Raw genomic sequence first — 223,209 nt, 5'->3', positions numbered from 1 at the left:
AGTCTCCTAAGACTACAGACATTCGTGTTGCTAAAAGCTTGCTGAAGATTTTACAGTCCACATTTAAAAGCGTTATGGGTCGCCAGTTTTTTAAGTCAGTTTTGTCTCCTTTTTTGTGCAATAGAGTAACTATCCCTATTCTGAAACTGTCTGGCATGTTTTCTCGACTGGAAAATTCGTTAAAAACAGTAATCAGATCCGGTGCTAAAATATCCCAAAAAGTCCGATAAAATTCGAGGCTGAGCCCGTCCTCCCCGAGTGATTTGCCTTTTTTAAAAGTCTTTATGCAATCATTCAGTTGGTCTTGGGTAAAGTCCGATGCTAAAAAGGGGTCTTGACACACTGATCAGGAGATATGATCTAATACTTGCCCCATTTCATTCTGATGTGTTTCTTTCCTTTAATATAATTTTTTTTTTGTAGTAGTCTTCGACTAATTTGGTTATTTCACTACTTTCCTTTGTTATTAGCCTGTTTTCGTTTTGAAGTTTAAAAAGCACCTCACTTTTGCTCATAATTTCTTTAAAAAAATAGCGCTTACATTTTTCCCCTTCTTCTATTTCTCCTTGTTTGCTTCTTTTTAGGGTAAAATAGCGTTGGAGTCTTCTTTGTAGTCCCGATGTGCGTTTCATCTCTTTAAGTTTCTTGTTTTTCCCTGCATTTTTAAAAAAAATCTGCGTTTGTTTCTTTGTCATCTCCCACCATTGTGCTTGTGAATCATACGAGTCTTGAAGGGTCTGCCAGTCCTTGTACCGCTCCCTGTATTGTGCGGCTAAGGCCTCATCCTCCAGCAGTGAGCAGTTCAACTTCCACAGACCCCTCTCAACAGTCATACCTGAAGGAAATGAGAGAGAGCAGGACAGTAGCAAGTGATCTGAAAAAAAAGACAGGAATTAATCTGGCATCACTCAGTGTTAAACCCCTTGTAAATATGTAGTCTATTCGAGAGGCTCTGGCAATGTCAATACTGAACCAGGTGAAGCCCTCCTGTCCTCGATGTATGGATTTGAAGCAGTCTTCCAGTTTAAATGTCCAGCACATGTCCTGCAATAAAATTGATGTATTATCTACTTTAAACTCCTCATCGATCCCCTTTCTATCCTTTCTACTTAGGATGCAATTAAAATCTCCTCCCACAATTAGTGGTTGATGGCCTAGCATATGCCCTCTAAGAGTTCGTACCGGAGTTGTTTGTCGGGATGGCCGTATATGTTAATGAGGTTAAAATCGTTCCCTATATAGGAAAGTCTTGCTAAAATTGCGCGTCCGTCTCTCATCACAGTACTCCCCTTTATGATGAGTTGAGGGTTGTTTATTAAAATGGCCACCCCATCGTTACGGTTTTTATTTGAGCCACTCCATAATGAAGGATATGGCCAAATCTCTTCCCACTGTTTATAATTTTTTAAAAAGGGGATGCAGCATTCTTGTAGTAACACATCCGTTCTGATGGTTTTTAAAAACGATAAAACGCTGTGAGCTTTCACCTTTGATCTCACACTTCTCACATTGATAGTAGAGAAGGTAATGTTCATAAGTGTTGTTAAAGAATATAAACTACTTAGACGAAACCGGGGGATCGGAGTCCATTCTCTGGTGGTCATTGAGAGTGTCACTTGTGTCGGACTCCTGATTGGGGCACAAAGCACTACTTAAGAACGAGACCTCATTTGGAGACTCATCGGGGAAAACTCTGGAATCTTCTGATTCTCTGTCTGTGGTTCCAGGTCTTCCCCTTTTTCTGGGTTAGGGGGTGGGCCAGAGGACCTATCGGGGGGTCTCTTACTTCCCTGCCTACAGGGGATCAGATTTTTTCCCTCCCCGGCTTCCTCTGGCTCAACTTCATACAGTTCCCTTGTGGGCGTTTTCATCGGCAATCGGCTTTTCTGCTATTGGTACACTCCTCAATAGAATGTCCAATTGTCCTGCACTTTCCACAAAAAATTCGATCACATACCTCAACCAGATACCCATGCTCACCACATTTCCGGCAGAGTTTTGGTTGTCCTTGATAGTGGATAATGCCACGGTTTCCCCCCAGGACTATCATTGACGGGAGGTGTTTTAGTCCCTGAAAGCCCTGAGGGTCTTGCCATTGTTGGATGGGTATTGTCCAAGCACAATTCCAAATGCCGTTCTTATCCCTTACCTTCATAGCCTGGCCTTTTATCGAGCAGTATCTACTCAACCAATAATATATGTCATCAGCATTCACCACTTCATTAAACATTCTGACAATGACTATCTTGCTAGCATTATCAGTCAGCTTCTCCAACATAATTCCAGAAAACTGGGGCCTCACCCCCTCAAAGCGATCCCAAAACTCTTGCAAAAGAGCCGCCGTTATAAAACTTACATCAAAGCCCTTGCCAAAAGGAAAGTTTATAATGCAATTTATCTCCTCCGGTTTAAACTTCAGATACTTTCTAACAAACTTGTTCGAAAAATCCAGCCTTGACATTCTTTCCGAATCAGCTCCAACATCTTTGAACAGGAATCGTGCAGTTATGTCTCCGCGCGCCGGCATAATGCCCGGCCATTGCAGGACTCGGCTGCTTTACTTCTAGCTCTGTCAAAAATAATTGTAACTGTATATAAGGTACACAGTCCTGTTCAAAGATGTTGGAGCTGATTCGGAAAGAATGTCAAGGCCAGGGACTGAAACACCTCCCGTCGATGATAGTCCTGGGGGAAAACCGTGGCTTTATCCACTATCACGGACAACCAAAACTCTGCCGGAAATGTGGTAAGCATCCAGCCTTGACATTGTTTCAGAATCAGCTCCAACATCTTTGAACAGGAATCGTACGCAGTTATGTCTCCGCCCGCCGGCATAATGCCCGGCCATGGCAGGACTCGGCTGCTTTATAATGCCCGGCCATGGCAGGACTCGGACCGCCTGCAATATGGATGAACATTGCTTAGAAAGTCTCGCCATTATGTTCCTTGACTATACATGCAGAGGTAATATCAAACTGTATCATGATGTAAAGAAAATTGTGCAAGCTGTGATCAGGAAGATTATGTAACTGAGAAATGTTTGAATGTACTGGATAATTACTGGACTGTCTCAGAAAATTAGAATATTGTGATAAAGTTCTTTATTTTCTGTAATGCAATTAAAAAAACAAAAATGTCATACATTCTGGATTCATTACACAACAACTGAACTATTTCAAGCCTTTTATTATTTTAATATTGCTGAATTTGGCTTACAGCTTAAGAAAACTCAAAAATCATATCTCAAAATATTAGAATATCATGAAAAAGTATACAAGTAGGCTATTCAACTAATCACCTGAATCATCTAATTAACTCGAAACACCTTGCGAGGGTTTCCTGAGCCTTAAAAACACTCAGCTTGGTTCAGTAAACTAAATCACAATCTGATCTGACTGCTGTCCAGAGGACCATCATTGATACCCTCCATCAGGAGGGTAAGACACAAAAAGAAATTTCTCAAAGAGCAGGCTGTTCACAGAGTTCAGTTTCAAAGCATATCCACAAAAAGTCTGTTGGAAGGGAAAAATGTGGCCAGAAACGCTGCACAACCAAGAGAGATGACCGCAGCCTTAACAAAATTGTGAAGAAGAGCCGCTTCCAGAATTTGGGGGAGCTTCAAAGACAGTGGGCTGAAGCTGGAGTCCAGGTATCAAAAGCCACAGTTCACAGACGTGTCCGGGAAATGGGCTACAATAGCCGTATTCCCATGGTCAAGCCACTTCTGAACTCAAGACAACGGAAGAAGCGTCTGACTTGGGCTATGGAGAAGAAGCACTGGACAGTTGCAGAGTGGTCCAAAGTCCTCTTTTCAGACGAAAGCAAGTTTTGCATTTCATTTGGAAGTCAAGGCGCCAGAGTCTGGAGAAAGGCTGGAGAGGAGCTTGAAATCCAGTGTGAAGTTCCCACAGTCAGCAATGGTTTGGGGAGCCATGTCAGCTGCTGGTGTTGGTCCACTTTGTTTCATCAAGTCCAGAGTAAATGCAACTGTGTACCAAGAGATTTTAGAGCACTACATGCTTCCATCTGCTGAAAAGCTCTATGGAGATGAGGATTTCATTTTCCAGCATGATCTGGCACCTGCCCACAGTGCCAAAACCACCAGTAACTGGTGCACTGACCATGGCATCACTGTCCTTGATTGGCCTGCTAATTCCCCTGACCTGAACCCCATCGAGAATTTGTGGGGTATAGTTAAGAAGAAGATGAAAGACACCAGACCTACAAATGCAAATGAGCTGAAGGCCGCTATCGAAGCATCCTGGGCATCAATAACACCTCAGCAATGCCACAGGCTGATTGCCTCCATGCCACGCCGGATTGATGCAGTAATCCGTGCAAAAGGATTCCCAACCAAGTACTGAGTGCATCAATGGACATTTTCAAATGTTTGATTTAGTTTTGCTGTTATAAAATTATTTTTTTACTTGGTCTGAGGAAGTATTCTAATATTTTGAGATAGGATTTTTGAGTTTTTTTCAGCTGTAAGCCAAAATCAGCAATATTCAAATAATAAAAGGTTTGAAATAGTTCAGTTGATGTGTAATGAATCCAGAATGTATGACATATTTGTTTTTTTAATTGCATTACAGAAAATAAAGAACTTTATCACAATATTCTAATTTTCTGAGACAGTCCAGTATATACACATATATATATATATATATATATATATATATATATATATATATATATATATATATATATATATATATATATATATATATGATATATATATATATATATATATATATATATATATATATATGATATATATACATATATATATACACACATAAATATATATAATGTGTAATAATAACTTTTGTTTAATTGAAATTCCTGCTGAAATATGTGTATAAGTTTTGGTAAGAGTCCTGCAATGATGAGTCCAACAGTGCCATCTGCTGGTATGGGGTGGGGTTTGGTTTTGGCTTCTGACATGTGACCGGGAGGCGGGGTTTGTTGGCAGTTTTCAGAGAGAGCTGCTACTGGTAAGACACATCTTTTGGTGCTCCACAAAATAAGTTAATTTTAAACATTATAACCACAGCTGACAAATCTCTCAACATGCACAGTAATGTGATTGATGTTGTCAAGCTGTTTAGACTTATTTTCGTTTTGTTTCTGTTTTACTAAAACATTAATTCCCCTTGTAGAGATCAAAGAGATCAAAGCCAGCAGAAAAGCTAATGTTGTGACTCACTCATTTGCAGGTAAATTGTACCCGTTTTTATTTCTATTTTCTCATATACATTAAAAAGGATGATGTTGGTTAAATTTCAGACTAAAGAAAAATATGTTGAATTCATTGTAAACGTTAAAAATCCACTATACGATCTCTTGTTAAAAGTATCTTGTTAAAATGGATGTAAAAATGTATTGTGATATTCTAAAATGTATTTTATGTAAATTGAAAAGAAAGCTCTTTGATGTGCTTTGTTGGGCAGTTTCTAGAGAGAGCTGCTACTGAGATCAAAGAGATCAAAGCCAGCAGAAAAGCTAATGTTGTGACTCATTCATTTGCAGAAACTGTAATAATAAAAACCTCATCATCCAGTCCAGCGTACTTACACATACATACATACATACATACATACATACATATATACATACACATTCATATATATATATATATATATATATATATATATATATATATATATATATATATATATATATATACATACATACATACATACATACATACATATTAGGGTGGACCTTATTTTCAAAGTTGCAAAACGTCACTGTCTTACCCCTTAATTGTGTTCTATTACACAAAAGAACAATTGCTGTGCAGTTTGGTCTAAATGAAATAAATTTTAGGGGAAGCTCAACAAAAGTTTGGTGTTTTCCATCAGTTTTTTTAAATGGGAGTTCTCGAGATGCTGGGATAAACCACAGATGTTTAAGTTTATACCTCAAACAATTTTTACCCACAAGTCATTGCTCAGCAAGATCAGTCTAATTCAACTAGTACATTTTCCCTTGACCAACAACAGGCCTTTTGTCCTCCAAGAAGTGATTGACATTCAAGGATCAGCATCAGTTACTGGACTGTCTCAGAAAATTAGAATATTGTGATAAAGTTCTTTATTTTCTGTAATGCAATTAAAAAAACAAAAATGTCATACATTCTGGATTCATTACACATCAACTGAACTATGTCAAGCCTTTTATTATTTTAATATTGCTGAATTTGGCTTACAGCTTAAGAAAACTCAAAAATCCCATCTCAAAATATTAGAATATCATGAAAAAGTATACAAGTAGGCTATTCAACTAATCACCTGAATCATCTAATTAACTCGAAACACCTTGCGAGGGTTTCCTGAGCCTTAAAAACACTCAGCTTGGTTCAGTAAACTAAATCACTGCTGATCTGACTGCTGTCCAGAGGACCATCATTGATACCCTCCATCAGGAGGGTAAGACACAAAAAGAAATTTCTCAAAGAGCAGGCTGTTCACAGAGTGCAGTTTCAAAGCATATCCACAAAAAGTCTGTTGGAAGGGAAAAATGTGGCCGGAAACGCTGCACAACCAAGAGAGATGACCGCAGCCTTAACAAAATTGTGAAGAAGAGCCGCTTCCAGAATTTGAGGGAGCTTCAAAGACAGTGGGCTGAAGCTGGAGTCCAGGTATCAAAAGCCACAGTTCACAGACGTGTCCGGGAAATGGGCTACAATAGCCGTATTCCCATGGTCAAGCCACTTCTGAAATCAAGACAACGGAAGAAGCGTCTGACTTGGGCTATGGAGAAGAAGCACTGGACAGTTGCAGTGTGGTCCAAAGTCCTCTTTTCAGACGAAAGCAAGTTTTGCATTTCATTTGGAAGTCAAGGCGCCAGAGTCTGGAGAAAGGCTGGAGAAGAGCAAAATCCAAGTTGCTTGAAATCCAGTGTGAAGTTCCCACAGTCAGCAATGGTTTGGGGAGCCATGTCAGCTGCTGGTGTTGGTCCACTGTGTTTCATCAAGTCCAGAGTAAATGCACCTGTGTACCAAGAGATTTTAGAGCACTACATGCTTCCATCTGCTGAAAAGCTCTATGGAGATGAGGATTTCATTTTCCAGCATGATCTGGCACCTGCCCACAGTGCCAAAACCACCAGTAACTGGTGCACTGACCATGGCATCACTGTCCTTGATTGGCTTGCTAATTCCCCTGACCTGAACCCCATCGAGAATTTGTGGGGTATAGTTAAGAAGAAGATGAAAGACACCAGACCTATAAATGGAAATGAGCTGAAGGCCGCTATCGAAGCATCCTGGGCATCAATAACACCTCAGCAATGCCACAGGCTGATTGCCTCCATGCCACGCCGGATTGATGCAGTAATCCGTGCAAAAGGATTCCCAACCAAGTACTGAGTGCATCAATGGACATTTTCAAATGTTTGATTTAGTTTTGCTGTTATAAAATTATTTTTTTTACTTGGTCTGAGGAAGTATTCTAATATTTTGAGATAGGATTTCTGAGTTTTTTTCAGCTGTAAGCCAAAATCAGCAATATTCGAATAATAAAAGGCTTGAAATAGTTCAGTTGATGTGTAATGTATCCAGAATGTATGACATTTTTGTTTTTTTAATTACATTACAGAAAATAAAGAACTTTATCACAATATTCTAATTTTCTGAGACAGTCCAGTATATTTATACATATATATAAATGTATATATATATATATATATATATATATATGTCTCATCTGACCAGAGCACCTTCTTCCACATGTTTGGTGTGTCTCCTAGGTGGCTTGTGGCAAACTTTAAACGCCACTTTTTACGGATATCTTTAAGAAATGGCTTCCTTCTTGCCACTCTTCCATAAAGGCCAGATTTGTGCAGTATATGACTGACTGTTGTCCTATGGACAGGTATAACTATCAAAGGAGAATGTGGAGAATGTGGAGTATTTGTCCAGACCTACAAATACCTGGGTGTGCAGCTGGACAATAAACTGGACTGGACTGCCAACACAGAAGCTCAATGCAGGAAAGGTCAAAGCCGACTGTACTTCCTCAGAAGGCTGGCGTCCTTCAACATCTGCAAAAAGCTCCTACAAATGTTTTTATGAGACTGTTGTGGCAAGCGCCCTCTTTTATGCGGGAGCGTGTTGGGAAGGCAGCGCCAAGAAGAAGGATGCCTCTCGTCTTAATAAACTGGTGAGGAAAGCAAGCTCTGTTGTGGTTTCAGAGCTGGACAGCCTGACAACAGTAGCTGAGAGACGGGTACTGAAAAAGCAGCGGTCAATCATGGACAATTCATCACATCCACTACACAGCATCATCTCCAAACGGAAGAGCAGCTTCAGCGACAGACTGCTGTCACAGTCTTGTTCCACGGACAGACGAAGGAGATAATTTCTTTCTCATGTCATGATGCTTTTTAACTCCACCCGGTGGAGTAAAAGCCTACATTAAACCAAACCCCCACATTGCATATTACCCTATTTTTATTACAGTGTGTATTTTATGTAGCACTATTTAAATATTCTATATCAACACCTTACATTGGGTGTTGGGTATTTATGTATTATATTCCTTTTAGCTTATTATTGTTTTATTTTCAACCCAAGGATACCGCTGGAAGTGTGAATTTCCCTATGGGGATGAACAAAGAATCTATCTATCTATCTATCTATGTATCTATCTAATTTCTTGTGAAGAATCAACAATAAGTGGGACACAATCCTGAAGTGGAACACACTTTATTGGATATTTTTTAACAAATAGACTAAAAAGTGGGTATGCAAAATTATTCAACCCCATTGAGTTAATACTTTGTAGCGCCACCTTTTGCTGCGATTACAGCTGCAAGTCGCTTGGGGTATGTCTCTATCAGTTTTGTTCATTGAGAAACTGATATCTTTGCCCTTTCCTCCTTGCAAAACAGCTCGAGCTCAGTTAGGTTGGATGGAGAGCGTTTGTGAACAGCAATTTTCAGTTCTTTCCACAGATTCTCAATTGGATTGAGGTCTGGACTTTGACGTAGCCATTCTAACACCTTGATATGTTTTTTTGATGAACCATTCCATTGTAGCTTTTGCTTTATGTTTTAGATCATTGTCTTGTTGGAAGACAAATCTCTGTCCCAGTCTCAGGTCTTTTGCAGACTCCATCAGGTTTTCTTCCAGGATGGTCCTGTATTTGGCTCCATCCATCTTCCCATCAATTTTAACAAGCTTCCCTGTCCCTTCTGAAGAAAAGCAGGCCCAAACCATGATGCTGCCACCACCATGTTTGACCGTGGGGTGGTGTGTTGAGGGTGATGAGCTGTGCTGCTTATACGCCAAACATAACGTCTCGCATTGTTGCCAAAAAGTTTGATTTTGGTCTCATCTGACCAGAGCACCTTCTTCCACATGTTTGGCATGTCTCCCAGGTGGCTTGTGGCAAACTTTAAACAACACTTTTTATGGATATCTTTAAGAAATGGCTTCCTTCTTGCCACTCTTCCATAAAGGCCAGATTTGTGCAGTATAAGACTGACTGTTGTCCTATGCACAGATTCTCCCACCTCAACTGTAGACCTCTGCAGTTGGTAGATTTGCAGTGGTCTATACTCCTTCCATTTCAATATAATTGCTTGCACAGTGCTCCTTGGGATGTTTAAAGCTTGGGAAATCTTTTTGTATCCAAATCCAGCTTCAAACTTCTCCACCACAGTATCTCCGACCTGCCTGGTGTGTGCCTCGTTCTTCATGATGCTCTCTGCGCTTTAAACAGACCTCTCTGAGACTATCACAGTGCAGGTGCATTATACAGAGACTTGATTAACACAGGTGGATTCCATTTATCATCCTTAGTCATTTAGATCAACAATGAATCCTTCAGAGCTTCTCACTGAACTTCTGGACAGAGTTTGCTGCAATGAGAGTAAAGGGGATGAATCATTTGGCACACCCACTCGTTTTTTATTTGTTAAAAAAGTTTAAAATATCCAATTCAGTGTGTTCCACTTCGTGATTGTGTCCCTCTTATTGTTGATACTTCACAAGAAATTACAGTTGTATATCTTATTGTTTGAAGTCTGAAATGTGGCAAAAGGTCACAAAGTTCAAGGGGGCCAAATAGTTTCGCAAGCATGTGTGTGTGTGTGTGTGTGTGTGTGTGTGTGTGTGTGTGTGTGTGTGTGTGTGTGTGTGTGTGTGTGTGTGTGTGTGTGTGTGTGTGTGTGTGTGTGTGTGTGTAAAGCTTCAGCTATATACTGTACACTGTGCATACAGTACTGTAAAAACAAGTTCCTATCCCTACTCTCAAGTGTTACCTGGTGGTTGTTAGGTCATTCGTCAAATCTGAATAAAAGGAGAAGAGCATGGCGGGATTCACGCATGAACACCGAGTTACCAGGTGTTTACAGAGCGGGAAAGGGACACGGAGAGCATGCTGGGTAGGGGAATACAAGAACCATACCCATCAAGTTACCAGGTGTTTACAGAACGGGAAAGGGACACAAAAAGCATGCCGGGATTCACACATACGCATAATCGGATTGCCAGTTGTAAGCGGCGAACAAAAGCGCAATTTGTACTTTAATTTGGACCATGTATCCTGAAACACCTCAATACTAGAGGCAATATTATCTCATTCAGGTAGTTGGCAACCTGACACTTACCTCACTTTGTGATGGTGGACGCATCAGGTTAGCACTGCTCGTTCTATGCGTTTATAACCATTGTGGTCTAATGGTTAAGAATCAACACTTTGCGGTTGATGGTGGACGCATCAGGTTAGCACTGCTCGTTCTATGCGTTTATACTGTCATTGGCGTCGGTTTTAAGAGTATTGTTAATTATTAATTTTACAATTCTAACCATTTTAACATAGTTAGAAGTAAAGCAGCCGAGTCCTGCCATGGCCGGGCATTATACCGGCGGGCGGAGACGTAACTGCGTGAGATTCTTGCTCAAAGATGTTGTGGCAATTTCGGAGGGAATGTCAAGGACGGATTTTATTAACAAGTTTGTTGAAAAGATTCTGAAGTTTGAAAAGGAGGAGGTACATGCTGTCATAAAAATGACTTCTGGCAAAGGCTTTGATGTGAGTTTTGAAACGGCAGCTCTTTATCAAGAGTTTTGGAATCGCTTTGAGGGAGTGAGGTCCCAGTTTTCAGGATTTACAGTGGAGAAGCTGACTGATAATACTAACAAGATTGTCGTTGTTAGAATGTTTAGTGAAATGATCAGTGCTGATGACGTCTGTTATTGGTTGAGTAGATACTGCTCAGTAAAAGGCCAGGCTATGAAGGTGAGGTGTGAGAAAGGCTATTGGAATGGTGCCTGGAGGGTACCAGTCCAACTACGGCAAGATCCTCAGGGCTTTCAGGGAATGAAACAAATTCCGTCGACTATATTCCTGGGGGAAAACCGTGGCTTTATCCACTATCAAGGGCAACCGAAACTCTGTCGCAAATGTGGTGAGCATGGGCATCTGGCTGAGGTATGTGATCGAATTTTTTGTGGAAAGTGCAGAACAATTGGACATTCCTTTGAGGAATGTAGCAATAGCAGAAAATGCAATCTCTGTGGAGAAACGAATCACCTCTTTAGAAACTGCCCGAATTCGTTTGCTAACAAATTGAAAGCTAGGAAGGCAGTTAACAAAGACAACAAAGACAATGAAATGATGTCAGACAACATAGATAATGAAATGAATAAATGTCACAAAGACAATGAAGTGAATAAAGATAACAAAGACAATGAAATTAATAAAGTCATGGAAATACAAAATGAAAATGAACAAGAAATTAATGAAGTTATAGAAATACCCAATGAAGATGAACAGGAAATGAATAAAGTTATGGAAATACCCAATGAAATTGATCAAGAAATGCACAAAGAAATTGGACAAGACAAACAAATTGAAAAAACAGATGTACCTACCAAAACCCCTGGAGCAGAGACCAGAGAATCAAAATTGAAACAGGAAGAACCTGGAAATTCTGATTCGATTTCTCATAAAATACCTGAATTTGGACATGACAAACGAATAGAAAAAGCAACTGCCACTCCGAAAACACATACTAATCAGGAAGGGCCTGGAAGAGAGTTCAAATTAGCAAATTTGTTTGCTACGCCATTGCCGGGATTTGGAGAAGTCAAACAAATCGAAAAGGCGAATGACTCTCCAAAAACCCATACGGGCACTGGAAAGAGGAGTAAAAGTAAGACAAAATTGGGAGTGGTGAAAAAACCAGAAACAAAGATAAGAGATTTAGGAGAAAGCCGATTGCCGGTGAATAAGCCCACAAGGGAACTGTATGAAGTTGAGACGGAGGAAGTCGGGGAGGGAAAAAATCTGACCCTTAGTGGGCAAGGAAGTAAGAGACCCTTTGATAGGTCCTCTGGCTCACCCCCTAACCCAGAAAAAAGGGGAAGACCTGGAACCACAGACAGAGAGTCAGAGGGTCCCAGAGTTTTCCCCGGTGAGTCTCAAAATGAGGTACTACTCTTAAGTGATGTGTCTGACACAGGTGACACTCTCGATGATCTCGATGATCACCAAAGAATGGACTCAGATCCCCCGGTTTTGTCTAACTAGTTTAAATACTTTAACAACAATTATGAACATTACATTCTCTACTATCAATGTGAGAAGTGTGAGATCAAAGGTTAAGGCTCACAGTGTTTTATCGTTCTTAAAAACTATCAGAACGGATGTGTTTTTACTACAGGAATGCTGCATCCCCTTTCTAAAAAATTATAAACAGTGGGAAGAGATTTGGCCATATCCGTCATTATGGAGTGGCTCGAATGAAAATCGTAACGATGGGGTAGCCATTTTAATAAACAACCCTCAACTCATCATAAAGGGGAGTACTGTGATGAGAGACGGACGCGCAATCTTAGCAAGACTTTCTTATATAGGGAATGATTTTAACCTCATTAACATATACGGCCATGCCGACAGACAACTCAGGTACGAACTTTTAGAGGACATCCAGTCGCATATGCTAGGCCATCAACCACTAATCGTGGGAGGAGATTTTAATTGCATCCTAAGTAGGAAGGATAGAAAGAGGAATGATGAGGAGTTTAAAGTAGATAAAACATCAACTTTATTACAAGACATGTGCCGGACATTTAAACTGGTGGACTGTTTCAAATCCATACATCCAGGAGAGGAGGGCTTCACCTGGTTCAGTAGTGACAATGCCAGAGCCTCTCGAATAGACTACATATTTACGAGGGGTTTAGCACAGAGTGATGCAAGATTAATTCCAGTTTTTTTTTCGGATCACTTGCTACTGTCCTGCTCTTTCTCATTTCCTTCGGGTATGACTGTTGGGAAGGGTTTGTGGAAGTTAAACTGCTCCCTGCTGGAGGATGAGGCTCTAGCCGCACAATACAGGGAGCTGTACAAAGACTGGCAGACCCTTCAAGACTCGTATGATTCACGAGCACAATGGTGGGAAATGACAAAGAAACGAACACAGACCTTTTTTAAAAATGCAGGGAAAAACAAGAAACTCAAAGAGATGAAACGCATGTCGGGACTACAAAGAAGACTCCAACGCTATTTCATCCTAACAGAAAAGGGGATGGACTTTAATGATGAAATCAAAGAGATCAAACAAGAACTAAACGCTTTGGCGGAAATAAAGAGCAAAGGCATCATAATAAGAAGCAGAGAAAGAGAAATAGAAGAAGGGGAAAAATGTACACGCTACTTTTTAAAAAAAATTATGGGCAAAAATGAGGGGATTTTTAAACTTCAAAACGAAAACGGGCAAATAACAAAGGAAAGTAGTGAAATAACCAGATTGGTCGAAGACTACTACAAAAAATTATTTGAAAAGAAAGAAACATATGAGAATGAAATGGGGCATGTATTAGATCATATTTCAAGATCAGTGCGTCAAGACCCCTTTTTAACATCGGACTTTACCCAAGACCAACTGAATGATTGCATAAAGACTATGAAAAAAGGCAAATCACCCGGGGAGGACGGACTCAACCTCGAATTTTACCGGACTTTTTGGGATATTTTAGCACCAGATCTGTTAACTGTTTTTAACGAATTTTCCAATCGAGACCATATGCCAGACAGTTTCAGAATCGGGATAGTTACTCTATTGCACAAAAAAGGAGACAAACTTGACTTAAAAAACTGGCGACCCATAACGCTTTTAAACGTGGACTGTAAAATTTTCAGCAAGCTTCTAGCAACACGAATGTCTGTTGTCTTGGGAGACTTGGTTGATCCAGACCAAACCTGTGCCATTGTGGGAAGGAAGATCAGCGACAGTCTCATGCTGATCCGTGACACCATTTGTTATGCAAGAGACAGAAACATGCGACTAGCGGTCCTAAACCTAGACTTTGAAAAAGCCTTTGATCGAGTCTCGCACCAATACCTCTCAGGGTATTGCAAAAATGTGGTTTTCCCCAAAAATACATCAATTGGGTAGGACTGCTATACCGAGACATCTACAGCAAATTCATGATTAACGGGAATTTATCGGAAGCAATCGAGATCAACTGCGGTGTACGTCAATGTTGCCCTATGTCTCCCCTTCTCTATGTTCTTTGCATTGAACCTTTGGCACAAATGTTAAGAAAAGATAGATTTGTCGAAGGCATCAATATCCCAGGAAGTGGGGGACAAATTACCAAGTGTGTTTTGTACATGGATGATTTTAATATTTTGTGTACTGACCGCGCATCTGTTGAAAGAGCCCTTGACTTGACTGACCTGTTTGGGAGGGCGTCTGGGTCAAGGCTAAATAGAGAAAAATCACAAGTGAAGTTTTATGGAATGTGGAAAGAGACAGAAAAGGCAGGACTCCCGCTGACGGTGTTAAAGACAGACCAGAAAATCCTAGGGATAAAATTCAATGCGGATGGAGGAGGCGAGACCAACTGGGATGACGTGACAAGGAAAGTTAAGCAAAAACTTGTTTTTTGGTCACTAAGAAAACTGACAATAGAGGGGAAGGTCCTAATCATCAAAGCGATCATCCTCCCAATGCTTTTGTCAATCAGTTTAATTTGTATGCCTAAAAGAAACGTGCTGTTACAAATGGACCGAGCCATCTTTCGCTTTGTCTGGGGCTCAAAGTGGGAAAGGATAAAAAGAGATACAATGAAAAAGAAAAAGGAAAAAGGGGGGAAAGGAGTGCCTGACCTCCAGCTTTTCCTGGGAAGCAAATATGTCTCTCTCCACTTCCAAAACGCTGTGGGCCCACCCAACAACCCGAAAAGTCAAGCAATGACCCGTTTTTGGATGGGCTCATATTTGCGGAAGCTAAAGCTTGTACCAGACAATCGTTTGATTCCAGTTTCGTTTAACTTGCCACCAACACATCTCTTTATCCGGGATTTTTCGAAGAAGTTTGATTTGGAAACACAAGAATGTCACACTTTACAAAACCACAGGGCCCTTATTGCTATTGTGCAAGAGCGAGCTACAGTAAGCCCTGTGCGGGGGCTTGCGTTTGGCGAATCCACAACGGTTTGGAGCAACGTCAATCATCCTGCCCTCCCAAACAGACTACGAGACTTGTCATGGATGGTGGCTCATGAAGTTCTCCCAGTCAGAGCTGTAATGCACCACCGAGGAATGTCAGCGACTTCGACGTGCCCTCGACCTGGCTGTGGCGCCCAGGAGTAGGTGAGGCACCTTTTTTGTGAGTGCAGCGCTGCCAAGGTCTTGTGGACAATGGCCGAACAACTAGGAAAGTTCCCGGACTTGCCAGCAGGAGAGGTCCCTGATGCACAGTACGTGCTTTACGGGGTGAGTCGGTCGAGGAGGCATCGGAACGACTTTGCCAGGGACTGGCTCACTCTCGCCGCCATCAAGGACGCCATCTGGACCTCCAGAAACCTGCTGGTATGGAGGTGCAGGCAGATCCCCCCCGTGGCTGTGCTCCAAATGGCTGCAGATACCATACAATCTGCGAGCGGCGGGCCTAGGACGCAGCCATAAAGAAGACTCGTCTGTACCCACCCGGAGGGGGGAGCCGGAGCTACACTGTGGGAGTCCCGGCAGCAACGGCCTGGGTTGTGGTACCCAGAAGGGAGAGGACCCACGCAGAATGGAAAGGACCCACACAGAGGACTGGAAGAATGCTGCTTGGGAGGGTGGGATGGCAGAGCTATGCCCTTGCACAATAGTATTGCCTTTTACACGCTGGTTAACTACTGTTAAAAGAAAATAACTCTGAAATTGTTTAATTGATGTTGAAAATGTCAGGAAAAATGTTAAAACGTCATATCGTCACGTCATATTGTCAAATATAAAAAAAATGTGAATATGCTTGATGGCTGTGTTTTGCTGCTGTTGGTGTCGGTGGATTTGTTCAGACCGAGGACAATCGACTTTGGCCTGGACGGATCTATTGACACTAACAAAGATGTTATATAATGAAATTGTGAATATGTTTGATTTTCGAGAAGGTTTGTTCAAACCTCACTTTGTGTTTGCTGTTAAAAACGTAATATTGGAATATAATATTGTGAATGTGCTTAATTGCTGTTGAGATTGTCATGATTGTTTTCTGTTTTTAGTGTCAATAAATTTGTTCAAACCAAAAAACTTTGTGTTTGCTGTTAAAAACGTAATATTGGAATATAATATTGTGAATGTGCTTAATTGCTGTTGAGATTGTCATGATTGTTTTCTGTTTTTAGTGTCAATAAATTTGTTCAAACCAAAAATGTAGATATTTGTAAGTAGCACAGCACTTATTAGAGAAATTATTTGACTTTCAACTTTTTAAGGAGACCTTAAACCAGACATGGGACCAAGTCACACATGTGCAAGTCTCAAGTAAGTCTCAAGTCTTCACCTTCAAGTCCCAAGTAAGTCCCAAGTATTTTTTTCTTGGGCAAGTCAAGTCACAAGTCAAGTCCCGAGTCTTAGATTGCCAAGTCCAAGTCAAGTCACAAGTCATAAAAAACAGCGACTCGAGTCGACTCGAGTCCAAGTCACTAAGTCTCAAGTCCCCATGTCAACTGTCCACCCCACCTTTGAGTCCCTGCGATAGGAAGAACAATTTTAAGTGGTGTATTTAGATTGATTCGGGACATAGACTCTGGGATTATTAATATTATTTCATAGAGTCTATCAAGTCATCAAACATCACACTGTGGCACTTTTATGGCTTCTATAGTCAAAAAGGTTCGCAACACCTTGCATAAAACTCCGGTAGTCACGCGGTTTAGACTTCCGCATTTTACGCAGTGTTTCACGGATTCCAACCCGCCTACTCCGGAAGACTATCAGGGAAAATAACCAATAGTCACACGAGTGTTCAGTTCCATGGATGGTTCTAAGAGATTGACGTCACAGTTAACCAATTAGAACCCTAAGCGTCACCGTGCTAGACAGATTACCGAACAGTGCAGCAGCCAAATAGTAATACTTTGTGTTTACCTCCTCTTTGCTTTGCTAACAGCTGTGGTGGTTTGTTACTTGCAGAAAAAAATAATAATTGGCGTGTTTCTTGTGCAGTTACTTTAAAATGTACCCTAGAATAATGTAGATGCAAAGTTACGCTGATTGAGGGCGACCCGCTTCAATGCCCACAAGAGGATGAGCTCCATCACAGCTCGGCTTCTTGCTATCCCGGCTGCCTCCGTTACCAATTCTGGAGCCGCTTCATCACGAGCCTTGCACGTGGAACTCACGTCCCAGCAGGTACAAAATAGCGTTCAAACACACCCTGACACGGGCAAATGTTCGGTTAAGCCGCTGAAAAAGCTTTCTCCTCGCCTCTTTAGAATTTCTAATGTCATCTGCAACTGCTTACAGACCAGAAAGGGCCTGTCAAGCTAGCTCGAAAGCTAACAGACGGTAGTTTGCTGAGCACCCAGAGTGCCCGGCTGGTTAGAAACATTATTTTCATTTGGGTCCTAGTGATTTAATGGACTGAACCATTTCAAGGCGGTGGAGTATTTCACACACAGCTTCGTTCATATCTTTATTTTGTTTTACTTTTTAAAATTTTAGATAGCATTTTTCATTACATTAAACCCTATCCAAACCCTTATTAAGGTTTGTAAAAAACTATACTTTTTGGGGGTGTTTGGGTTGATTTTGGGGGTACTTGAGCACCCCCAAAACGGACTGGCTACGGCCTCTAGTTTGCAGGTTGCTAACTTGATAATTTCACAACAAAAATGCCTGCAATAAAACCAGCAAGCGTTTTTCCAATCAAAGTGAGCTTTAATATTCTCGTATTCCTCATTACTCTAGGCATGAGCGTAACCAGCCTGCTTTGGGGGTACTCAAGCACACCCAAATATACCTCCAGCACACTCAAATATGTTAGCATTTTTAGTAAAATTTAAAAAAATCAAAACAAAAATGTGAAGAACGCTTTGTCGGAAATGCTCCACTGCATTCAAAAGTTTCAGTCAATGTTATTCCTAACTGCTCTTCTTTTGCTTGGCTAATGTCACTTGCGGCTTAGCTGAGGAATCTGTAGAGGCTCTGGTGTATTACAGTGAAAGTATGTTTTACACAACTATCTTACCACCCAATGGCATTAATTTATTATCTTAAACAAATATTAGTCTTCATTTTAGCCGCATCAAATCAAATGCAACAAAGATCAGCCTAGAATTATTGTTGTGTATGTGTAAGCTATGTGTGTGGTATATTCCTCCCAGTGACTATAAACAAATACACAAACTATTGTTTATGGTTGTCAGTGCTTCCCAGTGGATCAGTTTGAAGAGTAATGTGATGTTCACAAATGGGAAGTGACACGACTAAACTTTGTTCTTGATTATCCTAAATTACTTCAAGTAAAACAAACAAATGAATCAGCCAGACACTCTGAGTGCTCTGCACCCCCAAAGCTCTGAATTTAAATTCTCCCATGACTCTAGGACAGTTTGATCATTCTCAGTACGGAGTTTTCTACTAGTTTTATGGACAAGTAAACACCTCTTCAGTTTTATGAACCTTTTACATTCTGCTGTTAACCTTTAGAAAATGAATTCTATCTAAAATTAAAGTCCTTGTTGATTTCTCAATTATCTTCTCTAACTCACGACAAAGTTTGTATCGCTGCTTGAAATCCTTGATAATGTATCAAAGGATTGAAAAGTACTTGAATATTGGGTGAAGTGCTTGCAAACTAATATTAAGGCCCAATCCCATTTCTCTCACTCGGCCCTGAGAACCCTCCAGTGAGGTCCTTCGATAGAGGAGTGCCCTCCGCGAGTTGGGTGCAAAGTGGAGATGGTTTGGACAAGACTTGCAAGGTTCCACCCCTGTCCAGGAGATGGCGGTAATATTAATTGGCTGTAGACCTCAGTGACGTATTGGTCTACGTCACATGTAAACAACTCGAGTCTCAACATGTGGTGTGTCAGTTGGAGAGTTCGTGCAACGTTAAAAATGCCCGCTACAGCTGTGTTATTACCGATTGCCTGAAAGCTCATCATCTTTTCCGTGTCTCCAATCAACGGAGGAGAAATGTGCTATACTGAAGACAGCTTCGGCGCTATGTAGTGCTGATTCATCTTTACAAGGTACGTACACTCATTAAAAAAAATGACCCGTTCGGTCAAATACAGTAAAAGTTAACATACAATGCACGTTCACATAATACCTTATGTTTGTGTAGACATAAATGGCAATCTACTTATTAGTATCTTAATGCCATTTTATGACATATAGTAGGGGTCTTTAGTGTGTGACATGATGAAAAGTAAACAAACACAAGAACAGTCCACCTGACCCTTAAGCTGACATAATATCGTCACCAAACTTCCCTGTACGACCCAAAAACCTTAGTTCATAAGGAATTTAATTCAAAAGAGTTGTCATTGGATATAAAAAAGCTCATTTCAACATTTTTTCATGATGCTTACATCATCTATGCCCACATTTATGTCTAAATTGTTTGTTATCTATTGTGTTCCAGAGTGGCTGTCCCATAAGCGTGGACAGGTTGGACAGGAATGTTCCCATCCTGTGCTTATGGTTCGATGTGAAGTCAAAACTCATTCAGGACTTAAGGTTGAGCAAGAAGGTCATGTGGGCCCTGCAGGAGCTGCTAAAGAGGGAACAGGGCCATGGCTGGAGGCCCTATACTGGCTGGCCCACGGTCTGTCCTACCGTGTGGTGTCACGGGTCTTCAGGGTTCCCAGGTCCACAATACACAGAATTGTCCACAGTTAATATGGAATAAATTGCCCAAAAGCCATGTTTTAGGCTTTGGAAGTCAGACCCACATTTGCATTCCGTGCTTTTCTGCATTACTATTCAATAAACATCTTTATTTTGAGTAACACCTTGGTGGTTTATTTCGTAATGATGTGAGATACTGTGTGTGAACTATGTGACTGTTGGACAGAAAACAACTACAAATCACTCCAGTTTAAATAATAGTTTACTTTCAGAAAAACAAAATCACATTGGGCCGAAATACATAATAGTAAATAAATAATATGTCACAAATTGTAACAAAAATATACCAATACTTCCATAAAGCTGGAAAACACAAACTGGAACTTCATTGAGTTCTTAATAAAATAAAATATTTTCCTTTTATAAAACAAAGGGAAACATTGCAGGGATGTCACTGTTCTGGAAATTTGTCCACGAGCTTCCCAAAAAGGACTGGAACCGCTCAGTTTTGGCCACAGTTTCCTCGAGCATTTTCCTCACTCCGGCAGACTCCGCTTTCAAAAAGTCAAGGAGTGTATCGTGCTTCCTTTTTTTTCTGGGTGATTTGGGGTTTGGCGCCGGATTAGAAGATGCCAACGACGTGCCCGTCGGTGTGGATGGCGTGGTAGCTGTGATGGTGGCCAGCTCTTCCACGGGACGTTCTACATTGGCCTTTAGGTTGGGTGGAAAAAACAAGAATTACTTAATGCTTGTGTATTGCACAAAAACAACTGTGTATAGGATGCTCAACAAGTTGATGTGAGAAATTATAGGATGTGTTCTGGATAATTATTTGATAGTGAATAGATACACAAAATTGACATGTTATTCTTATGGCTGTAAGAGCCTTCTATTGGCCAGCATCACATATGCTTTAGAATTGACTCCACATTTGGACAACATTTTGAGAAGGTAATTAGTTTACTTAATATGTGTTTACAGAGAAGGCAGTGGACTGTGATAGTAATTTGTTTCAACTGTATTTCCACGTGAAATTCGGAAACATTACTCATAATGCATGATGAAAACTAATGCATTCTGATCTCACATGAAATAATCATATTGTAAATAAAACACGACACCCGAAATTGTGTGCAGTTAACAAGCGCGTATGTCCAGAACGTTATTCTGACTATGCTCCTTTAGCGACTGGCCATGTAGATGTAAAAGCACGACTCGTTTAAGATACAAACAGGGATGGGCTGAACCGTGATTTTCTGCACAGTTATCCTACTTTACAGTTTGTAGCGTGAAGATTATTTTTTGGCAGCTCCCTTGGTAGATTTGTGCACTTCGTAAAGTAGCGATTTTGCAATGTTCATGTTTTAACGCGAAAATACAATTTTCTATTGCATTTACGTCTAACTAAGATATCTCAATACATTTTGTTGCAAATACATGCGTGGTTGTGGAAAACTACTTACATTTGTGCGGTTCCTTTCCGGGCATGTTTGTTGATATTGAGAATTCGCAAAGACTTCTGGGTAGTCACTTCGCCGCCAAGTGAGGTAGGGAGCCCCCTCGGTCTTGAAGTGGTTACGACATGGTTTGAGGTCACTTCTGCCTCGGACTTGAGAGTATCGGGACACACCCCATTTTCACGTGAACGCGCAAACCGAGTGACTAGGGCACATAGCGAGTGAAAGTGCGAAGAATGGGACTCAGCCTAAGAATGAATCTGTAAAGCAAATGCACAATTTGAATTGTTGCCATTTTTCACAAGTCTGCTTAAAAATGAGGCAAACATTGCTCTCTGGTGGCCTTCCTTTTCTATTGCATTTCTTCCTGCATGATTAACAGAATGCAAACTAATATTAAGAATAAATCTGTAAAGCAAATGCACAACTCGAATTGTTGCCGTTTTTCACAAGTCTGCTTAAGAATGAGGCAAACATTGCTCTCTGGTGGCCTTCCTTTTCTATTGCATTTCTTCCTGCATGATTAACGTCACCTTGCATTACTTTGTATTGCATTGTCCTATGAAGCGACATCGCCCCCTGCGAGTTGTGCCCAAGAGAACAGCTGCATGCTGCACCTAAGCAGGGAAATATGAAATGTGTATTAGTGCAAGGATTACATGTCGTTCATGGACATTCATTATGGCCCATGCAACAAGTTATTGTAGCGTTTACCAGTGGTAAATTGTAATGGGAAGAACTTCCTGCAACTGAAATTGGAAGCTAGAAGTAATTAAAATTTTACCCAAACCCTATATGGGGGGACATTTACACACATATTGTTCAGACTCACAAATATATTTGCGGTTTACTCAACATCTAAAAATCATGTCTTGATAAATTCACACATATGTAAAATCCCAGACATGTTTGTGAATCTGCAAAATACCTGATTCACACTGGATTTCTTCTTTTAATTGTATTAGAGAAATTTAAAATTTGTCCTTGAAATTCCTTCAAAAGTGCTCAAAATTGGCCATGTGAAAGGTGTACAAACCCTGTTGACATAGCAACAAGTGTTTGATTAAAACAGTTTACCACTGCCCTTTGGACTCTGTATCCTGCATTTTCTGTTTTTTTCAAAGGTTGCGCCTCCTTTTAACACACTTAAACTAAGGAGCAGTCTTGCAGTTGTCTCAAACATTTTCAAGCTAAAAGGTACTTTCTGTTACTTATTAGCAAAAAGGATTAGTTTGATATGCATTTCTTAAATGACAACTTGTTCTACTATGTTGTTACTTTGTTGTTACTATGTTATAACAATTTTAATTATTGGATGTAGGGTTAGTTAACCACAAAAAAAAATCATTTTACTAGAAAATCACAATTACCCAGCACTGGTGACCTATTTTCAGAACAGGTCTGCAGGCACCTCAGCTGTCCTGAGGGGGCACCCTGGTGCCTGCTGGCACAATGTTGGAAACCCTTGGTCTATTGCTGATTTGCAAGTGGCAGGAAGGAAATCCAGGGCATGAATCATTACCGTTGGCTGTTTTTTTGCAAATCAAAGTTAATTGGTAGGGCCACAATTGACATGCCACTTAAGCATTGCAAATACCTTCAATTATATTTCCCCTTAAAGGAAACATGTGTGTTATTTGACTGCTGATGTTGCTGTAAAGTGCAGTGCAACTGAAAAAAGCATGTTTATATCATAGTTCATGTATTTTTGCTTATTATTCAAATCAACGTTTTTTCAAATGACTTTTTTTTAACCACTAGGTAAATAATACACGATGTCCCTTTAGAACAAAAAAAGAATAATAATGTTATTTTATATCTAATGCCTTGGCAATATGTCATCATTAAAACTTAATCTGATTCTACTATTAATAAACATTACTGGAATTGTGTCTGATATTATACTTTTCTGACCTATACGGATAGTCAAATCTCTATAGCAAGTAGTACCATTCTATCCCCCCCAAAAAAAACCAACATTTGGGGCCCTAATAGGAGTGACGGAGGTGGGAGTGACGGAAGCGGAAGTGGCACGCAAGCGCGCGAAAATGCGGCGGGTCCTAAATGCCATATTTTGAAGTCGAGTCGAAGTTTTTGTTTTGTTTTACTCAATAATTGAACTAAGTTTTTGATTTATTTGATATGGCGCCTAGAAAGGCAGTTTCTAAACCATGTTTTTGCGGTGCCGTAGACCATGGAGCAATGATCCAGTGCAGTCACTGCAAACACTATATACACTATGAGTGCTCTGGACTGTCAGTTCAGGACCTAAGCCTCGCGATACAAGATAAGCAAGCTACTTACATCTGCAAGTCCTGCGTCCCCGGCTTATCCGCTGATGATAAGGATTCTTACGCCTCTCTGAGTAGCTCTGGAACGGTGTTCACCTACGTGGATAGCACTCCGGTGCCTCTATGCGGGTCGTCTGGGCCGTGCGGTGCCCTGAACTCTGCTGATTTGGTCTCCACTGTCCGTGAAACCGTGAAGGCCATGGTACCAACTTTGGTCCGAGAGATCATGACGCAGATGATGCCAGAAGTTGCCAGAATGTCGACTAGCCTAAGAGGAAATGCTAGCAAAGGAGGCTAGGAAGCATAATCTCGTGGTGGTTGGAGCAAAGACACATCGAGAAAATGGGGAAGCTGTCCAGGATACCCAGCTCTTTCAGGAAGTCGCCGAAGCAGTCCCGGGAGTAGAGAAACAGGACATTCTGGAAGTTTTTCGTGATAGAAGGCTGAAGAATGATGGTAAACCTAGGATTGTGAAGATCAGATTCCGGAATACAAGATCAAGGCTGGCGTTTCTCCGTGGATTCAATCGGGTGAAAAGTCCCTTCCCGACGTTGTCTTCTGGATTTGTTCGTCCAGATATGACACCAAAAGAAAGGGAACGCGACAGGGAACTACAGGACGAACTTAAGCGCAGTCGGGACAAAGGTGAAGTAAACATTATTATACGGGACGGGAAAATTATTGTCGAGCCGGGAAATGCCTAAGGTCGCCTTCGCCTTTATTGAACAGCCCCTTGATTCATCTCATTAATGCCCAATGTTTGACTTCTAAGGCAGATGACTTGGTCTCGTACATCAATTTCTACACCCCTGATATTTTGGCAATTACAGAAACTTTGTACTCCGCTGGTGACACAGGGCCAACTATAGAGAAATATCAGTCCATTAGAACTGACCGTAAAAATGCCCAACATGGAGGAGTTTTGCTCATGGTTTCTCATGGTATAACTGTGTTTTCTGTCGCTAATTATTAATTCGATAGAATTGAGTTATTGAGATGTGATATTCTTATTTCTGGGGTGAAGCTGAGAATAGTGCTTGTATATCGCTCTGGTCTGAGCTCTTTTCAGGCCAACATCACTATGTTCGAACATCTGAATTCTATTTTTGATACTAAATTGCAAATTCTACTTATGGGTGATTTTAACTTTCCTGACCTTCACCACAGTTTTCTTCAAAATTCTGATACTAATCTAACTTCAATGTTTAAAAACTTGGTTTCAAATGCAGGTTTCTTTCAGCATGTCGATAAACCAACCAGGGGGTCCAACGTATTAGACCTTGTGTTTTCCACTGACAGATATCTGATTAAAAACATTGACGTTGGGCCGAGTTTCTCTACCAGTGATCACGATTCTGTTACTTTCCAACTTAACCTGGCTCTTAAAAAAGACACCGCTGCTCAGAACTACATAAATTTAATAGACTGTGATCTACATGGCATGAGATACTTTCTGTCTAGTGTCAACTGGTACCTCTTATTTGATAATTGTGGGAATATTGAAGAAATGTGGGCAATATTTAAATCTGTTGTTTACACTTTGATATCTGTATACGTACCCTCAGTTGCTGTTACACCTCACGTCAACCGTGATATAGCTGAATTGCATAGGCGAAAGCAGTTTATTCACAAGCTTTATAAACGTCATCAGTTGGCATACTTGGAAAGTTATCAAGATGCTTCAAGGGAACTGCGGAGGGCCATCAGGCGGGAAAGGGTGGCTGAGGAAAATAAAGTTTTAGAGGCTAATAATACTCGTAAATTCTTTTCATACATCAACCGTAAACTAATTTCTAGGGCATCTATTCCCAACCTGAAGGCATCTGACGGTACCGTTGCTACAGATAATGCTGACAATGTCCGTATATTAAATGATCAGTATGCCAGTGTTTTTGGTCGTGACAATGGGGTTTCACCCGACTTTCCCAGCAGAACTTCAGCTGTTCTAAATTCTGTGGAACTTTCAAAGGAGTTAATTCATAGATACTGTTGTGGTAAATACACTTGCATTTGTAGAATAGATTTGCATACATGTAGAAATGTAGAATAGACGTGCATACATGTAGAAATTTAGAAAGACTTGCTTACAGTTGTGGGAAAAGGTCGGGTTGACATCGTTTTGAAGATACTCTTGGCAGACGATTAAGTTTCCTTGAAGATACTCTTGGCAGACGATTAAGTTTCCTTGAAGATAGCGTGCGAGGGACGGGATTGTTTTTCTGCCTTACTTTTCATAGTTAACAACTTTTTTTTTTTTTTTTTTTTTACAACGTTCAGTCCCTCTTGGAAATTCCTGTTCGATGTTGGGGTGGAGTGAGCTAAAGTGACGCTGAAGATTTGAAGCTTTGAAATGTGCTAATGCTGCGCCACATATAAAGCAGGCTTGCCATTACGTTCAATAAAAAAATATAAACTCTCCCACTGTGGCAAAAACGTCCTGTATTCATCTTCATATTTTCGTTTGGCTGTGCTTTTTTTACCAGGCATTTCAAGAGGTAATTTCACGTACCGTATTTTCCTCAATATAAGGCGCACCGTGTTATAAGGTGCTATAAGTGCATGCTGGTTTAAGATCAGGTAATTGTGCAATTTTGTAATTGTAATCCTGTGCAGTCCTTCGAGACATTTTTGTAATTAAGGGCTATATAAATAAATGTGACTTAACTTGACTTGGCTACAGTAGAGGATGTAGTTACGTTATGCAACCATTAGATGGTGCCGCGCTAATGGGAATGTCAACAAAATAGTCAGATAGGTCAGTCAAACTTTATTAATAGATAACAAACAAGCTTTCCACAATCTTCATTCACTCCCAAAATGAATAAACAGCTGTTTTATTATTTTCTCTGAGGTAAAGCATTTTCGTGACACATCTTTAACATCTTTGAACAACAGCAAGGCATAACATTTTACTTTTCCTCCATTTAGTCAACACGCAAAAAAACGTCTGATACTGTTATGGTAAATTAAACGTTAGTGCAATCGCAAAATAGTGACACTCGTAATCTGCAAAAACAACAAGTGCAAAACAATAACAATAAAGCAAAAACATAATAACTGTAAAATGTAAAACGTAAAACGTAAACACACACCAAGTAGGACCACCTCTGAATTCTTTAATGTTAAGTTCCCGTGCCAGCGCTGTTGCCTTCATTCGAATGGTTATTGTACTGACACTTCTACTTGCTGCTCTTTGTTCAACAACCCACTGTTCAAGTGTGTCCTCTAACTGTGGCCATCTCGCTTTATTGCCACGGACACTTTGTTTAGTCTTCCTTACTTGGCCATCGATTCATTAATGTTGAACTCTCTCGCTGCTGCTCTATTTCCGTGTTCTACTGCGTGACTGATCGCCTTGAGGTTAAACTCTGCGTTATAAGCAGGTCTCTTAATAGGAGCCATTTCAGGGTCTTTATACAAACGCAAAAGAGAATTGTTGTTTAATATTTCCCAGTATGCACAGCACACTTTTTCTTCTACCCGAAAAATGGAGTCGATGGCTGCTTCTCTTAGTTGCGAGACCTTGTAATTCAATATTGATCCATATATAAGGCGCACCGGATTATAAGGCGCATAGTCAGCTTTTAAAAAAAAAAATCAGATTTTATGTGCGCCTTATAGTGCGGAAAATACGGTAAATTGACTACAATACGTTTTGTCAAACAAACAATTTCTCGTCGCTCGTTTGACGTCACTCAAACAGGCTTACATTGTCGGTGTGCCATCTAGCTGTAGGGAAGGCAAATGACAACATTTTTGATGCATGTCATGTTACAGCTCCTAAAGAGCCACATTAACCTAGTTTAAGAGCCGCATGCGGCTCACGAGCCCCGGGTTGGCCTTCCCTGGTGTAGTGCATGCGTGGAGCCGTTCTATAAGGGTAAAGGTGATAAGTATGAATAAGGCAATTTGAGAGGGATCAGTTTGTTCTCTGTACTGGGTAAGCTCTTGATTAAGAGAGTGAGAGGAAGAACAGATGAGGTGGTGATGGAGGAGCAGAGTGGTTTCAGGAAAAGAAGAGGATGTGTGGATCGGGTGTTTGCAGTAAGAAAGGTGTGTGAGAAATATTTAGCAAAAGGTAAGGATGCTTGTTTGGCTTTCATGGACTTGAAAAGGCATATGACAGACTCAAAAGAGAGGCGTTGTGGCAGGTGATAGTCATGTATGGAGTGGATGGAAAGTTGTTGGAAGCATTGAAGAGTTTTTATATGAACAGCAGAGCATGTGTAAGAGTGGGGAGTGAGACGAGTGGTTACCTGTGTTGACTGTTGTGAGACAGAGATGATGGATAACAGTGGAACGGTGTGGCAGATGACATAGTGCTTGTGGCTGATTCTGAGGAAAAATTGAGAAGGTTGGTAATGGAGTTTGGAAGAGTGTGTGATAGGTATTCTGTCCTGGATAATACGTCTGGGGTATTGACGACAGATACCGAACCACAATAAAGACCGAGGCTTGATTCCAGGTGGAAAGCTTTACTGAAATCTTCTGGTCTTAATGAATTGTAAAACTGAAGCGCAAAAGATACAGAATACAAAATGTCAAATGAAATACAAGACTTACACGAGCTACAATCTAATTTTCCTTATATTCACTAACTTCTTTTACAGTTATCAACTCAAACAACGTTCTAAATCAGGTAGGGTAATGGGGTAATTAAAACAATATTAAACCTCTAGCATCTTTTTTAAGTAGAGTATTTACAAAGTGACAGTAAGTATGCACACTAAGTATCATGCAAATGAAGCTTAACTCAAGGCCAAATGCCTCAACAATTTAACTAGCATTGTTAAAGTCAAGTCAAGTCAAGTCATTTTTATTTGTATAGCCCTAAATCACGAAGAGTCTCAAAGGGCTTCACAGATTGATACACTATATTACACAAACTATTTTCAACCGACAAGAGGAGTAGGTTATTCGTATGCAATGGAGTAGAAGTGAGTTTTAAGTTTAGATTTAAACATTTCCACTGAGGTTGCAGATCGGATCTCAGGGGGAAGAGCATTCCACAGCACCGGTGCCCGGATGGAGAACGCTCTCGAACCAGCAGAAGACTTCTTTGCTCTCGGGGTCATCAGAAGACCAGCACTCTCAGATCGTAGGCTTCGGACCGGGACATAGTGGCAGATCAGATCTGAAAGATAAGAGGGAGCAAGTCCATGTATGATTTTGTACAATACTAAGAGAACTTTGAAGTCACATCTTTTGGCTAACTGGGAGCCAATGCAGGTTAGCCAAAATCGGTGTTATGTGATCGTACTTTTTTGTCCTAGTTAAAAGCCTCGCTGCGGCATTTTGTACTAGCTGAAGAGACTTGATTCTGGACTTCGGGAGACCGGAGAGTAGTGCATTACAGTAATCGAGACGGGAGGTAACAAATGCATGAATTATTGTTTCCGCATCAGACTGAGACAGTATTGAACGGATTTTAGCAATGTTGCGAAGATGGAAGAAGGCAGTTCTAGTAATTTGCTTTACATGCATCTCAAAGGATAGATCAGGGTCAAATATGACCCCTAAATTTTTAACTGAGTCACTCTGTGTGATGTGACATTTGTCAATGTTCACAGCAGTTTTTGAGAATAAGTCACGGCATTTAGAAGGACCAATGACTAACATTTCGGTCTTTTCAGAGTTAAGACGCAAGAAATTGAGTGACATCCACTCTTTTATCTCAGTGAGACAGGCCTCCAAATTTCCACAGTTTAGTATGGAAGATTCCTCCAACGGAAGATATAGTTGAGTGTCGTCTGCATAGCAGTGGAAGCTGATATTGTACTTGCGAATAATATCACCTAATGGAAGCATGTAAATGTTGAAAAGTAGGGGGCCGAGCACTGAACCCTGCGGAACACCGCAGGTAACATTAAAGGGCTCAGATGTCGTTTCACCATATTTAACACAGTGCGTCCTATCTGAGAGGTAGGATCTGAACCACGAGAGGACGGTTCCTGAGAGACCAATCCATTTTTCCAACCGTTCTAGTAGGATATTGTGGCGCACTGTGTCAAAAGCAGCACTAAGATCCAGCAGCAGCAAAAGTGATGATGCCCCAGAATCCATTGACATTAGGAGATCATTTGTTACCTTGATCAGAGCTGTCTCAGTAGAGTGGTTAGCCCTGAATCCTGATTGCATGGATTCAAAAAGGTTATTCTCAGATATGAAATCATTCAGCTGCTGTGCCACTACTCTTTCGAGTACTTTAGAGAGGAAAGGTAGGTTTGACACAGGTCTGTAATTACTTAAGATTTCTGGATCAAGGTTGGGTCGTTTCAGTGTGGGTTTAATAACGGCGGACTTAAAAGCTGCTGGAACTACACCTGAGGAGAGTGATGTATTTATAATATTTAGAACTGAAGGCCCAAGGACGCTAAAAAGACTTTTAATAAGTGAACCTGGGAGCGGGTCGAACTGGCAAGTTGTCGGTTTGGCCGCATTCACCACTTGTTTGAGATCATCAAGTGACAGTTCACTAAAACCGGCCATTTTCCCAGGGCAGCCACCCTGTCGTGCATCTGTAAATTTCAGTCCTTTAATACGTGTGGTACTGACAATATCTTTTGCAATTTCTTCCTGTATGCATTGAATCTTCTTAGTGAAGAAGACCATTAAGTCCTGAGCAGAGTGTGTCGAACTATCTGCGGTAGTCTGTTGCCTTGTAAGGGATGCTACAGTGTCAAAAAGGGCTTTGGGGTTGTTCTTTTGAGATGCAATCACCTTCGAAAGGTAGGCCGATTTTGCAGAGGCAAGGGCCGCTTTATACTTTAACAAGCTGTCACACCAGGTTTTATGGAAAACCTCAAGCTTGGTAGCGCGCCATTTTCTCTCCCATTTCCTGCATTCTTTTTTAAGGGTTCTAGTTTCATCAGTAAACCAAGGTGTGCGTCTTTTAGGACGTGATTTTAGTTTTATGGGCGCTATTGAATCCAGCACACTAGTCAGGGTGGTATTGAACTCATTCATGAGTGAGTCAATCGAGCCATTGTATTTAGGAAAGGACGCAACTGCTCCAGGAAGGAGTTCAAAGAGCGCAGAAACTGTGCCAGTGCTTATGTTGCGTCCGCTAAATCCCTCAGCTTTTTTAACACTACATTTAGTTAGCACCTCAAATGTCACTAGATAATGATCAGAGATAACGGTAGTACACGGTAACACCATAATGTTTGAGGTTAAAACTCCTCGAGTCAGAATCAAGTCTAGCGTGTTCCCATTTTTATGGGTTGGCAAATCAACCAATTGATTAAAACCAAATGCATCAATTAGAGAACTAAACGCAATAGTAAGTGAACTGTGTGGGGAGTTCATATGAATGTTAAAGTCTCCCATAATTATCATTTTGTCTGCATAGGTTACTAGTTCAGACAAAAGTTCAGCAAATTCGTCTAAGAAAGTTGTGTATGGCCCAGGTGCACGATAGATAGTTATTACGTCAATTGACAATAGAGAGGACCGCATCACAAGAGCCTCAAACGTTTTGTAATTATTAGAGGTACGTGGATTAAATTTGAGCGATTTTTCAGAGATTAGCGCAACACCACCACCCCTTTTCAACGTGCGCGCTAAATGACTACTCTCGTAGTCTGGGGGAGAGGCATAATTTAGCGCTAAATACTCATCCGGGCGCAACCACGTTTCACAAAGACCCATACAGTTAAGTTTATAATCACAAATAATGTTATCAACAAGTAAAGCTTTTGGAGCTAGCGATCTAATATTTAACAGACCAAATTTCAGCTTTGCTGAATCATTTGACTTAGCTGAACTCTTTGTAGTCTTTGTCGAGATCTTCAAAAGCTCCCGGCGTTGTGGCCGCTCGTGAGCGCTGAGTTTAAAGCGTCGGTTGTCCGGCGAGGAATGAATGGTGGAATTAGTTACATCCTCGCGTCCATCCTCGCGTCCATCTTGCTGCTTGGACTTCACACGCTTCACACATCTACCTGCACGGCAACCACGCTTCTGTTTCCTTTCTTTACGGCACCGTCGGCGTCGTTTATTAAGAGGAATAGCTGTCCACAAGGATCCCGGGTCTCTTTGAAGTTCACTCGGTATATCATGGGCGGTATAAAAAGTGCCCGAAAAGTCGAAATTTAGACGCTCACCCAACCGAATAAGTTCGTCCCTACTGTAAGTGTTTTTGGCCACACATGTGTCCAAAAGTGAAAGCAAAAAAGACAAGAGAACGGCAATAAATAGAAGATTAGCTGGAGAGCTACGAGCCGCAAGCATGCATCCATGCGCAGCCATCTTGAATATATTAGCATAGTTAACACCTATAAATGATCTTTTTTAAATTTAAAGATAGCGTTTTTTTTACCACATTCAGCACGATATAAAACAACTATAACAACAGTTTACAGCAAGAACATAGTTGGTTCCATTCTACCAAGGCGATGCTTTGGGCAGAGAGTTGTACTTTAAATAATTTTACACAACAACAATAAACAAACTTCGCGCCATCTGAAATTCAGATGGAGAACATACAGACTGCCTCCAACATGGCTGGTTACAACACGAAGTGGTTCATTCAGACTACAGGAAGTTATAAACTGTAGCTGCAATACCTAAAATTACTACTGAGGGAACCTAACCCTATTCATTAATTGACAGGTCAGCACAAAAAGCGTACGCTATGTGTGAATGTTGGGAAGAGTTTGGTGATAAAGTTTTGGCATGATGGAGTGTGCATGGCGTTGGAAATGAGATTAAATGGACAGATGCTTGAAAAAGTTGAAAGCTTTAGGTACTTTGGTTGCGATGTGGATGCCGTTGGTGAAATTGGGTGCGAGGTATTGCACAAAGTGAATCAACAAAGCAAGGTTTTGGGTGCTCTGAGGAGAGTGATGAGTAAGAGTATGGATGTTAAGAGAGGACTGTATGATAGTGTGATTGTGTCGTATGGTGCAGAGACTTTAAGCCCGATTGCAGATTTGAGAAGCAAATAAAATGCATACATGTCAACCTGTTTGTTTTTGCCGTACAAAGTACGTATATTATGCATTTTAAGATCATTCTGATCTCAAAACAACAGGCGGGGTCGATTGAGTATATTTGAAATACATGTGGTCTTAAAAAACATCAGATGCCATGTGGTAGTTGTGTAGTGGAAGGAAGTTCGTCTCTTTTTAGAGAACCGGCTTTTTCGGCTCAACTCATTAAAGAGAACCGGCTCTCAAATGGCTCACTTGCTTTGATGCTTTATATTACGAATTATTATGTTGTATAAAGAAGTTAAGAAAAAAAGGAAGTATAAAAGGAGAAAATGAAAAAAGACAGGTTTGTGGTTATCCATTTAATCAGTATATTACCAACAATAAGTTAATGCAGAAAAATAATTAATAATTTGAAAAAGAAAATTTATTATTTTACTTAATTATATTTGCATGTATGTTTTCCTTCTACAGTGAACGTCCAAGCTTCTTAATTTTTTAACTTTTTATAATAAACTTCATGTCGAGCAACTCAGTATCTCACAACAAAATGTTAATTAACTATATATGAAATGAAAAATGAAATGATCAATGTAACCGCGGTGTACTTGTCCCACCAAAGATCCACATTCACGCTGGACTGGATGATGAGGTTTTTATTATTACAGTTTCTGCAAATGAATGAGTCACAACATTAGCTTTTCTGCTGGCTTTGATCTCTTTGATCTCAGTAGCAGTTCCCTCTGAAAACTGCCAACAAACCTCGCCTCCCGGTCACATGTCAGAAGCCAAAACCAAACTCCACCCCATACCAGCAGGTGGCACTGTTGGACTCATCCTTGCAGGACACTTACCAAAAACTATACACATATTTCAGCAGGAATTTCAATAAAACAAAAGTTATTATTACACCCGTTACATACACCCACCTGAAATTCTGCTAAATATGGGAGTGCTACACTAAACAGAAAAAAATCACATGCAAAAGTGCAAACTGGTACAGTATTACAAGGAACAAACTGAAGTGCATGTCAGTTCTAAAACTCTCCCAAAAAGGAGTGTGGAAAGAAAGGAGGCGATCAAACTCCTAACTAAGCACAGACTCAAAGATGTCTGTTACATCTCTGAAATATAAAACATTGTTCCTGTTGTTTCAAGTGCTCACATAGGCACAATTCTTGTTTCTTGCTCAAGCTTTGTTACTCAAACTGAAAGTGCATCTCTAAAGAACCTAAACAAGGAACTAGCAGATATTGCGGACACAGAGTTGTCACCTACAAACTGAGGCCTGATGGACTGGCGGACCCTAAGATCATAACGGCTAGGTTGAGTACAAATAACCTGAGCTTGAGGGTCAGTCAAGTCTAAACAGTCAGTATCAGGGGAGACAGTGTCCGGCTGGTCAGTGTTCAATGGGGTCTCGTCTGGGAGGACAGTGTCTGGTGGGCCCATATCCAAAGGGATCATGTTTTCAGAGCACCGAGGTGGGCTTTCCGTATTGTCACTTGCAGTATGATCATCATCTTGTTCGGGGATGTGCTGACTTCCTTGACTATATGTATCGACTGTGAGAGAGTCAGACTGGACATCAGATCTGCTGTCTAGTGAGTTATCCTCCATCTCTGAATGAACTTGCTCTTCACCTGACTGTATCACCCAGTTTACTGTACGGACATCACTGCCTTCGACCGCGTCAGGTAAATCAGGACATACTTCACTTCCATGTGTAGCAGCGTCACACCCTGAGTGCAAGAAGCTAAGAGAGAGCAGCACATTCCTGTGAACTACCTTCTCTTTGCCCGTCAGGCAATCCTTGACTATAAAGTCTGTAAAGACATTGAGATCAGGCTTGACTGATATGACTTCATACGGGGTCGACTCCCACTTATCTGCAACCTTGCATTTCCCTGGGACACCTCTGTTGGCGATCAACACCCGGTCTCCCACGACGAGGGGTGATCCTTTGGCCCTACGGTTGTACAGCTTGACATGGCGAGTCTGTTCTCTGAGAGTATTCCTCCGTACAATCTGAGCAGCTTCATTTAGATCCTTCTTCAGATGGGTTACAAAATCAGAGTAGCTGACAACAGCATCTTTGGTACTAGCATGTTGAAACATGACATCGACAGGGAGACGAGGGATCCTACCAAACACTAGGTAGAACGGTGCAAACCCTGTTGTCTCATGCTCTGTGCAGTTATAGCAGAAGGTGAGCTGCTGCAGCATTTGTGGCCACTTTGCTTTGGGCTGAGGGGGAAGGGTTCTGATCATATCTCCCAATGTTCGGTTAAATCGTTCTGCGATACCATTTCCCATGGGGTGGTACGGAGTCGTATGGGATTTCTGCACCCCAGCCATCTCTAGAAGCTCTTCGATCAGTTTTCTCTCAAAATTGGCTCCCTGATCGAAACACATGTACAATATAACATGTTAAACTACATAAACACTTTTGAATAAAAGAATATGGTGTAAGATTATTTTGTATTTTGTAAGGGAAAATACGACAGTTTGTAAGGGCATGGAGCCGTGGAGGTTGAAAGGTATGAAAATGTTTTTGAGATGAATTGTTTGAGGACTATGTTGGGAGTGACAAGATAGGATAAATTGAGAAATGAAACCGTGAGAGACAGACCTGGAGAAGTAGCGGAACTCGGCAAGCGTGTGGATAAGAGAGTACATGGTTGGTTTGGACAAATGGAGAGGATGGATGAGGAGCGAATGGTGAAGAGGATCTACAGAGCAGAAGTAAATAGAAGAAGGCCAAGAGGAAGGCTGCGATATGACGTGGATGGATGGTGTTATGAGTGCACTGCATGAAATAGGTCTAAATATAGTGGAACCTCGAGCTCTTGTTGGTGTTGTGAAAGGATAGTGGGATGTTTGGACGCGTTCTACAGAATGGGTAGGGCTCCTGTATGATGCAGCAGGGGTAAACCAGTGAAAGCTGCCGGGCCCTGCTGTTGAACAAAGGGGTGTGTTGTGTCACCCTAATCCTAGTGACATGGCCGCTTTCTTGTGTCCTTTTTCATCTGGAGGGACGAAAGCATGACCAACTTGGGTGCCGAGGTGCTTAACTGGATTGGGTGTTTGGGCATTTGGGCTGGCCATGGTCATTTTTTTGTGTTTTTTGCTACTTTTTTTGTGTATGTGTTTGTCTTGCTGTCTGTCACCTTTCTCGAGGGATATGACTAGGGTAGGTAGATAGATTTTTCTTACCACTAGGAGGCACCGAAAAATACACACTTGCCTTTTAACATTTTATATATATAATATATATATATATATATATATGTATATATTTAATGGAAGTAGATCATTCCTTTCATCTCAGGATTTTTACTGTTAAATTGCTCAGAATGTATTTGGCCCTCATAGTTGCTCACATTTACTGTAGTCACATGGGCAGCATTAACTGAGTCCCTCAGTTTGCATTCATTCCACCACATGTCAAATTCAGTCCAATGTATGACTTGCATGAGCAATGCTGTATTTTGCTTCTGTAACAGCAGCACTGTTGGGGACACCTTTGGCTGCGATAATTGGTCATGCTTTTTCACAATGCTGTGGAAAAAGTTGGCCCACTCTTCTTTGCAAAACTGTTTTAAATCTGCCATATTGAAGGCTTTTCTTGCATGAACTGCTCGTTTAAGGTCACAGCACAGCATCTCAATTTAGATTTAAATCCAGAATTGAACTTGGCCACTCCAGAACATTCATTTCAGTTTTTTGAGCCGTTCAGAGGTGGATTTTCTGGTGTGTTTTGGATCGTTGTGCGTTTGCATGATCAAATAGCGCTTGAGTTTTATGGCACAAACTGATGGCCGGACTTTCTCCTTCAAGATCTTCTGTGAAACACCACAATTCATTATTCCATCATGGTTTACCACTGTTACCAGTTTACTCCATTTGTGGAAAATTGCTCTGACAGTGAGCCGCTGGAGCCCTACGGCCTTGGAAATGGTTTTGTGACCTTTTATTGACTGATAGATATCCATCACTCTTTTTTAATTTCTTCGGATCTTGGCATCTCAATTGTGTTTTTGAGATTTTTTTTAGTGTACTTCAGTTTTTCCAACTGATTCAATTTAAGTAATTTCTTGATTTAACACAAGTGGTGGCAAACTACTTTGGGTGTGGCCTGTGAATTGAACTTGTTCCCAAAACTTTGGTTAGTCTTTGCGATTTAACAAGGGGCGTTGCAATTACTTTTTCACATGAGGCAAGATAGGTTTTGATTTTTATTGTGCCTTAATATAAATGCAATCAGCATTTCGAAACTGCATTTTGTATTTCCTTTGGCTGTTAACCCTAACCCTAACCCTAACCCTGTGTGATATTAAAACTAGTTTGATGATCTAAAACCTTTTTGTGAGCGATAAATATGCACAAAAAAACATAGAATTCAGAAATGGGGTTTTAATTCTTGACGGCACTGGGAATGGGCCTACGGTATTTTAATTCAGCTCCAGTGATCGAATAATGTCGTCTGCATATTTTTCTTGTAATCTCTTCTGATGTCACATGCTCACTTGTATGACTGCTCCAAAATCATATTACTAAGATATGGAGAAGCATGTTTCTATGTTGCTCCTACCTAAGGAGTGATTCCCATACAATATCATGCCACATATTTCTCAAACTTAAAGCATACAGGATATTTAAATAGTTAACCTTTAGTTTGCATATCAGTAAAATGTAGTGCATCTTATGTTTCTAATTATTTGATACCTATGTAAATTACTATTGTGCTTTGGGTTTACATGATATATTTGATTAACCGTGATGAAAAAGACATCTTAATCAAATAGACAAATAATATTGTACATTTTTCTTTCACATTTAGCTTGGATGTCAATTGATGCCTTGCCCATTGCCCTTTGCAGTATTTTTTTAATTTAACAATTAAACATTAAATACTTCGACTACAACCGTGGGCCAGTCTGATCGAATCAACCTATCAACCAAATCAATCAAACCTTTTGGAAATAAAAGAAACTGTTAATGCTAGTTGGCAATGTTGTGCTAGGTGCAGCAAGCCACAACTCAACAATGCTAGAAATTAATTGAGAACAGCTAATCGATAAAGCTAAACCTGTGATCTGTCCAGGCTGACAACAGCTAAAGAAAAATAATACTTAAGAAATAAAACATGATTTATTTGCATTGCATTAATTTTTATTTTTCCAATGTTTTGATTTGACTGTTAGATTTCAATGCTAGTTAATGGTGTGCTCGTCGCAGCTAGTGGCCCCTGAATCGATTAAAATTCCAATACTAAAGCATAATATGTTCTCGTTAAAATAACTATTTTTGCAGTGTATTATGTGCATCTATTTTCATATTTCAAATGTTTTTAATTGAGAAGATTGATGCTCGATTCTGCCCTACGTGACGCTAATTGCTACTAATCTGACACCATCGTTAGTCTAGGGTTTTTATTTTATCAAAAGTAGGCTACATTAAGTTCCATGAAAAAAGAATTGCAATACTTATCATTGCGCGCACTAAAACATTTTATTTTATTTAAATTGGATTGAAATAAAAGTGCAAATCTATTAGGCATAAAGTACACTTTGTTTGAGGAGACATATCGTACAATGAAAAGAAATATGAAACACTTCCTGTTGAATGTTCCCTGTAATTTTTCACGGGTCTGAGCGTCCACACAAAGTCGGTGAGAAACGCTTGAAACAACAGTAAGCCACCATAATCCCAAGTGTGGCAAGATAATTAATTATCAGACATGTCCAAAACTTGACATCAAGTTACATTTTGCTGAGTTTTCGGCAATACAAAATTATTTTTCTCTTTTGAATGAATTGACTCATGTACGATTGCAAAGGTTGTACGGCCAACAGACGTCGTTTGTTCTTACAATTCTTTCACAAGAAATCCATTTCTTTTTATTTCCTGATATATTTTGTCGCATAATAATAACATTTTTTGGGGCTTATTTAGTCGGTCGTATGATACAGACCTGTATTTAATCACATTTTTTAGTGCAAGTACAATGTTGGCAACAAGATTCACTTGATATAATTGGAAATTATTCGAATGCAACACAAACTTTTTATTCTTTTTTTCTGTGTTTTTTTTTCTACTTTTTAAAAAAAATTCTTTTAAAAAAAATCTCATTTTGTTTATTTTTTCCGAGCTGTTACTTTTTTCTTTTTTTTCTCCATTTACTTTTTTCCTACATTTCTTTCTTTTCTTTTTTTCTGGCTTTTTTTCTAAATTTTTCATTCTTTTTTCTCTTCCTTTTGTTTCTTTTTTTCTCAGCTTTTCACTACTTTTTCATTTTGGTATTTTTTTTCTTTTTTGTTACATTCCCCCTTTAAGTTATTTTGTGAATAATTCGACTTAATATTTGGTCATGTTGGGATTAAAGAAGGAAAAACAACCTGAAGAGCCGTTTAGGACCCGAAAGAGCCGGTTCCTTTTTAGTGAGCCGAGCCGAAGAAGCCGGTTCTCGACATACTCTACTAACTTTACTCAACTTTGTTCAACTTCAAAATACCGCATTTAGGACACAACGTCAGGGGAAGCCGTGTATTTTTACCTTCATGCACTGTAACTTTGACTTAAGTCGCTTCTTAATAAGTAATTTTGAGCCCTCATTTTTATGCGCTGGCTAGATTTTCTTGTGCGCTGAGAATGTGCGAGCAGTGCGCAATTGCGCACGCGCGCAGCTTAGAGGGAACACTGTTCCTGTTGTATAATACAATAATGTATCAAGATCATCTCAGGGGCTGTAGAAAACCTTTACATCTTCCCTACGGGCTTTGACTGACATATTTGTCTTAAGGGTAAAACGGTACAGTGGAACCTCGGTTCTCGACCATATTCCGTTCCAGAACCCTTTTCGAAAACCAATTTGATCGATCACGGAAAATCAGTTTTCCCATTAAAAGTTCTGTAAAATTGTTTTAATCCGTTCCAACACCCTGAATGTTTAGCAAGAACATAAACATGAAGCTATCCCAGGCTAATCGTACGTTCGCATTAGCGTAATCTTCCGTACGAAAGATTACGCTAACATGAACGTGTAAAAATTTAAAAAAAGGATTATGAATAGGATTTCTTACCTTTGTGGTGGACGGTGGGGAGAGAAAAATCATCAAAAGTTTTTCAACCTCTTCCAAAACTTGCGGCAGTTGCTTGCTTATAGCGCTAACTTCCTTAGCCGTATCACTCGATTTCAGAGCCTCCTTATTCTTTACTATCATACTGATAGTAGATTTAGCCATGCTGTATTCACTAGCAAGATCGGAAATTCGTACACCTCTTTCATATTTAGCTATTAATGTCTTTCTTAAAGGCAATAGTTGGACGAACAACTTGTTTTTTTTTCACCTGTCCTGCGTGCACGGACCTTCTTCGGAGGCATAATTAGGGGCTAAAACACCCGTACGCCGCTCAGCATCGCACCCTAGCGTACCGGCGTTCGAACTCCGATTTTTTGACCGAACAGCGAAGCAAGAATTTCTCAAATTTTGGTCGAACATCGATTTGTCCAAACTGAAAGGCGTTCGAAAACCAAGGTTCCACTGTATAAGCAAAAGTAGCAAGACAATCTAATAGTGATAATGTTTATTCCAGGTATGACAGAAATTTTGTTGCAATGCCCTTTTTATACAAATGTTTTAAGAGATGATTAATGTAAGTTAGAGAATGTGAGTGGATGTAACTTCATGTTCTACAGATCTCTGATAGCACTTTCTTGATCAGGCAGCAAGTTCACACCTTCAAGACATTGAAGAAAATGGCCCACGTTTCAAATTTGATTAAGGCTGCCACCAATGATTATTTTATTTTAGGTGAATCTGTTGATTTCTTTTTTCTTCTTCTTCGATTAATCATTGAATGCGATTTTTGAAAAACAAATTTTCAATTCAAATATTGAAGTTATGGTTATGTTGAAAAATAGTGCACAAAACAACTGAAAATACTATAGTATAAAAAGATGAAAAAGTCAAATATCTTTACAATAAACATTAAAGTCCAGACTCTTGCAACAGATGTAAGCAGTCACTGGTTGTTAACTTACATACAGTATGTTTTGGTCTTGTCCCAAACGTAATGACTTTTGCATTGGAATTTTTAAAACAAGTCCTCGGCTTCCCAATGAGCTTGGACCCACTCATTGCCCTCTTTGGAGTCCTGCGACCACCATGCCAATCTAGACCAGCACAAATTGTAATTTCCTTTTACAACCTACTTGCGAGAAGCCCAATTCTACTTATGCGGACACATAGACACACTGTTTGATATGGATGATTATGAGCTATGAGCTGCCATCACCCCCTCTTATGTTTTATTTTAAGTTTTTTAAATTCTATTATATCTTATTTCAATTATATTATCATTAATAAATTAATTGATTATTACTGTTATTATATATTGAATGTATTATTTGTATACATGATTTTATGCACCAAACTGCATCATTGTACACAGCACCACCGAAAGTAATGTTCTTCACTTCCGCTTTCTAATAAACAAAGCGGATTATTTGGATAGCACGGCGCCATGCCACACATTGTACTTCAGTCAAATGCTTCCTAAAATCGTTTTTGTTGTGCATATTTTTGTTGTCTATATAACTTTCCCTTCTTCCACGCCCTCTAACACTTGCTTTTTAGCCCACCAGTTTAATGGGAAATTGACATATAAACATCTCACTTATTTTTTTTTTTTCAAACCAATTAAATCTACTATTTTAGCTTCACCTACTTAATGTGAAAATGACGTGCATTGATCTACAACGATTCATCTTACTCATTTGTATTCCACTCAATGAATTTTTTCCTCCAAATTCATTGAAAAGAAAGTATTTAAGTAAAGAACGTATAACTTAATTTAACGCATCTAAAATAACTCAAACATAATTTTTCCAAACTTTTCACCCCTAAATTCATCGTTTTCCAATTGAAAAACAAAATACATTTGGACCGGAAAAAATATTTTCTGGGAATTCCATATGCCCTCGGTCATTACGTTGCACACCGTTCGTGTGAAACGTCAATTTTCCAAAAGTGAACTTTTTTGATTCCTTACCAGATGTGCTATCCGTTCCATCTAAAACAATACATTTTAAACGGTCTTACTCTCTAAAAAACGGTTTCCTCGTTTCAATGAGCACTTCCGTCCGCGACGGTTTATTTCGATCTTTTTCTATCAGTTACGTGGGCCGATTAAACGCCAGCGCTGGACAACCTTATAAGACAAGAAAGAGAAGAATACAGGAAAGAATACAACATTGAACAAACACAAAACATTTGACAAGACAGGGCCCACAAAAATTTAATTAGTTTAATTAAGTCAGTGCACACTGAAGTCATGCGTCTACACAATCACTGAGCTTTGTTTTTTTTTTTTCTTTTCTACCCAATTTTCCTGAATTCTAAGTACTGGCAGTGTACTCATTTTTGGCCGTCGGCGTTGTAACCTCACTCTTCAGTGTTGTTGCCGTGGGTTTAAGTTTCTCTGATCTTTGGTGTGTCGTTACCACTCTCGTCTGTATCGTCACTTTAGGTGCTAGAGTGACCCAACAATTGGACCACTAGCTGTTAAGGTTTGGCTTATTATCCGTTACTTTAGTCTGTACTGTCGTTAACATATTTGGTTTCTGGTATTCAGTCGGCACTCCGACTGGTTGCACGTCTCTCTTTCCCATAATACTCGGAATTTCAGCAGTTCAAATTTTTCTTCTATTGCGAACTGCACTATTTATACACGTCTTTCTACTCAATCAAAGAAGCAAGGTTTTGGGTGCTCTGAGGAGAGTGAAAGTTGAATGTTTTCGAGATGAAGTGCTTGAGGAGTAGATAGATTCGCTTCCAGACCAAGAAAAAAAAGGGAGACGATTCAGTTTTATTAAGACGAAAGCTTTGTGTGTGTGCGTGTGTGTGTGTTTTGTCGTAACGATATATTAATAACTAAATGGAGTGGAATGGAACCATGCTGACTACAACATGAGACCAAACGAGACGGCACGCTCTATAGAGAATATATTGACTTATTTCATCATCACCTATAAACAGCTCAAAAATTTGCCAACATTCTGCTTCTTAGAATGAACCTAAAAAAAATCTGTCATTTAAAGTGCAATTAACCACCAGTCATTGGTTTAGGTCAGGGGTGGGCAAACTTTTGGCGTCACAGGCCTGGGGACACATCCAGTTTTTCTCATTTACATTTATGATGTTATATTTCATTATATTAATTCATGTTTATTTATTTTGTGTATATGTATGAACCTTTACCGAACACCAGCATACCCTCAGGGCAGTTGCAGTTGATTTAACAGGGTTCGGTTGCATTCGGAACGGATTAATCCCGTTTCAATTAATTTCAATTGGATAATGTGTTTCGATTTACAACAGTTTCATTATTCCATATTTACTGCTAGAACCAATTAAACGTATAAGTAGAGGTACAACTGTGTTACTGTAGTTGTGCATGTATGTAGTATTTCTGTCATGTCCAGCATGGTCGCCGTGGCGACCGTCTAATTTGCGTGTGTCCTTCTTAAGGGCTTGCCCGTTTTGAGTAAAAGCCTGTTTTATGAGTATTCCTAGTCTGAGTTCCTGTTTGCCTCTGTAAGCCTGTTCTTGTTTTCTTTTGTCCCAGGGTGTTGGACAATTTTGCTAAAAAAAACTGGTCGTTACGCGATTGAGTTCTGGTCCGGTCTGCACTCAATTTAACAATTTTTGCAGTAGCATCTTATAATATTTACAAAATAAGATTCTGTAATATTTCCGAAGTAGGTTGTAGTACACCTGAGGCTTTATGTTTGAAGGATTTCTTTAGTAGTGCTAGTATTAATGCTGTAGCAGTTTTGTAGCAGTATTCTTGCAGAGTTTCTGTAGTTGGTCTTTTTAGAACTATAGCAACACCATATACTATGTCCCTGTTTTTAAGCTCCATAAGTCAGTCTTTTTCATTAGTCAAAACGGCTTTTTTGCTCAATTCATTAAAGAGAGCCGGCTCAGAAATGCCCTGCTTGCACTTAACTTGGTATTTAGTTTTGTAGTTATTTTTTTTTTTTTTTAATTGATGTAGTGTACTATGTCTTTGTTTTAAAGCACTATATTGAATCGTTAGTTTTGTGATAATGTTAAGTATATCTCTAGTAGCATTTTTTTATTACCGTATTACTGTCGTAGTATTTTTGTAAAATTTCTACGATATTTTTCCTTCAGCGAATTTAATTCCACTGTGTGACGTTTGAGGGTTCCATATCAATAGAGGTGTAGGACTTAAAATTCGACTCCCTCCCGCCGTCACTTATGAGTGCTGAGGCTCATTTTGTCTGTCAATTTGTCTTAAATTATTGATTTAAAACCTGGTGCAAGCAAAGTTATTTTGTGAAAATGTCAAAAATTCCTAAAACTGAAGATACTTACGTATTTTTAGCACAGGCGCTGGGTAATGGAGTAAAATGCGCATGTCCTGTTTATAGTTCCTAACACTTACCCAATCAAATCGTTTGAGTTGCTTTGCTACAGCTTCTGGATAAAACGTTTGTTTTGGGTTAAAGTTTTTTTTTCAGTGAGTTTCCATTAAAAAATGTCTCGATAGTGAACCTAAATTGTGTAATCAGCTTCCTTATAAAGTGTTTTTAGCAATTTACATCCAAAACGGGGACTGCTGGTGTGACAGCGTGACTGTAAACTGGAGTTACTGGAGTTTTCCATAACATGAGCATCACCTAGAGGCAGTGGATATCATCATTTTATCGTATTTAGTCCTGTTAAGCACTCTTATTTCGGTTGCACTACACAATGCAGAGACATCTTGGGGTCAAATTATACACACTGTCCCTTTAAAAGATTTTGAGTGCATGTTCCTTATGACACCATATTTTATAAATTACATTTTACACGATTTCGTCTTATCTCACATTTTTTTTTTCCGTAATAATTTAATTTTGGTACTTTTGAGCTTCCATACCTTGGGGCCAGTGAGCCTTTCATGAGGTAAAATGTACTTGTACTTTCCAAATTCTCAACCGTTTTGGCATGTTGTACAGTAGTGTCACACTGTGTCTGCTGTCTTTTTGATGCGTCAAGGTCTGCAACTGCAGCGCCGCTGTTCGGATCTCCGGCTGCAGTTCCGGACCCGCAATTTCCATCCGCCCTTGTAATTTCTCGAGCTCTGCTCCTAGTAACAACCATATCAAACAACTTATTACCACACACAACTTTATCATACACATCTTGTTTTCATAATTTAACGTTACTGCCCTGTTGATCCTGGTTGGTCCCATTGACGGTGGCAGCGTGAGCCTTGGTACAGTGGTTCAGATGGTACCAGGTTGAGCTGCCCTCGACCTGGACTGCGGTCGGCATTGCCCTCACGACGGTGTACGGTCCCTCACGCCTCGGTTGGTTCCACTTTCGTCGAAACCTTGATGTAGACGAGATCCCCTGGGACCACCATCTTCTCAAATGGTTGTTCGACCTTGGACTCTTGTCTCTTAACCAGTCGGTAGATGACAGCCGTCAATTGTCTCATACAGTCTCTCAGTTCAGTTCGTAGTTGCTCAAGTGGCGGCCCCTTATAGGGACCTCACAGATGCGGCGCTGGTCTGGTCTGCCTGTTAGCATTTCATGCGGTGTTAAATGTATGATCCGATGAGTTTGCATGCAAAACTCATCAGCGCTAACGGTAGCGCATCCCCTCAGTTGAGCCTAGTACTCGCACAGATCTTGTTTATCTTTGATTTTAATGTTCCATTCACTCTTTCCACGTCCCCTGACTGCACCAAACCATTGTTTAATGTGTAATTCTTGTAGGATGCCCTTCATAACCTTTTGAACAAATGCTTATTATGATTATCTAAGCTTATTTCTGACGGTATACCAAATCACGGAATAACTTCTCTGATCAAAAACCTAATTACTGTTTCCACACCTAGATCTTTTGATGGAACTGCTCCTGATATTATTCTCTGCACAGATTTCACACTGGTTGAGCACTTCGTCTACTCTGCCCTGTAAATATGGAGACCTGTAACCTTTTTTCTTCAGCTATTTTACAACCTCCCCCCTTGCACAATGATCTAAAATGTGCTATTGTCAACTGATATAAAATCAAAGGTATTCCCCTGTTACTTATTCTCCTTAAAAATCCCCCTGATGCTCCTGCATCTGGAGAGACACATCAACGTTTTCCTGGAAAGCAGATTCAAAATACAATTTTAGCAGTATTCCTGTGTTAAAAATAAAATAATTTACAATCCAAATGTATCAATATTCCTCAGATTTGTAAACACTACGTCAATCAACAAGATCCGAACGTGATTCAATGCAGACTCGTGTTGTCTGTTATCACCGCCTCGTTGACGGCCTTGGACGTCCGGCTCAGTCCATTGTGACGTTCACTCGCAATCCGCTGCTGGAATGTGTCCATGAGCCTTATCAGTGCAACACTGACCTTGGTCGTCGCCAGTTTTCTTTCTCTTTCTCCTCGAAACTGGCTGCAATCAGTTCAGATTGCCCCCTGCTCACTGTTTGAGGACAGCCTGGATGTGCTCCAGTGTCCCCACGACCCTGCTGTAGACAAGCGGCGCAGACAATGGATAAGTGAACGTCTTTGTTTGTTTTTCTGTCCATCTTCAGTCCTTTTCAACAGTCCGTTTGACTTCAGAATCCTGTTAAATCGGTCATGTTTACAAACTCGGATGTTTACTCTAGGTTAAATGACCATGCAGACATTATCTTAGCAATTATATTCTTAAATTTTCCATGGTCTTCCTCAAGATCGAATAATCTGCTCCTCATTGTCCTTTGAAAATGCTCTCCATTGACAAATCGTTTCCTTAATTTAATCTAAACTATACATATCATGTTTAACGGAACAAGATCTCACAAATCAAGAGGCTACACGCAGACGAAGCGCTGGACGAATCATTCATCCCAATGTATTTCCCAGTAACGTAAGTATCTTACACCTATCCCACACACCAATCGTGCAGTATTTTTACATCCCGGTTTCACTGATTCCCAAAACCCCTTCTCGCTGTCAAGTCACTCCCTACTACCACTGCGTCCTCGCCCGCGAGGATAAGCAGTCACTCCATCTTTCATTCATACGTCCTTTACTCCCCTCCCAACGCCAAACAAAACAAAAAACAAAAAAGACAAAAAGAAACAAAGGTTCTCCCCCGCACAGCGTCGTTCCAGCCCTCAAACAGTTAAGCATAGAGCATCCGCACACACTCACATACATCCACGCAGGGAGAAGGCGGGAGGGGGGTGAGCGGAGTGGGGGAGAAACTGAACCGAACAGAACACACATCCACAGACATCAAGATCGTAAAAGGCAAAGAAGCACACCACCATTAGCGCAAGCCCAACTCACGCACACACCAACAGCCAAACATTCCCGAGCGAGATATCGCTCAGAGCGAAAATATGCCAGCAATTCACACATACAGTTTCTTAGTCGCCGTTTATACGCGAAGTTATGTCAATAATACAACATCTGATTATCTGCTCATTTTCCCACTGCCGGTACAACTTTTCAGATTTGAGGAAAATGGCGAGGTTACATGCACCACACTTTTTTTTTAAATGTAACCTTGCATGCCAGCCTCCCAATCCTCAATCAACCAGGGAAACACATAAACATGCCCCGTATAAACTACAGGGAGTGCAGAATTATTAGGCAAGTTGTATTTCTGAGGATTAATTTTATTATTGAACAACAACCATGTTCTTAATGAACCCAAAAGTCTCATTAATATCAAAGCTGAATATTTTGGAAGTTGGAGTGGGGCTTTTTTAGTTTTAGCTATTTTAGGAGGATATCTGTGTGTGCAGGTGACTATTACTGTGCATAATTATTAGGCAACTTAACAAAAAACAAATGTATACCCATTTCAATTATTTATTTTCATCAGGGAAACCAATATAACAGCTCAACATTCACAAATATACATTTCTGACATTCAAAAACAAAACAAAAACAAATCAGTGACCAATATAGCCACCTTTCTTTGCAAGGACACTCAAAAGCCTGCCATCCATGGATTCTGTCAGTGCTTTGATCTGTTCACGATCAACATTGCGTGCAGCAGCGACCACAGCCTCCCAGACACTGTTCAGAGAGGTGTACTGTTTTCCCTCCTTGTAAATCTCACATTTGATGAGGGACCACAGGTTCTCTATGGGGTTCAGATCAGGTGAACAAGGAGGCCATGTCATTAGTTTTTCTTCTTTTAGACCCTTTCTTGCCAGCCACGCTGTGGAGTACTTGGATGCGTGTGATGGAGCGTTGTCCTGCATGAAAATCATGTTTTTCTTGAAGGATGCGGACTTCTTCCTGTACCACTGCTTGAAGAAGGTGTCTTCCAGAAACTGGCAGTAGGACTGGGAGTTGAGCTTGAGTCCATCCTCAACCCAAAAAGGCCCCACAAGCTCATCTTTGATGATACCAGCCCATACCAGTACCCCACCTCCACCTTGCTGGCATCTGAGGCGGACTGGAGCTCTCTGCCCTTTACCGATCCAGCCACGGGCCCATCCATCTGGCCCATCAAGACTCACTCTCATTTCATCAGTCCATAAAACCTTAGAAAAATCCGTCTTTAGATTTTTCTTGGCCCAGTCTTGACGTTTCAGCTTGTGTGTCTTGTTCAGTGGTGGTCGTTTTTCAGCCTTTCTTACCTTGGCCATGTCTCTGAGTATTGCACACCTTGTGCTTTTGGGCACTCCAGTGATGTTGCAGCTCTGAAATATGGCAAAACTGGTGGCAAGTGGCATCTTGGCAGCTGTACGCTTGACTTTTCTCAGTTCACGGGCAGTTATTTTGCGCCTTGGTTTTTCTACACGCTTCTTGCGACCCTGTTGACTATTTTGAATGTAACGCTTGATCACGCTTCAGAAGCTTGGCAATTTTAAGAGTGCTGCATCCCTCTGCAAGATATCTCACTATTTTTGACTTTTCAGAGCCTGTCAAGTCCCTCTTCTGACCCATTTTGCCAAAGGAAAGGAAGTTGCCTAATAATTATGCACACCTGTTATAGGGTGTTGATGTCATTAGACCACACCCCTTCTCATTACAGAGATGCACATCACCTGATATGCTTAATTGGTAGTAGGCTTTCGAGCCTATACAGCTTGGAGTAAGACAACATGCATAAAGAGGATGATGTGGTCAAAATACTCATTTGCCTAATAATTCTGCACTCCCTGTATTTATAGATCGTCTACTCTCGAACTGTCACTCCAGCAAATGATGACGTCTCATCACCGCTTTTGATACAGATCTCAAGACAATTATACGGACCGGAATTAACCGTCTCTAAATGCACAAACACCGACACTTTGGCTGCCGTTCCTTTATCTAGACTCTCCGGAGCCCGTCCAAAAAACATCACAACAATCCCTGAGCACAAGATTGTTGCCGGACATAAATCTCATCTCAATTCATACAATCCGTCCAACTTGTTGCCCGACTACAGACAGATTATCCACGTGCACGAATTTCCAAATTTAGCCCTCACGTCACAGGCCCCAATGCACTTCACTTACCCCGACAAGCAAACCGAAATAAGGAAAGAAAAAACTTGTCCTTACCTCAACCGCTCGTCGGGGCAGCGTTCACGACGAGAAGTCAATTTAAGCCAAATCACGTTGGGCGCGACTGAATGTAGGAGAAAATGCAGGTTCAATATCTTTTAAGTCTTCTTACGTGATTTAATCAAGTACACGGAGGACTTGTCATGAAGGGGAGCTCTTTATTTCGTCATCCCAGAGAACTCAGAGAACTCCAGACATAACCCTCTAATTTTCCACGGGTCTGAGCGTTCCCACAAAGTCGGTGACCAACGCTTGAAACAACAGTGAGCAACCATAATCCCAAGTGTGGCAATATAATTAATTATCAAACATGTCCAAAACTTGACATCAAGTTACATTTTGCTGAGTTTCCGGCAATGCAATATTGGCAACAAGATTCACTTGATATAATTGGAAATTATTCGAATGCAACACAAACTTTTTATTCTTTTTTCCGTGTTTTTTTTCTACTTTTTTTTTTAATTCTTTAAAAAAAAAATCTCATTGTGTTTATTTTTTCCGAGCTGTTACTTTTTTCTTTTTGCTCTCTATTTCCTTTTTTTCTACATTTCTTTCTTTATTTTATTGATGTCTTTTTTCTAATTTTTTCCTTCTTTTTTTCTCTTCCTTTTGTTTCTTTTTTTCTCAGCTTTTCACTACTTTTTCATTTTGGTATTTTTATCTTTTTTGTTCTATTTCCCCCTTTAAGTCATTTTGTGCATAATTTTATATAATATTTGGTCATGTTGGGATTAAAGAAGCAAAATCAACCCGAAGAGCCGTTTAGGACCCGAAAGAGCCGGTTCCTTTTAGTGAGCCGAGCCGAAGAAGCCGGTTCTCAACAAACTCTATTAACTTTACTCAACTTCGTTCTACTTCGACTCGACTTCAAAATACTGCATTTAGGACACAACATCAGGGGAACCCGTGTATTTTTACCTTCATGCACTGTAACTTTGATTTAAGTCGCTTCTTAATTAGTAATTTTGAGCCCTCATATTTGTGCGCTGGCTAGATTTTCTTGTGCGCTGAGAATGTGCGAGCAGTGCGCAATTGCGCACGCGCGCAGCTTAGAGGGGACACTGGTTCCAACAGAGATCTTTGGGTCCCCAAAATTTAGTGTTATCGAGGTTAAAATTGTAAATCGACCCCCGTGACCCTAATAAGGATAAGCGGTACGGCTGATGAGATGAGATATAACTCTATATATTCATTCAGTTTTAACCATCACAGTTTATTCGTAATACAAATCAGTTATAACTTCAAGATTTTTCAGTTCACAACAATATTGTACATTATACAAAATAATATTGCTAAGATAATTATATTAATCTATAATTCCATTCACTTTTAATCATCACAGTTAATTGGTAATACAAAGCAGTTATCGCTTCAGATTTTTCAGTTCACAATATTGTAAATTATACAAATTAGTATTGCTGAAATATTAGTCTATATATTCATGCAGTTTTAATCATCACAGTTAATTGGTAATACAAAGCAGTTGTGATTTTTTCATATATTCTTTGTGGTTTGCTGTCACGCCACAGTTGGAATGCCTTCTCAAGGTCCAATCCATTAACATCCTCCTCATAGCGTAACCAGGAATAAAATTAAGTCCATTTGGGCAGAGAAGTCCTTATCTTGCCTAGGAGTATTATTTTGTTTATTTTCTTTCGTCGAGTCGTTCGCTTCAACACATGTGCTTTCCTAGGCCTCTCGTGTTTTCCTAGCGATCTTTCGAAGAATTTCTCCGCCGTTTTTTCGTGCCGGAATTATTGCCGTTGTTATCACTTTCTGCATTATGTTTCGACTTATTACTGACACTGAAGAAATTACCAATTTTGTGTTGATTTTTACCTTCCCTTGACGACAACCACTACAACAATGATGTAATCTCGAAGCAACAAGATCTCTTTCGCCGAGATCGGCGTGCAGACGAAAACTCGAACCGCGAGACCAAAACAACAATGGCGGATCTGCCTGACAAAAAGTTTGAAGTGGGGTAAATCTTTGTTAAAAATAAAAGTAATCGGCTAATAATGACAATTTTGTGTCGAAAAATTTGCGTCACAGGGACGTACGTTGAATTGACTCAATGTGTCCCCAGCAAAAAAGATGCGTCTAGGACGCAGGGACGCGGGCAAACGAGAACACTGCATCCATCCATTATCCTCCGCTTATCCGAAGTCGGGTAGCTGGGGCAGCAGCCTTAAAAGGGAAGCCCAGACATCCCTATCCCCAGCCACCTCCTCCAGCTCATCTGACGGAATCTTGAGGCGTTCCCAAGCCAGCCGAGAGACGTAGTCTCTCCAGCGTGTCCTGGGTCGCCTTCGGGGCCTCCTGCCGGTGGGTCATGCCTGGAACAGCTCCCGAGGGAGGCGTCCAGGAGGCATCCTTATCAGATGCCCGAGCCACCTCAACTGGCTCCTCTCAATGCGGAGGAGCAGTGGCCCTACACTGAGTCCCTCCCGGACGACTGAGCTTGTCACCTTATCTCTAAGGGAAAACCCAGACACCCTGCGGAGTAAACTCATTTCGGCTACTTGTATCCGGGATCGTGTTCTTTCGGTCATGACCCAAAGTTCATGACCATAGGTGAGGGTAGGTACGTAGATCGACCGGTAGATCGAGAGCTTTGCCTTTCGGCTCAGCTCCCTCTTCACCACACCGGACAGGGTCCAAATGACGACTGACGCAGCACCGACCCGTCTGTCGATCTCCCGTTCCATCCTGCCCTCACTCGTGAACAAGACCCCAAGATACTTGAACTCCTCCACTTGGGGCAAGATCTTATCCCCAACCCGTAGGGAGCATGCCACCCTTTTCCGACTGATTACCATGGTCTCGGATTTAGAGGTGCTGATCCTCATCCCGGCCCCTTTACACTCGGCTGCGAATCGCTCCAGCGAGAGCTGAGGATCACAGCCTGAGGAAGCCAACAGCGCCACGTCATCTGCAAAAAGCATTGACTGAATGCTGAGCCCCCCAAACCGGACTCAGTCCCCTCACCAAGGCTGCGCCTGGAAATTCTGTCCATCGGTGACAAAGGGCAGCCCTGGCGGAGTCCAACCTTCACCGGGAACGAATCCGACTTACTACCAACTCTCCATGTCCAAGGCAAACTCCCATGCACCCTCAAGAACCCTGCAGAGTGTGTAGAGCTGGTCCAGTGTTCCATGGCTAGGACGAAAACCACAATGTTCCTCCTGAATCCGAGATTAGACCTCCCGGCGGACCCTCCTCTCCAGTACCCCTGAATAGACCTTACCAGGGAGGCTGAGAAGTGTGATTCCCCTGTAGTTGGAACACACTCTCCGGTCTCCCTTCTTAAAGAGGGGAACCACCACCCCAGTCTGCCAGTCCAGAGGCATGTCCACGCGACGTTGCAGACGCGTGTCAACCATGACACGCCCACAACATCCAGAGCCTCAATGAACTCCGGGCGGATCTCATCGACCCCGGGGGCCCTGCCACCGAGGAGCTTTTTGACCACCTTGGTGACTTCAACCCCGGAGATGCGGGAGCCCAACTCAGAGTCCCCCGACTCTGCTTCCTTGGAGGAAGACTGTGGGATTGAGGAGGTCTTCGAAGTATTCCACCCACCGATTCACAACGTCCCGGGTCGAGGTCAGCAGCGCCCCACCGGCACTATACACAGTGTCGATGGCACACCGCTTCCCCCCCTAAGACGCCGGATGGTGGACCAGAATTTCCTCGAAGCCTTTCGGAAGTCGGCTTCCATGGCCCTGCCAAACGTTTTTGCCTCGGCAACGGCCGAAGCCGCATTCCGCTTGGCCAGCCTATACCTGCCAGCTGCTTCCAGAGTCCCACAGGCCAAGTAGGCCCGATAAGACTCTTTCTTCAGCTTGACGGCATCCTTCACCAACGGGTCTGAGGGTTGCTGCTGCGGCAGGCACCGACTACCTTACAGCCACAGCTCCCATCAGCCGTTTCGACAATGGAGGCGCGAACATGGTCCACTCGGACTCAATGTCCCCCGCCTCCCTCGGGACATGGGCAAAAAAAGCTTTGCCGGAGGTTTGAATTGAAACTTCTGACAGGAGATTCTGCTAGCCGTTCCCAACAGACCCTCACAACACGTTTGGGTCTGCCGGGTCGGACCGGCATCTTCCCACACCATCAGAGCCAACTCACCACTAGGTGGTGATCAGTTGACAGCTCCGCCCCTCTCTTCACCTGAGTGTCCAGAACATGCGGCCGCAGGTCCAACGAAACGATGACAAAGTCGTTCATCGAACTACGGCCTAGGGTATCCTGGTGCCAAGTGCACATATGGACACCCTTATGTCTGAACATGGTGTTCTTTATGGACACACAGAAGTCCAATAACGAAACACCACTCGGGTTCAGGTCAGGTGGGCCGTTTTTCCTCATCACGCCCCTCCGGTCTCACTGTTATTGCCCACGTGAGCGAGGGAGTCCCCAGGGGGCGCGCTCTCAAGCACACCCTCTAAGGACTCCAAGAAGGGTTGGTACTCTGAACTGCTATTTGGTGCATAAGCACAATTAACAGTCTGGACCCCTCCCCTCCCCTCACCCGAAGGCGGAGGTAGGCTATCCTCTCGTCTACTGGGGTGAACCCCAACATACAGGCGCTGAGCCGTATTGAAAGAGAGATTCCAACCCCTCTCGAGAGGACTGGTACCAGAGTCCAAGCCGCGTGTGGAGGTGAGTCCGACTAAATCTAGTCGGAACCTCTCAACCTCACACACCAACTCGGGCTCCTTCCCTGCCAGCGAGGTAACATTGCATGTCCCTAAAGCCAGTTTCTGTAGCCGGGGATCTTCGCGCCAAGTACCCCTCCCTTAGCCGCTACCCAGCTCTCTGCGCACCCGACCCCTCTGGCCCTTCCTACAGGTGGTGAGCCCATGGGAAGAGGGTCCCACGTCGTCCCTTCGGGCTGTGCCCGGCTGAACCCCGTGGGCAAAGGTCCAGCCACCAGGCGCTCGCCAGCGGACCCTACCTCCGGGCCTGGCTCCAGAACGGGGCCCCGGTAACCCGCGTCTGGGCGAGGGAAATTGAGGACCAATGTTATTTCTCGTCACAAGGGGTCTTCTGATCTGCGTTTTGTCTGGCCACTCACCTAGAACCTGTTAGCCATGGGTGACCCTACCAGGGGCTTAAAGCCCCCGACAACATAGCTCCTAGGATCATTGGGACAAAAACTCCTTTACCAGGATAAGGTAGCAAATCAAGGAGGAGACTGTGCATTGTGCAATATGTCAATTGTTTAACTCAGGTTGAAACTGCAATGTTTTATTTTGTGCAATTTGTCATTGTACCTTTGTTCTTTTAAGTTTAATGTCATTAATTTTGGCATTAAATGGACCACGACCATTTCCACTCATGTTCTATTGCTTTATTTATTCATTGAAAGTTGCAATTTACAATTACAACAAACAATAACTATTTGTATGAAACATTTGATCAAGGAAATTGATTGCAAATAAACAAATGGCGTAGTCACTGAGGACCAACTCTTTAAAGAACAGGTGTCAGAAGATATGTTGGGCCACTAAAAACGGATCGCATACTGCTAAACATGCAAGGCTATGGCAACAATATACTAGGCAACTATAGGTAAATACACAAATCTAACAACGGTGATAGTACATGTTTAAAGGAATAGTGTTGGCTAAACTTACTCAATTGAAGACTTTTTCTATGCAGAGAGTAAGGGGTTCGCGTCCCGAGACAGCTTCTCGTTCCCTTGAGAGAGCTATTGTATCCCTGCCAGAGCTCTGGGAAAGGATTTTCTTTTGTTTTTTACAATAAAGTGGAAGGAACAGACAAAAATGTTTCGGCGTGGTTTCTTCGTGTTCAATGCCCTCACTCACATGCGTGATTTGTAATCATCCTTTGGCTCCTAGAAGAACGAAAACAATAGATTCCATTTACAACTCTGCTTTGTGGCTGGTCGGTGGTTAAAACATTCCAGATCAAGCCACTCGTTCAGACGCTTTTGTGAATTTTGGCATCCAATAACTGCGCACTACATTTCTTTAGAGTTACAATGGCTTGCGAAACTATTTGGCCTCTTGAACTTTGTGACCTTTTGCCACATTTCAGACTTCAAACATAAAGATACAGCTGCAAGTCGCTTGGGGTATGTCTCTATCAATTTTGCACATCGAGAAACTGATATCTTTGCCCATTCCTCCTTGCAAAACAGCTTGAGCTCAGTGAGGTTGGATGGAAAGTGTTTGTGAACAGCAGTTTTCAGTTTTTTCAACAGACTCTCAATTAGATTGAGGTCTGGACTTTGACTTGGCCATTCTAACACCTTGATATGTTTTTTTTGATGAACCATTCCATTGTAGCTTTTGCTTTATGTTTTGGATCATAGATTGCTTGGTCAATGGCTAAAAAGGTAGGAATATACAAAGGTAATAAGAGAGCTAGCTAAAAAACAACTCAATAAAAAGATGAACAAATGATTTTGTTTAATACATTAATAGATTCTCATTCTCTTAATGAATTGCTTAAAAATAAATATCAACACTTTAATATATATTTTTTAGGCCATGCAGCCCATAAACTGACATTTACTTGTTTGAATTCCTCAAATATCAAGGTATCATCCTATTACTATGTTATTACTATGTTACTACCAGGTTATAAAAAATAGGATTAAATCGACTCAATCAATAAAAAAAATAATTTTACTCAAATCAGTATTACCTAGTGATGTGACGAATGTATCTGGAGTCGCAAGTCCTGGCCCGCACAAAGGGGGCGTGGTTAAATGGAGCCTGTATCGGGGTTCATCTCGTTTTTTCCTCATGTCACGTGACTGAAGGAAAACGAGACCCCGATTTTAGCGCGCACGTGACTGATTCGCGCACTAGAAATTGGCTGGAAAAACCCAGGAGTCCCCCGCACGACCGTCTGACGTGAATCATTGCTGTGTTACTTCGATTACTTGAGAATGGAGCCACCCAAAAAGCGAAGGACTTCACTAGTTTGGGAGAATTTTGAACAGATATCTCCCAATTAGGTATAAACAGACATGTATAATTAGGTACAGCCTAGGTCTCTATATTTATACACACACTTTGTGTGTGTGTGTGTGTGTGTGTGTGTGTGTGTGTGTGTGTGTGTGTGTGTGTGTGTGTTCAACATGGTGGCGCGCATGGATGGTGCGACTAGTTGCTCTCCAGCTAATCTATTCATTGCCGTCTTTTTTGCTTTCTTTTTTGGACACATGCGTGGCCAAAAATACTTACAGTAGAGACGAACTTATTCGGTTGGGTGGGCGTCTAAATTTCGACTTTTCGGGCACTTTTAACACCGCCTATGATATACCGAGCGAACTTCAAAGAGATCCGGCATCCTTGTGGACAACTATCCCTCCTAATAAACGACGATCACGGCGCCGTAAAGACAGAAAACAGAAGCGTGGTTGCCGTGCAGGTAGATGTGTGAAGCGTGCGAAGTCAAAGGAGCAAGAAGGACGCAAGGATGTGACTAATTCAACCATTCATTCCTTGCCGGACAACCGACGCTTTAAACTCAACGCTCACGAACTGCCCCAACGGCGACATCTTTTGACGATCTCTACAAAGACTACAAAGACTTCAGCTAAGTCAAATGATTCAGCAAAGCTAAAATTTGGTCTTTTAAATGTTAGATCGCTTGCTCCTAAAGCTTTACTTGTTGATAACATTATTCGTGATTATAAACTTAACTGTATCGGTCTTTGTGAAACTTGGTTACGCCCGGATGAGTATTTAGCGCTAAATTATGCTTCACCCCCTGACTACGCGAGTAGCCATGTAGCACGCACGTTGAAAAAGGGTGGCGGTGTCGCGCTCATTTCTGAAAAATCGCTCAAATTTAATCCTCGTACCTCTAATAATTTCAAGGCGTTCGAGGCTCTTGTGATGCGGTCCTCTCTATTGTCAATTTATGTAATAACTATCTATCGCGCACTTGGGCCATACACAACTTTCTTAGACGAATTTGCTGAACTTTTGTCTGAACTAGTAACCTATGCAGACAAAATGATAATTATGGGGGATTTTAACATTCATATGAACTCCCCACTCAGTTCACTTACTGTTGCATTTAGGTCTCTAATTGATGCATTTGGTTTTATTCAACTGGTTGATTTGCCAACCCATAAAGATGGAAACACGTTAGACTTGGTTCTGACTCGAGGAGTTTTAACCTCAAACATTATGGTGTTACCGTGTACTACCGTTATCTCGGATCATTATTTAGTTACATTTGAGGTGCTAGCTAAATGTAGTGTTAAAAAAGCTGAAGGATTTAGCGGACGCAATATAAGCACTGGCACAGTTTCTGAGCTCTTTGAACTCCTTCCTGGAGCAGTTGCGTCCTTTCCTTCATACAATGGCTCGATTGACTCACTCATGAATGAGTTCAATACTACCCTGACTAGTGTCCTAGATTAAATAGCGCCCATAAAGCTAAAATCACGGCCTAAAAGACGCACGCCTTGGTTTACTGATGAAACTAGAACCCTTAAACAAGAATGCAGGAAATTGGAAAGAAAATGGCGCGCTACCAAGCTTGAGGTTTTCTATCAAACCTGGTGTGACAGCTTGTTAAAGTATAAAGCGGCCCTTGCCTCTGCAAAATCAGCGGACCTTTCGAAGGTGGTTGTGTCTCAAAAGAACAATCCCAAAGTCCTTTTTGACACTGTAGCATCGCTTACAAGGCAACAGACTATCGCAGATAGTTCGACGCACTCTGCTCACGACTTAATGGTCTTCTTTACTAAGAAGATTCAATGCATACAGGAAGAAATTGCTAAAGACATTATTAATGCCACACTTATTAAAGGGCTGAAATCTACAGATGCACGACAGGGTGCCTGTCCAGGGAAATTGTCCAGTTTTAGTGAACTGTCACCTGATGATCTCAAACAGGTGGTGAATGCGGCCAAACCGACAACTTGCCAGTTCGACCCGCTCCCAGGTTCACTTATTAAAAGTCTTTTTGGCGTCCTTGGACCTTCAGTTCTAAATATTATAAACATATCACTCTCCTCAGGTGTAGTTCCAGCAGCTTTTAAGTCCGCCGTTATTAAACCCACACTGAAACGACCCAACCTTGATCCAGAAAGCTTATGTAAATATAGACCTGTGTCAAACCTACCTTTCCTTTCTAAAGTACTTGAAAAAGTAGTGGCACAGCAGCTGAATGATTTCATATCCGAGAATAACCTTTTTGAAACTATGCAATCAGGATTCAGGGCTAACCACTCTACTGAGACAGCTCTGATCAAGGTAACAAATGATCTCCTACTGGGAATGGATTCTAGCGCTTCATCACTTTTGCTGCTGCTGGATCTTAGTGCTGCTTTTGACACAGTGCACCACAATTTCCTATTAGAACGATTGGAAAAATGGATTGGTCTCTCAGGAACCGTCCTCTCGTGGTTCAGATCCTACCTCTCAGATAGGACGCACTGTGTTAAATATGGTGAAATGACATCTCAGCCCTTTAATGTTACCTGTGGTGTTCCGCAGGGTTCAGTGCTTGGCCCCCTTCTTTTCAGCATTTACATGCTTCCATTAGGTGATATTATTCGCAAGTACAATATCAGCTTCCACTGCTACGCAGACGACACTCAACTATATCTTCCGTTGGAAGAATCTCCCACACTAAACTGTGGAAATTTGGAGGCCTGCCTCCTTGAGATAAGAGTGGATGTCACTCAATTTCTTGCGTCTTAACTCTGAATAAGACCGAAATGTTAGTCATTGGTCCATCTAAATGCCGTGACTTATTCTCAAAAACTGCTGTGAACATTGACAAATGTCACATCACACAGAGTGACTCAGTTAAAAATTTAGGTGTCATATTTGACCCTGATCTATCCTTTGAAATGCATGTAAAGAAAATTACTAGAACCGCTTTCTTCCATCTTCGTAACATTGCTAAAATCCGTTCAATATTGTCTCAGTCGGATGCGGAAATTATAATTCATGCGTTTGTTACCTCCCGTCTCGATTACTGTAATGCACTACTCTCTGGTCTCCCGAAGTCTAGAATCAAGTCTCTTCAGCTGGTACAAAATGCCACAGTGAGGCTTTTAACTAGGACAAAAAAAGTACGATCACATAACACCGATTTTGGCTAACCTGCATTGGCTCCCAGTTAGCCTTAGATGTGATTTCAAGGTTCTCTTAGTATTATACAAAATCATACATGGACTTGCTCCCTCTTATCTTTCAGATCTGATTTGCCCCTATGTCCCGGTCCGAAGCCTACGATCTGAGAGTGCCGGTCTTCTGGTGATCCCAAGAGCAAAGAAGTGTTCTGCTGGTTCGAGACCGTTCTCCATCCAGGCACCGGTGCTGTGGAATGCTCTTCCCCCTGAGATCCGATCTGCAACCTCAGTGGAAATGTTTAAATCTAAGCTTAAAACTCACTTCTACTCCATAGCATATGAATAACCTACTCTTCTCGTCGGCTGAAAATAGTCTGTGTAATATATTTTAATAATTTGTGAAGCCCTTTGAGACTCTTCGTGATTTAGGGCTATAGAAATAAAAATGACTTGACTTGACTTGTGTGTGTGTTACACAGAATATAATAATTCTAGTTCATTCTATAATATATGTAGATAAAAATGCCACAGATTGTATTCCTCAATAAAATGCACTATTCCCTCTATCAAATGTGGGTCCCAGTTACACAAGCACATCAGTTACTGAACATACAACTGACAAATATACGGACAATATCTAATGGACAAAAATTCCATTATTTTGTGCACATATTTACTGGTTTGTTGCCTATAAACCACATAACATCTGCGTTACATGAATAGCCAGCAGATGTCAGCACTGCAAAATGAGCTATTAAATGAGGCCTCGATTGATCAGGATATTGGCAAAGCAATTGGCCTTAAAGACTCAACACATTCAAAAGGCTTTATCCCGCCATCACTAGTGACCTATTTTCAGAACAGGTCTGCGGGCACCTTAACTGTCCTTAGGGGGCACCACGTTAAAGACCCGTTGTTTAGAAAATGAGCTTTACTTTATATTTTAATGAATAAAAATTGACTTTGTTGTTTAAACAAACTGGTTTGTATTTACTCTTCTGTTTAATTCCACCAGAGACGGCTGCGTCACCTACGGAGCATCGCGGCCCGAAACATCGTCAATAAAAATGGTTCTCCACTGCTGGACACATACTTTACCCTCCACCTCTGTATGGACGACCGCATATCTAGTGGTCAGTTTTGATTTCATTTGTGGGGTTTGCAAGAGAAATAAGTACAAAATTAATCTCAGTAAATGTGTATTGCTTCTTTTTATGTAGTTTTATTTCACTTCTATTGGTCCTAAATTGTATTCACTTATTCTTACATTGTTTTTTATGTCCTTTTAGATTTCTACAAGAGTGAAATCATACGTGACTCACTGGTGAGTATTTTTAGTCTCCACACATATTTGCATTCCAGCTATGTTGAGAATGTGTTTCATTGGCTCTAAAAAATCAAGATGGTAATATGAATCTACAATAAAATAACAATTTTCAGAGCGTTCAAGAGCTATCAATTTTAAAAAAAATCCACATTGTGTTTAAACACAGTTACTGAAACATTTTACATGTAAAAATGTAATATTGTCCACAAAATAATAATTCGAAAAATGAAATCAACATGCTGGTATAGGACAATTTCCCTTACAGAGAAGTTATTCATTAGTTAAAACATTTTATTGACTGATATATGATTTTGTTATACAACTCTTAGAAAAGGTATGGAATCACCAGCCTTGGGCAAACCCTCACTCAAGACATTTTATTCTGTTGAAAGAAATATTTTAGATCACTAACATATGAAGCAATCGTAAGGTAATTCCAAAGTGCAACATATCTGCATTCAGTAACACTAAAACAATAAAAGTAAAAATATTGCAATGGTCATAAATAAATAAATGTTACTTTTATAGAGCAAGTGTAGGCAAACAAATAGAAGAACACTCAATTATGAGGGAAAAAATATGGAATCAGTGCATTTTGAGTTGAAAATAAGTGTGCATCCCTGTCAATTTCCTTTCCTTAATTGGGCACATGGCTTAGATTTAGTCTGCTTGTTAGTCAGCAGTTTGAAACTGAAGTTATCACACCTTTGATGGGTCCTGGTTTAAGTGGATTGGCAAAAACCATGGTTCCAACAAGGGAGATGTCTCTTGAGAACAAAGACAGGATTGGCAAACTTCTTGAAGAAGGTGACTCTACTCGTATAATTGCCAAATATGTGGGCTGTTCACAGTAAGCTGTATTGAAGATTTGGGCCAAGTACAAACAGCATTGGAAGGTTGTTAAAGTCAAGCATACTGGTAGGACAAGGAAGACATGTAGGCGTCAAGACAAAAAACTAAAGGCAATATGTCTTTAAAACATAAAATGCACAACAAGACAAATGAAGAGGAAATGGGAGGAAGTTGCAGTGATTGTATGTGACAGAACTGTGCAAAATCGCCTATGGAAATTGGATTTTCCTATAGGAAATAAAAGGAAACCATCGCTGAGCCTTAAACGCAAAAGAACAAGACTGCAATGGGCTAAGGAGACACAATCATGGACTGTGGATGACTGGATAAAGGTTATCATCAATGATGAGTCACAAATCCCAACCAGCCAAACTTAACGATTGATATTTTAAACCCAAACCCGGCCCTTGATTCGGGCTGGGGTTACCGTACTTTAAGCATCCATTAGTTAGTGCTGCGCTAATGGTTATGTCAACAAAATAGTCTGATAAGCAAGTCAAACTTTATTGATGGATAACGCTCTCTGACAACTCCATACCCTCCCAAAATAAATACAGTTGTTTCATTATTTTCCCAGAGATAAAACATTAGTATTTTAGTGACACATCTCTGAACATCTTTTAACTATCTTTCAACAGCAACAAGGTATAATATTTAACATTTTCTCCATTCAATAAATTTCGTAAAAACAGTCTGATACTGTTATGTTAAATTGAATATTAATCACAGTGAGGATCAGCACCACTAAAGTCCGAGACCATTGTGCTCAGGAGGAGTTCAAGTATCTTTGGGTCTTGTTCACGAGTGAGGGTAGGATGGAATGAGAGATTGACAGACGGGTCGGTGCAGCTTCTGCCGTCATGCGGACCCTATACCTGGTGAAGAGGGAGCTGAGCCGAAAGGCATATCTTTCGATTTACCGGTCGATCAACGTTCCTACCCTCACCTATGGTCATGGATTGTGGGTTATGACTGAAAGAACACGATCCCGGATACAAGTGGGTGAAATGAGTTTCCTCCACAGGGTGGCTGGGCTCTCCCTTAGAGATAAGGTGAGAAGCTCAGTTATCCGGGAGGGACTCAATGTAAAGCCACTGCTCCTCCGCATTGAGAGGAGCCAGTGAGGTGTCCCGGGCATGTCCCACCGGCATGAGGCCGCGGGGACGACCCAGAACACGCTGGAGAGACTATGTCTCTAGGCTGGCCTGGGAACGCCGTGGGATCCCGTCGGATAAGCTGGAAGAAGTGGCTGAGGTTAGGGAGGTCTGGGCTTCCTTGTTAAGGCTGCTGACACCGCGACCCGACCCCGGATAAGCAGAGGATGATGGATGGATGGGCAATCACAATATGGTAACACTCGATACAGTGCAAAGCAATAACCGCATGCACCACGCACTACTTCTAAGGGGGAAAATCGAATCGGCGGCTTCTTACCGTACTTGCTAGACCTGGTGCGACTCAATATTGATCCCTGTATAAGGCACACGGTCAGCTTTTTGAAAAGTTGAAGGCTTTTAGGGCCGCCTTTTAGTCTGAAGACACTTTTGGGAAGTTCTCTTTGATTGCTGTTGTGTTACATTCAAATAAATTGCAAATATATTAAGTCAATCTGTTTCCCAACAATGCACTTCCACCAAAAAGTGTTATTAAATACAGTTATGTATTATGCAACAGACTAAACAAATACACACACCTTTAGTATTATGCAACAAAAGATACTTTTTTTTTTTAAAAACAAATCTCTTGTAATACTTGTTGTAAAAATAACTGACGTCTGTGGACCTTGCAACATATCCAATATGACATTAGCCAATTCATTAAAACTTAGTAAACGAACTTGTGTTGCTGGAAACTCGGCAAAATGTAACTTGATTTAATGTCAGGTTTTGGACATGTTTCATGAAGATTTGGTTGCAACCAAGCAAGATTGGTGCTTTTCACCATTAATCCTGGTGGCGCTCGCAGACATTGTGTGACTGCTCAGACCAATGGAAGCCTGCAGGGAACATTGGCTTCAACTCTATATGATGTTGACAGCCTTGCTGTTGATTCATGAGCTTATCCAAACTAATTTTAAGCATGGAGCTCAGTAACCCCAGGAAGTTAGATGCTGAGGGATTAAAAAAGGAAGTACAGTAATGCTTCCTTTTACCTTTGCTCAACTTCCTTTTAAAGAATTTGAAGTTATTGCAGGCAAAAGTGTTCCGTCTCAACCCTGCCATTAATCTTGAGACATAATTTCTGCTCAATTTTCCTCTGTATTATACTTCCTTTTTAGACACTCCAACAACCGAGTTCTGTCCTGGGCTGTGTTTTTCAGTTCATGTCAAGTCAAGTCAAGTCATTTTTATTTGCATAGCCCTTAATCACAAAGAGTCTCAAAGGGCTTCACAGATTATTACAATGCACACAAAAGAGCAGGTGATCTGAATCATTTCAAATGTGCATTTTAAGCAGATAACAAAATATTTCATAGTGTGGCTTATTTTAACACATCCCCATTAATGTATGTATTTTTGACAGCATTTTTATACAAATCTAAGTGTAATTTATACCATCCCATTCCACATGCCTATCAGTTGTTTTAGATTGTGAGTTAAATCAACATGCTGTGGTCTGTATCAGTGTTTTTCAACCAGTGTGCCAGGGCACACTAGTGTACCAAGAGACCTTGTGAAATGTTCTGTGATAAATTGCCCTATTATATCTTTGCATAAAAAGCAAGCCATTGTTCAGTATCTTCGATTCCTTACAGTCAACAGCCGAGTATCTGTAACATTCCTTCTTGGCAGATAGTTATATTTTCCTTTTACAGGGAGTGCAGAATTATTAGGCAAATGAGTATTTTGACCACATCATCCTCTTTATGCATGTTGTCTTACTCCAAGCTGTATAGGCTCGAAAGCCTACTACCAATTAAGCATATCAGGTGATGTGCATCTCTGTAATGAGAAGGGGTGTGGTCTAATTACATCAACACCCTATATCAGGTGTGCATAATTATTAGGCAACTTCCTTTCCTTTGGCATAATGGGTCAGAAGAGGGACTTGACAGGCTCTGAAAAGTCAAAAATAATGAGTTATCTTCCAGAGGGATGCAGCACTCTTAAAATTGCCAAGCTTCTGAAGCGTGATTATCAAACAATCAAGCGTTACATTCAAAATAGTCAACAGGGTCGCAAGAAGCGTGTAGAAAAACCAAGGCGCAAAATAACTGCCCGTGAACTAAGAAAAGTCAAGCGTACAACTGCCAAGATGCCACTTGCCACCAGTTTTGCCATATTTCAGAGCTGCAACATCACTGGAGTGCCCAAAAGCACAAGGTGTGCAATACTCAGAGACATGGCCAAGGTAAGAAAGGCTGAAAAACGACCACCACTGAACAAGACACACAAGCTGAAACGTCAAGACTGGGCCAAGAAAAATCTCAAGACGGATTTTTCTAAGGTTTTATGGACTGATGAAATGAGAGTGAGTCTTGATGGGCCAGATGGATGGGCCCGTGGCTGGATCGGTAAAGGGCAGAGCGCTCCAGTCCGCCTCAGACGCCAGCAAGGTGGAGGTGGGGTACTGGTATGGGCTGGTATCATCAAAGATGAGCTTGTGGGGCCTTTTCGGGTTGAGGATGGACTCAAGCTCAACTCCCAGTCCTACTGCCAGTTTCTGGAAGACACCTTCTTCAAGCAGTGGTACAGGAAGAAGTCCGCATCCTTCAAGAAAAACATGATTTTCATGCAGGACAACGCTCCATCACACGCATCCAAGTACTCCACAGCGTGGCTGGCAAGAAAGGGTCTTAAAGAAGATAAACTAATGACATGGCCTCCTTGTTCACCTGATCTGAACCCCATAGAGAACCTGTGGTCCCTCATCAAATGTGAGATTTACAAGGAGGGAAAACAGTACACCTCTCTGAACAGTGTCTGGGAGGCTGTGGTTGCTGCTGCACGCAATGTTGATCGTGAACAGATCAAAGCACTGACAGAATCCATGGATGGCAGGCTTTTGAGTGTCCTTGCAAAGAAAGGTGGCTATATTGGTCACTGATTTGTTTTTGTTTTGTTTTTGAATGTCAGAAATGTATATTTGTGAATGTTGAGCTGTTATATTGGTTTCCCTGATGAAAATAAATAATTGAAATGGGTATAGATTTGTTTTTTGTTAAGTTGCCTAATAATTATGCACAGTAATAGTCACCTGCACACACAGATATCCTCCTAAAATAGCTAAAACTAAAAAAGCCCCACTCCAACTTCCAAAATATTCAGCTTTGATATTAATGAGACTTTTGGGTTCATTAAGAACATGGTTGTTGTTCAATAATAAAATTAATCCTCAAAAATACAACTTGCCTAATAATTCTGCACTCCCTGTATATACTAATAACATACCCATTAGTACAGGGAAATAAGTTTAATAACTTATTTTCTTTTGGATAAAAAAGTTTAAACTTGAATACACACTTAAACTCAGAAGAGAAGACATCAATGGATTTTGAATTTGCAAGAAGAACAGAACAGAGACGATTTAAAACAAGAATGTCCAACAAACAAGAATGTCCAACATACTCTAAAGGCCTTCCATTGAGCCCTTTTTATTAAATGTTTAAGTTTGCAAATTAAAAATAACAGCACATGATTTTGCCGATTTATTTTCTTGTTATTTTATATTAAAAAAAAGGAGAGAAAAGAAAGAGATAGTACTAAAAAATCCTCTGGCGAAATATTTTTTTGGGGTAATTTTAAGTATTATTTTTCTATATGTTATTATGTTTTTTGTTATGTTTCTAAAAAAGAAAAAAAAAATACAAAATGACAGCAAACTATAAACATCAAAGATAATAACAACATGCATTACCTCCTGAGCCACGGTAACTACAAAAGATAAAAAAAATATATATATACTCTAAATTTAAGCAATATGATAATTGAAGCCCCTGCCCACTGCCCGAATGTAAATGGGATGGGCTCCGGCACCCCTGTGACCCTACTTAAGGATAAGCGGTGCAGATAATGCATGCATGGATAATTTCTAGGCTAAAAAACAACAGTAACATGAATACCCACAATGTTAGTATTATGCAACAAAAGATACCTAAATTTTAAACATTTTCGAAGTATGGTGTGTCTTGAGATTTTTTAATGAAAAAAATTGTGCCTTGGCTTGAACAACGTTGAAAAACGCTGATCTATATGTTTGTTGTTTTTCCAAGAATCCGACATGGAGGAGTTTAGACTTTGGCATGTTGCCGGACCTTTTGGACACATCAGTGTCTTGCTTTGTGGTACGGATTTGGGGGGGACAAGACGAACAGTACCAGCTCCTCATCGAATGGAAAGTGAATCTTGACGGCCTGAGATACACAGGACAGCAGGTCAGATGATACATTACTACTGGTGTCGAACAATTCTTAATTTTAACGGTATTTTCCAGAATATAATTCGCAGTTTTTTCATAGTCTGGCCAGGGGTGCGACTTATACTCCAGTGCAATTTCCATGTGAAATTATCGACACATTATTATATAGTAGTTTAATTTTTTTATCAGCAGTACTGGATATCTCTTCACATGGTATTTTTACACTAAATCACAAGAGGACGCTCCAGACCTGTGTTAATAGTTTCAAAAGAAGGACTTAAATTGTATGAGATGAGTGCGGCCTGTGAGGTACGAATGGAACCATTCGAGGGAGGTGTGGCTTATACCAAGTAAGTTGAGTCTGCTAAGAAACGGGCTGGGAAATGGTCTCAAACGCGGCACTTATGTCGAGGAGTATGAGAATGAAGAGTAAACCAGAATCCGCTGCAGTGAGGGGGTCGTTTGTGATTTTGATAAGTGGAGTTTCTGTGCTGTGACGCGCATGGAAACCGGACTGAAAGGATTCAAATTACCGGTAAATGTAGGGAGTGAGATGTGTATGAAGTTGGGAGGAGACTGTTTTTGAGGATTTCAGAGATTAAAGGTAGTCAGCGATAATTTAAGTTGTTTGGGTCTGAAGGTTTTTTCAGAATGGGCGTGACGGTGGTAGTTTTGAGGACAGCGGTGACAGTACCGGTGAAAGTGAAGAATGGATAATGGCAGAAATGAGGGGAAGCAGAGAAGAGAGGAAGGATTTGACCAGCAAAGAGGGAGTAGGGTCGAGCAGACATGTTAAGGGCTTGGATCAACTGATTAAGTCAGATAATTTAGTGGTACTGGGGAGATGAAAGGAGGAGAACAGATTACTCTCGGGGAAGGGTTCAAGTGTCGAGAGAGAAGGGTGGGAACCAAGAAGCTGGTGGACTGAGCTGATTTTGTCATTAAAGAAATGCACCACAGAGGTGGGTGGTAAGGGGTGGGGAGGCTGAAGGATATTGTTGAAAAAAGAAAAAAGTGACTTTGTGTCACCTTCTTGAGATGAGGTTAATATAGAATAATAGGTGGATTAAATGTGTACAATGGAGTCTTTATAGAAAAGAATGTTTTTATTGTTCATGTATTTTATTTTACTTTGATTTCGAAAAGGAAAACAGGAAACATGACAGAAATTATTTTAAAAAAAAATCCAACAGGAATACAAAAATAATACAATAGAAATACTACTTCAAAAATGCAATATGAAAAAATAATACTACAGAACTACATCTACAGTCAAGTCATGTATATTTGTATAGCCCTTAATCACAAGGAGTCTCAAAGGGCTGCACAGAGTTTTGTAAACTACAGACTATTATTACACCATCCCCTGATCTAAATCCTACAGAAGGGGCGGCAGGAGCTCAGGAGGTAGAGTGCTAGTCTTGGGATCAAGGGATCCCAGTTCGAATCCCGGCTCGTCCGTGTTACATGTCGAAGTGTCCTTTGGTAAGACACTGAACCCCTTACACCCCCAATAAGCAGGTTGGCGTCTTACATGGCTGCAATACAAGGCCGCTATTGGGAAATGTGGAGCACATTGTAAAGCGCTTTGGGAAGTCATTGACTTGAAAAGCGCTATATAAATGCAGATCATTTCAGATCATTTCAGAAATACAACTAAAGCAAGACAACCCCAGGCAAAAGGTATGGAATCATCAGTCTTGAACAACTTCCATATTTTTTTCCTCCATGATCTGCTACCTTACCATGGTGGAGGAGTTTGTTTGTCCCAATGATCCTAGGAGCTATGTTGTCGGGGGCTTTAATCCCCTGGTAGGGTCACCCATGGCAAACAGGTTCTAGGTCAGTGGCCAGACAAAACGCAGATCAGAAGACCCCTTATGAAGATAAAAAATGTTAGTCTACAATCTCCCTCACCCGGACGCGGGTTACCGGGGCCCCCTTCTGGAGCCAGGCCTGGAGGTGGGGTCCGCTGGCGAGCGCCTGTTGCTTATGGGGCGACCCTTTGCTTATGGGGTCCGGCCAGGCACAGCCCGGAGGGTCGACGTGGGACCCTCTTCCCATGGGCCCCCCACCTGTAGGAAGGGCCAAAGGGGTCGGCTGTGTAGAGAGCTGGGTAGCGGCGATCCCCGGCTACAGAAACTGGCTTTTGGGACATGGAATGTTACCTCTCTGGCAGGGAACGAGCCCGAGTTGGTGTGTGAGGTTGAGAACTTCCGACTAGATATAGTCGGACTCACCTCCACGTACGGCTTGGGCTCTGGTACCAGTCCTCTCGAGAGGGGTTGGACTCTCTTCCACTCTGGAGTTGCCCGTGGTGAGAGACGCAGAGCCGGTGTGGGCATATTAGTTTTTCCACGGCTCAGCGCCTGTATGTTGGGATTCACCCCAGTAGATGAGAGGGTAGCCTCCCTCCGCCTTCGGATTGGGGGACGGGTCCTGACTGTTGTTTGTGCTTATGCACCAAATAGCAGTTCAGAGTACTCACCCTTCTTCGAGTCCTTGGAGGGTGTGCTTGAGAGAGCGCCCCCTGGGGGCTCCTTCGTACTGCTGGGAGACTTCAACGCTCACGTGGGCAATGACAGTGAGACTTGGAGGAGCGTGATTGGGAAGAACGGCCCCTTCACCTAAACCTGAGTGTTTTGTTTTTGGATTTCTGTGCCCGTCATGTTTTATCCATAACGAACACCATGTTCAGACATAAGGGTGTCCATATGTGCACTTGGCAACAGGACACCATAGGCCGTAGTTCGATAATCTTCTTTGTCGTTGTTTCGTCTGACCTGCGGCCGCATGTTCTGGACACTCGGGTTAAAAGAGGGGTGGAGTGGTCAACTGATCACCACCTGGTGGTGAGTTGGCTCCGATGGTGGGGGAAAATGCCGGTCCGACCTGGCAGACCCAAGCTTGTTGTGAGGGTCTGTTGGGAACGGCTAGCAGAATCTCCTGTCAGAAGAAGTTTTAATTCACACCTTCGGCAGTACTTTGCCCATGTCCCGTGGGAGGCGGGGGACATTGAGTGCGAGTGGACCATGTTCCGCGCCTCCATTGTCGAGGCGGCTGATCGGAGCTGTGGCCGTAAGGTAGTCGGTGCCTGCCGCGGCGGCAACCTTCAGACCCGGTGGTGGTCACCAGGGGTGAGGGATGCCGTCAAGCTGAAGAAAGAGTCTTATCAGGCCTTCCTGGCCTGTGGGACTCTGGAAGCAACTGGCAGGTATCGGCTGGCCAAGCGGAATGCGGCTATGGCAGTTGCTGAGGCAAAAACTCGGTCATGGGAGGAGTTTGGAGAGGCCATGGAAGCCGACTTCCGAACGGCTTCGGAACTGTGAACAGTGCTGATAAGGCGCTGCTGACCTCGACCCGGTACGTTGTGAATCGGAGTACTTCGAAGACCTCCTCAATCCCACCGACACGTCTTCCTCTGGGGGAGCAGAGCCGGAGGACTCCGAGTTGGGCTCTCGCATCTCTGGGGTTGAAGTCACCGAGGTGGTCAAGAAGCTCCTCCGTGGCAAGGCCCCGGGGGTCGATGAGATCTGCGATGAGAGTTTTTTATGGCTCTGGATGTTGTGGGCATGTCATGGTTGACACGCTTCTGCAACATCGCGTGGACATCGGGGACGTGCCTCTGGACTGGCAGACTGGGGTGGTGGTTCCCCTCTTTAAGAAGGGGGACCGGAGAGTGTGTTCCAACTACAGGGGAATCACACTTCTCAGCCTCCCGGTAAGGTCTATTCAGTGGTACTGGAGAGGAGGGTCCGCCAGGAGGTCGAATCTCGGATTCAAGAGGAACAGTGAGGTTTTCGTCCTGGCCGTGGAACACTGGACCAGCTCTACACACTCTGCAGGGTCCTTGAGGGTGTATGGGAGTTTGCCTGTCCGGTCTACATGTGTTTTGTCGACTTGGAGAAGGCATTCGACCGTGTTTCTCGGTAGGCCCTGTGGGGGGTGCTTCGGGAGTGTGGGGTACCGCACAGTCTTATCCGGGCTGTGCGGTCCCTGTACTCTTGGTGCCAGAGTCTGGTCCGCATTGACGGCAGTAAGTTGGATTCGTTCCCGGTGAGGGTTGGACTCCGCCAGGGCTGCCCTTTGTCACCGATTCTGTTCATAACTTTTATGGACAGAATTTCTAGGCGCAGTCTTGGTGGGGGGATGGAATCCGGTTTGGGAGCCTCAGCATTGCGTCACTGCTTTTTGCAGATGACGTGCTGCTGTTAGCTTCCTCAGGCCATGATCTTCAGCTCTCGTTGGAGCGATTCGCAGCCCATTAAGTCCGAGACCATGGTACTCAAAAGGGTGGCATACTCCCTCCGGGTTGGGAATGAAATCTTGCCCCAAGTGGAGGAGTTCAAGAATCTTGGAGTCTTGTTCACAAGTGAGGGTACGATGGAACGGGAGATCGACAGACAGGTCGGTGCAGCGTCTGCCGTCATTCGGACCCTGTGCCAGTCCGGCGTGGTGAAGAGGGAGCTGAGCCGAAAGGCAAAGCTCTCGATCTACCGGTCGATCTACGTACCTACCCTCACCTATGGTCATGTACTTTGGGTCATGACCGAAAGAACACGATCCCGTATACGTATAAGTGGCCGAAATGAGTTTCCTCCCCAGGATCTTTGGGTTTTCCCTTAGAGACAAGGTGAGAAGCTCAGTCGTCCGGGAGCCACTGCTCCTCCGCATTGAGAGGAGCCAGTTGAGGTGGCTCGGGCATCTGATAAGGATGCCTCCTGTACGCCTCCCTCAGGAGGTGTTACGGGCATGTTCCACCGGCAGGAGGCCCCGGGGGGCGACCCAGGACACACTGGAGAGACTATGTCTCTAGGCTGGCTTGGGAACGCCTCGGGATCCCGTCGGATGAGCTGGAGGAGGTGGCTGGGGATAGGGACGTTGGGGCATCCCTTTTAAGGCTGCTGCCCCCGCGACTCGACCCCGGATAAGCGGAAGATAATGGATGGATGGAGAATGGAGTGATTCCATATTTTGTGCCCTGTGCCTGGTCTATAAAAATAGCATTTACTGACCACCACATAGTTTTTGTATTTCTTTCTTTCAGTGTTCCTGAATGCCAAGTAGTTGTACTTTTGAAAAACTTCATCATTATTTTATGCTTTAGATTGGTGTTTGTTCTTACAGAATAAAATGCCGAAGTGAGTAGTTGCTCAAGACAGATGATTCCATACCTTTTGCTTGGGTTTGTATTACTTCAGTAGTATTTCTGTAGTTGTTGTTCTGTAGTATTATTTTTTCATATTGCCGTCTTTGTATTTTTGAAGTAGTTTTTCTATTGTCAGTGTCTGAAACTCATGACAAAAGTTACCGAACATCGGGCAGGCAACTTTTCAAAGTTGCCTACTAATCACAAAAAAAACATTCTTGCAAAGTATTAAGGATTGATAATCAGAATATATTGCAGAACACCACTTTAAAATTAAGTTTATTATCGTCTGCTATAAGCCACATGAACTCCTCTTCCATGCGTTTAATGCACGTTTACGTTTTACAGCGTCATAAATTTTGTGTCGCTTCTTTCAAATCTTTCTTCTTGGGCTGAGGTTTTGGCTTGATTCCTGACCACTTATCGATTTTTCTTGTGTTCTCTGTGCGTCTACTTTGGAAAACAAATGCAAATGCATGACCCTATAACGGTCAATAGTCCGGAAGCATGAAGTTATTCGATGCAGTTTTCTGATTGGCTGCCAAGTATGTCAATTGCCAAACGAACCGAAATTTCCAAACCGAACGAAGACTTCGAAATCGGAATAAAGCAAACGTTTGAAAGAAAAAAAAAAAAAATCAAAGCGAAATTTTTTTTTTTTTTCATTCTTGAAAAAAGTTGTCGGCCACCCAGGCAGAGACGTAGTGTAAGTTGCATGCCCAACGTAAAAGATGCACGCCCCGGGCGTCCGGGCAGATGTTATTTCAGACACTGCTATTTTATTATTTTTGTATTAATGTTAGAATTTTTTTAATCATTTCTGTCATGTTTCCTGTTTTCCTTTTGTGAAAGTCAAAGTAAAATAAAATATTAGGTCCCTGTTTTTAATTTTGTAATATTTCTCTGGTAGTATTTTTGTAGTACTCAAACATGGGGACAAAGCTGGCACCCCCAAAATATGTATTATTAGTACTCTATTTACTATTTTATATATATATACAGGATTCATTACACATCAACTGAACTATTTCAAGCCTTTTATTATTTGAATATTGCTGATTTTGGCTTACAGCTGAAAAAAACTCAAAAATCCTATCTCAAAATATTAGAATACTTCCTCAGACCAAGTAAAAAAATAATTTTATAACAGCAAAACTAAATCAAACATTTGAAAATGTCCATTGATGCACTCAGTACTTGGTTGGGAATCCTTTTGCACGGATTACTGCATCAATCCGGCGTGGCATGGAGGCAATCAGCCTGTGCCATTGCTGAGGTGTTATTGATGCCCAGGATGCTTCGATAGCGGCCTTCAGCTCATTTGCATTTGTAGGTCTGGTGTCTTTCATCTTCTTCTTAACTATACCCCACAAATTCTCGATGGGGTTCAGGTCAGGGGAATTAGCAGGCCAATCAAGGACAGTGATGCCATGGTCAGTGCACCAGTTACTGGTGGTTTTGGCACTGTGGGCAGGTGCCAGATCATGCTTGAAAATGAAATCCTCATCTCCATAGAGCTTTTCAGCAGATGGAAGCATGTAGTGCTCTAAAATCTCTTGGTACACAGTTGCATTTACTCTGGACTTGATAACACAGTGGACCAACACCAGCAGCTGACATGGCTCCCCAAACCATTGCTGACTGTGGGAACTTCACACTGGATTTCAAGCAACTTGGATTTTGCTCCTCTCCAGCATTTCTCCAGACTCTGGCGCCTTGACTTCCAAATGAAATGCAAAACTTGCTTTCGTCTGAAAAGAGGACTTTGGACCACTCTGCAACTGTCCAGTGCTTCTTCTCCATAGCCCAAGTCAGACGCTTCTTCCGTTGTCTTGATTTCAGAAGTGGCTTGACCATGGGAATACGGCTATTGTAGCCCATTTCCCGGACACGTCTGTGAACTGTGGCTTTTGATACATGGACTCCAGCTTCAGCCCACTGTCTTTGAAGCTCCCCCAAATTCTGGAAGCGGCTCTTCTTCACAATTTTGTTAAGGCTGCGGTCATCTCTCTTGGTTGTGCAGCGTTTCTGGCCACATTTTTCCCTTCCAACAGACTTTTTGTGGATATGCTTTGAAACTGCACTCTGTGAACAGCCTGCTCTTTGAGAAATTTCTTTTTGTGTCTTACCCTCCTGATGGAGGGTATCAATGATGGTCCTCTGAACAGCAGTCAGATCAGCAGTCTTCCCCATACTTGTGATTTAGTTTACTGAACCAAGCTGAGTGTTTTTAAGGCTCAGGAAACCCTCGCAAGGTGTTTCGAGTTAATTAGATGATTCAGGTGATTAGTTGAATAGCCTACTTGTATACTTTTTCATGATATTCTAATATTTTGAGATAGGATTTTTGAGTTTTCTTAAGCTGTAAGCCAAATTCAGCAATATTAAAATAATAAAAGGCTTGAAATAGTTCAGTTGATGTGTAATGAATCCAGAATGTATGACATTTTTGTTTTTTTAATTGCATTACAGAAAATAAAGAACTTTATCACAATATTCTAATTTTCTGAGACAGTCCTGTATATATATATATATATATATATATATATATATATATATATATATATATTGTTCTAGTATTTTAACTATTTTGGTTGGGCAGGCTGGATTAAAAAGCCTCCATGTGGCCCCCGAAACATAGTTTGGCCTCCCACGACCTAAACAATATATTAAATTGTATTGCTATTTGCACAGATTCGATCCAGGAGTACCAACGAGATCCTTTTTGGCTTAAACGATGGATTCTATGCGGCCGACTTTGACCATAAGGTATTCTTTTTCATAGCTATTGCATGAAGGATTTGTAGCAATGTGGCTTTTATTTATTTATGTTTTTTTTAAATTTATTCTTTTTGCAGGAGCATTTGGAGCAAACGAAAAATAGTCTTCTTCAGGTTGACCAAAGCTCGGTCAGAAATTCCTACAGTGTCTTCTCTTTGCTTCGGTAAGATAGTATTTCTGCAAGATTTCATAAAGGTAATGGGATTACATAGATCTGATTTATTTTGTTAAATGTAAAATATTGTGTATTTAACTCTAGGTATTTACAGTCATGTAGTCACAAGGTGATACACATAATAGAGATGTATTAGTTTGTAAAATTTAAAATTTTGTATTGACTAAAATTTCCTACGAAATCAATCAAGTAAATAGTTGACTGACTGATGTATTTGGATAGGCAAACTTACGGTTTGCACTCAGCATTTTGTTAAATTTGAGTTGAATTTGAGGAGGGAGTTTCTACTTCCGGAGCGATGATTTCGGAGCAGCCTGAGAAATATGCCCCAAAATAGGTAAAACAAGATGCAGGGAGAAGTCTTGGTGTGAGAGGGAGAGCTCCTTCGATTATCTTCAACAGAGATCTCATTTGTCTCAGAGACAATTGGCATTTTATATCCTAAGACAACATCTCATATTACATTAGCCCGTCCCCCTTGCGATGACGCACGTGTTTATCTCAAAATGCACGCTACCAGACAGAACGTTTTGCCCTCTTTCGATTTTCATAATTTCCAAGAACTCGTTGGGGTCTGTTTTACTGCATGTTCCCCGCCAAGAAGAATGTTTTTACTTGGCAAAGAGGAATGTCATTCCTTGACAGCCCAAGGCGATTAATAATAACATTCGCTGACATTTACATTCGGGAGAAACAAACCTGGAATTTACCGTTTTGAACTATTGCGTTCTCCTCATGTCAAGCTCGACTCCAATAATCCACAACAATGACTTCATAGAGTAGGCATGTCCAAAGTCCGGCCCAGGGGCCAGTTACGGCTGGTGATCGAAGATTTTCATAAAATTAACAATATGTGGCCCGCCACAAAAGCTGCCAATACTTTTTGCTTTATTACCCTTAGCAACTGAGGTTGCTAGACAGCTCTTAGCATCAATAATTTCAATTAAAACATTGGAAGTTTTAAAAAAAATGCATTTCAAAGAAATATTTTTCTCTCCTCATTATAGGTATTATTTTTATTAGAGTTTTGGCAGTCATCATCCTGAACTAAGTGAATATTTGACCCAAGGGATTAGCTTTTAGCTTTGGTACTGTCAAGCATTGTTTTAGGAGTCACTGGCTGTGACGGGCACGACAGTAGCAACTAGCTTTAGCAGCTTCTTTCCTTCTTAACATTCGATCAGTGTGGCCCTCGGCTTGAAGCCAAACTTTTTATTTGGCCCTCTATCCTAAGGGTTGGTAAACGAAGGCCCACGGGGCCACATGCATCTTGTCAGACTTTTTAAACAAGCCTGCCAAACCAAAATGGTCAACAATGGCAATATATCTGATAGTAATTGAAAGTATTTTGAATACATATGTTTTTTTGTTGCTAACTTTGTCCCCAATATCCCTTTGTGTGTCAGCAACAAAAATGTTGCAACGGAAATACTACAAAAACAGGACAAAATAACTACAAAACCAAATGAATAATAAATTGAATAAAAACGGCGATATTATAAAAATACCAAAGCGAAACGATAATAATACTACAACAGAAATGCTACAAAAATATTACAAAAATACTACAAAAACATTACTTTGGGAATACTTCGAAAATACTATTCAAAAATACTACATAAATACCACTACAGTAATACTACAATACAACAAATACAACTAGAAAACTCCACTAACACTACAAAAATACTACAGATAACACTAGAAAATTGTATAAAAATACTACAAAAAATACCACAGAAATATTACAAAAACAGTAACATTATACCAGTAAACCAAGTTTGTCCCCATTATCCCCTTGTGTGTCAGCTACAAAAATATTACAACAGAAAGACTACAAATACATTACGTAATGCCCAAAATACTATCAATATACTTCAAAAAACAACTATGGAAATGCTACAAAAATGCTACAGACATAAGACAAAAATAAAACTGCAGTAATACTACAAAATACTACAGATATACTAGGAAAATTAAATTATTGAAATACTTCAAAAATACTTTTACATAGATACAACCAAAATATCACTACAATAATACTATGATACAAATATAATACTATAGTACAAATTAATATAATACTAGAGAAAGATTGACAAAAATACTGCACAAATACAAATACAGTAAACGCTACAAAAATCAACTATGGAACTGCTACAAAATACTAAAGAAATAATACAAAAACTGCAGTAATACTACAAAAATACTACAGATATACCAGGAATATTCAACTATGGAAGAGGGAGTGAAAATTAGAGAAAGAAGGAAAGAGTGAGAGTGACTGAGTGAGTGAGTGAGAGAGTGAGAGTGAAGTGAGGGGAAATGAGAGATAAAGAATAAGAAAAAAAAAACAGTAAAAGAGAGAAATTAATAGAGCTCCAGTGGCGCCTGGCTTTGTCAACCACTGATCCAGAAAATGCGCTAGACATTTTATAATGAACAAATGCCATTTTTGTCTGTCATATTGCAGGCTCCACACAGCCCAAAGAGCAATCAAACAGACTCAAGTGACAGTGCAGAAGTTTGGAAAGGAAATTGAGGAGAAGCTAAGAACTACAGCAACAATTACAGTGCGGGTGAGTGCATTCACTTGCCCCTATTCAATTAGATTGACCTGATAACTGTTATCATTTTTTCTTTTTTTGTTTCTTATTTTCTTTTTCTCATCTTCATTGTCTCTTTTTTCATTTTGTATTTTCTTTTGCTTATGTATTTTTATTTTTTATTGTTATCTTCTTTTTCTTCCTTTATCCTTTTTATTATTATTTTAATCTCTTTTAATTTCGCCTTTCCTTGTCTACTTAATTTTCTGTCATTTCCTTTTTTCTTTTTTCTTTTTCCCACAGATTTACTTAAACTTGGGGGTAGAGGTGCAGCGCTGACTCCTTATTCAGTATTTATAGACCCTTTCAATTGTTTGTAAACATTGTGACGTATCCGGTGGATGGGGTTTTGCCTGGAGGAAAAATTATACTCCGCGTTGGTCAAAATACTAAAGAAACAAGCTTTTGTTTCTGCTAGTTTGGCGTTAAATTGTCATGTTTTTCGTTTGTTTTAAATTTAAGTTTTACTGGATCCCATCATACACTCAAAGAAAAAGAAGTGACGTGAGCCAGTAATAAAAAAATCCCCGGTTTAGCTTGCACACTTCATATCAGGTAAGAGAAATTAATCGTTTTATGTTTCTGTTGAGTATATTACTTATTCGGTGGCACGTGGTTGGGTGGTAAGCGCACACCCATACGGTGCGGAACTCCAGGGTTCAAGTTCAGTCACTGCAGCCTCCCCTTGTGGAGTTTGCATGTTCTCCCCGTACTTGCATGTGTTTTCTCTAGGCATTCTGTTTCCTCCCACATTCCAAAAACATGCATCTCAGATTAATCGGCTGGTTCAAATTGTACATAGGTGTGGATGAGCGGGTGAATGGTTTATCTCTGTGTGCCCTGAGACTGGCTGGCAACCGGTTCAGGGGGTCCCCTGCCCACTGCCCAAAGATGGCTGGAATGGGCTCCAGCACCCCCGCAAACCTAGTGAGGGTAAGCTGCGCAGAAAATGGATGGATGGATGTTATTTTCCAAGCTTCACTTCCATTTTTTTTCCGATTCTTGCACACAAACGCACAAGAGATTTTAGCAGTAAATATGTTTTTTTTTCTTTGCTTAAGAAAATAATAAAATAATAAGTAATATATATATATATATATATATATGCAATATATAAGCAATATAAATGTTCTTAAATGGACACAATGATCCATCCATTTTCTGCGTAGGTGTCGGAACCCATCCCAACCCATTATTGGAGAACCTCTGGCTTAAAGGGACAGTGTTCAATATATTTCCACTAGATTTTGCTGTATTGTGTAGCGCAACCAAATGAGTGCTAATGAGCACTGGGAAGAATCCAAACCACCAAGACTCCGTGACCAAACTGCAACATTTTTCTTTTCTTTTTTTGTCCAGTAATTTGCTAAGAAAGAGAAAAGAAAATTGAAAATAAGGTTTAAGAGAAGAAAGAAAGCATAGAAAAAAGCAAAAAATAAGAAAAGTAAGAAAAAGCAAAAGAAAAGGGAAAAAATGAAGACAAGAAAGGAAAATAGGGAAAAAGAAAAATGAAAAGAAAAAAGGAAATGAGAACCACTGTTATAGAGTGATGTGTGGTGAGGTTCCTGCCTGGTAAGGGATAGTCAAATTTACAAATAAATTAACCAACAATCTATTCATCATGTGATTGGCAGAGCAAGAAAGCAATATATGAACTGTAGCATAGAAAATTAGGTTTTATTGTCTTACCTTAACTTCTAAAGTCTATGCGCTGCTCATTTTTAATAGAAACATTGATAGAAATCTCCAATTCAAAAAAAAATAGTCCAGACAACCATTTAATATAATTTTTCTTTTATATATATCAATGATGAGACGTAAGGTTGCGGCACAGCTGCTATCCTCACGGTGGCCAATCATATATTCTGACGAGGCATAAACAATTTATTGCTGCAACGACTTCTTTCTTTTTTAAGCTCCTTTTTCATTTTTTGGGTGCAGAAAAAGGAGCGAGAGTGCATGCAGCTGCGTTTAGCTGCACTACATAGTGATCTGCAGAGGCAGAAGAAAGCTCTCGGCAGGGAAATTGAAATGAGGCAGAAAGAGATCTTACAGCATCAGAAGAACGGTAAGATACAAACTTGTTTTTCAAAGGGACAGTGTGTAGTATTTAGTGCCTCGTAGTGGTACACTAAACTTGAATTCAGTAAGACAATACAAAAAAAACTGTATTTGAATACCAGGCAAAAATACATGAACTACAACATCAGTGTCTGAAACTCATGACAACAAGTTACCGGCATCAGGGCAGGAAACTTTTCAGAGTCATAAAGTTGCCTGCCCCATTTTTCACAACTTGAAACACAATAAGACGACTAATCGCAAAAAAAAAAAACATTGTTGCAAAGTATTAAAGATTGATAATCAGAATATTTAACAGAACATTTTAAAATTAAGTTTATTATAAATCTGCTTATAACATTCATCGCATGTATATGACATCGCTGTTTTCCATCTGCCATCAGTATGTACCTTTATTGACTCATCTTCATTCATGTAATGTTTGTGTTGCGTCGTCTGCTACAAGCCACGTGATTTCCTCTTTCCACGATACTTTTATGTACGTTTACATTTTGTAGCGTCATCAATTTTGTTAGCTTCTATTGAAACTTTCTTCTAGGGCTGAAGTTATGGCTTGATTCCTAACCACTTCTCAGTTTTTCTTGTGTTCTCTGTGCGTCTATTTTGGAAAATTATATGCAAATGCGCAACCTTATAAGGCTCGGGAAAGTCTGGAAGCACAAAGTTTTTTGATACAGGCTTCTGATTGGCTGCCGAGTATGCAAATTGCCAAACAAACCGAAATTTCCAAACCAAACTAAGATTTCGAAATCAGAATAAACCAAACGTTTAATTTAAAAGAAAAATCTGTCGTTTTTTTATGTTTTCTTTCTTTTTTTTTTTTACTTGAAAAAGTTGTGGGCCACCCGGGCGTAGACGTTTTGTAAGTTGTATGTCCGACGTAAAAGATGCACGCCCCGGGCGTCAGGGCAGACGTTATTTCAGAAACTGATAAAACTAATGTTTGTTTTAATAAAATATCATTCGTTGAGAAATTTGTATTTCTTTAACATTGTGGAATCCTGACCTAGTAGTTGTCGCCATGTTTGGAAATGAAAACCAGTGCCACAGCGTAGCAGCATTTGACAACAGGGCTAGTGGTCAAATATTACACGCTGGGGTTTAGGTATCCCAACTTAGGTCGCCGCCATGTTTGTCTAAGTCTTGTTGCTTGCTGTGGCGGTGGTTTTTGGTCGCATTAGACAACAGTGCCATCTAGTAGTCAAATATTACACATTAAGGCTTTAAATCAGGGTTTTTTAACCTTTTTTTGAGCCTAGACACAATTTTTTATTGTTAAAAAATCTTGAGGCACACATTCCCAGCACCAGTTTTTTGAATATTAAACCATAAGGTCACATAGAATAAGAGTATAATGTATTTTTTCAATTTCATTTTGGTTCACGATTTTAATATATTTTTAACCTTATTTTCATGTTTCACAACATTTTGATATCTTTTTTTTTTTTAAATAACATTTAATGTAAAATGAAAAAATTATCTGCAGGGGAACAAACATTTTTTTACAATATTCTACCCGTTTCAGAATTTTATAGTAAATTAAGAATAAGTACATCAGCAAAAGACCTTTTGCAGTGGAATCTTACTTTCTTACAGTTGACATCTTTATCTTGTCATTTTAGAAAAAAAATATTTGCCAGACGAAACGCTTTTTTTCAACATTACATCTTTTTTTATTTTTAGTAAAATTGTGTGTAATATGTTTACTTTGATTCATTTATTTTATAGATTTTTTTAGCATTTTAATTTTAAAAAACGCCATCAAACTATATCAATTATTATTATTTTACTGCTTCTTCTTTTCTTCTTTTTTTTGCTAAGATAAAATTAGGAAACTTTCTGCAGTACACTAGACAATGTCTCATGGCACATTAGCTTGCCCCGGCACATTCGTTGGAAAACACTGTTTTGAATGAAAGTACTGATGCCAATATACTTTTCAGGCAATGAATTGCAACTCAAAGTGCTGGATAAATACATTCAGTGTACAATAAATCAATAAAATCCCCTCCTTTATCCCCACCCTACAACCAAAACTATGAAATACATGGACACACGTAATGATTAAAATACAGTAAAAACAAAAATAAATAGTAAATGAAATAAAATATGATAATGGAAAGGCAAAGACTAACCATGTGAGGAAAGGGACCCGAGCGAGGCTTATCCAAATTTATAGGGATGGCAGCAGATGGCCTCAGGATTAAATTCAGATTCAGATTCAGATATACTTTATTGTCATTCTAGTACACGTGTATACAGAACGAAATGTCGATACATCTGACCCGCACAGTTTCCTCGAATGTACAGATATAAGTAAAAGTTGTATTGTATTATGGCTACGTATAGTATTTTACCATAATGCCGATAGTGCAAGAGGAGTAGCTAACCAGATGTGCAAAATGGGCAGTCAGGTTAACAAGTCAGGTAAACAGTAACAGTAACACTGTAACAATAACGCTGTAAGTACAATAGTGCAGAGAGCAAATGTGCAAGGAGTGGCGAGCTATAAAGAACTGCCAGTAGTGCAAAAAGTCAGATTAGCAGCCGTTTAGATTTAGGTTAACTATATGTTAGATTGACCATTTAACAGTCTAATGGCCAGGGGTACTAGACTACTGCGGAAAAGGCCATTAAGTCAAGTCAAGTCATTTTTATTTGTATAGCCCTAAATCACGAAGAGTCTTAAAGGGCTTCACAGATTATTACACTATATTACACAGACTATTTTTCTGCCGACGAGAAGAGTAGGTTATTCATATGCTATGGAGTAGAAGTGAGTTTTAAGTTTAGATTTAAACATTTCCACTGAGGTTGCAGATCGGATCTCAGGGGGAAGAGCATTCCACAGCACCGGTGCCCGGATGGAGAACGCTCTCGAACCAGCAGAACACTTGGGATCACCAGAAGGCCGGCACTCTCAGATCGTAGGCTTCGGACTGGGACATAGGGGCAAATCAGATCTGAAAGATAAGAGGGAGCAAGTCCATGTATGATTTTGTATAATACTAAGAGAACCTTGAAATCACATCTAAGGCTAACTGGGAGCTAATGCAGGTTAGCCAAAATCGGTGTTATGTGATCGTACTTTTTTGTCCTAGTTAAAAGCCTCGCTGCGGCATTTTGTACCAGCTGAAGAGACTTGATTCTAGACTTCGGGAGACCAGAGAGTAGTGCATTACAGTAATCGAGACGGCAGGTAACAAACGCATGAATTATAATTTCCGCATCCGACTGAGACAGTATTGAACAGATTCTAGCAATGTTACGAAGATGGAAGAAAGCGGTTCTAGTAATTTTCTTTACATGCATTTCCAAGGATAGATCAGGGTCAAACATGACACCTAAATTTTTAACTGAGTCACTCTGTGTGATGTGACATTTGTCAATGTTCACAGCAGTTTTTGAGAATAAGTCACGGCATTTAGATGGACCAATGACTAACATTTCGGTCTTATTCAGAGTTAAGACGCAAGAAATTAAGTGACATCCACTCTTTTATCTCAATAAGGCAGGCCTCCAAATTTCCACAGTTTAGTGTGGGAGATTCCTCCAACGGAAGATAAAGTTGAGTGTCGTCTGCGTAGCAGTGGAAGCTGATATTGTACTTGCGAATAATATCTCCCAATGGAAGCAAGTAAATGCTGAAAAGAAGCGGGCCAAGCACTGAACCCTGCGGAACACCACAGGTAACATTAAAGGGCTCAGATGTCATTTCACCATATTGAACACAGTGCGTCCTATCTGAGAGGTAGGATCTAAACCACGAGAGGACGGTTCCTGAGAGACCAATCCATTTTTCCAACCGTTCTAGTAGGAAATTGTGGTGCACTGTGTCATAAGCAGCACTAAGATCCAGCAGCAGCAAAAGTGATGAAGCGCCAGAATCCATTGCCAGTAGGAGATCATTTGTTTCCTTGATCAGAGCTGTCTCAGTAGAGTGGTTAGCCCTGAATCCTGATTGCATGGATTCAAAAAGGTTATTCTCGGATATGAAATCATTCAGCTGCTGTGCCACTACTTCTTCAAGTACTTTAGAAAGGAAAGGTAGGTTTGACACAGGTCTATAATTACACAAGATTTCTGGATCAAGGTTGGGTCGTTTCAGTGTGGGTTTAATAACGGCGGACTTAAAAGCTGCTGGAACTACACCTGAGGAGAGTGATATGTTTGTAATATTTAGAACTGAAGGACCAAGGACGCCAAAAATACTTTTACTAAGTGAACCTGGGAGCCGGTCGAACTGGCAAGTTGTCGGTTTGGCCGCATTCACCACCTGTTTGAGGTCATCAAGTGACAGTTCACTAAAACCGGACAATTTCCCTGGACAGCCACCCTGTCGTGCATCTGTAGATTTCAGCCCTTTAATATGTGTGGTATTAATAATTTCTTAAGCAATTTCTTCCTGTATGCATTGAATCTTCTTAGTAAAGAAGACCATTAAGTCATGAGCAGAGTGCGTCGAACTATCTGCGATAGTCTGTTGCCTTGTAAGCAATGCTACAGTGTCAAAAAGGACTTTGGGATTGTTCTTTTGAGACGCAATCACCTTCGAAAGGTAGGCCGATTTTGCAGAGGCAAGGGCCGCTTTATACTTTAACAAGCTGTCACACCAGGTTTGATAGAAAACCTCAAGCTTGGTAGCGCGCCATTTTCTTTCCAATTTCCTGCATTCTTGTTCAAGGGTTCTAGTTTCATCAGTAAACCAAGGCGTGCTTAGAATAATTGAAAATGCTTCAATTTTAATCTTGTGTATTCAAGTTTTGGAAAGTGCTTGAATTTTATTCCTGCCAAATACAATATCTGCGAATTGACAGCACAGCGCCAGTACACACCAGCATATCTGTATCGATGAGTAGAATTGAGAAATAAAGTTATTCCTAAAATGCCCAAGAATATATTGTTATCTAAATAAAAACTTCTCAGTTATACACTGGTCCTTCTACTTTTGACATTTAATTTATTCCCATTTTGTGCTTGTATCTAGAATTTTTTTTTTTGTCTGGAGCAAATTTTCCCACGACTAAATAACTGAAAACTTGTTCATTTGTTCCCGGCCTCCCCAAGAGCATCCAACCTTAATAGCTCTTAAACCTCATCATCTCATCTCATCTCATCAGCACCGCTTATCCTCAGTAGGGTCGCGGGGGTGCTGGAGCCCATCCCAGCAATCATCGGACAGTGGGCAGGGGACACCCTGAACTGGTTGCCAGCCAATTGCAGGGCACACGGGGACAGACAACTCATTCGCTCATTCACACCTAGGGACAATTTGGACCAGCCAATTCACCTGACATGCATGTTTTTGGAATGTGGGAGGAAACCGGAGTGCCCGGAGGAAACCCACGCAAGCACAGGGAGAACATACAAACTCCGCACAGGAAGTCTGGAGCTGGATTTGAACCCACGCAAGACCTTAGAACTGTGCCGCACACGCGCTAACCACTGCGCCGCCGTGCTGCTCTTAAACCTATCCCTGATTATTAAACACACAACCAAATAGCAATTCAACATAAAAATAAAGTAATTCGATAAATATGATAAATATATACTAAAAAATTACATTAAAGCCCCGGATTCTAGTGGTAACGTCTGGACATTCTTGTTACTTTAATTTCCCACATATCGGGCAAAATTGTTACTCGAAAGACATGTTGTATCTCGAATTTCTCGTAGCTCCAATATCTCGTAGTGGATGTATCACTGTATTTAATTTAAAACATGTATTAGTGTCGCATAATTTTTTTTTATTTAACTATAATGTTTGTGACTTGCACATTTAACAAATTCAGTTCTTTACATGAAGGAGTAGTTACATTATTTTTTACATTCCCATTACATTAGTTCTATATTTTAAGTTACATCTGGCCCTTTGGGGACAGCCATTACATTGAGGTGGCCCTTGATGAAAATTAGTTGGCTGTAAATGCTCAAAGGGTCAGGTTTTATTACAAAGTCTCACTATTATCGCATAAAGAAGTAACATTACTTAGACTTATTTATGGGAAACAAGTGTTTGAGAAGGAGGAAGAAAAATCAGGTAATGACCTGACATCAAAAGGCTTGTAGATTTAGAAAAGTGATAAACAAGGTTGAAAAAAAGGCATTTTTTAAATAAGGAATCATTCATTAAACTTTGCAGACTCATGATATCCCACCAAGGATGGACTTTCACTCAAACCTCCTGAAAAGGTCTCATTAAAAAGTTACTGCTTTCAGTCTGTTTTTTTTCTTTGCAAATTGTATGCAATTTAGCTTTGTGCTGGCACATTTTTCAAATGAAACACTATTTGCTTCCAAGTACATTTTGACTATATGTTCAAATGTAGTGAGACAGAACAGCATTAAAATATATTTTCCTACTATTTAATGTCTTCTAGAGGAAAAGTATTCAGCGCAACATGAAAGTCTAAAGGAACAAAAGGAATCCTTAAGCATGCTGCTTAACGAATGCACTGCAAAGAGGTATGTGAACATTTTAATTTTTCTATGTAATCCGTATTTAATCCATTGACCAGACTGGAGATTTTTCAATGTGTTGGCTAGAGTCTGAAATTATAGCATGGTCCTTTCATGAAATCCGATTGCAAAATTTGGCCAGAAGTGCATGTGGGTCAAGACAACACGGTGTGATTGTACATAGTATTTTGAAGTCATCGTCTGCATAGTTAAGACTACAAAGCTACGTGGCCTTACTTACCTATGTAACCGCGTCAATGGTGCCGCTCAAGTTTCCGTTTCTGTTAGGGGAACCTGCTTTTTCGGCTCAGCTCACTGAAAAGAGGCAGCTCTTTCAGCTCTCAAACAGCTCTTTAGATTTTTTTTGATTTTTTTTTTTTTTGCTTAATCCCTATTTTACCAACTAACATTATGCACAAAATGACTTTAATATGGAAAAAAAATAAAGCCAAAAAAATAAAAGAAAATACAAAAGGGAAAGAGAAAAAAATAATTAAAAAAGATATATAAAAAGGATAAAGGAAGAAAAAAGCTAGGAAAAATGAAACAAAATATCCCAACAAAAAAATAGGATTAAGTAAAAAGAGAGGAAAAAATGAAAAAGTAGGGAAAAAAAATATAGAAAAAAGAAGTAAAATGTTGGGGGGAAAAGATCGAAATAGAGAAAAAAATAATTAAAAAAAACAGGTTTTGGGGACACCCTGTAGTACATCAAGTCAATATTTTTGGCAACACTGCACTCCCTCTAAAAAGTATGGTTAACCACTGTTCTGTATTGTGTAACTAACTTAATACACAAAATGTTAGCAAATTGGATTAAAAGATGCACTTAAATTGAACACTTGTCATGTAAAAGTTGTACAGTGTACAGTAAAAAAATTGCAGTTTTTTTTCAACGTTTGGCTAGGGGTGTGATGTATATTTTGTCACTCGTGCAAACGTCACTAAAATGAGTTCGTATCTCATTTTGGGGTGAAATGATAGAACAGTAAAGCACCGAGAAGTTGCACCTTATATAAAAATTCCTTTGAGCAAGTTTAAAATACTTACTTTGCCCAAATGACTCAACCTTTTCTTACTAACCAGGACATGAGTGTTGTGAAGACGTCATTTTGCCAAAGTAAATGTAAGAATATTTTTAGAATAATAATTTGGCAGTACAAAAGGTTTTTTTGTAACAAAATGTTTATAAAGTACAGTATTTGCGTTTTGTTAAACAAATATTTGAGCCTTTAAATTGGGTTTGTTCTTGAATGATAAATACAAAATAAATAAAGGTTTCTCCTTAGCGGGTTTTGACAATTGCGGGACGATTTTGAAACACAACCGTGCTTCCGAACACTCATTTTTGGTCACACTACACAATACAGAAACATCTAAAGGTAAAATATTGTACACTGTCCCTTTTAGCCTTAGTGTTGGTTTTGTGTGGGTTGTTATCTCCTTAGAGATCAGTTCTTGAAGTTCAATGCCCAACTGACGTTCCGCTGCCGCCAGCTTCTTTCTGAGCTTTCCTACATTTATCCCATCAATGTGGTGAGTGCAAAGCTATTGTTCAACAAGTAGTCACTATTTATTATTATCAGAAGTATATATTGTAAAAAAGCTTTCTTGGTACCCTTGATCTTTTGTTTTCAAAATCTCTAAATTATTTCATTGTTTAATGCCTCTCTGTTTAAGGATTTATTTTTTATTTATTTTTTTAAATATGTGTGTAACCGAAAACTTGTATTCTAATTCCTCAGGCAACTCCGTTAGATTATGTTATCTGCGGAGTGAAGCTGCCAAATTCAGAAGACTTTCAAGGTAATTTATTGTTTACCAGCATGTGCTTGATCGATCATTATCGCTTGGATGAGTTGCAGCAAGGAATGTTGAACAAATAATATATATCGGCTACAATGCAGCTTTTAAACGGTAATCTAGATGTAGAAATTTACAATTACTTTTTTACAGTTGTAAATGTGGAAGTAAGTTGGGGAGAATGTCAAACTGCTGAAATACAGTTTTGATGTGCATAATAAAAAAAAAAAAAAACACTTGCATGACTACCGTGAATTGAAATTACAGTATTTTCCGCACCATAAGGTGCACCAGATCATAAATTGCTCCCTCCACAAACAGATTTTGCCGATGTATGTTTCATATATTGGGTGCACTGAACTTTAGGGCGCATGGAATTAAAACTACAGTAAGAGCGAGGGTTGCATAACATTTTTTTAAAAAAAAACATTATATTAAATATTTTTTTTAACATAGAACATAAATTAACAATTTGGCACCTGGATTCAACACTAAAATTAAAATATAGCAACGATCAATTACCATATTAACCACAATAGGGCTCTTGAAGACAGCTGTTTCTCACCGGCAGAACAGTTGCAGTATACAGTATCATTTAACAACAATTCGAACTCATGTACATCATTTAGTACAAAACGTTACCATAAACAAAAATCTTCATGGCAAAACACAGGTACAGCAATTAATATATAAGATACTGATTTTATTATCTTGTAGACAAAGGAGGTCCAAATCTCAGTGTGTTTTGTGCAATATATCTCGGGAGTTGCACTTTTTTTATTTAACTCTTGTGCATGTTGAGTCTGTTAAAAATTGTATACAGCTACTGAATTGAAACGTTTTGAATTGGATTCAAAATGCAGCTAGTTGAGCATTAAAGGGAATATTGTTACTTGGTTCTGGTTTTTCCGGTCGTTTCGTTTTTTTCAATTGTGGCAAATTAATTATATCTTTGGTTTAAAATACACAATCTTTTCATACAACAAATTTGAAATGTGGATTTTTTTTTTTTTTTTCTTGATTGCATTTTTTAAAACGGTGGGTCCGGAAGTCAAACAAGTTGAGAACCGCTGGTCTAATGAACCCAGTTCAACCGACTAAAAAGCTAACAAATATAAATTCCCATAAGATCAGAAAAATAAGGCATTATCTTGACCATTAAGTATTTATGTAAATAAATGCAATCCGGAAGAATGCAAAACATCCATATATCCATCCATTATCTTCCCTTTATCCGTGGTCGCGTCACAGGGGCAGCAGCCTTACAGAGAAGCCCAAACGTCCCTATCCCCAGCCACTTCCTCCAGCACATCCGACTGTATGCCAAGGTGTTCCATGCCAGCCGAGAGACATAGTCTCTTCGGCGTGTCCTGAGGCGTCCCTTCCGCCGGTGGTACATGCCCAAGGGAGGTGTCCAGGAGGCATCCTTATCATATGCCTGAGCCACCTCAACTGGCTCCTCTCAATGCGGAGGAGCAGTAGCTCTACATAGAGTCCCTCCCCAATGACTGAGCCTCTCACCTTATCTCTAAGGGAGAGCCCAGCCACCCTGCAGAGGAAACTCATCTCAGCCATTTGTATCCGGGATCGTGTTTTTTCTGTCATAACCCACAGTTCATGACCATAGGTGAAGGTAGGAACGTAGATAGAGAGCTTTGCCTTTCGGCTCAGCTCCTTCTTCACCATGACCGACGGGTGCAGGGTCCGAATGACGGCAGAGGCTGCACCGACCCGTCTGTTGATCTCTCGTTCCATCCTACCCTTACTTGTGAAGACCACAAGAAACGTGAACTCCTCCACTTGGGGGAAGATCTCATTCCCAACCCGTAGGGAATATGCCACCCTTTTCCGGCCGCTTTACACTCTGCTGCGAATCACTCCAGTGAGAGCTGGACATTACGGCTTGAGGAAGACAACTGCACCACATCATCTGCAAAAAGCAGTGATGCAATGCTGAGGCCCCCAAACCGGACCCCTTCCCCACCAAGGCTGCACCTAGAAATTCTGTCCATAAAAGTTTTGAACAGAATCAAAGGTGACAAAGGGCAGCCCAGGCAAAGTCTCACTCTTACCATAAACTAATCGGATTTACTGCCGGCAATGTGGACCAGACTCTGGCACTGGGCATACAGGGACCGCACAGCACAGATACGGTACCCCACACTCCTGTCTAATGCCTTCTCCAAGTCCACAAAACACATGGATAGGTAAACTCCCATGCACCCTCAAAGACCCTGCAGAGGGTGTAGAGCTGATCCACTGTTCCACAGCCGGGACGAAAACCACACAGCTCCTCTTGAATCCAAGTTTCGACTTCTTGGTGAACCCTCCTCTCCAGTACCCCTGAATAGACCTTACTGAAGCCGCACTCCGCTTGGCCAGACGATGCCTGCCAGCTGCTTCGAGTCCCACCGGCCAGGAAGGCCCGATAAGACTCCTTCAGCTTGACTTGATCCCTCACCGCCGGTAACCACCAACGGGTCTGAGGGTTTCCGCCGCGGCAGCCAGCGACTACCTTACGGCCACAGCTCCAATCAGCCGCCTCAACAATGGAGGCACGGAACTCAACTCAACTCGACTCGGAATCAATGTCCCCTGCTTCCTTCGAGGCATGGAAAAGTTTTGCCGGAGGTGTGAATTAAAACTCCTTCTGACAGAAGATTCTGCTAGCCGTTCCCAACAGACCCTCACAACACGCTTGGATCTGCTGGGTCAGACCGGCATTTTCCCCCACCATCGGAGCCAACTCACCCCGAGGTGGTGATCAGTGGACAGTTCCGCCCCTCTCTTCGCCAGAGGGTCCAGAACATGCGGCCACAGGTCTGATGAAATGACTATCGACCTATGGTCTAGGGTGTCCTGGTGCCAAGTGCACCTATGGTCACCCTTATATCTTAGGGGCCGGTCACACAGACATTTGCGGCTGAATCACGGCCAGAAATTTCTGACTTTGAGGCGGACGCTATAGGACGCATTGAGATCGCCATTCAGACGAGTTACGGCAGTGCATAACACGAGGTCGGAAATTCGCGCGCGGGTGGCAGCGCGAAAAAATATTGCGCTGTTCAATTCTTGAGAGCGCGTAGACACAGCCTTTCACGAGTTTATCGAGGCAGGACCGCTGCCGTAAACTTCTGGCCGTGAAGCAGATGTCGTTGGGCGCTGTTGGACGTTTTGAGACCGCCATATAGACGAGATAGAGCAGTGCTTTACTCGCGGTCGGAAATTTTCACGTGGTTGGCCGCGTTCAAAACTTTTGAGCTGCTCAAAAGTTTGAGCACGTGTTAAACCGCGTGCCGCACACGTGGTCAACACGAGGTAATGACGCGGAACGACGTGCTCTGGCCGCGGCCAGGGCGTAGTTACACATGGGTAGGACGGGAAATTTCAGCGGGTAATCGTGGGCGGAGCATGGTAATAGCATGTTCTGCGCCTGTATCGCGGTGTTATTACGTGAAATTAGCGTGTTACGCGTGTGACAGTCAAACGCCTTTCTCCGCGTATATACAGCGCGATTTGCCGAGCACACCATTGTGCTCGTGACGTCAAGGGGGTGAACATGGATCACCGTCAGCGTAGTTTCTCTTCATTTCTAATAAATCTTTCGGTGCATTAACAATGGTCGTAGCAAGGCTTTGATGCTAGGTCCTTAGCTTGGCCTTTTGGCCGAGAGTAAGAGTCCCGGCTCCTAAGCTTTGTAACGTGTTATGAACTGATCGATAATGAATAATTAGAAAAATAGATAAAACAATTACCCTCAATAAACCCCTCCCCGTCAGCGTAGTGATCTCGTCTTAACCCATATTTATTTCTTGACATTTCTTTTCAAGATAATAAAATAAATATGATGCCATAGCTTGAAATCTTGATATTCACGGGACTGTGTCTAGAGCGTTAATGAATTCTACAGCCCGATAAATACATTCCTGCCGAGATTTGCATTTCCTCGCTTCTCCAACTATTTATACCTCGTTTTATCTCACTTATAGGAAATGTAATGGCGAACATATAACCAAATTCACTTCGTCTTGCAATCGTTGGGAATGTAATACAACATAATCCATTCCGTCTTTATTTTTGTTGTGAAGGTAATCGAACGGTAAATCCTTCCCCCCTCGCGTGAACGCGCATTCTGCTGCGCTTTCATCAGAAGCGATCGTATTCTATATTAAACGCTTATTAAAACAATAAAGCGAGCTAATTATAATAATTGGGAGATCCTAGTCTATATAACGCGTTTATTTAAACAATAAAGTGCGATCGTATTCTACAAAATGCGTTTGTTAACGCGGATGAAAAGGTCAAAAGCGATCGCAGCAGAATGCGCGTTCACGCGAGGGTGTGTGTGTGTGCTTGGGTGTTGCGTAGGAGTCGGATTTGGGCACAACACCGGCTCGGGAGCTTTTATACCCGTGGTCCACACGAGAAAATGACGCGATGAGGAAGCGGAACAGTCGCCGGCGTCTTTTTTCCGGCCATACCACAGACGAACGGCGGGTTGTCAAATTTTGCGCATTTTCCATCCCGGGCAACCACGGGCAAAAAAAAAAACGCAAAATTTTAGCCGTGATTCAGCCGCAAATGTCTGTGTGACCGGCCCCTTAACATGGTGTTCGTTATGGACAAACCATGGCAGGTGCAGAAGTTCAATAACGATACACCACTCGGGTTTAGGTCAGGGGGGCCGTTCTTCCTAGTCACGCTCCTCCAGGTCTCACTGTCATTGCCCACGTGTGCGTTGAAGTCTCCCAGCAGTACGAGGGAGTCCCCAGGGGGTGCGCTCTCAAGCACACCCTCCAAGGACTCCAAAAAGGGTGTGTACTCTGAACTGCTATTTGATGCATAAACACAAACAACAGTCAAATAATACAAAAACCAAAAGTATAATTGGAAGTTGCATTTAATGTTTACATCCCCCTTCTTCTTCTCTGGTTTATATAAAAAAAACGAATGTCTAAAAATGTCTTTTTGGGGATTTTTACATTGACCTACTGAATCCAAACAATCATACTATTATTGAAAGTGTTGTGATCATACAATGAATACCTTAGGTATGCAACCACTAATTACAAAGCCTACCAGAGTTACAACAAGCAGTGGAACCCTTATATCATTGGAAACGATACACTCAAAAAACGAGAAAAAAATTGTCTATAAAAGATTACAAACCAACCAAAACATAACTGATAACAATAATGATCTCAGTCAACAAAACTTAAGGCAAATTTAAGCCGCAAATGATGTAAATCGGGCACAGGTAGAGCACTTGTCTTGGGATCAAGAGGTCGCAGGTTCGATTCCCGGCTCCTCCGTGTTATATGTCGAAGTGTCCTCAGGCAAGACACGGAATCCCTCACGCCCCCGATAGCAGGTAGTTGCCTTGCATGGCTGACACTGCTATCGGTTAGTTGGTGTAAAAGGAAAAAGTGTGAAGCATATGTAAAGCGCTTTGGTAGGTCTTGACTTGAAAAGCGCTATATAAATGCAGACCATTTACATTTAAACTTAGCATATGATTATTTAATTGAAAAAGTCTAATCAAAACACAATTTCCACTGTCCAGTCCACAAAACAACACATCAAAATAAAGCAAAGCTGTTGATCTTGAATGCATTATAACCATGTATATAACGATTAGTCAAGAGAAAAAAATAAAAGCATTTTCTATCGCTCACTAAACTACGGCAAAATGAAGTGCAAGGAGAAGGAACAAACAAAGAAATAAATATACAATGATTACTGGTGTATGATACAATCATGAACCATGGTCATCTAAGGGGCTGTGGAAAACCTCTTCAGGGCCGTATGTGGCCCATCAGCCTTGTCTTTGAAATATTTCAAGACACATGACATGTCTTTACTGTTTGTCGTGCTTTTACTGTATGTAAGGCTTTTACTGTATGTCTTGTATATATGTCAGTTGTATTACTTCAGTATTTGCCGGTAGGTCACTCAAATCCAAAGTTTTTACTGTCATATCCACAGTAAAGAACCACATTTCCCTGCACAATGAAATTCAGCGTAATGAAAATAGAAACTTAGAAACTATATACATGTATACTTAAAATAATATCACGAATATTAAAAAGATGAGTTAAGGCAACGGGCTGTCCTGCATTTCACACATCTGTACCTCCATCCTGAGGGCAGAAGTGTTAACTGTCTGTGTTGTGGGTGGGGTGCTTAATGATGCAAGCAGCCCTCCTGTTGACTCTGCGGTGGTGTATGCTCTGCAGAGAGGGCAGTGGAGTCCTGGTGATCCCCTGAGCATTCTTAACCAGTCTCTGCAAGCGTTTGCAGTCCATGGCTGTGATGTTATTTTGAGTTAAAACTTTTGGGTATATCTGCACTTTATTGTCTTCAATGTCTGCGCATGGGAGAGTGTAAAACCAAATTTTGATTCCTGTATGTCAAGTACATCTAAGTAAATAGGCTTTAACTTATGTAAATTGGATGATCATTTTACTAGCTTTCCATTGTAATTGGCTTTACTCATCAGACAGATAAAATAATCCATTTAAAATCCCGCATATCAGTTTAAGCTTTGATTGCTTATAGCAGGGTCTCCAACGTGGTGGCTGCGGGCACCAGCGGGGCCCCCTAAGGACCGTTGAGATGCCCGCAGACTTATTCTGAAAATAGCTCACCAGTGCAGTCATCCTCATTTTCTAGTAAAAAAATTTTTTATTGGTTGACTATTTAACTATTTAACCCTATATTCATAATTAACCTGGTAATAACATACTAACAACATAGTAATAACATGATAAGTTTCTTTTACAAATTCAAATAAATTCTAGTTTATGGGCTTCATAGACAAAAATAAATCTATTGAAGCATTGCTAATTATTATTAAGCAATTGAGAATGAGAAACTATTCATGTATTAAACAGATTTATTTATTCGTCTTTTCATTGATTTATTTTAAAGGAAATACAACAAACTAAATTCTGATTTATGGGTTTTATAAGGTGAATGAGCAAAAATATGTGCAGCTTTGTTTGGCTAGCCGTCTGGCTAGCTTTTAAGCCTTTTTAACCATTTAGCAAGCTCTCCAGCTATCTTTTTACATTTTTTTGCACGCTATCATTTTAAATTTTCTTTGCTAGTCATCAAGCTAAATTTTGGCGTCCTTTCTAGCTATACTATCTGGCTTTTTTTTTTTTTTTTTTTTTTTAAGTTTTCTATCTGGTTTTTACTTTTTTTTTTAGCTAACTTTCTAGCTCCCTTTTAGTTTTTTACCTGTTAACCTGTCAGCTAACTATCAAGCTACCTTTTTAGCTATTTAGCAAGCGTTCTAGCTAAGTTACTATTTTAGAAATGTATATAAAACTAGGTGCCCTGTGCACTAACTCGTAACAAAAAGTAGTTCCACGCTTGAAAACGGCTGGAGACCTATGGATTAATACAACTCATTGAAAATGTCTTGCAGTGCACAATTATGGCTTCCCAATTTAATGCAATTTGCACTTAAATATGTATTCCTGTTTTTTTTTGTCTGCAGCAAAGGATGATGGGAGTGTAGCAGTTGCTCTGGGATACACTGCCCACTTGGTCCTGATGATCTCGTGCTTTCTACAGATTCCACTTCGGTATCCAGTGATCCATAAGGGTTCACGCTCCTCCATTAAAGACACCATCACAGACAGACTCACTGAAAAGGAGCGAGAGTAAGTTGTAAACATGTCATCATATTGACATACATTACTTTTAATGTATATTTGAACAAAGATCATGATATGAAGGTTTTTGAGACTGGTTTCATATGCTACACAATGTATCCTTCAAACACATTATATATACATACATTTATATTTATTCATTGTCAGGACACCTTTAGTTTGGTTGAAAGCTATGCAATAAAATTATCAACGATTTGTAAGAAATAAACTGTAATTTACAAATATATTTTCATTACTTTGTATTTTACCAAAACGATTTACGGACAGAATTTTAAAAATTGAAATATCTAACATCTTTGCCTTTTGAAATAGTTAACAAAAATTGACTTAGCCCCAAATTTTATAGTGATCTGCATAATGGTTTGCATAAAATTTGTAGAGAATAGCAAGCCAGTTCTGATTTTAAGCGATGAGTTCTGTTTTAAAGCGATGTTTGCCAAAGTTAGGAAAAAAAGGTCCCCCAGCTTTTGCCGGCATGTGACTCTTTTATAAAATGTGCCATTAGTTTTAGCCAAAATGGTAACATCCCCATCACGACCTAGGCCTCAATGTATAGTTTTTTATTTTAGTTTTACTCCGTACGCTGTAAAAATGTAGCTAATGGCAGATGAATTTAATCATTAAATATTTTATTAATTTAATGATCAAAATGGTATACCATCTGATATTTTGCCTATTCCAACTATAATTTTTAATATTTTATTAGACAAACAAAAACAAATAATAATTATACTTAAAATTAGCAAATTTATCTTTCAATTTTTCGGAAATACTGTTGTTTTTTTCTGCTCTGTACATCTTTTATGTTTCTGTATTATTATTATTTGGTGTAGTGTCATTGACTTATTTACTTATTTACTCCTTAATACCCTAATATCATTAAAACCATAACTTTAGCTACAGCAAGCTATTTGCTTGTAGATGAGCATTGACATTTCTTCAGGCACATTTGTCTTTGCACTAAGAAAGACATTTGGGAGCAAACGTGTCAAGAAAAAGTGAGACATAATCTGACCTAACAATAAAATGACCAAATTGTGATTAGGTCATGACAATAGCTGGAGAGATTCATTTTATTTAAAATGCCCTGCTGATACTATATGCATTTCTGGTTTCTCTGTGGAAAATATTCACACAAGGATCCAACATTATAAATAAACCTTTTGACTGTCTGCTTGACGGACAAAACAATCCACCAGAGCCCTTTGAATCGCATGCTACAGTAAAGTTCCAGGGCCCCAATATGCGTTTATGACATCAAATACAATGTTTGCAGACTAAAAACCCAGAGCCAGTATTAACAATGTTACAAGGGTAAATGGTCTGGTCTAGTACAGACACTCTCCTTTTTACGACCATTCGACTTAAGTAAACGGTAGATACGATCGTTTTTTTCAGTATGTCGGAAAATATTCGGATATTGCTGTGATTTTGTATTGTGTGCACCTTTTTCGGAGAACAGGACAGTACTGTAGTGCTTCTTTCCGCCGCTACCGGCGAGTGGCGCTGTGAGAGGTCACCCAGCATCCACCCGGAAGAAAGAAAATCCGCTTCCTCTCCCTATTTCGTGTGCAAACATTCTATACTGTATCTCCAGCGCGCTAAGAACTTTGACATTTTTATTGTTTACTATCTCGTGCATCCATTTAATATAGTTGGTGTAAAGTGTAAAGAAGAGGTAAGCTGTTTTTTTTAAAAGTGGAATAAGAAAGCTTGATGCGGTTGAGAAAATGGTTGGATCGCTTTTTTTCAGCAACTTTTTACCAAGGAGGGAGTAGCCTAACTCGCCCGCTTTGAGACTGGGAGGTCGGTGGTTCGCGCCCCGGCCGAGTCATTCCTAAGACTTAAAAAGTGGTCGGCGGCACCCTCTGTTGGCTGCGGCTGCATCGGCTCGCTACAACGGGTCAGGTGCAATCGACATTTCGTTCTGTGTACATTGTTACACAGAATGACAATACAAGGAAATTATTATTATTATTATTATTATTATTGAAGCCCATCTTCCAAAAGTAAGCTAAACTTAACTTAATTTATCTTTACAGAGCATATTATTTTATGAAATGTTTATTTTTTTTTAGTACGAAACAATACAAGTTACTTATAAAAGCCTTACACAAACATACAGTCGTATGCAAAAGTTTGGGTACCTCTGATCATTTTCAAAATGTTCCTTTATAAATCATTGGTTGTTCGGATCAGCAATTTCAGTTAGATATATCGATTAGCAGACAAACACATTGATATCTGAGAAGGAAAATGAAGATCATAGGAGTGACAGTAAGTGTGCCATAATTACTTTAACAAAAGTAGGCATGTGCATACATTTGGGCACCCTTGTTGATTTATTGATTTTAAATACCCTTAGCACTAATTTTTGGAAACACAAAATTTGCTTGGCAAGCTAATTGGCCCTTGACCTACATCCATTGATGAAGCCAATCATGAGAAAGGGTATTTAAGTTGCAAGTTGTTCTCCTCTTTGCATCTTCTCTGAAGAGTGGCAACATGGGACTGTCATGGGGACTGTCAAATGACCTGAAAACAAAGATTGTTCAACATCATGGTTTAGCAGAGTATACAAAAAGTCAGTTTCCACTGTGAGGAAAATATTGTGGAAATGGAATTCCACAGGCACAGTTCTAGTTAAGGCCAAGAAAAATCTCAGATAAGCAGAGGCGAAGGATGGTGAGAACAGTCAAATTCATCTTACAAACAGCTCCAAAGACCTACAACATGATCTTGCTGAAGATGGTGTCACTGCGCATTGTTCAACTATTCAGCGCACTTTGCACAATGAGCTACTGTATGGGAGAGTAATGCGGCAGAAGCCTTTTCTGCGCACATCCCTCAGAGTCGTTTGAGGTATGCTAAAGCACATTTGGACAAGCTAGCTTCATTTTGTAATAACGTGCTGTAGACTGATGAAACTAAAATTTGAGTTATATGGACATAACAATGGGTGGTATGCATGGCGGAAGAAGAACACAGCATTCCGAGACAAACATTTGCTACCCACAGTAAAATTTGGTTCCATCATGCTGTGGGGCTGTGTGGCCAGAGCAGTTACTGGCAATCTTGTTAAAGTTGAAGGTCGCATGGAATCAGTCAGTATCAGCAGATTCTTGCGAACAATGTTCTAGAATCAGTGACAAAGCTGAATGTACCCCGGGGCTGGATACTTCACCAAGACAACGACCCCAAACACTGCTCAAATTCGACTAAGGCAGAGGAACAAGTACAATGTTCTGGAATGGCCATCTCAGTCCCCAGACCTGAATATTATTGAAAATCTGTGGTGTGATTCAAAGCAGGCTGTCCATGCTTGGAAACCATCAAACCTGACTAAAGTGCAGATGTTTTGTAAAGAATAATGGTCAAAAATACCTTCAACCAGAATCCAGACCCTCATTGGAAGCTATCGGAAGTGTTTAAAGGCTGTTATTTCTGCAAAAGTTGGATCTACTAAATATTGATATCATTTTTCTGTTGGGGTGCCCAAATGTATGCACCTGCCTACTTTTGTTTAAGCAATTATTGTACATTTTCTGTAAATCATATAAACTTCATTTCACTTCTCAGATATTACTGTGTTTGTCTGCTATAGGATATATTTAACTGAAATTGCTGATGCGAACAACCAATAATTTATAAAGGAAAATCTTAAATTATCAGGGGTGCCCAAACTTTTGCATACGACTGTATATAAACCTTAAACACAAAATATAGCACTGAAGGAACTTACGAACAAATTCAACTTACGAACGATCGTCTCGTTTGTAAATAGGGCAGCGTTTCTATAGCGCTTTTCAAGTCACTGGAGCCCTCGCAAAGCACTTTACAATGTGCTTCACTCTTACCCCTTCAAACACACATTCAAACACAGATTGCGGCGTCAGCCATGCAAGGTGCCTACCTGCTTAGGTATTGCCTAATAACACTTCAAAAATTAACTCGGAGGAGCTGGCAATTGAACCCCGAAGGTCTTGAAAATTTTAAAAAGTCTTATGTTTGTTAATTGAAATGAAGGCTTTGAAAAGGTTTTACATTTTGTCTACAAGTCTCAAATTTAACTCTGAAAAATATCTTAATTACTCTCGTCCTTATCTGTGTTATAGAGCTGATAACCGTACAATAAGTAAACTAACAAAATGATAGAGCATTGTGTAGTAGAATTATTTCATTTTCACTGACTTTGGCGATCTCTGATTGATAAATGCAATGTGTCGGTCAGAAAATCCAGATTACCGCATTTTTGAAAATGCAGCATTATGTTGCAGCTTTACGTGCAGTCGGTCTCTAAACCGCTGAGTAACTTTGGGATGGGAAAGTGTATGTTTAACCTGTTTTGTTGGAGCTGTGGCGCTACCAGGGGGTGGCCAGGAGTGGGCACGCTCTCACCCCCCCCCCCCCTTGTATTTGGTGGCCATCCCGCTTGCCTGTATATGATGGATCGTTGTGGCATCAGTTATGCATTTCATCCTAAATGTACAGCCAGGCAAGCCATTGCTCCTCACCTTCACAGTAGTCCCCCCGTCCACCTGCCTCTTTTTCCATTACCACGCCCCCATCGATGTGATTGGCCGATTACATCAGTCGTCATATGCCGATCAGCCCCTTTATCCCTCAAAAACGTGCATTAAGAACCATACACAGGGTAAGACATCGGGATCATACTAATATTTTGTTCATGCAGTCTAAATTATTACAATTGGATGATTTAATACATTTTTTTACTCCACATCTGTTATTTAAGGTCAACAAAAACATGGTGCCAGAAAACATCCAAAAATTATTCAAAGAGGGAAATTATAACTTGAGGGGCTGTAGTAAATTCAAAATCCCAAAGGTGAGAACAACCAGGAAAAGTATGTGTGTGTCTGTGTGTGGAGTAAGACTTGGAACAATTTACAAGACGAGATCAAACAATGTCCAATTATTCACGTGTTCAAATTTACATACAAAAAAACATTACTGGCGGAATACAGGGATGAAGAAAATGGGATATGAGTGAGATTGGAAATACTGCGTTTAAAACTATGGTTAACTTTGTTGTTTTTGTTGCTATTATATCATAATTGGGGCGGCAGTGGCTCAGGAGGTAGAGCGCTCATCTTGGGATCAAGAGATCGCAATTCGAATCCCAGCTCCTGAACCCCTAATGCCCCCAATAAGCAGGTTAGCGCCTTACAGGGAGCAAAAACAAACAGACTCAGAGACAGTTTCTTCCCCACAGCCATTACCACCCTAAACAGACACCGCACAAAAAACTGAAAACTCTTGCAAAAAACTACCTCACACGAATGTAAAATGGTACTCACGTACATGCTGACTGCACTATGTTGTTCACTGCTCAAAACAGACACCGCACAAAAAAACTGAAAACTCTTGCCAACACTACCTCATACGAATATAATGGTACTCATGTCTATGTTCTTGCACATGTCGACTGCACTATGTTTACTGCTCACCTTGCACAATATCTGACCATTTATTTTTTCTGCACTATGATGTCTATGTATGCACCAATGCATATGCTGACTATTTTTTTGCACTATGATGACTTTTGCGCCAAATGCAATATTGCACAACCCTTACGATACCACTGTATGTAACATCCCACATGCCGACATTTCTTGTGTAAATACCATGTAAATTATAACTATAGCCTTATCCCCCTTGTTTTATAACCTTATCTTCTCTGTTCCTTTATCTTCTTGGCTCATACCTCACTGTGAATGTGTAAAACTGGAGTGTCGTGCCCAATTTCGTTGTCACAATATGTTAACCCATTTTGTAACAATGACAATAAAGGTATATTCTATTCTATTCTATTCTATTGGGAAATGTGAAGCACACTGTAAAGCGCTTTGGGAAGTCTTGACTTAAAAAGCGCTATATAAAAAAAGATGCAGATCAACTGTTATTATAAATATTATTTTTTTGTGTTATTATCATTGGTGCCGCAGTGATGTTTGCTACCGTATTTTCCGCACTATAAGGCGCACCTAAAAGCCTTTATTTTTTTCAAAAGCTCACCATGCCCCTTATAATACAATGCGCCTTATTTATGGATCAACATTAAGTTTTCCAACTAACTTGCAGCCGCCGACTCGATTTTCCCCCGAACGCCAAGTAGTACGCGGTGGATGGTGGGATTTATTTACCGGCGTTTCATTGGCTAACCAATGTGTCAATCATCAGTTGAATCGATCACTATTGGCTAAAGTTATTCGGAGGTCAAGAGGCGGATCCTTCTTATCATTTACAGACTGCCATTGGCTCAAACGGCAAACAAAGCCTGCAATTGGCCGAAAAAGATGTGTCAATCATCAGTTGAATCGATCACTATTGGCTAAAGTTATTCGGAGGTCAAGAGGCGGATCCTTTTTATAATGTACAGGCTGCCATTGGCTTAAACAGCGAAACAAAGCCTGCAATTGGCCGAAAAAGATGAATGCGTATAGCATGTGGCCGATGGCATAGAGAAAGCATTTTTTTCTATTCTGTATTTGTAAATATTGTATTCTCCTGGATTTACTACCCTCACGGATATAAGAGGACATTGCCTGCACATTATTATGAACACAATGACTTCGGTGAGCTATTCCCGGTTTTATATTGTCTTGTTTCAGACTGAACTCGATGTTTCTGTGATAAGCGGTGCAGATAAAGGATGGAATGGAGTGTCTATTTTTAAATTAAACTCAATTCCAAGTGTTTATTGTCATATGCACAGTAAAGTTGCGAGCGAAAAAGAAAATAGATACGAAGGAATGGTTATCATTTCTTGAATCCCAAGACTTTAACCTTCCGAATGATGGAACGATGCATTTGAGTGACATCTTACGGACACCGCATTCGCACGTGTTCTCGACACGTATTTGCGTCTTTGCAAGCTTTCGGAATGTTAAGGGGGTAAGAAGTTGGACTGAACTATCTGACTGTTTTGTCCACGTTCCCATTGTAGCGCCTTATAATCTGGTGCGTCTTATATATGTCAAAAATAGGACCAAAAACTATTTTTTCGGGGTGCGCCCTATAACCCGGTGCGCCTTATAGTGCGGAAAATACGGTAACTGTTAAAGTTAAACATTATATAAACCCTTTGGTGGCAGTATTACTCAAGTAAAAACAGATATTAAGTTTTAAAATCTCCCTCGAGGATGAGCCAGCCCTGTCGGGATGGCATGTTGCCAAAAACGTGTCACCGACAGAACTGGGGACTTCCGGTGAGGTGTGGTTTTATTGACACAAACAGGAAAAGGAACACACATGAGCGCGACTTCACAACAAAAGAATATAAGATTGATAAACGTATAAAAGATGTAATTAGACTAATGTTTGAAAGGTGACTTTATGTGTGTGTGTGTGTGTGTGTGAGAAAGATTGTTTTTATATTTAGGAATATAAAAACGAGTTATTTTCATTGCATTGAATTCTGAGAAATGCACATATCCAAAACGGCCAACTTTACAGTAACAAGTGGCATTATGATGTTGAGGGATGGGTATTACAAAGATTAGTGTATAAAATATGTGATTATTGTAATTATTATAATTATTGATATCTGACCTATGTAATAAGTATATCCATAAGATTTCGTTATTTTAGACACAAGAGGAGAAGAGGATTTGTAAAATGTATTTGATAGGGAAGATAAAGATAGTAGGGAAAATAAGCATCTGCTTCTGACTACCCCTTTTCGAACATGTTGTAATATTATTTTGTTGTTGACTCATTGTTTTTGTCCTGTTTTTATTTTAATGTTCAAAATAAAGTTTTCATTCATACGCATGCAAGCATGTTAGCATTTATATTTGTCGCTCATCATTCATTTATTATTTCATTATCATTTCAGTTATTTGTATCATGGATACCATCTGTTATATTAGTTAACTGGCGGGCGTTTACTGCAACCGTATTTTACTAATATTGTGCAGTGCCATGCTTACATTTTTTGGCTTTTAGTTTTGATGTGCCACCCAAAGATTTTAAGTGGCTCATCTGGCCACCGCTAGGAAAAATTCATGGAGTTGCCTCTGTGGTCGAGTAAATTAAAGTATAACTGGCTTCAGGCTGTACCAGTGATTGAGTGGAAGGGGTCGCCCAGTTGATGCCCGAATCCTTTGAGGATGTGCCACAGTCGTGCGGCGAGGTAACAGAGGCAGTTGGGGACAGCCCTCTGTCACTGGGTTACCCAGCTCTCGTCCATAACCCGTCACGTCGGGGATAATGGAGGTAGTCGGGCGCAGACCTCTGTCACGGGTCGCCTGGCCAACGTCCGCCACCTAGGATGGTTCGGGTTAACTCCCACACAGTGACCTGCGCCTGCCCGCCAGGAACCTGAGAGGACCGCAAGCACACACGGGACAGGGTTCGTACAGGTGCTTGAAATCCTTGAAAATGCTTGAATAGTGAGTTTGAGTTTTCAAGGTCAGGATAATGGTTGAATTTTGGGTGAAGTGCTTGAAAATGCTTGAAATTGTTGCCTTTGCCATGTTTCTAGGCAGTCTGACTACAGGCGACACAATAAATGTTTTTTTTTGTTTTGAAAAGTGTGTGAGAATGACGCCAACTTGTCATTATGGCATTGTCATGTGAAGCTTCACTGCCCCCTACTGGCCGCACCTGGGAGGACAGCTCTATTTAGAAAACGGGCTCTTTTGGCCCAGCTCACTGAGAAGAGACAGCACTTTCAGCCTTCAAACGGCTCCTCAGATATGTTTTTTAATTATATATGATCAATAATAATAAAACAATATGCACCAAATGATTTAGTAATTAGTTATTTCATATTTTTTGCGGGGATCCTTGAAAAACACATGAAATATAAATTGAAATAGTCTCAGATCTACAAAAGAAATTTGTAAAGTACAAAACAAATTTAACTTTTTACACACTGAGCAGATATAAAATCAAACATCACAAAATCCTTGTAAATGCAAAACATTAAAATAAGAATTAAAAATATTTACTCCCCATTGCCACGAATAATGATAAAATGAAAAAAAAACTATTTACTATTCTATTTCATTCTATTTAGTCGCATATCCTCTGGAAAACCAGCAAAAAATAAAAATAACTTAATGTTGTACACTTGAGAGGGACGGTGTGCATTGGTTGTAACTATTTTTTAATCCTTTTTTGTTGATTTTAGCTTTGTTTACATTTGTCATTTTTCTTCACTTGCTCTCTCGTTTGTCTCTTATTTGTATCTCATACAATCTACTACTCACACGGACCAGCGCGCTCACTTTCACGACCCCAAAGCTGTTTGATCACGAAAACATTACTAGATGTCCAAAAACTTTGCTAAACAAACTAAAAAGTGCCATATAATTCAAGTGCAACGAACAGCATCAACCAACAAATATGAACATATTGTTGAAAAAACTTTAAAATAAAAGAATACTGCAATTACACACTTGGGAGGTGTTTCAAGCATCCATTCAACCATCATTCATTCACATGCACTCGTTCACATGGGTCTCACATAAAACTAAAAGCAAAAGATCAGCAGTCTCTACGACTGGAAGATTGAGTGCTCTCATCTTCCGAGCATTCATTATCAATTAAAGGACACGAAGTCTGACTCATTTTTCTGCTATTTTACATGCAGTACTTTCTTAATTGGTCTTCCGTATTGTACTCAATTATTACCTAACACCTATAGAGCCCTTACTGTGTTTGTAAACAAGTGAGACATATTAAAGCTGTGCATGGATTGTTGAAGCAAAATGCATGTCAGATTATAGCAGCCCATTAACATTAAAAGATCGTAGATAATAGATGGGAACAGCTCAAAATACACAAAGTATGTGCTAGCAGCAAGATGGCGACTTTATTTTAGTCATCAAAGTCAACAAAAAACGTTGGATTTCTTATTTTGAAGTTACTGGAAAAACTGAAAAATTGGCTTTGAAGGTCAGGTTTATAAGTGCTTAAATTTTGCCATGAAAAGTGTATAACCCTGTTGTTCATACCTACATTGTAAAGCTGGAAGGGCTTTGAAAGTACTCAAAGACTGTATGTGTTTAAACGTTTCAGCTTTTGTTGCAAACAATAATTTGCTTGAAACATTTTTTCCGCCTTTTGTCATTTACAGATTTCCATTGTACCTCAGAGGAGAACGTTTTCATTTTGAATATGGCGTCTACTTGCTCAACAAGAACATAGCTCAGGTAAAATATCAACACACGTTCATGATGATTGAGTGCAGATTACATTTGAAATGTTAAACAAATGTTAGAAAAGCCTGGAGACATTAATTACTTCAACTTTTTACCACAAGAATCAACCAGAATAAACGATTCCTTATCAACAATGAACTACAAACAAAAAGTTATATGGACAGCTACCATAGCATTCATCAATGATATCTTATTGCTGAAAATAACAAAACTTGAAATAACAGCAGCAAGCAGAAGACTACTTGAAAATACTGTAGGTGCAACAGAAATAACAGCTGAACAGCATCATGCACACACAAACGCACACACGCTTTAATATATTCGCCATCAGTAAATGGTTTTCTGTGCTTTGCTATGCAGTGAGCAATGTGAGTTTGCTTCAGTGGTCTGTGTTTGCCACACGTTTTGATGTCTCCGCCTTGTCAGACTTGTCCTTGAATTCACGTTCATATTTCATCTCGTAATGACGTTTAACACTTGATGTGCAAGGTACAACGCTCTCGCGGCATAATGCACAAAACAGCACGGTCATTTTTTTTCCCACAAAGCCCCTGTCCTCTGTCCACGCTGGTTGGAAAAGCCGTGATTTTTTTCGCTGGAGGAGCTGCCATGATTCATTGATTTACCGCGCGCCTGTGTTTCTGTGGCTTGGTTAAAACACTGATCTCTCCTCTTCGGGACACCGTGCAGACACACACTTACACACGGAGCAGAGGATCAGGGCGCTATCGTAAAGCCCCTAAACAACACGGCGCGCAACTGAAAATGTCTAAATTTCAGGTTAAAAAAATGTACATTTAATAGAAAAAAAGAACATTTTTATTTTGCAGTGCGCTCGCATGCCACTGGTTAACTCGTCGCATGCCACTGCTGGCACGCGTGTCATAGGTTGCCTACCCCTGGTATAGTCTCAGTCAACCACTAAAACATAAAGCCGTTTAGAAAATCAAATTTATTAGAAAATCGCAATGACCCATCACTGGTGAGCAATTTTCAAAACCTGTCAACGGGCTATGCAGGTGCTCTTAGGGCATTAATTGGTGCCCGCTGAAACCATGTTGGAGACCCCTGCTCACATTTTTTTTAATTTCAAGATGGTTACAAAAAATACCTAAGGCCTAGTGTGTAATATTTGACCAATTGTTGTCTAATACTGCAACACTGTGGCGCTGGTTTTCGTTCACAAACATGGCGACTACTAGGAATGGATTCCACAATGTAAAAGAAATACCGTATTTTCACGACTATAAGGTGCAAGATATTTTTCCCCCTATATTTTGCATATACAAGGCGCACCGGACTATATGGCGCTATAGTGGGAACACAACAAAACAGTCAGAGATTTCAGTCAAACTCATTAACCCCTTAACATTCCGACTGCTCGCAAAGAAGCAAAAATGTCTCAGACACATACGGACACAGTGTCTGTACTATGTCACCAATCACTCAAATGCGTCATTCCACATATCATTAGGAAGGTTAAACTCTTGGGATAAAAGAAATGCCAACCATTTCATGTCAAGTCAAGTCATTTTTATTTGTATAGCCCTAAATCACGAAGAGTCTGAAAGGGCTTCACAGATTATTACACTATATTACACAGACTATTTTTCAGCCGACGAGAAGAGTAGGTTATTCATATGCTATGGAGTAGAAGTGAGTTTTAAGCTTAGATTTGGAGATGGAAAACGCTCTCGAACCAGCAGAACACTTCTTTGCTCTTGGGATCACCAGAAGACCGGCACTCTCAGATCGTAGGCTTTGGACCGGGACATAGGGGGAAAGCAGATCTGAAAGATAAGAGGGAGCAAGTCCATGTATGATTTTGTATAATACTAAGAGAACCTTGAAATCACATCTAGGCTAACTGGGAGCCAATGCAGGTTATCCAAAATCGGTGTTATGTGATCGTACTTTTTTGTCCCAGTTAAAAGCCTCGCTGCGGCATTTTGTACCAGCTGAAGAGACTTGATTCTAGACTTCGGGAGACCAGAGAGTAGTGCATTACAGTAATCGAGACGGGAGGTAACAAACGCATGAATTATAATTTCCGCATCCGACTGAGACAGTATTGAACAGATTCTAGCAATGTTACGAAGATGGAAGAAAGCGGTTCTAGTAATTTTCTTTACATGCATTTCCAAGGATAGATCAGGGTCAAACATGACACCTAAATTTTTAACTGAGTCACTCTGTGTGATGTGACATTTGTCAATGTTCACAGCAGTTTTTGAGAATAAGTCACGGCATTTAGATGGACCAATGACTAATATTTCGGTCTTTTCAGAGTTAAGACGCAAGAAAGCAGTAGAAGTTGATATTGTACTTGCGAATAATATCACCTAATGGAAGCATGTAAATGCTGAAAAGAAGGGGGCCAAGCACTGAACCCTGCGGAACACCACAGGTAACATTAAAGGGCTTAGATGTCATTTCGCCATATTTAACACAGTGCGTCCTATCTGAGAGGTAGGATCTGAACCACGAGAGGACGGTTCCTGAGAGACCAATCCATTTTTCCAACCGTTCTAGTAGGAAATTGTGGTGCACTGTGTCAAAAGCAGCACTAAGATCCAGCAGCAGCAAAAGTGATGAGGCGCCAGAATCCATTGCCAGTAGGAGATCATTTGTTACCTTGATCAGAGCTGTCTCAGTAGAGTGGTTAGCCCTGAATCCTGATTGCATAGATTCAAAAAGGTTATTCTCGGATAAGAAATCATTCAGCTGCTGTGCCACTATTTTTTCAAGTACTTTAGAAAGGAAAGGTAGGTTTGACACAGGTCTATAATTACACAAGATTTCTGGATCAAGGTTGGGTCGTTTCAGTGTGGGTTTAATAACGGCGGACTTAAAAGCTGCTGGAACTACACCTAAGGAGAGTGATATGTTTATAATATTTAGAACTGAAGGTCCAAGGACGCCAAAAAGACTTTTAATAAGTGAACCTGGGAGCGGGTCGAACTGGCAAGTTGTCGGTTTGGCCGCATTCACCACCTGTTTGAGATCATCAAGTGACAGTTCACTAAAACTGGACAATTTCCCTGGACAGCCACCCTAGATTTCAGCCCTTTAACATGTGTGGTATTAATAATGTCTTTAGCAATTTCTTCCTGTATGCATTGAATCTTCTTAGTAAAGAAGACCATTAAGTCATGAGCAGAGTGCGTCAAACTATCTGCGATAGTCTGTTGCCTTGTAAGCGATGCTACAGTGTCAAAAAGGACTTTGGGATTGTTCTTTTGAGACGCAATCACCTTCGAAAGGTAGGCCGATTTTGCAGAGGCAAGGGCCGCTTTATACTTTAACAAGCTGTCACACCAGGTTTGATAGAAAACCTCAAGCTTGGTATCGCGCCATTTTCTTTCCAATTTCCTGCATTCTTGTTTAAGGGTTCTAGTTTCATCAGTAAACTAAGGCGTGCGTCTTTTAGGACATGATTTTAGCTTTATGGGCGCTATTGAATCTAGGACACTAGTCAGGGTAGTATTGAACTCATTCATGAGTGAGTCAAGCGAGCCATTGTATGAAGGAAAGGACGCAACTGCTCCAGGAAGGAGTTCAAAGAGCTCAGAAACTGTGCCAGTGCTTATATTGCGTCCGCTAAATCCTTCAGCTTTTTTAACACTACATTTAGCTAGCACCTCAAATGTAACTAAATAATGATCTGAGATAACGGTAGTACACGGTAACACCATAATGTTTGAGGTTAAAACTCCTCAAGTCAGAACCAAGTCTAGCGTGTTTCCATCTTTATGGGTTGGCAAATCAAATTGATTTAATCAATCAGTTAATTAAAACCAAATGCATCAATTAGAGACCGAAAAGCAACAGTAAGTGAACTAAGTGGGGAGTGGGGAGTTCATATGAATGTTAAAGTCCCCCATAATTATTATTTTGTCTGCATAGGTTACTAGTTCAGACAAAAGTTCAGCAAATTCGTCTAAGAAAGTTATGTATGGCCCAGGTGCGCGATAGATAGTTATTACATAAATTGACAATAGAGAGGACCGCATCAAACGTCATGTAATTATTAGAGGTACGAGGATTAAATTTGAGCGTTTTTTCAGAAATGAGCGCGACACCGCCGCCCTTTTTCAACGTGCGTGCTACATGGCTACTCACGTAGTCTGGGGGTGAAGCATAATTTAGCGCTAAATACTCATCCGGGCGTAACCAAGTTTCACAAAGACCGATACAGTTAAGTTTATAATCTCGAATAATGTTTTTAACAAGTAAAGCTTTAGGAGCAAGCGATCTAATATTTAAAAGACCAAATTTTAGCTTTGCTGAATCATTTGACTTAGCTGAAGTCTTTGTAGTCATTGTAGAGATCGTCACAAGATGTCGCCGTTCGTGAGCGTTGAGTATAAAGCGTCGGTTGTCCGGCGAGGAATGAATGGTGGAATTAGTCACATCCTCGCGTCCTTCTTGCTCCTTCGACTTCGCACGCTTCACACATTTACCCGCTCGGCAACCACGCTTCTGTTTTCTGTCTTTATGGCGCCGTTGTCGTCGTTTATTAGGAGGAATAGTTGTCCACAAGGATGCCAGATCTCTTTGAAGCTCGTTCGGTGTATCATAGGCAGTGTAAAAAGTGCCTGAAAAGTCGAAATTTAGACGCCCACCCAACCGAATAAGTTCGTCCCTACTGTAAGTATTTTTGGCCACGAATGTGTCCAAAAAAGAAAGCAAAAAAGACAAGAGAACGGTAATAAATAGAAGATTATCTGGAGAGCAACTAGCCGCAGCATCCATGCGCGCCGCCATTTCTTAGTTTCTATTTCCTTTTTCGCTGGCAACTGTGTGGACAGCAAAGTAAGAATTTCATTGTGCAGGGAAACGTGGTTCTTTACCCTGCATATGATAATAAACACTTGGAATTGAATTGAATTTAAAAATAAACTAATCACAGAAACATCAAGATCAGTCTGAAACAAGAAACTGGGAAAATATAAAGCTTCAATAATAATGCGCAATCATGGTCCTCTTACATCTGTGAGTGTAGTAAAATCAAACCGTGTAAAATATTTACACGCTCCAAAACACGCAATAATACCAACAAATACATAAATAAATCCGCCGAGAAGCATCTGCATCAATGGACGTTGCTTGCTGCTAGCGGTCTGTTTAGCCCCATAATTCCTGTTTACAAATACGGACTAGTAAAAAATGTTTTCTCTATTGCGTAGCGCAACCTAACATGTGATTCACATTCATCTTTTTCGGCCAATTGAAGACTTTGTTTTGCCCCGCTGTAGCCTATGCGAGGCTGTAAATGCTAAGAAGGACCCACCTCCTTTACCTATGAATAACTTTAGCCAACAGTGTCCGATTCAAATGATTGAAACGCTGGTATATATATCCCAGCATACACCGCGGACTACTTCACCTACAAGGGAAAATCTAGTCAGCGGCTGCCTGCCTTAGTTGCGAGACCTTGCGACTCAATACTGATCCATATATAAGGCACACTGGATTTTAACACGCATGGTCAGCTTTTGGGAAAAAAAGGCTTTTAGGTGCGCCCTAAAGTCGTGAAAATACGGTACATGTTTCTCTACCTATGATTTCTTATAAAAATTCAAATTGGTTCGATAGTTCTTGTATTTTGTATTTACCTGCCATTTAAATCAATGTTTTTTTTACTGTTGAGTACCACTTGTGGGCACTAAATACTGGGCACTGTCTCTTTAAAAATCAAAAGGAAAATGTACCGTCTACTAAATCACTTGTGGGCAAATTACGACCAGAGTCTTATGGGGCCGGTCAAGTTTTTTACTGCAGCCCGCCAAAGGAAATTGTTGAAAATATGAGAATATTTATTTGATGGTTCACCCACCACATTTTACGATGATAAAAGTACTACGAATGAAATTAGTAGTTCTCTTCTGTGGTGAGGGGCCCTCTCCCTATGGGAGGTGTGAGAATTCTCCCACAGTGGTCCGCTGCGTGTTGTAAGCGGCGACTAAAGTGGAGGGAGCAAAGGGACTGGGGACCCTCTCTTTTCTCTCTACTGCCGAAGAGACGGCAAGGCAAAGAAAGGGGGGCGGGAGACCGAAAAGTCTTGCAAACCCTAGCTATAGGGTCACTAAATGTGAGAGGATGTGGAAGTAAAGCAACTGAGTGCAAGAAAGAGGAGATTGTAAGGATGATAACATAAAGGAAGGGTACATGTGTTAGCTTTGAGTGAAACAAAGATTAAGGGAAAGGGTGAATTGCAGCTTGGAGGTAGATAGATAGATGTATGTATGGTAGAAATTCTGGAGTGGCTGTGCTTGTGAGTGAGAAAAGCAAAGGAAGCGCTGGTGTAGTGGAAAGGGATATCTTCCAGATTGATGTGGGTGAGGTTAAAGTGGGGTGTAGAAATATGAATGTTTATAAGTGCACATGGACCTGGTTCAGAAAGAAATGCTGAGGAGAGAAAGGAGTTCTGGAAGGATTTGTCCGAATGTGTGGCAAGTGCGAAAGAAGGGTGGAAAGTGGTAAGATTAGGTGACCTGAATGCTAGATTGGGTGATGGAACAGTTTAAAATGTGGTTGGTACATTAGGATTACCAGGAAGAAATGAGAGTGGGAAGAAATGGATTGATTTATGTGTGGAAAAAAGTTGGTGATTGCAAATACATTGTTTAAAAAGGGACGAGAATAAGTACCGTAAATTCCGGACTATAGAGCGCACCACATTTTAAGAGGATAACCGCTTTTGTACTTACACAAGCCGCACCTGCATGCGCCCACATCAAAACATGTAACACAATCACGAAATTAACCTAAACCCGACTTTGAGTCCCGCAATTGTAACTGAATATGAAGTACACAGTCTAAAAACAACAGCCGGCAAATTGAACGTAAAATGATACCGGACTTAAGACCTGCAGAGTCCGGGTCCCGTTGAAAATAACCCAAGGGAAAAAAATGTATATTTCCAAAGGTAAGGGTGGAAAAAGTATATATCCACTATTGTCTGCTGCGCCCATAAACACGTCTCACCTTTACTCCACTTCCCATCAGCCCCCGTTGTATTCGCCCCTTCTTATTGATTCGTCCGTGGAAAACGTATCAGAATAAGTCTCTAAAATAAATACATTACAAAAATATACAATTGCAAATACATATTATACTTGGTTACACATATTTACAAAGAAAGACGGTACACCGAGAGTTTTCAAAGCTTTAATAATAATATTCTAACTTTCATCCCAAACCGTGTCTGTGAAGGGTAGCAAAACGCTACTAGGAACACGCTCGCAACACAAGGAAACGGGTCTGTTAAAGAAAAATACGGTATTTGTAAAAATCACGGTAAACCGTGCTCATCTTCCTCTTTATAACTGACGTCATTAGAGTCGTCTTCCCCAGTATGGGAAAGAGACAATGTCATATAGACGTTGTCCTACGCTCCTTTATTCAAAAACACGCTAGCAACACACTCGCATATATCCCACCGGTCTAAATCTTACCTTTTGTACTCGAGCGCCGCTGGCGGCTGTTAGAAAAAATACATAAATTGGCCTCATCACTGAATAAGCCGCCGGGTTGAACATTTGGGAAAAAAGGAGCGGCTTATAGTCCGGAATTTCCGGTATACTCTTGTCAGATTAGATGGTGGTGAGATGGTGGACACAGAACTGATGGATTATGTAGTGGTTAGGAAAATAATTTGAAGTAGATTGTTGGATGTGCATGTTTACAGGGGTCTAATGAGTGGTATGTTTGATCATTTTTATGTGGAAGGAAAACTGAGAATAGATGGATCGTGGATGGCTAGCTATAAGAAGAGGTGAAAAAGTCAGAGTTGAATTGGGCAGAAAAGGAAAGAGAGTTTAAAGAGAGGATAAGGGAAGAGGATGAACTGATTAGTTTCGGAGCAAGACTTATATCGGCCCCGCCCCAAAACATACACAAGTGAGCAGAGAGTCGAAATGAGAGGGGAACACGTTGTTTATTTCATCCAAACATTCAGTCGTGTTCCAAAGTTGTCCGGGCGACAGTGGCATTTATACTGTGTTCAGTCAGCAATGACTTGTTGTTTTTCTCTAGTCGGGCGCTCGATTCGAGTTGCCCTGACCCAGACAAAAACTTTTATTACTTAAGCAAATAGTTGGAGACGCCCCGGACCAAAGTCCTGTCAGTCACGCACCTTCCAAATGTTTTCTACTTTTTATTCCACAATATTAGTAGAAGAGAAGTGGAGAGTGTGGGAATGGAAGTGGTTTGAAGAGGCAGTGTTGAGGGGTGCGAAATAAGTGTGTGGAATGAGAAGTTGGTCGAGGTATTGGGAAAGAAAGTGAATGGTGGAATAATGAGGTCTCAGAGGCTGCGACAGAGAAGAGACATGCCTTTGAGGAGTGGCTGTGAGATAAGAGTGGTGATGCGTATGAAAGATATAAAGTGATGAAAAGGTTGGTAAAGGCGCTAACGGAAGTGGCGAAAAGGAAAGCAAATGATGAATGTTGTCGAAAGATAGGAGTGAACATTGAGGAAAGGAGAAAAGGGTTCAGGAAAGAAGTGAAAAGAGTAAGAAAGAGCGGGTCTGGAAAGGAAGAGAAAGTGAAAGATAAGGATGGTAGATTGCTGGTTAGCAGTAGTGCAGTCAGGATGAGATGGGCATAGTATTTTGAGGAGTTGTTGAATGTGGAGGATGGGAGAATAGTGAGCGTTGAGGCGATCGGTGGTATGGAGAGAATGCCCGTGCTGGGTGATTTAAATGTAAAGCCTGTGGAAACATGGGAGTTGCAAGAGGCAGTGAAAGAAATTAAAGGGGGGAAGGCACCTGGGTTGGATGGTTGTACTGCTGAATGCTTGAAGGTTGCATGCTATGATTGACTGGTTAGGACACTTTTTGAATGTAAGCTTTTTAAGTGGTGTGGTTCCTGTTTATTGTAGTGCATGTGCTGTGCCATTGTATAACTGTAAAGGTGTTTGGAAGAGTCTTGATTAAAGAGAGTGAGAGGAAGAACGGATGAGGTGGTGATGGAGGAGCAGAGTGGTTTCAGGAACTAAAGAGGATTTGTGGATCAGGTGTTTGCAGTACGACAGGTGTGTGAGAAATATTTTGCAAAAGGTAAGGATGTTTATTTGGCTTTCATGGACTTGGAAAAGGCGTATGACAGAGTTGATAGAGAGGCGTTGTGGCAAGTGATGGTAATGTATGGAGTGGGTGGAAAGTTGTTGGAAGCATTGAAGAGTTTTTATGTAAACAGCAGAGCATGTGTAAGAGTAGGGAGTGAGACAAGTGAATGGGTTCCTGTGTTGACTGGTGTGAGACAGAGGTGTGTGATGTCCCATGGGTGTTTCATGTGTACATGGATGGCGTGGTGAAAGAGGTGAATGCAAGAGTATTTGGCAGAGGTGTAGAGATGATCGATAACAGTGGTACGGTGTGGCAGGTAAGTCAGTTGTTGCTTGCAGATGACACAACGCTTGTGGCTGATTCTGAGGAAACATTGAGAAGGTTGGTAATAGAGTTTGGAAGAGTATTTGATTGGCGTTATGTGTAGAGGTCAGGAAGAGTAAGGTGATGAAGTGTTCTCTTGATGGGGTGGGCATGCGTTAGAAATAAGGTTGCACGGACAGATGCTGGAAGAAGTTGAAAACTTCAGGTACTTGGGTTGTGATGTGGCTGCAGTTGGTGGAATGGAGTGCGAGGTATTGCACAGAGAGAATCAAGGAAGCAAGGTTTTGGGTGCTCTGAGGAGAGTGATTTGCAACAAAGGTATGAGTATGGATGTTAAGAGGGGACTGTATGAGAGTGTGATTGTGCCGACTGTGTTGTATGGTGCAGAGACTTCGAGCCCGAACACAGATTTGAGAAGGAAATTAAATGTTTTTGAGATGAAGTGTTTAAGGAGTATGTTAGGAGTGACAAAGTTGGATAGATTGAGAAATGAAATTGTGAGAGACAGAACTGGAGTTGTAGTGGAACTTAGCAAGCGTGTGGATAAGAGAGGACTTGGTTGGTTTGGACACATGGAGAGGATGGATGAGGAGTGAATGTTGAAGAGAATCTACAGAGCAGAAGTAAATGAAAGGAAACCAAGAGGAAGGTCTCAATTGACGTTGATGGATGGTGTTATGAGTGCACTGCAGGAAAGAGGTCTAAATCTATTGGAAACTAGAGCTCGTGTTGGTGAAAGGAATGAGTGGAGAGGTGTTGTAAAAGGATAGTGGGATGTTTGGACGTGTTTTAAGGGATAGGCAGGGCACCTGTATGATGCGGCAGGGGTAAACCATTGAAAGCTGACGGGCCCTGTTGTTGAACTAAAGAGTGTGTTGTGTCACCCTGACCCGAGTGACATGGCCGCTTTCTTGTCTCCTGTTCCATATGGAGGGACGAAAGCATGACCAACTTGGGTGCCGAGGTGCCTAACTTGACTGGGTGTTTGGGCATTTGGGTTGGCCATGGTCCAAAAATGTTTGTGTGTGTTTTTTGCTATTTTTTCCCTATTTTTTTTATTTTGTTTGTCATTGTATGTGTCTCTCTTGCTGTCGGTCACCCCTCTTGGGGGATATGACCAAGTAGGTAGGTAGTACACAGACATCTGAACCTGTGTATGTGAGCGTACAAAGGACTATATTTATTCAAGATGTAATACATGATGCTCTTATACTGCTCAGTAATGCTGTTGACTAGTGATTCTTTTGAAGCAGTGTATATTTTTTGGCCCGTCACAGATTAGCCAGTGTCATCTTTTGCCTCACATGTCTCTTAATGCCCCTGAATTACAAGCATCATTTAAACTGCTACAACCCTTTGTGGCGAAATACAGTGGCTCGCGAAACTATCTGGCCCCCTTGAACTTTGTGACCTTTGGCCACATTTCAGACTTCAAATATCAAGATATAAAACTGTAATTTCTTGTGAAGCATTGAAGGATTTTATATTTTATATCAAATACAAATTATATTTAAATGCAAAAGATATTCACTGGCTGAGCTCTGGGGCGAGGTCAATGTAACCTAGTGGAGAAAGATGTTTACAGAAAACAGCAGGAACTGGGACAAGGGTGGACGCAGGAGGAGCCTCTGTGACGCAGGAAGGAAGGACCAGTTTGGAGAAGTTGTTCTGATAAGCTCTGCTGATATGAGTTTTTTAGACATTGCATCAGGTGGTGAAGCTGGCATCTGGCGCGCCCATAGGAGGAGTCGGCACGCCCATGGGAGGAGCCGGCACGCCAGCTTGTGAAAAGACGTGGGCAGAAGAACTTCAGAAGATCGAGAGGGACAATCAATAGAGAGGCTCGACAAAGACTAATTCGGCTAATTTGATGGAATACACTTAGTTAAATACTTTAACTTTTCCTTAATAAATAAATCTGCCCCCGTGTGAAAATGTCAGCAATTCTTTTCCATCTTTTCCCAGTAAGAAACGAGCATGCATTGTTAGGAGAATGAAGTTTGTGTTTGGTTAATGGAGTCATATAACTAATTCGAACAATTTGGTAAACGGTACATCTGAATGTATAAATTCCTAACAGCATCAACAATAAGTAAAAAAAATAAGTAAAACAATAACAATGAGTGTGACACAATCATGAAGTGGAACACTCTTTATTGGATATTTTAAACTTTTTTTAACAAATAAAATCTAAAAAGTGGGTGTGCAACATTATTCAGCCCCATTGAGTTAATACTTTGTAGCGCCACCGTTTGCTGCAATTACAGCTGCAAGTTGCTTGGGGTATATCTATCAGATTTGCTCATCGAGAAACTGATATTTTTGCCCATTCCTCCTTGCAAAACAGTTAGAGCTCAGTGAGGTTGGATGAAAAGCGTTTTAGAACAGCAGTTTTCAGTTATTTCCACAGATTCTCAATCGTATTGAGGTCTGGACCTTGACATGTTTTTGGTGAACCATTCCATTGTAGCTTTTGCTTTATGTTTTGGATTATTGTCTTGTTGGAAAGCAAATCTCCGTCCCAGTTTCAAGCCTTTTGCAGACTCCATCAGGTTTTCTTCCAGGATGGTCCTGTATTTGGCTCCATCCATCTTCCCATCAATTTTAACCATATTCCCTGTCCCTGCTGAAGAAAAGCAGGCCCAAACCATGATGCTGCCACCACCATGTTTGACCTGGGGATGGTGTGTTGAGGGTAATGAGCTGTGCTGCTTTTACGCTAAACATAACGTCTCGCATTGTTGCCAAAAAGTTCGATTTTGGTCTCATCTGACCAGAGCATCTTCTTCCACATGTTTGGTGTGTCTCCCAGGTGGCTTGTGGCAAACTTTAAACGACACTTTTTACGGATATCTTTAAGAAATGGCTTCCTTCTTGCCATTCTTCCATAAAGGCCAGATTTGTGCAGTATACGACTGACTGTTGTCCTATGGACAGATTCTCCCACCTCAGCTGTAGACCTCTGCAGTTCTTCCAGAGTGATCATGGGCCTCTTGGCTGCATCTCTGATCAGTTTTATCCTTGTATAAGCTGAAAGTTTAGGGGGACAGCCCGATCTTGGTAGATTTGCAGTGGTCTAATACTCCTTCCATTTCAATATTATTGCTTGCACAGTGCTCCTTGGGATGTGTAAAGCTTGGGAAATCTTTTTGTATCCAAATCCAGCTTTAAACTTCTCCACAATAGTATCTCAGACCTGCCTGTTGTGTTCCTCGTTCTTCATGATGCTCTCTGCGCTTTAAACAGACCTCTGAGACCATCACAGTGCAGGTGCATTTATATAAAGACTTTATTACACACAGGTTGATTCCATTTATCATTGTTAGTCATTCAGGTAAACATTGAAACATTCAGAGATCCTCACTGAACTTCTGGACAGAGTTTGCTGCACTGAAAGTAAAAGGGCTGAATAATTTTGCACACCCAGTTTTTCTTTTTTTATTTGTTAAAATAAGTTTAAAATATCCAATAAAGTGTGTTCCACTTATTGTTGATGTTTTACAAGAAATTACAGTTTTATATCATGATGTTTGAAGTCTGGCAAAAAAAAATCACAAAGTTCAAGGGGGCCAAATTGTTTTGCAAGCCACTGTACAAAAAAATCAATTAAGTTCAATCAAAGTTCTCAAACACATGTGGCAGAAACTTCCCACAAAGATTTGTCACAGGCATCCATGTGTGGCAACGGCCAAATCGCAGGCAAGAAATTACACAGGGGCCAATATGTAATGCATTTTGCAAGGCATTTTTTGTAATCTGTAACCAATAAAAACACTTGAATCCTTTACATTACTTTATTAGTTTTGGATTGTCAAAAGGGCAATGAATTAGGGTAGTGATGGGCAGTGTTGGTTAAGTTACCTTAAAAATGTAATCCGTTAGTTACAAGTTACCTTGTTTAAAATGTAATTGTAGTGTAATTTTTAAATTACTTTTAAAAAGTAATGAAACTAATTACTTTTGGATTACTTTAAGGTTTAAACTGCACATCCTGGACCACGAAATCAAATCCCAACTTGTTACAGGTTCCTGTGACACATTGAACCCTGACGTGATCCTTGCTTTTTTCAAGAGGGGTTGAGTAGCTGCTGTGGTAGAACTGCCTGCCAGGTCATATTCTCCAGTATCAAATGGACTAAATGCAATGTTCCCTCTAATTTTCCACGGGTCTGAGCATTCACACAAAGTCGGTGAGCAACGCTTGAAACAACAGTGAGCAACAGCAATCCCAAGTGTGGCAACTATCCATTATCAAACATGTCCAAAACTTGACATCAAGTTACATTTTGCTGAGTTTCCGGCAATGCAAAGTTATTTCTCACTTTTAAATGAATTGACTTATGTACTATTGCAAAGGTTGTACGGCCTACAAACGTCATTTGTTTTTACAATTCTTTCACAAGTTTTCCATTTTTTTTTCCTGGTATCTTTTGTCGCATAATACTAACATTTTGGGGTCCTTATTTAGTCGGTTGCAAGATGCAGAACTGTATTTTATTACCTTTTTTTGTGGAAGTTCAATGTTAGCAACAAGATTGACTTGATAGAATTGGAAATTATTTAAATGCAACACAAACTTTTTCCGTTTTTTTTTCTATCCGTTTTTTTTTTAAATTTGTTTTTAAATAAAATCTTATTGTGTTTATTTTTCCCAGCTGTTACTTTTTTCTTGATTTTTTGTTTTTTGTTCTCTATTTCCTTTTTCCTTTCATTTGTTTCTTTTTCTCTTTTTCTGTCTTTTTTTCTGAATTTTCCCTGCTCTTTTTTTCTCCTCCTTGTGTTTCTTTTTTTCCCAGCTCTTCACTACTTTTTCATTTTGGTATTTTTTTAATTTATTTTTTTATCCCCCCCCGTTCCTTTAAGTCATTTTGTGCATAATTTTAGATAATATTTGGTCATGTAGGGATTAAAGAAGCCAAAACAACCTGAAGAGCCGTTTGGGACCTGAAATAGGCGGTTCTTTTTAGTGAGCCGAGCTGAAGAAGCCGGTTCTCGAAAAACTCTACTGACTTTACTCAACTTCGTTCTACTTCGACCTTGACTTCCAAATACTGCATTTAGAACACAACGTCAGGGGAACCCTTGTATTTTTACCTTCATGCACTGTAACTTTACTTAATTCGCTTCTTAATTAGCAATTTCGAGCCCTGATTTTTGTGAGCTGGCTAGATTTTCTCGTGCGCGGAAAAGCTCTGGGCAGTGCGCAATTGCGCACACAAGCAGCTTAGAGGGAACATTGACGAAATGTGCTCTTCAGAAGAAGGCCTGGATGCTTCCTCTGAAAAGAGAGAGAAACTGATGGAATAAATGTACTATCATGAATTATTATGCTGAGCTCCATATCCACTTTATAACAAAATAGTGTGTAAAGTAGCACTAATGTAAAAATGTAATTGAGGAGCTCTTATCCAAAATGCTATAAATCCGTTCTGAGAAAAATCACAAGTATTTACTCAGACCAACATATTTTGCAAGTATTTAATGCATTTAGTTTAAAATCATTTTTGGGTCAGTCCGAACACTTATAAGCAATAATTGACAAATCAAACTACAACCGTGTTAATCAGTCAGTTTAGGCTCATTTAAGACTTTCTCACCTACTACTACCAATTCAATTTTATACTGAGATATAAAGAAATTAAAATTACTTATAAAATTACTCAACTAGGATATTAAAGGCCTTACATTGGGGCGGCAGTAGCTCAGGAGGTAGAGCGATCGTTTTAGGATTAAGGGATCCCAGTTCGAATCCCGGCTTGTCCGTGTTACATGCCGAAGTGTCCTTGGGTAAGACACTGAAACCCCAATACCCCCAATAAGCAGGTTAGCAGCCTTACATGGCTGCACAGATCACGGCCGCTATTGGGAAATGTGAAGCACAATGTAAAGCGCTTTGGGAAGTCATTGACTTGAAAAGCGCTATATAAATGCAGATCATTTCATTTAATTTCATTTCATTTACATACTATTGTTATACCCAGTGAATGTTCGGTCTGCTGACACGACATGAATATTAGCTATCTTACCTGAAGGTGTTTTTTTAATTTCGACATGGAGTCCTTTGACGCTGACAGGATGTGAACTTTTGGCAGGCACGATTTGCACTGCACAATGATGTTCTTTCCCTTTTTTCCACCCTGTAAATGCGTTTTTCTCCATGCTTGTTCTTCTGCTAGGCTGACTGACTAGCACTGCCAGCAGAGAAGCGATCGTTGCTACAGTCGTCATTACGTGAAAGCATGGACGGCAAATGATAATAATAAAATAATGACGACGAAAAGCCAAAAACATACAAGTAACAGCAGTACAAACTAATACATTAATAAAAACAGTAATTAAATTAATAAAAGGAGCAAAGACGGCGCAACCTCGTACAAATTGTAATCCTGTTTAGTAACCCCCATGCTCACGGAATGTAAATGTAATCTGAATACTTTGTTTTTGCCTGTACTGTAACGGATTACAGTTACTTTTATTTTGTATCCTTTTACCGTAACGCTGTTACATGTAATCCGTTACTCCCCAATCCTGTTGATGGGTCATGAATAATGTTGGTCTGTCTCCAGGACTTCACCATCTACAACACAGGCCCGTATTTTCATGGTAGAAAATAGTTGACAATATATGGACAATTGAGAGAGCAAGATTACAAAACGTTTTTATGTATTTATTATGGTCCATATTTCCAGTTTATGTTGTCTTACAATGTGTTAATATTCAGTTACAGGCTCTACTTAATTATAATCCTGAAAAATCAGTTTTTTGATTTTCTATTTTAAACTGTTATTACATTGTTTTAACGCATAGTTGTGGTATATATTGCCAGATATTAAAAGTTTGGGTTGTTCTGGGAAAAAAAAGGCCAAAAGTAATCACTCAACCAGATTTCTGGCTCTTTGGTGGGCAACATAACAATAGAAATTCCAAGCGGCCTGTACGATTCTTAGTCAATAAAGGTTAAATAGCTAAAGATGTCCATTGTGTATCCGCAAAAGTAACAGTCTGCTGTTATGAGAAGAAGTGGGTAAAAGAATATTTAAAGTCCTCTGTGGGTGATAATTGATGCCAGAAAATTGTTGCTGATTTTTTTTTTCTGCAGCTAAGATATCAACATGGGCTGACTACCCCAGACCTACAGCAAACATTACCCAACCTGAAGAACTTTCTTGAGCATGGCTTGCTTGTCCAATGGTAATGAAAAACCCTGACTTCCACAATTTATCAAGGGTGAAAATGACATCTCATAATATGCCAACTTTGCTGTTTTGGATTTTAAGCTTTACGTTGCAGCCGGAAATTAATTTGAAGTTTAGCCCTGCGCTCTAAAAGGCATCATTTGAGGTGTCCTCATCAAAGTTGAAATTAAGGGGTTTGTGCTAGAGATTGACGTTGTTGTTTATGTTTGTTTGTGTTGCATGAAAATGGTGAAATTACGAAGAGGCCTGTTTGAAATTAGGGCTGCAACAACCAATCGATAAAATCTATTACAATTTATTATTAAAGGTTTTGGCAACTAACTAGATCATCAATTCATTGTATCACGTGATTTATGAGACACAAAGTTTGTTAAATCATTGCAAAATAGAGTCCACACATTTCTGTTGTACTTCCACTTTTGTCCAGCAGTGAACGCCAAGACTGTTTTTATAGAAAAGTTATATTTTTTTTTATCGAACAATGCATCATTACAGACAAAATTGGCATGAATGTTTGTGTTGTTTGACTGTAACATAAAACAAAGTTAACAATTTTCAAGGGAACAGAAAGTGCTGCAGAAATAGAGGGAAAAAAATCTGAAAATATATATATGTAAAATAATAAGAAGAATAATGGTGGCATGTTTAATTGTACACAAAGGGCAGATTCTTAATCATATTATAAATCATTTTTATATTGGGAATGTGTATTATATTAGATTCAATTAAGATAGATAGATAGATACTTTATTCATCCCTGTAGGGAAATTCACACTTCCATCAGTATCCTTTTGTTGTTTATTAACAGGATAGCCTCGGATGCTGTGTTGTAGTTAGCAACAGCGGAGTGGATGACGTCACACGCTAGTCCAAAAGTTCGACACCCCTGCAGCAGATGGGAATCTTTGTGCCCAGGGTTGCACCACCTCGTGTTCACGTAGATAGCGAGTCCACCTCCTCTCCGCTTCCCGGAGGCTTTTGTGTCTCTGTCCCTAACAGCGCTGAAGCCGGTGGCTCCGGATAGCTCCACGTTAGCGTCCGAGATGCTAGACGTGAGCCACGTTTCCGTAAAACACAGCAAACTGCACTCCCTGTACGCTTTGATGTCTTTCACCAGCACAGCCAGTTTGTCGGTCTTATTTGGTAGAGAGTTCACATTTACCATGATTACGGACGGTACCGAAGACTTATAACGCCGCTTAGCCTTAGCTTCGGGTCTGCATCCACGATAGGGCTTTCTCATCACGCCGGCACGAGAATTCTTCAGGGCAAGGATTTTATTCCTCAAATAAACGCATTTTTGTGCGTTAAAACCCATAACGATAGGATAGAAAGTAATCCAAAGTGTAGTTGTCAAACGGGACGAAAAACACCGAAGATGGCAGCAGACACTTAAAACAATAAATCACAAAAAGTGCGAAATAATACGGAGCTGCTGGAAAGGCTGCCGCTCGCGGCAGCGCCTATGATGTCCTGATTAAAGACAATTAATTGACAACATTTTGAAAAGTTGGGTTGGTATCATCATATTTTTGGAGATAAAATAATTTGCCACATAAAAAAAAATTAAATGCATTGCTATTTCTTTGTTGTTTTGTGTAAGTCCAAATATAATATGATCTTTGGACAAGGTGGTAGAAAAAAAGGATCTTACATATTTGCAGTTGTATAGCATATATTTGTATGCATTTTTGTTTATTGTGAAGTTAATTGACAAACACTTGGATTTTTTTGTTGAATATTCTATTGTTTTGTAAGCTGTTTTTCTATCTAAAACTTCAAAATTTGAATAAAGAGTGGAAAATTAAGAAAATTGTCATTAAGAAATCCAATTCGCCCATTATACACTAAACAGATATAAAGTCGAATTTAGATTTAAAGTCGAACAACAAAAATCCCTAAAAATGCAAAACAATAAAATGCAAATACAAATATTAACTCTTCAGTCATATAAATAAATGACCAAATGCAACAACAACAAAATCTGCACAAATCCTCTGAAAAACAAGTAATAAATATAAATTAAAATAAGTAAAACAAAAAGCAAAATATCAGCAGTCTCGAAAATTGAAAGTTTGAATGCACTCTGCTTCGGAGTATTCATTATCATTAAAATGAGTCCAAATTTGGCTTATTTTCTGCTTAGTGCTGATAGTACTTTCTATCTTTTTTTTTTATCTTCCCTATTGAACTCCCTTATTATCCAACACTTATAGAACCCTTTCCGCGTTTGTGAACAAGTGTGACGTAGAAAAGATGCGTGAGCATTTTTAAAGCCGAATGGCAGAATTCATGTCATTTTATAGCAGCTCATTGACACAAAAAAGATCGGAGATCCTAGGTAGGAATGGTTTAAAATGGCACAAAGTATGTGCTAGCAGCAAGATAGCGACTTTTCTTCATCAAAGCCAATGAAAAACCTTTTCTCTGATTGGCGCTGGAGTTCTTCATTTGAAGGCACTGGAAAAATTGGCCTTGAAGGTGCTTGATAAGTGCTTGAATTTGGTCATGAAAAAAGTGCACAATCCCTTTTGTAAGATTTAAGTATTAGTAAAGTCAATATGCATTGTACCAGCTCAGTAGCCTAGATGGTAAGGCGCCCGCTTTGAGACTGGGAGGTTCGGGTTCGCGCCCCGGCCGAGTCATTCCTAAGACTTAAAAAGTGGTCGGCGGCGCCCTCTGTTGGCTGCGGCTGCATCGGCTCGCTACAACGGGTCAGGTGCAATCGACATTTCGTTCTGTGTACATTGTTACACAGAATGACAATACAAGGAAATTATTATTATTATTATTATTATTATTTGATCCATGTATATTGGGCTATACAAAAGAGCTTGAGCTTTATGCCTGTCTGTGACTCACAAACGTATTCAAACTGAAATGCATGCTGTCTGAAGAAACAAACGTTAGTTGTCAAAACATTAAAACCGTTTCATTTAAAATTATTAAGACTCGTTAAGTTATTTTGTTTTAGACTTAACAGTTGAATGTACTTGACAAAATGCACATCATATTTGTTTTATTTATTGTTTTACTCACTTAATGCTGCTAATGAACTGCACTCTTGTTTTCTTTTATTCTCTCTCTCTCTCCTTTTCTCCTCTCTCTTTCTCTCTTTTTCTTTCTCTTTCTCTCTTTCTCTTTCCCTTTCCCTCTTTCTCTTTCTCTTTCTTTCTCTCTCCTCCTTTTCCTCCTCCTTTCTCCTTCACAGGTTTGCGTGAAATCTTTGAAAAATGCTTGAATTTTAATGTTGTGTTTTCAAGGTCAGGAAAATGCTTGAATTTTTGGGTGAAGTGTTTGAAATGGTTGCCATTGCCTTTTTTTCTTCTGACTATATAGGCCACGGTATAAATGTAAAGTGTGTGAAAATGACGCCGACACACCTGCTCTTAGTCATTATGGTGAGTGATGTGAAGCGCCACCACCTTCTACTGATCACACCCAAGCGGACAACTCGATTTAGAAAGCCATTTCTTTTGGTTCGGCTCAATGGGAAGAGGCTCTTGGGCTCCTAAGTGGCTCTTTAGATTTTTTTTTTTTTTAAATTATGTAGTATCAATAATAATAAAACATTATTACCAAATTATTTAGTAATTGCTTAAGTTTTGCAGGGTATCCCTGAAAATACATCAAATATGAATTGAAATATTCACCTATCTACGAAAAAAATTGTTAAATACAAAACAATTTTAGCATTTTTCTCACTAAACAGATTTAAAGTCAGAGAACAACGCAAAATCTCTGAAGATGCAAAACTATAAAATGCAAAAACATTAACTCTTCATTGCTATAAATAAATTATGTACCCGTAATTCGAACAAAATAACTATTTGCAATTCTATTTTAATCAATTTAGACACAAATCCTGAGAAAAACACGCAACAGATATAAATTAGAATAAGTAAAACAAAAAGCAAAAGATCAGCAGTCTATAAGATTAAAAGATTGAATGTACACTGGTTTGGAGCAATACATATCATTAAAATTAGTCCAGCACTTACTTTATTTCTCTTCTGTATTGAACTCAATTACTACCCAACACCTATAGAGCCCTTTCCGTGTTTGTAAACAGTGTGACGTAGCCAAGCTACGCATGCATTGTTGAAGCAGAACTGCCGTATTCATGTCAGTTTATATCAGCCTATTGACACAAAAGGATTGTAGATCAGATAGGAACAGTCAAATCATGTTTATGATTACAAAGAGTCTCAAAGGGCTGCACAGATCAAAGACTGTTGCAAACTATTATTACAGACTATTATGACACCATCCCCTCATCTAAAACCTACATGAGGGCAAATAGTATACATATTATCAACATAAAATATAGATTATTCATATGCTGTAGAGTAGAAGTGTGTTTTAAGCTTAGATTTAAACATTTCCACTGAAGTCATAGATCGAATCTCAGGGGGAAGAGCATTCCACAGCACCGGGGCCCGGATGGAGAACGCTCTTGAACCTGCAGATCTCTTCTTGGCTCTTGGGATCACTAGTAGACCAGCGTTTTCAGAGCGAAGGCTCCGGACCGGAACCTTGCAAGTGAAGGAGAAATTAAATCTGAAAGATGTGAGGGAGCTAGTCAATGCATGATTTTGTATAATACCAACAGAACCTTAAAATCACATCTTAAGCTAACAGGGAGCCAATGCAGGTTAGCTAAAATCGGGGTAATGTGATCAAACTTTCTTGTCTTAGATAAAAGCCTCGCTGCAGCATTTTGTATCAGCTGAAGGTTCTTGATTTTAGACTTCGGGATACCGGAGAGTAGTGCATTACCGTAATCGAGACGGGAAGTAACAAACGCGTTAATTATAATCTCCGCATCTGACGGAGACAGCATAGGACGAATTTTAGAAATGTTGCGAAGATTGAAGAAAGCTCTTCTAGTTTATTTTCGTCATCAAAGTCAACGACAAAAAAAACATTATTTTGATCTGTGTTGGATTTCTTCCTATGAATATACTGGTAAATTTGGTCTTAAAGTGCTGAAAAGGGTGTACAAACCCGGATTTCTCTACCCCTTTTTCTCATCTCTCTCTTGCTTTTTTTGTCTCTCTTTCTCACTTTCTATCGCTCACTTTCTTTTTTCTCTCATTATTCATATCTCTCTTTCTACTTTCCTTTATCTCTCTCTCTTACTCTGTCCCTCTCTTTCTTCCCTATACCTTTCTTTCTTTCACTTTAATCTACAAATCTTGTCCCGGTGAGAGTTTTTCTTCTATTATGTGCCCCCGTGCTAAAATGAGTTTGACGCTAGTGGGTTGGTGACTAGTCGCCTATTAGAATAGTACCAACCTTAGTGGAGTGCAGCCGTCCTTCTGATTACAAACAGAAAATATACTCAAAAAATTGTTGACTTTAGTGTTTCTTTTCTCCATAGTGACAGTCATCACGTTTCCAGCTCCATCCTGACCAAGTCTCACCTCGCTGTGCCCGCCGCCTCAGAAGCCGACCACAGACTAAGCAAGAGGGGGAGCTCAGAGGCCGACAAATATCAAACAAATCAAATGCAATCATCTCCGCCAAAACTTTTGTCTTTCTCACTGGGTGCCACAATGGCCACGGAACCTGGAGAGAAAGGAATAAAGATGTTGCCAGACAGCAGTAAAGTTTCCCAGGAGGAGATTGATAGAAAACCTGAAGTCCTCCGAGGTCATACTGCAGAGCAAAAGCCTGATAACCCCTTAGGTCTGGATGTCATTAATTGTGCCTTGGTGGTACCAGGCACTATTTTAAGTCCAAGTCCCAGGCCGTGCTGCTCAGTGGAGCAGGCCAAGGAGATTACAGGGACAGAGGCCACCAACCTGGGCCCAAGACTCCAGGTAAGCTCAGAAATGGCTGAGCAGACCAGGATGGGAGACTGCGGCAGCATCCCCGTGGACCGAGCAGTCGCTGTAGAATGCGACGAGCAGGTTCTGGGCGAGCTCGATGTGGCTGGATTTCAGGAGTTTTCCAGGCGCATCTACGCACTCAACCAGAACACGTCCAGCTTCCGCCGACCACGAAAAAACTCTGATAAATGAGGCAGGTGGCAGCAGGAGAAAGGTCTGCTTAAGGAGAAAAGAAAAGAAACCTGCACAGGAATGTGGGTCCGGGATGTTAAGATAATGAGCGATTCCCAAAAGTAAGACTAGTTTGCACTTAGTGTAAAAAAAAAAATCTATTAAAATGAAATTACAAGTGCAAGCTTTTCTGAAGCTGATATTCATCTAACGGATTTTCCGTACTATAAGGTCAACGGATTATAAGATGTTATATATTTTTCATATTTAAGATGGACTTAAAACTACAGTAAGAGCTAGGGTTGCATCAAAAATAAATTCCTTTAAATTAATCAATTTCATAGTCAAGTCACATTTATTTGTATAGCTCTAAATCACAAAATGTCTTAAAAGACTGCACAGGCTCAATTACACCATCCCCTGATCTGAAACCTTCATGCAGGCAAGGAAAAAAATTCAAATACGTCAGCATTAGGAAAATAAGAAACCTTGTGAAGGGGCCTCACAAGTGGAAATCCCCCTACGCAGCTTCCCGGCTAGTCAATGCAGATGATGACATGTTTCAGGTCCAGGTGCTGGTCTGCTGACTCATCCCGATTAGTCCCTCTCTGTCATTTTGCCACCATCCAGGCAGGAAGGGACAGGAAGAGAAAGGTATGATGTTGGCATCAATCGTGTACTATAGAATAGAAGTGTGTCAGATTTAAAAGGTTGCGGGTCTTATCTATGAAGGCAGAGTGTTCCACAGCACCGAGGCCCGAATGGAGAACGCTCTTGAGCCTGCAGATTTCTAGACCAGCATTTTTCCAGCACAGGCCCGTGCAGGAAGTTAGGGGAAAATCAAATCAGAGAGAAAAGAAGTCCATGAAAACTTGTTTGTGTAAGAGAACTTTAAAGTCACATCTTAAGCAGACCAGGAGCCAGTGCAAGTTGGCTAATATTAGAGTTATATGGTCACATTTTCTTGCCCTAGTCAAAAGTCTTGCTGCAGCGAACATAAATTAACATCATCACATCTGGTTTCACCAATAACAATAAATGAAATTATTAATGGTTACACTACTGTCCTACCTCTGAGGTACCCCCTACAGCTAGCGAACGATGTCCCGAGTAATCAAACCTTTTTTTAGTGTCTGTTAGTCCGGACGATGGCCTCAACTACTGCCCATATACAGTCATCGTAAAACTAAAAGGACAAAATCCAAGACATGCTAACAACAATTCAAACAAAAGTACATCATATGTACAAACATTATCATAAACAAAAATCTTTATTCAAGTAATTGTGATTTAACAAAAAAAAAGCATATGAAAGCTGGCGTCTTGCCCTCTTTTTTTTCCTCGCTTTAGAACAAACAATATTTAACCACCAGAGGGCACTCGAAGACCACAATGTTTCTCATAGTCACCATTTTATATGCAGTACGCATCTTTAGCTTTTCCACCACCATATTTTCCATAATATAAGGCACGCTCTTTCTGGCCAATTTGGGGTTTTTAGGTGGGCCTTACATCAGAAAAATATGGTATACTTAACATTTGAACCAATAATACTTATAATTTAAATGTGTTATTGTGTTATTAAGATGAAAACTATTCCTCAATATTGATCACATACTTTATGGACTTGTATAAAAAGTAACACCGAAAGTAAAAACGCATTTCATTTCACAGTCTTAATAATATTGACTTGATGGGCGGACAAAACGCTTGATTTTATTCATTTTTACTCTGCAGAGCACACACCTGGGAGGATAAGATGACCGGCAAAAAATGCTAACAGTCTTTCTTGAAATACGTTTTTCTCTTTTCCTAGATTTTTGGGTTCGAACTAGCACCTTTTTGCCCTCCCATCGTACCTGACTCATATCATTCGCGCTGATCTATGTTAATAATACCACTACAGAAAAGAAGAATGGTGATGGGCCTAACATACCTAAGATTTAGGGGCCGGTCACACAGACATTTGCGGCTGAATCACGGCCAGAAATTTCTGCCTGTGAGGCGGACGCTATTGGACGCTTTGAGATCGCCATACAGACGAGATACAGCAGTGCTTAACACGCAGTCGGAAATTCGCGCGCAGGTAGCAGCGCGAAAAAGTTTTGCGCTGCTCAATTCTTCAGAGCGCGGGAACACAGCCTTTCACGAGCGTATCGAGGCTGAACCACGGCCAGAAATTTCTGGCCGTGAAGCAGACACTGTTGGGCGCTGTTGGACGTTTTGAGACCGCAATATAGACGAGATACAGCAGTGCTTTACTCGCGGTCGGAAATTCACACGCGGTTGGCCGCGCGCAAAACTTTTGAGCTGCTCAAAAGTTTGAGCACGTGTTAAACCGCGTGCCGCACACGTGGTCAACACGAGGTAATGACGCGGAACGATGTGCTCTGGCCGCGGCCAGGGCGTGGTTACACATGGGTAGGACGGGAAATTTCAGCGGGTAATCGTGGGTGGAGCATGGTAACAGCATGTTCTGCGCCTGTATCGCGGTGTTATTACGTGAAATTAGCGTGTTACGCGTGTGACAGTCAAACGCCTTTCTCCGCGTATATACAGCACGATTTGCCGAGCACACGTCAGTTGTGCTCGAGACGTCAAGGGGGTGAACATGGATCCCCATCAGCGTAGTGACCTCGTCTTAATCCATTTTTATTTCTTGACATTTCTTTTCAAGATATTAAAATAAAAATGATGCCATAGCTTGAAATCTTGATCTTCACGGGACTGTGTCTTGAGCGGTTATGATTTCTACAGCCCGGTGTTATCCGAGAAATGCATCCCTGCCGAGATTTGCATCCCCTCGCTACTACAACCACTTTTACCTCGTTTTATCTCACTTTTAGGGAATGTAATGGCGAACATATAACCAAAACCACTTTGTCTTGCATTTGTTGGGAATGTAATACAGCTTAAACCATTCCGTCTTTGTTTTTGTTGTGAACGTAATCGAACGGTAAATCCTCCCCCCCTCGCGTGAACGCGCATTCTGCTGCGCTTCCAACAAAAGCGATTGTATTCTATATAAAACGCTTATTAAAACAATAAAGCGAGCTAATTATAACAATTGGGAGATCCTAGTCTATATAACGCGTTTATTTAAACAATAAAGTGCGATCCTATTCTACAAATGCGTTTGTTAACGCAGATGAAAAAGTCAAAAGCGATCGCAGCAGAATGCGCGTTCACGCGAGGGGGTGGGGGTGTTGCGTAGGAGTCGGATTTGGGCACAACACCGGCTCGGGAGCTTTTATACCCGTGGTCCACACGAGAAAATGACGCAGAAATGACGCGATGAGGAAGCGGAACAGTCGCCGGCGTCTGTTTTGCGGGCATACCACCGATGAACAGCGGGTTGGCCAATTTTGCGCATTTTCCATCGCGGGCAACCACGGGCAAAAAAAAAAACGCAAAATTTTAGCCGTGATTCAGCCGCAAACGGCTGTGTGACCGCCCCCTTAGGAGGGGGTAATTCTCCCAGATGGTAAAACTGAATGTGGCCTAATAGCTAACTAGAGAATGATTGCACGAATAAGGTTGGATAGTGCAAGTGAAGGAGACATGTTAAAATGATTTTTCTCATCCATCCAGCCCAAACTCGACCCTAATAAGATGGCCTTTCTGGAAATCTCCCATTGGCAGAGTCATCAATGAATTGAGCTTTAAATAATGTAGATTTTTTTAATAATTAATTGTATCAAACCATTTATGGCAAGCAGCAGTGGTTAGCGCATGTGCGGCACAGTTCATGTCTTGGGAACCCCCTGCGTGGGTTCAAATCCAGCTCCAGACTTCCTGTGCAGAGTTTGTATGTTCTCCCCGTGCTTGCGTGGGTTTCCTCCGGGCACTCCGGTTTCCTCCCACATTCCAAAAACATGCATTTCAGGTGAATTGCCCGGTCCAAATTGTCCCTAGGTGTGAATGAGCGAGTGAGTTGTCTGTCCCCGTGTGCCCTGCGATTGGCTGGCAACCAGTTCAGGGTGCCCACTGCCCGATGATTGCTGGGATGGGCTCCAGCACCCCCGCGACCCTACTGAGGATAAGCGGTGTAGCTAATGACATGACATTTATGGCAAAACAGCAAAGATCACAGGATATATGCCATAGTAATTAATAAACACCTATAAAATTCACATATCTAAATATTTTATATAAACCTCAGGTACTCATATATATATATATATATATATATATATATATATACTTATTTTTCAGTTTTTTTTGTTTATTTTTTTGTGGATTATTGTCATGTACTTTGTCACAACAAAATGTTATCCATATGAAATAAGGGTGAACTTGTAGTTTTTCACGTATTGGTTGAACTGTGTTGTAGCTGATTCGTTCGTCACTGATCGAGCAATAAGTTAAAAGCTCAGGCAACTGGTTGGAAAAAACACGAAAATATACACGACAAATGCCCCCAATAAGCTGGTAGGCGCCTTGCATGGCTGACTCCCGATTTTTGTGGGAGTGTGTGTGTGAATGGGTAAGTGTGAAGCACATTGTAAAGTGCTTTGGGAGGTTTTCATTGACTTGAAAAGCACTATATAAATGAAAGAACATTTACAACAAACTACACAACGAAATTCATGACAAAAATACATGACAAAAAAAACAACAAAATAGACAACAAAATGCATGACAAATCACCCGACAAATATATGAAAAAAATCACATAAGAAATACATGACACAACGAACTACACGAAAAAATAAACAAAGAAAACGACCAAATATACAACCAAATAAATTGCAAAATCAACAAAATACCTGACAATTCATGACAACATACAGGACAAAACGCACGACAAAATCCACGAAATAAATTACAAAATACACGACCAAATACACTACAAAACAGACAAAAGATGCGACAAAGCAAATTATAGAATGACAAAATACTAAGCAAAATGAATGACAAAATACACAAGAAAATAAATTACAAAATGACAAAATACACCATAACACACGTCAAAATAAATGCCGAACTACACCACAAAATGCGCAACAAAATAAATCCCCCCAAAGATAAATGACAGAATAAATGTCAAAATGTATGAACATTTTGCATTGTTGTCATGTATTTGGGCGTTACTTGGATTTCTTGACGCGTTCATCTATTTCTATGGGGTTTATTTGTAGCTATTTATTAATTTTCACAATCATTTCCACATAAAGCAGGATCGAGCCACCCTACATTTGCAATTGTATTATCCATTCAGTCGTCTTGGATTTTCTCTCCATTATTAGAATACGTCCATGCACTCGTATTCACGAAAAAAAATTGTTTTATTAGTTTGGGATGAATCAAATAGTTGTGTAGCTTCATACATGAAAATATACCTATAATGTTAAATGAAGTGGCACGTTTGCACTGCCATAATCCTCCACTGGCTTCGCAACATTTCACATCCTGTCCCATCTAAAAGGACTTATCAAATATATTGTATGATAAATGATGATAGACACCATACTGTAAACACAAAATTTCCCGAAACTGCAAGATTTAAACTGCAAGGTTTAAATATTAACGATGTACCTAGACTTTGTACGGGTCTGTTTTTGTTATTAAAGACTTGCAGTCAGTTTTTGCTTCTCCTTTTATACGTGCTCAGCTCACTGATTATTTTTCTACAGTGTTGCATTTCTTAAGCCACCTCGGCCGTACAGTATTCGGGTAATTTTTGGATTCATTCTAACAGGATGTAGTGATGGGAATTATGGCTCTTTTTAGAGATCCACCAAAATACACGACACACTACACTACGAAATACACAACAATTCGTGAAAAAAAACATGACAAAATTCCAGACAAAATTCACGGGAAAAAAATACACAACCAAGAATAGAACGAAAAACAATGAACGAGACAAAAAAAAAAAAAGTATAAGACAAAATATATGGAAAAAAAATAAACAACGGAAATTAACGACAAAATACAATAAAATATAGGCAACCAGAGGCCTGGCCAAATAGACGAGAAAATACAGGACAAAAAAACATGACGATATGCACAACAAAATACAATAAAAAATACATGATGAAACACATGACAGAATACATGACAAAATGCTAAACCAAATGAACAATAAAATACAAGACAAAATACACAAAAAAACTACAAGACCAAATATACCACAAAATACACTAGTATTTATGACCAAAACCAAGACAAAAAAAAACGTAAAAAATGCAAGGCAAAATACACGAAAAACTACACAAGCAAATACAGAATAAAATACACGATAAAGGTCAGGTCTGGTATGGGAGCACGCGTGCGTCGCCAAGGCACTTTGCCGTGCTCACCTTACCCCTCCACTCCGCCGGCCTTCTCCGGGCCATTGCCCAGGCAGAGGTTCAGCCCATGCCCCAGCCTTCCATGTATCATCCCAGCTGCGAGAGCCACGATACACGCAGGCGACCCACTCGGCGGGTCCAGCTTATCAGAAAGGGTTCGATGAGCTGGGTTCGATGAGCTGGGTCCTCCGGCGGGAACCGCGCCACATGTCCGTAGAAACGCAGCTGGCGCTCCCGAACCTGGCACGTAACATGTCCCATCTTCGCCCTATTGGTTTGATGCATGGTCATTCCATCGGTACACGTAGAGTCGCCGCCGAAGGTACTTTGTCACAAAAAAGTCCTCAGGCCCTCGGTGAGGGACCAGGCTTCACAAGAATAAAGCAAGGTCGATAACACCAAGGACCTCAACACTCTTTTTGTACTAGTGCTCAGATCACGGGAGTGCCACACGGTCTTGTTCAGCGAGTTTATCGCTCTGTGTGCGATGCCAAGTCAACGGGCGACCTCTGCCTCGCGCGGAGTGGAGCGGTGAACTATGCTGCCGAAGTAAGTGAATTCTTCCACCATTTCCACGTTCTCACCCGCCACAGACAAAGAATCGACAGCAGCGTCCAACAAATCGCCGAAGACCTAGACTTTAGTTTTCATCCAGGAGACACGCACCCCCACCTGAGGTTGAAGGAGGCCAGCCTTCTGAGGAAGTAAAGTCGGATTTGACCTTTCCTACATAGAGCTTCTGTGTTGGCAGTCCAGTCCAGTTTGTTGTCCAGCTGCACACCCAGGTATTTGTAGGTCTGGACAAATTCTACACCTTCTCCTTTGATGGTTAAAGGAACCGGGTGAGTTTTAGTTCTCCTGAAGTCCACCACCATCTCCCTGGTCTTGATGGTTTTCAGGTGCAGGTGGTTTGCGTCGCTCCATTGGACAAAGTCCTGAATCAATTTCCTGTACTCCTCCTGCCCACTTCTGATACATCCCACGATTGCAGTGTCATCAGCAAACTTTTGCACGTGGCAGGACTCAGAGTTGTACTGAAAGTCTGATGTATACAGAGTGAATAGGAACGGAGAGAGCACGGTCCCCTGCGGAGATCCTGTGCTGCTAACCACAGTGTCCGATGTACAGCCCCCCTGTTTCACATATTGGGGTCTGCCTGTCAGGTAGTCCGTAATCCATTCTACAAGGTGTGCGCTAACTCCCATCTCTGTCAGTTTCCTACTCAGTAGCAGAGGCTGTATGGTATTGAAGACACTGGAGAAGTCCAAAAATGTAATCTTCACAGCCCCCTCCAGGTGAGAAAAGGATCGGTGTAGCATGTAGATTATAGCATCCTCCACTCTCCCACCTTCTCCTGGTAAGAAAATTGCAGAGGGTCGATGGCGTGACGGACCTGTAGCCTCAGGTGGTGCAGCAGCAACCGCTCCATGGTTTTCATCACATGTGATGTCAGGGCGACCGGCCTGAAGACGTTGAGTTCCTCAGGTCTTGATTTCTTCGGGACTGGGATGATGCAGGATGTTTTCCACAGCTGAGGAACCCTCCCCTGTTCAAGGCTCAGGTTAAAGATGCGCTGTAGAGGGTCTCCCAGCTCCAACGCACAGGCCTTCAGCAGTCGGGGGGATACTCGATCTGGACCAGCTGCCTTGTTGGTTCGCACCTCCTCAGCTCTCCACACACCTTGGCTGCAGTTATCTTGAGTGGGGGGATGTCCTCCGTGCTAGTGTCCAGAGGGGGAGGGACAGCTGCAGTACTCTGGGGTGAGGATGAGTTGGGGTGGTCAAACTTGTTGAAAAAGTTGTTCAACTGGTTGACCCTCCCCACATGTACATCCACAGCCACACCCTGCTTGGTGCTGCAGTTAGTAATGGTTTTCATCCCTTCCTACACCTTCTTCATGCTGTTGTTCTGCAGCTTTTTCTCCAACTTCCTCCTGTACTGCTCCTTCCCTTCCCGGAGCTGGACTCTGGGCTCCATCTGTACTCGTTTTAGCTCCTGCTGATCACCATCTTTAAAGGCCCTCTTTTTTTGGTTCAGAAGGCACATGATGTCGCTCGTGATCCAGGGTTTGTTGTTGGCATAGCAGCGTACAGTTTTTGTGAGGAATATTTTGCAAAAGGTAAGGATGTGTATTTGGCTTTCATGGATTTGGAAAAGGCGTATGACGGTCGATAGAGAGGCGTTGTGGCAGGTGATGGCAATGTATGGAATGGGTGTAAAGTTGTTGGAAGCATTGAAGAGTTTTTATTTGAACAGCACAGCACGTGAAAGAGTAGGGAGTGAGACAAGTGAGTGGTTCCCTGTGTTGACTGGTGTGAGACAGGGGTGTATGATGTCACCATGGCTGTTTAATGTGTACATGAATGGTGTGGTGAGAGAGGTGAATGCAAGAGTACTTGGCAGAGGTGCAGAGATAATGGATAACAGTGGAACAGTGTGGCAGGTAAGTCAGTTGTTGTTTGCAGATGACACAGCGCTTGTGGCTGATTCTGAGGAAACATTGAGAAGGTTCGTAATGGAGTTCTGAAGAGTGTGTGATAGGCGTAATGTGAATGTTGGGAAGAATAAGTTGATGTAATGATTGAGTGGGCATGGCGTTAGAAATAAGGTTGCATGGGCAGGTGCTGGAAAAAGTTGAAAGCTTTAGGTACTTGGATTGTGATGTGGCTGCAGTTGGTGGGATGGAGTGCAAGGTATTGCATAGAGTGAATCAAGGAAGCAAGGTTTGGGTGCTTTGAGGAGAGTGATGAGCAACAAGAGTATGGATGTTAAGAGGGGACTGTATGAGAGTGTGATTGTGCCGACTGTGTTGTATGGCGCAGAGACTTGGAGCCTGAATGCAGATATGAGAAGGAAATTAAATGTTTTAAGATGAAGTGTTTGAGGAGTATGTTAGGAGTGACAAGATTGGATGGATTGAGAAATGAAATTGTGAGAGACAGAACTGGAGTAGTAGTGGAACTGAGTAAGTGTGTGGATATGAGAGGACTTGTTTGGTTTGAGGATGGGTGAGGAGCGAATGTTGAAGAGGATCTACAGAGCAGAAGTAAATAGAAGGAGACCAAGAGGAAGGCCGGGATTGACGTGGATGGATGGTGTTATGAGTGCACTGCAGGAAAGAAGTTAAACTGGTGGAAGCTAGAGCTCTTGTTGGTGATAGGAATGAGTGGAGAATTGTTGTAAAAGGATAGTGGGATGTTTGGACGCGTTCTAAGGGATGGGCAGGGCACCTGTATGATGCGGCAGGGGTAAACCAGTGAAAGCTGTCGGGCCCTGTTGTTGAACAGAAGAGGGAGTTGTGTCACCCTGACCCGAGTGACATGGCCGCTTTCTCGTGTCCCGTTTCATCTGGAGGGACGAAAGCATGACCAACTTAGGTGCTGAGGTGTCACCCCTCTTGATAGATGAAATAGCTCTCTTACTCGTGATATTGCGATAAGACGTTTTACATTGTGTGACGTCATTACGCACGCACTATTTTTCGTTTTTGCTAATTGTCGATTGCCATGTTGTATTGAATGGAGCCGTGTTCTTGTTTGCTTGCTATTGAGGAATAAATATGCTTAAAGGCTGAACCACAATGTCCTTCTTATCTTCTCACGCATGAGGAAGCTGCGCACTCTGACATATCTTTAACAGGTTATGCCCAGGCAGTCGAAGTTTTACTCACTACAACATAAACGAGAAGTATTACATGGAGCTTCGACGTGAGTGAACCAGCTTGGAGTTAAGTGGACATTGTAAACTTGGCAGAAGTTTAACGCGACGTATTGCGCAAATTTAAACAAAGTTAAAGCAGCAAGACTCGAAAGAAATTTTACGCGACGTATTACGCGGAAATAAACGAAGTTGAAACGGCAAGACAAAAGCCATTTTGAAATTTCGGCTTCACTGGGAAAATGGCAAACGGAGCAGCGGGAACGATGACAAGGCAACTTTTCTTCGACAGGACTGAAGATAAGTTAGGTCACTTGAACATTTTAAAGCTAAAAGACACTATCCTGAACGAGCCAAGTGGCGAGAAATATGGATAACAGTGGAACAGTGTGGCAGGTAAGTCAGTTGTTGTTTGCAGATGACACAGCGCTTGTGGCTTATTCTGAGGAAACATTGAAAGGGTCAGTAATGGAGTTTGGAAGAGTGTGTGATAGGCGTAAATTATGTGTGAATGTTGGCAAGAGAAGGTGATGAAGTGTTCACGTGATGGAGTGGGCATGACGTTCCTGCTTGTATGCCAACTTCAACCATGATTCAATAAATAAATGAGTACTTGCATTTACTATAATTTTTAGGACCACACCTGAGGTTTCCTTCTTATATTGTTTTTGATCACACAGTTTAAATTTGTCCACCATTTTGAAGTTTAACATTTCCTCTCAACTAGTTTTTCACAGAAACAGTTTTTTGGAACGAAACCCAATCACATTTTAAAAGAATCATCTATACTAAAATAGGCTATATTTCGTTATTATGTGTGACGGATGATTATGACATTCTTCCATGAAGATTATACTGAAGTGAGTTGCTCCAATCTATAAATTTAAAATTCAGGTTATTGGCTTGGTTTATTGATAGCAATACATTGTGAATTATAAAATTGTAACAAATCAATCCCGCTCATGTGTACATGTCATTCTTGTTTTATTAAACAATTGGGTAATTTATCCATTGAAAAAAACAAAATAAAATTTTACATGTCTGTACCAGGGTTGGGTAGGGTTACTTTAACTGGATTACTTTCAATTACTTTTGGATTACTCCAATACCAAATATGCTAATAAAAGACAAAAGAAACTAAATACGGATAAAATGATGACTCACAACACGTGGTAAGCTTTCTCTCCTGGCTTTGATCTCCGGCAAAACTAACAAAATGCGACAGAAACAAAATGAAAATAAATCCAAACACCTTGCCAACATCATTTTTGCTGTTCCATGTATTCCGTTACTCCCCAAGCCTGCACAAAATTTAGTAATTGTATTCATATTTATTTTCTTTTGTCTTTTATTAGCATATTTGGTATTAGAGTAATCCAAAAGTAATTGAAAGTAATCCAGTTAAAGTAACCCTACCAACCCTGGTCTGTACTACAACATCTGTTTTTATCTTAAATAGTTTTGGGGTATGTTTTGGTTTAATATCCTTAAGTATTTGTTTTTGATTATAAATAGTACAAAATAAATATTTGATAAACAAAACACAATATATGTGTTTTGGGAAATATCAAGCAGATCGGAGCGTTTGGGTCAGGTTTAAGTAGCTTTACCTGTTAGACTCTGTTTTGGGACCTTGGAGAATTGTATTGGCCCTTTTGATAAGTCCCGATATTTGGTCTGATCTAATATCAACATTTTAAGGCTGCTCTGACTCATTTGCGTATTTTTATTTTTTTTGCGCTTTCCATTGAAAGTTGCAACAAGATTTGCATGAAACAGTAAAAAAAAACATAAACAAAAATAAAAATAAGCCAGATGGCGGCGCACATGATGGATGCTGCGGCTTGTTGCTCTCCAGCTAATCTTCTCATTTGTTACTGTTCTCTTGTCTTTTTTGCTTTCTTTTTTGGAGAATCAATAAGACTTATAGTCGGGAGGAACTCAATTGGGTGGGCGTCTAAATTTCCACTTTTGAGGCACTTTTTATACCGCTTATGATATCCCGAACGGGCTACAAAGGGATCCGGGATCTCCGTGGTCAGCCACTCCACCTACGAAGCGACGGAGGCGCCGTAAAGACAGAAAGCAGAAGCGGGTTTGTGGTGCGGGGAAGTGTGTGAAGCATACAAAGTCGAAGTAACAAGAAGGACACAAAGATGTGTCTAATTCAACCATTATTTCTTCATCGAGATCTTGCGGGTCAACCGACGCCTGAAACTCAACGCACCCGAACGGCGACATCTTGTGACGATCCCTACAAAGACTTCAGCTAAGTTAAATGATTCAGCAAAGCTAAAATTTGGTCTTTTAAATATTAGATCGCTTGCTCCTAAAGCTTTACTTGTTGATAATATTATTCGTGATTACAAACTTAACTTGATTGGTCTATGTGAAACTTGGTTGAGACCGGATGAGTTTTTACCATTAAATGAGGCCTCTCCTCAAGACTACGTGAGCAGCCATGTAGCTCGCCCTTTGAAGAAGGGTGGCGGTGTCGCGCTAATTTCTGAAAAAACGCTCAAATTTACTCCTCGTACCTCTAATAATTACAAGGCTTTCGAGGGTCTTGTTAAGCGGTCCTCTCTATTGTCAATTTATGTAGTTACTATTTATCGCGCACCAGGGCCATACACAGCTTTCTTGGACGAATTCACTGAACTTTAGTCTGAAATAGTAACCTATGCAGACAAAATTATAATTATGGGGGACTTTAACATTCATATGAACTCCCCACTCAATTCACTTACTGTTGCGTTTTGGTCTCTAATTGATGCATTTGGTTTTAATCAACTGGTTGATTTGCCAACTCATAAAAATGGAAACCCGCTAGATTTGGTTCTGACTCGAGGAGTTTCAACCCCAAACATGACGGTGTTACCGTGTACTACCGTTATCTCGGATCATTATTTAGTTACATTCGAGGTGCTAGCTAAATGTAGTACTAAAAAAGCTGAAGATTTAGCTGAAGGACGCAATATAAGCACTGGCACAGTTTCTGAGCTCTCCGATCTTCTTTCAGGAGCAGTTGCGTCCTTTCCTTCATACAAAGGCTTTATCGACTCACTCATGAGTTTAATGCTACCCTGGATAGTGTCCTGGATTCAGTAGCGCCCATACGGCTTAAATCACGACCTAAAAGACGCACGCCTTGGTTTACTGATGAAAGTAGATCCCTTAAACAAGAATGCAGGAAATCTGAAAGAAAATGGCGCGCTACCAAGCTTGAGGTTTTCCATCAAACCTGGTGTGACAGCTTGTTAAAGTATAAAGCGGCCCTTGCCTCTGCAAAATCAGCGGACCTTTCGAAGGTGGTTGTGTCACAAAAGAACAATCCCAAAATCCTTTTTGACACTGTAGCATCGCTTACAAGGCAACAGATTATCCCAGATAGTGCCACCCATTCAGCCCAAGACTTACTAGTCTTCTTTAATAAGAAGATTCAATGGATACAGGAAGAAATTGCTAAAGACAGTATTAATACAACAAATACTAAAGGGCTGAAATCTATAGATGCACGACATGGTGGCTGTCCAGGGAATTTGTCCCGTTTTAGTGAACTGTCACTCGATAATCTTAAACAGGTGGTGAATACGGCCAAACCGACTACCTGCCTGTTCGACCCGCTTCCAGGTTCACTTATTAAAGGTCGTTTTGGGGTCCTTGGACCTTCAGTTCTAAAAATTATAATCATATCACTCTCCTCAGGTGTAGTTCCAGCTGCTTTTAAGTCAGTCGGCTGCTATTAAACCTACAATGAAACGAACCAACCTTGATCCAGAAAGCTTATGTAATTATAGACCTGTGTCAAACCTACCGACTCTTTCTAAAGTACTTGAAAAAGTAATGGCACAGCAGCTGAATGATTTCATAACCGAGAACAATCTTTTTGAATCAATGCAATCAGGATTCAGGGCTAACCACTTTACTGAAACAGCTCTGATTAAGGTAACCAATGATCTCCTACTGGCAATGGACTCTGGCGCTTCATCACTTCTGCTGTTGTTGTTGTTGTTGTTGTTAGATCGCTTCAAGTCGTCTAAAGATGATCTTTAGGAACGACATGGAACGCTTCGGTTGTGTTACGAGTTCTGCGAATTGGCCGCTCCGAAAGCGGATGAGGTCAGCTTTGGGTAACTTGTACCGAAGCGTTCGTGTAGCGGGTGGGAGACGCATTCGTCGGCCATGAGGCCGTCCACAGGACACCACGTGGAGGTTGCGTTCCTTGTCCTGCCTTCTGCTGCTGCTGGACCTTAGTGCTGCTTTTGACACAGTGGACCATAATATCCTACTAGAACGGCTGGAAAAATGGATTGGTCTCTCTGGAATTATCCTCTCATGGTTCAGATCCTACCTCTCAGATAGGACGCACTGTGTTAAATATGGCGAAATGACATCTGAGCGTTTTAGTGTTACCTGTGGTGTTCCACAGGGTTCAGTGCTTGGCCCCCTTCTTTTCAGCATTTACATGCTTCCATTAGGTGATATTATTCGCAAGTATAATATAAATTTCCAATGCTACGCAGATGACACTCAACTGTATCTTCCGTTGAAGGAATCTGCCACACTAAATTGTGGAAATTTGGAGGCCTGCCTCACTGAGATAAAAGAGTGGATGCCACTCAATTTCTTGCGTCTTAACTCTGAAAAGACCGAAATGTTGGTTATTGGTCCATCTAAGTCCCGTGACTTATTCTCAAAAACTGCTGTGAACATTGACAAATGTCACATCACACAGAGTGACTCAGTTAAAAATTTAGGTGTCATATTTGACCACGATCTGACACTTTCTTCTGTCTTCGCAACATTGCCCAAATTCGTCCTATACTGTCTCAGTCGGATGCGGAGATTATAATTCACGCGTTTGTTACCTCCCGTCTCGATTACTGTAATAAACTACTCTCCGGTCTCCCGAAGTCCAGAATCAAGAGTCTTCAGCTGGTACAAAATGCTGCAGCGAGGCTTTTAACTAGAGCAAAAAAGTCTGATCACATCACGCCGATTTTGGCTAATCTGCATCGGCTCCCTGTTAGCTTAAGATGTGATTTCAAGGTTTTCTCAGTATTATATAAAATCATACATGGACTTGCTCCCTTATATCTTTCAGATCTGATTTCCCCCTATGTTCTGGTCCGAAGCCTTCGTTCTGAGAGCGCCGGTCTTCTGGTGATCCCAAGAGCCAAGAAGTGTTCCGCTGGTTCGAGAGCGTTCTCCATCCGGGCACCGGTGCTGTGGAATGCTCTTCCCCCTGAGATCCGTTCTGCAACCTCAGTGGAAATGTTTAAATATAAGCTTAAAACACACTTGTACTCTATAGCATATGAATAACCTATACTTTTCTTGGACAATATCTCTATTATTTGTGATTGCAACATCCTTTGCTGTCTGGTAATCCTGAAAGTGGGATGCCACATGTGCGGTCCCTTCTCAAGGTTTCTTCATTTTCCTCATGTTAAGGTTTTTGAGTTTTCCCTTGCCCTCATGTTGGTTCCAGATCAGGGGATGGTGTAATAATAGTCTGAAAAAATAGTCTGTGTAATAACCTGTGAAGCCCTTTGAGACTCTTTGTGATTAAGGGCTATACAAATAAAAATGACTTGACTTGACTAGACTCAAATAAATAGAATATAGGCAAATACTCATCATCATAATTATATATATATTATGTGTATTATACCAGCTCGGTGGCCTTGGGGGGGTTGGGCGGGTGCCCATGAGACTGGGAGGTTGCTGGTTAAAGCCTCGGCCGGGCTAAGACTTACAACATTGGTACTCATTGCCTCCTTGTTTGGCGCTCGGCATTAGGGGTTGGAATTGGGGGGTATGGTCAACTAATGACTACCAACACATCAGTTGGGGGCTGGGAATCCCTTCCTCTGTATCAATCTCCCAGAAAGAGTCAGAATAGACTAGCCACCTCCCACTAGGGGGCTCCGGTATATATATATATATATATATATATATATATATACATATATATATACATATATACAGTGCATCCGGAAAGTATTCACAGCGCTTCACTTTTTCCACATTTTGTTATGTTACAGCCTCATTCCAAATTGTATTAATTTAATCTCTTATCTCAAAATTCTACACAAAATACTCCATTATGACAATGTGAAAAAGTTTTTTTTTTTTACTTTTTTTGAATTTATTAAAAATAGAAAACTAAGAAATCACATTTACATAAGTATTCACAGTCTTTGCTTAGTACTTTGTTGATCCACCTTTGGCAGCAAATACAGCCTCAAGTCTTTTTGAATATGATCCCACAAGTTTAGCACACCTATCTTTAGGCAGTTTTGCCCATTCTTCTTTGCAATAAGCCTCAAGCTCAACAGGTTGGATGGGAGACATTTGTGCACAGCCATTTTCAGATCTTTCCAGAGATGTTCGATCGGATTCAAGTCTGGACTCTGGCTGGGCCACTCCAGGACATTCATGGAGTGGTTCTGAAGCCAATCTTTTGAGATCTTGGCTTTGTGCTTTGGGTCGTTGTCCTGCTGAAAAATGAACCTTCGCCCCAGCCTGAGGTCAAGAGCGCTCTGGAGCAGGTTTTCATCCAGGATATCTCTATATATTGCTGCATTCATTTTGCCTTCTATCCTGACTAGTCTGCCAGTTCCTGCTGCTGAGAAACATCCCCACAGCATGATGCTGCCACCACCATGCTTCACTGTAGGGATGGTATTGGCCTGGTTATGAGCGGTGCCTGGTTTCCTCCAAACATGTGTTGTAGAAAATAAACTTGCATTTGTAGAATAGATTTGCATACATTTAGAAAGAAATGTAGAAAGACTTGTTTACAGTTAGGAGAAATGTTGTTTGCATCTCGCGAAGGTCTCTGCGGACGAATTAGTATAAACAATCCTCCTTAACGGAGGACAACAGATAACGGCAAAGGGCAAGGTGACATAAACTGGCATAAACTTAAAAACACTTCCAAATAAGGACGGAACCCTGGGCATGTTACGCCTTCAGGCGTGAAAAGGGACGGGGCCAAAACTGTTGAAAACTATAAAGACATACGCATATCTTTGATTCGCTGAGTCTCTTGTTGAAATTGTGTATCAATAAAAAGAACTCCCTCTTATGTCATTTTGATTCCTGCATTTCTTTGAACACGTATGAGACGATTCAACAAATTGGTCTTATCTTCAACACATGGCACCTGGCATTCACACCAAAGAGTTCACTTTGTCTCATCAGACCAGATAATTTTGTTTTTCATGGTCTGAGGGTCATTCAGGTGCTTTTTAGCAAATTCCAGACGGGCTTCCATGTTCCTTTTACTAAGGAGTGGCTTTCGTCTGGCCACTCTACCATACAGGCCCGATTGGTGGATTGCTGCAGAGATGGTTGTCCTTCTGGAAGGCTCTCTTCTCTCCACAGAGGAACGCTGGAGCTCTGACAGAGTAACCATCGGGTTCTTGGTCACCTCCCTGACTAAGGCCCTTCTTCCCCGATCGCTCAGTTTAGAAGGCCGGCCAGCTCTAGGAAGAGTCCTGGTGGTTCCAAATGTTTTCCATTTACGAATAATGGAGGCCACTGTGCTCATTGGGACTTTCAAAGCAGCAGAAATGTTTCTGTATCCTTGCCCAGGTTTGTGCCTCCAGACAATCTTGTCTCGCAGGAACTTTTGACTTCATGCTTGGTGTTTGTGCTCTGACATGCACACTCAACTGTGGGACCTTATATAGACAGGTGTGTGCCTTTCCAAATCATTTCCAATCAACTGAATTTACTGCAGGTGGACTCCAATTAAGCTGTAGAAAGATCTCAAGGATGATCAATGGAAAAAGATGCACCTGAGCTCAATTTTGAGCTTCATGGCAAAGGCTGTGAATACTTATGTAAATGTGATTTCTTAGTTTCCACATTGTCATAATGGAGTATTTTGTGTAGAATTTTGAGATAAGAAATTAAATTAATACAATTTGGAATGAGGCTGTAACATAACAAAATGTGGGAAAAGTGAAGCGCTGTGAATACTTTGCTGATTCACTGTATATATATATATATATATATATATATATAACTATATATCACTTTTCATTAGAATGTCTAGGTTCAGGACAGTGTTTGAAAACAACTCACGACAATGAGCTGGACCAACAATCAACATTTTAGTTTTTTCTGGGTTAAGGCGCAAAAAATTAAATTACATCCATATTTGAATCTCAGTAAGGCAAGCCTCCAGGTTTCTACAACTTAACTGTCCAATAGTATCCAATGGCAGATACAGTTGAGTGTCATCTGCATAGCAGAGGAGACTAATATTATACTTGTAGATAATATCACCAAGCGCAAACATATAAATACTAAAAAGAAGGGGGCCAAGTACAGAGCCCTGTGGAACACCAAAGGGGACATTAGAGTGTTTCAAGGTCAGATTGCCGTAATTAACACATTGCGTCCTGTCTGACAGGACCTAAACCACGAGAGTACAGTTCCTGAGATACCGATGCATTCCAGACAAACAAGTAATACGTTGTGGTCCACAGTATCAAAAGCAGCACTGAGATCCAGCAGCAGTAACATTGGCGTGGCATCGGAATCTATTGCTAAGAGGAGATCATTGGTTAATTCAGGGCTGTCTCAGTAGAATGATTTGCCCTAAATGCTGACTGGACAGTTTCACAGAGATTACTTTCTGACATAAAGTCATTTAGCTGCTGTGCAACGACCTTTTTAGGAAATTTTGCAAAAAATGGCAGATTTGACACTGGCCTACAATTACCTAGGCTTTCCGGGTCAAGGTTAGGTCGCTTTATAGCGTGGGTTTAATGACAGGAGACTTGAAGGCTACTGGAACAATACCTGAGGATAGCAATATATTAATAATATTTAAAACTGAAGGTCCTAAGGTCCTAAAGAGATCTTTGAACCAGTCAAGCTGGAAACGGATCAAGCAGGCAAGTAGTTCGTTTGGCCCTGCTGACCATCTGTGTAAGACTATCAAGAACAGACTATCTGAACAGCCGCCGACACAGTCTGACCTAAAACCTCCACATCTTTAAGGTAGGACAGAGTTGCAGAGCGTCAATTTAAAATTTCATTACGGATGAGTTGAATCTTTTTACTGAAAAATACCATAACGTTGTTAGCAGAATAACAAGAACTATTTGGGTTAAGATGCTGTCTAGTAAGTTTCGCCATTATGTCGAACAAAAAATTCGGATTATTTTCATGTACAAAAATAACCTTAGAGAAAAACGATGCTTAACCTGAGGCAAGAGCTACTTTATATGTCAGCAAGCTGTCACACCAGGCCAGTCGGAAGACCTCCAGCTTTGTAGTGCGCCATTTTCATTCAAGGTTCCTGCAACCTTGTTTGAGTGACCTGGTTTCATCAGTAAACTAAGGTGTATGCTTTTTTGGTCAAAATTTATGCTGTAGGGGCACCACAGAATCAAGAACATTAACTAAAGCAGTATTAGGCCATTCTTCTCACTTTCACTCGCTATTTGCCCTAGTCACTCGGTTTTGCACGTTCACGTGAAAATTGGATGTGTCCCAATACTCTCAAGCCTGAGGGAGAAGTGCCCTCAACCCATGACATAACCACTTCAGATCGAGGGAGGTCGGTACCTCACTTGGAGCGAAGTGACTACCCAGAAGACTTTGCGAATTCTCTATCAACAAACATGGCTGGAAAGGAACCGCACAAATGTAAGTAGTTTTCCACAACTACGCATGTATTTGCAACGAAATATATTGGCATATCTTAGTTAGACGTGAATGCAATAGAAAATTGTATTTTTGCGTTAAAACATGAACATTGCAACATCGCTACTTTAAACTGTACAAATTTACCGAGGGAGCCGCACAACTCTTCAACCGTAGAGTTGGATAACTGAAGAAAATCACAGTTCAGCCTATCCCTGTTTTTATCTTAAACGAGTCGTGCTTTTACATCTACATGACCAGTCGCTAAAGCAGCATAGTCACAATAACGTTCTGGATATGTGCGCTTGTTTACTGCACACAATTTCAGGTGTCGTGTTTTATTTACAATATGATTCTTTCATGTGAGATCAGAATGCATTAGTTTTCATCATCCATCATGAGTAATGTTTCCGAATTTCACGTGGAAATACAGACGAGAAACTAATAACTATGACATAGTCCACTGCCTTCTCTGTAAACACATATTAAATAAACTAATAACCTTCTAAAAATGTTGTCCAAATGTGGAGACAAGCATATGTGATGCTAGCCAATAGAAGGCTCTTACAGCCATAAGAATAACATGTCAGGTTTGTGTTTCTATTCACTATCAAATAATTATCCAGAACACATCCCACATTCCCAAAACATGCATGTCAGGTTAATTGGCCGGTCCAAATTGTCCATAGGTGTGAATGAGCGAATAAGTTGTCTGTCCCTGTGTGCCCTGCGATTGGCTGGCAACCAGTTCAGGGTGTCCCCTGCCCACTGCCCGCAGATGGCTGGGATGGGCTCCAGCCCCCCCGCGACGGTACGGCTAATGAGATGAGATGAGATGAGACATCCTATAATTTCCTGTCTCACATCAACTTGTTCAGCATCCTATACACAGTTGTTTTTGTACAATACACCAGCATTAAGTAATTCTTGTTTTTTCCACCCAACCTAAAGGCCAATGTAGAACATCCCGTGGAAGTTTTATGGAAGTATTGGTATATTTTTGTTACATTTTGTGACACATTATTTATTTACTATTATGTATTTCGGCCCAATGTGAGTTTGTTTTTCTGAAAGTAAACTATTATTTAACCCAGAGTGATTTTTAGTTGTTTTCTGTCCAACAGTCACATAGTTCACACACAGTATCTCGCATCATTATGAAAGAAACCACAAGGTGTTACTCAAAATGAAAAAGTTTATTGAAAAGTAATGCAGAAAAGCACAGGATGCAAATGTGGGTCTGACTTCCAAAGCCTGAAACATGGCTTTTGGGCAATTTATTCCATATTAACGGTTGACAATTCTGTGTACGGTGGACCTGGGAACACTGAAGACCCGTGACACCACACAATAGGACAGACCGTGGGCCTGCCAGTACACGTAGATCAGGACCTCCAGCCCTGGTCCTGTTCCCTCTTCAGCAGCTCTGCAGGGCCCACATGACCTTCTTGCCCAACCTTAAGTCCAGAATGAGTTCTGACTCCACATCGAAACATAAGCACAGGATGGGAACATTCCTGTCCAACCTGTCCATGCTTATGGGATGGCCACTCTGGAACACAACAGATGAGATAATAAATTTCGACATAAATGTGGGCATAGAAAAGAAAAAGACAGCTTTAACTGTGAGGTATGCATCATGAAAAAATGTAGAAATTATCTTTTTTTATATCCAATGACAACTCTTTTGAATTAAATTCCTTATGAACTAAGGTGTTTGGGTCCTACAGGGAAGTTTGGTGACAATCATGTCAGCTTAAGGGTCAGGTGGACTGTTCTTGTGTTTGTTTACTTTTCATCATGTCACACATTAAAGACCCTTACTATATGTCATAAAATGGCATGATACTAATAAGTAGGTTGTCATTTATGTCTATACAAACATAGGGTATTATGTGAACGTGCATTGTACGTTAACCCTTAAAGCATTTGACCAAACGGGTCATTTTTTTTTTAATGAGTGGACGTACCTTGTAAAGATGAATCAGTAGTACATAGCGTCTTCAGCATCGCGCATTTCTCCTTCGTTGATTGGAGACACGGAAAAGGTGATGTGCTTCCAGGCAATCGGCAATAACACAGCTGTAGCAGGCATTTTTAACATTGCACGGACTCTCCAACTGCCACACCACAGTTTGAGACTCAAGTTGTAGGCCAATACGTCACTGAGGTCGACAGCCAATTCGTATTACAGCCATCTACTGGACTGGGGTGGAACCTTGCAAGTCCCGTCCAATTTCTTACGGGACAATCTTCACTTTGCACTCCACTCACCGAGGGGACTTCCCTATGGAGGGACCTCACTGGAGGGTTCTCAGGGCCAACTGAGAGGAATGGGATTGGGCCTTAAAGTCGTTTGGAAGTGAGTCAACAGACCCAATGTACGAAGGAAATGACGCAGTTGTCGTGAGTAATAGTTCTTTTAAAGCTAATGCAGTTGCGGGGCTTATATTGCAACTACTAAAGCCTAAATTTTCCTTATCACAGAAAACATTGAACAGCACCTCACACTTAACAAGATAGTGAGTGATCAGAGATGGCATTGGGATACGGTAACAATGTAACTAGGGGCTACTCCACAAGTTCTAGAGCAAGGGTGGCGAACAAGAGCCGAAATTTTTAACTGTGAGAGTCACACCACGTCTGACCTGCCATGACAGATAGACACAAACAAACACACAAAATTAAAAACATATTATTTCCCATAACACACTCCTCTCCTTACAATACAAGTATTGTTCTTGTAATGATTTCAAGGAAAGTGTCCACCCTCAATACACACAAAAAAACTAAACATGAAACAAGGCAAAGAGCCACAGTAGATAGAAAATATGATGATGCAAAGAGCCGCTTGCGACTCTAGAGCCACGTGTTCGCCACCCCTGGTCTAGAGTATTCCCATCTTTATATGTGGGCACATCAACTTTTTGATCAAAACCAAATGTATCAATCAGTGACTTAAAACCTCAAATGAATTAGATGGGGAGTTTATGTAAACATTAAAATCACCAATAATTACAAATTACGAAAATTCATGCAACAATATTTTGCGTGGTCGTGCCAAGTGCGAACTCACAAAGTAGTGTTAAATGAGGCTTCTCCCCCTAACTTTGTGAGTTCGCATTTGGCACGACCATGCAAAAAAGGTGGAGGTGTTGCTCTTATATCGGAAGGTAAGTTGAAATTTACCTCAGCTAAAGCATCGTTTTTCTCTAAGATTATTGTCAAACATAAGAATAATCCGAAATTTTTGTTTGACACAGTGGCGAAACTTTCCATACAACAACTTAACCCAAATAGTTGTATTTTTATTGCTAACGACATTATGGAATTTTTAAATAAAAATATTCAACTAATCAGGAATGAAATCTTAAAAGAACGCTCTGTATCCTCCTCCTATCTCGAAGACGTGGAGGTGTTGGGTAAGGACCGTGTCGGCGGTTGTTCAGAAACATTCTCCAGTTTCAATGATTTGTCCCTTGATAATCTAAGACAGATGGTCAGGCCAAACAAACTACATGCCTTTCCAGCTTCACTGGTGAAGGATCTGTTTGGGATCTTAGGACCATCAGTTTTAAATATTATTAATGTATCCCTATCCTCGGGTATTGTTCCTGTAGCCTCAAGTCTGCCGTCATGAAACCCATGCTTAAGCGACCTAACCTTGACCCAGAAAGCCTAGGTAATTATAGGCCAGTGTCAAATCTGCCATTTTTTGCAAAATTACTTGAAAAGGAAAAAACTGAAATGTTGATTATTGGTCCAGCTCACTGTCGTCAGTTGTTTTCAAACACTACCCTGAACCTAGACAAATTAATATCACCCATAGTGACTCGGTCAAAAATCTAGGTGTTATATTTGATCCTAATCTGTCGTTTCAGTTACACGTGAAAAATATTACTAGAATAGCTTTCTACCACCTCCGTAATATTGTGAAGATTCGTTCGATGCTTTCCCAATCTGATGCAGAGGTTTTAATTCATGCGTTTATTACTTCTCGGCTTGATTACTGTAATGTATTGCTTTCTGGTCTCCCGATGTCTAGCATTAAAAGTTTGCAGCTGGTTCAGAATGCGGCAGCTAGACTTTTGACTAAGACCAAAAAGTTTGAGCATATTACTCCTGTATTGGCCAACTTGCACTGGCTCCCAGTCCACTTAAGATGTGACTTTAAGGTTCTCTTATTAACATATAAATGTTTGCATGGGCTTGCACCCTCTTATCTCTCTGATTTGATTTCCCCCTATGTTCCTGCACGGAGTCTGCGCTCGGAAAATGCCGGTCTACTTGTGACTCCGAGAGCCAAGAAGTCTGCAGGCTCGAGAGCGTTCTTCCTTTCCGGTGTTATGGAATGCCCTTCCTCCGGAGATAAGATCTGCAACCTCAACGGAAGTTTTTGAATCGAGGCGTAAGACACACTTCTATTCCAAAGCTAATGATTGATGCCCACCTCATATTCTGTATTGTCCTGTCTTTTTCCGACAGCCTGCCTGGCTGATACGTTGGAGAAGGACTATTTGAGATGAGTCAGCCGACCAGCGTCTGATCTGAAGCATGTCAACCCCTGCATTTACCAGCTGGCAGAGATGGGAAGCAGCGTCATGGCCGAAATAGACTTTCTGGACTAGTTTACAGGCTGGGGGCGTCGTTACTGTCATGCAATTTCCAGACATTTTCAACATCTTACCTAGTGTTTACTAATCTGTGTACAGTAATGCTAATTGTGATTCACCCTGGTCAATCCTGGAAGGGGGATTACCACATGTGAGGTTTCTCTTTTTTCCCCACACTGAGGTTTTTGAGTTGTTCCTTGGCCGCATGCTGGTTTAAGATCAGGTAATTGTGCAATTGTGTAATTGTAATCCTGTGCAGTCCTTTGAGACATTTTTGTGGTTAAGGGCTATATAAATAAATGTGACTTGACTTGAGAAGCCTCGTTTAGCACTACAAACTCATTTGGTTTTAACCAGGTCTCAAAAAGGCCAAATAGGTTAAGATTGTGATCACTAATAAGGTCATTGACAAGTTAAAGCTTTGGAAGCTAGGGATCTAATATTCAGAAGACCAAGCTTCAGCACTGTGGACCGAGCTGAACCCTTTACCGAATTTTGAACCTAAGTGGTAACCTTAGTGGTAACCTCCACGAGATTATGCTGCCAGTCCCGGATCTTGTGCCTTGAATGGCGGGAGGTGCGGCCTAAATTCCATACCACAAGAATATTGTTGACAGGTGGAGTAACAGGTTGAATAGTAGTAGAAAATAATGTTATTTCTTCTCCCTCATCACCTAACAAGGGAGAATCAGAGGTTAGGAGCATCGAAGAATATGCTATAGAAAAAAACAGATCAGGGTGTGTGGTGCAGGCAATAGAACACACTAAACTACATCATCTACATCTGAATTGCATAAATCTAGCATGGCGTTAGTTAGCTCTATCATTAAAGACTCCACTCCTGTGGTTACAGGCTCACTAATCACCTGTGACCTGGCCTGCACTAGTGTACCCTGTCATGGAAGGCTTAAACAGTATTTTATTTTTTAGAAAGAATAAGAGCACCTTCCCATTTAGGGTGAAGGCCGTCCGTCCTCAGCAGATCACGTCGGCCCCAGAAAGAGGGCCAGTTATCCACATACCTAAATCCCTGCCGACTACAGAAACATCCCAGCCGTCCGTCCTCAGCAGATCAGGTCGGCCCCAGAAAGAGGGCCAGTTATCCACATACCTAAATCCCTGCCGACTACAGAAACATCCCAGCCACCGGTTGAGCGAGACTACTCTGCTAAACCTCCCATCATAGCCTCTCGCAGGCAAGGGGCCAGAGACAATTACTTGATGCCGACTCATTTTTCTGGCGAGATTACGGGTCCTGGCAATATTTTTCTCTGTAATCTCAGATTGCCTCATCCTAGTATCATTAGAGCCGACGTGAATGACTATATCGGTGTAGCTAGCCCTGTCCTGGTGCCTAGGTTTGCATGTTCGCTCCCTCAAATTAGCATCAATGTCGGCATTAAAAGTTTGCAGCTGGTTTCAAACACTACCCTGACCACAACATATTAATCGTTTGTCTAGAATGCATTGGTATCTCAGGAACTGTACTCTCGTGGTTTAGGTCCTACCTGTCAGACAGGATGCAATGTGTTAACTATGGCAATCTGACCCCTAAACAATCTAATGTTCCCTGTGGTGTTCCTCAAGGCTCTGTAGTTGGCCCCCTTCAGAAACACACATAACCGTTGCTGGGGTGCTAAACTTTATGTCACAGGTGATGGAGTCACCTATAACTAGAGGCCAGGAGCTAGTAGACCAGGGTGAATGGGATTAGCTAGGGGGCTGAAATTGTTATGTGTCTTGTTGTTAATGCTAACCGGACTAGCAGTTTGCTAAAACCCATGCTAGCAGTGGTGCCGCAGCGTCTAATATTTTCCTTTTAAACTGCTCTAGCTCACGTAAACGTCCCTTCAGAATGAAATGAAATGATCTGCATTTATATAGCGCTTTTCAAGTCAATGACTTCCCAAAGCGCTTTACAATGTGCTCCACATTTCCCAATAGCGGCCTTGCAGCCATGTAAGGCGCTAACCTGCTTATTGGGGGTATTAGGGGTTCAGTGTCTTACCCAAGGACACTTCGACATGTAACACAGACGAGCCAGGATTCGAACTGGGATCCGTTGATCCCAAGACGAGCGCTCTACCTCCTGAGCTACTGCCGCCACAGAAGGGCTACCTGCCTACGGAAGAGGGGGCAACCTTTACAACAACCCATACTTACTTGTGAGCAGCCGTAAGCCGAGCAGCGTCTTAGCAGCCGGGGAGGGGTTGCTCGTTCACCGGCGTTCGGCAGCGGCGCAACGATAAACAATTGCGGGCGGCACTTACCTTATGTCAATTGTCTGAGATACTTTTCTGAAACATTTCAGCTGTTCAAGATGAAGGATCTCAGTCCATAATTCTGATATAGCAGGAATCGGCTGCCAAAACATTATTTAAGGTTTGTCAATTGTACCGTGCTCCTACTCAAAAAGTGACAATATGAGGCATCACACACGAGTACACACTGGCTACTCCCCACACGGACGAGGAAGCGGACGAGCTTTTCACTCACCCCCTCCAATGCACAATAAGGCAGACTTTTTTTTTCACTCGAATGTCTAAAACCACGCAGACGTGGAAAGAACATACAAACTCCACACAGAGAGGCTGGCTGCCGGTCCTGAACCATGACCTCAGAACTGTGCCACGGGCGCTAACCACTTAGCCGCCTGCGAATATTCAACCTAGTGAAACCAAGCACACTGTACATCAAAAATCAACAATGTTAAAGCTGAGAGAGTAAATTTGCTTGTCAAAATCAAGATTACCAAAGTTGAACTCAACTTGATTTTTTTAAAATTGTATTTTACTCTCAATACAATCCGAACCAAATATCTTCTCTCATCGATTCAAATTAGAATGAAGCATAATTGTCACTAATGAATTGCCTTATTGTTATGCCTTTCATTATGTCTTGTCCTGTTTCATTCAGCGATTGAAACAGACCAGCCACGTTAACAATTTTCAATCTCTTTTTCTGTGATAATATGCCGTTATTTTGAATTCATTTATCCAAATTCACTCAATTAGTCCATCTGCGCACTTCCCAGCACCAAAGCGAAGGCCATCTTGGTCAAAAGTTAGCGAGCCCCAAGATGATACAATTTTTGCAGGTACAAACAGCACCTGAATATAATCTTTGGTGTTAAGGTACTTTTGAGGACAAAATCATACAAAGGCACATTCAAACTATAATTTCCCTTACAATCTGCACCTCAGTTTTAAAGAAAACCAGGTGAAAACATTTATCTATTCCATGGGGGATGAAGTAGATGACATTCTTCGTAGTCAAGGCCCTGAGACTTCAGTACTATGCGGTAAAAGAAACACTATTTCCATACTTTGTACCAAGAAAAAATGTAATGTATGAAAGAGCAAGATTCAATCAGAGTTCGGCAGAGTAATGAAACAGTTGACTCACTGTATGCTTTAGCTAAAAACTGCAATTATGGAGCACTCTACAACAAGTTAATCCGAGATCGACTATTTGTAGGATTCAGAGATTATAGAGACTACAAATGCACAAAGACTTAACTTTAGAAAAAGCAATAAATCAAGCAAGGCTAACCTGAACGATGCTATTAGACTAGCAAAGCGAGGGGACTTCCGGTGGCGCAATGAGGTAGACGGCAGCAAGGAAAGTAGCTCTGACAAAAATCACTAAAGAGTAATGTAATACTTACTTGGAGAAAGACAGAAAAGGTATAAATTGTGACTCATATTAAAGACAAATTATTCAACAAAACATGGTCAAGAAGGGGAAACTTGTCGAGGAAAAGGGCGCTAAGGAGAAAAAGATCGAGGGAGCAGAAGGAATGGCATCGGTCGACGAGGGACGTGACTCGGCCATCCTCCACGAAATCCGTAAATTACGGCAAGAACACACTGAAGCAGCAAGGGACAGCAAGATTACGATGACAAGACTGGAAAAGAGCATCGAAGAACTTCTGGAGCGCACTGTGTTGCTGGAGCGGAGGGTGGAAAGCATGGAGGAGCTACATGCTAACACGGAAGAGCGAACGTCAAAACTAGAGCAATTAACAGTCTCCTTGCTCCAACAAACCACCAAACTAGCAACAAAGTGTGAGGACTTGGAGTCGAGATCACGACGGAACAACATTAGGATACATGGGATTCCCGAGGGTGCCGAGAGAAAAGACACAATCGGCTTCATAACAAACTTTATTAAATCAAACATTCCGACAACCGAACATATGGATGTGCGCATTGAGAGGGCACACCGCTCACTGGGGAACAAGTTTCAAGGTAAAGCACTGCCACGGGCAATTATCGTACGTTTCACCGACTACATAGTGAAAGAATCCGTAATGAAAGAAGCATGGAAGCAGAAGACAACGTACGAAGGCAAGACCGTTTACTTCAACCAAGATTACACCACAGAAATCCAAAAAAAGAGGAAACAAGTAAGGGACGTTATCAAAAAGTTAAAGGAAAAGAACGTAAAGGCACAATCACCATATCCCGCCCAGCTGAAGATGTTTTTGGACTCAGGAATAAGAACATTCTCTACACTGATGGAGGCAGCAACATTGCTAAAAGAAATGGGGATCGAAGTGGAAGAGGACAACACGGAGACACTGCAAAAGATGTTGTCAAAGAACATTTGGACCACAGTGACCGGAATCGAGAGGAAGACAAGGGAACACCCCCATCATAGAAGGTGACTTACAAGCTCCTATGGAGCAAAACGAAGCCATATTCGGATTTGGGGAGAAAGAGTAAGGACCATATATGCCCTTTCTATTATAAATTCAATAAGTTAGAAGTAAGTAAAATACCAAGTAAAATTGTTATCTTTAAATTAAAACAATGTATGTACATATATTGGCATAGAGCTACTTTAAAATATTTAGTTAGTTATAACTATGGACGACGGTACAAAAGTTGTTCACGCACTGAGTGCATATTTCCAGGAGGGTAGCCACAACTCTCCAATTGGACTCTTGGAAGACATGGGTTTTTGTTTTTTGGGTGTGTTTTTTTTCTTTTTGGTGGGAAATTATGTGTGCTTGTCAATATGTTTGTTAGTAATTTGGTTTGTTTTGTCAATGGAGGTGTTAGTAATTAATGTAGTGTTTCTGTATGCTTCAAAAATCAGTGAGACTCAATACAAAACATGAGCAATCTAAATATTGTTTCATATAATGTACATGGGCTAAACCACCCCATCAAGAGAAAAAAGATATTGAATCAACTCAAGACATTGCAGAGCTCAATAGCATTATTACAAGAGACACATTTGACCGAGATTGAACATAAGCTAAAAAGAGAATGGGTGAACCAGGTGTTCTACGCATCCTATGGTAAAAGGAGGGGAGTAGCAATTTTACTTGGAAAAGGGGTGGCGTTTAAAGTCGAAAAAGAAGTGAAGGACAATCTGGGGCGATATATAATGATTATAGGGTCAATGGCCGGTTGGGAAATATCAATAATGAATGTTTATGCACCAGTTGAGGAAAAGGGGACTTTTTTTCAAGTATTAGCTAAAGTAATAACCAACTGTGCGAAGGGAATGTTACTTATAGGAGGTGACTTTAACACTGTACAGAATTGCAAAGTGGACAAGTATCCTTCAGTACATGGAACAAATACAAAGACGTCGAGGATGTTAAATAACATAACTAAAGAATTGGGATTGATAGATCCATGGAGAGAGAAGAATCCCCAAACTAAAGACTATACTTTCTATTCAAACCCGCATGGCAGCTACTCGAGAATTGATTACTTTTACATTTCAAGACAACATATGCATACAGTAGTAGAGTGTGGTATAGAGAATATTACTATAAGTGACCATTCTCCAATTACTTTGAAATTAAGTCTAGACAATGAACCCCATTTTAGGTATTGGAGGATGAATGTATCTCTCCTCTCAGATAAAAACGTAGTACAGGAAATAAAACGGTGTACAAAACTCAATTCCAATGAAGTTGGGAAAGTGTGTTAATTGCAAATAAAAATTGATCCAAGTAAATTGCAAATTCTTTTCAACCCATATTTAAATGAATGCACAGCAAAGACAACATATTTATTGTCTTCACTCATAAACTTTATTGTTTTGGGAGAAAATCATCAACTCTGTAATTTGATGACAGCAACACGTGCCAAAATAGTTGGGACAGGTGTCAATAACTACTCAGAAAGTGGATGAATGGAAATCAACCAACTATTTGCAGGTGAACAGATGAATTAGCAACAGGTGAGAGTTGTTACTGGGTATAAAAAAGGGAGACCCGAACAAGCTAAGTCATTCACATGCAAGGATGGGGCGAGGTTCACCTCTTTGTGAACAACTGCGTGAGCAAATTGTTGAACAGTTTAAAAACAACATTCCTCAAAGTACAATTGCAAGGAATTTAGGGATATCATCATCTACAGTCCATAATATTGTGAAAAGGTTCAGGGAATCTGGAGAAATCACTGTGCGTAAACGGCATGGCCGTAAACCATTATTGAATGCCCGTGACCTCCGAGCCCTCAAGCGGTACTGCATTAAGAACCGACATCAATGTGTAAAGGACATCACCACATGGGCTCAGGAACACTTTGGAAAACCACTGTCAGTCAATACAGTTCGACGCTATATCCGTAAGTGTGGGTTAAAACTTTATGTTGCAAAGCGTAAGCCATTCATCAACAACATCCAGAAACGCCGCAGGGTTCTCTGGGCCCGAGCCCATCTAAAATGGACTGATACAAAGTGGAAAAGTGTTCTGTGGTCTGATGAGTCAGTTTTCCAAATTGTGTTTGGAAATTGTGGACGTCGTGTCCTCCGGTCCAAAGAAGAACAGAACCACCCAGACTGTTATGCACGCAAAGTGCAAAAGCCAGCATCTGTGATGGTATGGGGGTGCATGAGTGGCCAAGGAATGGGTAACCTGCACATCTGTGAAGGCACCATTAATGCAGAAAAGTACATTCAGGTTTTGGAACAAAGTATGTTGCCATCCAAACAGAATCTTTACCATGGGCGCCCTTGCTTCTTCCAGCAGGATAATGCCAAGCCACACACTGCACGTCTCACGACAGCGTGGCTTCGTAGTAAGAGGGTGCGGGTGCTTGACTGGCCTGCCTGCAGTCCTGACCTGTCTCCCATTGAAAATGTGTGGCGCATTATAAAGCGCAGAATAAGACAAAGGAGACCCCGGACTGTTGAACAGCTGAAGCTGTACATAAAGCAAGAATGGGAAAGGATTCCACTATCAACGATTCAACAACTAGTCTCCTCACTTCCTAAACGTTTATTGAGTGTTATTAAAAGGAAAGGTGATGTAACACAATGGTGAAGAAGCCCCTTTCCCAACTACTTTGGCACTTGTTGCAATTATAAAATTCTAAGTTTATCATTATTTGCTTATGGAAATAAAGTTTATGAGTTTGAACATGGATAATCTTGTCTTTGTGGTGTATTCATTTAAATATGGGTTAGAAAAGGTTTGCAAGTCATTCTATTCTAATTTTACTGACATTTTAAACTTTTTCCCAACTTCAATGGAATTGACTTTTGTATAAAAGAATATTTCCAAATCAATGACAACAATGAGGTTTCTCCAACAATATTATGGGAAGGAGGGAAAGCTGTAATAAGGGGGAAATTAATAGAAATATCGTCCCGGCTGAAACGAATACGCTTAAAGAATCAGAAGGAATTGGAGGATAAGATTAAGGAACTAGAAGAAGAACATAAAAAAACACCAAATGAATCCAGATTACAGGTATTAAAAACAACCAGAAGCAAATTAGATGAACTTTTGACAAATAAAGCAGAAGGGGCTCTGCGCTTTGTGAACCAGAGATACTATGAAATGGGCAATAGAGCCAGTCGACTGCTAGCCTTCCAACTTAAAAAGGCCCAAACAGATAGAATTATATCACAAATAAAACATCCTATCTCTAAACAATGTTTAGTAAAACCCAAAGGTATAGCAGAAGCATTTGCAGATTATTATAAAGAATTATACAAGGACTCAGAAAATGACTTAGATAACTACACGGCACAAAACTTTTTAGGAAAACTACATTTACCAACACTAACAGGGGGGGATACATTAGAAATTATTCGCCCCATTACAAAACAGGAAATACAAGATACAATAAATAACTTAAAAATAAATAAATCACCAGGAACGGATGGATTCCCGGGGGTGTTCTACAAAAGCTTTAAGGAAGAATTAACACCAGTACTGCAGAAAGTATTTAACTATGCTCTAACAAAAGGAGATCCCCCCAAATCATGGTCGGAAGCCATCATAACAGTCCTGCACAAAGAAGGAAAAGACCCAATATTGTGTGAAAGCTATAGACCAGTTAGTTTACTTTGTAATGATCTAAAAATTCTTACAAGCATACTGGCAAAAAGAATGCAGAAATTTATTGCGAAATTAATTAGAAATGATCAAACAGGGTTTATTCCGGGAAGGCAGGGTGCAAACAATATTAGGAGGATACTAAACATAATTACGAGCACAAAATCTAAGACCCAACCCTCGATGTTACTGAGCTTGGATGCACAAAAAGCTTTCGATAGGGTGAAATGGAGCTTCTTACATCAATCACTTATAGCTTTTGGCTTCCCTCCAATATTTGTTGAATGGGTGAAAATTATCTATAAAAATCCGAAATCTCGTCTTAGAGTAAATGGTCACTGTTCAGATTTCTTTGAAATCAAAAGAGGAGTCCGGCAAGGGGATTGCTTAAGCCCACTCTTGTTTGCAATAAGCATAGAACCACTCGCAGAATCAATTAGACAAAATGAGCAAATAAGGGGGATATTGGATGAAGGAGGAACAGAACATAAAATATCATTGTTTGCAGACGACCTGTTGGTAATGCTGAAGGAACCTTCGTTATCAATACCACCACTGTTGGAGAGCCTTAAAATATATGGAGAAGTAGCTGGGTATTCAAATAACGAGAGCAAATCAATAGCAATGATGATATCAGGAAAATGTCCAACAGATGTGATTGAAAGGTTTGATTTTAAATGGACAAATAAAGGGTTTAAATATTTGGGGGTGACCATTACACCACATTCCACACAGCTGTTTGATGCAAATTATGGAATGTTGATAAAAGAAATAAGGAAAGATTTGGAAAAATGGGAAATTTTGCCCTTAAGTCTTATCGGCAGGATAGAAACAATCAGAATGAACATATTACCAAGACTATTATTTCTGTTTCAATCCCTTCCAATTCTGATCCCGGCATCCACATTTAAAATGTTAAATAAGTTAATAGCAAAATTCCTTTGGCAAAACAAGAAACCTAGAATAAAATACAAAACCCTGTTAGCTCCTAAAGAAAAGGGGGGCCTAGACCTACCCAATATTAAATATTACTATTGGGCAGCTCAAATTAAAGCACTCATCTTGTGGATTACAACAGACAAAGATGCGATATGGGTGGACATGGAGCAACGATCTTGTCCAAATATGCTGGTGGAATCGTTACCATACATATCAGTCACGAGGTGGAAGAAATTAAAAATCCAGAATGAATGGATTAAGGGAACTATTAAAACTTGGTCAACTATACAAAAAAAATTAAAAATATCAAGATCTGTGAATAGGGCTACCAAAATAGCGAAAAATCCAGACTTTAAACCTGGGGGTATGGAGCTAGGGTTTCAAAAATGGGCCCAAAAAGGACTGATGTTGATTACCCAAGTATTGGAAGCACAGGCAATGAAATCATTCGAACAACTCCAACAAGAGTTTGACCTACCCAGAAATGATTTTTACAAATATTTGCAACTAAGGCATTACCTCCAGAAACACGAGGAATGGGGGAAAATATGTAAGGAGCCAACTAAGGTAGAGGAATTATTAATATCGTATACAAAAGGACAATCAATAAAGGGGGTTATATCAAAACTATATAAAGCCCTGAGAATGGATCTCAGTAATGAGGACATGGCAGTTAAGGAAAAATGGGAACAAGAAACTAATGTAGCGATAAAAGACAACGAATGGGAAAAAACATTGAAAGAGGGACAGAAAATAACCAACAGCCCGACATGGAGGGAGTTTGAATGGAAAGTAAAAATGCGATTCTTCTATACACCCTCTATCACTTCAAAATATAAAAATACCTCAAATCTATGCTGGCGTAACTGTGGGGGGGTCGGTGACTTTACGCATATTTTCTGGAATTGCCCTGTAATATTAAATTTTTGGAGAAGTATCCAGAGAGAAATAAAATTAATCACGGGCTGGGAGTTGCGGTTGGACCCAAAGGCTTACGTAATAGGAATTTTGCCAGAAGAATTACTATCTGGTCAACAGAAATATATACTAAGGGTAATGCTTCTGGTAGCAAAGAAAATGATCACAGTGTCCTGGCTGAAACCACAACCTCCTGACATAAAACAATGGAGAGACAAATTAAAGCAAATGTACATTATGGAAAAAATCACTGCAAGACTTCAACTGAAACTTGACCAATTTGAGAAAAGATGGAAGCCTATCACACAAATTTTACTTGATGTCTAAACACCTCCCCCTATTTATTATGTCCGTTGTTTTTTTTTTTTTTTTTTTTTTTTTTTGGGTGTATATTTTGATTTATTATTTTATATATATGTATGTATATATTTCTTTTTGTATGGATGTATTGTATGAACATTTATTCTTCCTTTCTATTAATAGTATTTTTTTTCTTCTTTGTTGTTTCTTCTGTTATTTATGAGTGTGTCAAGTGTATATATTTTGTGTTGATGTATGATGGAGGAATCAAACCTCTGTCAAAATTGGTGTGAGAAATAAAAAGTTAAAAAAAAAAGTACTAAAGACAAAGCTGATAAAGAGAATACATTGAACAGAAAAAAAAAAAAAAAAAAAAAAAAAAAAAAAAAGACTAGCAAAGCGATCGCACAGTCAAAAAATCCAGGACCTTTTCCTCAGCAAAACCAACACCAGGGATATGTGGAAAGGCATTCACCAGATACAAGCCAACCACCGCCCCAGTGCAGGACACTAGCATGGACTTTCTGAATGACCTCAACAACTTCTTTGGGAGGTTCGAGGCACAAAATGGCACCCCTGCAGCGAAAGCGGTTCCACATCAGGACGAAAGAGCACTCCTCCTGGACTCAACTGACGTGAGGAAGACCCTGAGAAGGGTCAACACACGGAAGGCTCCAGGCCCGGACAACATTCCAGGGCGGGTCCTTAGGGAGTGCCCCGATCAGCTGGCTTGTGTACTAACAGACATTTTCAACACCTCGCTAGACCAAGCCATCATGCTTCAAGATTGCCACCATCATCCCAGTGCCAAAGAACCCCCAGATCTTATCATTGAACGATTACCGGCCCGTTGCACTGACTCCCATCATAATGAAGTGCTTTGAGAGGCTGGTTAAAGAGCACATCACCTCCAGTCTCCCCTCCTCACTCAACCCCTTTCAGTTTGCCTACCGGACAAACCGCTCAGTTTGCCATCTCCTCTGCGCTTCACTTGAGCCTGACACACCTAGAGGAGAAGAACACCCATGTGTGGATGCTGTTCCTGGACTTCAGTTCAGCATTCAACACCATCATCCCACAACACCTGGTAGACAAAATGAGACTCCTGGGTTTCAACACCTCCCTGCGGAACTGGCTGCTGGACTTCCTCACTGACAGACCCCAGTCAGTGCGGATTGGTCAAAACATCTCCGATGTCATCACCCTCAGCACGGGCTCCCCCCAAGGTTGTGTCCTGAGCCCCTTGCTGTTCACCCTGATGACACACGACTGCGTCCCTAGTTCAGCCACAAACCACATTGTGAAGTTTGCGGACGACACAACAGTGGTGGGCCTCATCAGGGACGACAACGACCTGGCCTACAGAGAGGAGGTGGAGCAGTTGGTGGGCTGGTGCAGAGACAACAGCCTGGTCCTGAATGTTGACAAAACTAAAGAGATCATCATCGACTTCAGGAAAAAACAGCCCAACCATGCCCCACTTCTCATCAACAACAAGGCTTGGAGGTTGTCAGCAGCATCAAGTTCCTAGGGGTGCACATCACAAACAATCTCACCTGGGCCGTGAACACTGCATCACTGGTGAAGAGGGCACAGCAGCGCCTGTACTTCCTGCGGAGGATGAGGAGAACCCACCTGCCCCCACCCTCCCTCATCACATTCTACAGGGGCACCATAGAGAGTATCCTGACCAGCTGTATCTCTGTGTGGTGTGGAGGCTGCAGCGCTTCCGACTGGGGTAGTGTGAGGAGGGTGACGAGGACAGCAGAGAAAATCATCGGGACTTCTCTCCCCTCCATTCAGGACATTGGCCAGAAGCGCTGCCTATCCCAAGCCAAGACATTATCAGGGACCCCTCTCACCCCCATCATGGAATGTTCACTCTGCTAGCCTCTGGGAAGAGGTACTGCAGTGTGCGGTGCAGGACCACCAGGTTCCACAATAGTCTTGTCCCCCTGGCCATTAGACTGTTAAATGGTCAATCAAACACATAGTAAGTCTGACCTGCTGCTAATCTGTACATCTGTTGGTTTTGTTTGACTTTTTTGCACTACTGGCAGTTCTTTATAGCTAGCCACTCCTTGCACATCTGTTCTCTGCACTATCGTACTACAGTGTTATTGTTACTGTTTACCTGACTTGTTTACCTGACTGCCCATTTTGCATATCTGGTTAGCTGCTCCTCTTGCACTCTTTGCACTACTATAAAATACTATATATAGTCATAATTATTTAGTATATTATTAGTACTTCAATACTCCAACTCAATACAACATTTTATTTATATCTGTACATTCAAGGAAACTGCGGGTCAGATGTATCGACATTTCGTTCTGTATACACGTGTACTAGAATGACAATAAAGTATATCTGAATCTGAATCTGAAGGCAGTCTGAAGTAATAAAAGGGCAACAAACGGACATTAGAGGTTAGGTAAAAATAGAACTGGATGCTGTTATATTTTAAAATAAGAAGCAAATCTACCCATCTGAAAACTCCCAAAGCCATACAAAATGTCCAATGATGAGCAAAACTACAAGTCAGACATCCTGCTACCGATGTGGTAGGAGCCCTGCACATGGAAAGGTACAATACCCAGCCAAAGATTTGATATATAATACATGTGGAAAAAAGGACATTACAGAAAGTATGCAAAACTGTTAAATGTGTGCATGTGTTTGAAACAGTAGGAGGTAACGATACGCCCATATTTCAAGGTTCTGTGACGCAGGTTCAGATCCTTGGTTTGTCGATGTCCCGGTTCAAAACCACAAGGTCAGGTTCAAAATAGACACTGGAGCTGATGTTTCAGTCATCCCAGCCGAGATATACTACAGTATAAATAAAAATGTGTCAGATTTCTCAAAACCAGATAGACCATTGTTTGGACCATGTGGCACTCCACTCGATCTATTGGACATGAGTAAGGAGACACTGAAGAAGGGAGAACAAACAATTCAAGAAAAAGTATATGTTGTCAAAGACTTACATTTAGCTTTATTAAGTACGCCTGAAGTGTGAAGCTTAACCTTGTGTCTAGAACGGACAGCATCGATATCATAGTGTTGAGTGAAACTTATCCCAAGTCGTGTCAAGGTTTAGGTGTAATGCAACAACCTTAAACTATCAAATGAGGCTAGATGCTGTACCATTTTCCCTTTCCACACAAAGATAGGTGGGGTTTTTGGGGTTTTTAAGGGTTATTGATCTATCTTCGTTATTCATTATCCATTATCCGTTATCGGTCAGTTCATAATACGCTACAAAGCCTAGGAGCCGGGACACTTACTCTCAGCCAAAAGGCCAAGCTAAGGTCCTAGCCCTAAAGCCTTGCTGCGATCATTGCGAATGCACCGTTCCCGGAGGTACTGCAATACCGGGCCGATGCGTGGAATGGACAGAGCAAGCTCATATTCCATCTCCGAAATGCAAAAATCAAAGCTAGTGACTTCATAGAAAGTACACAAAAGGCCAAGCTAACTTCATAGAAAGTACAGCCTTGCTGATTGTACACAATCCTGGAACCACAGTTATAGGTACCTATTCAATTATTGGGAAAAGAGAAAAAGAACGTCGAAAGAATGAAAATGATGGGAGTAATCAGCAGAGTTGATGTTCAGGTATGGTGCCGGTGTCAACAAAAAATGATTCTGTGCGGATTTGTGTGGATGTCACCCACCTCAACAAAGCGGTGTGCCGAGAAAAGTACATTTTGCCTTCAATTGAACAGACACTTCAAACCCTTGCCAGCGCAAAATTATTCAGAAAATTGGGGTCAAGACCAGCGAGAGCATGACACAAGACTCCACATAGCGCTCAACAAGCTGCAGGAGGCAGGTGTCACAGTGAACATGGAAATGCGTAAACTGAGCAAGCTAAAGGTCAAGTTCCTTAGACACGTTCTGTCTGCAGAAGGAGTGGAAGCAAATCCAGACAAAATCAAAGATGTCGGAGCGATGAAAGAGCAATCAAATGTGAGCGAGGTGCAAAGATTTCTCAGGATGGTCAACCAGCTCGGAAAATTCATTCTTGGTCTTGCTGAAAAAGACAAGCCCCACTGAGACCTGCTTCCAAAGAAAAATGATTCAGTTTGGAGCTACGCATAACAAAACGCATTTCACCAGCTGAAAAATGATTTAACTTCTACGCCTGTACTCACACTCTATAACCCGAACAAAGATCAGAAACTGAGGAGTGGAGACTGGTAACATATGCATCACGCTCATTCACAGAGACGTAGCAGAGGTAGCACTGACTAACAGGGGGATTTAAAAGATTCAAATACTTTCTCATTGAAGACATTTCTACATGGAGACGAACCACAAGCCACTTGTCAGCATTGTTAGACAACACACCCTAACCGAGCTTCAGTGGTTTCGACTAAGGCTCATGAGTTTCAGTTACTCCATCTCACATACACCAGGAAAATAACTTGTGACAGCTGATACATTGTCTCGCGCTTCAATAAATCAAAAGGTGGCATGTAGCAAAAGATGATTTAATGGCAGACACAAACATATATGTGGATGAAATTGTGAAAAACTTACCAGCGAGTGCCATATATCTTTCAAATTCAAAAGAAGAAAGATTTTTTTCAGAAGTCATGTCATATTGTCAATTAACGGCCAGATTACAACCATTTGACAGGGCCAATAAAATCATTTTGGCCAAACATTATCAGTCCACAACGACCTATTACTGAAATGTTCTAGAATGGTAATTCCCTGCACTATGCAAAACTCAGCTCTTGTCACCCTACACAAGGGACATCAGGGAGTGTCAAGGTGCAGAGAAAGAGCTCAAAGTCAGTGTGGTGGCCCAGATAGAGCAACCTAATCACCAGATTTGAGCTGTTGCTGGATGTTTGGATGCATTCTAAGGAATGGGCAGGCCACCTGTATGATGCGGCAGGGGTAAACCAGTGAAAGCTGTCGGGCCCTTGCTTTTTGCGCCTCTTTTCAGACGAAGGGAAGAAAGCATGACCAACTTGGGTGCCGAGGTGCTTAACTTGTTTGGGTGTTTGGGCGTTTGGGTTGGCCTTGGTCAAGTTTTTTGTGTTTTTTGCTACTTTTTCCCGTTTTCTTTTCTTAGCTTTAGTGTGCGTTAGGGTGGAGCTTATTTTCAAAATTACAAAAAGTCACCGTCTTACCCCCTAATTGTGTTCCATTACACAAAAGAACAATAGCTGTTCAGTTTGGTCTAAATAAAATACATTTTAGAGGTAGCTCAATTGCTGAGAAGTTTGGCGTTTTCTATCAGTTTTCATAAATGGGAGTTCTAGAGATGCTGGGATAAGCGACATATGTGTAAGTTTATATCTCAAACTATTACTACCCACAAGTCATTACTCAGCAAGATCAGTCTAATTGAACTAGTATAATTTCCCTTGACCTACTTTTGAAGACAAGGCCAGCAGACCTTCTTTGTCCTCCAAGAAGTGATTGACAGTCAAAAATCAGCATCAGGTAAATATTCAGTACATTCAAGCATCTCACTTACATAATCTTCCTGATCAGAGCTTGCACAAAATTCATGTGTCTCACCATGATGCAGTTTGATATTACATCTGCATGAATAGTCAAGGAGCGTAATGGCGAGACTTTGTAATCTTCCATATCCCCGTATCCCTGAGAGCAACACTAGTGTTTACATAGTGTATTCATCGGCCCGGTATTGCAGTGGTTTTTGAACTGTGTACTTTATGTGAAGTATCGGCCCGGTATTGCAGTACCTCCGGGAACGGTGCATTCGCAATGATCGCAGCAAGGCTAGGACCTTAGCTTGGCCTTTTGGCTGAGAGTAAGTGTCCCGGCTCCTAGGCTTTGTAGCGTATTATGAACTGACCGATAACGGATAATGGATAATGAATAACGAAGATAGATCAATAACCCTTAAAAACCCCAAAACCCCAACATGGTTTCAACTAGATCAAAGAAGGAAGGGTATCTGCTTGGTACTAATGTGTCTGAACTAACTGGAAACAAGATACCATCAGTTCGCATGGCTATTGATTTCTTTCTTTATCAACACTTGGAATTGCACAAGCTCATCAAAGCGTCTTCCACAGTGACAGTAAAAGAAATATCATCATTTTCGAATAAAGCCAGAAGAAAAACATTTTCAAGCATGGCGTTTGCTAAAAAAGAACAAAGGACGACAAATAGCAACACAAAAAGCCAAGGAAAGTGAGTGAAAAGAAGAACTTCATGAATTGTTTGACATTGGTCAAGCTAATGCTCTCAACATTATGACAATTCCAGAAGACAGAGTTTTTGTTGGCTCAAAAAACAAAGGGCAGAAAGGGGTTGACAAAGAATTAGAAGAGAAAGAAAAAAGACGAAGAAAAACAAGAAAAGACATTGAAACGACGCCTAGAATCCGAAGCTGAGCAAAGAATTGTGAATGAGTCAGTTCAATTATCATGTAGCAGTTGTTGTTCAGAAGGTGATAAACCAGGAACAAGTCATGACATATCAGGTGTTCGTATTTCAAAGAGGAAAAGAGTCATGATAAATGTTGTAACTTGAAGGCTTGGATCATGGCACCTCTTGCTGCAAGTGCCCCTCTCACTGATTTGCAGCTTTTAAAGTCTTTAGTGGAGTTTTCAAACATCAATGCTGCAATATCTAAGGCAGCCCTTCAGAGATTTTCCAATCACCTGTGGTAGGTAACACACGCTTTGTCAGTGCATCAACGAAACAACTCATGGTGGCTGCAATTAAAAATAAGGACAACATATATGAAACGGCTGAACAATATTTTCAAAAGAGGATATCTGTAGATTTAGACACTGTTACGAGCAAATGTCTAGAAGACTGTGTCACTTTTTATACCACCTTTGATATCCGGAACGAGATACTAAGAGATCCGGGATCTCCGTGGATAGCCAACCCACTTACGAAGCGACAGAGACAGTGTAGAGACCGTAAACAAAAGTGGGGCTGTCGCTCAGCCAAGTGTGTGAAGCTAAGGGAGCAACATCGGCAAAACGGCAGAGGACACGAAGATGTGCCTAATTCCACCAATATTTCTTCATCAATCTTGCCTGTCAACCGACGCCTGAGACTAAACACGCCCGAATGGCGACATCTTGCGACGATCTCTACAAAGACTTTAGCTAAGTTAACCGATTCAGCAAACCTAAAATTTGGTCTTTTAAATATTGGATTGCTTGCTTCTAAAGCATTACTTGTTGAAAATATTACTCGTGATTGCAAACTTAACCTGATTGGTCTGTGGGAAACTCGGTTTGAGACCGGATGAGTTTTTACTGTTAAATGAGGCTTCTCCTCAAGACTACGTGAGCAGTCATGCAGCACGCTCTATGAAGAAGGGTGGCGGTGTTGTGCTAATTTCTGAAAAAATACTCAAACTTACTCCCCGTACCTCTAATACTTATAAGGCGTTCGATGCTCTTGTTATGCGGTCCTCCCTATTGTCAATTTATGTAGCAACTATTTACCACGCACCCGGACCATACGCAGTTTTCTTAGATGAATTCTCTGAACCGTTGTCTGACCTAGTAACCTATGCTGGCAAAATAATAAACTATGCCAGTGCTTATATTGCGTCCGCTAAATCCTTCAGTTTTTTCATAATACATTTAGCCAGCACCTAATATTTAACTAAATAATGATCAGAAATAACAGTAGTACATGGTAACACTGACACGTTTGAGGTTGAGACTCCTCGAGTCAGAACCAAGTCTAGCGTGTTTCTGTCTTTATGAGTGGGCAAATCAACCAGTTGATTAAAAGCAAATGTATCACATTCATATGAACTCCCCACTCAGTTCACTTACTGTTGCGTTTCGGTCCCTAATTGATACATTACGTTCTAAATATTATAAACATATCACTCTCCTCGGGTGTAGTTCCAGAGGCTTTAAAGTCTGCTGTTATTAAACCTACACTGAAACGACCCAACCTTGATCCAGAAAGCTCATGTAATTATAGACCTGTGTCAAACCTACCGTTTCTTTCTATACTTGAAAAAGTTGTGGCACAGCAGCTAAATTATTTTATATCCAATAACAATCTTTTTGAATCAATGCAATCAGGATTCAGGGCTAACCACTCCACTGAGACAGCCCTGATTAAGGTAGCCAATGATCTTCTACTGGCAATGGACTCCGGCGCTTCATCACTCTTGCTGCTGCTGGACCTTAGTGATGCTTTTGACACTGTGAACCATAATATCTTACTAGAGCGGTTGGAAAAATGGATTGCTCTCTCAGGAAACGTCCTCTTGTGGTTCAGATCCTACCACACAAATAGGATGCACCGTGATAAATATGGTGCAATGCCAACTGACCCCTTTAGTGTTACCTGTGGTGTTCCGCCGGGTTCAGTACTTGGCCCCCTTCTTTTCAGCATTTACATGCTTCCATTAGGTGATATTATTCGCAAGTATAATATAAGATTCCATTATTACGCAAATGACACTCAACTATATCTTCCAATGGAGGAATCTGCCACACTAAATTGTGGAAATTTGGAGGCCTGCCTCACTGAGATAAAAGAGTGGATGTCACTCAACTTCTTGCGCCTTAACTCTAAAAAGACCGAAATGTTAGTTAGTGGTCCATCAAAAAACCGTGACTTGTTCTTAAAAACTGCTCTGAACATTGATGAATGTAATATCACCCAGAGTGACTCAGTCAAAAATTAAGTTGTCATATTTGACCCCAATCTGTCCTTTCAAACACACATTAAGAATATTACAAGAAACACTTTTTTCCATCTTCGCAACATTGCTAAAATTCGCCCTATGTTGTTTCAGTCAGATGCAGATTATGATTCATGTTTTGTTACCTCCCGTCTCGATTACTGTAATGCACTACTCTCCGGTCTCCCAAAGTCCAAAATCAAGAGCCTTCAGCTGGTACAAAATGCTGCAGCGAGGCTTGTAACTCAGACAAAAAAGTTTGATCACATTACCCCGATTTTAGCTAACCTGCATTGGCTCCCTGTTAGCTTAAGATTCTCTTGGTATTATACAAAATCATGCATGGACTTGCTCCCTCATATCTTTCAGATTTAATTTCCCCCTATGTTCCGGTCCGGAGCCTTCGTTCTGAAAGCGCTGGTCTACTAGTGATTCCAAGAGCCTGAGATCCGATCTGCATCCTCAGTGCAAATGTTTAAATCTAAGCTTAAAACACACTTCTACTCTATAGCATATGAATAACCTATGTTTTTTGTTGACAATATCTGTGTATTATTTGTTTTTGCAACATCCATTGCGGCCTGGTCATCCTGGAAGGGGGATTACAACATGTGCGGTCCCTTCTCAAGGTTTCTTCATTTTCCTCAAGTTGAGGTTTTTGAGTTTTTCCTTGCCCTCATGTAGGTTTTACACCAGGGGATGGTGTAGTAAGTCTGTAATAATAGTCTGTGATTTGCAAAAACCTGTGCAGCCCTTTGAGACTCTTTGTGATTAAGGGCTACACAAATAAAAATGACTTGACATTATATATATATATATATATATATATATATGTTACACACACCTTTTTAGCTATTTAACAAGCTCCCTAACCTGCTTTTAACATTTTTTTGCATGCTGATATTTTATTTTATTCTAGTTATCCAGCTAAATTTTGGGCTCATTTCTAGCTAGCTTTGTTTTTAGCTTTCTATCCAACTATTTGGTTGGCTTTTTACTCTTTTAGCTAACTATCAAGTTACCTTTCTAGTTATCAAGCCATCTCGCCATGGTCTTATTTCAGAAACTGATATCAAACTGGGTGCCCTTTACGCTATTTAGTAAAAAAAAAAAAGTAGCTCGGCGCTTGTTAAAGGTTGGATACCCGTGATCTGTACTATATGAAGTTGATATTCCATATTGTTATTATTTTAAGTAGCAGTGTTATTATCACTCCCTGATCCTGTTAGGTCCCCACTCCAGTTAAGTTCATACACCTAACGGGTTGGACTTTTTTTTTCTTTTGCTTATCTAGCAGCTCTTTAGCTGATTAACTTTTAACTTGCTAACTTTCAACAGATAACAAAACTACAAATACTGAATTGTTTCATTTTTCTTGAAATTAATAAATATTTTCCACACATTATAAACAAAAAGGAGAGTATAAGTTGAAGCTTACTTCTTTTTCCACACTCCCACCAAAATCAAATGATGTAACTTCCTGTAAATGTTTTTTTATGAAATTGAGCATAACAGGGTGGATAATCACTGCAGGGACATGTAGAATTTGAACAAAATAGCAAACGAGGGACATTTTATGCTTAAATTAGCCATTACTACTAATGTGATGAGAGAGCTAGTATACGATGATTACTGCGCAAGACTTTTAACATGCTCATTACCCATTCAATCAAAATGACAAAAAGTATATAGTTTCCACTATAAATAAGCGCAACAAGGTGAATGTGTTATGCTTTTCTCGTCAGTAAACCATAATAAAACCTAAAAAAAAGTTGGGCCACAAGAGTGGTACTTACTCTTCTTCACCTTGAATACTTCCCTCCAAAAATATTTTGTTACATCGGAGTCATGTAATTAAAATTATAGCCAACAAATGTTTTCTATACAACTCTTGGGACAATACAGAAATTATGAAAAAACACGAGTTCATTCGATTTTTCGCACTTAATATTTTCAAAAGAAGTCAATCAAACATGACCGGGTACATACAGTACTACAATTATTTGTTTTAAATGATTTTATCCTGCATATATGGTTTGTGCGATGAAAAAGGGCAGATAAGCAATCAAGAAAATCCTTCAAAAATAAGTTTAAGCCCATTTTTACAACAAATATACCATTTTATGTCACTGGTACTTAAATGGCAATGAATAACAGGAAAGACCCACCTACGAGTGTATGTGTTTGTATGTTTTATATATTATATATTTACACACACGAACACATATATTTTCATGTGTTTTCACTTATTTCCTTATATCAATATTGTTTTTTTAAATAAACGATTTTTACCACTCGGAGGTGCCTAAAGATACACATTGTCCCTTGCAAACTTTCAGAATTAGGCAGGGGCCTCAAACTATCGTTGCAGGTTTGACACACCCCGATTTATGAGTATTTTTACACATTTCGAGATTTAATTGACTGATATATCTAAAACATCATTCTGGTTATTAGCTATTACTAGTTATAATACCATTTTGTCAAGTGCAATGGAATGCACTGAATAATATAATTGTATGAGGTGAAATGGACTGCAGTGAATACTTCAACTTCTCATCCTCAACCTGTGCAGTAACATGTTCTTTGCAATACCACTAGGGCAGGGGTGGCTAACACGTGGCTCTAGAGCCGCAGGCGGCTCTTGGCCAATAAGAATGCGGCTCTTTACCTCATCATATTTTCTTTATACTCTGGCTCTATTTTGTGTGTATTAAGGGTGGACACTTTCCTTTGAAATCAACACAAGAACAATACTTGTTGTATTGTAAGGAGAGGAGTGTGTTATGGGAAATAATATGTTTTTAATTGTGTGTGTTTGTGTGCGTCTGTCTGTCATGGCAGGTCAGTGAGTGGTGTAGATCTTTGACTCTCATGGTTAAAAATTTCGGCTCTTTGTGTCAAACTTGTTCGCCACCCCTGCACTAGGGTCATAGGGGCCTGTTTTGCGCTTGTTTTTGTACGTTGGTAATCATACGTGATCGTTAACTGTTGTCCAAAGGGCTCTAGTCATATTAACTTTTAGTTAGCTTTTGAAGCCTAGCTTCTTTCACTTACCTGTAAATAACTAATAACAAATGTTGCCAATGTTATGCTGAATGATTCAACGTAAATAGTGTAGCTAGCAGCAAACCAACACACAGGCACTCCTGGTAGACTACTGATGGTAAAAAGGTGTGTATGCGCTCAGTAATTGCTCAATTGTCATTTGCAGTTTGGAAACACATGATCCGTCCTCTTATAAGAGGCTGGCGTGCGCTCCCGTGTCGTCTTCTAACTTTTGCCGTTTCTTTGCTCGGATGGCGTTCATGGCCTCTTCTATGGAGCGAGTGTCCCGCTTGTTGGCCACAGGCACTGGTAGGGAGTGGAAAATCACACAAAAAGCCACCATTAGGATAGTTGTCGCTAGGGCTGCAACAACCTATCGATAAAATTGAGCATTAAAAAAGTTGGCAAAGAAATCAACTAGTCATGTCGTGCAACTTATACAGCACTAATGCACGCTAAATCTTTGCTGTGCACTTTTGTCCAGCAGCGGGCACTCCAAGAATGTATTTTGATGCACAATGATCAGTGGTACATAACTATTCTGGCTTCAGGTTCACATCCTACCCTAATTACAAGCTGCCATAAAAACAGGAAATAGTATTTTACTTCTTAAATATATTGAATGAAAGCAATGTGCATTTTAAAGCAATGATAGTAGAATAAACAGTATTAACAAAAAATGACCAGCAAAACCAAAACAACTTAACGAAATAATACTTTATTCCCCAAGTACCGTATTTTTCTGATAAGGTGCACATGAAAGCCTCAGATTTTCTTTAAATTGTGTATCACGTCCTGTGTGTGATGTAAAGGGAGGGATGTAGACCAGTTCGGTGGCCTGTGGGTTGGGAGCCCGCCCAGAGAGTGGGACGTCACAGGTCCGGGCCTTGGCCAAGACATACATAAGACTTACAACATTTTTAGGTGGAATCCGAAGTTTTTGTGAGATAGTTCACTTTTTTAACTAAATATATCTTGCAGGCGATGTCCGGTGTGTGTCCTGCTTGTGCAGAAGACGACATATGACAGTTATCTTTTTCTTTTCTTAGCATTATTTTGGCAAAGACCCACTGAAAACAGGTCTGCGATCCAATTTTGTGTCCTACGCCAAATGTTAAGAAAACCTGATCTTGATCCAAATCAACAGAATACTTTTCGAACACCAAAATGCAATTCAAAGTGATGTAAAAAGCATTTAATGTACAATAAGATGACATTGTACTAAGTACTTGCATTCACCTCTGATGTAGCCACTTTTTTTGGGCAATTTATAAAAAAAAGGAAAGCTATATATTTGCAGGTGTATTTGTATGCATTATTTGTTAGGCTATTTGACAAACATAGCATGTTTAGTTGTTTTGTGCACTATTTTTTATCTGTCCAAAACTAGAAATATTTGAATAGAGGTGGAAATTAAAATTGAGTTTTGAAAAAAAATAAGATTCATCGATTATTAAAATAATTGTTAGTTGCAGTCTTAGTTGTCGTGAACTGGGTTCCACTTACCACATCCGTACGCTTGGTTGGCTTGGAGTGTCTGCGCTGCATCTTTGGCAGCAGATGTTCCAATAAGGTGGCTGTACTTGTCTCTGTAGTTGAAATTGGGACACGCCTCCGACTTCTCCTTCTGCCGCGATGCTGCGTCTTCCGTGGCCAGCTGCTCCTGCAGTTGGCAGAAAAGAAAATCACCTCAACTAGGGCTGCAATGATTAGTCGACGTTCCAAACAAAAATCAATGAGAGATACAGAAATCCCTGGGTTTTCGCAGTGAATGGGGACCAGAACCACCCATGAAAAGGGAAGGGTTAAACTTACCTCCAGAGGACGTCATTACCTACTGACAGTATAACAACATATAGATCAACAATTAATAACGCACAACACATCATTTACTGTCATTATGGTTGGTTGGTTGGATCCCTTAACCACTGGTGTTGTGGGGGCACCATTTTCTGTGGTGTGTCTTGAGCAATTACAGCCTGGTGGCGCCCACCCCTCTCATTAGTCAAAACAGGGTTCGTACATCGTTTTTATCGCCAAATTCAAGCAGTTTTCAAGCTCGTTCAAGGCAAATTTTTCCAGTACTTTCAAAGAAGGAAATACAGCGCCAATCAAAAATAACATTTGTTTTGTTGACTTTAATATAAATAATTAAATAATTGACTATAATAAAGTGATTGTCATGCTGCTAGCACATGGTTTGTGCAATTTTGAGCTGGTCCTATCCATGATCTAGGATATTTTTGTGTTAATAGACTACTTTAAACTTTCCACTATTTTTTTCAATTTAGAAGTACCGTATTTTCTGCATTAAAGGCGCACACCGCCAAAAAATTGTCTTTTGTCATATATATATTTTCCATACATAAGGGCCACCGGACTATTAGGGGCTACAGTAGAAGTCTACAAAACAATCAGATAGGTCAGCCAATTTTGAATAACGCCTCAACGTTCCGAAGGCGTATGAACAATGTCACCAGTCACTGAAATACGTCGTGTCACATATCATTTAACTTTTGGGATTCAAGATATGCTATTTAAAAATATACTCATTAATCCGTCTGAAACAAGATAACTGAAAAATATAAACCTCACCAAATACTTGCTCAAGACACACCACAGAAAATGGTGCCCCCACATCTCGAATTGCTACATTCATACTTATCACCCTTACTCTTATACAATGGTACTACACACGCACTGCACCAATCAACAGGGACCACACTACTTAAAAAGCATACATTCAACAAGCATACTAACTTTAAACCAGTCAATTATAGCTGTGCCACCTTTTTTCAGGCATTCAGCAGTACAACCATCCAACCCAGGTGCCTTCCCCCCTTTCATTTCTTTCACTGCCTCTTGCACCTCCCATGTTTCCACAGGCTTCACATTTAAATCACCCAACATGGGCATTCTCTCCATCGCCTCGACTCTCACTTCACTCCCATCCTCCGCATTTAGCAACTCCTCAAAATACTCTGCCCATCTCGTCCTGACTGCACTACCGCTCACCAGCAATCTACCTTCTTATCTTTCACTCTCTTCCTTTCCAGACTCACTCTTTCTTACTCTTTTCACTTCTTTCCAGAACACTTTTCTCCTTTCCTCAAAGTTCACTCCTATCTCTCGACACCATTCATCATTTGCTTTCATTTTTGCTGCTTCCACTGCCGCTTTTACCAACCTTTTCTTCACTTTATATCTTTCATACGCATCGCCACTCTTATCTTGCAGCCACTCCTCAAGGGCACGTCTCTTTTCTGTCACAGCCTCTGATACCTCATCATTCCACCATTCACTTCCTTTCCTAATACCTCGACCAACTTTTCTCATTCCACACACTTCTTTTGCACTCCTCAACACTGCCTCTTTAAACCACTTCCATTCAATTTCCACACTCTCCATTTCTCTTCTACTATTCCGTACATACTCTTCCCTCATCTTCTCTTTAAACTCTCTTTCCTTTTGTGCCTTATTCAACTCTGACATTTTCACCTCTTCCCTCACACTCTTCTTATAACAAGCCCTCCACGATCCATCTATTCTCAGTTTTCCTTCCACATAAAAATGATCAGACATACCACTCATTTCACCTCTATAAACATGCACATCCAACAATCTACTTAACATCCCTTTCTTAACCACTACATAATCCATCAGTGCTCTATCCACCATCTTCCCACTATCCACTCTGACAAAGATATACTTATTCACGTCCCTAGTTTTAAACAATGTATTTCCAATCACCAACTCATTTTCCACACATAACTCAATCAATTTCTTCCCACTCTCATTTCTTCCTGGTACTCCGTATCTACCAAGCAAATTTTCAACCATTTCATCACCCACTCTAGCATTCAGGTCACCTAGTATTACCACTTTCCACCCTTCTTTCCCACTTGCCACACATTCGGACAAGTCCTTCCAGAACTCCTCTCTCTCCTCAGCAAGATATCTCTTTCAACTCCACCAGTTTTTCCTTTGCTTTCTCACTCACAAGCACAGCCACTCCTTCTCTAGCATGACCACCCGCAACTCCAGACCTTCTACCATACATACCTCCAAGCTGTAATTCACCCTTTCCTTTCATCTTTGTTTCACTCAAGGCTAACACATCAGCCGTCCTTTTAGTCATCATCATTCCGATCTCCTTTTTCTTCCGCTCGGTCGCTTTACTTCCACACTCTCTCACATTCAGTGACCCTATAACTAGTGTTTGCGAGACCTTTCGGTCTCCCGCCCCCCTTTCTTTGCCTTGCTGTCTCTTAGGGAGTAGAGATAGAGAGGAGAGGATCCCCAGTCCCCCCGCTCCCTCCACTTTAGTCGCGTCTTGCGACACACAGCGGAGCATGGTGGGAGAATTCTCCTACCTCTCACAAGGAGAGGGCCCCTCACCACAGGACAAAAAAACTCAATATCAACTCAATATTGATATTGATATATAGGGCGCACCGTATTAAAAGGCGCATGGTCAGCTTTTAAAAAAAATAGAAGGCTTTAAAGTGCGCCTTATAGTGCGGAAAATATGGTAAATATTTTGAAATACAACTGGATTGAATACAATTAAGTGCAAAAATGTATAACCCATAACATCACTTTCTTACAGGAAAAATATACAAAAATACCTCGGCACATATATCTGGGGAGGTGTATTCTTAGACTTTTAGGGGGGCCACATCTGACCCGTAGGCCTCGAATTAGACAAATGTGGTTTGGACCCTGACCACACTCATGGACGTTGAAGTCCCTCCGCCTGTGTGGGTATGGCATCGAGCGGCTAACTAGTTGCACGCTAGGTGTTAGCCTAGCCGAGCAGTAGGCCGGAGCAGCAGCCACAGATGGTGATCAGTAGTTCTTTGCGCTCTTCTGACTCTACTTCGATAACAGTCAAGTGTTCCATGCCTCAATGATTACAGACTTGTGGCTCATTGCCATAACTGCCAAATGCCTTGAGAGACTTATCATCAAACACATCTAAGATGCCCTTACAAACCTTACTGGACCCACACCAATTTGCAAACAGGAAGAACTGGTTAACTTAAGATGCCATTGACACGATGTCGCACAACTATTGGAGCATAGAAACACTTTTGCACGGCTTCTCTTTGAGGACTATAGTCCGGCTTTTAACACTATCTGGCCATTCAAACTTCGGTCCAAAGTTCAACATTGCCCTGCGCAATTGGACTGTGGATTTCCTAAGAAAATGCACATAGCGGGTCAAGGTAGGGACAAATACCTCCTCCAACCTGGTAATCCAACACCGCAGTTCCCCAATGTGTGTTCCAAGTCTTCTATTCCTTGTACACCCATGACTGCCACGCCTCCACTACGGCTGACTTCATCGGCAAGTTCGCGAACAACACCACAGTGCTTGGACTAATCTCCAACATTGATGAGACAAACTACAAGAGAGAGTCTACATCTGAAGTCATGGTGCCTCAACAACTACTTGGTTCACAAAACACACCAAAAAGACCAGGTAGATTGTTGCGGATTTTAGAAGCGAGCCTGTCAGTTTGATACCAGTCACTCACTATAGGCAAAAAGGAGGTGGAGAGGGTAAAAGGTTTTTAATTCCTGGGGGTAGCAAGTGATTAAGGACCTGTCACAACAGCCCTAGGCCTTTAATGGTATACTTTCACAATTGTGCCATCAACAGTGAACTGATGTATGGAAGCTGAAAGTGATTTTCCAGCTGCACTAAGGCTGACCAGCGGGTGGTAAAAGCTGCCGGAAAAATTAGAGGAACAACCTTGCCTGAGATTACCATCGCCTACACCACTCGCTGTTTACAAAGAGTGAAAAACATTCGACGGAACCAACACCATTCTGCTCACTAGTTCATACAGGCAAGAACATCTAAGCTGGCCAACAGTCTGTATCCACAGGCTGGAAGGCTATTCAACTGGATATTATTCTGTGGATATAGTATTTTTTTTAATTATTGGATGAATGGACAAAGTTTTGTTGGTGTTTGAAATTGACAATATTCTAAATTCAAACGAGGCATCTCTAAAAGAATATATTTGCTGAGAGTCTCTCATGCACATGCGGCCCTCAAGATGATAGATTATAATATGAAAGCTTAATGTTAGTGCTTCCCACGCAAGTTTGATATGGATGCTACATTTGTGCGAAAAAGTTTAACAGCGCTCAAAATGTGCACTCTAGTGTTTGAGATCGGTGTAAGTTCACCCTGCAATATGGTTAGCTAGCTACTACATGGTTTGACACACAGCGATGCGTACACATCACAGTCTATACATTTAAACAGATTAGCTGATTAATTTAATCATCGTTTGCAAAACCGATTGCAGAATATTTTATTCAAGTTAAAAATGTGGAACAAGAGGCTGATAGGGTGTGAAAAGAGATGGTCAATGCTGTTGAAATGAAGCTTAAACAACCTTGAAAGTATCTTACATGTAACTTTCGGTGAGTTTCTAAATTTGAAAACTGAATGCGGCCCAACCTCACTCTGATGCTAGCTCTGCTTTGAAATAAATTGAGTTTGAGACCCTTGCTCTAAACTTTGGAAGAATTTCAATCTTGAGAAAGCCCTAAAAAAACTACTGACAAAGAAGCCATTGCGTATCGTGATAGTACCTTGGTGCGCACGGAAAATTAAAGATAACAGTCAGACGGTTGAAGTCTGACTCGCCTCGGAAAGATTCAAGTAACTCTCAAGCCAATACGGTTTTGATTAAATGAATTGCACATTTAATAAGAGCGAGCTTGAACATTACGCCACACTGTACCTAACAAACATGTTTGAAATTAATTGCACGCAGTCTGAAAAACAAATGCCAGTTGTTTAAACATTAAAAACAGCAAACATCAGATGTTAAAAGCATTTCAAAATATTTTTGTTACGGATTTATCAGTTAAACACCGAATGTACTTCACTATTTACTATTCTACTACTGCTAATGAACCTGTTCTGTTTTCTTTACAGAGATACAAAATGTTTACTAGATTTTAATACATCATTAATTTGCTTGTACCTAAAAAAGAATTTATGGATTTACGTCTCAGATTGAGCAATGTACCTTATTGGTTTCAGATAAGGCATTTTATTCAATTGAAGTCTGAATCCATATTATGTTCCGTTTAGTAAACAATGTATTTTTCATTTTTTGAATTAATCCTGTCTTTATCATCATTTGCCACATTAATAAACTTCATGCTACATTTCATAAAACATTAATGATCATATGACAAATGTTGCAATAGTCTGTAACCCGCCGACGATTAAAAGTTATTAGTTGCACTCCGAGGCTTGAGCGGTCTTTAGTGGAAGCGTTTGGAAATTCTCGTGACTTGGATTTTCTCTCGTATGTCACGGAACATTATTTGTTCAAAAGACATATCAAATTTTTTCGAGCAGCTCTTATGTAGAGGTATCCCTGTACCTTCAACCGCCATCATTTGAGAGCTACTGGTCTTGGAAACAAATGGAGGAAACTGAAATTTTTGGTTTGATCAATTTTATTTGACACTATCAACAGCAAATAAACAATGTGAGGTTTGAACAATTTTTCTCAACGATCTTAACAGTAATTAAGCATATTCACAATTTTGTTATATCTGACAATATGACGTTTTAACAATTTTTTTGACATTTTTAACAGCAGTTAAACACACAATTTCATTATATCATATCCCAACAATGTGAGTTTTTATCGACACTTTTAACAGCAATTAAATACATTAACAATTTCATTATATAATATTCTAACAATATGAGGTTTGAGCAGCAGTTAACCAATGTGTAAAGGGCAATACTATTGTGCAAGGGCATAGCTCTGTCTTCTCAAGTGGGATACCATCCCACCCTCCCAAGCAGCATCCATCAGTCCTCTGCCCGGGATGCTCAGATGGGTCCTCTCCCTTCTTACTTCTACCTTCCACAACCACCCGAATAACCAGGCCGTTGCAGCCGGGACCCCCACAGTGGAGCTCTGGTTCCCTCCTCCGGGTGGGTACAGACGATTCTTTTTTATGGCTGCGTCCTAGGCTTGCCGCTCGCAGATTGTATGGTATCTGCAGCCATTCGGAGCACAGCCAAGGGGGGGATCTGCCTGCACCTCCTTACCAGCAGGTTTCTGGAGGTCCAGATGGCGTCTTTGACGGGGGCGAGAGTGAGCCAGTCCTTGACAAAGTCGTTCTGTGACCTTTTCGACCGACTCACCCCGTAAAGCACGTACTGTGCGTCAGGGACCTCCCCTGCTGGCAAGTCCGGGAATTTTCCTAGGTGCCCACAGGTCCTCGGCAGCGCTACACTCACAAAAATGGTGCCTCACTGACTCCTGGGCGCCAGAGCCAGGTTGAGGGCATGTCCAAATCGCTGACATTCCTCGGTGGTGCATTATGGCTCTGACTGAGAGAACCTCATGAGCAACCATCCATGAAAGGTCCCGTAGTCTGTTTGGGAGGGCGGGATCATTCACGTTGCTCCAAACTGTTGTAGACTCGCCAAACGCAAGCCCCAGCACAGGACTCACTGTTGCTCGCTCCTGCACAATAGCAATAAGGGCCCTGTGGTTTTGTAAAGTGTGACATTCTTGTGTTTCTAAATCAAATTTCTCTAAGAAGTCCCGAACAAAGAGATGTGTTGGTGGCAAGTTAAAGGATACTGGTATCAAATGTTTGGTACAAGCTTTAGCTTCCGCAAGTACCAGCCCATCCAGAACTGGGTCATCGCTTGACTTTTCGGGTTGTTGGGTGGGCCCATAGCGTTTGGAAGTGGAGGGAGACATATTTGCTCCCCAGGAAGAGCTGGAGGTCAGGCACCCCTTTCCCCCCTTTTTCCTAAATGTTTCAAAACACAAAATCCCAAGAAAAATATTTGTCTTTTTCGTCATATTTTCAAAATCCTTGAACTTCTCTTTTGTGACACTTCTGCTACATCAACCCTTTCATAGCCTGTGTCATGATTGATGTCACAGTCAATGCTGGGATCCAAAAAAGTACTTGCGCTGGTTAGATGACAGATGAAATAACCGGTGTTGTGCCTGCTAGTTGTCGTCATGTTGTGTGTTTATGCGCCAGAATAAGAAAAAAAAAAGTTAGCTATGATAAATCAAAGTTGTACAGGATCTCAGCGGACACTCCTAATCAAAGAAAAAAAAAGTGTGGTTAAATGCATTCAAGTAAAACGATGGTGATTAAATGCATTCAAGTAAAACGATTGTACGGAGGCACTCATCAAAAATACTCAGGTTTTGCAGCACAGATTCCATATCTTGTAACATATGAAATGTTTATCATAGTTTCTATTGAGTCTTAATATCTTAATTATATCGGCAAAGTATCTTGTTTTTTTTTTAGCCGAATTAAGATAGGCTCTTACCAAAAACAATAGAAAATTGATAGTAAAATGACTGGGTGACCAACAATTCATGGCAATTGTACCCCTTTTTATTTTCTACACACGCAGTGTTTATAAGGCTACCATTGGCTTTCAGGCTACATGCTAATAGTTAGCTGAAGCTAAGAAAATAAGACATTTTACCAATTTAATAAGTCAAATGGACTCAATAGAAACAATCATAAATGTTAAATTTCTTTTAAACGATATGTAGTGGGCCCTGCAAACCCGAGCATTTTCGATTAGTGCCATGGTCCAATCTTTTCACTTCAATGCATTTAAGAACAACTCATCTTTTTCTTTGATCAAGAGTGACCACTGGGATTTTATAAAACTTCAACTAATGATCACTAACGTTTTTTCTCTGATTCTGGCACACAGACACAATGACGAAATTTTAACACTAAACTATAAGAAACGAAAGCTTGATTTTATGGTGTTTTGACCAGCGCAGAGATTCTTTTGCCCCCTGGCTAAGCCCCGCCCGATACATCACAATGTTTACAAGCAAGTGTAATGGTCTATAACAGAGGCTGGGATCCTTTATGACCCAAAGAGCCATGAAATAAAATATATTTCGATTTTTTTAGAGCCATATTGCATTTTGTTTTAAGACAAAATTCAAATGAATGGCCAAACCCACTCTGCAGACAAAATCTATTTCTACAACACATTTTGTTTCACTGTGTGACGTTTATTGATTTGATCAATTGAAAATGGCGCGCTACCAAGCTTGAGGTTTTCCATCAAATCTGGTGTGATAGTTTGTTGAAGTAAAAAGCGGCCCTTGCCTCTGCAAAATCAGTCTACCTTTCGAAGGTGATAGCGTCACAAAAGAACAATCCCAAAGTCCTTTTCGAATAGCTCCACTCATTCTTCCCACGACATAATGGTCTTCTCTACTAAGAAGATCCAAAGCATACAGGAAGCAATCGCTAAAGACAGTATTAATTCAACACATACTAAAGCACTGAAATCTATAGATGCACGACATGGTGGCTGTCCAGGGATTTTGTCCCGTTTTAGTGAACTGTCACTCGATAATCTTAAACAGCGCATCAGCTGCTGCTGGACCTTAGTGCTGCATTTGACACAGTGGACCATAATATCTTGCTAGAACGGTTGGAAAAATGCAGCCGGCGCTGGGTAGAGAAGTGCACTGTGCGTATAGCACAGCCCACCCCTCCCTCTCACCCATTCAAATGGATTGGTCTCTCAGGAAACATCCTCATATGGTTCAGATCCTACCTCTCAGATAGGACTCACTACGTTAAATATGGCGAATTGACATCTGAGCCCTTTAGTGTTACCTGTGGTGTTCTGCAGGGTTCAGTGCTTGGCCCCCTTCTCTTCAGCATTTATATGCTCCCACTAGGTGATATTATTCGCAAGTATAATATCAGTTTCCATTGCTACGCAGATGACACTCAACTCTATCTCCCGATGGAGGAATCTACCACACTAAACTGTGGAAATTTGGAGGCCTGCCTCACCGAGATAAAAGAGTGGATGTCACTCAATTTCCTGCGTCTTAACTCTGAAAAGACTGAAATGTTAGTTATTGGTCCATCTAAGTCCCGTGACTTATTCTCTAAAACTGCTGTGAACATCGACAATTGCCACATCCCACAGAGCGACTCACTTAAAAATGTAGGTGTCATATTTGACCCCGATCTGTCCTTTCAAACACATGTGAAGAAAATTACTAGAACCGCTTTCTTCCATCTTCGTAACATTGCTAAAATTCATCCTATACTTTCTCAGTCGGATGCGGAAATCATAATTCACGCGTTTGTTACCTCCCGTCTCGATTACTGTAATGCACTACTCTCCGGTCTTCCGATGACCAGACTCAAGAGTCTTCAGCTGGTACAAAATGCTGCAGCGAGGCTTTTAGCTAGGACAAAAAAGTACGATCACACCACCCCAATTTTGGCTAACCTGCATTGGCTCCCTGTTAGCCTAAGATGCGATTTTAAGGTTCTCCTATTACTGTACAAAATCATACATGGACTTTCCCCCTCATATCTTTCAGATCTGATTTCCCCCTATGTCCCAGCCCGAAGCCTTCGTTCTGGTGATCCCAAGAGCCAAGAAGTGTTCCGCTGGTTCGAGAGCGTTCTCCATCCGGGCACCGGTGTTGTGGAATGCTCTTCCCCCTGAGATCCGATCTGCTGCCTCAGTGGACATGTTTAAGTCTAAGCTTAAAACTCACTTCTACTCTATAGCATATTTATAACCAAAACTTCCTATATGTAATAACTTGTGAAGCCCTTTGAGACTATTTGTGATTAAGGGCTATACAAATAAAAATGACGACTTGCCTGACAATCAAATATATAAAATAATTATGCCAGAGTCTGTGTCCCATATCAACAAATATACCACTTTAAATTTGTCTCCCTCTTACAATTATGTAAGATAGCTGCGGCTCACTTTAACCTTCATTTTTTCTCATAAAAAAATGGTTTGTAAACAAGGTGCAAGCATAGTTTTTTTGTAACATTTGGCGGCAGTGGCTCAGGAGGTAGAGCGCTCGTCTTGGGATAAAGAGGTTGCAGTTCGAATCCCGGCTCCTCCGTATTACATGTCGAAGGGTCCTTGGGTAAGACACTGAACCCCTAAAACCCCAAATATGGAGGTTAGCGCCTTACATGGCTACATGGCCGCTATTGGGAAATGTGAAGCACATTGTAAAGCGCTTTGGGAAGTCTTGACTTGAAAAAGGCTATATAAATTCAGATCATTTCATTTCATAAAAATGTCACGAAATACTGCAAACGATGATACTGGCATATTTACCTTTGATGCAGCCGGCGCTGGGTAGAGAAGTGCACTGTGTGTATAGCACAGCCCACCCCTCCCTCTCACCCATTCAAATGGCTCTGTGTGCTTGGCTGACGTTTCTTGGTTGTTTGAAGTTTGTTTTGTGGGTTTCCATCATGATTAGTCTCAACTGTTAATATACCTTATTAATGATCTTCCATTTAAAGAATTCCTTAGTGACGTACACTTAAAACGGGGTATGTTGGTGTTACAACTTGACTGTAAACTGTAGATTGTGTCCTTTATATACTTGACAGTAGGGCTGCACGATTTTGAGGAAGAAAAAAATAAAATAATAATTGCGATTTTTCAGACCAGTGTTGGGATTTCGATGCGATTTTCAATTTTTTTTCTTAAGTACGTTTTCTGTGTTAATTTTGTTTTTGTTAACACTCAACCATATTGAAATGCTAAACCTAGAGAAAACAGCACCATCTTCTGGCGAGCTTTGTTAAGGTTGCTTTCTGTTGACCATTACTTTACAATTCTTCAATCAATAGTACCTACCCACTTATCTTATGAAATGCACTAGATAGCACTTCAAGCTCATTAAAATAATGGTCTGGAGAATTTTCAAAATAAAACATCACAAAATAACATTCCAATTATTCATTTCGACATGTTTTCATAACCAAACAAATTCAACATCTAACATAAATAACATTTTAAAAAAGGAAATAATGAACTCTTTAAAAAAATCAAGATCATTTGCACAGTATATATGAAAATGTACGCACTTAAAATAACCCGGATCAAACAAAGTAAACAACAAAAATGAATTTAGCACACTATAAAAAGGTAAACATTGCACACTAACAGTAATCCCATAATTTTAAGGCCGTAAACATGACATGTATGCAATTAGTGTAAATTTACCATGTGCTACTGCAGCATGTTCATCAATCCAAGAAATGTATTCAAGTATTAATTCAAACCCACCATTCCTGATAACTTATCAACACTACTGCTACTACTATTTATTACTCTTATTATATCATTTCACTTATTAACTTGCTTAAATAAAAACTGTTACCTCTAATTGATAATGGAGTTTTGGGGTTTGGAGCTTTGTGCGTTTGCGAACTTTTTTCGTACGGCGTGAAGGGCGAAAATGGTGCTTTGATGGAGGTTTGTTTAACTCCCAGTCCACTTGTAGATGCACCTTCTTCGTGTTTTACTTGTAATCCTTTTTGACATGCCGTGTATTGTTTATTTATTTGATAGTCTTTAAGGTGCTAGTACTAATTACTTGTTTCCTCTGGACCTAGCGACCATGCGAAAGCAAATTCTGCAACGGCCGTTTTCTTCTGTTCCACGTCCGCTTCGTCAAAACCAAAATAGGTCCAAATAAGTTATGTACCACCCTTCCTCGGTGCAAGCTTTGTTTTGTTCTCGTTTGTTGACTCTGGGACTATGTTTACCGAGTCCGCCATGACACTCAATGAGCTCACACGGTTGGGTGTGGCATAGTGTGGTGCTTGCAAACTTTGAATCGCATTCATTGGCTTGTGCTATTATTAAAACTTGCCTCTGATTGGACGGCGCTTTTAAAACTCAAACATTAACAATTGTGGTTGTCCAAAACTCCATCATTCACTACAAAACCTTGACAAACCACAGTGCTTTGCGGTTTCACAACCGCATTACGTCACATCGCGATGTCGATTTGATTTCGGTTAATCGTGCAGCCCTACTTGACAGGTTGTATTATTAGGGTTGTTTCGTCTATGAACGCACTAGACCAGACTTAGCACTTAATAGAAGTGAAACGCTAAAGATTACATTTACGTTAGTCTGACTTTTATCTCCAAGCCAAACCCTTGGTCAGTAGCATAATATGTTTGACCTTCGTTCTCCAGGTGTTACAAAGCTTAAGCCCTTTAACTGGCAGGCCTGGGCTCTTACTTTGAGTCTGCGTCGCTTCTCTGCCAAAAGCGGATCCCAATCCTCTCCTTTGCGATAAGCCTCCAGCTCCTTATCACATGGAGCAAACTCCTACAAGGGCAAAGAGTCAAATCATCTTGCTGCCTCACTTTAGGGTCAATTTCCAATCAGATGCCTTAAAAATTTTCACCAACCTTTTTGAACAACATGACGTAACGGCTCTCTTCGTCCTCGCCAAATGAAAAAGAAGTCAGACCGGCAACTTCAGCCACATCGTGCCTGCAAGCACAAATTCTTGCTTCCAAAACACATTTTCAATAAATGCAGACTTAGAACACTTACAATATACTGCGCTCAATCTTCCCCATAGGGTCTAATTTTCGCTTCTGTTGGCTACTGTCTTGAATGAAGTCTGACACTTCTTTCTCCATCTTCAAAAAAGAGCAATTTAGTGACACTTTCAAAACAACAGTACAATAAAGTTAAAAATAGATGTCACTTGGATCAAAGCATTACCTTTTTCCTGAAAGCAACCTTCTTTTTTTTCTCCTCCTCTTCCATCTTTCTGAGCCTCGCCGCTTGCTCTGCAGAGGCAAACATTTTTATCGCATATACTTGGTACTTCTTTGTCTTTCATTTTCACTTTATTGATTAAATCCATAGAACTTCAAAATAGAATAATAAAGGCTCAAAAGAGAAAAATAGCAGGAAGATAAAAGCCAAGTCACAGTTGTTTGGACCTTAATCAAAAAAAGTATCAAAGGAGTGCACACCACTATAAAGGCTACATGAGGGCAACATATTTCGTACAGCCTTTTCATGTCCAAATCTAAGCACTTTTAAGGACTTTCAAGGTCAAATTTCCAATTTCTCCAGGACCCTAGAAGAAGTCCGGTGAGAATTATATCTGCATTTTACATATGCAATTTTTAAAACTTGTGTGTGCATTTATCAGGACATATTAATTTTAGATTTTGACTAATTTGCAGTAATATTTGTGGACATGAACAACTTGTGTGTATTATTTTTGAGACAAATCTCTCCCTTACATAAGTTACATAAGTGCGTTTCTCAGCTCTTACATAAAACGACAATAAAAAGCAGCTTACATTTTCAGTTGCAGGAAGTTCTTCTGATTACAGTTTACCACTGGGAAGCGACCTAAATTTTCGCAAGAGCCATAATAAATATCTATAATTGATATGTAATCCTTGCACCAATACACATTTCAAAGAGCCCCGTTTAGGGGTAGCATACACTTGTCCTGGAGGGGGCAATGTCGCTTTATAGGACCATGCCATACAAACTAATGCTAGCTACCGATAATCATGAAGGAAGAAATGCAATGGCAAGGCAAAGCAAAGCCACGAGAGAGCAGTCTCTGCATAATTTTCAAGCAGACTTGTTGGGAAAATTGCACAAGAAATTCAAGCATTTACAAGAAATTTACCCAAATATAAGCACTTTTTAATCCTTGAAAAAACAACGTTAAAATGTTAGCATTTTCAAGGATTACAAGCATACGTGGAAACCCAGCAAACTCAAAAACCTCAGTATGAGGAAAATCTATACCCGTAAAGAAGGGGCCGCACATTTCGTCATTCCCCTTCCAAGATGAACAGATTACCTGTCATTTGTGAATTTTGGTGCGTATTGCGGCTTTGTCGATAAAGCTTGATATCTGCACGTGCGTCACCTGATATACATTTAGAAGTCAGGCGCTTCGATTATAACACAAAGCAGTAATAATAGTGAGACTAATCATGGATGGAGCGACAAAGAAGAAGTCATTTTTATTTGTATAGCCCTAATCACAAAGAGTCTCAAAGGGCTGCAGAAGGAATAGGAATTTCTCCAAGGCGAATTTGTTCATCCATTATCCATCCATTATCTACACCGTTTATCTTCAGTAGGGTCGCTGGGGTGCTGGAGCACATCCAAGCTATCCTCAGGCCGTGAGCAGGGGACACCCTGAACGGTTTGCCAGCGAGTCGCAGGGCACAGAGACGTACAACTCACTCGCTCATTAACACCTAGGGACAATTTGGACTGGCCAAGTAACCTGACATGAATGGTTTTGGAACGTAGGAGGAAACCGGAGTGCCCAGAAGAAAACTATCAGGAATAGCGACTAAAGAATCGCTCCCTGTTGTTTTGGCCACCCTATTTGCTCTGCATGTGATACATGGATACCGTAACTAAGGTGGCCGTGGCTTAGCACCCTCGATCGGATCTATTAGTTCCAGCTACCGCAGCCTCCTTGTGCCTGCGTGGGTTTACCCTGGGCACCCCGGTTCCCTCCCACATTCCAAAAACATGCTTGTCCGCTTAATTGGCTAGTCCAAATCTTTCCTGTGAAAGAACAAGTGAGGCTTCGGTCTCTGTGTGCCCCGCAACTGGCTGACAACTAGGACAGGGTGTAACATGCCCACTGCCCCAAAGATGACTGGGATGGGCTCCTGCAGCCCCACAAAACTGGTGAGGATGAGAGGAGCAGAAAATGGATGAATGTTATTCCTTATCTATTATCTAGTTTGTGCTTTTGGTCTTCAATCATTTCCTTAGATTTTCCGTTTAAAGCAAGTGTGCATCAAGATCTCTCTTTTGCTCTCGTTATCTGGCCTCTTATTCTGTGTCTTATTCAGCGTTATTTGGTAGTTGGAATGTAATTATGTTCATAAAAATGTGTATATTATTTTATCCTTAAGAAATATTGCGTTTTTTAAGACCAAAATATAATAGAATGAAGTGATATTCATAATTGCAGGCCATGAAATTTTCATGAGGAAAAGTGTTAAAACTTGTGCATCCCGAGTCTTCACAGATAAAGTATGAAAGGGTTTTTTTTTTCGGGCTGGTCCTGCAAAAGCAAGTTTATTAGCCTGATAGTGGCCCGACAAAAACATAAAATTTTGGATTTGCTTTGGGTGCTGTCCTGTCAGTCAAGTTAATTAGTCGTATCAGGTTTCAATACTTGCTGGCCATGTTGGGCTGGATTTTATTGTCACAATTTCCTTCCCCTTATCACTAGCTTTCTTGGGACCCATTATTATGGAAATAAAACTTTAAAAAACACAGTAAAATTACGTGTGGTCTCTTTTTAACACTATTGGGACAGCATGTATTTTAAGACAAAAATCAACAAAACGCCAAACCCGTTCTCCAGACAACAGCTAAGTCTTCCTCTTGAGGAATTTCTAATAACTCTGTTATTGAGTATATTTTATGTTGGTAATGTCTGCGCATTTTCTGTACAGTCCTTTGAGACTTCTTGTGATTAAGGGCTGTACAAATGAACATGACTTGACACCAACTGGCTAAATAGGAGGAAGAGATCAAGCAGGGTAATATTGGCATCTACCGCAAGGAGTTCAATCAACTCAGTTTTTTCTTGTTATTAGCATTATTTAGCCAAGGCAAAACCCTGCGACCCACTGAAAATGAGTCCACTTTTGGGTCCCGACTCACTGTTTTAGAAAGACTGTTCAAAAAGAATATCTTGCTGTGCTGTATTTATAAGGTATAACAGGGGTCGGAAACCTTTTTGACTCAAAGAGCCATAAAAGCAAAAAATACTCAAGATCGGTTAAACTCCTTTTGACCCTTTTTTTTCATACATATTGGTTTCAAAACCAGATGCAAAAAAACGTCACAACATTCTGCAAATAGGGAGCCTGATGAGCTCACTTTTGGCGCAGATGGCGTAGGGCGAGAGATGGGAGGGAGTGCTTGCGCTTTTTGCATGGCTCCACCCATCCCTCCCACTCACCCAATCAAAAAACTAAGTTCTCTTCCGGTGTTTTGGCGTATTTACAGTGAGTTCTGTGGATTCATCATAAGGTATCTGAACACTGAACACAGATTATATAGTGAACTTTTATATAAAGGATTCTTTAGCGTTGTACAGCCAAAACGAGTTTTTTTCGCCCCTTTTTTGTGTGACACCTTGACTGTAAATTGTAGTGAAAAATGTGCCCTATATATACTGCGAAGTAACGCCGTAAGACTTAGCTCTGGATTGGCTTTGCGTGTACCTGAATAGGACGGACAACTCAAGTTTCGAATAGAATGGAGAAATTTTGCATGCAATCAAATTTGTCTCTGAGCCATAGATATTCATAGAAAGAGCCATATATGGCTCGCGAGCCATAGGTTCCCGACCCCTGAGGTATAATATCCCTTAATAAGGGGAATTTTAATCATTAATAGGATTACGTTAGATGACGTTGACAGCTATGTATACTGTGCATTTTTTCAGGAGCTGTACGGAATTTGTGGCCTTCAGCTCTTGGCTTGTGTCATAATTGCAGCCACTGTCAATAATTCATGCCATCCGGAGATAGAATAGGAGCTTGCTCTGTCCACTCCACGCATCGGCCCGGTATTGCAGCAAGGCTTTAGGGCTAGGACCTTAGCTTGGCCTTTTGGCTGAGAGTAAGTGTCCCGGCTCCTAGGCTTTGTAGCGTATTATGAACTGACCGATAACGGATAATGGATAATGAATAACGAAGATAGAACAATAACCCTTAAAAACCCCAAACCCCCTGTGTACATGCATTGCACTCAGGAAAACTTTTTTATTCAACCTTTCTTGTGTTCTAGCTTGGTGTTTGAACTGTACTTTAAATGTGCTTCTTGCTTGCACGATTTTAATTCTACACCAACAAATAGAAACCAAAAGAATCCGTGGGGTCGAGCGTTAAGTCACTGCACGACTTCCTTTGGAAGTTTATGTCGCTTTGAGCCGCTTTCGTGTTATGAACCCAGTTTGAAATTAAATAATAATGGAAACACGTCATTTCCCTTGACAGGCTGCAAGAGACACCAAATACGGCCTCGGTCGCCCTTTCCAGATTCTGCAACCATGTAGCATAATGCCATGTACGGTTTTAAATAAATGAGTTAATATGGGCCAAATATTGTGATACCTCGAGCCTTTCGCCGACTTTCCTGGTCGCCGACTGTGGGAGGCTTTTCCATCGAGTTTAAGATTGAACCTAGGAGATCCGCCATCTTGACTGATTGCGAGAAAAAACAACGCGCATGCGCACCTCACACTGTCTTATTCGACGCATCCAAACGGCTTTCTATAATTTCGAGCGCCACTGGTGGCCAAGTATAAAAGTTGTACGCTATCGATCATTGCTTCTCAAATGGTCTGTCCTGCCCTAAATTCAAGCCGTGGGAGGAAACCGGAGAACATGCAAACTGCACACAGGGGGTTCGATCTCATGACCTCAGAACTGTGCCGCACAAGCACTAACCACTGCTCCACCGTGCTGCCCTTTCATGGAAAGTATTTTAAACTGAAATTTATTCAGTGGTTTTTTTTCTTAATATGATGAAATCCATCTCATACATTTTCCGTAGTATCTGGTTTAGCAAGAACTTTTTTAATGCTTTATTGAACAAAACACATGTTTACTTCCATAAAAAAACTTCACAGCAATGTTGCGTTAACATAATAACCAAATTGAACAATCCAAAATGCATGCCAGTTTCAAAAGTGAAAACGTCAGCCAATCAGGAAGTGCGCTCCAGCGCGCCAAACGATTGCCCCAGGTGACTTCACTTAGGCAATCACGACACATTCTGGTTGTGGGAAAGCTTTAGAGATAAAATATATTGTTTTACTTCACATTCAATTAGATTTTTCTACTTGTGTAAATTTGCACTTGTGAATCTAGAATTGAGCTTTGATGATAATACGATTGACAATAAAGGTTTTAGGCTTTATTGTATGTGTCTCTGAGCCACAAATTTCCAAAGGCCTGCGACCCGTTGATAACGCGTCCGCGACCCAATTTTATGGTTTCGACGTACCAGTTGGAGAAGCCTACAGCGGACTATATTTTGACAGTTACCCATTTCTTTCAACTTTAATTTCTTTTAACTTAAACATGTTTATTTCACCTCAGTGCCATTCCCAACACACTTAGCAAACGTAACATCACTTCTACTTCCAATTGGTCTTTTCGCAATAACACAATATCCCACCGTATCCCCTTTTTTCAAAATGAATGCAGGTTTAGATGAACATTTCACTGCATTAATAAAGCTCAAACAAAATGACCGTTTCTTTTTTTTTTTTTTTTTTTTTTTTTTTTTTTTACACTAACACACAATGAAACACTGAAACGTTTTCTTACTAAATTTGTAAAGTCCAGCCTCTGGCTTTACAACACCTCTTCCAAACCTGGTTCTAATAACGTTGTTATACTTTTGCTCTTTGGCTTGAAGTATATTAATAAAACCAATAAGATGACACGACTGTCTGCACTTACAGTACTGTATATTCACCATTCACCGTGCCGGTAACTTCCAAATCTCGCGGGAGTGTGTGACGTCAGAACTACGGCGTCTCTCTCAGTCCATACGCCATGCAACTTAACGAGTTAATACTACATCCCCCTTGTTAAAAAAATGAAAACATGTGTAACGGGTGTAATAATAACTTTTGTTTTTTGGAAATTCCTGCTGAAATATGTGTATAGTTTTTGGTAAGTGTCCTGCAATGATGAGTCCAACAGTGCCACCTGCTGGTATGGGGTAGGGTTTGTTTTGGTTTTTGACATGTCACATGCCGCGAGACGAGTTCAGCGGACGCGGCGTCACACGGCGCGACGCCAGAAAAGGTGGCGGGCGTGATCGGGCAACCCCCGTAACTGGGGGGAGCCCGCTCGTCCGACGACCCAAGTAGCGCGGCGCGACGACAGGCGGCCGTCCGCGCGCGGCGGGCGAAAGGCGGTGGGCGAAAGGCGGTGGGTAAAAGGCGGCGGGCGTGCGCGGGACCCCCGTAACTGTGTCGTGCGTATCGCGCCCGAAAGTACCCGCGCCGCGGGTTAGGGGCTCGCTCGCGGGAATGACCGAACGGCACCCGCGGTCTGGCGCAGGTATAAACCCTGTCGTGAATTTGTCTCTGATTGTCCCGGGCGGACGTAAAATCGCCCAGCTGTACGACTCTTAGCGGTGGATCACTCGGCTCGTGCGTCGATGAAGAACGCAGCTAGCTGCGAGAACTAATGTGATTTGCAGCTGCAATTGGCTGGCAACCAGTTCAGGGTGTCCCCTGCCCACTGCTCGGAGATGGCTGGGATAAGGATAAGCGGTGCAGATAATGAGATGAGATTTTTTTATTTTTTTTGAAGGCGCGTAGCTACTTCGCAGATTTTCACTTTTTGCGGGTGGTTTTGTTCCCTACTAACCGGGTCTAAAAAATAATAATTAAAAAAAATAAATAAATAAAATATCTCATCTCATCTCATCAGCCGTACCCCTTATCCTCATTAGGGTCGCGGGGGGGCTGGAGCCTATCCCAGCCATCTCCGGGCAGTGGGCAGGGGACACCCTGAACTGGTTGCCAGCCAATCGCAGGGCACACGGGGACAGACAACTCACTCGCTCATTCACACCTAGGGACAATTTGGACCGGCCAATTCACCTGAAATGCATGTTTTTGGAATGTGGGAGGAAACCGGAGTGACCGGAGGAAACCCACGCAAGCACGGGGAGAACATACAAACTCCGCACAGGAAGTCTGGAGCTGGATTTAAACCCACGAAGGAGGTTCCCATGACATGAACTGTGCCGCACAAGCGCTAACCACTGCGCCGCCGTGCTGCCCTATTCTAAAATGTATTTTATGTAAATTGAAAAGAAAGCTCTTTAATATGGTTTTGATCCAATGAGGACATTTATTAAGAAGAGTAATGTGAGGCTTGAAGAGCAGGCCGAGGAAATCATTATGCATCTGAGAGGAAAAGCTAAAGATGTAGTTAGGTTTGGCATTAGAAACAGTAATATAGACGTCTATACCCGCCATGACATGATTTATAGTCTTCTCAGGAAACACTTTAGCTGAACTAAGTACTCTGCTGCCCCTTTAGCTGACTTTTACTCAACCTTGCCCAAAGACCAGGAAGACCCCAATGACTACTGGCTGAGACTAAACAGAGCAGCTGACCTTGCCTCTGACTGCTTGAGAGAGCAGGGAAAAACATTGGACAACCCTGAAATTGAGGTAACTCGCTTTGTAGCTGAGAAGAGCTACAAAGCAGCTTCCCTACAACAACCTGCGAATAGGTGAGGTGAGCCATAGTCCAACCCTCATGCACGAGCCACCTCAGACTTCGAGCCCACAGTATGTCCCTCGAAACGGACGTTATTAGCATGTTGGAGAAAGTTATGCTACGTGGTGCCTTTAACCAGTTTCAAGAGAGAAGGCGAACTCCAACCAGGTGACCTGGAGACAGAATTAATGGTTTCACTGACAAACCATGTATTATTTGCAAAGATGACGAACACAGTGCTCTCTCTCATTGCCAAAAAAAAGCTTTGCTTTCACTGCCATGCCCCAGGCCATTCTCGACATGACTGTTCAGTGAAGAAAGCTGTCCCACTGTCTCTGGGAAACTGACTGATCTGCGCATAGGGGAGAACAGTGCAGATCAATTGAGTATGCCTCCCACCACTAATGTGATGCCTGACATGCAAGATAATCAATCTATCAATGAGTTATACAGCAACACGATACTTCCATCGAAGAAGCTGATCTTTCAGGGGCTTCAGAGAATAACGGAGACTGACGAACTGTACTTGTGCAAGATGGCCCCACTTTCAGAGCGCTGTTAGACAGCGGGTCAATGGCTTTTACACTAAGTGAGGCAACTGCCAAGTCCATCCATTAGCTGCACTGCTTATCCTCAGTAGGGTCGCAGAGGTGCTGGAGCCCATCCCAGCTATCTTCGGGCAGTGGGCAGGGGACACTCTGAACTGGTTGCCGGCCTGTCACAGGGCACACAGGGCCAGACAATTCGCTCGCTCATTCACACCTAGGGACAACTTTGACTGGCCAATTAACCTAACATGCATGTTTTTGGAATGTGGGAGGAAACCAGAGTGCCTGGAGGAAACCCACGCAAGCACGGGGAGAACATGCAAACTCCGCACAGGAGGTTCGATTTCATGACCTCAGAACTGTGCCGCACACACGCTAACCACTGCGCCGCCGTGTTGCCCGCATTGGCTCCTTCTTAGTTTAAAATGCGATTTTAAGGTCCTGTTGATATTATACAAAATCATGCATGGACTCGTATCTTTCATCTGCCCCTATGTTCCGGTCCGGAGCCTTCGCTCTGAAAATGCTGGTCTACTCGTGATCCATGAGCCAAGAAGAGATCCGAAGATTCGAGCGCGTTTTCCATTCGGGTCCTGGTGCTGTGGATTGCTCTTCCTCCTGAGATTCGATCTGCAACCTCAGTGGAAATGTTTAAATCTAGGCTTAAAACACTTCCATTCTATAGCATATGAATAACTTATATTCTATGTTGACAATATCTGTTTTTTATTTGTTATTGCAACATCCATTGGAGCCTGGTCATCCTGGGAGGGGGATTACCTCATGTGCAGTCCCTTCTCAAGGTTTTTTCATTTTCCTCATGTTGAGGATTTTGAGTTTTTGTTTGCCCTCATGTAGGTTTTACATCAGGGGATGGTGTAATAATAGTCCATGGTTTGCAATAATCTGTGGTCTGTGCAGCCCTTTGAGACTCTTTGTGATTAAGGGCTATACAAATAAACATGACATGACTTGACTTTAACATCTAGCAGAAATATTATTTGAAAAAAATAAATCGTGAAATCTTTAAGAAATGTACGAACATTTGCACACTATAAAAGGCAAACATTGCACACAAAAAATAAGCCACACACTTTTAAAGCTGTATACAGTGGGACCTCGGTTATCGCGGTTAATGGGGACCAAAACCACCCGCGAAAATTGAACTGCGAAGTAGCGACGCCCCTTCAAAAATGCTTTAAAAAATAAAAGATTTTTTTTTTTTAATTATTTTATTCTATTATTATTTTTTTTTAGACCCGCAAAGCTCTGAACCCTCGAACGTGGAACCACGAAGTAGCGACGCCCCTTCAAAAATTATTATTTTTTAAATTATTTTATTTTATTATTAGCATTTTTTTAGGCCCGCAAAGCTCTGAACCCGCGAACGTCAAAGCGCGGAGTAGCGAGGTCCCACTGTACGTGACATGTCTGCAATTAATGTAATATGTGCTAAAAGTGCGAAAAAATATTCAAGTATTAATTCAAACCCACCATTCCTGATTACTTATTAAAACTACTGCTACTACTATTTATTACTCTTATCATTACATTTCACTTATTAACTTACATGAATAAAAAGTGTTACCTCTACTCTAAACAAGAGCTTGTTGCTGGCACACTACTGCCCCGAGCCACGCGGCGGTCATGCGGGCCAGCAGAAAAGTGAGCGAGCTATCGATCTACTTCCTCCATTTTTTGTTTCACCGTGTTTTTGATGCTGTCAATCTTCTCTGGACTGATATAATCACCTCTAAATCTTGGGCCTAGTAGCGAAGCAATGTCCAGAAAGTCCTGCGTGGCTTGGTCATTATGTGTTTCTCCAATGTTAGGATTGTATAATTATATTTATCCTACAGTTGACATTTAATATGTTATATGTGTTCTCAGCCATTTTGAAGAGTTCTCAGCCTGTAAGCTGCTCTTCAAGGCCATGAGTTGTTTTTGATGTACAGCCTGTCTTTTGTCTCACATACCAATGGATACATCCTGACCTGGCATCCCATAACTCAAGATTGTTCTTCACCAAAGAGCCTGGGAAGAAGGAAGGGAGTTTGCCCAGGACAGAGGTCACCTTTCATCATCGGCTTGAAAGCAGGCCTTCAAAAGAAGACTAAATAACTCTACGTAGCAAAAGGCAAAAACTAAATATTAGGAGGGTTCGGGGACGTCTTCAGAGCAGAGCAAGCAAGCGAGCGAGGAGGAGATTCTAACAGCTTAGTCTCCGCGGCTCTCAAAATGATGATTAATAAAGTACCTAATTCTAAATAACCGATTCTCTATGTCTTCTTTTATTTCAGAGCGTTTTATTAAAAATGTTGGGGACATGAACCTAACATCCAAGTAACTGATTACTTTGAACTTGAGTTCTTTTGTGACTCAGTGTCATTTTCTTTTTCAGCCAGAGTTATATTTTTCAATAGATTAAGGACTGGTTTTAAGTATGAAATACTGAGATATTTTTCACCTGGTAGGATGTCAGTAAACTCCGGAAGTGGTTTGAGGGCACCATTTATTGATTCAAGCACTTCAATGTCTTGCCAAGTGGGTACCAGATGTAAAGTTTTCTTGTCTTCAGACAGTCAAGGCTTTTTTTTCCTTCAACACTCTGTCCATCATTTTTTGCTTAGACCCCCATCTTGTTACGCATTCTGTGACAAGAGAATGCTCTGGTAGGTTTAGTCGTTTTTGTGCCTCAGTCATTTAGCCTTCTTTTTCCAGTTATGGGAAAAATGACCAACTAGTTCCTTACAAAGCCCGGTTGCTCGCTTCACTCACAGTTCTTTTTTCACCGCATTCCCTGAAAAAAATATAATAACATTCAGAAATATAGTGAAATTGACACGTCTATGCAAATTTACACGAAATATTATAGTGAAAATCTTACCAAATGCATTTGTGACCATTGCACTGCAGTCTCTTTCAATCATATAGGGCCATAGCTTTAATTTTATCTGCAGCATGTAGTGATGCACATTTGTTTGGTTTCATCCAAGCCCCAGGAAATCAGGCATTCTTTTAGACCTTTTGCAGTGTTTTCTCCAGTATGCTCCTCTGGGAAATAGGTTGTAGTCAAGTAGCGGCTCTTCAGGTTGAAAGAATTGTTAATAAAAGGCTCATGTATGGTTCAGTGGTCCGGCTAGACCACAAGTCTGATGTTGCAGCAAAATACGATAAGTTGCGCAGTTAAGCTTCCACTTCAGCCCTGCATTCGGCGTACATTTGGGTAAAATAAGTCCTCGAGGGGAGGGCATATTCTCTATCCTTTGTGTGCAAAAGATTACGAGACCTTCCCCCAAAATGCTGTTAAGTGGTAGCTAATCTTTGATGATATAGCGGGTCACAGCATTGGGTATTTCTTTGTGCCTTCGCAAACTTTTTTCGTATGGCGTGTAGGCCACAAATCCTGCTTTGCTGGAGGTTTGTTTACCTCCCAGTCCACTTGTAGATGCACCTTCTTTGTTTTTTACTTGTAATCCTTTTAGAAATGCCATGTATTGTACTTTGTGATAATTTTTAAGGTGCTGGTACAAATTACTTACGTTTCCTCTGGACCTAGCGACTATGCAAGAGAAAATTCTGCAATGGGCGTTTTTCCTCTGTTCAAGGTCAACTTCGTCAAAACCAAAATAGGTCCAAACAAGTGATATGCCGACCTTCTTCGGTGCAAGCTTCGTTTCCTTGTCGTTTGATGACTCTGGGACTATGTTTATGGATTCCGCCAAGACGACTCAATGAGCTCACATGGTGGGTGTGGAGTAGTGTGGTGCTTGCAAACTTTGAATCACCTTTATTGGCTAGAGCTCTCAATAAAACTTGCTTCTGATTGGCCAACACTTTTAAAACTTGAACAGTAACAATTGTGGTTGGCCAAAACTCCATCACTTACTACAAAACTTTGGAAAAAAAATGCAGTGATTTGCGGTTTCACTACCCCACTACGTCACATCGCAATGTTGATTCGATTTCCGGTAATCGTGCAGCCCTAGCACACGGCTTGGTACAGACAGGGAAAATGGAACATTATCTGGCCTCAATTTGATAGTGTAAGATTGTTGCATTAAACCCAAACCTTGATACAACTTGGAATAAGTTTCCCTCAACACTTTGATAACAATGCTGTCCGCTCTAGATACAAGGTTAAGCTTTACACTTTGCAGGTCAGCTTAATAAAGCTCCCATATTTTCATGACTTTAAGGTGCACCGGGTTATAAGGCGTACCCCCCAAAAATATTTTTTATGTCATATATTTTCCATACATAAGGCGCGCCGGACTACAAGGCTCTACGGTAGGAACGTCAACAAAACAGTCGGATAGTTTATTCAAACGTATTAACCCCTTAGCATTCTGATGACTCACAAGGAAGCAAATACACGTTTCAGACACGTACGGACACGATCTCTGTACTATGTCACCAATCACTCAAATGTGTCATTCCACATATCATTAGGAAAGTGAAACTCTTGGGATTCAAGAAATACAAACCATTTCCTAGTTTTTATTTTATTTTCTGCTGGCTACTGTGTGGACAGCAAAGTAAGAATTTCTTTGTTGCAGGGAAACATCGTTCTTTACTGTGCATATGACAATAAAAACGTAGAATTTGATTTAAAAATAGACTCATCACAGAAACATCAATATCAGTCTGAAACAAGATACTGGGAAAATATAAACCCGGGGTAGCTCACCAAAGTCGTCTTGCAGCCATCACATTCAATAATAATACGCAACCATGGTCCTCTTACAGCCGTGAATGCAGTAAATCAAACCATGTAAAATATTTACTCCAAAATGCGTCATTATTCTGACCAAAAAAAAAAAAAATCCACCGAAAAGCATCTCTACATCTATGGACGTAGCTTGTTGCTAGCTGTCTGTTTAGCCCAATAATTTCTGTTTACAAATAAACAGACTCGTAAAATTGTTTTCTCTAGGCAGAACACCAACCAAACTTGTGATTCATATCTTTTTCGGGTGATTGCAGGCTTTGTTTGCCTGTTAATGCAAAAACGACCCATCTCCTTTACCCCCGAATAACTTAAGCTAATAGTGACCGATTCAAATGATGATTGACACATTGGTCTGGAAATAAAACGCCGGTATATCTATCCCAGTACACACTGCAGACTACTTCGCCAACAGGGGACAATCTAGTTGCCAGCTGCTTTCCTTAGTTGCTAGACCTTGCAACTCAATATTGATCCATATCTAAGGCGCACTGCACTATGAGGCGCATGGTCAGCTTTTGAAAAAAATAAAGGCTTTTAGGTGCGCCTTACAGTCGTAAAAATACGGTACATGTAAGTCTTTGAAAAAAATCTACTTTCTCTTTATTTATGTGTTCTCACTTCTTCAGTGTCTTCTTACTCATATCCAATAGATTGAGTGGAGTACCATATGATCCAAACAATGGTCTATCTGGTTTTGACAACTCTGACACATTTTTATTTATACAGTTGTATATCTGGGCTGGGATTACCGAAACATCAGCTCCAGTGTCTATTTTGAACCTGACTTTGTGGTTTTGAACCGTGACATCTGCGAACCAAGGACCTGAACCTACGTCCACAGAGCCTAGAAAAATGGGTGCGTCGTTATCTTTTTCTCTGTCTACCACATGCACAAATTTAACAGTTGAGCATAGTTTACTGAATGTCCTTTTTTCCCACAGGTTTGACAAATTACATCTCTTCCTGGACATTGTATGTTTCCATGTGCAGGGCTTTTTCCACACCAGTAGCAGGAGGTCTCACTTGCAGATTCGCTCTTATTGGACGTTTTGTATGGCTATGGGACTTTTCGGATGGGTATTTTTTTTTTTTAATGTAATAGCCTCCAGTTCTGTTTTTACCTTACCTCTAATGTCTGTGTGTTGCCTTTTTATTACTTCAGACTGTCTTGCTTGATTTATTGCTTTTTCTAAAGTTAAGTTTATCCATTTGTAGTCTTTTGGCCAAGATTGTATCTCTGAGTCATACAACTATTCGATCTGGGATTAACTTGTCGTGGAGTGCTCCATAATTGCAGTTTTCAGCTAAAGCATACAGCGCTGTTACAAATGAGTCAACTGCTTCATTACTCAGCTGAACTCGCTGAATAAATCTTGCTCTGTCATATATTGCATTCTTTCTTGGTACAAATTTCGTTGTCACAATATGTTAGCCCATTTGTAACAATGACAATAAAGGTATATTCTATTCTATTCTATTCTATTCAAAGGGTGCATCCAGTGTTTCTTTTACCGAAGTCTGTGGGCCTTCTTCAGAGCCGAGGTGCAGATTACCTGCTACCGGAATCTTTCAAACATTCGAATCCACTTCTCCCATTGTTATGGCTTTGAAAAATCAAACAGTTCGGGCGGCTGGAAGGTGAACGTAGGACTTGGGGGCAGATTAGCATAGTTAGCTCGTAGTTGAGGACGTTGTAGGTGAGGTTGTGTGACCTGTGCGCCTGCTGCGTTATCCATCACGGACATGTTCTCGGCTCAATAACTCTTCTTTATCATCCCCAAACGGCTTACTTTCACTCCCCGGCGAAAAAGCTCTCACTTCTGACACCATGTCGTGTTGTTGGATTCATGCGACACAATGTGGAGCAACTTAAAACACGTTTGATTCATCTCAGCGCCATTCCCAAAACACTTAGCATACCGTAACATCACTTCTACTTCTGGTTGGTCTTTTCACAATAAAGCGATACACAGACAATATTCATCCACAAATACAATCAATAAATCAATTTGACACAGACAATATACAGTGGAACCTCGGATTTCGAACGCCTCTCAGTTTGGACAAATCATTGTTCGACCAAAAATTTCGAGAAATTCTTGCTTCGCTGTTCGGTCAAAAAATCGGAGTTCGAACGCCGGCACGCTAGGGGCGATGCTGAGCGGCGTACGGGTGTTTTAGCCCCTAATTATGCCTCCGAAGAAGGTCGGTGCAAGCAGGACAGGTGAAAAAAAAAACAAGTTGTTTGTCCAACTATTGCCTTTAAGAAAGACATAATAGCTAAATATGAAAGAGGTGTACGAATTTCCGATCTTGCTAGTGAATACAGCAGGGGTCGGGAACCTTTTTGACAAAATATATTAATTTTACTTTGGGAAAGAGCCACACCATATATTATGAGACAAATTTACTAAATTGCTAAACCCGCGCCCCAGACAAAAGCTTAGTCTTCAGCACATTTATTTTTGATGATTTGATAAAAATTATGAAAAGAGAATAATACCAGAGCCCCTGTCCCAAAATCAACCAACATACCACTTTAAACTTGTCTCTTTCTTGCATTTACTCAAGATCGGTTAAACTCCTTTTGACCCTTTTTTCATACATATTGGTTTCAAAACCAGATGCAAGTAGTTATTGTGTAAAAACGTCACAACATTCTGCAAATAGAGAGCCTGATTAGCTTACTTTTGGCGCAAACGGCGTAGGGCGAGAGATGGAAGGGAGTGCTTGCACTTTTTGCATAGCTCCACCCATCCCTCCCACTCACCCAATCAAATGACTAAGTTCTCTTCCGGTGTTTTGGCGTATTTACAGTTCTGTGGATTCATCATAAGGTATCTGAACACTGAACACAGATTATATAGTGAACTTTTATATAAAGGATTCTTTAGCGTTGTACAGCCAAAACGAGTTTTTTTCCCCTTTTTTTGTGTGACACCTTGACTGTAAATTGTAGTGAAAAACGTGCCCTATATATTCTGCGAAGTAATACCTTGTTGTTTAGCTTTGGTTTGGCTTTGCGTATACCTGAACAGGATAGACAACTCAAGTTTTGAACGAACTGGAGAAATTTTGCATGCAATCAAATTTGTCTCTGAGCCACAGATACTCATAGAAAGAGCCATATATGGCTCGCGAGCCATAGGTTCCCGACCCCTGGAATACAGCATGGCTAAATCTACTATCAGTACAATAGTAAAGAATAAGGAGGCTGTGAAATAGAGTGATACGGCTAAGGAAGTTAGCTCTATAAGCAAGCAACTGCCGGAAGTTTTTGAAGAGGTTGAAAAACTTTTGATGATTTTTCTCTCCCCACCGTCCACCACAAAGGTAAGAAATCCTATTCATAATCCTTTTTTTATTTTTACAAGTTCATGTTAGCGTAATCTTTCGTATGGAAGATTACGATAACGCGAACGTACGATTAGCCTGGGTTAGCTTTGTTTACGTAAAACATTCAGGGTGTTAGAACGGAGCTCCCTTTCCAATGAAGCGCTAGCCACTTGTTGTGGAGACTCGGGTGCTAAATGACGTGTAAATGACCTGATTTTTAAATTTTTACACGTTCATGTTAGCGTAATCTTTCGTACGGAAGATTACGCTAACGCGAACGTACGATTAGCCTAGGTTAGCTTCATGTTTACGTTCATGGTAAACATTCAGGGTGTTGGAACAGATTAAAACGATTTTACATTACTTTTAATGGGAAAAACCATTTTCGGTGATCGACCAAATAGGTTTTCGAACAGCATTCTGGAACGGATTATGGCCGAGAACCGAGGTTCCACTGTATTCTTAAGGTTCGCCTGACAGCCAAAATAAATATGTTTTTGTGGTCAACGTCAGACTTTAAGAGGATTCTAACTCTGTGCGTCTTTTGTACAACAAAGCAAGCAATATAGACTCCTGCATGAGATCCGAAATGTAAAATCAAAGGCTGATGGAAAAACAGTTGTTTGAAGCAACCGCTAGAGGACGTGATGCTGAGCTAGCACCTGTGTAGCTGCATCATGAGCAGCCTGCTAATCTTATTGTGTAGATGACAATTGGCTGCACCATCTTTTGTATAGTTTTATTGTGGTTTCTCCGCATCAGCAATAACACATCAACTGCTGCTGCATTTACATGCCGACACAGCAGGTCGGGTGATTAGGAGGGGACCTAAACACCAAGCACTCTTAGAAAACACTTAACTGTCTGGCACCTCTCCGTGACATACATTTCTAGCTACATGATTACTCAGCCGTTGAGCTTTAGTCAGAAAAAAAATGAAGAAACAACAAACAGGTAGAAAACTTGCAAACAGAAAAGACAGGCTCAACCTTATTGCTGGTTGTGATCATGACTTATTGGACTCTCTTCATTCAAAGACACGTTGTCATCAGATTTTGGACAGAGGCCGGCCAACTCCGCCCCCTTGATTGAAAATAAATCCAGCAGCACTAGCATAAGCACACGCGACATTTCCACAGCAGTCACCCATGTCCAAATATGAAGGGACTGGCCTTGGTCCTCCTCATCATTCTGCTGATGTTTTCTGTCAGTGAAGGTAAGCAACATACACATCTGGCAATGTCCTTGGCAGTTTGCTAACAAATCAACACATTTGTTTATCAGCCACACATGGAAGCACAACAAATTACTGTATTTTCCGCGCTATAAGGCTGGATTATAAATTGGACTCCAATAGTCTTTTGTTATATATTTTTCATACATATGCTACAGTAGAAGTGTGTACTGGTATATAAAAAAGCATTGCAATAATGTGCCACTGACCACAATCATTAAACACTGTATGTAATGGAAATCAAACCCAAATAGTGGCGAGGGAATGCTAACACATCACTACTGAACCTCAGTTGCACAGATAACACATTAAATGGCATTAGACCTTATTCCATTGTCACACTATTTTACTCACAGTGCCACAACAATGATTTTTATAGTGCATTCTGATTAAACAGCCCTTCTACTTCTTCACCTGTGCATCAATAACCTTTCGGTTAAATATGAATGCTTGCATAAAAGAGCTTGTATTGTATTTTGATGAAGGACTTTCTGTTTTCTCAATTTTCTAACATTCATTGGGGAAGAAGTGGAGAGAGTGCTTAATCTCTGAGCGTTGTCTCGCGGGCCGGATTCAATCCCTTAGCGGGCCTGATCTGTCACCGTGGCCTGCCTGTTTGACAACACTGGCTTAATCCATCATTATTCACTATATACATCAGTGTTCCTGATACTGTGAGTATAGTGTGAAAATGAGAAGATCTAATGCCTTGTCATATGTCATTTGAACCACTAATGGTCTAGAGCACAGGTATAAAAAATGTGGTCCACAGGCTGGATCAGGCCCGCCAAGGTTTTTAATTGGGCCTGGGAGACAATGCCAAGAGAAGCACAAGAGAAATGAGCTGCAGATTGAAATATGACCACTTGGTGTCACCCAAGCCAGGTGGCACTTGCAAAACAACCAGAGCTGTATTTTTTTCTCGCTCTCTTTCTTATTTTTCCTCCTCCGTTCTCTTTTGTTTGTCTGTCTTTCCAACTCGCTCTTTTAATTTTTTCTCGCTTTCTCTCTATCGCTCAATCATTCTTTTCTCCCTCTTTCACTTTTTATGTCTTTTTGATTTTCCTCACTTCCTTTCTTACACTTTTCTCTCTCCCTCTTTATCTCTCTCTCTCTCTCTTATTATTTTTCTCTTTCTCACTTTCTTTCTCTCTTACTTTCTCATTTTTATGTGTCCCCTTTTTTCTTTCTTTCTCTTTCTATTGTTTTTCTCTTTATTGAGCTCTGTTTATTGTGCCCTCTCAATTCTCTCTATACCTTTTTCTTTCTCTTTACTTCTGACTTTCTTTCTCGTTCTCCCTTGTTCTCTTTTTCTCTCTCATTTTTCCTTATTTTTTTATCCTTTTCTCACTTAATTGTGTTCTCAATTTTTCTCTCTCTTTTCCTAAAAGTAGTTTGACACTCCTGGTCTAGAAGTAAAATACAGGCACTTTCACGGTCACTACTTGGATTTGAATTCTGCAGCATACAATATTTTGCAATTTAGGTCAGCTTTGCTAATCGATTTAATTAATTATTGCTCAAATACGGTTTTACCATATCTTTAATTACTGTATAGTAATGCATACTTGTAATGCATACTAACTTGTAATAAGGGTGCATTTTTAATCTTGTCCACCATATTCTGCGATATTTAAGAGCATTGGGTTTTAAGGCCACTTGCTGGACAAATTGGGGTTTCGATGTGAACCTTATAGTCTGGAAAATATGGTACTTGTGGGCTATCTAACCCTGCAATGATCATTTTGTTACTACTGCTACCTGCAGGCAATGATCCAGAACCACTATATTGGACCTGTAGTAATCAAGGACTTTGCAGACGCTTCTGCTATGCTCAGGAGTACATGGTTGGTCATCACGGGTGCCCACGACGATACAGGTGGGCATGTGAAGATATTTTAAGCCTCCTTTTGCTTTTGACTTTTTTTTGGCTACATGTCCATGTTCCCTTGCAGGTGCTGCGCTGTACGCTTTTGACCGCTGCAAGCAGCAAGATGTTGCTGAGTGATGAGTCCATGAGTTTAACTTTCTGCCCTCCCAGGCTGCTGACCATTAAAAAAAACAGCAGCTTTACCTATTGCAGCAGTGTCCAAACTTTTCTGAATTGTGGGCCGCATGGAGAAAAAGTAATGCAAGGGGTATATCTATAATATTGACCAGAATTTAAGACGTTAAAATAAAAATATCAAAACAAATCTTTAATACAATGAAATGATTTTGTGTCTACGTTGGTAATACAAAACATTTTGGATTACACATTTTTACAGAAGATTATGAAGAAAAAAATGTACTTGAACATTTGTGATCTTTTGACACGGAACACAAAGTGAAAGTCCCTTTTGCTTGTCAACCTGAATGATTGTTGTTTGCTACGTTACTATTTTCATTGTTTTAGTCCGTAATTTGATGTGATCTTTGCATATATATATATATATATATATATATATATATATATATATATATATATATATATATATATATGTGTGTGTGTGTGTGTGTATTTAAATATGTATGCATAGGGCTGTAGTTTAGAGAATGCCATTTGCTTGCTTGAAGCATTGTTGTAGTATAAGATGCAGAACATTACACAATATGCAATTTGTAGTTTATATGACGTGGAGAGTTACTAATAAAGGTGTGAAATTGTATTAAAAAAAATGAATGTTGCTTTGTTTAGTTGGTCACCAGGGTATTCCATTCATATATACAAAGATTCCTGCACTATTGGGCGGCCCCCACATAAATGAGTCTTTTGTGATTTTTCTTTTATATATATGGCATACCTGTCTAGAAGGCACATGGAATGTAATTACAGTAAGGGTTAGGGTCGCTATGAAAAGGAACAAGTGCCGTATTGATTGATCACTCAAAATATATTTGGGTGGAATCAAACTCGTAATGCAGCGGGGGATGGTGCCGGATCCTATCCAATAAACTACCGTAAATTCCGGACTATAAGCCGTGACTTTTGTCACAAGTTTTCAACAATGCGGCTTATGCAATGATGCAGCAAATTGATGCATTTTTTGTAACAGTTACCAGCGGCACCTGGGCAGTAAAAGTGAGACAGGTGGAATATATGTGTAGAGGAAGAGGCAAGTTCAATGTAACTTTGTACTTTGAGAATGAATAAAATTAGCATGAAAAGACTCTTATCATTGAAAAGTTGACAATCGAAAGGGGAGGGATAACTACCATATTGGGAAAAAATGTACGAATCTGCCTTCCCAACAGAGGGTTAGGCTTTACACTAATCTCTTATAACTCTAATGGAGTAGCTTCACTACACATATTTTACTACTAAGCAAAGCACTGGTCTCTGCAACATTGTTGATGACAATGTAATTGTCCATGGACATGAGAATTTCCTTTTCATTGTTTATCAGCTTGAAGGCCTTCAAATGTTCCTGAGACAGTGAGCTTCTTAGCCAAGTTTTCACAGATTCTAAAGCAGAGAATCTCTGCTCACATGCAACCTGTGTACATAAAATGTTCAACAGGAACTTGTATGCCAGCCCAATGAACTGGTAGGCATCTGTGAGGAGGTTATTGCTCACAAGCTTTTTTATTTCTTTATTTCTTCCTCTTTTTCTTTTTCCCCAAGCTTTTTCAGATTTTTTTTTCTAGCATTTTTCCTCTTGTTCATATTTTTTCTGCTTTTCCCTCCTTTTTCTCATTTTCCTTGTAATTTTTCGATTCTCCCGGCCGTTTACTTCTTTTATCTTTCTTTATTACAGTTTATTTTTTCCCTCTATTTGCTTACCACAAGTAGCTGATTAGAGCAGTGATTTTCAACCACTAGTGTGCCGTGAGAGATCGTCAGGTGTGCCATTAGAAATTATCCAATGTAAATTTTAAAAATTTTATAAAACATTTATAAATCATTTTCTGCGAATATTATGTCAATGTCAAGTGTCTGTGCTGTAAAAACTGGGGGTATTATAAATTATATTGTAAGTATTGTTCAGTGTCATTTTATCACATTTTTGGTTAGTAATGTGCCGCAAACTTTTTCCAATGTAAAAAACGTGCCCTGGCTCACTGGATTAGAGAATGAATACACAAGCTTGGATTGTGCAAGTGACATACACATGTTCAAATTATTTTTCTCATCCCAAATCTCTTACCCACTCCGGCATTGATAGAGACCAATTATATTTTTGTATAAACATTTTCGTTCATGTTTTTTCGGGTTTTCAAAGGTTCTGTGTTGTTTCAGTGTTGTTGGTTAGAAGTTGAATTGTAAATAGTCAAACGTTCTTGGATAGAAACTTTTTTTTATAACACTAAGGAGTTAATATTTCTAGTTGTCATTTTGTTGTGTAGTTTGTTTTTTAGGGATTCTACGTTGTTTGCCTTTGAAATTGACCTAGTATTTTAAAAAAGGTTTAAATTAGTTAAAAGTTCACTGATGTTTGAAAAAGTAAAGGCTAATATAATATAGTAGTATAATACATTTTTCATTAATTCATTTCAAACATAATACATTATTATTGGTGGTATATCGGTTAAAGCAACCTCAAAATCTGAAGAGCCGTTTGGGAGCTGAGCTAAAAGAGCAGCTTCTCCAAAAAGAACCAAAATTCCCATCAGTAATGAATTGCGCTTAGAAATAACATATCAGTCAACTTATACATTTTCCCCATATTTTATGTTTTTTTGTGATAATTTTAAATTGTGTACACGTATAACAATTTTTGTATGTGGAAAAAAAAAGTAACTTGTTTTTTCTGTTCTATGCAGTGGGCACGACCCCGGACTCTCTTAGACTGTCCACCCACTGGGCTCTCACAAAATTCTACGGGAAACTCTTTTATCGACTAAAGCACCAATTTACCATAACTACCTGATACAATTTTACTATTAACATTTTTGAAGAGGTTGTGAGTGAGTCACATGAGTGCAAGTGGCCAGTGGCTGCAATCCAACCCGTCAGTGGAGATTTTCACAAAGGGGATAAATGAAAAATAGTTGTTGTCGTTGTCATTTATTTATTCTAAAAATGCATCACAAGCAGCGCAAGTCTTCCTGATCATTGTCAAAAAAATTCGGGACGCTACATAAACCACAAAACGAAGAAATAGAAAACAAAATACATATTCAGAAAGGAGTGAGAAGAAGCACAGCTTATTAGCTCTCAACTGTTAACAAAAAGATAACAAATATAAATATATATATATATAGACTGTATACACACAGACATACATGTATATAAACTCATAAAATCCCATATGTATACTTTTATCTGGATATACATATGTGTATTTAAATATGTATATATGCATACATATTTAAATACACATATATAAATATACACATACCCACATTTTATATAGATATATATAAATACATATAAATATATATACAGTGGCTTGCGAAACTATTTGACTCTTTTGAACTTTGTAACCTTTTGCCACATTTCAGACTTCAAACATAAAGATATAAAACTGTAATTTAGTGTGAAGAATGAACATTAAATGGGACACAATCATGAAGTGGAACACACTTTATTGGATATTTTAAACATTTTTAACAAATAAAAAAAAACAAAAAGTGGGTGTGCAAAATTATTCAGCCCCACTGAGTTAATACTTTGTAGCGCCACCTTTTGCTGCGATTACAGCTGTAAGTCGCTCAGGGTATGTCTCTATCAGTTTTGCAAATAAAGAAACTGATATTTTTGGCCATTCCTCCTTCCAAAACAGCTCGAGCTCAGTGAGGTTGGATGGAAAGCGTTTGTGAACAGCAGCTTTCAGTTCTTTCCACAGAAATGTGGCGAAAGGTCACAAAGTTTAAGAGGGCCGAATTTGCAAGCCACTGTATTTATATATATATGTATATATATACATACACATGAATTAATTCCCCAGCAATTGCTTTCATTTTCATTCTCCTTTATAACCACTAAGTATCATATTTTGTATCTTTTCTTGAACTGATGGATATTTTTAATTTGCTTCAAGTCCTCACATAGATTGTTCTATAGTTTGACACCGGCTAAAGAAATACAGAAACTTTTCAATGTTTCTCTTACATTTAAGATTTTAGAAAAACTAGATGAGTGCTTTCCCAAAAACTGAACATTGTGTTTCACACATTTTTCCTATCTATCCATCTATCTATCTACCTTGGTCATATCCCTCGAGAGGGGTGACCGACAGCAAGACAAACACATACAATAACAAAGAAAATAAAAGAGAAAAAATAGCAAAAAACACACACAAACATTTTTGGACCATGGCCAACCCAAACACCCAAACAAGTTAGGCACCTTGGCATCAAAGTTGGTCATGCTTTCGTCCCTCCAGATGAAGCGTGACACAAGAAAGCAGCCATGTCACTCGGGTCAGGGAGACACAACACACTCTTTTGTTCAACAGCAGGGCCAGAGAGCTTTCACCGGTTTACACCTGTCGCATCATACAAGTGCCCTGCCCATCCCTTAGAACGCGTCCAAACATCCCATTATCCTTTTACAACACCTCTCCACTCATTCCTATTACCAATTAGAGCTCGAGCTTCCACTAGATTTAGACCTCTTTCCTGAAGTGCATTCATACACAATCCATCCACGTCAAGCGCGGCCTTCCTCTTCGTTTCCTTCCATTCACTTCTGCTCTGTAGATCCTCTTCAACATTCGCTCCTCATCCATCCTCTCCATGTGTCCAAACAAACCGAGTACTCTCTTATCCACACACTTGCTCAGTTCCACGACTACTCCAGTTCTGTCTCTCACAATTTCATTTCTCAATCAATGCAATATTGTCACTCCTAACATAGTCCTCAAACACTTCATCTCAAAAACATTGAATTTCCTTCTTAAATCTGCGTTCAGACTCCACGTCTCTGCACCATACAACACAGTCGGCACAATCACACTCTCATACAGTCTCCTCTTAACATCCACACTCATACTTTTGTTGCTTATCACTCTCCTGAGAGCACCCAACACCTTGCTTACTTGATTCACTCTGTGCAATACCTCGCACTCCATTCCACCAACTGCAGCTACATGACAAGCCAAGTACCTAAAACTTTCAACTTCTTCCAGGGCGGCAGTAGCTCAGGAGGTAGAGCGCTCGTCTTGGGATCCAGTTCGAATCCCGGCTTGTCCGTGTTACATGTCGAAGTGTCCTTGGGGAAGACACCCCTAACGAGCAGGTTAGCGTCTTACATGGCTGCAATACAAGGCGGCTATTGGGAAATGTGAAGCACACTGTAAAGCGCTTTGGGAAGTCATTGACTTGAAAAGCACTATATAAATGCAGATCATTTCATTTCATTCGTCCAGCACCTGTCCATGCAACGCCCTGCCCACTCCATCACGTGAACACTTCATCACCTTACTTTTCCCAACATTCACACATAACTTACGCCTATCACATACCCTTCCAAACTCCATTACCAACCTTCTCAATGTTTCCTCAGAATCAGCCGCAAGCGCTGTGTCATCTGCAAACAACAACTGACTTACCTGCCACACAATTCCACTGTTATCCATCATCTCTACACCTCTGCCAAATACTCTTGCATTCACCTCTCTCACCACCTGTTAGGTTCACGTTTCCAACATTAATAATAAAACGCTCTGCAATATAGGACAAAGAGAATCGGTTCTTTATAATTAGTTACTTTATTAATCATCATATTGAGAGCCGCCGAGATTCTGTTGTTAGACATCTTTTCGCTCGCTCTGCCCTGCTTGCTGCGCTCTGGCTCGGCTCGGCTCTGGCTCTGAGGATCTCCTCGAAAAACCTCCCTTCTAATATTCAGTTTTTGCCTTTGCTACGTAGAGTTGATTAGTCTTCTTTCGAAGGTCTGCTTTCCATCCAATGATGACAGGTGACCTTGGTCCTGGGAAACTCCTTTTTCCCAGGCTCTTTGGTGAAGAACAATCTTGAGTTATGGGATGCCAGGTCAGGATGTATTTCGTTGGTATGTGAGAACAAAAACACAGTCTGTACATAAAAAAACAACTCATGGCTTTGAAGAGAAGCTTACGGGCTGAGAACTCTTCAAAATGGCTGAGAACACATATAACATATTAGAATAGAATAGAATATACCTTTATTGTCATTGTTACAAAATGGGTTAACATATTGTGACAACGAAATTGGGCATGACACTCCAGGTAGTGTTGGCACAAGTTTTCAGGTTTTTGTGCTGTAAATGTCAACTGTAGGATAAATACAACCCCATCACCACCCCATCCATGTACACATTAAACAGCCATGGCGACATCACACACCCCTGTCTCACACCAGTCAACACAGGGAACCAATCACTTGTCTCACTTTCTACTCTTACACATGCTCTGCTGTTCACATAAAAACTCTTCAATGCTTCCAACAACTTTCCACCAACTCCATACATTACACTTGCCACAACGCCTCTCTATCAACTCTGTCATAAGCCTTTTCCAAGTCCATGAAAGCCAAATATACATCCTTACCTTTTGCAAAATATTTCTCACACCTGTCGTACTGCAAACACCTGATCCACACATCCTCTGCCTTTCCTGAAACCACTCTGCTCCTCCATCACCACCTCATTTGTTCTTTCTCTCACTCTCTTAATCAAGACTCGTCCATACAGCTTACCCGGACACAGACAACAAACTGATACCTCTCGTATTGCTACATTCATACTTATCACCTTTACCCTTATACAATGGCACCACACATGCACTACACCAATCAACAGGAACCACACCACTTAAAAAACATACATTCAACAAGCGTACTAACCAGTCAATCATAGCTGTGCCACCTTTTTTCAGGCATTTAGCAGTACAACCATCCAACCCAGGTGCCTTACCCCCTTTCATTTCTTTCACTGCCTTTTGCACCTCCCATGTTTCCACAGGCTTCACATTTAAATCACCCAACACGGGCATTCTCCCCATACCATTGATCGCCTCGACACTCACTTCACTCCCATCTTCCACATTTAGCAACTCCTCAAAATACTCTGCCCATCTCGTCCTGACTGCACTACCGCTCACCAGCAATCTACCTTCTTATCTTTCACTTTCTCTTCCTTTCCAGACTCACTCTTTCTTACTCTTTTCACTTCTTTCCAGAACACTTTTCTCCTTTCCTCAAAGTTCACTCCTATCTCTCGACACCATTCATCATTTGCTTTCCTTTTTGCTGCTTCCACTGCCGCTTTTACCAACCTTTTCTTCACTTTATATCTTTCATACGCATCGCCACTCTTATCTTGCAGCCACTCCTCAAGGGCACGTCTCTTTTCTGTCACAGCCTCTGATACCTCATCATTTCACCATTCACTTCCTTTCCTAGTACCTCAACCAACCTTTCTCATTCCACACCCTTCTTTTACACTCCTCAACACTGCCTCTTTAAACCACTTCCATTCCATTTCCACACACTCCACTTCTCTTCTACTAATCTGTTCATACTCTTCCCCTATCCTTTCTTTAAGCTCTCTTTCCTTTTCTGCCTTATTCAACTCTGACATTTTCACCTCTTCCCTCACACTCTTCTTATAACTAGCCCTCCACGATCCATCTATTCTTAGTTTTCCTTCCACATAAAAATGATCAGACATACCACTCATTTCACCTCTGTAAACATGCACATCCAACAATCTACTTAATATCCCTTTCTTAACCACTACATAATCCATCAGTGCTCTGTCCACCATCTTGCCACTATCCACTCTGACAAAGGTATACTTATTCACGTCCCTCTTTCCAAACAACGTATTTTCAATCACCAACTCATTTTCCACGCATAACTCCATTAATACCTCCCCACTCTCATTTCTTCTTGTTACTCCATATCTACCAATCACATTTTTAACCGTTCCATCACCCACTCTAGCATTTAGGTCACCTAGTATTACCACTTTCCACCCTTCTTTCGCACTTGCCACACATTCGGACAAGTCCTTCCAGAACTCCTCTCTCTCCTCAGAGCTTCTTTCTGAACCAGGTCCATATGGACTTATAAAAATCCATACTTGTACACCCCACTTCAACCTCACCCACATCAATCTGGAAGATATCTCTTTCCAATCCACCAGTTTTTCCTTTGCTTTCTCACTCACAAGCACAGCCACTCCTTCTCTAGCATGTCCACCCGTAACTCCAGACCTTCTACCATACCTACCTCCAAGCTGTAATTCACCCTTTCCTTTCATCTTTGTTTCACTCAAGGGTAACACATCAACCGTCCTTTTAGTCATAATCCTTCTGATCTCCTCTTTCTTCCACTCAGTCGCTTTACATCCATATCCTCTCACATTTAGTGACCCTATAACTATGGTTTGCGAGACCTTCCGGTCTCCCGCCCCCCTTTCTTTGTCTTGCTGTCTCTTAGGGAGTAGAGATAGAGAGGAGAGGATCCCCAGTCCCCTCGCTCCCTCCACTTTAGTCGCCTCTTACGACACGCAGCGGACCACGGTGGGAGAATTCTCTTACCTCTATTCCAAAGGTAGGATGAGGCGTTTCCAAAAGTGGCCATTTGGAGACAACCAGTTTTCAACAATAATGTATTTGCATATGTGAATTGTGCATTAACCAATTTTTTAAACATTGTGAAAGAGCTTTAAACGTTTGAATTCTCTTTCCAGAAGTCAATCAATAATTGTGCATACTTGCGCTTAAAAGTGGTGGGTAAAAATGAATATCTAGTGACCTTACGCACACTTATTCCAGGGTCTAATTTGAATACAATATTGACATCGTCATATCGATTTATTCATAATTTCATTGGCTAACCAATGTGTCAATCATCATTTGATCCAGTCACTATTGGCTAAAGTTATTCGGAAATAACAAAAGAATGCAGGTCCTTTTTAGCAATACAGGCTTGCGCTAGAAATTTGTCAATCACGTTTTGGTGCTAACAGACAATAATTTTACTAGTCAGTTTATTTTTTAACTGGAATTTAGGGCTAAACAGACAGATAGCAACAAGGAACGGCCAAAGATGCAGAAAGGCTTTTAGGCAGATTTCTTTTTTAATCTGTTGGCATTATCGTGTGTTTTGATGTGAATGTTTTACACGGTTTAATTCACTTGACTCTCGCGGATGCAGAGGCTATGGTTACGTATTATCATCGAATGTGATGGCTGCACGACGTCTTGTTTCAGACTGATCGTTATTTTTCTGTGATGAGTACATTTTTAAATGGTCAGCATATCTTGAATCCCAAGAGTTTAGGCTATGATATGTGGCATGACATATTTTATTGACTGGTGACATCGTACGGACACGTGTGGGGGACATTTTTCGAAGTGGAAAAGAGGAAGCATTGAAGGATGTGTTCACTGGTAAAAATGACACCGAAAATGAATACCGTGTTTTCACGATCATAAGGCGCACCAAAATCTTACCAAATGCATCCGTGACTAAAACCCTGCAGGCTCTTCCAGTCATATAGGTCCACAGCTTTAATTTTATTTGCAGCATTATCTGTAGTGATGCACATTTGTTTAGTTTCATCCAAGCCCCAGGAAATCAGGCATTCTTTCGGACCCTTCGCAATGTTTTCTCCAGTATGCTCCTCTGGAAAATAGGTTGTAGTCAAGTAGCGGCTCTTCAGGTTGAAAGAATAGTCAATAAAATGCAGTGGAGGCTCATGTATGGTTCAGTGGTCTGGCTAGACCTCAAGTCTGATTTTGTAGCAAAATAGGATATGTTGTGCATTTCAGCTTCCACTTCAGCCATTCGGCGTACAGTTTGGGAACAGCCACTTGAGTAAAATAAGTCCTCGAGGGAAGGGCATATTTTTTATCCATTGTGTGCATAAGATTACAAGACCTTCCCCCAAAATGGTGTTAAGCGGAAGCTTCTCTTTGACGATATAGCGGGTAACAGCATTGGGTATTTCTTTGTGCCTTTGCAAACTTTTTTTGTATGGCGTGTAGGCCACAAATGCTGCTTTGCTGGAGGTTTGTTACATCCCAGTCCACTTGTAGATGCACCTTCTTCGTCTTGTACTTGTAATCCTTTTAGAAATGCCATGTATTGTACATGCCATGGGGCGGCACTAGCTCAGGAGGTAGAGCGATCGTTTTAGGATTAAGGGATCCCAGTTCGAATCCCGGCTTGTCCGTGTTACATGCCGAAGTGTCCTTGGGTAAGACACTGAAACCCCAATACCCCCAATAAGCAGGTTAGCAGCCTTTACATGGCTGCACAGATCACGGCCGCTATTGGGAAATGTGAAGCACAATGTAAAGCGCTTTGGGAAGTCATTGACTTGAAAAGCGCTATATAAATGCAGATCATTTCATTTCATTTCATGTACAGTATTGTAATCTGTGATCATTTTTAAGGTGTTGTTGCTCCTCCATGATCTGCTACCTTATCGTAGTGGAGGAGTTTGTGTGTCCCGATGATCCTAGGAGCTATGTTGTTGGGGGCTTTAAGCCCCTGGTAGGTGAGTGGCCAGGCAAAACGCAGATCAGAAGACCTCTATGAAGAATAAGAACTTTGGTCCGCAATTTCCCCTCGCCCGGACGCGGGTTACCGGGGACCCCTTGTGGAGCGAGGTCTGGAGGTGGGGTCCGCTGGCGAGTGCCTGGTGGCCGGACATTTTCTCACGGGGTCCGGCCGGGCACAGCCCGAAAGGACGACGTGGCACCCTCTTCCCTATGGCCACACCACCTGTAGGAGGGGCCAAAGGGGTCGGGTGCGCAGAGAGCTGGGTAGCGGCCAAGGGAGGGGTCCTTGGCACGACGATCCCTGGCTACAGAAACTGGCTTTTGGGACATGGAATGTTACCTCTCTGGCAGGGAAGGAGCCCGAGTTGGTGTGTGAGATTGAGAAATTCTGACTAGATATAGTCGTACTCACCTTCTACACACGGCTTGGGCTCTGGTACCAGTCCTCTCGAGAGGGGTTGGACTCTCTTCCACTCTAGAGTTGCCCGTGATGAGAGGCGCAGAGGCGGCGTGGGCATATTAGTTGCTCCACGGCTCAGCGCCTGTACGTTGGGGTTCACCCCAGTAGACGAGAGGGTAGCCTCCCTCCGCCTTCGGGTGGGGAGACAGGTCCTGACTGTTGTTTGTGCTTATGTGCAAAATAGCAGTTCAGAGTACCCACTCTTCTTGGAGTCCTTAGAGGGAGTGCTTGAGAGCGCGCCCCCTGGGGACTCCCTCGTACTGCTGGGAGACTTCAACGCTCACGTGGGCAATGACAGTGAGACCTGGAGGGGCATGATTGGGAAGAATGGCCCCCCTGACCTGAACCCGAGTGGTGTTTCGTTATTGGACTTCTGTGCCCGTCATGATTTGTCCATAACAAACACCATGTTAGCAAGTGCTCGTTAACGATACTGGTGATTGGAATCACCTGTATTGGATCAGAGAAACCTCAAAAATCATGCAGAACATACGGCCCTCCAGGACCGGAGTGCCCAGGTCTGCCCTAGGCCGTAGTTCGATGATCGACTTTGTCGTCGTTTTGTCAGACCTGCGGCCGCATGTTCTGGACACTCGGGTGAAGAGAGGGGCGGAGCTGTCAACTGATCACCACCTGGTGGTGAGTTGGCTTTGATGGTGGGGGAAGATGCAGGTCCGACCCGTCTTATCAGGCCTTCCTGGCCTGTGGGACTCTGTAAGCAGCTGGTAGGTGTCGGCTGGCCAAGCGGAATGCAGCTTCCGCGGTTGCCGAGCCAAAAACTCGGGTATGGCAGGAGTTTGACAAGGCCATGGAAGCCAACTTCTCCGGCTTCCACGGCTCCGAGGAAATTCTTGTGCACCATCCAGCGTCTTAGGGGGGGAGGCAGTGTGCCATCGGCACTGTGTATAGTGCCGATTGGGCGCTGCTGACCTCGACCCGGGACGTTGTGAATCGGAGTACTTCGAAGACCTCCTCAATCCCACCTCTGGGGAAGCAGAACCGGAGGACTCTGAGCTGGGCTCTCGCATCTTTGGGGTTGAAGTCACCGAGGTGGTCAAAAAGCTCCTCGATGGCAGGGCCCCGGGGGTCAAAGAGATCCGCCTGGACTTCATTAAGGCTCTGGATGTTGTGGGCGTGTCATGGGTGACACGCCTCTGCAACATCGCGTGGACATCGGGGACAGTGCATCTGTCAAAACTCGGGTATGGCAGGAGTTTGGCAAGGCCATGGAAGCAGACTTCTGAACGGCTTCAAGGAAATTCTTGTCCACCATCCAGCGTCTTAGGGGGGGAGGCAGTGTGCCATCGACACTGTGTATAGTGCCGATGGGGCGTTGCTGACCTCGACCCGGGACGTTGTGAATCGGAGTACTTCAAAGACTTCCTCAAATCTACCGACATGTGTTCCTCTGGGGAAGCAGAACCGGAGGACTCTGAGTTGGGCTCTCGCATCTCTGGGGTTGAAGTCACCGAGGTGGTCAAAAAGCTCCTCTGTGGCAGGGCCCCGGGGGTCAAAGAGATCCGCCTGGACTTCATTAAGGCTCTGGATGTTGTGGGCGTGTCATGGGTGACACGCCTCTGCAACATCGCGTGGACATCGGGGACAGTGCATCTGGACTGGCAGACTGGGGTGGTTCCCCTCTTTAAGAAGGGGGACCGGAGAGTGTGTTCCAACTCCAGGGGAATCCCACTTCTCAGCCTCCCTGGTAAGGTCTATTCAGGGGTACTGGAGAGGAGGGTCCGCCAGGAGGTCGAATCTCGGATTTAGGAGGAACAGTGTGGTTTTCGTCCACCAGCTGGACCAGCTCTTAACACTCTGCAGGGTCCTTGAGGGTGCTTGGGAGTTTGCCTGTCCGGTCTACATGTGTTTGTGGACTTGGAGAAGGCATTTGACCGTGTTCCGCGGGAGGCCCTTTGGGGGGTGCTTCGGGAGTATGGGGTCCCGCACAGTCTTATCCGGGCTGTGTGGTCCCTGTATAGTCTGGTCCGCATTGCCGGCAGTAAGTCGGATTCGTTCCCGGTGAGGGTTGGACTCCGCCACGGCTGTCCTTTGTCACCGATTCTGTTCATAACTTTTATGGACAGAATTTCTAGGTGCAGCCTTGGTGGGGATGGAGTCCGGTTTGGGGGCCTCAGCATTGCGTCACTGCTTTTTGCAGATGACGTGGTGCTGTTGGCTTCCTCAGGCCGTGATGTTCAGCTCTCGCTGGAGCGATTCGCAGCAGAGTGTGAAGCGGCCAGGATGAGGATCAGCACCTCTAAGTCCGAGACCATGGTACTCAGTCGGAAAAGGGTGGCATGCTCCCCCCGGGTTGGGGATGAGATCTTGCCCCAAGTGGAGAAGTTCAAGTATCTTGGGGTCTTGTTCACGAGTGAGGGTTGGATGGTACGGGAGATCAACGGGTCGGTGCAGCGTATGCCGTCATTCGGACCCTATACCGGTAAATTGTGAAGATGGAGCTAAGCCGAAAGGCAAAGCTCTTGATCTACCGGTCGATCTACGTTCCTACCCTCACCTATGGTCATGAACTTTGGGTTATGACCGAAAGAACATGATCCTGGATACAAATGGTCGAAATGAGTTTCCTCCGCAGGTTGTCTGGGTTTACCCGTATAGATAAGGTGAGAAGCTCAGCCGGGAGGGACTCTGTGTAGAGCAGGGATGTCAAACTCAATTGCACAAGGGGCCAAAATTCAAAACACACTTAAGGTCCCGGGCCAACCAGGATAAACATTTATTGAGCACACTTAAACTTAATGTTTTTGGAACGTAAATATGAAATTTGAACCTTAAATCACTTACACAGTATTTATTTTTTTGCTCTAAATAAAAATAGCTTGTTAGATTATACGACTTAGAACTTAACTTAAACAACTTAACATCAAAATAACATTCAAATTCCTTTACTCCTGTGTCAATGTATATGTTTAAAAAAAAACGTAAATATCCCAAAAGATTTTGCTCTCTTTAATACATCTCCTGTCAAAAGTAGAAATATGAAAATGCTAAAAAACCTGGAAATATACATAAAACATGTATTTTTCAGAAATAAATTCTAATCATTCCGTTTTCTCGGCTCTTATGACTCTGGTTTGATCATTTGCTCTGATCGCAGCCGGACACTGTGTAGTTCTTTGCATTATTGTGTTTTCAGCGCGGCGAAAAGGGTATAGTATATACAGGGTTGGGTAGGGTTACTTTAACTTGATTACTTTCAATTACTATTGGATTACTGTACACCATTACCAAATATGCTAATAAAAGACAAAAGAAACTAAATATGAATAAAATTAAGACTCACAACACGTGGTAAGCTTTCTCTCCTGCCTTTGATCTCTTTGATCTCCGGCAAAACTAACAGACAGAAACAAAATGAAAAGAAATCCTAACAGCTTGGCAACATCAT

General features: G+C 40.9%; 2 protein-coding genes, 3 long non-coding RNA genes and 2 pseudogenes across 5 annotated transcripts; 4 read left to right on the top strand and 3 right to left on the bottom strand.

Annotated features, from left to right (window-relative positions):
- The first annotated feature begins 17,313 nt into the window (after positions 1–17,313).
- uvrag (UV radiation resistance associated gene) lies at positions 17,314–129,557 on the top strand. The gene is made up of 15 exons (XM_088321605.1): positions 17,314–17,642; positions 60,454–60,571; positions 60,728–60,762; positions 66,830–66,991; positions 74,819–74,893; positions 74,983–75,068; positions 77,554–77,659; positions 79,628–79,754; positions 86,149–86,233; positions 87,676–87,763; positions 87,973–88,033; positions 95,535–95,700; positions 105,818–105,893; positions 122,399–122,490; positions 127,879–129,557. The coding sequence occupies exons 1-15, from the start codon at positions 17,538–17,540 to the stop codon at positions 128,519–128,521; spliced, it is 2,025 nt and encodes a 674-aa protein (XP_088177731.1). The 5' UTR covers positions 17,314–17,537; the 3' UTR covers positions 128,522–129,557.
- On the top strand, positions 17,664–20,248 carry LOC148349874 (uncharacterized). Its single transcript, XR_015847410.1, has 2 exons — positions 17,664–19,486; positions 19,882–20,248. It is a non-coding gene; the product is annotated as an uncharacterized LOC148349874 (long non-coding RNA).
- On the bottom strand, positions 20,332–21,794 carry LOC148349873 (uncharacterized). The gene is made up of 2 exons (XR_015847409.1): positions 21,551–21,794; positions 20,332–20,798 (listed from the first exon to the last, which is right to left on the bottom strand). It is a non-coding gene; the product is annotated as an uncharacterized LOC148349873 (long non-coding RNA).
- Positions 129,558–166,547: 36,990 nt separating the features above from the next.
- On the bottom strand, positions 166,548–166,684 carry LOC148349871 (U2 spliceosomal RNA; annotated as a pseudogene).
- A 6,660-nt stretch (positions 166,685–173,344) lies between these two features.
- spag7 (sperm associated antigen 7) lies at positions 173,345–194,078 on the bottom strand. Its single transcript, XM_088320540.1, has 7 exons — positions 193,934–194,078; positions 189,522–189,589; positions 189,348–189,436; positions 189,200–189,284; positions 189,027–189,116; positions 176,426–176,582; positions 173,345–175,225 (listed from the first exon to the last, which is right to left on the bottom strand). The coding sequence occupies exons 1-7, from the start codon at positions 194,016–194,018 to the stop codon at positions 175,110–175,112; spliced, it is 690 nt and encodes a 229-aa protein (XP_088176666.1). The 5' UTR covers positions 194,019–194,078; the 3' UTR covers positions 173,345–175,109.
- A 1,885-nt stretch (positions 194,079–195,963) lies between these two features.
- LOC148349869 (5.8S ribosomal RNA) lies at positions 195,964–196,116 on the top strand (annotated as a pseudogene).
- Positions 196,117–205,626: 9,510 nt separating this feature from the next.
- On the top strand, positions 205,627–209,320 carry LOC148349868 (uncharacterized). Its single transcript, XR_015847204.1, has 4 exons — positions 205,627–205,687; positions 206,728–206,906; positions 208,692–208,803; positions 208,880–209,320. It is a non-coding gene; the product is annotated as an uncharacterized LOC148349868 (long non-coding RNA).
- The last annotated feature ends 13,889 nt before the right edge of the window (positions 209,321–223,209 follow it).

The sequence above is a fragment of the Urocampus carinirostris genome, chromosome 17, assembly GCF_059441175.1.
Source record: "Urocampus carinirostris isolate Australia breed hairy pipefish chromosome 17, RoL_Ucar_1.0, whole genome shotgun sequence".
NCBI classification, from domain to species: Eukaryota; Metazoa; Chordata; class Actinopteri; order Syngnathiformes; family Syngnathidae; genus Urocampus; species Urocampus carinirostris.
The sequence above is the reverse complement of the archived record's forward strand: the minus strand, read 5'-3'. Positions and strand labels throughout refer to the sequence as shown.

Coding starts and splice junctions, on each gene's coding strand:
- uvrag (XM_088321605.1), top strand. CDS start 17,538: ATGAGCTCCATCACAGCTCGGCTTCTTGCTATCCCGGCTGCCTCCGTT. Junction 86,234..87,675: donor AACGAATGCACTGCAAAGAG/GTATGTGAACAT, acceptor TTATCTCCTTAG/AGATCAGTTCTTGAAGTTCA. Junction 105,894..122,398: donor TCAACAAGAACATAGCTCAG/GTAAAATATCAA, acceptor TTTTTTCTGCAG/CTAAGATATCAACATGGGCT.
- spag7 (XM_088320540.1), bottom strand. CDS start 194,018: ATGGCGGATCTCCTAGGTTCAATCTTAAACTCGATGGAAAAGCCTCCC. Junction 189,590..193,933: donor AAGTCGGCGAAAGGCTCGAG/GTATCACAATAT, acceptor TTGCCTCTGCAG/AGCAAGCGGCGAGGCTCAGA. Junction 175,226..176,425: donor CAACCAAGCGTACGGATGTG/GTAAGTGGAACC, acceptor ACTCCCTACCAG/TGCCTGTGGCCAACAAGCGG.